Raw genomic sequence first — 244,804 nt, 5'->3', positions numbered from 1 at the left:
AAAGGGATGTTTCCTTTGATTCAGCTAATATTTACTTAACAAGCAACAGCTGAAAGACAGCTAGGAAGTGGAAATGGCAGGCAACCCAGAGCTTTCTAAAGAAAAGAGTGGAAAAGAACAATTTCAATCCATCCGTACCAGCAGCATAAAGGATTCCTTGCTGCATTCATAGAGTTGCCAACCTCGAAGTGGGGCCTGGAGATCTTCCAGAATTACAGCTGATCTGCAGACTACAGAGATCAATTAACCTGTAGAAAATGGCTGCTTTAGAGGGTGGACTCTATGGCATTATACCCTGCTAATGCCCCACCCCTCACCAAAACCCACTATCCCCAGGCTCTAACCCCAAATCTCCAGGAATTCCCCAGCCTGGATTTGGCAACCCTTTGCATACAGTTTCCCATCAGTACCCATTGTTTTCCCACCAACGACTGAGCCATACAAAACCATTCAGGGAGGGCGAAGCATTCAGTCCATGGCGCTATATTATAATGATGTGTTGGGTTTTATATTGATAATTTATTTTTTTAGTTGTAACCCTCTTCAAGCTAAATAATGGGCTAAGTAAATAAATATTATTGTTCAACCTGCCAATTTGAACTTTGTGCCCTGGTGGTGAACCTCTTGTTTTGCCAACAGTGGGTTAGGAAATTCCTGGAGATTTGGGGGTGGCGCCTAGAAATGCGAGGTTTAGGGAGAGGAGGGACATCAGCAGGGTATAATGCCATAGAGTCCACCTTACAAAAAAAAACATTTTAAAAACATAACATAAGAACACAAGAAAAGCCCTGCTGGATCAGTGAGGCCCATCAAGTCCAGCAGTCTGTTCACACAGGGGCTAACCAGGTGCCTCTAGGAATCCCAAAATCAAGACATCTGCAGCAGCAGCATCCTGCCTGTGTTCCACAGCACCTCATATGATAGGCATGCTCCTCTGATCCTGGAGAGTAGGGTTGTATGTATCAATATACCAGAACTGAAAATAAACCAGAAATTAGCCATTTCTGCAATATTCGGGTTTTAGGTCGACCGAATACCAAAGCCTGGGAATCTGCCCAAAGCTGAATAGGTGATTCCCAAAAAAGCCAAATAAATATTTGGCCTTTTTGGGTTGCGGCTATTCTCCTTTCCTCAGATGCAAAGATCAGTGTTTTCTCCCATTTTTCTATCTTTGACTGGTTTTGTTAGGGTGCCATAGTTGGGGCTCTTTTGAGGTAGGGGTCATGTAACTGGAGCCAACTTGGTCTGACCAAACTATCCATCACCATTCAGTGGAGTGATTTGGATCAGGGTAGTCTGGAGGCAGAAGGGTGATTTAAAAGATGGGGCTCACCCAGTCCCGTCCAGAGGGATATACCCTCAAACTAAAAAGCACCAGCTTCAACAGCTACTGAACAGGCTTCATTCTGAAGAAGGCTGCTCACCCACGCAGATGAGCAATCTCCTTCACAAGAGCTGCCTTGGTCATGACTTCAGCTGGCTCCAATATCACCCCCCCCTCTAAAAACCTGCTCTCAAACTGAAGGTTGACCCAAGTAGAGGCTTCATTTCCCTGCACCGTGACCATCTCTTGAAATCAGATTTTTTATTACTATAATAAAGGACTGTTCATGGGATGTCATTTGCCACCAAAATAAATGTTTTCATGCCTTATTTTTCTTGCATTTAAGCCATCCTCCTCAGTTTGGAAGCTAATTTGCACAGACATCATGCTATGCGCCCCAGATACAAAGGGAGCCCCCAGACTTTGAGGTGCCAGCCTGCCAATTGGCTCTTTCCACCAGTCCTCAGCAACGCTGAACTTCTGAACCTGAAAACCAATGGACAGCTCGGCTCGCAAATGCCTGGAGGATGGGAGCGACCCCTTTGTGGGCCCATAAAATTGGACCTCCTGTCCCAACATTCACCAAACCTCTGTCTCTTGCAGCTATGCTGCAAATTTGGTGACTCTGTTTTCAAAAATGCCCCCACAGGAGCTTAAAAAAAAATCCCCATAGACTATAATCGACTACAATTTTTTTTGGTAAACCTGGAAATAAAGCCAAAATACTCCTTTACCGGTATGGGTATTTGGCTTATTCTAGGTTTACTGAAAAAAGCGGGCCCAGTAAACCCAAACCCAAAATTACCGATTTTTTTTTTTTTACCATGACCTTACTGGAGAGAATAGGTATGCATCATGACTAGAATTCATTTTGACTAGTAGCCATGCATATCCCTATCCTCCATGAACATGTCCACTCCCCTCTTAAAGCCTTCCAAGTTGGCAGCCATCACCACATCCTGGGGCAGGGAGTTCCATAATTTAACTATGTGTTGTGTGAAGAAATACTTCCTTTTCATCTGTTTTGAATCTCTCACCCTCCAGCTTCAGCAGATGACCCCATGTTCTAGTATTATGAGGGAGAAAAGCTTCTCCCTGTCCACTCTCTCCAAACCATGCATAATTTCATAGACCTCTATCATATCTCCCCTTAACCGCCTTCTTTCCAGCCTAGTTTCTACAGGGGAACTAATCCTGGTTGTCTGGAGATCAATTGTAATACCAGGAGATAACCAGCCCCCACCATCATGTTCTCCTTCTCTGGGTTCCATTCAAACTCTGTGATTCTTATTCTTATTATTTGTAAACAAATGTGTCTTTATTGGCAACCTTTGGCTGCCAATTGTATTTTCCTAACCCACACTCAACTTTTAAGGTCATTTCTCACAGCAAACACTAGAACAGTGTTCTCTCTCCTTTCTGTTTTTCCAGGCACGCCATATGATAAATGACATTTGGGCGCCAGTGCTCAGGCAAGAGATGCGTTACGAGACGAGCACTTTCATTATGCGCTAATGGGATTGGGATAATTTCAGCACAGAGAGATGGTTTCTGGGTAAAATGACCACGGAAGGGGAAAAGGAAGAACAAAAGATTCCTTCTGCCTATGAAATATTATTCAAGAGAATATGAGCTTTGCATGGATGCGTCTTTGTGTCCCGGATGCTAATGACGAGATGCAAAGCAGACCCCCACATGTTCAGTCTTTGATTAGCAATCTGATCCTAGAAGAGACAAATTATATTCAGACTGGAGCTGAGAATGTTCCCAGAAGACTTCATTCATTAACACTCAATGAATGCACTTTGGACTTGGGCAATGAAACTGAAGTCATGAACTGGCTGCAAGTTCGTGATTTGAAGGACTGCTACACAGAGGAACATAAGCAGAGCCCCGTCAGATCAGTCCAAAGATCCATCCGTTTCCCACGGCAGTGAGCTGGTTGCCTTGGGAAGCCTACACGAAGGGTCTGGAAGTAACAGCCTTTGTCTGTTGCACATTGTCTCTTAACATGGGGGTTCCATTTAGCTCTCATGGCCAGTAGCCATCGATGGAACTGTTTTGAATGAATCTGCCTACTCCCATAAAAAACAACATTTTAAAGTTTGCTCAAATATGAGTCCACCCATCAACTGAGATTTCCTGGAAAGGAAAGGAAATTTCGTATGCCATATTGGCAGCGGTGAAATGAGAAATCTGGGATACAGGGCCTTCTCAGAGACAGGTGGAGCCTCAGCTCTGGAACTCTCCACAGCAGCTCGTCTTTCTATGAATTTATCCAGCTGTACGGGCCCTGACCTGGATAGGCCCAGGCTAGCCTGATCTTGTCAGATCTCAGAAGCTAAGCAGGGTCGGCCCCAGTGAGTAGTTGGACAGGCAACCTCCAAGGAATACCAGAGTCGTGATGTAGAGGCAGGCAATGGGAAACCACTTCCAAACTTCTCTTACCTTGCAAGCCTTAAGGAGTCACCATAAGTCAGCTGTGACTTTCCAGCACACACACAAACACACACATGCCTCTATTAAAGGGACAAGACAGGTTTTGAGAGCCAGCAGTTTCCTTGTAGATCCCTGTCTCTTGACATGCTCCTGCAGCTCCCAAAGCAGCTTCAGACTGGTGGGATTATGAAGTTCATGTGCCTCGTGGTGCTTCTTCCTTTGCAATGTTGTTCTTCTTTAAATGCCACACTGGCTTCCAGCAGCTCTGGAGGCAAGCTCTCTGTGCATTTGGGAACTTGCACAGTTCCCAGATAAACTACTGTTGTCCTTTGCTTTTTAAGGTGCTGTGGGGGGACAGTTAACACAAGGGACTTGCACCTCTGTTTTCTTCGCAAGACCTAAGAAGCAGGGGTCTCTCTTTACCTGACATATTACAGCCTTAGTCTAGCAGGTTTCCAAATAAGAGATGTTTAGGAAGCACGTAGCTTACATGCTACCAATCTTTAATTTAAAGCTTGTGTCCCCCTTTTTATTTGATTGTGGTGGTTGGGGTATAAAAAATCCATAGGAGAGGCCACAGTGGGGGACTGGATAGTGTTCAGTCCAGAAGGCAGTTGCCATAGAGCCTCCCCACACCCCCGCACATAACCACCATAAGGAGCCTACTTCTTGTTGATCAGCTGGGAGTCAGGTTCTTCTGACCATCCAGCCTAGAAACTTTGCCACCTCCCAGACTTGCTGAAATGAAGCAAATTGGGAGTGATGGGCAGAAGCCCAGTTGGTTTCCCTTGTCTTCTCCCTACCCAAACTGTCAATTTGGGCCGTACAGAAAAATGAGCTTTCTCCTCTCCCTTTTGCAGCAGGAAGCCTAGAAGGATTGCTTCTGTCCCTACACAGCTTGTGGGGAGGGTAGAGAAACAAGCTCTTTCTCTCCTTCATTTTGCAATGAAGATCAAAAGTATTGCTTCTGTCCCCACCCAGGCTTGGAGGGATGGGAAAAGAAAGCAGCTCTTTCTTTTGTAACTTTGCTGTGTAGCTAATTTGCTGAGTGGATGGGGTCAGAACCCAACATCCCCTGATCAGCTGTGAGTCGGCTCCTGATCAACAGGCAGCTGCAAACTTGTTTGGCAGCTGTTGGAGTTGTTTGGTGCCATCCAAAGATATCCCTGATCTGTTTACAGTCTGAGTGTCAAGCAAGGTTAATTCGAGTGCTGAGAAATTCACAACATCCCTACATGTAATAAAACGGATGAACTTTGGTAGATTCAGGAAGTGCCAATGTTACTGGGTTGTATCCGATTACCATTTTGCTGGCAGAAGTAGCTCCTTCCATGCTTTCCAACAGCTCCTGTGACACCCTCTTCCAAATTACTGAAAGGTAAGAGACCCCTTGCAGACAAAAACCACAATAGCCAGGGCTACAGTGAAGAGCAGAATTGGTCAAAGCACCCCCACCCTTCTATCAGTGGAATGTCCATTGGCTGGGAGACACTTTCTGTTGGAAAAACACACAAACAATGATTTTAAACAAAATTGACAAAGTGAATCATTTGGAGAAGATTTTGGATGGCCCTCTTTTATACCAAAAAAGTTCAAGTTTCAATAAAAAGTGTAGCCCAATATAATTTTTAATCCTCATGTGTAGAGAAGTTGTGGGATCCATCTGTATGTGTGGACTAGCCATGAACGCTATCGAGAGGAACAGTTTCCTCATGTTAACAAAGCAGCAACAGTACCATAGAAATGACCAAAGGTAGTCAACTTGTATTACTTAGCCTAAGTATTGAAACCAAAGTTTATTTTGGAAAATGACATTACACACACCTTGCAAAGGTACACTTAGATGAGAAAACAATGCATAACAAATACTGAGAGCAAAGCTATCGTGTGAACAGGCCCCTCTGCTGCATGGCGTCCAATTACAGAAACAATCCAATCGGGCGGGGAATTGATTCAGATGGAGTGTAACAAGCAATAAAAACAGTTCACAACACTTGACAAAAAATGAGAATTGGCTCTAGAATATCAGGTCTTCTAAGAAATATTCCTATGGGGGAAGAGGCATGAAACACGTGGATCTGTAGTAAGTTTGGTTTGGTCTTCTATCCCATAGAAGCCATTTATTTTCTGGACAGCACCACAGATACCACGTCTTTGCTTGTTTAGTTCTTTATCAAGAAGGGAACCATGTTAATCTCAGATGTGAAATACTAAGCCCTCTTGATCTCCAACATCTGTGGGGGGACAACTTTATAACCCATAGCACATCACCATTGCATTGATATTCTCCCTACCATTTCAAAATATTCAGAGAAATTGAGCATGAAAATCTGAAAGACTGCTTCATTTGTATATATATTAAAAACACCCTGAATCACATTGTGCATAATGCTCCATGGACGCATCATGAGCAAAACAGGTCTGTGGAAAGACGAAGTTGCCACAGTCTGCTCTTGAGAGCATTACATTGAACTGTACCATACAGACAAAGGCAGCTGGTTGATGACTCTCTGTATGTTAAAAATGGTTATGATCCATGCTTATTCAGGCTTTCCCCCATTTTCTCGATGCCCATATCTAGAACTTACGACCACGAGAGACTGAGGGCAAGGGACAGACAGAGAGAAGGACAAGTGAATTTGGGATGTCAGTACCATGCGTTTACTCTCAAAAGCTTGTTTGTCAGCAAGCTAAAATGTCTAAATCTACCACCACTAATTGACATTTGTCACCTAAGTATTCTAGTTCTAACACTAGCCATGGAACCAAAGTTTTTTTTCTCTTTTTTTAACCTTTGCTTCGAATGCATCAATAAAAATGTTTTCTGTACAAGTTGAATGGCACGAAAGGTGGTCGAAAATGCTACGCAACCCACCACAAATGAAGAATACAGAATTAGTTCAAAACATGCATGTTGTTAAAGGGAGGAAACCAGAATCATTGGCTTAAAGCTGCAATATATTACAAGATGGTACAGCTGAGAGATGTTTTGGCATGGGACTGCAACTTATAACTTATGGTGTGGAAAGTTCCAGAGTCATTTAGCGCTGTGCCAATAGGAAGGGAGAGTTTCCTGCTGGAAATGGAAGTGGTTTTTAAAACCAACTCCTGTGGATTTGGACTACGGCTCAATTTATACTTTCTAAAACGTTCTGTCAAGACTGATTCCAGACCAAAATGTGAATGAGGAAATACTGCATAGGCTGGAGCAGTGGTCCCTAACATGGCGCCTGGCGATGTGTTTCAAGGCGTCCTCTCGCTTCCTTCCGGAAGCATCTCTTACCCAAAACAAAGAGCCAATCCTGGCTTTTCTCCACTTTATCGGAGCAGGAGGTGATTCAGAAAAGCCCAAGATGCATCACCTTTGGGTCTGCAGGAAGCACCCATTTGGAAACAGCAAGAGGACACTTGGTTTAGAACCAACTAATGCTTTGTGGAACCTCCCCCCTTTTTTATTGGTCCCCCCCCCATGGCAACCAGTTTATGATGGTGCCCACTTCCTGTTCTCAAAATTCAGAAAGTGCTCACAGGTTCAACATGGTGAACCTCTGGCCTGAAGGGACGGCAGATTGCAAGTGGGGGCATGCATGACCTTGGTGGATACCAAATGTGCTGCCAATCTGTTTCTCCTTTTCATGCAGTTGTACCCACAGCTGTTCTCCGTATAGGGGATTTTTGTGAGGGATGAGTAAACTTTCCCTGTTCTCTTTCTTTGCATGTTAATCTATACTTATATCACACTTCTCAGTTCTGCACTTTGTTCTGCACTTTGTTCTGTTGGTCTGTAGACTCAGTTGTGTTATGTACATATATTGTACATTTTATATGCAATTTAAATGGTATGTATATGTTCAAAGAGTGTTATTTATACAATTCAGTTATACAAGGCATAATGTGTAATCCTGACCTGCTTCTACACAAGTAACACTGAAAAATGTGTACAAAAAATTGGTGCACAGAAGGAGAACATGGCATGCAAATAAAGAATCGTGCATTTGATTCACATGAGGGAGAAATGAAAGTGAAATGGAAATTTGCACGTGAGAACAGCTGGGTTGAGAAACCTGAAATCACTTCTAAGGGTTTCAGGTATGATTTTGACTTAACCATGTGAGAAAGTATTTCCACCTGGAATCGCTCAAGGGAGCACTTGCTGAGAGGACATCCTTCTAAGGCTCCCATCTTATACTCACTTAAGTTGGGAGCAAGTCCCGTTGAACTAAGTGAGGCTTGCTTCCATAGGAAGAGGACACAAGCATCTTAAATAGGGGATCGTTCTAAAATCAAGGTGGGAGGGACACTTGTGAGAACTTTACGTGGGGAAAATCCTTTACCATGATAGTCATAAACAAAGTTTAGCAGCAAATGCTTGATCACTAAGATCAGGGGTGTCAAACTCAATTGTTACGAGGGCCAGATATGACATAAATGCCACTTGGTCAGTCCGGGCCATGCCTTGCCAGCCCAGATGGGGGGGGGGGCGTCTGGCTACCTTGGCTGGCTCACGGGCTGGAGAAGAGTTCTCAAGAGGCTGGATCCGGCCAGCTGGCCTTATGTTTGATGCCACTGACTTAGATACTGATTCTGGTGGGCTACATGTACTTTAGATTCTCACTGACCATAAATTCCAGCATGTCTTTGTTGTTTCTCCTCATTGCTGAAAAAGAAAAGCTGCTACGTTTTGGACAACTGACTTTTTACATTCACAGGTTGGCTGTCTATTTAAGAAAGAGCTATTTATTTTGGGATAATGGCTTTGCAGAAATTTGGTAAAAGTGGACCAATGTCACCAAATGTCTTTTGTGATGAGCCAACTCCCCAGTGCTTGACCTGAAAGCACTCACATTTTTGCAAGCCTCCCTGTGGAATATTCATAAAATGTGTGTGTGTGTCCACACGCACAAACCACTCTCCCTCCAAGCAGGTCTCTTCCTCTCCAAGCCACTAACCTTCTCCTTCTGGATGGAGGGCCCGACCAAAGCAGGTGGCTGTTCCTGATCAGAGCCTAATTTTCCTGTAAATGACTCTTCCCAATCATCCAGAGCATGACTACCTGCTGATATTGATGGGAATTACAGTTTTTGTGGCTCCCCAACTAAAACGGAAGGCCAAGACAACTACGATTCCCATCAACCCCATGCAAGCCAAGAAGTTCAGAGCACGCACCAACAGGATCTATGAGCAAGTTCCTTATATGATAATAGACTCTGTTCACTGCACAGATACCAATATGCACCAAAAACACATATTTGCCAACTGATTCAAGAGTATGGGTACTTTGAGAGAAAATGGGCCTTGAGAACAGGAAACCTTCGATTTCTGGACACATTCTTTAAATCCTTCTTATGATACATTTCAGCATGGATCTTACTTAAAGGTGATCAAAAAAATCACCTCTTAACAAGATGAAAAACAGTCTGGAAAATCCATTCAAAGGGATAAGACCTCTGTTAGATCCAATAAATACCCAACATATAAACCATGAAAAGCTCTTGCAACTGTAACATTATGCTATGTTGATATCCTTCTGAAGTTTATGTAAAACTCTTGCCAAAATGCAATGTTAGACAGATCTATTAGAGAAAGACAACAAACGTAATTTAAATTAATCCATCCTTTTTTTTTACAATCCTTCGTTCATTAAATGCCATGTAAAGGAAAAAAATATACCCCACTGTAAAAATACACCCCCTGCCCCCAAGACACTTGTACAAAGAACATGCCCTTCAAGGTTCTGTACAAAGAGTTTAAAGTATGCCAGCTAAACTTTAAACTCCACCTTGTCCTTTTTTTTTACCCTCTTAAAATTCCCATGCTCTTTTCCCTCCCTGTCACCCCCCAACACAGAATGACTGTAGAAGAGAATGTATTATGACCTCTTGGTTATATTATATTGCAGCTTCTTTATGAGTGAAGAAAATCATATAACATCAGTGCCAGCCACTCAAGACAGCAGCCCACCATCAGGTTTTGGTTCAGTGGCATATGTGTCCCTTTGCCACAGTTTACGTCTCAAAAGAACGGTAAGGAAAACACACTGAGGAGGGCAGAAGTGATGCCAAGTTCATGCAGTTCTTATTAGGGGATTTTTTTTTTTTTTTGTTAAGAAAAACATGGGTGGCTTCCTTATCAGAAAACTGGCTAGCAGCTTTATGCACATCCTTCCAGCACTCTTTTGCCTGTGTTTCTAGGTCTACTTCATAAGAGTGCTGAGTAGAGAAAGTGGAAATAGACCTTGCTGCCTTCCAGATCCAGCCATAATTGGGTAAACTTGCCCAACAATCCAGATGGGACAGTTCCTCTTCTGAAGAACCACTAAAAGCCTTCTAAGCTGGCAACAGCAGCTCAGATAGTGAAAGTGACATGGTTAGAGCATCAGATGGAGGGGGGGGGGAAAGAGCTGTATGCAAATCCCTACCCTGCTGTAACCCTGTTATGGACTCTTAGCCTAACCTACCTCGCAGGGTTGTTATGAGGGTAAAATGGAGTCAGGGAGAACCATATATGCTATCCTGAGTGTCTTGGGGGAAAGCAGGATAGTGGATAAATGGAAAACCCCTAGTAGCACTGCAGGAAATGCTGCTTGAATTATTTGCAATTTCAATGAGAAGTGATCTATAGCAATTTCTCCACTTAGGGACATCATCTGGATTGAGATGTCTGGTTATCTCTTTTGTTCTTACCCTGAGTACCTCCACGATATAATCATGTGCACTTAATTCCATGGTGGTTCTTCTTTGCAGTGAGACATACTATACTACTCTAGGGGATTGGGAGGTAACTCTTAAGCATTTCCCATTCAGCAAGTATCATAGAGATGAGGGAAGCATGAATAATCAGTGTTCCAAAATGACCGTGGCTTTCTCTCCAATGAACAGGACTGTCTGTTTGCCTTGTCTTCTGCTTCAGATAAAGCAGCTACACTTAAGTCTTCACAGTGTACATACAGTCAATTCATCCCAAACGGAGCAAGCCGGAACAAGAACACTTTGATTTTTGTAAGCAAGTCTCTCATTGGCCATTTACCATGTGAAGTGAACACAACAGTGAGCTGGATTCGAACAGTGGGGTTGGAACCAAAGGCGCCCTTCCATTTATGAAAGGAGTTCTTCCGTAAGTTGAACGACTGTCTGTGAGTGGCTGGGCATTTTGGGGCCAGATCCCAAAGAACAAACTCTGTTTGAGTCATAAAGTTGATCATGTGGATGGCATATCATGTTCTGCTAGAAATTAACCTGAGCTGATGGAGAAGGTATCCACTGCTAACTGTATCAGAGCAGTATTAATTTCTGTATTATATAGAATGCGGACAACCTTACAATAATGAAAAAGATCGAGGCGAATTTTCATATGGAACCATAATGGATTGGATCCTACAACCTTTTTTGCTGGTGCAAGAGGGCCCTTTTGACCCCTGAAAAGGCAAACACCCAGATCTGTAGGACTCTTATGAACAAAAAGTCCAGAAAGGAGTGGAATTAGGCAACATTACTACTTGCATTAGGTATAACACTTGTAAGATCCAACCCAATGCTTTCAATTATGTTGAAGTACTAATAGATGAAATCTATATTGTCTTAGTAAGTACCACGGTTTTACTCCTAGGTTACTTTAGCCTAGTTCATTCTGGCCATCTTTTTTGTTATGGTTCATTAAAATCATATCAGTTTTGAAATCTACTGGACTGGAAAATAAATCAGAACTTGGATAAAAATGTCAGTGAGGGAGAATGGTATTAAACTGTGACTCCTAAATATACCAACTTTTGAAATGTCAATGTTTTGCCATTCCAGTAGGGTAGTCTGAAACTGCAATGTCAAGTGCAAAATATAACCACTGCAGAACTATCTACATGGAATTTAGGATTGATAATTTTAAAATGGCCAGGACACAGAATGGCCAAGGGAGAAGGTCGGCTATGGCCTACGCAGCGTGAATGATCACATGTGCAAAGCAACTGTAGATCACTACTCACATGGAAGCAATCTCATATGAGAAACTCGCACACCTCATAATTTGATGTGAATAAGAGACCTCAAAAAGAAATGGAGCTATTGGCAAGAATGATGGGAAGGAAGCATGAAAAGCTGAAACCCCACCTGACAAAGCCTTGAGATCCGGGTGTAGTTCTCACGGAATGAACTCAGGCTACTAACTGGGTCATGATTTGTGGAAAGCTCTTCTCATCTACATTTAAACAGGACAGATCTGAACATGTGAAGAGTCAGTGGCTGCATAGATCTGGAGCTGGATCCAGCACGAGCTGGGAGAAGCAGGGATTTACCGGGAGCACACAATTGACATCCCTTCTGAGATGATCTCACTTTCAGCACAACCCAGAAGTGATGTCATTGGTCCAGGGTTGACACACTATAATTCACCCCCAAACTCTATGGTTTAACTCTATGGTGTTGGATGAATCCTAGAGCACCACCTGACATGATGATGTCACTTCCATGTTGCATCATTACACCAGGAATGCCAATTGTGTCCCCAATTTCACCCACCATTTTCCTCCCACAGCTTGAGCTGCAGCAGGCAGCAGTGGTGAGAGGCAGGAAGTTTCCCACAGGCAGCTGGCAACCCTATGATTGCAGCCAAAGCAAAACACACTACAAGAGCGCATGTCCATCAACCCCAAACAAAAGGGGTTGCATAAAGAATCAGGCAACACTTGGTCTGGGAGCATTTTCCAGTGTGGGCAACAAACATTTCTTATTCCCGATCCTAAGAGCTTCTGTATTTGCACTTTGGGTTAGCCCAAAAAGCATCATTAACCCTAACTGGCTATCAGTCCATGTGGCCAGTGAAGAACTTTCTGCATTGCAGTTTTGGATGAGATCAAGAGTCCATCTAATCCAGCATCCTGTTCCTGGCCAACCAGGTTCCTTTGAGAAGCCCACGAGCTAGAGATTCCTTCCTCCCCCTCAAAGAGTGCAACATCCACATTGATTCCAGCAGATAGAAGGAAGAAGAAGAGTTGGTTTTAATATGCCGACTCTCTCCACCACTTAAGGAAGAATCAAACTGGCTTACAATCACCTTCCCCTCCCCACAACAGACACCCTGTGAGGTAGGTGAGACTGAGAGAGCTCTAAGAGAGCTGTGACTAGCCCAAGATCACCCAGCTGGCTTCATTTGGAGGAGTGGGGAATCAAACCCAGTTCTCCAGATTAGCGTCCACCGCTTCAAACTACCACTCTTAACCACGACACCACGCTGGCTCTCAGTAGCATCGTGTGAAAATACTTTTTTTTTTTGTGCCAAAGGTAAATATATGTCACACTTTGTTTTCTTTATTAAAACATTTGAGTGACACTGTTTGTTTCTGCCACGTGCCAAAATTATTCGCAGGCCCTTTGTCAATTTTCCTTTTGAAAAAATGATTGTTCATATGAAATCCTGAGTGTGAGGATCAACAGCAGCTGTTGTGTGTATCTCTGTGTGTGTGTCTATAAGATTAAAAGCACAAGAATAAATGGGACAGCTGTCTGGTGAGCGAAACTTTAAAATCTCTTAGGGGCACCGCGGTTGGGGTACCAGTTCCTCAAGTCAGATCTTTCAGGATATACAGATGTTAGGTGTGCAGATAATCTTAGGACAGATGGTAACATCACACTTCCAGCATCAGGCTTTCAGAAGTGTACCCAACTGAAAGTGATTGGCTTTAAATATTTAAATCTATTTTCCGGCCACTGTAAAACTACACCAGAGATTAACATGCTAGTATCTTCAGTGTGCTACATGAAAGGAAGTCCATTCAAATTGACTAGAACTTATTTCCATGACAGGCGATTAGAACCAGAATGTTAATTAATGTCCATCCAGATTATCAAGTGGAACTTTCTGCTCCACTGTTTACATAGGGACAATTATCTACATTTTAAATTTGGAGGAGATCTCAAACAAAACAAAATTTAGAAGGCATTAAATCATCATTTTGGGATTCTAAAGGTAACCTTTTCTCTCTGATTTTAATTTATTTGCAAGGAATATTGGTTATTTTATTTATGGTTAAACAATTCTAAATTATTCTTGATCAGGGGTAGGTGAGCCCTAGCATATGTATTGACTGCAAGAATTTTGCTTTATGCAAGTTTGGTTCTCTGCCCAACCCATCAAGGCAAGCTGGAAGCACCTCAGGGGGGAAGGCAACAGGCATGGCTTCTGCTTGTCATTGCCCCCCAGACCCGTGGCAACGTCAATGGGATTCGAGGTAAGCCCTGGGGCACTGGCAGCACCCCCCCACACACACCTACAAGTTTTGATGCAGCCAAGTGAAAGAGGAGCCGGATGGCTGAACAGGGAGGGGATAATGTGCAGTGGAGAAGTAGTGGGGCATGTCTGTGCTCACCCCCTTTGCTGGCCTACAGCTCTTCCCCTGAAACTCCAGTCTCCCCCACATTACACCCTCCACCGTGCTGGTTCCAGATCTGTTTGTGATGAAGTTCAAGTATGGTTTGTAAAACTGGCTGGGTGGAAGGTCAAATGCTGCACAGTGTTCTCGGCACTCCCAGGGAAATTCCTAGGGGCTAACGTCACCACTCATACCCCAGTATGGCCATCTTTTGTGGTCTTTTATGCATGGGTGTTTCACTCACCATCACAAAGACAACTTTGGGTCTTTGTTTTGATTATGCATGCCATTTCCAACTGTCAGAGGTCACCCCGCTCTCCCCCTATGTTTCCCCACGTTTTGCCCGCATTTTCAACTTTGAGATAAAACAGGTCCCTGAAAACCGCAGGCAAAACGTGTGGGAACGCAGGGGGAGAGCGAGGTGACCTCTGGCAGTCAGAAACAGCATGCATAATCAAAACAAAGACCCAAAGTCATCGGAGGGGTGACTGTGAGGGAAACAGCCATGCATAAAAGGCCTGTGACACAGATCTTCATGGATGGCCCACTAGACCAGATCTGAAGTGTGAGGTTCAGACCATGAGATCTACTGTAATTTGCGATAGTCCTGAGGCTTCAGGTCACACGCAGGGTTTCTGACATAACACAGACCTCTACATAAGCAGGGAGTGCCCCATTTGCTTGGCTGAGTGGCAGAATATGGGGTGCATATTGTAGGGATTCCCACAATAATAAAGACAATGAGGGCAGATTCAACAGAAACTCTGGGGAGCGCTGGATGGTAGCCATGATGTTGAAAGGGAAGCCAGAAGGCACGGAGCTCCCTCATTCTGTTGGCCCATCTGCCATTGTAGAGTCTGCTGACTGGCAAAGGCATTTCCCAACTCTGCTACCTAATATCATCTACCTGGACACACAAGAAATCAGATCAGTTAAGTCATAGCCCCTTTATCAGGTTTAGAATATGTATAAGAATATGAACTGGTTACATGATAGGCTTTTGAATGACTGCCCATGAACTGTAATAAATACCTTTGACTTTTGACTGCCCAGTTAGTTTCTGGAAATATGAAGTCCACTTCCTGAGTGAAATTTAGCCGCACTCTTACAACTGAATAAATACGATAGTTTTGTGCTGCAGAACTTTGTGAAAGAGCAGGCGGAAGAGGAAGAAGAGACAGAAAACTACTAAGGTGATTTAATAATGCCAATGGTTTCACACAACAACTTGATAGCGAAAGAAACTACCAGCACAATAGTCTAACTATTGAACCCTCTGCACAGATTCCACATGCTTATTACAGCAGCTGTCTCAACGGGACAAGAAATTGATAACCTTTGATCTAAGACCAGAGGTTTTCATATTGTGTTGCAGGGACCCCTATTATTCCTTGGCATATTATCAGGGATCTCTCAATCAGTCAGTCAGACTTCTCTGAAGGACTTATTGGCCACCACTCCCCATCTTCTTCTGCCACAGGTGAGCAAGGAGAGTGTTTAAGCACCCAGTATTAGACTTTAAACTGTAAAGTCTATTTGCTTTGGATGGCCCCTCCTATGAGCCTGCATTGTACAATCTTTCCCAGGATCCTTTACAGTGCAGACAGAACCTGCAACCGATACAGAAAGGCTTCCTGTAGTCAAAGGCCTTTTATGCAGGGCTGTTTCCCTCGCTGCCACTCCTCCGACAATTTTGGGTGTTTGTTTTGATTATGCATGCCTTTCCAACTGTCAGAGGTTGCCTTGTTCTCCCCCTGCGTTTCCCCGCATTTTGAAATTCAAGATAAAACAGGTCCCTGAAAATGTGGGCAAAACGTGGGGGAACACGGGGGAGAGCGAGGCGACCTCTGATGGTTGGAAACTGCATGTATAATCAAAACAAAGACTCAAAGTCATCGGTGGCGTGACCGCAAGGAAAACAGTCATGCATGAAAGGCCAGAGTGTTAAGAAAAACACTGCTGTAAACAGTAATTGCTACAGAGAGCATTAACAGTAATGCCATCAGGGTTGGACTTCAGGGTGAAACTATGGAATCCTGGCTCATAGGTTCAGAAGCCCCCCCTCCCCAAGAGCTGCCTGTAATTTTGCATTAGAAGTATACATTATCAGCTAAAGGTTAGGGGCTCTAAAAGACTGGAGTCTCAAGTCACCTATCTGTACCACTGAGTGTTGATACCACCCACCTCATCCATTCAAAATGCATTTACACCAATGAATCAAAATAAGTGCCGTGTATTTTTTTTTTAAATAGCCTATCTGAGAGCTCAAAGCTGGACACACCCTAGCACTCCACACACTACTATTCTGCATGCATTACTTTTTGTACAAAGACATCATGCAACATCAACTACACAGGCAGTTTTACATCCGACATGGTCACTGATTTCTACTTACAGTTCAAGGACTTTTTACCTGAAGAATTGCTTCTAAAACCTGGGAGTCTGGTCCTTTACCCTGTTTCACTTTTGCAGGCTTGAATGGCTTTTCTTTTCCTTGTGAAAAAAGAACCTTCTGTTTCCACTAGGTCTCTGTATACTTTGCTGATGCGACATGTGGCGATGTGAACTATCTTGCAAGCCCCTACTCAGAGGAGTGGTCTGACACATCCACGCACATTGGGCAAGGGCGTCCTGACTGGATCAGGCTCTCAGACAATTCTCTATAAGTGCAACTGAAGATAAATGCCGCTAGCTGTACTGTTTTAAGGAAACATATTGCCGAGGGAAGATAGAGGAAACCCACTCTTTGTAAACAATGGTTTACTTAGGAACATGTGGAAAGCCCTGGAGGATTAGACCAAAGGCCTGTCTAGTACAAAGGGGATCAGAAAGATGCTTCAAGGAGCTAACAAGAATTCTTCCAATACACGGCATTCAGAGATATTCTACCTTTGAGATTCCATTTAACTATCATGTTAAATTGAAGGCTTCCCAGTTTTGTCTGCTATGAAAATGACTTCGATGAAGAGTAGGGAACAGAATATATAACATTCAAAAGACTCTACAGTACTGACGCCAACAATAGGCCTGCACATGGTCAGCGACCAAGTGGATTGTGTCCAAGTGAATATAGGATTAGTTTATGAGAAAAGGGGAAGTGGTACGTTCCTCATTGCTCAGCGTGGTGCTGATCATTTACGTCTTATTGAACTAGTAATGGTTGAGTAGTAGGTGGCAAGAACTTCAGCTCTTGGGTGGAATATCATTGTCATTGCTCCACCCTATTATTGAGAAGTTGCACTGCTGTGGGGTCCTGATCTATCCTCATTAACAGAAACCATTGTTCCGTTTCCCTCCCTTCCGGTGCATGGCCTGCAATCCCACTCTGAGCGCAGATTGGGAGCACGACAGAGAAAGAGAGGAGATCAAAGTTGGACCAAAGTTAAAACTTCACAAACAAAACATAACCTCCAATTCAACTGGAGTGTTTGTCGGCTTAAGGGTTATTCACAATCTATGCTACGTTTACAGTCCATGATCCAGAGCCTCATATGGGTATAGGGCCCCTTTTACAGGCTCTGTGAGGGAGAGATCAGGGGCTTCGCATTCCTGGAGCTGACAAGAGTCAAAGCCCACTGTGTGCATGGACTAGCTCTGTTGGATCATGGCCATCTGGCTGTTTTAGCAAAGGTAATTTCTCGGTTCGCATTGGGAAGCAGTCACTATTATTAACACAACACCGACCACTATGGACATTATATACAGCTCTTGCCACCAGTTGATCCAAAAACGTATTTGTGATGTTAACAAAACGACTCATTTGCCAACCCAATCCCCCCGTCCCTCCCCGTGAGGTAGAGAAGTATTACTGTCCCCATTTGACAGAGAAGGTAAATTGAGGCACCAAGAAACTAAGAGACCTGCTCCAATTCACACACCAAATCTGTCAGATTCCAAACACACAATGGAAAATCCTCCCGTAAGTCTTCCCTGTGCTTCATCCTCAAGGCCAGCCTTCCCCACAGTGATCAGACCATGAACATACACGGGTGCTGAATCTTCTGGTTAGATATATTAGGCGAAACAGTGACATAGTGGTTAGGGGATTCCAGGTCTTAACGGTTTGGTTGAGCAAATGGTAGGGCAGTACCGTGTGCTTGAGACGCAGGATTCCTACCAACTGCAGCCATCAGTTACTTCCAAATCTTCTCCTTTTTAAAAAGATCATAAGCCTGGCATATTCACATTTAACTTCAAAGATGTCCGTGGCAAAAAATGCAGAGGCTAGCCTCCAATCAACGTCTAGAAGCGGCCAAGCTTCGTTTTCCTATCACAGCCAAGCCTTCTCGTAGAGTTCAGTGGCCCATTGATTATGATTTCTTTATTACGATGATTCATTTCTTTCCACTTTAAGCAAATTGCCCGAGGCAGCTCGCAAAACGGAAACACAAATCACAAAATTTAAAAAACACAAATTGTCAAAAAAAAAAAAATCCCCAATCTTAACAAATGGTCATAGTACATTCTATAATCACAGGGGGTTGCAAAGAAATCTCAAGAAGAGCTGAAAAGCAACCCAAAGGTTGGTTTGAATGGGTATTGCTTTGATAACATTTTACAAGACTACTGAAAGCTTATTCCCTCAAATAAGGAATAAGTCAACATGTTCCGCCTAGTGCTTATATCTGAGCCCAGGAGAAATGGTCAGCTCTGTACACAACAGGGCACTGTGTGCCAGTGTTATTAAAAATGGAAAGATTCCTCTGCTTTTCCCTTTTGTTACAACATACTGTCTTTAGAAGGAAGAGTTGTTTAAAACACTTTGTTGTGATCACCCCTAAGAGTTCTACGATCTGAGAATCTGGTCCTAGTTTAAGTTTACTGAAATACAGAAAATGCAAAACATTAAGATCTTATTAAACACTCTCAAAACATTGAACTGATTGCAATATCCCTGTCCCCCCACCACCCATGCAGCCCCTCCCGGTTTTTGTTACTCAGGTGCCAGTTTGGCAGCAACTTTCAAACTGTTATTGTTTTGAACTTTTTTTGTACATTTTTTAAAAATTGTATTTTTAAGCAAAAGAAAGTCACCAGTTTTTTTAAAAAAGGAGCTTGAAGTACAGACTTTCTAAAGCACAGCTAAAATTGTTTTCCTCTATAAAAGTGTGAGTTATTTGTAAAAAATTACCTAGAGGTGTCAGACCTGAAAACAAAATTTTCACAGTGTTTTCAGTGTTGGCTGTTTGCAAGGCATTAATATTCTACACAGAGATAGAGAGATACCATTTGGCAGTTAAAATAACTTCATACCAGCCAGACCATGTTTTTTATTGCCAGTAATACATTATAATCTTTTTTTTTAATCAAACACAGCTGAAATATCCTTGTGCATCTATTAAAACATACCCTATTGTCCAATCTGAGAGTCAAATTTCTATTTATGAAACTCTTTACCGAGCACTTCTTGATATTGTAACGACCCACTCTGTCTTGGCATCTTTTAAAGATGGTGTCAACAGATTTCTCTCCTTGCTGGCTTTGAGTAACAGAAATTGGCATCATACACTATGCAGGTGTGAACTCTCAGAAAGAAAAAATGGGAAACAGGTCTGCTTCTGCAGAATTGCTGCTGGTTTTCATCAGTATCTGGGGAAAAGGTGCTGGTGGCAGGAAATGTTTCCCTTTTGGCATTAGGACAAAATTAGAACATTTGCTATCACAAATATGACATGTGCTAATGCAAAGCTTATACAAAAAAACAAAGGGAGGACACCTATCCTGCAGCCAAAGGTTAATGTAGCACCCCAGAATAGGAGAAGAGACATCTGAAAGGGCATGAAATCAAGAACACCCTGACTTCAAATTGCCAGCAGTGGCCATTTTGCTCTATTATGAAGTTACTCATATCATGGTATCCCTTTATCTCTGTTGGTTGATGGGTGTTGGTTTGTGGCACAGAGGATAAACCATAAGGGGAGGAAAAAGACATAACTTTGTGTCCTTGGATTGGTTTGCAAGCACCAGTGACCTCTCTGCTCCTTTTTGGCAGAAGGACTGCACTGCATCTAAAACAGAGTGTGTATTATACACACAGACAATTGGGTTTCTTTACATGGAGTCTCCAAGGGAATCAGAATCATCCAAGGACAGAGGCAGGTACAAGTCCTGTAAGAAGAAAAAAAGAAGTGTTAACTCCCCCCAATTAGCCTCTTCTGCATTTACAAGAAATTACTTGGGCGGAATTGAGACTTGCATACGTGAAAATATTTTATGTACACTGGTCCGCCTAACTCTCAAATTATCCTTCCCCTCAACTGGGTAAGATATAAAATAATACCCACCCACCCCAATTTTAATCTACAGTAAGGATGTCTGAGGGAGCCAGCATGGTGTAGTGGTTGTGAGAGGCGGACTCTAATATGGAAAACCGGGATCGATTCCCCGCTCCTCCACATGAAGCCTACTGGGCGACCTTGGGCCAGTCACAGTTCTCTCCGAAATAGCTCAGCCCACACTGAGGCAGGCAATGGCAAACCAGCTCTGAATGTCTCTTGCCTTGAAAGCCCTCTGAGATCACCATAAGCCAGCTGTGGCTTGATGGCCCTGTCCACCACCAAAGATGTCTGCGACATCAGGGCTGAACATAAATTGGTAGAAGAGAGGATGATGCTGGAAAAAAGACGTTTAAGCATATTTTGCATTAATTTAAAATATTGGAATGGGTTGCTTTAATTTTTGTTATATATATTTTTGTAATTCCTCTAAATTATAAGTGAAAATTATGTGGAAATTAATTTTAGTGTAGTGGAAAAGACTGCATGATATAATCCAAAAATCATAGTACGGGTTGAGTATCCCTTGTCTGGACTGCCTGGGATCAGAAGTGGTCTGTATTTCTGATCTTTCCGTATTTTGGAATTTTTGCATATATATCTAGCCTGATCTTGTCAGATCACAGAAGCTAAGCAGGGTCAGCCATGGTTAGCATTTGGATGGGAGACCACCAAGAAATACCAGGGTTGCTGTCCAGAGGAAGGCACTGGCAAACCACCTGTTAGTCTCTTGCCATGAAAACCCTAAAAGGGGTCGCCATAAGTCGGCTACGACTTGACGGCACTTTACACACACATATAATGAGATCTCTTGGGGATGGGACCCAAGTCTAAACACAAAATTCATGTATTTTTATATGTTTTATATAGACTTTATACACATAGCCTGAATGTAATTTTAAACAATATTTTGTGTACATTGAACCATCAATGGCTCTGCTGAGGGCCTATGAGTAATGCCTGCATGCCGGCTCAAAACGTCCAGTTTTCGGATCAGTCCAGATATCAGATGTCCAGATAAGGGAGGCTCAACCTGTACAACAAACTGGCACCACTCTTTTTTTCAACTGCTTTAAAAAGTACAGCAGAAACTAAACATTTTCATCTACTTTTTGATATTCAGTGGATGAAGCCAAGAAGGGAACTCTCAAAAGAAGGCTGTGGTGCCGACACCAAACATTCTCTTCTCTATGTTGCCCAAGCAAGGCATCCTCCAAAAATTCTCATTGCTAAGGGTGGGGTTGGGGGTCCATCATCTGGAAGGCTATACATAAAACAGAAACATTACAAACCTGTTAAGTCTCTCTAGATAAACGCTTATTTTTAATCAGTCTTGCACACATTAACTGGAACTCTAGCTATACCATCGGCTGAAGCCACAGCTGTTGCAACTGTCCAAGCGGTCGCTTGGGATGGTTCAGACATCAAGGAAGTAGCACCATTTGAGAACTGTGCCCTACCATCCGGTGTCATGGATGCTAGGGCATGTCCAGGAACTGAAAGCGGTGTTCCAGAACCCTCTGTGATATTGCAAAAGATCCTAGATAACCTTTCGGATGATACAGTGCAGTGGCTTTGGATAACAAAATGAAGTGCCTAGAGTTGCTAGACTGGCAAACAGGTGGTGAAATCTTAAACAGAGCTTACCCCCCACCCTTCTAAATGCATCCAAGTCAGTGGGCTTAGAGGGGTTAACCTCCATTTAGGACTGCACTGCAAATATTGTTTTCCTTTTATGTCTCCTGATGTAGATAGTGAAGTATGGAAGGTGGGAACAGTGACTGGTGGGGCCCGTATCTTTATCCTGTAGGCACTGAGACAGCGTCAATGCCATACTCATGTTCAGGGCATGGTGGTGGTCCAGCTTCCTTCTGGCTCTGATGCCACCTCTTAGCACCTGCAAGTAAGGATGCCGGCCTTCCTGCCCCTTGGGCACCACTCTGGCAGCGGCCGGGCATTACTTCGTTCATTTAGAACGCTCAAAAAAAGAATCTTGCTCGAGGCAGCTAACAAGAAAATAAAGCAATAAGCGAGTTTTAAACCATTCAAAATATTAATAAAATCCCCTCAATAAAATTATCAGCAGTAAAATGATAAGGGAATAAAATCTTACAGACAGCAGGCCACATATAAATTACAGACAGCAGGCCACAGCAAAGGAGTTAAAATACCGAAAGCGGGTACAAAATTATCTCAAAGCCCGGGTGAAGGCACATTTTTTTTCAACTGAAGCCTAAAAGGCAATGAAGCAGGCACCAGGAGAGCTTCCAGGGTGAGGCTGTTCCAGATCTGGGGATCCACCCCCGAGAAACTGTTTCCCATCCCATTTCCCTAGCCACATCTCCTCTTGCTTCTGATTGGTCAAAGGGAAGGCAGTGCCCCAGGTTGCCCATGCAGCAGTCCAAGTGGATCCAGTGCAGTATCAGAAAGTGCCTCCCTGGTAGATTTTGCCTCTTAATCTCACAACAGTATCATGGGATTGCCAGAACCTTTAGAGTCCTCCACATGCAAAGGTCTCCATAGGCAGGACTTTTTTCTTTTCACTCTTGTACACAAAAATGAAATCCATTGTGGTGTAGTGGTTAGGGTGTCAGACTAGAATTGGAGAGTCCCAGGTTCAGATCCCCTCTCTTCCAGATGTTTTCTGGGTGATCTTGAACCAGTTACACGTTCTCAGACTCACCTATCTCATGGGGTTGTTGTTGTGAGGATGAAATGGAGAATGATACACACTGCCTGAGCTCCTTGGAGGAAGGTGGGATAACAAGATACGAAATAAATAAATAAATAAATAAGACTTTGGGCGTCTTCAGTGTTCAACTATGCCTATACGGAGTCAGGCCATGGACCCATCAAAGTTGGAATTGTCTGCTCTGACTGGCAGGAGCTCTCCAAGGTCTCAGGTGAGATGTTCCAGCATCTCCACTACCTGATCCTTTTTAAACTGGAGATGCAGAGGAATGAACCTGGCATGCAAAGTAATTGCTCTACTACTTGGCCACTGTACAAGGCATGACATGGAATGAAAGCATAAGCGGTGGTGAGAGCAGGAGAACAGAGTTTCAAAGTCCCCTTTGAAATGTCTCCTTTTGTGCCTAAAATATTTGACCATGAGCCGATGGCATGGTCCTAATAATTTACTTTGGATTGGGGGAGAGCTTTGTTATATCCTCATACCCGTCTATTAATCAAAATATAGCCATGCCACCCTTTTAATGCCAATGCAGTGCCATTCAGGCTCATCTTCTGGGTTGTTTCTCTGGTGTGTAGCTTTTGTAAGAAAGGGCAGTTTTTATACCGCCATACACAGGGCCTTGTCATGCTGTTCCCCCCCCCCTATATGGAATGTGATTTAATGGAGTCTCCAGTGTTTTGGCAGACAGTGGAATGAAATCACTCCTCTTTGATAATAAATAGTCCCGGATGTATAGTGGAAGTCAAAATGGCGTTTACAATTCACTCTGCACAGGTGCACATTATATGTAGCATTGCTGAACCTCTCTGCAAATTCCTAAGGGATCTCCAGGGCACTGGATGCTGATATAAAACATGAAAACCTAAATGTTCTCTCACTATATCAGAGAACATTTTGGATACCAGGTGTGGGTCTAGCACTACCTAGTGTTGACTCCTTCCTCACATGTTCCAAACCCTCTGTGGCACACAGGGAAAGACAATTTCCCCCCCCTGCATCAGAAACCTCCTCTGGAAAGATGCAATAATGGGTCCACCCCACGTGAAGCTCTGGTCCACAGATTCCAGTAATCACACTCTCTGCACATTGCAGGGTGGGGCAGTAAAGCCATCTCAGAATTCATGGAGCTTCATGCCATAAAAACACATTCAGGATTTGTGCTATCACTTTCTGTTTTGACCTCTGAGGGCTCACCCTATGGAGAAAGTAAAAAGGTCCGGACTGTCTGTATCCATGCACCTTTGTACTCAAGACCCACCTGTTACTGAAAATGAGCACAGTTGTCATCCGTCAGCCCATGATTTTAAATGAGGACAGGCTCCCTTTCTAGGAAGCGATCCTTCTCGGCTGGCACAAAGGCATGAAAACTAAAGGATGTCACCGGCAAACCTCAAGAGCTCCTACAGGCGTGCCTGTCCCAGAAAACTGCTATGACAATGCCAGCAAAACATAATTATAGAGTCCATTACAGCTTGCAAAATGGAGCATAACCTCAACATTGTTCAAAAACCTCCTTAAAAGGGAATATTAGCATGACTGCTTAGAGCATTTGAGATATCCTCATTTCTTTCATTGCTTAACGGGGCAGAATTGCTAGGATTTTAGGCTATTCATGACTGGGGTGAGGGGATTTGGGGTGATGACTGCCATCAACTGGCATTCAAAGATACCCTGCCCCTAAACACTGCCATTGGCGGGACTTCTACTCCATAAATTTATTCAAAGCCAGTGGATATCCCCACATTTCAAGGCAGCAAATTCTAAATTGATAGTTTATCCAAAATTCTTTTTAGATATTCTCTATTAGTATTCTCCCACATACTTTCTTACTATTTTTAAGGTTATGGTAAGGTAAAAAAATTTCCCTCCCTAAAGTCTCAATGTTTGGCTCATAATCAGATGAGTAGATTTCCCCCATTCTGTTCCTTTATCACTCCACTGGGGCGCCACGCTAGAGTATGAGCCTCCTACATCTGTGCCGCCTCCCCAGGCGTACGTCCAGTGTGAGTGCTTGCGCTGGCATCCTGGGAGGTGTTCATGGGGGAGGAGCTGCCTTTAGGCAGCTTCCTAACTCCTTTCAGCCCCCAAAACATGCCTTTTTACAGGTGGCGAGATACGCCTGCAAAATCGTGGCACAGTCCCATAGAACCATATGGGGAGTTCCATGGGGTTTTTTGCTACAGATAATTTTAATTCCGTTTTCGGACTGCTGTGCTGGCAGCCGTCTAACCACCCACCCCTTCAGGAATTAGCTGTTAGTCAGCTGCATTCCCTCTTCAGGTTTTCTTTCTTCCCAGGAGGTATGAGGAGGGAAGATAAGTCCACTGAATCCTTATGGGTGATGATTCCGGGCCCAAAGGAGATTTAGTACTGGGGACGTTCTATCGGCCCCCTGAGCAAATGGCTCAGGGTGATCTTGAGATGGAGAATGAAATTAGGGAAGCATGTAAAGGTAATGAAGTAGTAATAATGGGAGAATTCAACTTCCCTCATATTGATTGGATAAATGTATGCTCCAGTCAAGCCAAAGAGATAAAATTTTTAGACATCCTAAATGACTGTGCCCTCGAACAGTTGGTCATAGACCCAACCAGAGGGGAGGCGATCCTGGATTTAATACTCTGTGGTGCTGCCAGTGATTTAGTGCGGCATGTGGATGTAGTTGAGCCAGTTGGCAATAGTGATCACAATGGCATCAAATTTAATTTATATGTAAATGGGAAAGTGACTGGGAAATCTCACACAATTACCTTTGATTTTAAAAGAGGGAACTTCTCTAAAATGAGAAAACTGGTAAAGAGGAAGTTGAAAGGAACAGTTAGGAGGGTTAAATCTCTTGAAAAGGCTTGGAGGTTACTCAAGTCCACATTACTAGAGGCTCAGCTAGCTTGTATACCGCAGGTCAGGAAAGGTAGTAATAAGTCCAAGAGGTCACCACCATGGCTAACGGGTAAGGTGAAGGAAGCAATTAGAGGAAAAAAGTCTTCCTTCAGAGACTGGAAGGTTTGCCCAAACGAGGTGAGCAGAAGCAAACACAAACTTGCACAAAGGAAATGCAAGCAGATAATTAGAGATGCAAAAAAGATTTTGAGGGGCATATTGCTAAACACATTAAAACAAAAAATAAGAAATTCTTTAAGTATATTAGGAGTAGGAAACCAGCTAGGGAAGAGGTTGGACCATTGGATGACAATGGGAGTAAAGGAACTCTCAGGGAGGATAAAGCGATTGCTGAAAAACTAAATGAATTCTTCTCATCTGTCTTCATTGTTGAAGATACAGGGCAGATTCCTTCTCCTGAACAGAGATTTTGGAGAGGGGAAAATGAGGAACTGATGCAAATAGTGGCAACAAGGCAGGAAGTCCTAGAATGTCTAGACAAACTGCAAACTAACAAGTCACAGGGACCAGACGGTATTCATCCTAGAGTTCTTCAAGAACTCAAATGGGAAATTGCTGAACTTCTAACAAAGATATGTAATATGTCCCTTCGATCAGCCTCTGTACCAGAGGACTGGAGAATGGCCAATGTAACACCCATTTATAAAAAAAAGGTTCCAGGGGGGACCCAGGAAATTACAGGCCATTTAGCTTAATGTCTGTTCTGGGTAAATTAGTGGAAAGCATTATTAAAGATAGAATTGTCAAGCATATAGAAGGGCAAGGTCTGTTGGGCAAAACCCAACATGGCTTCAGTAAGGGTAGGTCCTGTCTCACTAACTTATTAGAGTTTTTTGAAAACGCCAATAAGCATGTGGACAGGAGTGAGCCTGTGGATATTGTGTATTTGGATTTCCAAAAAGCTTTTGACAAAGTCCCCCACCAAAGACTGCTAAGCAAACTTCATAGTCATGGGATAAGAGGACAAGTCCTCTTATGGATTGAGAGCTGGCTGAAAAATAGGAAGCAGAGAGTAGGAATCAATGGTCAGTTCTCACAATGGTGGGATGTGAGCAGTGGGGTGCCTCAGGGATCTGTGTTGGGACCGGTGCTTTTCAACCTGTTCATCAATTACCTGGAGTTGGGGTTAAACAGTGAAGTAGCCAAGTTTGCACATGACACCAAATTATTTAGGGTGGTTAAAACAAATTCAGACTGTAAAGAGCTCCAGAAGGATCTCTGCATACTGGAAGAATGGGCATTAAAATGGCAAATGAGATTCAATGTGAGTAAGTGTAAAGTGATGCATATTGGGACAAAAAATCCCAACTTCACATATACACTGATGGGATCTGTGCTGGCAGCGACAGACCAAGAAAGGGATCTTGGGGTGGTAGTGGATAGCTCAATGAAGATGTCAACCCAGTGTGCGGCTGCTGTAAAAAAGGCAAATTCCATGCTGGCTATAATTAGATGAGGAATAGAGAATAAAACTGCTGCTATCATACTGCCCTTGTACAAATCTATGGTGAGACCACACTTGGAATACTGTGTACAGTTCTGGTCACCACACCTAAAAAAGGATATTACAGAGCTTGAGAAAATGCAGAAAAGAGCAACCAAAATGATTAGGGGACTAGAGCAACTGTCCTATGGGGAGCTGTTAAGACGCTTAGAGCTGTTTAGCTTGGAAAGAAGGCGGCTAAGGGGAGACATGATAGAGGTCTCTAAAATTATGCATGGTTTGGAGAGAGTGGACAGGGAGAAGTTTTTCTTCCTCTCCCATAATACTAGAACACGGGGTCATCTGTTAAAGCTGGAGGGCGAGAGATTCAAAACAGATAAAAGGAAGTATTTTTTCACACAACGCATACGATAGTTAAATTGTGGAACTCCCTGCCCCAGGATGTGGTGATGGCTGCCAGCTTGGAGGGCTTTAAGAGGGGAGTGGACATATTCATGGAGGAGAGGGGTATTCATGGCTGTTAGTTAGAATGGATACTGGTCATGCTGCATACCTATTCTCTCTAGTATCAAGAGGAGCATGCCTATTATTTTGAGTGCGGTGGAACACAGGCAGGATGGTGCTGCTGCAGTCGTCTTGTTTGTGGGCTTCCTGGAGGCACCTGGTTGGCCCCTGTGTGAACAGACTGCTGGACTTGATGGACCTTGGTCTGATCCAGCTTGACCTTTCTTATGTTCTTATGTTCTTAAGATTCTATTTGGCTTCCCCTCCTATGGCAGCCATTTTAGGGTGGTGCTTATCACTCCCTTGCAAAACTCTAAAGGTACCCACAGGCTCAAAAAGGTTGGTGACCCTTGCTCTAGGACATATTTTACTTATTTATCTTTATAAAATGGTCTCCCTGAGCACAGTACTCAAAGTACAGCACAATGATTGAAAAATCAACAGATAGCAAGACTCACAAAATCATAAAAAGCACAAAATATTTAAAAAGTGCAATGAGCAAACATTTAGAGACTATCGATAATAGTCTAGTTTCTAGATTATTACTATAGGATTCCCCCCCCCCCCGCACATAAATGACAGGATTGGTGAAACATATTAGGGCTGGTAGTAAGGAAATAATCTGGAAGGCCCACGAGTAGAACAGCCTGAACACAAGGTCAGTGCCTGGGTTACAAATTACTCTGACTGAAGTAGCAAGGTTAGAGCCTGCAGCTTTGTAGGGCCGGGTGGAATAAAACCACCCTAGATCCTCATGCAATATGCCTCCTGCTGAGTTGCAGAACCACACGTGGCCATATGCCCAGTGGTAGTGCTAAAGTGCAGCAGAGGTTAGTTCAGCCCAGATTTATTTGCTGTATTTACCATCTCTATCACACACCTCTCTCACAGAAAATCAAAGCGGATTGAAGGAGGTTTGGTAAGGTATAAGAAACGTAATACCTTGTGCTTACGGAGGCTCCCTGGACTGGTAGGTGTGGAGATTGGGGACTGCTTCGATTTGGGGGTGGACAGCTGGCTGCTTGATGTTCCATTTGCTGTTGTAAAAATAAGAGAGAAAGCAGTGGACAAAGATGAACCAGAGGTTAGGGGGAAAAAACCATCCAGTTTTCATCAAAACCCGTCAGGATATGAATGCCACAGTCAACAAATTAAAATGTAGATAAAGATTTTCCAGACAGCATTAAGTATCTTTCCCAACATCATAGCCATTGTGACTGCACGTGCACATTTTGATTTGCAAGCAATAGCCACATTTTCTGCGTGGACTACACGGCAGAAGTCTGGGCTTGGCTGATAATGAGATGTGGCCAGCAGAAGCACTCAGGTGAAACCACAGGAGTGGAGGCAGGGATCAGCTAAAGCCCCGGAGGCCCGCAAAGGCAGAGGGTAGTGCTACCTAGTGCCAAGGCAGACAGACTGACAAGTGAACCTCAGAAGCCCGGCTGCCCTACGTAGGGAGAAATCCAGAAGGAATCAGCTGACGGTTGAAGCTGAGCCAGCCAGGGCCAAGGAGGACTCCCTTGGGCTGGAACATGGGACGTGATGAAGAGGCAGGGTTGCCAGCTTCCAGGTTGCACCTGGAGATCTCCCGCTATTACAATTGATCTCCTGACCATCAAGATCAGTTACCTTGGAGAAAATGGCTGCATCCAAGGGTGGACTATGGTCTTATACCCTGCTGAAGTCCCTCCCCAGGCTCCCCACCCCACAAATCTCCAGGTATTTCCCAACCCTGAGCTGGCAGCCCTTGGAAGGGGAGAGGATTTGTGGTGATTCTGGAAGTGAGTGTAAAATGGTCCCATCTAACAATGGTTTATGTATAGTTTTCTTAACACAGTCCTGGTATGGGAGTGCCTGAGGATGATCACAGGGAAGCAAAAATGGTCATGCGGTTCAGCTCTATGGATTTTTTTGAACTGCAAACACAAACTGAGATGGCCCCTTGGTTTTTAAAAAGGAAGTATTTATTTACAAAATGTGTCTGGAAGATCCAGAGCAAAATGTGAAGCGACGCAAGCAACTATACTTATCTTATTCCTGTTTGTATTTACTTAATTGTAATTCGATCACAGATCAGCGATAACATAATCAACAGTCAGCAACCAGCAAAAGGAAATATGCACGTACAGTAAAAAAAAATCATAACCTCGTTATAAACTAAATTCAACCTTACGTGTGTAGTTAATAAAAACATTTAACCAGGTGTTTCCTTATTAAACAAGGTGAAGAACAAAATTTGTCCACATTAAAGGTGGTTTTCTTAAAGTGATCTGAAAGGAGAAGGGGCATATGAAACTTGTCAGGTCTACCTGGAAAAGTGGATAAAATTGGGAAGACATATAAAGAATATTTGCCTTTATAAAATGAACAGAACAACAGCATGCGTAATTGTTTCAACTGCATTTGACTGGCAAGGACAAACCAGTTGAGAATAGGGGGTGGGGGAATATCTCCCAGCTAGAAGAACTGAAGGTCAGGCATTAAAGCGGGCCAAGGCTGAGGCTGTTCGATATTTAGGGAATTCCAAGGATTCCTGTTTGTATTTTCTACCTGGCTTCTCCTGTGTCCTTCAGAGGAGAAAACAACTACTGGCTACTTATGAAAGCAGTGTTTATCTTGCGAACTCACCTTGCTGTAAAACTGTTGTATAGCTGCCATACACCTTACTGCCACAATAAGACTCAACACTAACATAGCTGGACAAACAATTAAAATATATAGGACTGAATGCAGATGAAATGTCATTTTCCACCAATACCCCCTTCATGCTGTAGACCCCCCTTCATGTTATTGCTCAGAGTTTCCGAATCCCCAGGAGCAGAATTTTATGGAGCTCGGTAGGCTACAGTGTGTGTGGGGTGTGTGTGTGGAGGAGGGCAGGCAAGTTCTGCCCCACTGATGGAGAATTCAGCCTGGATCCAACCCATACTCTATTTTGTACAAGAAAATTCATGTAAGGAAAATTTTCTAGTCCACATGTCTTTCATTTCAATACAAGACCCATTAAACCCACAGGTGCCAATAACCTTGGAACCCGTTAGTGAAAGAACAATACCAAAATCTTGCCTTGTCTAAATGTTGCCTTTAAAAAAAAAAAAAACATGCAACCCATCCCCAAGCACACTAGAAGCATCACCTGCTCAAACATAGCTAATTAAAGTCTATGGAAGGGGTACCACTGAAACAAAACATGAAATCCCAGATGCTTCTGTATTGGGCAGAGTGCCAAGAAACTGAACGGAGAGGCATGCTAATGTTGATTGCCGTTTGCAGAAAAATGGATTGTCTGGAACCTTCCAGATAAAGGCTGCAGCACACATGCCGCTTACATCTATCCCGTTCCAGTGCAAAAAGAGCGCCTGTATGCAAATAAGCATTTAAGCATAACTTCTTTATACCTTTCAGCGTTTCTTCTTTACACCTATCACCTCTGGTGGGACTTCTTAGAGAACAGAAATCTGCCATATTAGAAAAACATCTCTCATGCAGTAGCATGTTTTCAAATCTAATTTTAGAGGGAAATATGGATGCAGGGAGGCCTTTGAGATGTGCAAACCTCAGATGAGAAATGTCTTTAACCTTTCCAAAATTCTTTTAGAAGAAGAAGAGTTGGTTTTTATATGCCGACTTTCTCTGCCACTTAAGGAAGAATCAAACTGGCTTACAATCACCTTCCCTTCCCCTCCCCACAACAGACACCCTGCGAGGTAGGTGGGGCTGAGAGAGCTCTAAGAGAGTCGTGACTAGTCCAAGGACACCCAGCTGGCTTTGTGTGTAGGAGTGGGGAAACAAATCCAGTTCACCAGATTAGCCTCTGCCGCTCATGTGGAGGAGTGGGGAATCAAACCCAGTTCTCTAGATCAGACTCCACCGCTCCAAACCACTGCTCTTAACCACTACACCACACTGGCTCTCTTTTAGTTCCCCTTGGACATCATGAGGTAGGGATGCCAATCTCCAGGTGGATCCCCTGGAATTATACTCAATCTCCAGATTACAGAGATCAGTTCATCTGGAGAAAATGGATGCTTGGGAGGGTGGACTCTATGGCATTGTACCCCACTGAGGTCTCTGTCCTCTCCAGGCTCCATCCCCAAATCTCCAGGAGTTTCCCAACCTGGATCTGGCCACCCTACCCCTTCATCCCCAAGTGGCATTCTGACATACACAGCCTTTTCCTGTGGAGGTTAGATTCCAGCCTTGGGCCACCCTCTCCTTCTCCAATACTCCCTCTAATCCCCCCTGAGATTCACTCGAATAACCGTCAGGACATGTTTTACTTGATCAACATGTATATGCAGGGAAGAAAAAATACCAAATAATGTATGACATGGAAGATATTGTTTCCAGGGTCATTATGTTTTCCAAAATACAAAAGAGAGCAATGGAAAAGGCAGGCACAGCCATTAGGGAGGGCTGGCCCGCGGCCCACTTTAGGGTCCCAGCCCACAGGTTGGGAAACACAATGCTGTATAAATGGTAGTTCACTGCAGTACACATGTCATCTCTGCTTCATTAGGGAAGGAGATTCCCAGTTCCCAATCCAATAAGATTTTAAAGCCCCGTCACACAATGCTAAAAAATGACAATTAGAGAACTGGCAAGTCAGTGGGAAATCTGGTAAGATCAATGGGTTTCATAAGGGATGTTCATATAAAGGTTAACAGTTGACAGAAACAATTAGGAAATGGGATCTTCATTCATTCCTTTATAATGAGGTCAAGCAGCTGAGGTGCATGTAATAAAATTTATCTGCTGCCTTCTTGGGGGGAGGGGGGAGTTGAGGATTTAAGGAGGTCTCAGATGGCTTCATTTGCCCTTATTGGCCTTGTCACATGGCCCACCCTAACTGGCTAGATAGCATAATGGCATCATCAAATTTATTATGTGATTCCTGATTAGCTGGGATGACAGTAGGGAGCAGAAAGAAACCCCTTGTCTCCAATGCAAACATAACAAAAGAAAACCCTCCAGTGTTGAAGAAGAAGGGAAAAGGGAAACAAAGCAGTGAACAAACTCAGACATAGAGGACTGTTAAGAAGATTGGGTGGGGGCAACTGAAAATAAACAAATCTGGTGAACATTCAGCACAGTCAAAGGTCCATACAACATTGTAAAATGGTAAATTCTTCCAATTTTCTATGGGAATATCAGTAAAGATGGCTCTACATCCCAAGTGCCCACTAATGGCAGGCAATTGCCCGCCAACGTCTGCCCCTGCCTGCCAACACTGACCTGGTTGGCAGGCAGAAGCAGGCCAGCCAAAAGGGGGGGGGGGAGCGCGATCGGGGCACGCGCAACATGGTGTAACTTCCATGGCAGTGCGGAAGCACTGGCATTGCACTGGGGGGGGGGCACTCTATCACTCTCCCCCAAACACTATGGAAACCATAGAGTTTTGGGAGCAAATGCTAGAGCATCCACACCAGAAGAGATGTTCGAATTGTTCGAATGCCCTGATCGTCACCCCCTGTACATGTCATCCCCAGATCTCCCGCCAGTTGCCAGGAGGGACCTGGCAACCCTACGGTGGAGCCAGCCACAAAATGACTGCCACAGCTTAACTTCAGTAACACAGTATAGATCCTTGTGCTGTGGTGGCAGCTGCTGCTGCCAAAGCAACATTTTAAAAAACCTGCACACCCGATCAGATCTCCAACAGTCAATCAGAAGCCCTGCGGGGCAAAAGCCCTACCTGGCCCCGCCGACTTCCTAAAAACACTTGGCGGGCACCAGAAAAGATGTAAGCAGAAGCCATGGCGTCCAAGGGCACCATGCTGGGGACCCCTGGACCACAGTGTAGGATTAATATGGGGGAGATCTGGGCTCAAATCCCCATTCAGCAATGAAGTTCCTGATATTGGGATTTTGAATCAGCCACAGTCTGTCAGCCTAACTTATATTTCAGATAATTCCCAGTGGGTAGCCGTGTTAGTCTGTCTGCAGTAGTAGAAAAGGGCAAGAGTCCAGTAGCACCTTAAAGACTAACAAGAATATTTCCTGGTAGGGTATGAGCTTTCGTGAGCCACAGCTCACTTCTTCAGATACAGCTAGAATGTGAATCTTAAAGACAGATGGATTCACATTCTAGCTGTACATGAAGAAGTGAGCTGTGGCTCACGAAAGCTCATACCCTACCAGGAAATATTTTTGTTAAGTCTTTAAGGTGCTACTGGACTCTTGCCCTTTTATATTTCAGAGTTGGTGAAGTTAAAGAGGAGGGGGATGAATGGCCCCCCCTCATCTCTTTGGAGGAAGGGTGAGATAAAAATGCAACTAATTGCTCCATAGGTCACAGTTAGAATGCAAATCAGTAGTAGAAGCATTCTATCTGTACTACCTTTTGACACATTCATCTTTAAGTATAACCTTTGGGAATCATTCTGAAGTCAGCGCAGAATGATGTTACTTGGGAAGCATGATGTAGGAAGTATTCTGCAAGATCCTGCAAACTGAAAAAAAAATGCTTTTGTTTGTTCTCTGTTGGCCTGGTTGAAAAGCAAGAAATGGGAGCACCCTGTCAGACTCTCACTGGCTGGATCACAGCTTCCCCAGTCGGGCACAGCCTGCTAGACACTATAGCTAGAGAAGGTCATGTTTTAATTTAAAATCAATGTCTTCTGGATCTACCACTGGTATCTACAAAGGGCATGCAAATGTTAATCGTTCTTTTCTCCTGAAAGCAACACAGACCCCCTCCTCATATCACCCAACAAAGGACTGATTCAGACAGACAGCGGAGGTGGCAGTGGCCATTCGATACGAATGCATAGAGATAGATTCAGCCACGTGGCCAGTTCCCTCCCTGTCCCTCCAAAATTCTGTCGAAATGGAGAGAGCTGCCTTGACAGCGTGGAGCCAGAATTTCATTTCCTGGCTCTCTGAATCCAGCCCAAATATTATCTATGCAATCAAGACCCTGCCTGCATACACAGAGGTTTTAACAGAAAGAAGCAACCAGTCCCCGCTAGGATGCCAACCGGAAACTGAACTTCAGGTACGACCAGGAAACAGCACATTCATTTCCAACTGCATTTTTTGCTGGTCCATTCCTTTTATCATCTGCTTAGCTGCTCCGATCATAGTTCTAAAAGGCCAAACAGTGAATTCCTGACCGGAACGCCTGCGCCGGGCTTAGGAGGCAACGCTTGTGAATTTCCCAGGCTCTGTTCCTGAGAGATGCTGTAACCTGGCTCCGGTTGCTGATAAGCCAACCAGAACATTGGACTAGACAGATCACTGGTCTGATACAGCAGCAGTCTTCTTATGTTCTTACATTCTTATAGCACATGGAATGCACCAACTATTGCCACAGCAGAGACTATGGTCTGATCCACCCAGATTTTTGCCCAATCTCACCCAATTACCTTTCTTATTACGGCCCCCATTGCACACAGCTTTTGTCCATGCATGTCCTATAATCTGTATCCATGTGGTGGTCAAAGGGCATCCTGTTGCCCCTTTTTCACCAGTGGAAAGGTTGGCTGGATCTAACCCTATGGATTTAAGCAGACTGATTACTTCAGTCTTAGAGGCCTGTGGTCTGGCTTATTTGATTAATGGATCAGACTGAACAAAGTACTTCAAATCCAAGTACTCTCATTTGAATAGGTTCCTGGAGGGAAGAAGAGGACCTTTTTTATGAGAGGTATGAACAGAAACACAGTACGAGGCACACACGGAGAATGGGATTAGAATGTAAATAAAGAGAAATGCAAAGGGGGGAAATATTTTGAAGGAAATCAATGATGGAACACTACTTTCATTTGTCAGTAGGACTCCCTGCAGAGACCCTGTTGGAAGTGATTGATAGAAAGTGAAGTTTACATGGATTGGAATCAGGGTCTGTTCATTGGGACTCAGCCATTCCCTGCCTCTCCACTGCTGCTTTGGAGCATTTTCTTTCTGCTTTTAATTTCTCCTCAAGTGACCCTAGGTTGATATCATTCCTGGATGTGATGAAATCATAACAGCCAATCAGATCTGGCTATCGACTGACAACATGAAGGGTAAGTGGAGCCTATTTAGAGTAGGGGCAATTTATGCCTATATTAGTTACATTAATGATCCTACAAATCACAGACCAGTCTATTCCCCTTTGCAACCTTTCCATAGTTACCCCTGAAAAATCAGCCATTAGCGAGCCCCTTTCAGTGACTGACACACCCTGCAAACCTCTTTGCCAGTCGGAACAGACATAACTGAGCAAGATGGGCCAATGAGCCAATTTAGTATAAGGCAGCTTCATATGTTTGCTACAGAATAAAACAGTACCAGCCATTTGCCAACATGAAAGAGTAACACAGATCCTACAATAATGAGATGCCAATATCCACGCGCTTCCACTTCCATTTTGTTCTGCTGTATCTTGAGATGAATAATGAGTCTAATTAAAAGATGCTATTATGGTTAATTTTTGAGGAGCAAGGAAAAGGAAAGCTCTGATCACATTGGGATATGAATTCAGATTGACGCATGAAATAATAGCACAATGATGAGCCAATTACGATTCAAACAAAATGGGAATAATTACGCGGCTCAAAGGAAGCCTTCTGCAACCTCCTTTTAAATATTTCACTAGCATCGAGCATCTCTGGTATTAAACCCCCACCCTTTTCTACACCTATATCCACGTTCAGAAGACCATTGGTAGATGCTTTGGGCCATTTAACAACAAGATCTTTGGAAACTCCAAAGTTTATCATTGGGGATTCTGGGGAGGGAAGGAAACCATTTGCAGGGAACAAATAACTGAAATAGCAGCATGACAAATGCAGGAGCTTGTGATGGGAGAGCTCCCCTGAACTTGGACCACGGTGGCTTGGCCGTAGTGAAAAGCACCTAAGGATGCTCAAAAATAGGTTCACCCTTTTTATTTTGCTCATTTTATTTTGAAGAGAATGCTTCATTGGCTTTGACACTGTCCACTGTCTACACCTCTGAATAAATGACCTTTTGAGGTACTCGTGTAGTCGTGCTCAAGTTATAATTAAAAAATAAGAAAAGTTTTTGAACCCACCTTGGTTTTTGAATACAAATGTTATATTTTTTAAAAAAAGTTCTGAACTATGAGAATGTGTCAGGCCTTGCACAATTTAAAAAGAATAATTTAAAAAATGCTTCCGCTGTAGGAGAAGAAAGCATTTTAAAGGATTTTTATTGCACTCCCATGCACTTTAAAAGTAAATTTCTAAGCCCCCCTCAAAAAAAACCTGTTAATAGCATTCTTAATTTAAATTATGAGAATATCATTTTTAGTGACAAGGAAATAATCTCAAGCTACCATCAAGCTGGTAAATTTGTGTATTAGTACTGTATGTAAATTCAACAGGGAAGTATAGTAGACAGGATAAGACTGAGCCCAGAGCTAGTCACCATTTCTGAGTCTTCTCTACCACCAGATTGTTGTAAGAAAAAAGGGAAAGAATCATGAGCTCCTTGGAGGAAGGGAGGGATAAAAATGAACTCAATTCACCAAGCTCTTTCTTTTTGAATTCCCTGGCAGGAGTTGTGTGGACCAATATCAGCAAGGAAATCACATGGTGCACAAAGAATCTGTGTACTCCCTGGAACATGAGATATGACACAGGGGCATCTTGGCATGGGGGGGGGGGAGCTGTTATTCCCATGATGGCCAGCCATTCTGGATGTGCAAGGGGTGCAGCTAAAAAATGGAGCGGATGTTCTTTGTTGAAATTAAACCCTCTTTGCTGCTCCTGCCTTCCAATCAGGGTTGCCAAGTCCAGGTTGGGAAATTCCTGGAGATTTTGGGTATAGGGGTTGGGAAGGGTGATGTTTGGGGAAGGGTGGTACCTCAGTGGACTATAATGCCATCCAAAACAGGTATTTTCTCCAGGGGGATGGATCTCTGTTGTCTGGAGATTGGTTGGAATTCCAGGCTCCACATGGAGGTTGGCAACCCTACTTCCAAAAAGTGGTGCAAACTGTACATGACTGGTGGGAAGGCATCCAACCATCTTCTTAGTGGCTTTCCTCTGATTTAAGTGGTTCTTCCTCCAAGTTAAGTAGCTCTTCTTCCAATGGAAGTACCGCTTAAGTTGGAGGAAGGCCCCTTAGATAGGAGAAAGGCTTCAACTTTGAGCCAAAAAGGAAAGTGGGGTACAAATATTTTAATAAATAAATGAATATATGTGTGTTTATTTATTAGATGTGTATGCCACCCATTCCTGACAAGGTCAAGCTCTGAGCGGCTCACAACAAAGTTAAAATACAATAAAATATAAATACATTAATACAATTAAAATTTAAATTACGTCAATTAAAAACAGGTGCCGAACTACAAGCAGTAAAAACCATGTCTGCCATCCATCCAGGGGGAGATCTCAGTCAAACAAAAGCAACCCCTTATCAATAATGAAGGAAGGTGAGGGGGAAGGCGGCCAGCAGAATGGAAACTGTCGCTGTCCTCAACCATAGGCCTGGTGGAACAGCTCAGTAGAATGGTAGGATTGGGGTAGGATCCACCCTGATGTCAGAGGGAACTAGGAATTTCTGGTCGTTTCTGCATGGAAGTTTTACCTGGGGCTCGAAGGTCACTTGATGCACACTTTTCTGTTGCGAATCTATGCATCAGCAGTCACCAAGCTCAAATCAGGAAGCATTTGAGTCACTCCCCTTGAAGCACTGCTTTGTAATTGGCTGTAGTGCTTTCTGTGAGAGAAATGTAACCCCCATCCCCAGTTCCCCGTCCCATGCTTTGGCATATGCATGGAGATTTCGTTTGTTGTTAAATCAATAAAATTAGGTTTTATACAAAAGTAAGTACTACATGCATTCAAATTTTCTCCAGTTTCTGTTGTTGTTTTTTTATGGCAAAAAAAAATTCTGGCTGATCTGAAATTTGCCAGAAATTTGGCAGGAATGTAGCACAATCTGACAACACAGTATCACAAAGGAAGTCCTGCCTAGCTTTGAAGAACTCAGACAAAAATGAGTGTGAAGATGATTGTAACACTAAAGCAGTCTTATTGCAGTCCCTGAATCTGGCCAGATTAATTTGCATAGTATGCAAATCACACACTGATTATGCAAACTGTGCCATAACCATAAGAGTTAATTCTTTGCATCTGCTGCTGGCAGCTACAACAAAACGTTAGGGAAGGATCAGAGGAAGCATCTTTGCTTTCTTCTCAGATAACAGCAAGCTTATCAGTGAAGATTCACAAGAGCTTTCCCATGGGTGGAAGGATTTTGTGACTTGCTCACCTGTCACTCACAATGCAGCCCAAAATGCCCCTAAGGACATGCTGTTCCTGAGGCTCTCCATCTCCAAGGAGCAGCATTTTGGAGGCATTTGGGGCTGCAATGGGAGAAGGTAGGTGAAAAAGTCACACTTCGTGGGAGGTAGGGCTGCCAACCTCCAGGTGGTAGCTGGAGATCTCCTGGGATTACAACTGATCTCCAGGCAACATGGATCAGTTCACCTGGAGAGAATGGCTACTTTGGAAGGTGGACTCTATGGCGTTATACCCCATTGAAGGCCCTCCCCTCCCCAAACCCCACCCTCTCCAGGTTCCACTCCCAAATCTCCAGGTATTTCCCAACCCAGAGCTGGAATCCCTAGTGGGAGGACATCTTTCTACCCATGTAAAGGTTTTGGTGGATCCAAGCCATAGAAAGAGTGTCAGTTGCAGAACTCACTCACTGGTCAAAACAAGAGAAGGAGTGGAAATGGGCTTGTTTCTCACTTAATGACAGGGTAAAATGAAAGCCACAGATTTCTCCTCAGATCTAAAAGGTAGAAATATAGAGGGTTTTTTTTTTTTTAAGAAAATGAACGTTGGGAATCTGCCAAAAAGTCTAGAATCTGGAAGATATCCAAACAACCAGATCCTCTGGATACCCTAAGAGCAGTGGGGCTGGTCTGAAAGTACCCTCACTGCTTCCAAACCTACCTTTTCTTTTCCAGCAATGAGCTGTGAACAAACTGGGCCTGCAAATTTCCAGCAGATGCCAACTGTATGTGGCGTTGATTGTGTTATCACCAAGGCAATCAACCAGTATTGCAATAGTTTTAAAAACATCTGTGCTTTTTAAGAAATAAGGATAACAAAGAACATGTAAGTAGATAAACATACATGTGGCACTTAAAAAAAAGGTGGACAGCCCTCCTGAAGGAAGAATACAGGGACAAGACCCAGCATCCAATTTGCTATAAGGCAAAATCATAGGTGAAAAACCAACCGCGATTTTGTCTTTAAATATTACTCTGTCTTCACCTACAGTTCATGAGAAATTTTAATTTTAGTCACTGGCATGGTTTCAGCAAATATTCACCCTTGCTGGCAGTGATAGGGTAGAGATGGCAGAAATATTGAATGAATCAATTCACTTACACAGTCTGCCTGTTTATCATCCAAATAAGGATGCTGCCAAAACCAGGAAATACGTGCCAAGATACAGATGTTTTCCACCAATAAAACTGTATTTAATTCCAGCCTAAATTTCTCCTTTCATCTGATTTAGACAAAAGATCTCTGGGTGTGTCAGACAACAGAACAGCTGGCTATAACATGCCGGGAAAGTCACAAGCAACGGCTAAAGGTTTTATTACACTGTTCCATCACAATAAAATGAGTAAGCTTTTTATAAACTTGGGGCCAGATAATGTATTATTAATCAGGTTTTTGTTCAGCAGCATCTCCCCCTTCCCACATGTCTGCTTTAATCAGTTGCAGCCAAGATCTTATTTAGCGTATTTGCAATAAATGTTAAATAAAAGTTGCTCTTTGCAAACTAGTAAAACGTCTGCTGCCACAAGGGAAGGATAATAAAGGTGTGTGGGTGGGGTTGTAAATTGCAAGGACTCCGACAGATGCTATGTATTTCTGCTCACACTAAGATACAAGACGTTCACTCTCCTCTGTGGAATCCCTGTTGGCAAGGGCTTCTCAAGTTCCATGGCCTCAGTTTAACCTACCTCACAGGGTTGTTGTTAGTGACAGTGTGTGTGTATTGGGGGGAACCATGCATGCTTCCTTGAGCTCTTTGGAATTTTATGTATTTACTTATTTCACTTCATTTATATTCCACCTTTCTCCACAACGGGGACCCAAAGTGGCTTACATTACTCTCCTCTCCTCCATTTTAGCCTCACAACAACTCTGTGAGGTAGCTTTAGGATGAGAGTGTGTGTGACTGGTCCAAGGTCGCTCCGGGAGCTTCCACGACAGAGAGAGGATCTGAACCTGGGTCTCCCAGATCCTAGCCTGACTGTGAGGGTCTCTGCCTATGTGTCTCTGCTTCCCATCACCTGCTTTGTTATCAGTGAACTCGTAAAAGCAGTTCACACCTTCTGGTCTCAGGCGCCAGGCCTGATTGCCCCAAGTATCTTCCCCCCCGCTGTTCTTCCTGTCAGTACTCCCTCAGGCCGATGCGGCCTTGGAAGTGTGATAGCTTCACCAGACTTCCTGGGACTCGTCTGATGTTTTGTATTATGCCAAGCTTGTAACTTCCCATAACAATAAGTGTGAACCCCAGTGCCCCAGTGCCCTGGAGTCAATATATTCTGTAAACCCAAATAGTCCCTCACTTGCAACTCTCTACCTGTGCCTGTCTCATCTCCTGATGTCTTCAATAAATCCTTTGTTTCTTTACCAACGTCTGAACATTTGATTTGGAGAAGTAAACTCAGAGAGAAGGAATCTCTCACATTGAGTTGCAAGTCCTTGCCTCTCGGACTGCTGCTGTACCTTTTGGGACAGAATGCCAGGCGACGAGGAAAACACCCCTACTACCCCTGATGCACCGACGGAACCGGTGGTGCCGGAGAAACCGGACCCCAAGGAGGAGGGTGCCAAGCCAAAGAAACCTAGGGATCCCGTCCCCGACCAAGGCCGGGACGGACGTCCCCGAGGACTTTTCAACAATTGGTTGGACTCCCCCAAGGGTTGGTCTCTCTCCCGAACCGCGGCGAAGGATCGCCGATTAGCCTTCCCCAGCACGGGACTCGAAGGGGACCCGGCACGCAAGGAGGCCTTGATGGAGGAAGAACGCAGGCAGTGGCAGGAGGATCGCCAAGCCATGCAGGAGCAGATGGAGACTATGCAGCGTGTGATGGGTGAGATGGCAGCGGCCCTTGACGCACTGAAAGTGCAACCGCCCGCCGGCAATCTCCCGGACGGGGCACCGGCAGCTCCCCCCGCGCCTCCTAGCCTCCCGTCCCGTCGGGACCTGAAAGTCACCTATGACGGTTCAGGGGACCAGTTGACCTTTTTCATGGTCCAAGTGGACATTTTTATGCGAGAACAAGGCCGGACCTTCACTTCCGAGGAGTCCCGGGTGCAGTACGTGGCTTCTTTACTGCAAGGGGAGGCGGCCGCCTGGATGGTGTTGCAGTATGAACTCCGCTCGCCGGTGCTGCGAACCCTGGACGAATTTATGGTAGCACTCCGAAACCGCTTTGAGGACCCGACTCTGGGTGAGCGGGCAAAAGCCTCCTTGATGCAACTGCGCCAAGGGACCAAGTCGGTGGCGCAGTATGCAAGTGAGTTCCAGTCACTGGCCAGCCGAATCCTGGACTGGAGTGAGGCCACTTTGGTACAGTGTTTCAGGGAGGGCCTCAACCCAGACCTCCAACATTGGGCCTTCATGCAAGGGAACCCCCCAGATGTGGAAGGTTGGGTTCGCCACGCTGCCGACATCGAGAATCGCAAACAACTCCTGACCTTGTCCAAACAACGCATCGGACGAGACCCGAGACCCCGGAGCGACCGGGGCCGAGACTTCCGACTGGGGGGCAGCGGGGGTCCCTCGGCCGCTGAACGTCGCAAGCGTTTTGAGACCGGTGTCTGCCTGACCTGCGGAGGTAAGGGACACTTTGCGTCGCAATGCCCCTCTCGTTCGGACCGCCCCAACCTCCCACGCCAAGTCCCGACCGAACCACAGAAGGCGGCTGCCGAGGACCAGCCCCGCCGCAGGAGCGGACCACCGGGCCGACGTTCCGGCGCACCCTCCGCTCTCCACGCGCGCCCCCAGGATGGGGTCTCCACTTCTACTGGCCCAACGGGGTCCCGGATTACAAGTACTACTTTTGATTCGGACGGGTCCCCAACCGCCACCACTCCTTCCCCCTCTTCCAGCGAGGAGGAGGAGTGGGAACAGCCGGCAAAAAACGCCGTCGGTCTGCTGTAGTAGGGGTTCCGCAGCAGACCGTCCCTGTCGTTGTGCAAGGAGCTCCACCGATGGTAAGCGCCCAAGAGGACAATGTGTATGTGCGTGTTCACCTATCCCTACCTAAAGGGGGTCCTAGTTTAGAATTCCCCGCGTTGGTTGACTCGGGGTGTGCCCGCACCATGATTAGTGAGGAAACTGCCAAGAAACTGGGAGTCCGGCGCAAGCGGCTTCCGGGACCCCTCCGCTTTTCCCAAATGGACGGGAGTGATTTTAAACGGGGCCCGGTGACCCACAGAACTGCAGCCGTGATTATGTCCGTGGGGGAACATTGGGAACGCTTATATTTTACCATCGCCCCTATTGTAACCCCTGTGGTGTTAGGGATGAACTGGCTACGGGGACACAACCCATCCATCAACTGGGTTGAACGGGTGCTCTCGTTTCCCGAAAACCCCTGTAGGTCACATGACAAGGAACGGGTTGTCCGGTCTCCGGCCGCCGCTGTGGCAGGGTTCCCCCCCCCAGCCACCGTTCCTCCTCAACTGCCCACTGAATACTCGCAGTTTGCGGACGTCTTCGATGTTAGGGAATGTGACGAACTACCCCCCCACAGAGAGACAGACTGCGCCATCGAAATTGTGGGGGAAGGCAAACTGTCTAAAGGGAAGGTCTACCCCATGAGCCCCAGTGAAAAGGCGGTGTTACGGGACTATCTGGATGCCAACTTGGCGAGGGGTTTCATACGCCCTTCCAAGGCTCCTTATTCGGCCCCAGCCTTCTTTGTGAAGAAAAAGACGGGAGATCTAAGACTGTGTATTGACTTTCGTAGGCTAAACGCCGTCACCCAGTCTAACGCTTACCCTCTCCCTCTTATTCCCGACCTTCTAGCACAATTAAAGGAGGGCCGAATCTTCACCAAACTGGACTTAGTGGAAGCATACCACCGCATTCGCATTAAAGAAGGAGACGAGTCCAAAACAGCCTTTTCCAGCTGTTTTGGAATGTTTGAGTACCTAGTCATGCCTTTCGGACTTTCGGGGGCTCCCAGTGTGTTTATGCAATTAATTAATGAGGTTTTACATGATTTGCTGTTTCGGGGGGTGGTGGTATTTCTCGATGACATCCTTATTTACTCTGAAACCATGGAAGAACATGTGCGCTTGGTGCGAGAAGTGCTCCAGCGGCTGCGGGAGCACAAACTGTATGCTAAGGTGTCCAAATGTGAGTTCCACCAACCTTCCATTACTTTTCTTGGGTACGTGATTTCCCACCAAGGGTTAGAAATGGACCCCACAAAGGTCCAAGCGGTGCTGGATTGGGAACCCCCCACTACCCGCCGCCAGCTTCAGCAGTTTTTGGGATTCGCTAACTTTTACCGAAACTTCATTCCTAATTTTGCCCAAGTTGCGCTTCCCCTCACTGCCCTGTTGCGTACCAAGGACAAGGGGGCTAGCGCCGCGCTTCCCTCAGCCCGTTTGCAATGGTCCCCCCAGTGCCAGCAAGCCTTTGAACGTTTAAAGCTGCTTTTTTCATCCGAACCCGTTTTGGCTCACCCAGATTGCACCAAGTCTTTTGTGGTGCAAGTGGATGCCTCGGATGTGGCCATGGGCGGGGCCCTATTGCAGAGGGATGAAGGGGGGCGGTTGAGGCCATGCGCCTACTTCTCCAAGAAGTTTTCCCAGTCCGAAATCAACTGGGCGATTTGGGAGAAGGAGGCGGCGGCGGTCAAACATGCCCTCACCATATGGAGGCACTTTTTAGAAGGTGCCGAACTGCCGTTTGAAGTGTGTACCGATCACAAGAATCTTGAGGCTCTCAAGGGAGCTAGAAAGCTCAACGCCAAACAGATTCGGTGGGCCCAATTTTTTGCTAAATTCCGGTTCACCCTCAAGCATGTCCCTGGCAAAGAAAATGCCTTAGCCGACGCCTTGTCACGACTTCCCCAGTATCGCAATGATTTCGATCGCCCAGTCGACTCCCTGTTCACTCCCGAGCAGCGAGGGGAGGTTCCGAGCTTAGCCGTCACTACCCGGTCCCAAGCCCAGCAACCAGAGACCCCCCCTACGCTCAAAGGTATCCCGGAAGCCTTCCAACAGCGGCTCCGGGACGCCTCCCTACAGGAGGAGGAGCACCATCTCCTCCCCACTGGCTTGGAACGAACCAACACTTGGTGGGTGCAAGGGGGAAAACTATATGTCCCATCCTCCCTTCGCAAAGAGGTACTGGGACTTGTACATGGTGCCAGGTTGGCGGGTCATTTTGGTTTCATAAAAACTCTTCACCTGGTACGGAGGCAGTTCTGGTGGCCCGGTATGAGATCTGATGTAGAACTGTACGTGCGCAGCTGTCCCACTTGCGCCACCGCTAAGAAACGGATGGGAAAACCCCCAGGGCTTCTCAAACCGCTTGAGAACCCCTCCCGTCCCTGGGAAGTCATCGCCATGGATTTTATCACCGACCTACCTCCTAGTCGGGGAAAGACGGTTCTCTGGGTAATCACGGACCTTTTTTCCAAACAGGTCCATTTCGTTCCATGTGCAGGTCTTCCTTCAGCCCAGGGCTTGGCTAAACTGTTCGTCACACACGTCCTCAGGCTACACTCGATCCCGAGGAAGGTCCTCTCCGACCGGGGGGTCCAGTTCGTTGCCAAATTTTGGCGAGCCTTCCTAAAGCTAATGGGGGTGGAGGAACAGGGCCTTTCTTCCGCCTATCACCCCCAGACGGATGGTCAAACTGAACGAGTAAACGCGGTGGTAGAATGTTATTTGCGTTGCTATGTAAATTTCCACCAGGACGACTGGGTCGACCTGCTGCCATTTGCCGAATATGCGTACAACAATGCGCCTCATTCCTCTACCGGCTTTAGTCCCTTCCAAGTAATATACGGGACGGAATTCGGTCCTTTCGGTTCCGCCCCCGTCACGCCAGATCTCCAGTCCACCCCTGATCTTCAGGAGTGGGTTCAGGTAGTCAAATCTACCTGGCCATGGCTGCTCAAAAATCTTGAGAGGGCAAAAAGCAAGTACAAGGAACAGGCAGACAAACACCGGTCTCCGGGGTGGGAACTTAAGGTGGGGGAGCAAGTCTATCTGTCCACCAAAAACCTCCGCTCTCTTCGTCCCTGCAAAAAACTGAGCGACCGTTATGTGGGACCTTTCCCCATAACCAGAGTAATCAACGAGGTTACCGTGGAACTGGAACTCCCAAAGACCCTCAAGGGGGTCCATCCAGTCTTTCATATAAGTCTCCTCAAACCTTATGTGGCAGCTCCCCAGTTCCACCCTCCTCCCGCACATGAGATTCCTACCGTGGTAGGGGGGGATACCCATTTGGAAATATCCAAGGTTTTAGATTCCAAATGGAAGAAAGGGAAACTGTTTTACTTTGTTCGTTGGAAAAACCTTGGGTCCGCTCATGACGAGTGGGTGGCCGCACCCCACATGGCGGCCCCTCGCTTAATCCGAGAATTCCACCTCGCTTATCCCGATAAGCCTCGCCCTCTCGAGGACCCTGGAGGGGGGCCTTAAGGGGGGCAGAATGTGAGGGTCTCTGCCTATGTGTCTCTGCTTCCCATCACCTGCTTTGTTATCAGTGAACTCGTAAAAGCAGTTCACACCTTCTGGTCTCAGGCGCCAGGCCTGATTGCCCCAAGTATCTTCCCCCCCGCTGTTCTTCCTGTCAGTACTCCCTCAGGCCGATGCGGCCTTGGAAGTGTGATAGCTTCACCAGACTTCCTGGGACTCGTCTGATGTTTTGTATTATGCCAAGCTTGTAACTTCCCATAACAATAAGTGTGAACCCCAGTGCCCCAGTGCCCTGGAGTCAATATATTCTGTAAACCCAAATAGTCCCTCACTTGCAACTCTCTACCTGTGCCTGTCTCATCTCCTGATGTCTTCAATAAATCCTTTGTTTCTTTACCAACGTCTGAACATTTGATTTGGAGAAGTAAACTCAGAGAGAAGGGATCTCTCACACTGACTCTCTAACCACTACACCACACTGACTCCTACCAAAAGGGTCAGTGGTGGAAGAGGAGGTCTGGTGGAAAACTAAATAAACCGTGTTGACAAGCAAGAGCCTGTACGATGTAGTGATTAGAGGGATGGACTACAATTAGGGAGAGCCAGGTTCAGATCCTCCCACACCTTACTGGGTGACCCTTACTAGGTGACCTTGAGCCAGTCACTGGCCCTCAGCCTAACAGGGTTGTTTTGAGGAGAAAATGGAGGAGGGGAGATCCATGAAGGAAAGATAGGAGCCCAAGGTTATAAAGTGCTTTGCTTTCCTCTCTCACATGGGAGAAGCTGTCCCTTCGAGTAAGGGAAGGTAAAGGGAGCATGAAATCGCCAGAATGCTCTCAAAATCCATCGAATCCTGCATCCTGCTTTAAAAAGTGGCCAACTGGTTGTCATTAGGACGCCCATAAACAGGGCAGAAATGCCCTCTCCAGGGCAAGAGGCATTCAAAGCAGATTGCCTCTGGATCTGAGCAGCTCTCTTTTCTAAATATCATTTCTAAATAGTAGCAAATACCCCCTCCATAAAATCTGATACCAGCTCTTGTTTATCCAGGCCTTTATCTCTAGCAAGAGATGAGTTTGCCTTCCAGGTAACTGTCAATAAAGGTGAAGATGTGTGTAACATTGTCCCTTTCTGAAACCCCTTGTAAGTCTGTAAAGGCACATCTCTGTAATGCTCTGCAATTGGTAGCTGTACTATACTGTGTCCTGTCACTACTAGGTTCTTGGTTGCAAGATGGGTGTAGGTCTCCTTTCTTTGTTTCTTAAAGTTCCCTGAATAGACCTAGTTACAAAGACCTATTTTCACCATCTGCCACTTAAGCTGATACCTTCCACGCAAAGAACACAGACTTCTCTCTGTCCGCAGCACCTCCGTCTTTCTAACTAGGGTTTCCAAACTCCAGGTGATCTCCTGGAATTACAACTGGAGAAAATGGCAGTTTGGAGTGTGTGCTGTGGCATTTATACCCCACTGAGTTTCTTCCCCTCTTAAAACCCTGCCCTCCACTTTCCCAAATCTCCAGATATTTCCCAGCCTGGAGATGGCAACCCTAACTCTCCATTTCCTTCTCTGTTTTCTCTCACTAACCCTCTGAACAAACCCAGGTCATTTATGCAAGGGTACTTTCACTCACATGCACCCCTAGTCTGAATCGGTTGTTCCTTGGAGTTATGCATGAGCTTTCCGTCCATTAGAGATGACCTTGTGCCCAGCCCTCGCAATGTCCGGGTCTTCCCATTCCTCTGTTAACCCGACTCTTCCATCTTCCCTGAGCAAAGCCCGGGTGAAATCCCCATGCATAAGGCAAAGTGCGGAGCACGCAAGCTTGGTTTCTCTCACAGCCAATTACAAAGCAGCATCTCCAGAGGTGGAGATTGAAATACTTCCAGCTTCCTCAGAGCTCTTTCTGAGCAGAAGAAAAGCTTTTTAAAACTGAGGCTTGGATTTCTCTCCCCCCACTTTCAGATTGCTCTGTTGTTGTTTTTTGTTCTTAAAATGCTTTTTTTTTTTAAATGTGGCAATTGGGTTAGGGGGGGAATTTTCTCTCACAGTAAGCACTACAAGTAAGTCAATTACAAAGCAGCATTTAAAAGGGCAGGGACTTGATTTGAGCTTGGAGATTGCTGGTGCACAGATTGTCAACAGGAAAGTGTGGGACCAGTGAGCAACGAATCTCAGGTAAAACTCCCATGCATAAACGACCCCAGTCAACTCTGCCCCCTAGGATAAAGCTACCATAGAGGCCTTCATTTTTAACTACAGCAAATCCACGTAAAAACCCCCACATTAAATCACAGAAATAAAATGCACACAAAATATTTACGTGGCAAAACATTACAGGGTGTTCTGCAGTGACCTAACTGAATCATGCCCATGTGTGGAAGAGGCTCGATGGCCTTGATGCAAAACTCATCACCACCAGCCCTGATCTGCTGCGGAAGATTTCACTCACCATCTTGATGGTTACCTGAATCAGCAGGGGATTTGCTCCGGCGCACAGGGGCTGGGCTCTTTGCCAAGCTCTTCTGAGGTGTTGGGGTCGGGGATGACTTGCTGCCTGGAGTAGTAGCAGGGGTCCCTTTCATTACTCGGCACTCTATTGAAAGCAAAGCAAACCACAGGGAGGCAAAGGCTCCATATCAATGCTCAAACATTGCATTCAGTTTTAGTTGATGCAATATAATAAAATAATCCAATTTTATCAACAATTCTTAAATATATTATGGACTACAGTTACACAGGTATGGAACCTGGGGTCTGTAATGACCCCCAATGGTAGTTCTTACAGGATCTCAAAGAGCTCTGAAACCTCATTATTTCCCCCTTCAGCTCCTGGAACAACCACCACCACCACAAGAACAATGCTGAAGTCTTAACACCTCCTTACTCATCAACAAAGTCACTAGTGTGTTGTTAAATGAGAGTTTCCACATCTTTGAGATCCTTTAGACCCCGACATCTTATGTTTCCTTTTTCCTTCAATTCATTTCAAAGGGGATATAATTAATCCAAATCTCCTTTCAGTACAACATTCAAAAATGAAAAAAAATATGGAAAAAAAAAAACATGGAAGATAAACAGCCCATTTCTAAAGGGGGGCTCGAATGGCTTGACAACAGTACATGTGAAAGAGATCTGGGAGTCTTAGTGGACCACAAACGGAACATGAGTCAACAGTGTGATATGGCGGCTAAGAAGGCCAATGCAATTCTGGGCTGCATGAATAGGAGTATTGTGTCTAGATCAAGGGAAGTAATACTATTCTGCATTGGTCAGCCCTCACTTGGAATACTGTGTCCAGTTTTGGGCTCCACAGTTTAAGAAGGATGTTGACAAGTTGGAGCGTGTCCAGAGGAGGGCGACCAGAATGGTCAGAGGTCTGGAATCCATGCCCTATGAGGAGAGACTTAAGGAGCTGGGTTTGTTTAGTTTGGAGAAGGGAAGGTTGAGGGGAGACATGATAGCCATGTTTAAATATTTGAAGGGATGTCATGTTGATGAGGGAACTACCTTGTTCCCTGTTGCTCCAGAGACTAGGACACGGAGTAATGGATTTAAACTAACAGAAAAGCGATTCCACCTAAACATTAGGAAGAACTTTCTGACGGTGAGGGCTGTTCGACAGTGGAATGTGCTGCCTGGGAGGGTGGTGGAGTCCCCGTCTTTGGAGGTCTTTAAGCAGAGGCTAGATGGCCATCTGTCGGGAGTGCTTTGATTGTGGGATCCTGCATGGCAGGGGGAGGGTTGGGGTCACTGGGGATGTGGGGGGAGGTAGTTGTGAATTTCCTGCATTGTGCAGGGGGTTGGACTAGAAGACCCTGGTGGCTCCTTCCAACTCCATGATTCTATGAATGCCCATAGGAGATGGCATGACCCCTATGCCAGTGTCCATGCAACTCGTGCCATGCAAACTGGCACGGATGCCGGCCCCCCCTGGACTGCAGCGGCAGCGCAGTTCTCAGAGGCCAGCACCATCTCCCACCAGCACTCCCCAGCATCTCCCCACGCTGGCATCCTGGGGGCAGAGCTCCTCCTCCGCGTCTGGCCACTGTGGACCCCCCCTCAGGATTGCACGGAAAGGCTGAAACATTTCAGAGCAACAGGCAAAGTGATCCTAAGCAGAGCTACACCCTTTTGTCATTGGAGTCAATGAGCTGAGAAGAGGGTGTGGCAGTTCTGGGAGAAGACTGAGCAAGGTGAAGCTGTGAGGCAACTACACCCAAGGCTCAAGGCTTTAGGATGTTTAGGATTACATTGGTTTGAATCCCCTCAGGGTCCTCTGTAGTTGCCTGGAACCTTTCTAAGATGGGCCTTCCCTCACATTAGCCTATCTTTGGATCATCCTACCACCCCACACTCATGAGAAGGGGTGACGCTGCTTTATGATGAAGTGCTGGAAGCCTGTACATTGCACACACCCCATAAGTCTCTTCTTCAGACACTTTTATAATAATATTGGAAGTACTTATGAAGCAAACTTAATCCCTTGTTCACTAAATATTCAACTGGGCAGACCAGATATGGATGAAGGCAAAATAGCACATTTTATTTAACAGACAAAATAGGTGTTCAACAGATTAAGCATTATGCATGCAGTGTTTTAGCTTAAATGGGTAAAACAACTCTCAGCTGTGACCCAGTAGTTACAACCTTTTCCCCCAAGTGGTATAATGCTTTGTAACTGGGCCAATCGACAATAAACCAACACCGAGAGAAGATTTTTCCTCCCTTTCCCAGATCATTTCCTCAGGTTAGGAGGTTTACTGGACCTGGTTACCCAAACGCAGTTTCCTTCAAAGGTGGATGTTTCCCCTTTCACCTCTCCGTTCCTGGCTGTCAGAAACTCTCCAGGTAGATGTGGTGCGTCTGGCTTTTACCAGGCTGCTTATTTATCACCTAAAATAAGCTTTCTTCCCTAAGCCTACCCAAATCCGACCTAAAAGCCAAATAAAAATCCTGGCTAATCTGATGCTCTTATCTACAGCCACAAATCCCGGTTCGAGGAAAGACGTTTCTCTTCCTGCTTTTTAAACTGAGGCTGGCTCAGGCCCTTCTGTCCAGTGGTTGCCAATCACTTGGAGTTTCTTGAGGCTATTATCACAAGCAGGAGGGAAGTCAGCCTGATATAGCCTGATCTTATCAGATCTCGGAAGCTAAGCAGGGTCAACACTTGGAAAGGAGACCACCGAGGAAGCCTCTGCAGAGGAAGGCAATGGCAAACCACCCCACTTGCCTTGAAATCCCTTTGCTGGAGTCGCCATAAACTGGCTGTGAATCCTTCATTATGAATAAGGAATAATAATTAATGCACTGCAAGAAGTAATAAAATAATAAAGTAATAAAATAAATAAATAAATAAAAATAAAAAAGTAATAAAATAACACCCGTTGCCTTTGTTCAGGGCTCAGCTTTTGGATGCTTTTGAACCCAGGCGGGTTCAATCTGCAGCTGCAAATAAACTGTTTTTCTCAAATTGTGGTCCGGGGTCTCTCTGTTCCAAGCCCAAGCCTATTTTACTGCTACAACTTGATGACACTTTACACACATATAATCACAAAGATTGCTTCAGAGCCGTGGAGGAGAAGTGGAACTTTTGGGGATGGTTGCCTCAGGGTGTAACTCTGTCATTTCCTTTTGCATCTGCACAGGAGGTGAAACTGATTCTCCCCCAAGGTCACAGTTAGGCTTGCCTGGTGCCCACTAAATAAATAAATTGTTTATTACGGTCCTTTGATCAAACATAAAATATTTACAGGAATGGTGCCCATTAATGGAGAGCAAACTCCCGGCAATTACAGCCGCTGCCCACCAACATTCAGACGGTCGAGAAGTGGAAGCAGGCTGGCCAAATAGAGGAGGGCAATGACTGCCATCACCATACAATTACATCACTTTGGTCACAACCCAGAAGCACCATCGACTATACGGGCAAGTGCTTGAGCATCGTCCTGGAGCAATGCTATTGCTTCCAGGTTGCACCAGAAGTGATTTCACCATAGAATCATAGAGTTGGAAGGAACCATCAGGATCATCTAGTCCAACCCTCTGCACAATGCAGGAAATTCACAACTACCTCCCCGCCCCCAGTAATCTGTACTCCACGCCCAGAGATGGCAAAAATAAAAAACCCACCCTCCAGGATCCCTAACCAATCTGGCCAGGAGGAAAATTGCTTCCTGACCCCTAAGTGGTAATCGGCACTACTCTGGGCATTCAAGGAAGGGCCACGAGAGCCAAACACTGATGTAAACCTTCCTGCCCTCCCTCTCAAGTTCACGGGGCAATGTTGATTGCTGCCCCCCATGTTATGAACCTGCCCCCCGCCCCCAATCTCCATGCAGTCGAAATTCCTGGCAACCCTAGTTAGGTCAGAATTAAATGATGTGGAAATGATGTACAACTCCAGTAAGGCTATGCAAAAATGCTCTGATGAGAAATAACTGTTATAACACAGACTTAAATACCAAATGGTAGGACAAAAAAGAGCTTACTTATAATCACTGGTTGACTGATTGATATTCTCTCTATTTATTTATGCTGTTGGCAGCTGAGTGGTGTGAGTGATAACTAGTCTGTGGAAGATGGGGGAAAGTAGGACTTCCACTGGGCTGTGTGAGGATATGCATGCATGAAAAGCTTCCTACTGCACAGTAGTATACTAAACTTTTTGAATACATGAAAAGTAATCCGATGAACAGTCTTGACCTGCTCATGAGCAGTGAAACTGCTCAATGAAAAATAGGCTCACTACTCACAATCAGTGAACAGAACAAGAGCCAAAACAGTGCGTATTCAACTATCTCTAATCCAGTGGTTCTCAACCTGGGGGTCAGGACCCCCAAGGGGGTCACGAAGTCTTTTCTGGGGGGTCGCCGCCACTGTCCTGGGACAGCCCCCATCCCGGGCTGTCCAGGACTAACCCAGACGCCCTGTAACCCTGATCCGTCCGCGAGGGCAGGGAAGACCCCAAGCAGAGAGGTGAGGAACTGGCCGACTGACAGCCAGAAGGAGCAGGGCTGCAGAGACGCAGCGGCGTGCCGCCGCACACCAGCTGTAGCCCCACTGCCCAGTTGAGAGGCGGGCGGGCCAGCCCTGGGTGCGGTCGCACCTGCGTCGGGCGGATGATGCGGCAGGATGTGTGGGAGGCCGAGGAAGCTCCCCTGGCTCGGCCAGTTCAGGTCTCGGAGGAGAAGAGGGCAGTCCCCCTTGAGGCCGCTACAGCCACGTTGTTTTTACTTTTAGCCGCGCTCGGGTGGGGCGGGAGCTTCAGCCTGGAATCCAAGTGCGCATGTCTGTAGTGTGGCTTCGCTTTTCTGCCCTGAGTCATCAGTTCCGCTCTGGCAAGGCCAAGGGGGAGAGAGTCGAGGTGCATGCGCAGTTCGGGATTTTCCCCTCGAACGCGCAGGTTCGGTGAGGCGCAGAAGGAGTGGTGACTGGCAGAGGGGAGAAAAAGGCACGAAAGTCCGAGTGGGATAAGCGGCCCTCGGCTCTTTCCTGGCCCTTCGCTCTCGTGAGGTGATAAAATGGAGCTCCGCTTTGAGGGATAACTGCAGTTCTGTGCACAAGCAGTGTCCCAGTCACAAGAGAGGGGGTTTCCTCGCGAGAGCCCCGGCCTGCTTGGAAGAGTTTTTGGGGAGAGAGGGGAGGACAAGGAACGCAGTGCATTCTCAGAGGCACTCTTTCCTCCGTGCCAGGAAAGGTTGCCGCGCCACACAGTCACAGCCGTTGCGCAACAGGTGGTAGTACCGTTTGCTTGTTTGTTTTAAACTTTAAAATTTAAAGTAATTATATATATGGATACCCTGGGCTGCCAAAAAAACAAATGTGTTTTCTTTATCCTATTGAAAATGTCATTTATGCAAATTTATGCAAATGTGACGAGGGTCACAGATTACTTGGCAATTGTAAAAGGGGGTCGCGACTCGAAAAAGGTTGAGAACCACTGCTCTAATCCCGACTGTACACAAAGAGCATTTATGCTGGGCTGTTTCCCTTGCGGTCACCCCGCCGATTGCTCCGGTGCTTCGTTTTGATTATGCATGCCTTTCCCGACCGTCACAAGTTGCCTCGCTTTCCCTATGTGTTTCCATGAGTTTTGCCCATGTTTTCCCAGTTGCTGTTTTAGCGAGAATCCGGAAAATGCAGGCAAAATGCACAGAAATGTGCAGGGAGAGCGAGGCGACCTCTGACGGTCAGGAAAGGCAGGCATAATCAAAACGAAGCACCAGAGCAATCGGCGGGGGTGACCGTGGGGAAACAACCCTGCATAAATGGCCAGAGTGTTCACTGCACTGCATCTTGGTGGCTTTAGGAGGGCTTTCTAAATCTATATAGTGTGTTACACAGCCCTTTACTTCCCTCCTAGCATAAATTGCATAAACTACAAAAACAGTAATTATATAGAATAATGTATGCAAAACCAAAGGTATTTTGTAAATCTACTCTATTTGCCTAATTTATTCAGAACAGAGGACAGCATGTTGAATTTTTTGCATAGACTATACCCAGCCCTGGCCTTAAGCTGCAGACAGGACCCAGATGCAGAAGGTTACAGAAAACACCAGAACTACTTAAGTCTGTCTGAAGACCCTGGAGGACAGCCATTGGCAGCGGAGACAGCTGCTGTCCCTGCTAAACAATGCCGCCTCCCCAAGGTACATTTGCAACCAAAAACACAAAACAGAAAGGGCTTGCTGCCCATTTGGAGTACTTTGTGGAAATCTTCAATTCATGCTATCTCAGGCAATCCAACATCCGAACACCACTAGCTTTTCTTATTGAATTAATGTCTAGACTTTGCCATCGTGGAAACTGGACCTGTGAATCTTTATTTCAAGCCATTTCTGTTTTCTCACACTGGATAGCTTGTAAAATGCACTTACTTTATTCGTGTTCCTGCATTTTTTATGTATAAAAATCAGTGATATGTACATATATTAAAATTAATTTATGATGAACATTGTACATGTGGATGATGCATAAACTGTGTATTACATACAATCCATGTACACAATAGAAATAAATCTACAAAAGCAATCACAAAATGTGGAAATGAAATAGGGAACATTTGTGCATCTGTGATAAGAATGAGCAACAAGAGCATTTCCAAAGCTGTCTCATGGAAGCAATATGTAATATACAGCCATACAAATTAAATGTAGGAGAAGGAGAGTATTTATATGCAGAAGTACAAAATTATTACATAGCCGAGTTCACTAACAAGGGCTGAGCTGAGAGCAAAGTAATTTTATACCTCAAGAGGCAGGGCAGAGGTTGGCCAAAAGCTTACCATATTTCTCTATAATTATGAACAAAAGAAATAAAATGGCATCATCTGAGATGTCACCATTGGAAAAAAGGTGACCTGTCAGAACTAGGCATGGGGGGAGGGGGCTCCAACACTTAATCAGGATTATTATTTTTTTATGAGGCTGTAGCAGGACTCTCTCTAGGAGCCCAAAGACACTGCCAAGATCAATAGATTTAAAGGAGATGGGATAACCTTTTTCTGAAAGAGCTCAGAGGCAGAGAAGTAGGAAGCAGCTGGGTGGATGTTCGGCAGGCATGAGGCAAGAGAATATTTTGCTTCATACTGATAGTTGATGGTCCATCAGAAGCTGATAGCTGGCAATGTGAGGAATGTCCTTCAACTGGTCCGGCAGCACCATGCATGACCAAAACCATTGTGGAAAAAGATGCATGCTTTCAGGACATTGAAAACCTCCATCGTTTCAACCCTCACTGCTTTGCTGACTAATGAATGCCGGGATGGGAGGAGGACAAGGGCGTGGGTCCTGATCCAGAAATTCTGGAGCAGGTTCAGGAGCTTACATGCATCTCCTCCAGTGTCAGCACCAGGTTCCACCGCATGCTTCAGAATCCTGTGAACTAGTTAGCAAATGCTATCATATATTAAATCTGAGGACTGGATCCTGTACAGGTACAAATATCCGCACAACAGTCCCCCTCATGAGTATAATTCAGAACTCAGCAAACCCTAAAAATATGATCTGTACAAAAAAAATTGGGGGGGTTAAATAATATCTAAAAATATTAAGAATAGAAACTCACAAAAAAAGGCATTTGGGAGGCATACAGGGTTGCTATAGCAAACCAAAATGGCGCCCAACATTGCTGCAGTGCTCTCCACTACTAGGCGAGTGAGAAAGGGATGGAGGAAGTGAGGAGGAAGGGAAGCCAAGCTGGAGCTGGTGGAGGGGTAAAAAGCAGAGCCGGAACCAGTGGAGTGGGACAAATTAGGTTGCCAACTCTGGGTTGGGAAACCTCTGAAGATTTGGGGGAGAAACTTGGGGAGGGCAGGGTTTGGAGAGGAGAGGGAGCTCACCAGGATATAATGCCATAGAGTCTGCCCTCCAAAGCCACCAAATCCTCCAGAACAGATCTTTGTCATCTGGAGATCAATTGTAATCCCAGAAGATCCTGGCCCCACCTGGAGGTTGGCGACCCTAGGTGAAGCAGAGCCAGATCCATCATGCTGGGATGGAAAGCAGAAGGAGAAAGGGAGAGAGAGTGATGCAGAGCCAGAGGGGAAATGACATTTCTCCTGCATGATATGTCCTTGTGGGTCCTCCTCTTGTAGATGTATAAAAGCCAATCACCAAAATTCAGTCTAGGGTTGCCAGGTGCCCGCTGGTGGTGGGCAAACCCCAGGCAATTTGCCCCTCTCCCCGCCGACCACCTGAGGGTCGGCGGGCAAATGTGCACCTGCGCGTGACTTCCAGTTTAGAACCAGAAGTTCCGCCTCGCGAAGGCCTTATACCTCTTAATTTGAGTGGTAAAGGGCCACTTTACCACTCAAACTTAGAGGTATAACCCCCTTGCGAGGTGGCACTTCCGGTTCTAAACTGGAAGTGATGCGCGTGCGTCAGCGCACGTGCGCACACACTTTGAAGAAAAAGCCTCCCGCCATAGGAAAAGAAGGACCTGGCAACCCTAATTCAGTCACATGCTCTAGTGGGAGCGAGAAACACAACCCATAATGGCATGATACAGAGGAGGAGCCAGTAGGTTGCCAGCTTCCAGGTGGTGGCTGGAGATCTCCTGCTATTACAACTGATCTCCAGGCGATAGAGATCAGTTCCCTTGGAGAAAATGGCCGCTTTGACAATTGGACTTTATGGCAACCCGGAGATGGCAACCCCAGGAGCCAGGTCTCAGCAAATGGGAATATGCCTTATTTCCACAGGGATGAGGTCAGCTAGGACAGGAAGCAATTTTAGCCTTACCCTTTTCTTTAATCCTTTTTGAGCGATTGACTGCCATTCATTCCTACCAAGCCATGTAATATGCTGCACTTGGAGACAGAATTGGGGTGAGGCTGTGAATTCCTTCTGATGCTGCCCATGATGAGCTCTAGAGTGGTAGAGATGCTTCCAGGTCCTATTCATCCAACATTTTCCCTGGATCGCGGAGTTTCAAATAACCTGGCTCTGTTCCAATGCATTAGGAATTCTCCCTTGCTTTGCACAGGGCCCCATCTGTGAGGAGCTTTCTGTTTCTTTGGGTCTCCCCCCCCTCCCTCATTACTGATGCACTGATAAAGTACCACAAAATGAAATCTTGGTGTGATCAAACATACCATTGCATCAAGATACTTCCTAGGTGTTGTTTTTGTGTGCAGCAATGCATGAGAGCACCGATAAAATACTACATAAAAAAGAAACCTAAGGCAGTTATACGCTTGATCACACCAAGACTGCTTAGTATGTAGAATTACACCCTAATTTCTTCTCTTGTTTTATCAGTAAACAAAGATGCAGTAGTAACTCGTGGAGTGGGGGGGATACAAATTTGCAAATGAAAGCTTCATCGAGGTGCACTTCCGAATTAATTTTTAGAAATTCTCCTAGTCAAATGGAAATTCAGGAAGACTAGAACTCGGGGCAGGGTGAAATTATGGAACAATAAAGTAACAGAAAAGGGAAACCTCTCGTTCCTACAGCTAGGGTTGCCAAATGTCCCCTGTCCATTGGAGGGGTGTGTGTGGCGGGGACTTAGGGTTGCCATATCCAGGCTGGGAAACGCCTGGAGATTTGTGGATGGAAGCTGAGGAGGACAGGGACCTCAGTGGGGCATCGTGACATAGAATCCATCCTCCAAAGCATCCATTTTCTCCAGGGGAACTGATCTCTGTAGTCTGGAGATTAACTGTGATTCCAGGGGATACCCAGGTCCCACCTGGAGGCTGGCATCCCTACCTACAGCCTACTTCACGCTAACCAAAGAGGCAAAGAAGGATTTCTTAAAATGTTTGAAAGGCCTAGGGGTTGGCAGCCTTTAAGTGGGGCCTGGCATTCTCCTGGAATTACAACTGATCACACGAAGAAGAAGAAGAAGAAGAAGAAGAAGAAGAAGAAGAAGAAGAAGAAGAAGAAGAAGAAGAAGAAGAAGAAGAAGAAGAAGAGTTGGTTTTTATACCCGATTTTCTCTATCTTTAAGGAGTCTCAAACCGGCTTACAATCACCTTCCCTTCCTCTCCCCACAACAGATACCTTGTGAGGTAGGTGGAGTTGAGTGAGTTCAGAGAGAACTGTGACTAGCCCAAGGTCACCCAGTAGGTTTCATGTCTAGGAGCAGGGATTCAACCCGGTTCTCCAGATTTGAGTCCACCGCTCTTAACCAGTACACCACTCTGGCTCTTCTCTGAAGAAGAGGAAATGGCAGCTTTGGACTCTATGGCATCATATCCCTGCTGAGCTCCCTCCCCTCCTCAAACCCCACTCTCCCCAGGAAATCTCACCCCCAAATCTCCAGGAGTTTCCCAAGCCAGAGTTGGCAACCCAACTTGGAAGGAAAGGGTTAAGCGTAAACATGCCCACACAGAGGTGAGTAACCATTGTCCGAGATATTGTCTGGTGGCACATCTGAGTGTGGGGAAAGTGTGAGGAAGCCTGGCAAAGGAAAGGGTCACAAGCAAAAGGGATAGGGTTGCCAACCTCCAGGTAGTAGCTGGAGATATCCCGCTATTACAACTGATCTCCAGCCAATACAGATCAGTTCAGCTGGAGAAAATGGCCGCTTTGGCAATTGGACTCTATGGAAGTCCCTCCCTTCCCCAAACCCCGCCTTCCCCAGGTTCTGCCCCAAAAATCTCCTGGTATTTCCCAACCTGGAGCTGGCAACCCTAAAAAGGGAGAGATGGGCTAATGCTGGATGGAAGTTGAGTCCTGCACTCTCTCTACTCGTTCAGACCTAGCTTACATGGATGGTCATATCCCTCCCAATCCCCACCCTCCCTGGAACCTGATGAGCCCTTATTAATGCCCTTAATGCACACCAGGAATTTCTGCTTTCTGCATCATCTATGCATCTCAAATGGCTGCCTAGACCATCTGCAAACTCCTGTTCTGTTGGCTGGCAGCATGCCTGGTGGTGTTCTCTGGGCTCAGACATCTCAAGCTGGGCTTCCTGACCAATTGTACACTGGTCTGATTTCTTCAAAGTTGTTTTTTATGCTATATGCAGCTTCCCTGGAGCTGTGGGAACCACACCCTGATAAAATATAAATCAGGTTCAAATTGCAGTCAATATCTTCATCTCAGCCTTCAGTCTGCTCAATCTTCAGGGCAACTTTGGAGACTCGCTTTGAAAAATCCCATGCCGCACAAAACCACCTAAGTCAAATAAAGTCAGACTTCTGGAAGATGCCACATAGGGCTGCCAGTTTGCATTTCCAGGGGCAGCAGGATACAGGAGAAAAATAAAATAATGACTGTTGAGGCTATGGCATGATTTCACTTCCAGGGAAAACCCAGAAATGACGTCAGTCATCTCTAGGAATCACTGGAAAGTCTGTGGTTTTACCTTAAAGTTCCCAGTGATTCATAGAGAAGACTGACATCACTTCAGCATGGTGTAGTGGTGTAGTGTTTAAGAGCGGTGGTTTGGATGCTAATCTGGAGAACCAGGTTGGTTTCTTTACTCCTCCACATGAAGCCAGCTGGGTGACCTTGGGCTAGTCACAGCTCTCTTAGAGCTCTCTCAGCCCCACCTACCTCACAGGGTATCTGTTGTGGGGAGGGGAAGGGAAGGTGATTGTAAGCCGTTTTGATTCTTCCTTAAGTGGCAGAGAAATTTGGCATATAAAAACCAACTCTCCTCCACCTCCTCCTCCTCCTCCTCCTCCTCTAGGAATCACCAAAAACTCACATGTGAGCTATGTGATCAGGGAAGATCATGTTGTATCACATATGAACATAGGAGATTTAGGGGGGAGCCTCCATACATCCAGACATGACCCTATATGACATCTGTGCATCCTTTGCTCTAAAGCATAAAAGAAAGTAAATTCCATGCCAAAGTCACACAAATTCGGCACAAAGAAATATTAGATTCTGGAAGAGAAATTAGTTATGTCAATGAAATGAATCTGAAATAATTTTGTCTTGGAATAATTTTTCCAATGAGAATCAGAAACAGAATAAATTATGGAGGGCCACAAAGCCATATTATCCTGGCTGGTGGAAATCCCTTCTGAGTTTTCATCCAACTGCATATTAAGAAAAAAAGAAATTATTTCAGCCCATTCCTAAGCCAGAGGGTCAAATGGGCTTAGGAGGCGACCAGCCGCCTACGCTGACGTCCATGCCACTTGCGCCATGCAAAGTGGCACGGATGCCAGCACAGTGCCACCTGCGCTGGCCCCCCAGGACTGCCTCAGCAGACCGGCTCTTGGACGCCGGCTTGGCCTCCTGCTGGCGCAAGTACTTGCTCCGGTGTCCTGGGGTGTTCTGGGGGACCAGGCTGCTGGTAGACAGCCTCCTAACCCTTTTCAGGCCGGGAACGCCCCCTTATACCTCAACGGTGCTGCGCCAGGTTTTTGCTGGCGTAGCATCGCTTTTCTCTATGGGGCTTTCCGCCCACTTTTAATTTTTTTTAAAAATACCCCTTTGATATCCTGCAGCAGTTGCGAAACCTCCTTGGAGGAGCCACGGCAGTGCTGCAACCATGCCATCCCCGGCCGCTGCAGGGCTCAGGAATGAGCTCTCAGGGTGTTAGGTTCTGTAATTGAAGCATTTGGATAAGCAATAAAAAGGTAGAGTGATGAAATGTCTTCTACATTATACAGCCATATAGCTATAACAAGATGACACCCCAAGACAGTTTACATAGCTCTTCTGAAATGTATAATGTTGGCAATGAGACCACCTCTTTTGCCTTGTAGCAGGTCTGTCAGTGTCTGTTAGATTACGACCGACACAGATGACTCAATCAGTGAGAATCCCAAAATGGCAACTTCCACATTCCGTGTTTTCGGATACCTCTACATTTATCATTTTGGGTGAAAATGCATGGTCGCTTTATCCTCCTTTAATCCCTGTTTTAGCCAGGATCGAACGCACATTAGGCGAAACGCATGCATTCGATCCAGGCTGAACCCTGGCTGAAACAGGGATTAAAGGAGGATAAAGCGACCATGCGTTTTCGCCCATATACACCAGCCTTCGGGACAGATGATAGCAGCTCAGCAAGCTCTGCTGGGGATGACTCTCTGTAGGACCTAGAACCTCTTCTGTGATGCCTCTGGGAGTTCCCCTCCAATAGAGCTGCCACCAGACTTTCACAGGACGTGCATTTAGAAGCAGAGATGGAGAGTTTCCTATTTAAGTGAAAAAACAGGGAATCGAAGGGGAATAGGGTTGCCAGGTCCCCCCTTGGCTCCGGCGGGAGGTTTTTGGGGCGGTGCTGAGGCAGGGATCGTGTGCATGCGGCAGCGCCAACGTGATTACATCACTTCCTATTTACACCCAGAAGTGCCGCATCACGATGGGCTCGTTAAAAAGCTCGTTGCGATGTAGCGCTTCTGGGTGTGAACCGGAAGTAATGCGATTTCAAATGTTTCAAATGTACATGCCTGTACCTTTTATAAGACTGACAAACCACTGGCTTCAACAGGCTGCTTTTGCTGCTGGTACAAGCACGGGCTCACAAAACCTGATTATTTAAAATTTAACGGTCCCACGGAAGTCTGAATTCAAGCAGAGACAAGAGCAGTAAGATCTCGCAAAAACACAGACCACATCACAGCATGATTGATATTACCGTTTTCATCCAGAGAAAAGTCGTCCTGTGCATAGCGGAATTTTTCTGGACCACAGGCAATGAAAACATCATCATCCCCAAAGAAATCGTGGAGGCAGGTCACCTACCAAGAGAACAAAGCAATCCATTTAATTTTAATTGGCTGCACCCGGTTACGGCTCAGGTTTCATGCAAACTCCTCCCCTCGATTGCTAATTCTCCTGTTTTTCATCGGCCTCTTGCAAGACACGATACACTTCAAGCATAAGCTATTTTTTTAAAATGGGAAACCTGCTACTTTGCAAAATTTAATGGTTCAAGACCTCACCAGGCACTACAGATTGTGGTAAAAAGCCCCCACCCCCACCCCAGGAAAGCACCTAGCCTCTAAACCCACATGGAGCTCATTCACTCTTACGCATGTGTGCTGTATTATTGGTAGTGGCATAACACAGTGACCAACCTCATCCACCCTGGATACACCACACAGATGCAGAGAAGTTTAAGGCCTTTTTGCACCTGTGGAGGGTGGGATCCTCCACATCACCACCACCCTCTGGTAAGCACGGAGGGAGGCAAGGCCTGGTGTCTGCTGAGAGGGGCACAAAATAGGGAGAGGCCTCCAGTTCCATTTGAATGTAGGGTTGCCAGGTGCCTGGTGGTGGCTGGCAAACCCCCAGCAATTTGCCCCTTTGCCCGCCGACCAGCTGACGGTCGGCGGGCAAACGTGCACGCACGTACACACCGCTGCAGGCGACTTCCGGTACAACCGGAAGTCCCAACTAAGAGTTTGAGTAGCATCAGGCCTCTTGCGAGGCGGGACGTCCGGTTGTAAACCGGAAGTGACGTGCATGAGTGTCGGTGCGTCCACGTGTTGCCGCACGATCCCGAGATGTGCCTTAAAAGTCTCCCGTCAGAGGAGAGGTAGGACCTGGCAACCCTATTTGTATGCCCGTTATCATCACTGGGCATATGAAAGTCCTAAAGAAAAGAACATAAGAGGAACCCAGAAGATGGACCCATGATCTACCTAGTCCAGCATCCTGTTTCACACAGTCACCCTGGAGGACCAACAAAGAGGGCATAGGGGCCAAGGCCTTCTTTTAATGTATCTTCCTAGCACTGGGATTCAGAGGTTTACTGCCCTTAGGCTTGGAGGCAGGAACATGCAGGAGGGGGTTTGTTGTTGTCTGTGTTGCTACGTCACTTCTGCGGAAAATCCAGAAGTGATTTAAGGTAGCTCTAGAAAGCATCGGAAACTCTATGGTAAAACCCTGATCCTAGAGCTACCCTATATCACTTCTGGGTTCCCACCAAAAGTGACATAGTGGTACAGATGACATCACTGGGTTTTTTTAATCCCATGGCACTGCTCAGAGAGGCAGCACGTACGGTAACTAGGGCTGCCGGAGGAAGGCCTCCCACTACGGTTGCCAGGCCCCCCCCTCTCGATTGGCGGGAGGTTTTAGGAGGCAGGGCTGGGGCGGCCATGCACATGCCATTACATCACTTCTGGGCTTATTTCTGGAAGTGCCGCATTGCTGTGGCCGCTTTAGTATTCAAACTCCCAAATTGACACTCCAGAGCAGTTGGGTGGATTGGTGGGCAATTGCCCGCCGAAACCACCCACCTGGCAACCCTGTCTCCCACCATAACAGGAAGCCTGGCAGCCCTAACTGTCCTCCACACGTGGGAAGAGTGATTCTGGTATCATAACAGCAGACTGAATAGTCAAGTTATGCCTTGTAGTAGAATTAGAGGACACACAATCATCACTGATGAACAGGGCAGGAAACTGTAAGATTGCCTTGTTAAAATCTTCTGCTCCTCAAATAGACCTACCAAATAGCCTCAAAATGGAAGTCCTGTTACACCACTGGCCTGACTGGAGACTTAAGACCATAGCCCATTTCCCGATACAAAACATTTTCCATGCATTGATCTGCCCTTTTTATATTGCGTTCCCCAACCAATCCCTGGTGTGGATGGCCCACACTAGCCTGGTCTTCTCAGATCTCAGAAGCTAAGCAGGGTCAGCCCTGGTTAGTGTTTAGATGGGAGACCACCAAGGAAGCCCAGGGTTGCTTCGCAGAGGCAGGCAATGGCAAACCACCTCTGCTCAGCTCTTGTCTTGAAGACCCAACAGGGTCGCCATACGTTGGCTGTGACTTGACAGCACTTTCCACTACCACCACCCCAACCACTCCAAAGTCATCCCTACCTGGAGCCTCTGCAGGTCACTTGCCTGGGCCATGTGAGGCTCATGCCCGTCAGCTGACCTCCTACCCAGTAACAGCATACTTCACTAGAACAGCCACCCACATCATTTCACAATAAGAATACTTCACAGAGGAGCAAGACAGGATCCCACATGGCTAGCATCTACCAATGACAGCTACATAAAGGAATGGGAAAGACCGGCTCCCTCGCGGTATCTGCACGAAGCCAAGAACAATGGCAGCCACGCAAATAATAAGCAAGAAATCAGCTCTCCTGCACTCATCAGCCCGAGTCTGACAACTTAATTGTACCGTATTGTGAACTATCAGTTGTGATTACACAGTAACAACAAGATAACTAAGTTTCACGATGAAGCTACTGGAAATAGCAATAATTTCACAGTACTTCACCACATCGCCCCGTCAGCCTGTCTTACAGAGCGTTCGAATTAAGGTGAGCCAGAACAGAGCAACCATATAAAGGAAAATGGAGCTCTGACTACAGTCTTCTTTAGTACAGTGTTTCCAATTATTTGTTATATAAGCATTTGATTGTTAACTTGCTCTAAACAGTTAGGAGTCCTAAATATTTTAATTTTGTTATCTGCTTTTGGCTGGTTCTTTTCACATGAACAAGACGGTGTTTGGGAAACAGAGTAACTTTGCTGACCAAATTGAACTCAAAGCTCTGCATGGCTTGGTAGTCATGTATCAGAAGGACTGTCTTCTCCCATGCGTTCCTACCTGGGGATGAAGACGCGAGAGAGGGCCTTTTTGGTGGGAGCCCCACAGTCATGGAACAACCTCCCCATGGAGGTGTGCCTGTTCCCTCGCTGTCAGTCATCAAGAGGCAGCTGAAGACAGATTTATTTAGGACTGCATTTGACTGACTTACAGCGCAATCCTAAGGGGGGGGGGAGTTGCGAAGTGCCTAGAGATGGCGCAGCCACAGAGCAGCCGCACTGCCTCCAGAGAGGCTTGCTGCGCCACAGCCAGCAAGCTACACAGGAGAATTCCCTGAAGCCCGTGAAACTGTTGTATGTAGTTCTATGGGCTGTGCCACCATTTTTGCTGACTATAAGTTCACTCTGGCAAAAGCGGGCATGCCCAGGACAAAAGGGCTCAGGGAGCTGACTAATTTCAGCCCCGCCCTGGGAATGCACCCTTTGGCGCTGGCGTGAGCCCCTGCGCTGGAGATACTCTGCTGTGGTGGTGCCCAGGCATGGCGCTGCCGCACCGCTCCCCGGTGTAAGTGGCCTGGTGCTGGTGTCAATGCCCATTTGGATGGCTCAAGTGGCATTTACATCGGCGCCGGGGTCACACCACCTACAAAGCCCTTTCTGCTCCTCCCCTTAGGATTGCATTGTTAGTTTTTTATTTATTGGCAGTCCTAATTGGATTTTTAAAATTGTAGCCTTTTCTGTGTTTTTATAATTGTTTTATTGATATTGTTTTTATTGCATTTTTAACTAATTATTTTATTTATATTGTAAGCCTTGAGTTGCTCAAGGGATAAAGGCAGCTGATAAATGTTTTAAATAAATAAAATAAAAAACTTTACTTGGCTTAAAAAAGAGGCATATTATGCCCAATGCAAAACTGTTCAAGCTCCCCAAAAGCAAAACAGGTGATCTGGTAATAGAAAGGATTACGGCAAACACATGATAGAAATTCTTTTTCTTGTAGTTTTCAAAAGGTTCCTGGCTCCAGTCTCCCAATGGATTTGAACTACAGCACTTCTCATTGTGCGAGTTAAACTCCAGCCTGGCTTATACAACCCAAGTTGCAGCATTCATTGTGGGCATGCTTATTTTCAAAAAGGTGCCATGCCTACCGGGCACATTGTACATAAGCTAACTGTCTACTGAGCCAGAAGTAGTTCATCTCTATTGCCACCAGACGGATCTGAACTGGACTGTGAATAAATTAATTTCAAGCTATGATAAATCAAATGCAAGGCTTTCCATGACCCTGATGGGTTTCAACATGTGACACTATTACAGCAGACTGAGCACAGATAGCCTGACAGCTGTGGCAACGGCAAAGAGTTCCCACTGCAATTTTCGGTTTTCACACATCTTTTACATTTCGTGTTGTGGATGTCTGGGCAGTAAGAATTTCTAAAATTAATTTTGGAATTAGAGCATTTGCCAATTTTCTGTTGTTATCAGTTTTTTGATCTACATTGGTGTGCACAAAAGGGGGGCTATGACGTCTTGCGGAAGAGGAGAAATCCCTATCTCTTGTCCTGGCTCTACTTCCCCCATCTTCTCTTTTCTTCTCCCAGGTCACCCTGCCCCTTTCTGTCCCTGCTTCCCCGCCCCCAGCAGCTCCTTTTGTCCACCCCGCCCCATTCCATCCCCTGCTCCCCACACATACTGCTGGCTCCATTCTCAAGTTGCCACCCTACCTCCTACCTCTAGCACATCATTTGGGGTCACTGAAGCAACCCATTCCAATGGTGGAGTTCTCATCACTGTTTTGCATTGCCGTGGCAGAAGTCTCGCGAAGAGTTCTCACAAGACCTGAATGAACTCTGTGTTTTCTTTTTAATGATTGTGCATTCACAGATATCACTTGTATTGTTTTGGGGATCCCCCTCATTTTTAAAAATAACTTTGCATTTTGCCCCAAACCTCGGGATTCATTCAGATTCGCAAAACCTTGTGTTTAGGGTTGCCAACCTCCAGGTAATAGCTGGAGATCTCCTGCTATTACTACTGATCTCCAGCCGATAGAAATCAGTTCACCTGGAGAAAATAGCAATTGGACTCTATGGCATTGAGGTCCCTCCCTCCTCAAACCCCGCCCTCCTCAGGCTCCACCCCCAAAAACCTTCTACCAGAGGTGAAGAGGGACCTGGCAACCCTACTTGTGTTATAACTCTATGACCCCACTGTGTGGATTTTTTTGATACACACAGGTTCCTGATAAATAAAACCCACTCTGAAAAAGAGAGGTCATTTGGAGCCCCCAAATTCAGGTAGACAGGGAGCATTTTGGAAGCATTCCTAGGCTCGTTGGATGCCTTCTTAGCCTGGTAATGCTGCACAGGAATGGCCCAGCCCATTTACATCATATTTAAGGACGGTGGGAGCAACACGAAACACTTGTAAGAGGAAATGTTTGACTCATGGCCTGCCCCAACTCTAAACCAAGCCTAAAAATTACTTCCAAACAAGCTTGACTCACTTGAAAAGGTTGGTTGTCACTTATGTTTATTCTAGTTGGATGTTCTAATTACATTCAATAATTAGTCCAGAGAACCAGAGGGATCCCAGGAGGAAACACGTCAGTGGAAATATATCCAGAAGATATCCTGCACATCGTTAATTGTTCTAAATGTTGCTTTATGCTCCTAGCAATGAATATATTAAGGCGAAGCTCAGGAAATAGAGGAGCAGCTGGCTAGAGGGAAACCCGATGCTGAAGCTGGAATAAGCACAGGATTATGAATCCTATAATCGCTACGCTATAGGACAAAATCAACTACCAAAAGCTACAAGGCTGCATTCTATGAAAAATGATATTGCTTTATTTTGTATATAATGAGTAAATGGAGAAACCGAATGAATGAATAAAACAAGGTTTCAGTGGATGCCTTATGCTACCTTACCGTTGGTCCATCTAACTTGGTATCATTGGCCATAGCTCTCTATGCAGAGGCCTTTCCCAGCTAGGGTTGCCAGCTCCGGGTTGGGAAATACCTGGAGATTTTTGGGGCAGAGCCTGAGGAGGGCGGGGTTTGGGGAGGGGAGGGACTTCAATGCCATAGAGTCCAATTGCCAAAGCGGCCATTTTCTCCAGGTGAACTGATCTCTATCAGCTGGAGATCAGCTGCAATAGCGGGAGATCTCCAGCTAATACCTGGAGGTTGGCAACCCTGTTCCCAGCCCTGGTACCTGAGATGTCAGGGGCTGAACCTGGGACTTCCTGCACATCCAGTGTAAAAAATCATCATGTTGGGCAGGGGATGGGAGGGTGGGTAGGGTTTCCCATTCCAGGTTAGGCAACTCCTGGAGATTTAGGAGTGGAGCCTGGGGAGGACAGGAATTTCAGTGGGGTACAGTGTCAGAGAGTCCACCCTCCAAAGCAGCCATTTTCTCCAGGGGGAACTGATCTCTGTAGTCTGGAGATGAGCTGTAATTCCGGAAGATCTCCCAGCCCCACCTGAAGGTTGGCACCCCTGGTCTGGAACAAAAGCCGAGTGGGCCCTGCATCATTGCAAGCCAGCTCTGCAGGGGCCCATTAGTTCACCCACTGTCCCCTTCCACAAACTGCTGGCAGCGCGGGAGGAGGCAACTGGTGAAGTGACACTGATTATCATTGATGTGAAGGATCTGGGCCAAATGGCCCCTGAAGCTCCGGCAGACTTCCTGGGGATGGGCTGTGCTTGCTCCAACCCTCCAGCGGTCCTCCTCGAGGGAAGTGGCTGACTGGGAAATTTCCCTGCAAGTTTAATGGCCAGTCTGTAGGGTTGCCAGCCTGGAGATCTCCTGGTATTACAATTGATTGCCAGATGACAGATGTTATGGATACAGGGTTGAACTCTGAAACTTAGGAACTGTCAGCCAATGCCAGCAGTCAGTGGGTGGAGTCTGGAGAGCTTACAGGGGGTCTTTTTGGAGGGAGTCAAGAGTTCTTGATCATTTAGCTCTGAGCTCCTGAACTGTGCGGTTGTGTGGAGAGACTCTAAGAACCTGTGTGTTCATATACTACCTAGCATGTTTAAACCAAGCCTGAGTGGTGACAAGGGGAAGATTGTGGTAGAGAGATAACCCCTCCTTCAGTCACTAGGTGGGAGGTAGCTCCTGAAAACGGGGAGACTCCTGATTCAGAGTTTTGGGAGAGAACGATTTGTTTTCCACAAGAAAAGGGCAAGAGTCCAGTAGCACCTTAAAGACTAACAAAAATATTGTCTGGTAGGGTATGAGCTTTCGTGAGCCACAGCTCACTTCTTCAGATACAGCTAGAATGTGAATCCATCTGTCTTTAAGTAGAGGAGAGTGAATTCAGACAAGCATTAGTATGTAAATTTACATACTAATGCTTGTCTGAATTCACTCTCCTCTACTTAAAGACAGATGGATTCACATTCTACTGTATCTGAAGAAGTGAGCTGTGTAAATTTATGTAAATTTACATACTAATGCTTGTCTGAATTCACTCTCCTCTACTTAAAGACAGATGGATTCACATTCTACTGTATCTGAAGAAGTGAGCTGTGTAAATTTACATACTAATGCTTGTCTGAATTCACTCTCCTCTACTTAAAGACAGATGGATTCACATTCTACTGTATCTGAAGAAGTGAGCTGTGTAAATTTACATACTAATGCTTGTCTGAATTCACTCTCCTCTACTTAAAGACAGATGGATTCACATTCTACTGTATCTGAAGAAGTGAGCTGTAACTCACGAAAGCTCATACCCTACCAGAAAATATTTTTGTTAGTCTTTAAGGTGCTACTGGACTCTTGCCCTTTTCGACTACTGCAGACAGACTAACACAGCTACCCACTGTGAATTTTCCACAAGAGGTGGACAAATCTAAGGAGTGGGAAAGGTTGCACATGAACCTCCACTCTCTGGTATTTTGTATGCTAGGGTAGTCTGAGTCCACACTGAGTATATGAAGTATATGAATATATTGAACATCTGAGTAACCTGAAGAAACTGAACTGAGAACTAAGTACTGTACCTGTAACCATCTAAGATTGGAACTGCTCGTAACCAACTAAGCTTTGTGCCTCTCTTGAAGAAAAACCATCAATCTAACAACCTTTTCTGTAAATAACAAACTTCAATTTATATTTCTACTTTTAAAATCAGCTTCAGCCTCTAAGCCTCTCTATTTCATCTGGGGGGAGGAAAGGGAAGCTTTCTCCTCACACAAACAAGGGTGACAGACTGTGGGGCATGAAGAATATTGAAACCTCTCTCAGCTACTGGTAACGAAAAAAATTGTGAGGGTTCAAAGGGGGAACAAGAAGCACCCCACCTCACAACAGCTGTCCTGGAGAAAATGGCTGGTTTGGAGGGTGGACTATATGGCATTGTACCCTGATGAGATCTCTCCCTCTCCCCAAACCCCACCCTTCCCATGTTCCACCCCCAAAATCTCCAGGTATTTCCCAACCCAGAACTGGCAACTCTACCGGTCTACCCCTGCTGCCAAATTTCTTGCAGAGGTGCCCAGCAGCATAAAAACAGGGGTGCTGAGAACTTCACCATCACCAGTATCGACATTCAAAGATGCCATGCCTGAACTCTCCACTTACACAGTGGGTGGAGGGGAGCCCTTCAACAGACCACCTCCCTGGTTTTAATCAAAGTTTATTTATTTATTAAAACAGTTATGACCTGTCTTTTCTGGTAGTTCATGGCAGTTTATAATAACAGTTTAAAAATATTCAGTTTAAAGCCAAAAATTAAAATTGTATTCGGCAAATCCCTCCGCCCCTTAAAAGATGCCTGCCATCCAAGGTCCCTCAAAAGCCCTGGCAAACGGGCAGGCCTGGCAGCGCCTCTTGAAGGTATCCAAGGAGGGAGCCCCCCATCACGTCTTCAGGGAGCCCCTGCCACACAGCCGGAACCATGATGGAAAGGGCCCTGGCTCTGGTCGGTGTTAGATGGGTCACCTTAAGTGGTGGGGCGGCCAGCAGATGGCTGTCTGATGACCGCAGTTGGTGCCTCAGGGACATATGGAAGGAGATGCTTGGAACAGAACACTCTATGCTGAATACTTTTGCTTGTATGCAGCAGCCAATTCTACAGGCTTTTTTGGATAAAGTGTTTCACATGCCACAGCAGTATGAACTTGGAAGGCTATAAGAGGGGAGTGGACATGTTCATGGAGGAGAGGGCTATTTCATGGCCACTAGTCAAAATGGATATTGGTCTTGATGCAGACCTGTTCTCTCCAGGATCAGAGGAGCAGGCCTATTATATGAGGTGCCGTGGAACATAGGCAAGTTAATGATGCTGCAGTTGTCTTCTTTGGGGGCTTCCTAGAGGCACCTAGTTGGCCACTGTGTGGACAGACTGCTGGACTTGATGGGCCTTGGTCTGATCCAGCAAAGCCTTTCTTATGTTCTTATGAACATGTGAAGTCAGCCAATCAGATCAGAGAAAGTAGATTCCAAGACTGAAGGTCATGGAGAAAGCACAAGGTAGGGGGAGGCATGTGAAGCGCTGGAGCAGACAAGCTACAGATCACTCAAAGGATCAGAGGCCCAATCCTTCCCCACATCCAGCTTTGCATCTCCATACACAGAGATTCCTCACTCTTATTAGAGCTATAAAGGTAAAAGGTGGGGGAAAGTAGGTTTGGTTTTCCTCCCCCCTTTCAAGATAACAGGATCACCAGGGGAGGGGGGAGTTTCAATAGATGAAACCATGCTGGAGTGGAAGGTTTAAATTCTCCCCTCACCTGGCCCAGATAAGAATCTGGGACACATACACACCTGAAATTTCACTTTAAAGACAGTGGGTATCTCTACCTCATCTTGTTTAACCCTAAGAAGTTTGCAGAAAAGACTGAGGCTGGCAGGACAGGGGACTCAGGCGAAGAGATGGAGGTTGGAGACCAGACTATCCCTTCCCTAACCCTCTTGCTCACTAGTGAGGCATGAATAACTGAGCACCCTAAAATAACTAACAATGTCCAAAGCTCAGCCGAGGATACACCTCAGCCACAAGACGCCCTTTCAATACTGAGGGAACTGCTAGTGCTGACCTTAAGGAAGACCTTTTTTTAAGTGTTTACGGAGCATCATAACGTTTTGAGGAAAAGTCATGAAACTGCATTATTATCAGTTCATATACCAAATTTTCAATCCTTTTTGTGTCCACAGCTGCAACGGCAAACCCAAAATAGACTTCTCCCTGCTCCCCCCCCCCCAAGATTACATCCCTGATTCCCTACAGATGTCTTAGATTCATTACTGTAATTGAAGCCCTTTAAAAGCAGGCTTCTAGGCGATTGCACGTTTTACATTTTTCAGAAAGAGAGTAACACATGTCTCTGTAAGGGAAAACCATCCCCGTGTTGTGAATGGAAAAAGATTGCCATGGCAACGACAATCCATCTTGACTGCCAACTTTGTAAGATTGGATAGCGTAATAAATATATGCACCAACAGTACAGTATAGCCCAGTACAGATCAGGGGAAATAGTCCTGCAAACCTGGGGGAACGCCCAGGTTTTCAGGGGGAAAATCTTAACCTTAACTGGAAACGAGGGGAAAATAAACAGTTTGTTCTGAGATCTCACAAGATTATTTCATGAAGTCTTGGCAGCCAGCATGGCGTAGCTGGTAGAATGTCAGACTAGAATCCTGAAAACCCTAGGTTCGAACCCCCCTTCTACCATGGACATTCGCTGGGTGACCTTGGGCCGGTCACACTCTCTCTGCCTAACCTACCTCACATGGGTGGTTGTGAGAAAATGGCTGAGGGGACTGATGTCAAAAGCCTCTTCAAGTTCCCATTGGGGAGAAAGGCAGGACATAAATGCATTTTGGATTGCCCAGATAAGACAACATCAGCGATGTTGTCTGTGGTTCTCTAGGCAACCTAAAATGGTTGTTGGGAATGGGATCTCATGAGATTTCAGTGGCTATTTGCTCCACTATGAAATTGAAAGATAGTTGGGGAAGGGGAGGAAGGAGTGGACTGACCTAAACGTTAGCAGGGAAGCAAAGGAGGAGGGGGAGGATGCAGAGCCCACAGGGCAGGAAAAGGGAGCTGTGGGATGAGAAAGGAGGCTAGAAGGGAAGAAGGAAATTCCCTTCCACCCTGAATCTCACAGGTCCCCCTATTATAATCTGTGTTATGCAAACTGGGAGAATGAAAAGGTAGCAACTTTTTAATAAAGAAGTGGAAGAGCTGGTCAGAAATGGAAATATTCACTTTTGGAAAAGCAGGAACATAAATGAAAATGATTGTGCTTTCCAAAATACACTTGTTTTAAAGTTGAAGAGAAAGGCAGTTCCATGAATTTTCTTCCCAAATTTTTGAAATTGAAAAGTAGCCATGGGAAACTAAAACTGGGATTGGAAGACTGGCAGCGAAGAGGCTGCTTAACTGCATCTTTCCCAACTGTTGTCTGCTCATGATCCACACCAGTTATCTTCCTTTAGCAGAAAGCAGTACACTAGGCGCTCCAGTTTGCCTTGAAGCTAAGGGGGCAAAGTCCTTTGTGAAGTTAGTACAGATAAAATGCAGACAATTGCAGAACAGTTGACACCTCTTTAACAAGGTAGTGATGGTGGTGGAAAGTGTGGTCAAGTCACAGCTGTCTTAGGGCAACCTCGTAGGGTTTTCAAGGCATGTCTTATGGCAACCTCGTAGGGTTTTCAAGGCAAGAGACATTCTGAGGTGGTTTGCAGTTGCCTGCCTTCACATGGGCTGAGAGAGTTTGGAGAGACCTGTGAGTGGGCCAAGGTGACCCTGCAGGCTTCATGTGGAGAAGTGAGGAATCAAACCCAGTTCTCCAGATTAGAGTCCACTGCCCTTAACCACCACACCAAGCTGGCTCTCAAGGTACACCATAATAAATGCAGAAACTTGAACCCTTTCAGAGGACATCATCTGGGATTAGGTGCTGATTGCCTTGGGACATTCCTTGTTGCAAAGAGCTGATGTGTACATTGCAGGGGGGGGGAGAGGAAAAAGCCTACTCTTTACATAATCTATTGAACTGACAATTTATTAGGGCATGTAGATTAAGACATGTATGGTAGAGGCTAGCCTAATCTCGTCAGATCTCAGAAGCTAAGCAGGGTTAGTCCTGGCTAGTACTTGGATGGGAGACCACCAAGGAATATCAGTGTTGCTATGCAGAGGAAAGCAATGGTAAACCACCTCTGAACATCTCTTGCCTCTTAAACCCTACAGCAGGGGTAGTGAACCTTCGACATAATTTGCTGTGGCCCGCAGACTCTCCCGCAGAAGCCGCAGCAATTGCCACCGCTGGAGGCGGGAAGGCTTCAGCCCGGTCACGCCGGGCCGCATGCACGGCCAGGTGTGTGTGTGGGGGGGCGGGGAAGCGGGAAGGTTTCATAGAATCATAGAGTTGGAAGGGACCACCAGGGTTATCTAGTCCAACCCCCTGCCCAATGCAGGAATTTCACAACTACCTCCCCCACACACACCCAGTGACCCCTACTCCATGCCCAGAAGATGGCCAAGATGCCCTCCCTCTCATCATTTGCCTCTCATGAACTGCCTAAGGTCAAAGAATCAGCATTGTGCACGGCTGGGTGTGTGTGTGTGGGGGGGGGGAAAGGCTTTTCTCTCTTTTCTTCCTCTTTTTCTGTCATTCTCCTTTTCTTTCTCTCCCTCTCTTTCTCCCTCTTTTTCTGTCTCTTTCTTTCTCTGTCTCCCTCCGTCCTTTTCTTTCTTTCCCTCTGTCCTTGTCTTTCTTTCTCCCCTCCCTCCCTCCATTTCTTTCTTTCTTTCTTTCTTTCTTTCTTTCTTTCTTTCTTTCTTTCTTTCTTTCTTTCTTTCTTTCTTTCTTTCTTTCTTTCTTTCTGTCAGCTCTAGCCCCGTGATAATTTCATGAATAAATTCCATGAGATGCTTAGTCCAGAAAATCAGGTTTATTCAGAAAAGTCAACAGGTTTCAGAAGCCTAAAAGTCCAATGGACTCTAATGCAGGCAATAGGCAGATACAGAACATAAGTAGCAAAACGAAGACTGATAACAGGGCACCATGGCAACCACCACCACCCCCGGAGACCAAAGGAGACCAACGGTGCTTCTTACGGCGCAAAGTCTAAACAGAGAACAAGGAGAGACCTTGAACAGCAGCTGCTCACAACCACAGCATACCATTCCCAGGACCTGCTCCTGACTCTTTCTTTCTTTCTTTCTTTCTTTCTTTCTTTCTTTCTTTCTTTCTTTCTTTCTTTCTTTCTTTCTTTCTTTCTTTCTTCCTTCCTTCCTTCCTTCCTTCCTTCCTTCCTTCCTTCCTTCCTTCCCTGCAGATCGACCTCGGGCTGCAAGCTGTGCCCCCCTGGCGCCTCAGTTGCCCAGGCCTGCCGTTGGCAGCCCTGGGAGGAGGGGGAGGACCAGGGGGAGCAGAGGCACCCTCCAAGCCTTCTCTGCATAACCTCTCCTAGGGTTGCCAACCTCCAGGTGGTGGCTGGAGATCCTCTGCTATTACAACTGATCTCCAGCCAATAGAGGTCGGTTTCCCTGGAGAAAATGGCCGATTTGGCCACTGGGCTCTATGGCTATGCAGTCTTCCTCCCAAAACCCCGCCCTCCTCAGGCTCCACACTAAAAACAGTCTATAAAATGCCATATAGTAAAAATAGCATACCAATGATATAAAAGAAACAAAATGGAAAAACTAGCAAAGGAAATAGCAGATCGGAAATGAATATGCACAGAAATGAAAAGTAAAAAAACAGGCATGTCCGTGCATTCCTGTTTCAAATGTGTAAAGCCAAAGATTCTTGGATATAGTCACAGTTTTTCTTATTGTATATCATAGAGCACGGTCCGTTGGCTTTGAATGTTTGGTTTGCTTTAAAATGAGTTATATCTACAAGGTTTTTCTTTCCCTAGATTTAATAGCCACTGGCTATCCATCATTCACTTCACACGTTAAAAAGGGGAAATATATAAAGAGACACTATAAAGAGAAAAGTTGCCACATCTCCCACGCAATTGATTGATCTATTTGACAGCAGATAACGCCGTATCTGCTTCTCAGAAAGTGTCCAGCTGTTTTATCCAGGGAGTGATATATTTATTTCGTGCAATATTATTTTGTGGACATGCTAAAACAATGTGGGCTAGAGAGTCTATTTGATCTGGACAAAATGGGTATTTTCGTTCTTCTACAGTAATTTTATTGCCTTGGCTGAGTCTAAAGCACTGCACCTCGCCAATATGAAAGTTCGTCTGAACTTATGAATTTCTAACCAGTGGAAATAGTCTGGTAAGGAGAAAATTCTGTTGAAGGGTATCCTACAAGGTTTTACTGTAGAGACTGTTTCATTTTGGAGGCTAATTTTGTTATCAGGGTGATTTTCATTATTAACTTCATGTTTAGCAAAAAAAAGTCTTAACTAAACAACTTTTGAATTTTCTGAAATGACAAAATGGAAGCCAACACTGTTCTGATGTTTTAAAGTTTGAAATGGGGATTACTCTAGTGATAAAATGAATTAAAAAACAGACCAAGCTATTATGCTGAGACAATCTTCTTAGCAGTGGGATTGCTTCGACATCCAGTGTGGTTCAGTGGTTAGAGAGCTAAACTAAAATCTGGGAGACCCAGGTTTGAATATTCACACTAATTTGCAAATGTATGGCCATAGAAGCTGGCTGAGTGACCTTGTAAGGATAAAATGGAGGCGAATGATGTATAAGCTGCTTTGGGTTCCCTACTGAGGAGAAAATAAATGAAGTAAATAAATAAAATAACAACGGCCACCAATATAGGTGAGCCATTTTGTAGATCCTTCCTTCCTGTCTATTCCTGATTACTTTCACCAATGTCCTCTTTAGGTTTATCAGTGATTTCAAAGGCGGAGAGAGAAGGAAGAAAAGGGAAGGATAACATCTGGTAAGTAGCAGATATAAAGGAACCGTCTCCGCAGGCCCATTCTCCTTCATCAAGGAGCCATGTTCTGTTCCCCAAAGCGAACCAGTGAAGCATCACTATCTTTCACTCCACCAGGTGGAACAATGGGATTTATCCACAATGCCTCAGGTAAACAGGATTTGAGGAGGAGGTGAAGGAATGCTGCTAAAACATTAGAGAAATAATGGTATGTACATTTGATCTCACCTACAATGAGGAAGTCTTATTTCCACTTACCCCTTCCTACAAAGCTGACTTGCCTGCATTAATAGTGCTTGGTCAGGCATATAAGAGTGTCATCAGTTTCATTTCTTTCATTTCAAAATACAATCTGATACATTTGCAAATGAGTGTGAATATGTTATCCCTGGGACCAGAAATGATATTTCTTGTAAGACTGGTGAATTTCCTCTGAAAGGATTTGTCCTTTATGGAAGTACGTGATCAGGCTGGGAAACTGTTCTCCAGGAAAGTGCTTTATCACATTCAGGATCAGAAAGGAAAGCCCTCGAGGCCAGAAGTCCTGAAGAAAACATTGTGGGAGCTAACTTTGGCTCATTGTAGGATTGCCAAACTCCAGGTGGGGGCTGGAAATCAACCAGCATTACAACTGCTCTCCAAATGACAGAGATCGGTTCCCCCTTGTGAAAATGGCTGCTTGGGAGGGTGGCATTATACCCTGCCCAAACCTCCCCCTTTCTAGGCACCACCCCAAGTCTTCAGGAATATCTGAACCTAGAATTGGCCACCCTAGCTCAGTATAGGTTTGCTAAGTGCCAGGTGCTGGCAGGCAAACCCCCGCCAATCCACCTGGCTGCCCCTTGACCAGCTGAAGGTTGGCGGGCAACACGTGCATGCGCGCTTACCAACAGCACCACGTCACTTCCGGTTTACACCTGGAAGCGCCACATCGCAAGGGGCCATTTACCACTCAAACTCCGAGTTTGAGTGGTAAAGGCCCCTTGTGATGCGGCATTTCTGGGTGTAAAACGAAGTGACACGATCGCGTTGGTGCAGCCGCATGCACGCACGATCATACCTCACCACTGCACAAAAAACTCCGGAGGAGAGGAGAGACCTGGTAAGCCTAGCTCAGTATCCTGCCTGGAGACCACTGGGTGGGTTTTTGCATGAAGCATGAGAGTTGTTTCTTTCCAGCGATTGAGATACATACAAGAATTATTGGATTTTAATAACATTACACTAGCTATAGGAATGATTCCAAGATTTTTTTCATCCAAATATCTCTCAGGCTTTGGAATTCCAAATTCCCTGTTTAGCATTTACTTAACACCCTACTTCATTTCCTGCTATGGCCTGGGGTCATGACTTGTAGACAAAGTGAGTGGGAAGGCCTGAATTACTTGGTTGGAAAAATCTATTTGATAAATTAACTCAGTTATTTTCAGGAAGATGTAAGGAAGGTCAGGCAGAGTAGAATAATCCATGTCAGGTCTGAGATAAGGTAGCCAAATGTGCCATCAGGTCACTTCTGAGTTATGGTGACCCTATGAGTTAATTACCTCCAAAATGTACTACCATCAACAGCCTTGCTCAGGTCTTGCAAACGGAAGGCCGTGGCTTCCTCTATTGAGATGGTCCATCTAATGTTGTGTCTTCCGCTTTTCCTACTGCCTTCACTTTTTCCTAATAGTATTGTCTTTTCCAGCAAGTCATCTTTTCAAGTCTGTAGGACTTCTCAAGTCTATAGGACATGGCAAAAAGACAGTGAAGGCCAATCTAGAAGCCAGGTTCTGAGGTGGCAAACCAAGAGTTACCAAAATTGTGGTCAGGATCATATGCACAGCAATCCCAGTGAAAGCAATCAGGTGCACAGAGCCAGCAGAGCCAGCATCATCTTCACACTTCTGACAAGCTGCTTAGACTGACGGGTGTAGTCTGGAGGTAATATTTCTATAGTGCCAGGGCAGCTCTCATTGGTCTTTACCGTCAGCTGCTTTTGGGAAGTCTCATTGGCCCCTTCAGTCTCTGGCCATTTGTGCAGGGCTGTTTCCCCCGTAGTCACGCTGCCAACTGCTCCGGTGCTTCGTTTTGATTGTGCACGCCTTTCCCAACCGTCAGAGGTTGCCTTGCTCTTCTCGTGCATTTTGCCTGCATTTTCCAGGTTCTGGCTAAAACAGCATCCAGAAAACACAGGCAAAACATGTGGGGAGAGCAAGGTGACCTCTGACGGTCGGGAAAAGCATGCGTGATCAAAAGGAAGACCCAAAGCAGTCAGCGGGGGTGACCGCGGGGAAACAGCCCTGCATAAATGGCCTCTGTGTAATTCCTCTGCTGGCCATTTTGAGGGTGATGCTGTGAGGCCGAAGAGAGTAGGCCAGCAGCTCCCACTAAGTGCAGCGTTCTGGCCTCAGGCTTCAGCTGGACTCCCCAAGAGTCAAATCCAACTTACTCCACAGATGGTCACTGAACAGGGTCTGGAGGAGCACTCAAAGTCTAGGCCCAGCAGGATCTAGCAGGCAAGGGTTGTGGCCTTGCAAACCAGTTGACCCAGCAAGGCTGTCTTTCCAGGCCCCAGCTTATAATTGAGCTCAGGTATATTGGCAACAGGTGCCGGAGTTCCTGAGGCAGTTCTGCACACCAGCCAGGATCCGACAAGGTATCACCCTCAGTGCTCTGCTTTAGCTCAATCCTGGCATTGCATTATGCCAGCCTGGCACTTCACATCCTCTGTGCCACTTCAGCCCAGCCCTTCTGCTGCTGGCATTCCTGCAGGCTGGGAAAGGGTCCTGGGGAGTGGGGGGGGGGTACAGGGCCGGGCTCAAGGCCTGAAGGGTAGAGGTCTGGTGACTATCGCAGGGGCTGCTGGTGGCAAGGTCTCCCTGGCAGGATCTGGCATAGTGACCTCTGGCACCGAGGAGGCATCGTCAGCATGGGGCTGAGCAGTGCCCGGCCCTTCTTGGTCCCTCTGGTCCTCCTCAGTCACCGCCCTTGACTCCTCCCCTAGGGATTCTGAGTCAGAGTCACTGAGTGGACCAGAGGGGATCATGACATGCAGGTAACTCTACTGGCACACCAAGGAAGGGCAGCTGCTACTCCAGAGGCCCTGGGTACAAGCCCCGTGGTGCCTAGCAGTTACCAGAACATAGTGACATGACTTTTAATCCATTGCCTCTCTATGGCAACACTGAATTCCTGCCTATCCAGACATAATTACCTTCTCAGTTTGTTGCATCTCTGCATGAGTCACTGCTCTAAACCTGCCTTCTTTTGATTGGAAAGAACAAGACCAGTGCCTCACGAGGAAACATATGAGGAGGGTTCCTCCATGGTCAGGTAGTTTTTCTCTTTAAGTAAGTATATGCCATCAAGCTGCAGGCAGCTTATGGCAACCCCAGCAAGGGTCTTTCGAGGCAAGTGAGAAGCAGAGGTGGTTGGCCAGTCTTCCTTGGCGATCTCCCGCCCAAGTACCAGCCCTGCTTAGCTTCCGAGCTCTGAAGAGATCAGGCAATCCCATGCCACCTTTCCTCCTGCTGTTATTCTAACATGCCCTAAAAAGAAAGCATTTGTAGATGTAAGAAGGAAGAGGGACTCTGGGGGGGACTGCTTTAAATTCAAGAATTATTGAGAATTTAAAAACTATAATCTATTGAGCTGGATCCAGTGGATTGTGAACGGAACAAGTTCACAGAGCAGATCCCTCCTCTTCCCCCAGATGTTTTCTGCACCCCCCAAAGCTTCTCCTGAGGGATGGAAATAGAAATGGTTCTGATGAGGGAGTCTACAGCAAGAAGCGAGAACAGCAGAAATCAGCCCCTCTCCATTTTTATTCAAGCCCTTGCCCCATAAGCCTGTGCAAGAGGGAAAGCCCTCAGGTGGCTTTGTTGAAGCTCTGGTCTCACACCGCTTCATTCTCACTTGCTTTTCTCAGTAGAGCCCGTCTTTCTAGCAACAGCGACCTCACTAGGCCCCCAATCAGGTTTGGCTATGCAGTGATGCCACCAAAGGCAAATGAACCAGCATGGCCCAGCAGCAAGAGCGCTAGAGACCCAAATCTGGGATTCTGAGATTCAGATCCCCCCTCTGCCAAGAAATTCACTAGGTGACCTTGGGCCAGGCACTCTCTGAGCTGACAAAAGCTGAGAGTCTGTCCTACCTCATAGGGTAGTTGTTTTCGTAAGGATGAAATGGAGCAGGAGAGAACACTTTTTAGTCCCTTTGGGTCCCCACTGGGAAAAAGCAGTCTATGAATGAAACAAAACTAGTTCAGAGTGAGATCACTGAACTAGCTTCACTTGCCCTTATTGACATCTCCAAATGTAACTGAACTTGATGTCACTGTTATGTGACTGGGTGACTGTTATTGTAAACTGGATGGCTACTGCAAAGCAAAAAGAGGGGAAGTGTGGTGTCGTGGTTAAGAGTGCTGGACTAGTATCTGGGAGAACCAGGTAAGAATCCCCACTCATGTCTTGGAAGCTCCCTAGGTAACCTTGAGCCAGTCATACACTGTCAGCCCAGCCTACCTCGCAGGGTTGCTGTGAGGATAAAATGGAGGCTATGAGAATGATGTAAGCCACTTTGGGTTCCCATTGGGGGAAAGGCAAGATATAACTGGAGTAAATAAATAAACAAATATTTTTTAAAAAATGGCGCTGAAGTTCTGTTTAACCGGAGTTGTGAATAGCCAGCATGGCATAGTGGTTAAGAGCGGCGAACTGAAATCTGGAGAACTGGGTTTGATTCCCCACTTTTACACATGAAGCCTGCTGTGTGACCTTGGGCCAGTCACAGTTCTCTCCGAACTCTCTCAGCCCCACCTGTCTCACAAGGCGTCTGTTGTGAGGATGAGAAGGGAGGGTGATTGTAAGCTGCTTTGAGACTCCACAAAGGTAGAGAAAAGCGAGGTATAAAAACCAACTCTTCTTCTAAATTGGGATTGAAAGCTCCTTATTCATATTAAAAATGTTTGCAAGACAACATTTGGCTCAGCCCTAACAAGGGCAAATATACCCGAATAAGTGCTGCTCTATTTAAAGGCTCTATAAAAACCTTGACACGCACACTCACCCCCAGCTGCACGTCAGTCTGAAATAAAGTCGACTGCCACTTGGCCAACAGCCAACTTGCCCAAGACAAAATGGAATTGAACATGTCTGGTGAACTTTTGGTCCCCCCTTCAAAACATGAGAAATTCAATTACTCCCAAGCTGAGATTCTATTTTCCTCCGTATAAACCAGGCACTGGCAGCCAGTGGCGTCAGAGGTTGGGTTATCGACTGGTGTCGTAGCAAAGATTCATTGGCCTACAGTCAACCACTTTGGCACTGGCTCGGTCTGAGAGCCTGAACAGGTTGGACCATCAACTCTAAACTAGCTGTGGATTCCCATCTCAGTCAACAGGAACCAAATGCCCTTTCTCCTCTCTTTTGGTTCGATGGGGAAAGCCTGGCTGCATGCTTTCAGTGCCTTGGTATCTCCTTTCCCTCTCTCCCCTCTTTGAGGAACTGCAGGCAAGGCAGAGAGTAGGAATGAACCTGCCACTGAGCAAACAAGGAATCAGCTCAGACGTGAAAGCGGAAGAAGGGGGAGAGGACAGCCTGTGGTCTGACTCTGGAACGAAGCTTCTCCTTGCATTTCACAGTGGTAGGAAATCCCCTGGATCCATCCATTGTTAAAGGCAGAAGAAATCACCACTCCCACTCCCAATGAATTCAAAGCCAGGACCACCTTTTAGGGTTACCAACCTCCAGGTGGGACCAGGAGATGTCCTGGAATGACGACTGATCTCTAGACAACAGGGATCAGTTCCCCTGGAAAAAAATAGCTCCTTTGGAGGCTGGAGTCCATGGCATAATACACTGCTGAGATCCTTCCCCCCTCCCCAAACCCGACTCTCCCCAGGCTCCACCCCCAAATCTCCATGAATTTCCCATCCCAAAACTGGCAACCCTATCAGCTTATCGAAACCAAAGACCATGACCACATACAAACATCTGAAACATTAAACAACCCACCCATAAACCAGGGGTCCCCAATGTGGTGCTTGTGGGTACCATGGTGCCCACTGACACCTTTGCTGGTGCCGGCCAAGTGTTTTTAGGAAGGGGGTGTGGCCAGGTAAGGCTTTTGCCCAGCAAGACTTCTGATTGGCCACTGGAAATTTGGTTGTGCAGATTTAAAAAATTTTTTTTTTGCTGTGGCAGCAACTGTTACCACAGCACAAGGATCAGCACGGAGTTACTGAAGATGAGCTGCACTCATCATTTTGTGGTTCGCTTCACTTTCTGTGGCAGCCATTTTTGCAGCCATTTTGTGGCTGCAACCATCACGCCTATGATGAAAGGTTGAAGGAGCTGGGTATGTTTAGCCTGCAGAGGAGAAGACTGAGAGGGGACATGATAACCATGTTCAAGTACTTGAGGGGTTGTCGTATAGAGGAGGGTGCTGAGTTGTTTTCTATTGCCCAAGAAGGTCGGACCAGAAACAACTTTAAAGAAATCCATTCTCATTACTGCTTCCTCCAGCCAATACAAGCAATATTGATATCCCTAACAGGCTCTATGAAAATGATATGTTGTGGGATGCTGAACTATTTCCTTCCTTGCTTATAGGTATTAAAGACACAGAAAACCCCTTCAGACTCAAAAAAGCTACGCAACTCTCCTGACCTGGATGGCCCAGGATAGCCTGATCATGTCAGGCCTCGGAAGCTAAGCAGGGTTGGCCCTGGTTAGTACTTGTATGGGAGACCACCAAGGAAGTCCAGGATTGCTATGCAGAGGTAGGCAATGGCAAACCACTTCTGTTAGTTTCTTGCCTTGAAACCTCCATGAGGGGTCACCATAAGTCATCTGGGGTTTGACGGCACTTTCCACCACCATACAACTCTACATATACAACACTCAGTGGCTTTGTTGGGCGCTGTGCCCTGCCAAAGAGGTTTTACTTGAGCCTTCCCTGGACACAAATGTGCAAATGCCAGCCTGGCACATTGCTGGAAGAAGAAGAGTTGGTTTTTATATACTGACTTTCTCTACCACTAAAGGGAGACTCAAACCGGTTTACAATCACCTTCCCTTCCCCTCCCCACAACAGACACTCTGTGAGGTGGGTGGGGCTGAGAGAGTGTGACTAGTCCAAGGTCACCCAGCTGGCTTCATGTGTAGGTGTGGAGAAACAAATCCAGTTCACCAGATTAGCCTCCGCAGCTCACGTGGAGGAGTGGGGAATCAAACCCGGTTCTCCAGATCAGACTCCACCGCTCCAAACCACTGTTCTTAACCACTACACCACACTGGCTCCGGAAGAACGGAGGCAGAGCCGTACTGGGAGTGGCAACAAGGACTCCAGCATTTCTGCACCACCCTTGCTTTCCTGGTGCGTTGCCAGGAACCTCAAGCTTCACAGGGCACAGAGATGTCCCCATGCCGATGGAGAAGGAGACACAAGCCTACGTGGGAACAGATTCTGGTTTGACTCTCAGACCAGCCACCATGAGCGTTAATCCAGTCCTGCGTTTCAGTAGTCCCACTTGGCTATTCTTGTTCAAATTGCAAGGTACGGACACACACCCTTTCACCACTCTGTCGCCTGGAATCATGGCAACCATCTGGGCAGAACACCCTCTTCGGCATCTGCCAGATTTGTGTGTGTGTGTGTGCTCTCTCTGTCTCTCTGTTCAACATCCCATCAGCTATGATGAGTGAAGCAGATGCAGGACAGACAGAAAGCTCCCCCCCCCTCTGCAAGATGACGTAAGGGCCAAGTGTAAAAGTGATTGAAGAAGGACATATTTTTATGACAGTCTGGGGTATCTCTGGAAAAAACCCAAAGCAGGAAAAGGAAACATTGTGAAGGGATTTGGAACTCTGACAGCTCCTGCGGAATATTTTGCTCCGCGTGAATGTCTCACATTAAATTCTACAGCTGTAACACTTGGCGTCGGCTCCCGCTGTCACCAATAGCTCCCTTGCAGCATAAATGCTGAGGAAAATCAATGTCAGACTTGGCATTATTGCTGTTATTACTGCATCAAGCCCCGAGCCTGATCCTGCATCTGCTAGAGTTTCCATGCGTATTTCTGGGTGGAGAGGACTGCATATTGACTTCCAAGTGCAGGATTAGCCCTCAGGTTGGAGTGATTTGGACTAGGTCTTTAACTGTCTGGATTTTCCTATTCAGTGAGCAGCTCAAGAGAAAATTATTACAAGAAATTTTTGACCACACCGGGCTCTTGAGAGGGATGGATGACCACATGGGACAGCGATTCAGGGACTCCCCACAGTCCTGGAATGAGGCAGTCATAATAACTGAGGAAACCATTTTTAACTCAAATGACAGAGCCAGGATATGTAGCTATTTAAGCTGGATATTCTAATGCAGGAGTCTCCAAACGTTTTGACCCTGTGAACACCGTAGGGATTTTGATGGTGGGCAGCTTTGGAATCCTGATGGTGGGCACAACCTCAAAATGGCTGCCACGGAAGGCGGAGCCACACATCCACAGGGAGGAAGTCCACTGAAGCAACTTTAATTTAATTGGCACAGCCAATGAGATCTCCAGTGGTCAGTCAGAAGCTGTCCTGGGCAAGAGTCTCATCCACTTCCTGAAAACACTTGGTGGGCAGCAGGTAAGGTGCCCGTGGGCACTGTGGTGCTCATAGGCACCATGTTGGGGATTCCTGTACGAATGGGTGTGCATTTTCCACTGTGCCCTGTACACCACGATACGACCTAGATTGATCCGGTGCATTACCACAGGTGTTGGTCTTAGAAGAAGCAAAAGCAAGATTCTTGCTGGCTGATGTAAACTTATCTATTACACAGAGAGCGGCCTCTTTTTTTTATTATAGCATTTAAACTAAGGAAAAGTTTTAATAGGCCTGATACAGGTAATGTAATGGCTTGATAAGGTCCACAATATCCTGGTAAATGATTTTAATGGGGGGAAGTCTTTATTGTTTTATTTCAATGTGTAGTAGCAGATGTTATTGTGATATTGGATCAATACAGCTGTGGGTTGAATTTTATTTTATTTCATATTGGGTGTAGTTGGATTGTTAAGGTCTGTGGCCACAACATTAATAAACTTGATTCTAGGGTATGCATTTTAGTGTTCTTGAACATGGACCCATTTATAGATGACAGCTATCCCATTTGTAGAGTGTTGAAACATTTATTTGTTATATCACATTTGCACACTTCCTCCAAGGATTTTGATGTGACATACATGTAGTTCTTGTTACTTTATCCTCTCGACAGCAATGTGGAATTGACCCACGACCACTCACGACTGGTTCAGGTGAAACATCAGCCCTATGCATGAAAATGAATGCGGGGCAAACTGGATCATGCCTTCCAGATGTGCCTCAGCCACAAATGGACATACATGCAGGAGCAAAATGTCTGACTTGGTCAACAGCTGTAGGTTTTGTATGCACAACTGAAATCCTAGATTAATAGGGTTGCCAGGTCCCTCTTTGCCACCGGTGGGAGGTTTTTGGGGTGGAGCCTGAGGAGGGCGGGGTTTGGGGAGGGGAGGGATTTCAATGCCATAGAGTCCAATTGCCAAAGCAGCCATTTTCTCCAGGTGAACTGATCTCTGTCGGCTGGAGATCAGTTGTAATAGCAACCCTATAGATTAATTGTAGGGTATCTGGAGCCTTCACACACTGAAATTGGCCCCATCCATGTCAACAGGTCCACGTGGACTGACAATTATGAGTAACTGAAGGATCAGAATGTGTGGGGAGATAGCGCAGATCCCCCTGAATCCCTGTTCCTCAGCCTCACGGCTGATTGCAGGTCAATTTGACCTTTTCTTTCTGGGGATGCTGCCTTTGCTGAACCAGAAGGCTATATTTCGGGCAGTCCAATCCTAACGGGTACTTACGACGGGCTCAGGGATGGCATCGCTGAGCAGCCACCTGAGTGGCTTGCAGCAGCACAGAAGCTAAAATAAAATAAAATCTCCCCAAGCCTCGTGAGACTCCTTCATAGAGTTTCTCGGGGCTATGCCTGCCTTTTTTGCAGGCGTAGCACACCTCCTACAATAAAGGGGTGTTCCTGGGCCGAAAGGGCCAAAAGGGCTATGGGAGCTGACTAAAGTCAGCTCTGCCCCCTGGAATGCCCCAGGGACACCCCCTTTGATGCTGGCATGAGCCCTTGCAGCAGCAAAACACTGACAGCAAGGCTGGGGCAGTGCCTGCCGCTTGCACTACCGAGCTGCTCCCCGGAGTCCGCATTAGTGGTCCTGAGCCGGCATCAGTGCCACTTTAGCTGGTGCAAGTGGCACAAACTCCAGCACAGGGGTCACACTGGCTCCTTTCCCCTTTCACACCCCGCCGTGAGGATTGCACGGTTAATGCACAAGAATTCTGATGATCTCAATGTGCATTATATGGGCTAGTATTACAGTTCTATGGAGTCACAAGGAGCACAAAAGACAATTTCAGTGTCTGTTGTGAAAAGAAACCATTAAATTTAGGAGTTTGCTGATTGGAACCAGCAAAGTTATTTAGTAGGATCTTTTGATCTGCAGACATCCAGAAGATGTGGGCTAAAGACCTTTCCAAAAATAGAGGTTTTTACTATGCTTTGGAAAGCGACACAGTACAGTGTAGTGATTAGAGTTGTAGCCCAGGACTGGGGAGACCCAGGTTCAAATTCTTGCTGAGCCATTAAAATCAATGGTGACCTGGGGGAAGTCACTCTCTCTTTCATCCTTTACTTTACAGGATTGTTGTGACGGGGGAATGAATGCTGTTCTGAGCTGTTCTGAGCTCCTTAGCAAATCTTGGATAAAAATAACTGTAGAAGCGGAAGATTAAAAGGGCCAACAGACTGGATCTGGCAAGTCCCCCTTAAAGGAGAATTCTACTGACAGGGGGCCACCAATGAAAATACTCTGCTCCAGGTAGATGTCAACTCTACCTCTGATAGATATATTTTGAAATCTTGCTAACATACTGTACAAGGATTATGTTTTTATAATATATTTTCAACAAGCTGGGGGGGACTATGATGAAACATGGGAGGGGGAAAACAATATGAAGAGATAGTTGCAAAGCTATTTGCTGATACTGATCCAAACGTAACCCTCGTCATGGCAAAATGTTTATCTATGGCTTTTAATTATACTTCCTTTTAATTGTATGCCTTAGATTTTGTATTTCTGTATGTCTGGTTATTTCTGTATTACTGAATGTACTGAATTTGTTTTGCTCAGGGCCTGTTGGTATGCGAGCATAAAGAACAGAAATGAATAAAGGAAAAGGGAAAACAATATGGGAATCCCTTCCAACCCTACAATCTCACCCTCCAGAATCTTGTTATAGTTCAGATGTCGATATATCCAATTTCACCTCCTCTCTATCCCCCCCACCCACCCAATAGCTCTCGACATTTTACCGTTATTGGTGCATATTCAGTCCTCATCGTGGGGTTTGTGTTGCCTTTTCAGTAATTTTACACAGTTGTTTTTGTACATCTCTGGGGAGTCTCCAAAACATGAAGACCCCTTGTCTGTGCATAGTGCTTTCAGGGTTGTAATGGGAGGGGTGTGTGTAGCGGTGGTCCTTGGTATGAGTTAAAGTGTTTCTCTGTTTTTATCTGTGAAAAGCTGGACTGTAGGGAATTTAGAGGGAGGCTTCAAACATGTAGCTTTAGTAAAGCAAACTAATTTGTGAGATTTTGCTTTCCAAGAAAGAAAAACCCAAAGCTTTAATCTTTCCAAATTCCCTGCTCTATTACTATAAATAGACTCGCATTTTCCCACCTCCTGTCTTAACTTCGCTAGCAGCCTGAAGGCTGTCATCCAGTAAGTCATTCAACATTAGACAAAAATTCAGCCAGCGGAGCATCTTCACGAAACCATACTGGTATCATCACCTTCAATCCATACCGTCTTTGCTCTCTGGTATTAGACAGAAGCAGGAACTTGCTAAGCTGTTCTGAAAAGGGTTTGCGAAGACATTTTGACTGCCTAAATCCCAGTTTGCACAGATCTTTATTAGAATATTAAATTTAGAGATCAGCAAGGGGCTAAAAAGGGACGCTTTTAACAATTACACGGTTCCAGAAGCCCTGCTGAAGAACAGGGACAGCAGCTACAGACTGAAGAAAGCCGTCATATTTTGGAAAGTTGCAGAACAGTTTGGCATTGTTTTGTTTACAATCACTACATATAGAACTATGAAACACTTGTTGTGAAAAAGCTGATTTATAACTCAATTAAAACTACATGAGTGGAAAACACAGGTAGAGCAAATGGGTTGAGCACACAGAATTGTACTCCAAGAGGCATCGCTAGGGGAGAAGGTGGGGGGCAAGATGCTTTCTTTGCATGCAGAGCTCTAGGATCAATCCATTGTAGGGTTGCCCACTCCTGGAGGCTTAGGGCGGAGCCTGGAGAAGGTGGGGTTGGGGACCTTAGCAGGCTATAATGCCACAGAGTCCACCCTCCAAATCGGCCATTTTCTCCAGGGGAACTGGTCTCTGTGGTCTGGAGATCAGTTGTAATTCTGGGAGATCTCCAGCCCCACCTGGAAGTCGGGCAACCCTAATCCCTGGTTTCTATAACAAAGGACCTCTGGTATGAGGTGCTGGGAAAGAGTCTGCTCTGCCCAACACCCTGAAGAACCCCATCGCCAGTCAAAGTACTTAATACCGAGTTGGAAAAACCTAAAGTTCTGACATGGTATAATACATCATTTTTGGAAGATAATGAGGGGTTCAGGCTATGTTAGCCAGCATGGTATAGTGATTAGAGCACTGGGCTAGGATCCAGGAGACCCAGGTTCGAATCCCCACTCTGCTATGGAAGCTTGCTGGGTAACCTTGGGCCAGTCACACACTCTCAGCCTGCTGTGAGGATAAAATGAAGGCGAGGAGAACAATGTCAGGCCACTGGGGAGAAAGCCAAGGAATAAATGAAGTCGTGGTTTGATTTCAGGCAGCTGCTGAGGAAGACGCTGAAGAGCTGTTGCCTTTCCTCAGCTAGATTTATTTATTTATTTATTTATTTATTTATTTATTCAGATTTATAACCTGCCCTCATTCCCAGCCAAGCTGGTCTTGGGGGGAGTAACATCCTCTTAAAAGTACATAAAACCATAAAAAAAAAAACCCAGTTAAAACATCGTATCACAAACTGTAAAACAAGATGGCATTAAACAATCCCAAACGCTGCCATGGAGCCGGATTTCAGCAGATCAACCCCCTCACCCACCCCCACACACAGGTAACAAGAGGGGGGGAGTGATGGGGAGGCCAGCAACGATGGACAAATTTACCGCTGCCCTGAATTATAGGTGGTTCAATGATCTAACTCTAGATAAGGCAGGTTTTATATGGTCAACATTTGGTTCCAGCTATGTGTACACCACTTCTCGTATTACATGGTCATTTCAGATATTATAGGGCAACAAACCCAGGTTTGCTGTTATTTTACATGAACACACACAAAGCTGCCTGATACTGAGACTTTTGGTCTACCGAAGTCAGGTTTATCTACTTTGACTAGCAGCGGCTCTCCAGGGTCTTAGGCAAAGAACTTTCACATCACCTGATCCTTTTCACTGGAGATGCTGGGGACTGAACCCAGGACCATCTGCATGTAAGGCAGATGTCCTACCGCTGGGTCATGGCCTTTCCACAACACTAAAAAGGGAAGTGCACCCAATTCTGGCTCTTTGATGAGTAGGCCTGCATGATATCTATGCTTTTTAATAACTTTGTGCCATATTCACAGTGTACATTTGAACAAGTATGCCTAAAATAGAAATGTGTAAAGATGGCCACACCCTTCAGAATTCAAACATCTTTCAAAAGGCACCCAGAAACGCATTCCTGCTGTGTCCAACCCCAGCAACAAGTTCCCGCTGAGTCCCCAGTTCCACGAATTGAATAATGGATGCAGCGAAGACTAAAATAGATGTATAAAAGCAGAGGCTGCCTAATTGGAATGAGTGCAAATATTTTCAGAGTGAAAAATAGCCTTAATTTATAATCCCATCACGTTCGCTTGCTGCTGCGTAACAGGAAAATTTCATCTGGAGAGGATCCGAGCCTCCAGCTTTGGCAGCCCAGGGGAAAATAACGGAGGCAGATGGTTTTACAATGTGCTCCTTCTCTTGCCCCACAGGACAAGGAGGAAGAAGAATGAAGATTTAGCAAATTCTGTCTGTTTGCAGATTTCCACAAATAACACTCTGGCATCTTTACAAATACAACCCTTCGTGAATGGCAGTGAACACAATGAATACATTTCAAGCTATTCATTTATCCTTTTTTCATATTTTTAATGTAGGTGTACTAATGGATGGGCCCTGACCTGGATGGCCCAGGGTAGCTGGATCTCACCAGATCTCAGAAGCTATGCAGGGTCAGCCCTGGTTAGTATTGGGATGGGAGCCCACCAAGGAAGACCAGGGTCGCTATGCAGTGGCAGACAATGGCAAACCACCTCTGCTCATCTCTTGCCTTGAAAACCCTACAGGGTCACCATTAGTCAGCTGCAACTTTACAGCAAACACACCCACACCCACTAATTGATGGGGGGCAGCCACCAGCCAGCCTTAAAGTCTTAAGGCAGCTATCTTCCTCCCAAAGACTGGGTTTCAGTTTTTACAAATGCTATCTTTCAAAATCAAACATGCCTTAATATCCATGTTCTCTTAACTTAAGCAGTTTGTTTATGTATTAAATTTCTACCCCACCTCCCCAGCCCCACAGGCACAGGGTAGCTTCCAACAAGATAATTGCAAAAATTCATAAAAACACATCAACATCAAAAACATCAAATAGAAACTTTAAAATTGTGACCCAATTGTTATAGACGGCACCCAAGCCACAACTCTGACTCCCATAAATAAATGCCACACCAAGGAGGCCTGCCAAAAGTGGAGATCAGAAAGGCCTGTTCCCTCCAAGAGGCACACCAGCCCAAGAACCGGCAGGCAATGGCAACAGGGATGGAGAAGGAACTAGGAAATAGGCAAAGGCATGCAAATAGGGAAAGGGAGGGAAAAGGAAAGGGATGGAGGGGAGGGGGACAGGAGGCCAATTGGTCCACATACTCATCGCTACCCCCAACCATATGCCTGACGGAACATCTCCGTCTTACACATGCCCTGTGGAACTGAGCTAAGTCTTGCAAGGCACAGTTCTCATTCAACAGAGAGTTCCCCCAGGGGGCATTGGGGGGCATTCAGCTCAGAGCCCTGCACAATGGCACGTGCTCACAATTTCCCAGCTTGAATGGATAACATATGTCCCAGGGTCATCACAGGTATCATTTAAAATTCAGGTGCATTCCTTGCACTGGCGCATGCTCTGAACTACAATTCCTAAGCAGCCGAGTGAAACCATGCAAAACATTTGTGATCCAATTTAGAGCCCTTCACTGACATCAACACACTCAGTTTTGGGATTCAGGCAGGCAAACGAAGCAAGGATGGAGTACGAGACAAACAATTCATGCAGCTTCCCTGCCTAGCAGCAGAAACACAATCAAGGAAAGTAGCCCTTTTGTAAATTACTGTATTTTTCGCTCCATAAGACGCACCTGACCATAAGACGCACCTAGTTTTTAGAGTAGGAAAACAAGAAAAATAATTCTGCCGAATAAAGACCCCCGTCCGGTTTCCAGGGAGTCCCTAGAAGCCGGGCGGGGTCTTTAAACTGCTCTGCGCTGCCTGCCTAGGCAGCGCAGAACAGTTTTACCTCCCCCCCCTTCCCGGTCCGAGGCTCAGCTGTTGGGCAGGGACCCGCCCAGCTTCTAGGGACTCCCTGGAAGCCGGGCGGGGGGGGGGGTCTTGAAAGGCCCCAGGTTCAATCTCCGGCATCTCCAGTTAAAGAGCCCGGGCAGGTAGGTGATGTGAAAGAGCCCCTGCCTGAGACCCTGGAGAGCTGCTGCCAGTTTGAGTAGACAATACTGAATTTGGGGGGGGTCTGATTCATTAGAAAGCAGCTTCATGTGTTCATGTGTATTTTGGAGGGGGCTGTGAGCTTAGTGGCGGAGCCTCTGCTCAGCATGCAGTAGGTCCCAAGTTCAATCCCCAGCGGCATCTCCAGTTAAAGGGAACGGGCAGGTAGGTGATGGGAAAGAACCTTTCTGCCTGAGACCCTGGAGAGCCATGGGGAGGGGGCTGTGAGCTCAGCGGCAGAGCCTCTGCTTGGCATGCAGGAGGTCCCAGGTTCAACCCCCAGTGGCATGTCCAGTTAAAGGGACTGGGCAAGTAGGTGATGGGAAAGACCCCTGCCTTAGACCCTGGAGAGCCATGGGGAGGGGGCTGTGAGCTCAGAGGTGGAGCCTCTGCTGGGCATGCAGGAGGTCCCAGGTTCAATCCCCAGCGGCATCTCCAGTTAAAGGGAACAGGCAAGTAGGTGATGGGAAAGACCCTTTCTGCCTGAGACCCTGGAGAGCCATGGGGAGGGGGCTGTGAGCTCAGCGGCAGAGCCTCTGCTTGGCATGCAGGAGGTCCCAGGTTCAACCCCCAGTGGCATGTCCAGTTAAAGGGACTGGGCAAGTAGGTGATGGGAAAGACCCCTGCCTTAGACCCTGGAGAGCCATGGGGAGGGGGCTGTGAGCTCAGAGGTGGAGCCTCTGCTGGGCATGCAGGAGGTCCCAGGTTCAATCCCCAGCGGCATCTCCAGTTAAAGGGAACAGGCAAGTAGGTGATGGGAAAGACCCTTTCTGCCTGAGACCCTGGAGAGCCATGGGGAGGGGGCTGTGAGCTCAGCGGCAGAGCCTCTGCTTGGCATGCAGGAGGTCCCAGGTTCAACCCCCAGTGGCATGTCCAGTTAAAGGGACTGGGCAAGTAGGTGATGGGAAAGACCCCTGCCTTAGACCCTGGAGAGCCATGGGGAGGGGGCTGTGAGCTCAGAGGTGGAGCCTCTGCTGGGCATACAGGAGGTCTCAGGTTCAATCCCCAGCGGCATCTCCAGTTAAAGGGAACGGGCAAGTAGGTGATGGAAAGACCCCTGCCTGAGACCCTGGAGAGCCATGGGGAGGTGGCTGTGAGCTCAGTGGTGGAGCCTCTGCTGGGCATACAGGAGGTCCCAGGTTCAATCCCCAGCGGCATCTCCAGTTAAAGGGAACAGGCAAGTAGGTGATGGGAAAGACCCCTGCCTGAGACCCTGGAGAGCCACTGCCGGACTGAGTAGATGGACCGAAGGGGGGGGTCTAATTGAGCATAAGGCAGCTTAACAAGGAGGGGCCCGTGGCTCAGTGGCAGAGCCTGTGCTTGGCATAGAAGGAGGCCCCCGGTTCAGTCCCCCGCGGGGCGCCTCCGCTCCCTCCAGCCCCTGGCCCCGGCGAGCTCGGCGCTGCCCGGCCTCTGCCTTCCCCCCCCCCCCCACTCGCTGCATGGAGACCAGGCGGGGCGGGCAAAGAGCGAGGCCGGGTCCCGCCGCCGGGACGATCCGCAGGCCCTCCCTCCTTCCTTTCCGCTCGCCCCGACCCCCCGGGCTTCCTTTCTTCCCTCTCCCACTTCTCCCTCGGCGATCCCCACTGCACGGAGGCCGGGCGAGCGGAAGGGAAGGAGGGAGGGCCCGCGGATCGTCCCGGCGGCGGGACCCGGCCTCGCTCTCCACCCGGCCTCCGTGCAGCGGGCAGCGCCGAGCTCGCCGGGGGCCGGGGAGCGCCGAGCTCGCCGGGGGCCGGGGGCGGGTGGGAGCGGAGGCGCCCCGCGGGGACTGAACCGGGGGCCTCCTGCTATGCCAAGCACAGGCTCTGCCACTGAGCCACGGGCCCCTCCTTGTTAAGCTGCCTTATGCTCAATTAGACCCCCCCCTCGGTCTACTCAGGAACGGGAAGTGGGGGAGGTTAAACTACTCTGCGCTGCCTTTTGAGGAGGAAAAAAGTGCGTCTTATGAAGCGAAAAATATGGTAATATATTCTGCTGGAGGGGAGGGATGAGGTAGATGGTGCTTATGCTAGCCTGCTGTTACTTTCTTCTCACTGAGGAAGAAACCTGATTTGGGTTGACAGCCTTTTGGTGGGGCCGGTAAACCTCCTGGAATTACAACATCTCTAGAAAATGGGAGGTTCAGAGGGTCCCCAGTTCCACTATACCCTGCGGAGGTCAGTCCCCTCCCCAAACCCCCAGATCTCCAGGAATTTTCCAACCCAAAGTTGGCAACCCTAACTCTCATCGTTTTCCAAAGAACCCTAAAATTTCTTGGAACAAATGGCGTGCCACTGATTCCAACAAATCATTGAATGTTTTCCAACAGAAAGTTTTCTGGACAAGCCCCACTGAAACAAATGTTCCAGAGAAAAAAGACACTGCTTGGTGAAACTGAGAACTGCAAAGTAGACATCAGGATCCAGAAAGAAATTAAATTTATTTACACAGATTTTGGGGATTCTGTACAGGGAAAAGGTGGATGGGGAAAAGCATCAGCCCCTTTGCCCATTGCTACAGCCACTGATCAACCCCCCCCCCCCCCAAGTACAGTCAAGGGATCCAGTCATCTTCCCCCCTGTAATGTGCAGTCTGGCCGCCCTACTACTTGAACACACCTTTTACTGAATCAGACCCTTGGGTCCATCAAAGTCAGCACTTTTTACTCAGACTGGCAGCAGCTCTCTAAGGGTCTCGGGCAAATATCTTTCACATCACCTACTGCCAGATCCTTTAACTGGAGATGCCAGGGATTGAACCTGGGAGCTTCTGCGTGCCAAACAGATGCTCTGCCACTGAGTCATGACCCCTCCTACTTGATGCTAGGGTTTAAGAATAGGTGATGGTTTCCTGCCTCGAGGCCAGTGTATCAACTTCCCTCTAGCATCTGGCTAGACAGTGTCTGGTAGCCGCAACTCTGAGGGTCACTGGCTTTGAGCAAGAAGGTGGTTCTTACATGTGATGTTTTGTAAATGCTCAGAGGATTTTATTTCTAGATCTCGAGCACAGAAGAGCCTAACAGGCACAGAAGGTTGTCAGCCCCAATTAGATCCAACCAGTGGGACGCAGAGGCAGTTCCGTGCAGTTCTCTCTGCCCTCCCACAAAGGCCAAGAGAGTTTCCTTTCTATTTCCTGGTTTCAATTTTCTTGACCGATGTTCCGCCTTGAGAAAAGGAAAGGTCACGCCACCCATAAAACTTCATGTCTTCGCAATTAGCATGCCAGTGTACTCCGTGCCTAAAACACAAAAAGTACGATAATACCGGCACAGTAGACTGATATAACAAGTGCTCTGCTTTTGCTGCATTACCCTGGGCTCAAGGATGCGGAAGTAACTGCAAAAGCATATCACTTAGTTCTGCTATGTATAACTTTTTATCACACACCAGCAAGTCCTCCACCTGCTATGTTGTTTAGGCTTTTTCTAAGGAGGCTTCAACCCCAGGGTCCTAACTGCGGATGGGTGGCATAGCACCCCCTGCTGGACTGTAAGCCCCAATAAAAACTCTGGGAAGGGCCTACTGCAGTGATGGTGAACCTTTTAGAGACCAAGTGCCCAAACGGCAACCCAAAACCCACTTATTTATCGCAAAGTGCCAACACGGCAATTTAACCTGAATACTGAGGTTTTAGTTTAGAAAAAACAACTCATACATTAACATCCCCACTTCATCCCATGCTAGCGAAGTCGCTCTGCACAGGATCACGTGGCCGGATGGTCTCCGGGGCGCGCACCCCTCACCTTATAGAGCACGTAGTGCAGGTACAGGTAAGGGGTGCGTCACTGGAAGTTGTGCAGGGTCTCGGCCGGTGGGTAGCGGAGCTCGAAGACGGGCAGGCCGTGCTTGCAGCACCGCAGGCAGGAGGCGCGCCGCAGGACGTGCCCGAAGAGCTCCAGCTCAGCCAGCCCTTTGTCTGGTGCAGCGCTGGCTCCCCAAGCCAGGGCTCCCCCGGCACCTCCCCGCTGCTGCACTCCTGGTGGCAGTGCACCTCACTGTCACACAGCAGGTGGTGGAGGCTCAGGCTGGCCTCCAGGGCACGGATGCTCTCCTTCCAGCCCTCACTCTCATACTGCTCCAGCACATAGGTGTAGGCATGCTGCGGTAGCAGCAGCCCCCAGCTTCGCTGCTCCATGCCTGCCCTGCCTGCTGCTGCTGCTGCTCCGGAGCCGTTCAGCCGCTTGAAGGCCCATTGGGAGGCTCTGGGAAGCAGGGGGGAAAGGAAGGCGGGAGGCAGGCCCGGGCGGATCCCGCAGGGTCTTAGCGTGGCCGGCGGGCGAGGGGAGGGACCAAATGGCCAAAACGCACGGGAGGTTTTGCCTTGGATTTGCAACTCTCTAGATGTGCTGGGGCAACGGTGTGCGGGCCCACAGAGAGGGCTCTGAGTGCCCCCTCTGGCACGCGTACCATAGGTTCGCCACCACTGGCCTACTGCTAGTGCAGATGTGTTGAGAGTAAAGGCACCGTACTTTCTTCCGCTCTATGCACACATGCAGAGAATAGCAGTAGGACAGGAAGGTGGGGTCACTCAGCAATTGAGAGTAGGGTTGCCAGCCTGGGCCCTGCAAACAGCAGGAGTTTTGGGGGAGGCAGAACACTTGAAAACCCAGCGTCAGGTGTGTCACGACATCACTTCCAGTGAAAACCCGTAACTGACATCACAGCCAACTGTGGTGCTCTAGGATATTTGGGGGAATTCCTGGAGTGTCACAGAGGAGGTGGTGGCAGCGGCTATGACATCACTTCTGGGTTTTTGCTGGAAGTGATGTCATGAGGCACACAATTCTGGTTTCCCGCCTTCCCCCATTTTCCTCCACCAGCCCAGAGGAAAGTGGCAGAAGGTCTGCCCTGGAAAGTGGGAGAATGCCCACCACCACCCTGAGGTTGGTAACCCTGGTGGACAAGACTCCCCAATAGCTGTGACCCCTGCTATAGTGTAACAAATGCAGTACAGTTTGTCTTGTTTTTCCCATAATAGCTTTCTTAGTTTGCTACTGCCATGGTCCTGGCTCCCCCTCTTCCGGTCACACGCCTGTAATGTCATGTGACTGTGAGTTATATGACTTCCTGGCATGTGCTTGCAGGTCCCGGGCCCTGTGATGACACCAAGGGGCTAAAGGTCCAGAAAGGCTGAAGACCACTCCTCTGAAGTGTTGTCCGTGCATGAAGAGAAATGTTAGGGCTACCAACTGATTAAAATTTTACCAGCTGTTTAATGGTCTTGCTATTAACTAATTAAACAATTTAAGCAACCATGATACTCTTGGATACCGGAATGATTATAACTGTTTGCAGGGACTAAAAACCATCTACACTGTAACTATTAATTGTGTGGAAAATCATTTCAAACTCTTCTGCCGCGGACCACTACCATGCAAGTGGAGATCTCAACATGAAAGAGAACTTTTCCTGGTGATGATGACCAACTAAAAGATTTGGATGGCCTGCATGCCACCATCTTTGTTCACAACAAATACGTTTTCCTGAATTTCTCTCCATTCCTGCAGTATCTCACTCCCAACTAGGGTTGCCAACCTCCAGGTACTAGCTGGAGATCTCCTGCTATTACAACTGATCTCCAGCCGATAGATGTCAGTTCACCTGGAGAAAATGGCCACTTTGGCAACTGGACTCTATGGCACTGAAGTCCCTCCCCTCCCCAAACCCCAACCTCCTTAGGCTCCGCCCCAAAAACTCCTGCCGGTGGCAGAGAGGAACCTGGCAACCCTACTCCCAACCACCATCAAGATCATTCCTGAGGCCACAGAGGAAGAGCCAAGCAGATCTGGGGGCTGGAGGGAGGAGGGGCTAAAATTTCTCTTCCTCTCTCCTCCACCAAGTGCACCTCTGCTGAAGGGAGTGATTTAATTCCCCTTGTACCTCCTTACTCCCCCCTCCCTGAGCTCTGTGTGGGTGCTGCAACCTGGGAATGGTCTTTCTGGGGGTCAGAAAGGATGTAGGGTTGCCAACCTCCAGGTGGGGCCTGGAGATCTCCCAGATTTACAACTGATCTCCAGACAACAGAGATCAGTTCCCATGGAGAAAATAGCTGCCATGGACTCTATGACGTTATACCCAGCTGAAGTCCTTCTCCTCTTCAGCCTCCATCCCCAAATCTCCAGGAATTTCTTAACCTGGAATTCGCTATCCTAAAAAGAACACAGGAAAAATGTGTGTGATTCTTGTGCAGGGACTGTTGGATGCAAATGAGTACTTGCTTTTAACCAACTGACTTATAAACTATATTTTCTTGAAGTAATGTTCTGTAAGCCTCCTTGGGGATAATATTTTTCAATTAAAAGGAGGAATATAAGTGTTTAAGATAAAGAAGCAGAATATCCCTAGTACAGTAGCACACCGCAGTTAAAAATGCTTTAAAAATCAACGAATTCCTATCTGCATGCTACTGTAAGATATAAAATGTATATCATTACTAATTACAATAGAGAAGCAGCAGTTTCAAAACCCTGAGCTTCTTTTTTTAGCTATATTAGTGTTTCACCTTGAAATACTGAATATCTGTTTGCCATGGTTAACAAGCCAAACAAAAAACACAATACACCATGATAAAAAAACGCACAACCAATTATTTACTCCACAGAAGATTAAACAAGTAACAAACAGATGTAAAAATCTACAGGAATTACAGTCCCCCCCTTTCAGTTCTGCACCATAAATAACTGTGAAACCTTGAGATTTATATATCTTAAAGAAGGCACATGGTGGTGGTGTAAAGTGCTGTCAAGTAGCAGCCAACTTATGGTGACACCTTGGGGTTTTCAAGGCAAGAGACAAACAGAGGTGGTGTGCCATCGCCTTCCTCTGTGTAGCAACCCTGGTCTTCCTTGATGGTCTCCCATTCAAGTTCTAACCAGGGCTGACCTTGCTTAGATCCCTAAAGGATGACACTGCTAGGTGGTCACATTAAAATGTCAGAAAGTTATCCCCCAAAAGTCAAAAACAGGGATGAAATAAGGAGAGTGCTTACTAGGGACAGGGAACAGAGACTAACCCTGGTAAATGGTGGCGGAAAGTGCTGTCAAGTTGCAGTCAACCTATGGCGACCCTATGGGGTTTTCAAGGTAAGAGATGAACAGAGGCAGTTTGCCATTGCCTGTCTCTGCATAGCAAGCATGGACTTCCTTGGAGGTCTCTCATCCAAGTAGACCTCCAGGGGTGACCTTGCAAAGATCCCTAAAGGATAAGATTGCTTGGTGGTCATGTTAAAATGTCAGCAAGCTATCTCCCAAAAGTCAACAATAGGGATGAAATAAGGAGCGTGCTTACTAGGAACAGGGAACAGGGACTAACCCTGGTAAATGGTAGTGGAAAGTGCTGTCGTTGCAACCAACCTATGGCAACCCCATAGGGTTTTCAAGATAAGAGATGAACAGAGGCGGTTTGCCATTGTTTGTCTCTGCGCAGCAACCCTGGACTTCATTGGTGGTCTCCCATCCAAGTACTAACCAGGGCCTCTTGATGAGATCAGACTAGCCTGGGTCAGGGCAATCTTAAGATTTATACATCTTCTCTTAAAGAAGGCTAATAGTAGAACTTTTCGTGGGGGAAAGATTTGGCCCTGTTTCATTCTCTCCATTGAATGTTCCCAATAGTCACACATCCCAGATGTGTAAACAAGCTTGTTGCACTCCCTGTACCCTCCTTTCCCGTGACAAATGGAATTGATAAATCTGTACTCAGTTCATCCACCAAAGAAGACCCCGATTTAATATTTGTTGTGTTACAGCTATGGCAGTCACGCTGAAAGAATGTGGGGACGGGAGGGACAATATTATATTCTTAATGAAGATTAGCTGAAATTAAAGGCTTTTAATTACAAATTACACTGCCCTTGGCTACTGTGTAGATACTGCACAATGCTTCTGCCTCTGTGCAAATCAGATTTGTACTTTTTGTCATGGCAAAGCGGATGGTAATTATTGGATAAATGCCGAAGGTTGTAAGAGCTGACACTGCAAAAGGGGTAAAATCACTCTTGTCGGAGAGAGGCGAAAGGCTGCTTCTAGATTTGAAGCGATTTGCTGCCATGGCAGAAACAATCCCTTTTAAACCGCGGAGTGAATTCACTCTTGCAGGCTGGCCCTCTTTCGTACTCGAGTTCTCACAAAAATAATCATCACCACTGTTACTAGCAAGAGAACTCAGCTGTCTCCTCTCCCCAATCTGCAATAATCATAGAGACCGGGCCTTACAGCATTGTCGCATACATTAATGAGATAGTGCACATCTCGTGCAAAAACCATACAAATGTTATCATCTTCATTATCTACCGTAATTCTCCCCGTGCTACTTGACCCTTGGGGTGTTTTCTGTAAAATATTGTAACATTCTATTAAATCCAATTTAAAATTAATTATTTTAAAACTGTGTGGGATAATAATTGAAACAATAATAGCATGGAGTAAATAAAAAGATCTCCAGGCTCTTTGCAAAGATCAGAAAGGGATACTTATAGGCAGCGGGGTGGGAGATATACTGACAGGCTCCTTTTTAAGAGGTCCAGCAGTAGAGACATTCACTCAGAACTGGGAAACTGTTAGACTGTATTTCTAGCAAGAGAGATGGGATGACAAGAGACTCCCCCCCCCCCCCCGTCCCTTGTGTTTGCGCTGCTGGTCTGCCATGAAACCGGGTGAGGGCAAGTTTCAGAGCCTTCCTATGCAGAGTTACTCCAGTCCAAGCCCACTAAAAGCAGGGGGTCTTAGAATGGAGGAACTGCGAATAGGTCTGTTGTACCCTCAATCCCACCTGCCTCTTCCAATCAGGTCTCGCGAACATACGCCAGGGTGGCTCACTCTTCCAGGATCGAATCCTGAATGGCAACCCATTTTCCATTTACTGGTCTAAAATTCAAGAGCAGTGCCTTAGGCGGTCTGCTGACTTGACAACCGGGTGGAGGGGGGGGGGTCCTTGGCTGAAAGGAGAGCTGGAAAAGGAGCACAGAAATGCCTGCCCTTGTCCCTTCACCCCCTACTCTATATGCTCCCAGTTGCAGCCCCTTCATCTCCCCTCCAGTCTGGATCTCTAAAACAAAAGCAAAACCAAGCCAATGCCAGGGAAATTATCTTTCCAAGTAGAGCAAATCCAGCAGTAGCAGACAAATAGTAGGAGGAGGAGGAGGAGGAGGAAGAAGAAGAGTTGGTTTTTATACCCTGATTTTCTCTACCTTTAAGCTGTCTCAAAGCAGCTTACAATCTTCCCTTCCCCTCCCCACAGCAGACACCCTGTGAGGTAGGTAAGGCTGAGAGAGAGCTGTGACTAGCCCAAGGTCACCCAGCTGGCTTCATGTGGAGGAGTGGGGAATCAAACCTGGTTCTCCAGATTAGAGCCCACTGCTCTTAAAAACTACACCACACTGGCTCTCTCTTCCCAAATGATCACTCTGCATAAGGCTCCCACAAAAAATTGCAATCATGCTGGGGGCTCACATTTCTGAGCAACTATTCAGATCCAAACTACCCCAAATCCTGTTTGCTAGTAATTCAATGTAGTAGTGCTTTAATCAAAGGGGGAAAGTGAGTACGGTAAGTCAGGTAAGACATCCTTTGCAAAAACTGAACCATCGCTTATTTAAAGGCATTCTTTTCACTTGCAGCTCCAGCTATGGCAAAAACATACTTGGCATACTTTTTGCCCTAGATTCATAGAATCATAGAGTTGGAAGGGACCACCAGGGTCACTAGTCCAACCCCCTGCACAATGCAGGAAATTCCAAACTACCTCCCCCCCACACACCCAGTGACCACCACTACATGCTCAGAAGATGGCCAAGATGCCCTCCCTCTCATCATCTGCTTAAGGTTATAGAATCAGCATTGCTGACAGATGGCCATCTAGCCTCTTCTTAAAAACCTCCAGGGAAGGAGAGCTTACCACCTCCCGAGGAAGCCTGTTCCACTGAGGAACTGCTCTAACTGTCAGAAAATTCTTCCTAATGTCTAGACGGAAACTCTTTTGATTTAATTTCAACCCGTTGGTTCTGGTCCGACCTTCTCAGGCAACAGAAAACAACTCGGCACCCTCCTCTATATGACAGTACTTGAAGATGGTTATCATATCCCCTCTCAGTCTTCTCCTCTTCAGGCTAAACATGCCCAGCTCCTTCAACCTTTCCTTATAGGACTTGGTCTCCAGACCCCTCACCATCTTTGTTGCCCTCCTCTGGACACGTTCCAGTTTGTCTACATCTTTCTTTCCTGTGCTTTACAGGAGAAGATCTGTAATAGCTGCATTTGGAAGATTGTAAAGAGGTAGCCATATTAGTCTGTCCTTGTGAAATAAAACAAAAAATCCAGCTGGATCAGAAACTCATATTGAAATACATCTTTATGGTTCCGCTGAATTTTTGCTATGCTTGGAAGAAGCTTTCCCACCATTACTGAGCTCCTCCTGGAGAAATCCTTGAAGAGCTCTCTGGGAATTGCAGGGTTCCCTGGAACTCAGTCCAGAAAACCTGTGTAACAGTGAGTGGAGCCAGAGGATGCCAGCTCTCCTTCTGACAGGGGCCGTGTTTACACAGCCAAAGAATTAATTCCAATGCATATTTCATTCTGCTGATGCATATTTTATTCTGTTGACTGTACTGATTGCTCCGGTGTCTCTTCACTTGTTTGCCCCCTCCAATATTTGGCAGCCTTTGGGAAAGGGGAAAGTGGGGGAAAGGAAGGTTTGTCTGGAACTGCAGAATACACATTCATACCCAGACAGGCTACCACCAAACCTGTGCTCCCTCTCCCCTCCAACATCCCCAATGAAGAAGAAGAAGAAGAATTGGTTTTTATACCCCAATTTTTTCTGCCTTTTTAAGGAGTCTCAAACTGGCTTATAATTGCCTTGCCTTCCTCTCCCCACAACAGACACCTTGTGAGGTAGGTGGGGCTGAGGGAGTTCGGAGAGAACTGTGACTGGTCCAAGCTCACCCTTGAAATAAAGGTTGGACAAATAGTTGCATTGGCTATTGAGTGACAGTCTGTAGTTTCTCAGGCAGTTGTGATAATTAGTGCTTGAGCCCAGTTCCCAAGAGTACAGTAGGTTTTCCTGGCTGTTTAAGACCAAACCGTGTGATGGTGACTGGGATTCTTGTCTTCACCAAGATGTGTATCGGCAGTTGCTAAGATAATGTCAGTTCACCTTATAGCCAGAAGTTGGACTATTGAAGGAGTTGGTTTTTATACCCTGCTTTTCTCTGCCAAAAGGAGTCTCAAAGTGGCTTACAATCACCTCCCCCCTCCGCCCCACAACAGGCACCTTGTGAGGTAGGTGGGGCTGAGGGAGTTCGAGGAGAACTCTGACTGGTCCAAGCTCACCCTGCTGGCTTCATGTGTAGGAGTGGGGGAACCAACCTGGTTCACCAGATTAGAGTCCACTGCTGCAAACCACTACACCACGCTGGCTCTCTTGAACACAAGAACACAAGTAGAGCCTGCTGGATCAGAACAATGGCCCACCCAGTCCAGCATCCTGTCTCACACAGTGGCCAACCAGTTACTCTTGAGGACATAGGGTCGAGGCCTTTCCTAGATGTTGCCTCCTGGCACTGCTATTCTGAGGTTGACTGCCTCTAAATTTGGAGGTTCCCTTTAGTCACCATGGCTAGTAACCACTGATAGACCTATCCTCCATGAATCTGTCGAATCCCCTTTTAAAACTGCCTATGCCTGAGGCCATCGCCATATCTCTGGCAATGAATTCCACATTTTAATCACCTGTGTAAAGAAATATTTCCTTTTGTCCATCCTGAGTCTACTTCTCATCAGCTTAACTGGACGTCCTCGAGTTCTAGTATTTTGGGAGAGGGGAAAAAAGTTCTCTTTGTCAACTCTCTCCACCCCAAGCATAATTTTCTAAACGTTGAACGCAGGGGTGTCAAACACAAAGCTCAAGGGCCGGATCTGGCTCCTTGAGTGTTCTTATCCGGCCCGCAAGCCAGCCAAGGCAGCCACCTGCCCTCACTCTCAGTTGGGGCTGGTGAGACCTGGCCCAGCCTGACCAAGTGACATTTATGTCATATCTGGCCCTTGTAACAATTGAGTTCAACACCCCTTGTCTATCATGTCCTCCCTTAGTCATCTCTTCTTCCTCATGGGAAAGGGGCTCCGACCTCCCTTCATTGCTCCCTTCTGTACTTTTTCTAGCTCTGTGAAGTCCTTTCTGAGATATGGTGACCAGGGGTCCCAAGTTCCTCCATTGCCTCTGTGTTCCTTATTCAACAAGGATGCATCAAACTGCCATAAGTTGATTCAGACCATGGATCCATCCCTGTTCTAACCAGCAGCGGCTATCATAGATCTTTTTAAGCCTGCCTACCTGAATTCCTTTCAATCTTTAATGTGTGAAATTTACAAACACAAGATATGATGACAGATGGATTAGATGGTGTTAAAAGGGGGGGGGTGAGACAAATTCATGGAGGAGAGACCTATCAAGGGCTGTTAACCATCCAAGCTGAATAGAACCTCCAGGCCTAGAGGAAGCATGCAGGGGAGTGAGGAGACAGGCGGGGACTGGTGTTGCCTTCATGCTCTGAGGACTTCCTGGAAGCATCTGGGAAATCCACGATACTAGATAATATTTTCTAATACTTAACATCTGTTATTTTGCCTTTCCATTAAAATAACCCACAAGGGATACAAGGATGATTTAAAAAACAGAAATGATGTAACAATATACCAACAAGACAGATCTGGCAGTAAAATGCAATATAAACTCAATATCAGAAGCCAGATTTAGATGCACATGTGAACAAGGAATATTTCACCAAGATCTATATGGACCTTTGAGCTCATCCGGCGAAGATCTCCTTTTGTTCTTTAGCTAGGGAGGCCAGAGATTGCAAGCAAGGACTCTGTGCATGAAAAGCTATGTGCTCCTATACTGAGCTATGTAGGAGCTATGTTCAATGGAAAGCCAAACGTACATGCTGTGTAATCAATGGGATTTTGAATACATGTTGAATGCTTATTGAGTTTCATGGCAGTATTCTAAATGTGATTGTGAGCGAGAATCCTTGCATGGCTAGGAATCCCTCCAAGATCCCAGTTGACACAATCTATAAAAGCCAATGCAATATTAAATAAGTGGAGATCAGGGCTGTACAGGGAAATCGCTGCTGATTCAAATGACACGTATTATGCTGAAAGAGCTCTGGAAAAAGTGCCAAACCCGAGGGATGTTTTTAAAAGGATAAGTGATGCTTTACTTATGCTTCTGTAATTATTTATCAGATGAAAACGATCTTTTTTTGTCTCCTGTGATGCACTGTTTTGCGTAGTCAGATTTTCCCAGACAAAGGAATAAATCATGCTGAAAAGATGTAGATCTTGGATTTTTTATATATATATATATTTTCTCATATCACATTGACAGGTTCAGGCACATTTGCTATTCAGACAGATAACAAGGGGCAACTTCCCTTTGGGGAGAGGATCAAGCTCTAGCCCTGAAGAAGCTGTCAGCAATATCTTTAAAAAAACATATTTTATTACCAGATATCGATACAATCACAGTTACAAACACAGGAACACATAAATACATAAAACAAACAAAGAAAAACAGTGAAACTAAAATTACAGCACTATTGGTAGAGGGATTAGTATTTGTTGCAAATTCTTGTGCGTGTGTGTGTAATGTTTTTTTTTCTTTTGATTACAGGTATAAAAGGAGTACAATAACAGCATAGGTGGTTAATACATTTAGAAATGAAAAGAAGAGGAAGGGGTCATTATAACTTTAATTTATCTTCCATAATCTTTGATTATGGTTTAGATGCATGTTGAATTTCTTTCTGATTTGTCTATGAGATGAAATCATGCCACATTTCATAAAAATCCAATATATTAACTTTTCTGTCAACAATATCTTGATGGGGGGAACTTATACAATACTGCCCCACATCTCTGTGGTCCCTCTGTCTCTTTGCCTGCCCACCTCCTCTTTCTGACCTGCTTTGTGAGCAGAGGTAGAAGAGGCACCAACAGCAAACTCAGAGGGCCAAACAGTAGATGCAGCCAGGGGTTCCCTGACTGGAACAATCAATGTTAAGGTCACGTGAACAAATGAAGCTTCCTCATACCGAGCCTGACCATTAGTCTTTCAAGGTCAGTATTGCCTCCTCTGAGTGGAGCTGCTTGCAGGGTCTCAGGTAGAAGGCTTTGGTATCACCTACAGTGAGGGAAAAAAGTATTTGATCCCCTGCTAAATTTGTCCGTTTGCCCTCTGATGAAGAAATGATCAGTCCTTAATTTTAATGGTAGGTTTGTTGTAGCTGTGAGAGACAGAATAACAACAGGAAAAACCCCAGAAACCCAGAAGACAAAAGTCAGAGATTGATGTTCATTATAATGAGTGAAATAAGTATTTGATCCCCCATCAACCAGCCAGATCCTAACCCTAACCCTCAGCCTCCCTCGGTCTGGGGCTCCATGCAAGATCTCATCTCATGGAGTTGCAATGATCATGAGAACGGTGATGAAGCAGCCCAGAACTACACGGGGGGAACTTGTCAATGATCTCAGGGCAGCTGGGACCATAGTCACCATGAAAACAGTTGGTAACACACTACGCCGTGAAGGACTGAGATCTTGCAGAGCCCGCAAGGTCCCCTTGCTCAAGACAGCACATGTACAGGCCCGTCTGCAGTTTGCCAATGCACATCTGTGCATTGGCAAACTGCAGACGGGCCTGTACATGTGCTGTCTTGAGCAAGGGGACCTTGCGGGCTCTGCAAGATCTCAGTCCTTCACGGCGTAGTGTGTTACCAACTGTTTTCATGGTGACTATGGTCCCAGCTGCCCTGAGATCATTGACAAGTTCCCCCCGTGTAGTTCTGGGCTGCTTCATTACCGTTCTCATGATCATTGCAACTCCACAAGATGAGATCTTGCATGGAGCCCCAGACCGAGGGAGGTTGAGGGTTGGGGTTAGGGTTAGGATCTGGCTGGTTGATGGGGGATCAAATACTTATTTCACTCATTATAATGCACATCAATCTCTGACTTTTGTCTTCTGGGTTTCTGGGGTTTTCCTGTTGTTATTCTGTCTCTCACAGCTACAACAAACCTACCATTAAAATTATGGACTGGTCATTTCTTCGTCAGAGGGCAAACGGGCAAATTTAGCAGGGGATCAAATATTTTTTCCCCTCACTGTACTACCTGACCTTTTTAACTGAAGATGCTGGGGATTGAACCTGGGGCCTCCTGCTTGCAAGGCAGATGTTCTACCACTCACAGTTGCTCCCCAGTCCGGGCCGCAGCACTGGGGAAGGGGAGTTAAATCTTCCCACTTTGTGCTGATTCCTGGATTGAAAATGGACTCCTGCTTGAGTTTGTGTGTGCTGGTGATTGGAAAAAAGGGCAAAGGGCAGGTAGCTACTTACAGCATAAAACACTTAGATGTTTAGTATCAATGCCCCTCTTTCTATCCCCCCCCCTCCAAAGCTACAAAATGGGTAATTTGGCTATCAGTTTATAAACTTCTGCCTCTGCCCTTCCCCAGTCATTCATTCCCGCCTGCCAGCCACCTGGTCTTTGCTCCTGCCTAGTAACTGCAGCACCAGAAAATGAAATCTCTCACAGAGGGGGGAACCCCATTTATATACAATCAGAATGCCTTCCCAAAGGCATGGAAACACTATACACAGACATATCAGTCAGGACTATCCAGCTTGGTGGGAAGATCCTGTTTGGATAAGAGGGGGGAAATGACCCGAAAGGGTGGTAATTTCTGGACTACTGTTAGAAATTCTTCTAATTAATTCTGAATTAAGAAAGAGTGGACCTTTGCTCAGTAAGACATTCTGGAACTGAATACAGTCAGTATGCACATCCCTAGTTCTTGGATAGTTGCGGAAAGGATGCTGTAAAAATAGAAAGTTCTGAAACCCAGCATAAGCACCTTTTCCTTATCACCATCAACAGTATAAGAGATCCATGTTATAATCCCTTTGCTGTTACATTCAGATTCTAAGCAGTTTCTCTTCTTGCTGCCAGCATTTTTGGTACCTCTTTCTGTACATCTCCAATGTACCACACCTCCTCTCACCTCATCCCTCCACTGCGCTTTTGCTCTGTGCTTATCTACATATACACCTTGCCACAGCAGCAGTGACAGAAACTGGTCAAATGCTTATGACAGGAATTTCTGTATCTAAGAAAATCCATCCAATTTTGCACCTGTGATTATGGCATTTGAGACTTATTGAACACCCCAGATAGTTAGGGCTGCCACATGCAAAGATGCTTTCACTTCCCTGCCGCCTGCAGGGGAGAAAACCATTTAGCTCCTTCACTTCTGCTCTAGCTGGGTCAGACCAGACACCAAATTTGCTAACTCAGTTCAAATATGCCTGGCAATTTCTACAGGACTTACCCCTTTCTCTGCCCAGGGTAGCCTCATAAAGACATGATGAACTAGTGACCGTGTCTCCCCCTTGTGTTCAGCCAGCAAAAAGAAAAAGCTAAAATAAAATAATCTATACATTAAATGCTCCAGAGCTAAAGCCCCAATTCCATGCAGTGCTCAAATCCCAGTGGATCTAAATTTTATCAATATAAATCTCCGATTCAATCCATCATCATCAAATGAGTGGCGCTTTACATATAACATGTTAAATTATAATGTGTTTTTTCCTGTGTTTTTTTTTTAATTTCTCAGTGTTTTTTTCAAAGAGCCCAGTGTGGTCTAGTGGTTAGAGTCTCTCACTGGGGCTTGGGAGACCCAAGTTAAAATCCCCACCCCACCACAAAACTCATGGGATGACTTTTGGGCCAATCAATCTCTCTTTCAGCCTACACCAGGGTTGTTGTGGAGATAAAATAGAGAAGGGAGTGGGGAAAAAAATGTGCTAGAGACAGATTTGGGAAAGGATGTTGAAACAGCCTGAGGAGGCATCTATAGCTTTAAAAGTTGGGAGTGGCTTCTAGAATAAAGGGGGGCTTGTAATTTTTGACTAGAAACATACTGTGCCCCTTCTGTGTCTGTGCATGCACCAAACTGATCTTGCGACTGGTTCTTGTGACCAGCTCCCCATTAGCTGCTGCTGGCTGCAGAGGCGCAAAAACCAGCAATTCAATTTAGCCAGTAATCACATCGACACTGGTTTTTCTGCACTGTTCCAGCAACACACAATCTCTTTCGCAGTCTCTCATCCCTGCAGTGTCTTATGGGCCCTTAGCCTTGGGGTGTTTGTGGGCCCCTCCATCATAGCTCACCTCTCCTCCCCCCATTGTGGCCAGATTTTCAGATCCCACTGAGGCTTTGCCCCCCACCATTGCAGTCATTCCCCCCTTACAGTTGCAGTGCTCACCTTCCCAGTAGAAGGAGAAGAAGGTGCCATCAAGTTGCTACCAACTCACGGTGACCCCACCTTAGGGTGGCTCACCTCCAGGTTGGGCCTGGAGATCTCTTCAAATTATAACTGATCTTCAGACTACAGAGATCAGTTCCCCTGGAGAAAATGGCTGCTTTGGAGGGTGGCCCCTATGACATTATACCACACAGCGGTTTCTCTGCTCTTCAAACCCCACCTTCCACAGGTTCCATACCCCCAAATCTCCAGGAATTTCCTATCCTGGAGTTGGCAACCCTAACCCACCCACTGGGCATTTCAGGCAAGAGAGGAGCATAGAATCACAGAAGCATAGAGTTGGAAGGGGCCATGCAGGCCATCTAGTTCAACCCCCTGCTCAATGCAGGATCAGCCTAGAGCATCCCTGACAAGTGTTCATCCAACTGCTGCTTAAAGACTGCCAGTAAGGGGGTGCTCACCACCTCCCTAGCCAGTCTATTCCACTGCTTAACAACTCTTATTGTAAAAAAACTATTTCCTAATATCCAGCTGGTGCCTTTCTGCTCAAAATTTAAACCCATAATTGTGTGCCCTATCCTCTGCTGCCAACAGGAACAACTCCCTGCCCTCCTCTAAGTGACAGCCCTTCAAATACTTACCCCTTCAACCTCCTCTTCTCCAGACGGAACATTCCCAAGTCCCTCAGCCTTTCCTCCTAGGGCTTGGCCTACAGGCCCCTGATCATCCTCGCCGCTCTCCTCTGCACCCGCTCCATTCTGTCCACATCCTTTTTGCGGTGAGGCCTCCAAAACTGCACGCAGAGGTGGTCTGGCCATTGCCTGCCTCTGCATAGCAATCCTGGACTTCCTTGCTTGTCTCCCATCCAAGTACTAACCAGGCCCAACCCTGCTTAGCAGCTGAGAGCTGACGAGCCTGAGCAAAGCTGTGCCATTCAGGCTGCTCACCTTCCCCCTACTCAACTGCAATGCTGGAGGAAGTGGTGTGGACGTTTCTTGCTCCCTGTAGCCCCACCTGTAGCTGGCAAATCAAAAAGTAGTAGTCACTGCAGGGACCTCTGGGCTGACTGGAGGAGAGCCTACAGGAGCCAGTCTTGCCCTCAGCCTCCTCCCTTGCCCCCAGCCGCTTCTCCCACTGGGAATTGGGAGACCAACCCAGCCGCTTCCGTGGGACATCAAACCTAAAGACAATTCAGGAGAAACAGGCAGGCAGATGTTTTAAGTTTAGATCACCTAAAGCCTCAAATCCAAAATAAAGAGACAGTGATCTGGAAAGGAATCCTAAAAAACTATGGGGAGGAGGAAGTAGAAGCTCCCTTCCTTTGCAAAACAAACAATTCACAGAGAAAGACATAATAACAAAGCCTCCCCTTGGGCAGCCTTCCTTGCTCACAAATCTCGCAGGCTGGCGAGCTGCACCTTTCTTCTGCACTGCAGCAGTGCCTTAAACAAAGAGTTCACTGGTAACTTGGTTACAGCGGCAGCAGCTCAGGCGCATTGCTGAAAGGGAAGTGCAATTAGCATTCCAGTGGAAATCTTGAATGCCTTGCTACAGGTACGTGGGCAGCCTCAAAGCGCTCCGGTATTGGAAACTGGAAAAGGAGCTCTGTGATTCCATTGCACAGCTGTTGAGGTGGAACAGCTGGAGGATTCCCCCCCCCCGACCTTTGCAGCTCTGACTCCTGCCTGCCTTCCCTCTCTGCAACATCTGCAGAGCTGGGTGGTGTCATTTCATTGGACTGCAGAAGAATCACCACACTGTTTCACCAGGCGGTAATCCAATTCAGAAAATAATGGATTTATCCTACCCAGGGCAATGGAGATTGGCTGAAACAAAGAAAACCCTGCTCCTATTAGCAGCATTAGGATCCAATTCCCTGAAGCCCTGTGTCTAAATTAATTGTAAAATGTAAGTATTTAAGCAGTGGAGATAAGCAGAAGATGCAACAGAGAGGCTTTGCAATGCTTTTCCACTGAATTCTGAAGACAACCTTTGTGATAAGGCACTGCTTCTCTACACTTAGCCTTATCTCCCAAGAAAGTCAGGAGATGCCTTTGCATTATCCAGGGTGTGAAAAATAAAAGCAAAGAGGCACTTGGGGGAAAACAGGCTATGAAGCTGCAAAGGCTAAAACTGAAGGCAACTGAATCCAAGGGTTGCATTATTAGGATCAGTGATGTTCTTCCTCTCCCATAATACTAGAACTTGGGGGCACCCAATGAAGTTGTTGGGAAACAGGTTCAGGACAGACAAAAGGAAATACTTCTTTACTCAACAAGTAATTAAACTGTGGAATTTACTGCCAGTTGGCATAGTGGTGACTGTGAACACATATGGCTTTAAAAGGGAGATTCATGGAGGAGAGATCCATCAATGGCTTTAAGCCCTGGTGAGTAAAGGGAACCTTCAGATGCAGAGGCAGTAAACCATTACTAGGAGGCAGCATCTGGGGTAGGAATATGCCATTTTTGTCATTAATGCATTTGACAGTTGAACTGACCATGTTCAAAGGTGTTGATCGGATGTGAGTCTACCACCTGACCTGTTCAGTTCACACCAGAGAGCTACAAACAGCTGCAGAACTGGTTTGTGTGAGTTTCTGCAATACTGCACATGCACAAAGAGGCTGCCAATTCAACCTGATGGTTGGCCATTAGCATCACTGAAGGGTAGGATTTTATTGAAACACAGCATTTATTTAAGACTGATTTATATGATTTTTGAGTGATCTAATGGTCTATTAAATTGTCAGTTGTGAGCTGAGAGCCAGTGTGGTGTAGTGGTTAAGAGCGGTGGTTTGGAGCGGTGGAGTCTGATCTGGAGAACTGGGTTTGATTCCCCACTCCTTCACACGAGAGGTGGAGGCTAATCTGGTGAACTGGATTTGTTTCCCCACTCCTACACACGAAGCCAGCTGGGTGACCTTGGGCTAGTCACAGCTCTCTCAGCCCCACCTACCTCACAGGGTGTCTGTTGTGGAGAGGGGGAGGGAAGGTGATTGTAAGCCGGTTTGAGTCTCCCTTAAGTGGTAGAGAAAGTCGGCATATAAAAACCAACTCTTCTTCTTCTGAGCAGAGCAGCTATGCAGAAGGTTGGGGGGTGTAGAAGAACTCAATCAGGCAGTGAGATAACACTCACGCAGGGAAAGCCAATTACACTGTACTGCAGGGTTATGATGGAGGAATACAGTGAAGCAACCCGTTGAACACTGACAAACCACTGAACAGATCAGTGAAAAACCAGGTCTCTGTTCGTAACCGGTGAACAGGACATGAGACTAAGTGGTGGGTTGTCAAGTATCTCTAATCAGGAGGAGGTCTTGGACTCTGTGCTATTTGATCCTCAACTAGTTGGCCCCTGTGTGAAACAGTACACTGGACTAGGTGGACCCCTGGTTAGATCCAGCAGGCTCTTCTTACATCCTTATGTTCCCCCTGATTCTTTGCAATTTGTACCCTACTTCGTTATATATGTTTGAACGGTTTCTACTGCCTTTTTTCTTCCTACTTTGCAACATAATTTTGTTCCTGTTTTGCTTGTCCTTTGATTATTTAACCTTTGGGACACAGATGTGTGCACTTCTGTTTAAAACAATTCTCATGCCATACACATAATAAATTTACATGTGGAAATTGTGAAGCATCAGGGTGCACCAGCCCATTCTCCACGATAGTAGGGTGACAAGAAATTAAAGCATAACATATCCTCATTGCACTTGTTACTTTTCAAATGTGGCAAAACTAAGGCCTTCAAAAATTAGACAAGTCTTTTTTGAGAATGCATCTTTGAACTTCGTTCAAGTCTCTGCCCATTTCCCAGAGGAACGAAACTTGGGCGAAAATGAACAGTGTTCAGCACCACGAACAGCTCCCCTGGGCCACAACTCTCACTCATGGGGTGTGGAGATGTTTCTGAATTGCTCACCCCTGCCTCAACCCAAGGGATTTCAGTTCTCCTTTATGTGAATCAGAGAATCTGTGATTCTTTGTTCTCCCACCATTTTCTATGTCCTCACAACAGTCTGTTTTCTCTATAAAATTTAGACATTTGTCACTGCTTTTTGTGCTGACTTTCTCTACCATTTAAGGAGAATCAAAGCAGCTTACAATCACCTTCCCTTCCCCTCCCCACAACAGACACCCGGTGAGGTAGGTGGGGCTGAGAGAGTTTAGAGACAACTATGACTGGCCCAAGGTCTCCCCACTGAAGGAGTAGGGAATCAAACCTGGTTCTCCAGATTAGAGTCCACTGCTCTTAACCACTATACCACACTGGCTCTCCTATACTATTATTCTATATATCATACTATATATTACACATATATTTTAAGGTATAAATGCCATATATTTTATCTATACATTCTCTGTACATTGCATATAAAAACTGTACGAAATCTGTTCACAATATCAATTAATTTACAAAACCAACAGCAGAAATGGCTAACTGAAGGTGTTGACAAAAATATAGATGGACATAAAGAGAAATAAAACAGAATAGTGGCTCATCCTGAATTGGGTGGTCAGATTCTGTCACCCAATCATCTTTGTGTGAAACTGTGTTCCTAAGGCCAAGTTTGGACATGTCGTGAAATCAAGTAGTAAAGCTTTTCTTGTCTGCCTGTTTAAATGCTGCCCTATTGGAGGGGAGAATCCTTGTATATAACGTGCCAAGCAGAAAACTAGATGGAGCCCTTCTTCCTGACACCCTTGCTTGCTCCATGCATGGAGGTTGTTTCCTCCCCTCAAAGAAGCATTCAAATATATAACTCCTCATCTGCAGAGATACCATCTTGGAAAAACGTATTTCCCTGGATGCTGATTCATATATAAAGCAGATCTTATGCAGTCAAATACAGCTGGTTTTGAAACTGTTGCAGCATGAGCAATATCATTCTTAAGGAAAACCACAAACACTTATGAGAACTGCTGTTCCATCTTTTTTTTAAAAGGCAATATACATGTTAATAGTTTCCTTAGCCGCCAATGCAATCCCCACCCCCACCCCATCTCACATAGGCTGAATAGCCAGCTGGCGGTGGTGATCTCAGCTTAGATTTTGCTGACTCTTTAATCTGCAGGAGTTGAGTCAATTCACTGGAGGAACTGGATCCAAGAGAGGCAGAGGCTGAATGAACTTTGGAGCCAAAGAGAGAAAGGGGCCGCTTCACTAATAGCCTGGACGTGCAGGTTGGTGTGACACGGTCCTGAGCTCCGAATCCCCCAACAATGGGGCGAGCCAGGAGCAGCCAAGAGGGACTGAAGCTGCCATAAGAGGAGGGGGCCAGGAATCAAAAGAGCTCTGTGGTGAGAAAAGAAGCTAAAAACAAAAGGAGAAGAGACTTGGCAACAGAAATAATATGCCACATGCAGCCGGCATTCCTTCCAAAGGACCAGCCAGCCACAGACACTGGCAAAGCGAGATCGACATGATGTTCCAATTCAGAGGGAAATCCCCAGAGGAGCCCCTGCCTTTGTAGAGGCAGCTTATTGCTGCAAAAGATGCGCCCACATGTACAGGGCCAGCTTGTTCTGCATTCATCCCCCTAGGGGTCCCTGAATGCTGGTTGGAGTACTGACGTGAGCAACCCTGAACACCGCAGGGGAAGGCACTTCTCTGCCGTTACATGAAACAAGCACTGTTTCTTGGGATAAGCAGCCACAGGTGGATTTGAACCGCAAATGTACTAAGAGTTGGTTGGCCTCCTGCTACATGGATTTTTCCTCCATGCCATTTCATGGATTGTTAGATCCCCCCACACTCCCAACCAAGTTGATATTTAGGCAAAGCAAATCCATAAATATCTGGGCAAAGAAGCAAACTTTAGCCATGTGCTAAGTCAAAACAATTGGCTAAAGGGGGAGAATTATGGGAAGGACACCACAACAGAGAAGTCTATTTTAGTAGCCATAAAATGTAATCTCCTGTATCCCAACACTGCAGTGCCAATCCAAGGTGGCTTCTTTTTGGACACTTTTAACAAAAAGTAAAGATGTCTGGAGACCCAGTCACAATAGTTTAGTCATGCTACTGGTTAGAATAATTTGTCCTAGCATCCTTTTCTATGTGGCAGAATATCTGTTAGTATGTGTGCAGAGGAAAATTCTGAAACAGAGCACAGACACAGGTTGTCCACTTCAGACACACATCACACTCCATCCACTTAATGCAAACTGCATGTTCATGCAGTCTCAATTTGCCTTGGGGCTGAGCCGGGGGAGGTCTATTCAGAATAGCCCTTCAACCTACACGTGGTCTATCCAGAATCTCTGCTTTCTTGTCAGCATTTTGAAAAAGGACATGCAAGGAATCCCATTTCAAATACTACATTACGGGAGACGGAAGTATTATTCTCTTTCATGCACAGCTGTGAGGCAAACTGAGGCTACACAATCTTGCACTGCATGATCTACATCTCCAGTCTGATCCCATTCTGTGCAACAAAGCACCTTCTTTGTGCCGCACCCAGAAGACCTTTCCCCAGTGACTGTTCCCACTCAGACACACGAGCACATCAAGCTGCCTTATATTTTCAGTCAGACCATTGGTCCATCAAGGTCATTCAGTATTGTCTACTCAGACTGGCAGTGGCTCTCCAGGGTCTCAGGCAGAAGACCTTCGCATCCCCTGGGTGTGTGTGAAGTGCCGTCAAGTCGCAGCCGACTTATGGCAACCCCTGTTGGGGGGTTTTCATGGCAAGAGACTAACAGAGGTGGTTTGCCAGTGCCTTCCTCTGCACAGCAAGCCTGGTATTCCTTGGTGGTCTCCCATCCAAATACTAGCCAGGGCTGACCCTGCTTAGCTTCTGAGATCTGACGAGATCAGGCTAGTCTGGGCCATCCAGGTCAGGGCACATCGCCTACTACCTGATTATTTTAACTGGAGATGCCAGAGGTTGAACCTGGGACCTTCTGAATGCCAAGTAGATGTTCTACCATGGAACCATGCCCCCTCTCTTGAACCATTCTGCCTTCTAAGCCTCTAGCGTTCTCCTGGATGTCCGTGTTGTGCCTCTGCTAATATTTTCCCTGGTGGTATGATGAAAATGTTTAGCCACAGCCTTCATGAGGGTTTTTTGAGAGGGGAGTAAGGCAGGTTTTTACCAGACGTGATCATAGTGCAGCACGGGGCAGTGACTTTTTAAATTTTTCTCCCACCACTGTTGGGAGGAGCAGAAGCAGGCAACCTTGGAAACTGAGCAAGTGTGGCCCTGGTTAGTATTTGGATGGGAGACCACCAAGGAAGTCCAGCCCAGGGGCTCTATGGCAGGCACTGACAAACCACCTCTGAATGTCTCTTGCCTTGAAAACCCTAAGGGGTCGCCATAAGTCAGCTGTGACTTGATGGCACTTTCTATCACCACCAGAGTCCCCCTGCCCTGCTCCCTTCATTTAGGCTCCCCAGATGTTCACCAATAAGCATGCTATTAGACAACCATCATGGGCTTTTATAAGGAAGAGGAAGCAGAAAATGTAACTGTTGTATGGAGATAAAGACGTACATTACCTGGATCCAGTGGAGGGAGGGAAACCGTTTAGTAAGATGAGAGTTAAGCACAAATGAACACATACGGAAACCAGAGACGGCACACCTCAGTCCATCAGCAGAGGTGATTAAAACCTTGTTTGCTTCTGCTGACTGACTCATGTACAGCATCTCTGATTTCGGTGTGCGCTCATTCAATTTGGAACTCCTCCAACAAAGCAGTTTTCTTCCCTACTGGATGTAGACATACATTATACATGCACAACATGGTAACTATTTTCATTTCAGTTTACACATCTAAATAAAAAAATTTAAAACCTTGGAATGCTTGGCTTTGCTAACCAGTTCTCGAAATCAGAATTGGTTTGCAAAGCCAAGCTTTCAAAAGCGAGAGACTTTTTAAAAAATCAGATGTATAATCTGAAGGCCAGAATGGCCTTTCTACAGCTGTCTGATAGGCTTTTCTTTATTTTTTTTTTAAAAAGGCCAGGAGCAGAAACAAAGCACAAACCTCCAGGGACTAATGGTCTGCTCTGCTGTGTAAAATCCTATGCTAATTGAAGGATCTAGTCTGTGTTCTTTAGAAGAGCCATATACAAAATCCCCGTCCGCCCAAAAAAAACCAGAACAGCAAAGAAGTAACATTACTGTAAGAATTTTTTCAACACAGGTGATATTTGTCAGACACCAAAGGCATCAATTAAGAGATGTCCCTGGCGCTGTAGCAGCCCAGTGGGACTTAAGTGTGAAATTCCTGTTAGGTGAAAGAGACTGAACCATTACATAGACCCAGAGGGGTGAGCTCATTGGTTCATCCTAGAGGGAGTTGATCTTTATACCCCAATTTTCTCTACCTTTAAGGAGCGTCAAACTGGCTTACAATCACCTTCCCTTCCTCTCCCCACAACAAGCACCTGGGTGAGGCAGGTGGGACTGAGGGAGTTCAGAGAGAACTGTGACTAGCCCAAGGTCACCCAGGAGGCTTCATATGGAGAAGGGGGGAAACCAACCCAGTCTAATCACCAGTTAAGAGTCGGCCACTCATGTGGAGGAATGGGGAATCAAACCCGGTTCTCCAGATTAGAGTCCACCGCTGTTAACCACTACACCACGCTGGCTCTCTTAACCATTACACCACGCTGTTGACACCCTGTATCAGGTGGATGTTTCTAAAATTATTATTATTACTATTATTTGCTTATTTATAGTCTGCCTTGCTTGTTCAGACTCAAGGTGGATTACATAGTATAAGTCAAATACATCAACAAGATGAACAATACAATAGGTATGGACTACAGAAAGCTGACCTGGATGGCCCAGGCTAGCCTGATCTCGTCAGATCTCAGAAGCTTGGATGGGAGACCACCAAGGAATACCAGGGTTGCTGTGCAGAGGAAGGCACTGGCAAACCACCTCTGTTAGTCTCTTGCCATGAAAACCCCAAAAAGGGGTCGCCATAAGTCGGCTGCGACTTGACGGCACTTCACACACACACAGAGAAAGCTGAAAACAAATGGAAATCTAAAACAGCTGAAACAAAGCATGAGCTTTTAAATACGATACATTAAGTGGTGTGGGAACAACCTTGTCTGGAGCATACTTACAGTGATATGCAGCAATACAATAGTGCAGGCCACAAGTATCCCTTTACCAATGCACATTTCTAAGCATTTCATTACAGGACAGTCCTATTTAACTTGTGCAAAAAGCCCTCTTGAATCATTCTCTTTTACAAAATTTAAAGAAAGCCAGGAGAGCTGGAGCCTTCCTAACCTCATCAGGGAGGCTGCTCCTAAGGCCACAACTGAGAATGCATGAGTCCAGGTGGTTATTGAGTATGTCCATTTGCAGGAAGGTACCTGCAGAAAGCCCTGCTGGGATGAGCAAAGTTGTTGTGGTGGAGCATAGGGAGAGAGGTGGTCCTACAGATAAGAGTGACCAAGGCCACAAAAGAGCTTCTTCCCCCGCACCTTCTCTCACTGAATGAAAGCCCTCTAATGTACATCTGCAGAAAAAGAAGGGGAGAGGACTTCCTCAGGGGACCCTTTTCCAGGAAATGAGAATTTCATCTGCCTAATCGGCCTGGCTAAGGGCCAGTAACTAGCAGCATTGAAAGCATGGGATTGGATACAGACTAACTTTTCCAGTGACAGCAGCTCCCTGCCTCCCTACTCCCACTGCAGTTCACTGCTCTCCACGAAATGCTGCTCCTGGGGAGTAGAGGTCCCTGGGAAATGACATAAGGGAGGTCTGTAGCAGGAGGGAAGGGGGATTCAGTGGAAACTGCCCATTTAGGCTGGATCCATGGTGACACAGAGACCTCAACAGGGGCCTGCCACATTGCTTCCAGAACCTTCCCTACTGATGTTTAAAACAGGGGTAAAGGGTGCATTTTAAAGAAGAAGAAGAAGAAGAGGAAGAGGAGGAGGAGGAGTTGGAGGAGTTGGTTTTAATATGCCAACTTTCTCTACCACTTAAGGAAGAATCAAACTGGCTTACAATCACCTTCCCTCCCCCTCCCCACAACAGACACCATGTGAGAGAGGTGGGGCTGAGAGAGTGTGACTAGCCCAAGGTCACTTAGCTGGCTTCATGTGTCAGAGTGGGGAAACCAACCCAGTTCACCGGATTAGCCTCCGCCGCTCATGTGGAGGAGTGGGGAATCAAACCAGGTTCTCCAGATCAGACTCCACCGCTCCAAAACAACACTCTTAATCATTACCCCATGCTGTTCATGCCCTGTCCCCATCCATGGTTTTACCACAGCCCCTTCCCCTAGGAATCTCCCCCAAACCCTGGCTTTGTGACTTCTCTTAGGAATAAAAGTACATGCTCCCTTTCTCATGCATCTTCAGGTCCAGGCATCACTCCCAAAGCAGCCTCTGCACACCTTTGAAAGGTACGTGCACTATTTGAATGTTCAAATCTAATCCAAATGTTCATTTACTCACTCCACAATCTGAGAACTCCTCCTTTCTCTCTGGAGGACTTCAAATTCAAATCTTCCTGTGCATGGAATTAATTCTGATGTGGTGGAACACCTGCTGAGGGCTGGTCACGCATTAGGTTATATCTGGTTTACATTAAATGTGGCTTACACATTATTCTTTGGTGTGATGTTTCATGGCGTAGTTCTTATTTTTGCAAGCAGCACTGGATATTTTCAAATACACATGGACAGACATAAGCAGTCTTATACTGAATCAGACCATCAGTCCATCAAGGTCAGTATTGACTACTCAGACTGGCAGCAGCTCTCTAGGTTTTCAAGTAGAGGTCTTTCACATCATCTACTGCCAGATCGTAAGAACATAAGATCATAAGAAAGGCCCTGCTGGATCAGACCAAGGCCCATCAAGTCCAGCAGTCTGTTCACACAGTGGCCAACCAGGTGCCTCTAGGAAGGCCCCAAACAAGACGCCTGCAGCAGCACTCAAAATAATAGGCATGCTCCTCTGATACTAGAGAGAATAGGTATACAGTATGACCAGTATCCATTCTAACTAATAGCCATGAATACCCCTCTCCTCCATGAATATGTCCACTCCCCTCTTAAAGCCCTCCAAGCTGGCAGCCATCACCACATCCTGGGGCAGGGAGTTCCACAATTTAACTATGCATTGTGTGAAAAAATACTTCCTTTTATCTGTTTTGAATCTCTTGCCCTCCAGCTTCAGCAGATGAAGTTTTTCTCCCTGTCCACTCTCTCCAAATCATGCATAATTTTATAGACCTCTATCATGTCTCCCCTTAGCCGCCTTCTTTCCAAGCTAAACAGCCCTAAGCATCTTAACCGCTCCCCATAGGACAGTTGCTCTAGTCCCCTAATCATTTTGGTTGCTCTTTTCTGCACCTTCTCAAGCTCTGTAATATCCTTTTTTAGGTGTGGAGATTTAACTGGAGATTAGGTGTGGAGATTAATCGTTTAACTGGAGATGCCAAAAATTGAACCTGGGACTTTCTGCATGCCAAGCAGATGCTCCATCACTATGTCATGGCCACTCCCCCAACAGAAAAGCAGGTCACGTGTTTCCAAATAAACAAACACAACTTTTTACTGGCACACCTAAAATATGTTACTTAAATTTAAAAATGTAAAGAGTGAATGTGATTCATGGGTATCTGAAAATACTTTTCTCATACCATCAGAGACCCAGGCCTGGGTACAGCTCCTTAACAAAGCATAAACCCAATGGCCAACCTATTGTGTCATGTGTGGAAACAGCCTTGAGACAAGAGATTTTCCCAATAAACAGTATGAAAAATTGCAAATATGGATCACGGTTCTTGTCTATTCTAGTACACATGCTCCGGCAGCAGAGGTGAGTGGAACTTTGGTTAGAATGTAGTAGAAAAGGGCAAGAGTCCAGTAGCACCTTTTTGTTAGTCTTTAAGGTGCTACTGGACTCTTGCCCTTTTCTACTACTGCAGACAGACTAACACAGCTACCCACTGTGAATTTGGTTAGAATGTTAGATTAGGATCTGGGAGGCCCAAATTCAGATTATCACACCATCATGGAAACGCGCTGGGTGACCCTTGCTTCTCTCACACTAGACCTGGGGTTGATTTTGAGGATAAACTGGGGAAGGAGGGCCACGTATGCTATTGGAGGATAGGTGGGATAAAAATGTGCTAGATAGGTAGACAGAGTGGTCAAGGCCTATCAAGAATGCCTTCTCAGCTGCACTCCCAGGCCAAAGCACTCGGAAACCTCTGCTTGGTTTTCCTAGTGTTTTGCAATAACAGCCGCACAGGGTTAGGATGGGAGGTGAGAAGAAGTTTAACCCCCCAAATGATTTCAGCAACCAACTCCCATATATCCCCATGCGGTTCTTTACCTAGGATTGGGGATGGGGGAGGTACCAGGCAAAACTCCCATGCATCCTGGCAGGAAATGAAAATTCTGTGTTGGAGCACTCAAATATGATGGTCCACCTTGTCATAGGGTTGCCAAGCTCCAGATGGTGGGTGGAGATCTCCTGCAATTATAACTGATCTCCAGGCAATAGAGATCAGTTCACCTGCAGAAAATGGCTGCTTTGGAAGGTAGACTCTAGGGCATTATACCCACTGAAGTCCCTCCCCTCCCTAAACCCCACCCTCCCCAGGTTCCACTCCCCAAATCTCCAGGTGTTTCCCATCCCAGAGCTGGCAACCCTGTCTTATCACCAACCAACTGGACTGCTTGATCCCTTCCTTTGCAAGCACACTGCAGCAATTTAGAGCGAGCTGCGTAGTGATGGCGTCTGATCAGAGCAGCTCTGAAGGTTCCCTTAGTATGGCACACTTGATAGGAGCTTATTACCCCATTCCTTTGTTTCCTTTCAATCCCTTCCCTCATATGCCAATTCACAGCCAGCTCAGGTCTGAATCTAGCTAATGAATTGATCTCCTGAAAATCCTGAGAGGTTTGCAAGCATTATTACTACTGTGGACATCAGTTAGCCAAATTAAGGAGGATTAAAATGTGGATTGGAACATGCTGGTTCCAAACTCCTCCCACACTCCTCGATGCATTCAGGCCAAGCACCATCTGCTAAGGTGGTTCTCTCTGCCTCTTTCTCTGTCGAAAGTACAGGTTGCGTATTCCTTATCAGGACTGCTTGGGGCCAGAAGTGGTCCTTTTTTCAGATCTTTCCATATATTGGAATATTGTGGAATTCTTGCATATACATAATGCATATACATAATAATCCCATCTTGGGGATGGGACCCAAATTCATGCATGTTTCATATACATTTTATACACACAGCCTGCATGTAATTTTAAACAATATTTCAAATAATGTGTACATTGAACCATCAGAAAGCAAAGTTGTAACTATCTCACCAGAATACCTGTATCAGCTGTTAAACACGAGCAACAACAAACCAACTAACAACAGCAGGCTTTCAGTCTCCACCTGTGATGCTGTGTACACCTTATTTTCTTTTTTTAAGGTGAATGGAAACATTGAAAGCAGGCAGCATGGATCTGCCTGCATGCCGGCTCGAAGGGTCTGGCTTTCGGCTCAGTCCAGATATGAGATGTCCAGATAAGGGATACTCTACCTGCATCTCCCTTTACAGTTTAATGCAATGATTCATTGTACGCTATGAACTTGGTAGTCCAAGGGCACCACCGTGCAGTATTAACGCAACACCTGTGCCACTCTTTATGAGTAGAGGAGGGAGGTAACCAAGGAATTAATCTATAATTATAGGATGGGGGAGACTTGTCTGAGCAGTAGTGTGTGTGAAAAGGATCTTGGGGTCTTAGTAGGCCAAACACTGAACATGAGTCAGCAGTGTGATGCGGTAGCTAAAAAGGCAAATGCAGTCTTGGGCTGCATCAACAGAAGTATAGTGTCCAGATCACGTGAAGTGATGGTATCGTTTTACTCCGCTCTGGTTAGACCTCAACTAGAGTACTGTGTTCAGTTTTGGGCACCACAATTTAAGAAAGATGTAGACAAGCTGGAACGTGTCCCGAGGAGGGCAACAAAGATGGTGGGGGGTCTGGAGACCAAGTCGTATGAGGAAAGGTTGAAGGAGCTGGTTATGTTTAGCCTGAAGAGGAGAAGACTGAGAGGGGATATGATAACCATGTTCAAGTACTTGAGGGGCTATCATATTGAGGATGGTGCCGAGTTGTTTTCTGTTGCCCAAGAAGGTCGGACCAGAACCAATGGGTTGAAATTCAATCAAAAGAGTTTCCGTCTAGACATTAGGAAGAATTTTCTAACAGTTAGAGCAGTTCCTCAGTGGAACAGGCTTCCTTGGGAGGTGGTAAGCGCTCCTTCCCTGGAGGTTTTTAAGAAGAGGTTAGATGGCCATCTGTCAGGAATGGTGATTCTGTGACCTTAGGCAGATGTTGAGAGGGAGGGCATCTTGGCCATCTTCTGGTCACTAGGGGTGTGGGGGGGAAGTAGTTGTGAATTTCCTGCATTGTGCAGGGGGTTGGACTTGATGACCCTGGTGGTCCCTTCCAACTCTATGATTCTATGAAGGCAGGCTCCACAGGCCTGCTAAACACAGCTGGACACTACAGGATAATAGAAGAATGGGATGAGGAAGAAACCCACTGGAGGAACAGAGGCCCAACAATTGCCAGCCTCCAGATCTCCTGGAATTACAACTGATCTCCAGACAACAGAGAAAATTGATGCTTTGGAGGGTGGACTATATATACCCTACTGAGGTCTCTCCCTTTCCTGAACACTGCCCTTCCAGGCCCCACCCTCAAATCTCCAGGAATTTCCCAATCTGCTGGCAACCCTAAGGGAGGCGCCAGTGAAGCCAGCCCCCAGCCCTTCTAACCGTCAGCCCCTGTGGTGGGTCTCCCTGTGCTGACCATTTTTCACGAGTCAGGTACACTTTTGGAGCACTGCTATGCACATCTGAAACAGACCGTCCGCACTGTGCCCCACCCTACTTGCAAAGCAGACGGGGGCCAATTGCACAATCAACACACAAAGCAAGAGCTGCCAGACCACACAAGCAAATGTTGATTTGAGGTGAAGAGTTCCCCCCCCCCCGGCCCGGGGCATTGACATGTGTGTCAAAATGGGTATACATGGTCCAGTTGCGGGCATGCCAAATCAGGATGGCATTTGCCAGCAAAACGTAGACACGGTGCCTCAAGGATATGACATCTCACGTGCACACCCCTGGCCAATCCTGCTTCTGTCTCAGTGCTACAGAAAAGGGGCAGATGATGACAAAGGGAAGCTGGTCCTGTTGCATTTTAAACCCACAGCTCTTAACTCTTTGGCCAAGCACAGCCCATCACTTTTAACAAAGAGAGGGTTTCAAAGAAAAAAAAAGAGAGAGAAAGAGGAAAATACAGGAAAGGAAAGAAGAAGAATGGAAAGAGAGTAACTGCCAGCCTGTTGTCTCCATTGGATATTTTCTGCTGATTCGGCTCCCCTCGACGAGCAACAATGAGAGAAAAGCAAATAGGAATTCTGCACAGCTGTTTGGAGTGGCAGGACTGACCTGCCCAGCCGGAGCTCTTTGTGCTGCAGAGACTGTCACCTAGCAACTGGCCCCGGCAGCTGCCAGACTCTGGGGGGAAAGAACGGAGTGAAAGCCCTGACTTCTGGGAAGGAGGCGCCTGGAGAGGAGGAGGTGGCGACTGACCCCGTCCGGCTTTTGTCTCGAGGCCTGAAGACTGCCCCAGACCAAGGCCGCTGCAGCCCACTGGAGGGGGATCCTTGTTCTTTCTGTGGCATTGCCGGAAGGCTGTGGGTATGCTTGTTTCGCTTGAGTGCTAAACCACAAAGGGAGGAAAAGACACGGGAGGGGTAGGGTTGCCAGGTTGCTTGGATTGGGGGGCAATTGCTTGGATTGGCAGGCACGTGCGATCTTCAGTCTGAGCCGGCTGATGGATTGGCAACTGCCCACCAAGCCATCGGTCTGCTCAGACTGAGGATCACATGTGCTCGCGGCTGCGCACGACGTGATTACATCACTTTCGGGATTGCACTAGTGTTTTCAGGGGTTGAGCGCTAAAGCGTTTCATCGTGATGCGGCGCTTCCATGGTAAACCTGGAAGCGACGTAATGGCGTCATGCACAGGATCATTACCCCAGCCCCATCTCAAACACCCCCCAGAGGAGAGGGGGGACCTTGCAACACTAATTACAATTTATCTCCAGACTATAAAGATCAGTTCCCCTGAAGAAATGGCTGCTTTGGAGGGTGGACTCTATTGTATGATACACAGCTGATGCCCCTAGGCTCCACTCATATATCTCCAGGAATTTTCCATCCCAGAGCTGGTAACTCTAAGGTGAGGCCTGGAGATCTCCCAGAATTACCACTGATCTCCAGACTACAGAGATCAGTTCCCCTGAAGAAAGTGGCTGCTTTGGAGGGTGGAAGATATGGCATCATACCCTGATGAGGCCCCTCCCCTCCTCAAACCCCACCCTCCCCATGCTCCAACCCCCCCCCCAATCTCCAGGAATTTCCCCAACCCCAGAGCTGGTAACCGTGGAGGGGTCTCTTATGTATTTGTTCATTGGCTTTTTTCCTTCACATATTTTTAGCCCCTCATCATCAAAGACTATTGAGGGGACTCACCACAGACACAGTAAAACACAAGGCAATAAAAACCACAAGCAACCCTACAAAACAGCAACAGAAAAACCAGCAGCACAAAAAAGGCACAGCATAAATACTGATGGTAATCATACAAACATCCCTGGCCATGGAAACGATAACTGAAAGCCATTAATCCCATATTAAAGACCCACTGCAGCAAACATCAACTCAAAAAAAGATGGCAGCAGCAAAAAAGCAGCAAAACCATACATTTGACAGCGGCCTAGGGAAGTAGGGGCTGGCTTTCTCTATTTCAGAGGTCCCCAACCTTTCTGCGCCTGTGGGCACCTTTGGAATCCTGACCCAGGCTGCTGGGCACAACCACAAAATGGCTGGCCCAGGAGTCAGAGCCAACCACAGAGCAACCGAGATTGACGTTATGCATAACTAAGTAATTCTTCAACATTTCAAGCAGAAGCTCTGACTAACAAATTGCCTTTTAAAGTGAATGTACTGTTTTAAAATACTTCCTTGCATATACACACCGCTTACCTTCAGTCACTCTGTGAAGAGCCTTGTGCTGTGGGGGCAGCAACATTTTGACAAAAGCCCTCCTCGGCCAGTCGGAGCCCCCATGGTCAATCAGAAGCCCTCTTGGGCAAAAGTGGCACCCGGCCATACCCACTTTCTGAAAACACTTGGCAAGCACCAGGAAAGGTTTCATCAGGCACCACTGCACCCATGGGCATTATGTTGGGGACCCCGATCTAGCGCTTAACATTCAAAAGAGTCCACAGCAGAGGAACAGATGTGGGAAGGGAGTTTCACAGGAGACAGGCCATTACAGACCTCTACAGAGGTCAATACCTGGCCTGTCTTTATTAATGGTAGGAAAGAGATTGTGGCTGGTGCCCCTGGGCCGACATGACCCACTCTCAGTTCATGGTGCTGCTTCTTACCTATGGCTGGTTTGCCAACTCTCACCTTCTGTTGCTGACTACGCTGGCCTGGGTGTGCTAATACACATTTTCGTAATCTGATAGTTGGACTACTGTGACATACTGTTTGTGAGGCTGCCCCTGAAGACAACTTGGAAAGTACAATAGTTCAGAATGGTCTCAGAATTAGTTTAAAGCATCCAGAAAAGGCATCCTGGCTCTAAGCAGTGCACAGTCGATACATTGGCTATGCCTGCTTTTGATTGGGACGCCAATAAGCATACAGTGATAGTACTTTGCCAGCTGAGTACTTAACACTGGAAGTTCAAAGGTGTCCAATCCTTTCGATCAGGCACAGTTTAAAGTTTCTTTGGCTGCTATTTTTTGTAGAAGGAAAAGCTATCAGAGAAGGGAAAGCAATCACCAATGATTATAGGTAATTCGACGGGAAGTCCCTCAACACAATGGAAAACAGGATTTTAAACAAAATTAAATGGGCAGATTGACATCAGAAAGGAAAGAAATAAGGAATGCATTAAAAATGTGTTTCATATTTTGAACAGCAAAAGATGCCAAAAGGGCAAAAGAAAAAAGAAAATTCCTACATGGGCAAAGCTCTTAATTATTTGGCTATGGCTTTATGGTTTTCATTCTCGTTCTGACATGTACTTGTCAAAACATAAACCCCAGTGATTTGTGGTTCTCTAAAATAGCAGAAAATCCATAGCATCAGTGAAAGTAATAACCCTGTATTAAAATTCAGCGGAAGCAGCGCCTTAAACTTGCAGCAAACATTAAGCAACGGAGGCTGGGCTGGTTCTAATCCCTTGTGAAGCCCTCTCAAGTAGACATCACCACTGAGATTCTAATTCTAGCCTTTGATTCTTCATTTACATGTAATCCTGCAGTCTGCCAGCAGTAGATAAGATTTCTGATATGTGTATGTTAGGAGGAGAGAGAGGAAGGCCTTCTGCTATTTCAGTCTCATTACAGTAGACCTCAGAATGTGGAATGGTATGGTATTAGGTATGCCAGTTCCAGGTTAGGAAATACCTGGAGATGTTAGGAGTGGAACCTGAGGAGGTCAGGGTTTGGGGAGGGACTCCAATGCCATAGAGTCCAATAGCCAAAGCGGCCATTTTCTCCAGGAGAACTGATCTCTATCGACTGGAGATCAGTTGTAATAGCTGGAGAACTCCAGCTATTACCTGAAGTAATTATTACCCCTCCTGTCTTCTGGCTGGGATATCAGGGCTCAGGATTCTCCATTGCAACTTGTATCTGACAAAGGCAGCTTTGACTCTTGAAAGATTATACCCTGAAAATCTTGTTGGTCTCTAAAGTGCTCCTAGACTTGAGTCTAGCTGATATATTCTCATGCAATATACTGCAATCTGCATGAACCCTCTCAAATGGGATCATAGTTTAAATTTGCCAATGTCAAATTTAACCATTCCTTTGTCTTTGTAATTTAATAACAATTATGACAAAGCAAGGGTTTTTTAAAGTTAAAAAAAATTGGTAAGTCTTTGCTTGCCAAGAAGCAACGGAATGGTGCCCCACCTTGCAAGTAAACAGTCAGCATACTCCTAAGCAGAGTTGCATCCTATTACGTCCATGGACTTCAATGGACTTAGAAGGGTGTAACTCTACTTCAACTCTACTTGAGAGCCAGCGTGGTGTAGCGGTTAAGAGCGGTAGACTCTAACCTGGAGAACTGGGTTCGATTCCCCACTCCTCCACATGAAGCCTGCTGGGTGACCTTGGGCCAGTCACCGTTCTCTCCGAACTCTCTCAGCCCATGCGGAGACAGGCAATGGCAAACCAACCCTGGACATCTCTTGCCTTGGAAACTCTACAGGGTCACCATAAGTCATCAGTGACCTGACAGCACACACACACACACACACAATTCTACTTAGCACTTTGCCTGCCATGAAACAAGGGCAATTATTGCCCTTTGGTAACCAACCACCAGAGCATTTTTGTTTGCTTTCATTGCCTCCAGCAAAACAGAAAGCTGTGTCCATTGCCAAGGCAAATTGCCTTGCTTATATTTGTGATTAAAAGGGGAAGGGGGAGGGAGACCCCTTGCCATTCAATGCTCTTCCATGAGACACAACTGGAGAAGCCAAGTACCCCGCCAGGCTCCTGAACAGCCCAGCCCTTGACATCTGGTGTGGGCAAACGTCAGCAGACAGCCACGACTGCCAACAAGACCGGTCAGGCCTTCCCAGCTGACCAAACAGCAGCTAAGCAGCAAAGAACAGATTGTGAGAGCAAACCAGGGGGGTGCAGGATCGCATCATCCAGCTCTCCTCCCCTGCCCTACAGGCGGATTGACTGCATCATTATTCCTGCGGAGCCAACGCCGTTTATTATTTTCGTTATTCTTCACGGAGCTGTAAAGCTGGCTGTGACCTTCAGTGCCATTCCAGCTCCTTTATGTGTACCAGTTTTCCACGTCTGTAACACAAATCTTCCTCCCTCTGTTGGCTGTCGAATTAGTTTCTGTGTTTCAAATCAAGGTGCAGAAGAGGAACCATCATCAAAAGAGGGATGTGATCGGTTAACGACAGCGCTGCTCAGAATCCCTTTCACAGTTACGACCCAAATAGCCTTCTGTTTGTTAAACATAAAGCTTGGTTGGGGAATCTGCAGAATATTGAGAGGTCATATAAGCCTTGTTTCTCTCATCTTGAGACATTTTAAAATACTGGATCTAGTACACTGTGGTATCCCCTGCCAAGGCTGAGGATACTTGTATCCTGAGCTATCACTAGACTAGAGTAGGTCTAGAATCCAGAGGATTCATACTATCTACCATTCACAGGAGCCAGTGATACATACATTTATTAACTTCTGTACCTCAGAAGACCATAATTGGAACTCTAAAGCAAACAAAAAAGATGCAGTAAGTGTAAAAAGCCATTGAATGCTTGAGAGCAAAAAAAACGTCTTTGTGGTACATAAATACACTACAGACTTTGTGCTATTCAGATATCACCTCCTCCCATAATAATGTCCAGCCCCCCCCCCCCCAGTTAAGATCTGCCTCCCAACCCCTGCTCTCTTTGCCCCTGCCTGCAGAGGTAAGGTGGGTGGCAACCAGAGACAGGGCTTTTCAGTAGTGGCACCCTGCTTGTGCAATGGTCTGCCCCTGAGGCTCACTGGGCGCCTGCATTTCTTTCTTTTAGGCACCAGGTCAAAATGCTTCTGTTCACCCAGGCTTTTAATTGAGGGACTGATCTTTTTTAATGCTATTTTAGTCTAGAAATATTAAGCTGTCAGTAGTCTGTTTTATGGTCTGTTTTGGACAGGGTTATTTTAATGCTGAATTTTAATGAATACCTTTTAATGTTTTGTTTTGTTCTTATTTTGTAAGCCACCTTGGACAGGTTCCTGGAGAGGCACCATTAAAATTTTCTAAATAAACAAACATCTCTAGGGAGAAAATACCATAGAAGGCGGCCAAAGAAAAGGCCTTAGTCTTGGTCACAACCTCTCATTTAACCATAGAAGGCAAGGGGACACAGAGAAGGGTCTCTGAGGATGATTTCAAAAAGCAAACATGGCTCAGTGACAGAGCACATGGTTTACATGCAGAAAGTCCCAGCGGCAATGCTCGGCATCTCCAGTTCAAAGTAGCAAAAGTTTGGAAAGTTCTTTCTCTGCTTTAAGCCTGTGGAGATGCTGCCACGCAAAGTAGAGGATGCAGAGGTCTGCACTGGACCACTGGTCTGACTCGGCGTGAGGCAGCTATATATCCTCATCTTGCCCTGACCTAGGTAGTCCAATCTCATCAGATCTTGGAAGCTAAGCAAGGTCGACCCTGGTCAGTATTTGGAAGGGAGACGACCAAGGAATACTAGGGTCATGATGTGGAGGCAGGCAATGGCAAACCACCTCTGAACATCTCTTGCCTTGAAAACCCCACAGGGTCGCCATAAGTCTGCTGTGACTTGATGGCCAAAAAACCCCCACACAGCAGGGGTCCCTAGCATGGTCCTCGAGGGCGCCTCAGTGCCCACCGACACCTTTCTTGGCACCCTCCAGGTGTTTTTAGCAAGTGGGCAGGGCCAGGTGGGGTTTTTGTCTAGCAGGGCTTCTGACGGGTGAATTTTTTAAAAGTTGCTTCAGCAGCAGCTGCCACTAAAGCACAAAGATCTTCACAGCATGACTGAATGCAAGCCATGTGTATGTATGCAAGAAAATATTTTGAAACACGTTCATTTGAAATGGCATCCTGTTAAACGCAGCTTCTGCCTGAACATGCTGAAGAGTTACTGTTAGAGTTATGCATGACCTCTCTCCCAGACATTTTGTGGATGGCTCCACCTAGGGTTGCCAACCTCCAGGTAGTAGCTGGAGATCTCCCAGTATTAGAACTGACCACAGCCGATAGAGTAATAATGTTTACCATCTCTTCTTTCAGCTCACTTTGTTTAAAAACAGAAAGAAAACAGAGGGGAAACAACCCATGTTGATATAAAACGTTCCGATGAGCTCAAAGCCTGAGAAATCATAGAGACAATGCCCTAAAGCCAAAATAATAGCATGATACGAGCAGCCTGTATTATTTTTTGAGCGGGGGGAGGAGAAATCCTACAGAGAATATTCACGGCTCACTGGCGCTTAGGCCAGTGGTGATTGTACATCTGTTTCCCTCAAATGCTTGGCTGCATTCCCTGCCTGATACTAATACCAGAGACAATTTAGTAACACAACCACTGGCATGAAAAGCTGAGCTTCTATAGGAACAGATGGTGGCATCTTTGGCAGGTTAATTTTAGGCTTCAGCGGACCTTCCTTTTACAGTGCCATCCCAAACAGTTACTCCAATCTCATTCCACTGATTTCAGTGGGCTTAGACTGGAGTAACTGTGCACAGGAATGCCCTGTTAGTCAGCAAGGGTTTAGTAAGAAGACAAAGAATACGGAAAAGGGGGAGGGGGAGGAATGAGATTGTAGAAACTTAGAGTGGGAAGGGACTAAAACCAATTAAAGGATCTTTAGTTGAGTAATTAACTGGCTTTCCATTGATTATTTCATTATATTTAAATGTTAGTGTGTTTAGATTTAAAGAGGCTAGCATTTTGCTTCAGAATGGTGCAAATTATTAACCCCACAATTTCCCAAAAGCTGAGATCTCACAAGCAGTTGAAATACAGAGCAATCCTAATCAAAGTTACACCTTTCTAAATCTGCTGACATCAGTCAGCTTAGAGCTCTGTTTAGTATTGCACTGGTAATCTCTTGAAAATAGTTATGAACTAGAGGAGAAAGAAAGAAAGAAAGAAAGAAAGAAAGAAAGAAAGAAAGAAAGAAAGAAAGAAAGAAAGAAAGAAAGAAAGAAAGAAAGAAAGAAAGAAAGAAAGAAAGAAAGAAAGAAAGAAAGGGTCCAGTCATTCAGATAGTAACCCTATAGGACTGCCAGATGACCTACAGAAACATGATGTAGGCCCTGGGTGTATGCTAGGATTGCCAGGTCCCCCCTCTCCTCCAGCGGGAGGCTATTCTGTTGATATCGGGAATGTGAGTGCATGCGCGCGTCACTTCCAGTTTAGAACCGGAAGTGCCGCCTTGCAAGGGGCCTTATACCTCTTAGTTTGAGTGGTAAAGCAGCCCTTGCGAGGCGGCACTTCCGGTTCTGAACTGGAAGTGACGCGCGCATGCACTCACATTCCCGATATCAACAGAATATCAGGAATGTGAACCGTAAACCGGAAGTGACATGTGCTCAGTATGTACGTGCACGTGCAACTTTGTCCACCGACCCTCAGGTGGTCAGAGGGCAAGGGGGTAAATTGCCGGGGGTTTGCCTGCCACCAGCAGGCACCTGGCAACCTAGTGTACGCAGATACAGGTCTGAATAAGGGATAAAAATTCCTTAAGAAAACCGTCTTGGGTCAGGGAGGAGTTTGAACCCTGGCCACCAGCTAGAGTAGCCAAGGTCCAGGTGGGGCCTAGAGATCTCCCAGCATTACAACTGATCTCCAGATGGCAGAGACCAGTTCCCCTGGAGGAAATGGCAACTTCAGAGGATGGACTCTATGGCATCACATCTCTGTTGAGATCCTCCCCCCCACACACACAACCCCATCCTCCCCAGGCTCCACCTCCAAATGTCCAGAAATTTCCCAGCCCAGAGTTAGCAACCCTACCACCAGCCTAAGAGGAAGATCTTCCAACAGTAACTGGGCCCCCATTCTCAGGCCCACTGCTTAGGAAGAACTCAGGGCTTGTGAGTAATGATATCTCTGAGGCAAGCCTCATAGGGCTGTACAGTTTTATAGTACATCCCACTGACGTACAGATCCAAGAGTGAAGAAGTCAGGCGGATGACCCCAAAGGCCCTACCTGTTTCCCATCCAGAGTGTAGAGCTTCTTGACGACTCCTGTTTCCAGCTTTATGGCTTCTGTAATATCGGTGAGAACCTGCTCAAAGGAATGGGCGGTCTTCTTGTTCAAGAGCACGCGCACGGCCTTCCTCGGCTTCACCCCGCTCCGGATGATGGTCACCAGCTTGGGACGCACAAAATCTTTGTTCTCCCTTGCCTGGGCACTGTTGCTACTGGCCAGGGACTGAGGTGCTTTCATATTGGCTGAGGTTTTCACGTTGACGGACCAGTTCGGATTGACGTTCTTGGTATACTCCACTTTCTTAAAGAAGTTGTCTGAAGAACATACATAGCTTTCACCTTTGGAGAACAAAAGCAGAGAAGTGGTTAGAAAAAGGTGGAACAAGCAGCATGTTGTTTCTCTTCCTGAAGGAACTGGAAGGAGAGAAGAAGTCCACTTTGTGCAACTATCTCTTAGATGTCGATGGATGTCTGAAACAGTGGAAACTACAAGCTCTGCCCCATGGCTGTGATGACATCATCTCCCTCACACACCACTGGATACTCAAAAGAGAAAGGGCGGGATGTCTGTATCAGTTTTTAATAGTCAAACTGTGAAGTACCACACAAAGTTACTCCACTGAAATAAATGGGCTTAGACTGGAAGAGTTTCACACAGGATCACAGTGATACTGCTTTGCTATGGCAAGATATTGGTCTTGCAGAGAAGAGGAAATTGCCATGATAACGGTGCAGTCCTATGCACTATTTCAATTTAAGTCTATTGAAATTTTGCATGCAGCTGGTGTAGTATAGTGGATAGAGAGGTAGACGAGGATCTTGGCCAGCCTGGGTTTGAATCCTCACTTCTACCATGGAAGTTTGCTGGGTGACCCTGGGCCTGTCACAGTGTTCTACGTTCCATATGTCATTATGTTCTATACAGACAAATAATATTTCACATTACATATTGTGTTTGTGGCAGTTACGGTAAGTCACAGACACAGATGAGCTGAGCTGGAGTGATGACACAGAATGTCCACAAATATTCCAACTGTCCAGGGAAGGTTTAGTTTTGGGAGAACATTAATTACAAATAAGAGTAGCATTTCAACAAAGCAGATTTTCTTATAGATGTGTATACCACGTCCAGGCCAGCTTGATCTTGTCAGATCTCAGAAGCTAAGCAGGGTCAGACCTGGTTAGTACTTGGATGCAAGACCACCAAGGAAGTCTAAGGTTGCTACACATAGGCAGGTGATGGCAACCCACCTCTGAACGTCTCTTGCCTTGAAAACTCTACAGGGTTGCCAGCGTGGTGTAGTGGCTAAGAGCGGTGGACTCTAATCTGGAAAACTGGGTTTGATTCCCCAGTTCTCCACATGAGCAGCGGACTCTAATCTGGTGAACCGGGTTGGTTTCACCACTCCTACACATGAAGCCAGCTGGGTGACCTTGGGCTAGTCACAGTTCTCTCCATTCTCAGCCTCACCTACCTCACAACATGTCTGTTGTGGGGAGAGGAAGGGAAGAAGATTGTAAGACAGTTTTAATTCTCCTTAAAGGTAGAGAAAGTCAGCTTTTAAAAACCAATTCTTCTTCTTGTAAGCTGTAACAACAACAACACATCTATATTCCATACACACTCAGTGGTTAACTGCATAGGTGATGCTACCCCAAATAAAAAAATAAGGGTTTTGTTACCATACACAAAAAGAAAGTATTTTACAGAAAAGGAGAGAATCAGACTCTCTGACAAGCTTCTGGTATGGGCAATTTCTTACATATTTAGTCTGACACAAACAGCAAGCATAGCAAATGTACTTTCTGGAACTCACTAAAAGAGAAATGAATTGTAGGAATTGCAATGAAACACTCTTGCCAACTAATCCTGCTGCCCTTGAAAAATCAACGTTGAAATGTTTTAGTGTTTGTTGTTCACTAACTGGGGGGCCCTGTTTTGGTGGAAAGGTGGCATAGAAAAGTTCTAAACAAGTAAAACAAATATACAATTGTCTATGTTGTAATGAATTTATCAGGTCCAAGTTATGCTTAGTTATCATGGGGGAACTATTAGGCTGCTGCCAAACTCAATGGACAACTGCAGAACAAAAATCAACAGTAAAAAAATACCCTAATTTCACAGGAGCTTCTGCTCTGTGGTCCAGTCTATCAGATGCCACTTACCAAATTATGGATTCTGATCATATGCTCGCTATAGCTTCACACTATGTACATTTACTTGGAAGTAAGTCCCTAATTCTATGGGGCTTTCTTCTGAGTAATCATACATAGGACCAGGTTCCTTGTTGTGTTTTGGATAGCCATTGGATTTCTTCGCTGAAAGAATCAGAGTGATCCATATGATGCATGGCTGAGACATCATTTGATCCCAGAAGAGAATGGTTGTTCCACATAAGTCAAAGAATTTGGGGAAAGTCAGCAGGATACAACAGGACAGCAACTGGCTGAAGGATATACACACTTACTTGTCTAATTTCTTCCCATCCTGATACTCAATATGATTTTCATGGAGTGTTGATTTAATGGAGGGATTTTGTTTACTGTGGGTTCCAGTTCAGGTAAATGAAAACAGTTTTTGACAAATATACAGGTTGCCTATACCACTGTGCATACTTTTATTCTGAATTATTCAGTGAGACATGATCATCACATAAATGCATGAAGCTGCCTTATACTGAATCAGCAAAAACAGAAAAGGAGAAAGAGGTCCCAATTCAAAAGCAAGAAAGAAAGAACTACAAAGTGAAGACCTCTGCAATGTGTAAACAAAATAACCACACTCAAATATAACATGTACATATATTCATGTACAAACACAAAAATCCAAAAGTGTACAATAGGGCTGTTGGAAAAAAAAAATTCGGTATAGTTCGGATTCGGCCGGATTCGGCCCATCTGGATCCGGGATATGCCGAAGTCAAAGTTCGGGGAAAAAATTCGGCCGAATAAAGCCATTAAAAACACAAACGCGCCTTTCTGCGGCTCCGGAGGGGCATTTTTGGGGGTAGAGGTCCCAAACTTTCAGCGGAGCTTCAAAGGACCCTTCTTGCAAGACCCCCCAAGTTTTGTAAAGATTGGGTCGGGGGGGCTGAGATATGGGCCCCGAAAGGGGTCCCCCCACCCTTAATGTGCATCTCTGAGCAGAGCTTGCCGCCCGCACAAAGCTCCCAGCCCCGACAAACAGCTGAGCTGCGGGGAGCAAGGGCGGGGCAGGTGCTAAGAAGTTTGCAAAGCAACACAACTGCAAAGCAACACCTTTGCAACCATGCAAAGCAACACCTGACACCTGGGAGTTTGCAAACCATGGAAAGGGACAGAGGCAGCTAGCTATGCATAATGAGCAGGAGGGGTGGAATTTCCCCTTTTGCATCAGACTTGGGACCAGGAAAATGCATTCTTTAAGTCACCATTTGAAAACCAGTTTTGAGCAAGCATCAAAATAGACCTAACTGATCTTATGAATGAGGGAAAACCTGAGGACACACAACTGAAGCCCCCCCCCCTCAAACCAGGGAAAGAGAGACTCAAGGGGGCACACACACCCCAGGCAAAATGGGCAAAAGCCCCCTTTGGCTTCCCTCCCACCACCCACAGAAACTGCTCCCTCCCCACACACACACAGACTCTGCTTCCCCCCCCCACACACACACACACAGGAGAAAAATTATATATTAAAGCCCCCAAAGGGGGCTGTCTTCTATTCCATCAGGAGGGGCTGGGAGGACTGGGTAATCCAATATGATTCCATTTAAGCACGGGAGGTTTTGCCGTTCTGGAGATGCATACAGGATAGGGGGATCCATTCATCCCAATAGGGAAAAGGGGGAAAGCCCATATCTCGGGACCCCCTGACCCCAATGTTTACAAAACTTGGGGGGTCTCTTAAGAAGGCTCATCTGAAGCTATGCTGAATGTTTGGGGGCTGCACCCCCAAAAATGCATCCCCTGCAGCCACGGAAAGAGAAAAGGGGGGAGCCCATATTTCTGCCCCCACTGAACCCATCTTTACAAAACATGGGGGGTCTCTTAAGAAGGCTTTTCTGAAGCTATGCTGAAAGTTTGGGGGCTGCACCCCCAGAAAAGCGCCCCCTGCAGCCACGGAAATGGAAAAGGGGGGAGGGAAAATGGGGGAGCCCATATCTTGGGACCCCCTGACCCAATGTTTACAAAACTTGGGGGGTCTCTTAAGAAGGCTCGTCTGAAGCTCCGCTGAAAGTTTGGGGTCTCTATCCCCCAAAATGCACCCCCTGCAACCACGGAAAGGAGCGAATGTGCACACGCACCCCCCCCCACGAGGATTTCTCTCTCTTTCTCTCCCCGGCCAGGCCGCGCAGCAGCTGATTCCTCCAGTACTCAATCCTGACTGATTGGCCAGAAGACGACCCAGCTTGGCCACCGATTGGCTGGGGGAGAATGCTGCTTACTGACGGTTATGCTGCTGCGCCCCGAATTTGCCGAATTTATTCATGAACTCCTGAACTCACTGAATTCGGCTCCCCCGGTTTCCTGCCATTTTTTAGTTCGGTTCGTCCCGAACTAAAAACAGCCCAATCAGGGGAAATTCGGCTGTTTTTCGGTTTGGGCCGAACCAAATCGACAGCCCTACCAACAACATGTCCCATAACAATGTCGTATGTAGTATGTGACAGTATCAAAAATACCACTTAAATAAACATTTTGAGGTTACATAAATCTCTTAAATAATTGCAACCTTCAGGTTTACGTAACCTTAAAATGTGTATTTAAGTGGTATTTTTTATACTGGAACATACTACATATGGCATTTTTAGTATTTAGCTACTGATTACATTTTTGATGTTTGGGTGGTGAAGCGGGTCAATGCTTTTTAGTGCCTATGCTCTTAGAATGGACCCCTTCCTGAGAAGAAGTATGTTATCTTATTCAGTTAGACACCTACTAAGCAGGACTCAATGCTTCTTACCAAAGTAAGTTTTCTCTTGAAGTGCTCCAATAAATTATGAATAGGATGTGAATGTATATACAGTTTATTTTACATAATATATATGCATGTAAATTGTTACAAAGTTCTAAAACATGTTATAAAGTTCAGACATTGTGAGTCTTAAACACGTTCATGTATGCAAGCAATCTTAAAATCTCTATTCCTCTATATAAGAGTTCAAACCTTAAACCTGTAATAATATTTCATTCAGGAAATAAAACAGTTACAGAAATCTTGTAAAAAATTGTTAGTGCAATTAATAAAATCTGATTTAGTTAAAAGCATCTTAATTCAAAGTACCTAGAACATCATAAAACATGACATACTTCACCTAGTCATGTCATTTGTGAACCTCCCCAGCACAGCAGGGCTTAGAGAGATCTGAAAAGTTCCTAATTCATGTTAAGGATAAATAGACCTTTTAGGTCCTCTATGTGTTATTTTAGTATTTAAATGTCTTTGGTGTATGCAATGGTTACAGAAATCTCTGGCTCCATGACTTCATGTCAGAGCTGAAATGAGCCCTTAAAACATATTTTCAGTCCATGCCAGGACTAAATTCATGAAACCCTAGAGAGAAATCTCTAAGTGTTTTTAGCCTATGAAAGGCCTCTGATCTATGTTAAGATCAGGGAGATCTATATGTATGTGCATGCCATCTTTAGCTGTGTCAGAACTAGAAAGCTGTGCAAAGCTTAAAGCCATGTGAATGTCAGAGTTCTGTGTAAGAACTGAGTTCAGAGTTCTATCTGTTTGTTAGAGAGATCTCTGACTCATGCTCAGAGGATCAGCTCCTGGTCTTCAGCTCTTTGAAGGGCTGGAGAGACTTGTGTGAAGGAAGCTATAGGTTTTACAATCTTCATGTCTGTCAGGACAGGGAGGCCTAAACAAGGCTAGATAGATCTTAGTGAGAATTCATCAATTCCTGCTAGAATCAATGAGTTCTCAGTGTTTCCATTTCAAATTTGGAAAGATCTAAACTCTTAGACTCCACACAAAGTTTCTAAGAGTCTCCATCTTATTCATAAGATGGAGAAGTCTGCAGGCATTCAGTTCAGATATCCAGTCCTAGCAAGGGCTGGCTATCTTGAAAAGAATCCCCCTTTTAGGGAATTCTCCAGTCTCACAGGAAGACTTCAAACGTGTAAGTATTCAGAACACACAAGGGCTGAACACTTAGAGACTTTTTAGGCAAGAAAGTCTTAACCCATATGGAAGGTCTGAGAGCCTCAATCCACGCAAGAATCAAGGTTCAAAGTCCTTACATCCCAGGTAAGGGATGGACAGATCCATTCAGGCCAATGGGTATCAACCTGTTAGGAACTCTAACTCCTGGATAGAAAATTCCTCCTTATATACCTTTCAAGATCAGTATCCTTCCCTACCCTTGACGGTGCTTGGTAGGATCTGATCTTGAAATTGTTCCAGTGCATCAGCACTTTTGGAACTTGGAGCAGCAGCGTTGTTGCTCTCACCTTGTAAGGATTACCTGTTAGGTCATTTGCTGACCTGGCCATGTACTAAACAGTCAGTTTATGGCTTTATGATATTTCTTAAAATATAACTTTTTCCAGCATTCTCTTCATGTGAAGAATACGGTTAATTTGACTCTCTTCTTACCTCTGAAAGACCTTCTTAACTTTAAAAGGACTTAAAACTTCACATAAAAGCACATTGTGACATTTCATTACATCATTGCTCACAGTCAGCAAATGTTCTCAGAGTACAGAGCAAAAAGTCAGAAACACCTTGATGCTGCCTGCGTTTCAGTGGAGAACGTCCTGGAAGCTTCCTCACCGGCTTCAAGGTCACTCTGAATATCATCAGAAACAAGCGCCTTTCTAAGAGGGCAGTCAGTCAAGGACGGAGCTGCAGCTCCTTGACTAAAAACATTTAAACTGAGTCATTTCTTTTGAGAGTCAGGCTTCTTAAAAACCTGTTTTCTCCTTACATATGAAGTCTATATGGATTTCAAATGGGAAAATTCTATATTCTTTCTTCATTCGTGCATTTGCCCATGACAGTGGGACATGTTGCGATATTTGCTACACATTTTTGGATTTTTGTGTTTGTCACATGAATATATGTACAGTCTCACCCAAAGCAGGGGAGTGGTTGGGGAAACTGCTGGTGGCTGTGTGTAATCCCAGCTTTCCAGCCCCCGCAGTCACAGCAGCACCTGCCAGTCCCCAAATGCCGGGCTTGTTTTTAAAGCAGTGGTGAAACCCGTCAGCAAGTCCAGAGAAGCCAGGAGAGAATAGCTGGGCATTTCAGTTTCATTTGGACTTCTCAAAACTCTCTGCAGAAGGGACATGCAAAGCCTTGGCCATTTCACCAACACTACTTAAAAAATAAAGAAAAGGAAGTCTTACTGTGTGCTCCAGTTTTCACATGCACAACCCCCACCCTTCGTGGAGTAGCAACAAAGGCACAGACAAAAGACAGCAGGATGACCGGGGGAGGGGGTGGTCAAGTCGCATCTGACTTATGGCGGCCCTGTATGGTTTTCAAGGCAAGGGACTAACAGAGGTGGTTTGCCATTGCCTGACTCTGCCCAGCGACCCTGGACTTCCTTGATGGTCTCCCCATCGAAGTACTAGTCAGGGCTGAACCTGCTTAGCTAGCCTGGGCTATTCTTGAATAACCTCCAGGTACTAGCTGGAGATCTCCTGCTATAACAACTGATCTCCAGCCGATAGAGATCAGTTCACCTGGCCGCTTTGGCAATTGGACTCTGTGGCATGGAAGTCCCTCCCCTTCCCAAACCCTGCCCTCCTCAGGCTCTGCCCCAAAAACCTCCCGCCAGTAGCGAAGAGGGACCTGGCAACCCTACCAAGTAGGTAGACATGTCATGTGATTTCCTACGCTGCTTAGGTCTCGATGGTGGGAGAGGCAGTCTTTGTCTGGGAGCCCTTGAAGCTACCCTGCAGCTTTGGAGACGGGTGGGAGACACAAGAGCATTGCAAGGGACACTTTCCCTTTTGCACAAAGATTAGATAATAATTTCAACTGAACAGGGCAACGGCTAGTAAATCATTAGTTGTTTTTTTTTAATATATAAGACTTGTCTGCCCCTGTTGTCTTGCCTCCAAGCATTCCTTGCAGCCAGGTGTCCTTGTCTGTCCTTACCTGATTATCGTGCGATCAGGAAGTGAGTAGAGAAGCTCCCTCCATTCAACATATGGCAAGAACTCTAATAGGTTTAGGACACAAGGAAGCCTCTAATAAGCTTACCGCAACTTGGCAAATAGCATCTCCCTCCGTACTGTTTTTCTGTGGCTAATGTCAATGCTATCAGAGGGAAATGGCAGAAATCCTCATGATTGTCCTTATCGGAAATATTTTAACCAGGGGTTTGATTCATAGATAAACAGACCACACACGTTTTTAATCCTGCAGTCACTCTTGAAGGAGCTCCTTCCTTCCTCAGAGAGGAATTTGTATTAAACCTTTTCTACAAAGCAATGTGGATTTTAATCGCAGACACGGTCTTGTTGTTTTTAGCAAACTGTTGTCTTAGCTTTGATTCTCGAACCAGAATTCTGTGTATCCCAACTCTTTGCATTTTAATCTGCTTGCAAGCCGCCTTGAGCATTTTGTGGGAAAGGCAAGCGGTGAACGTGGTAAATAAATTATTAAGTCTATGGGATTTTAATATCCGGACGTTATGCAACGTGTCAGACTGAGGTTGTGATGGAGAACTGCAGTCATCTGGGTGGGACAGAATGACAAAAATACCCTTCAAGGGAAGAGTGTCGTCCCCCGCCCCACTGATATTTACGGCAGAGATGTAACCCTATCCTAAAACCATATGGAGCTCCATTCAAGCTGTTGAAATTCTTCAAGGACCCTCTCAATGAAATTCTAGAAGAGTCACAGGCAGGGCTGGGTGAAGTCACTTGGCCCAGCCAAGTGGCATGTTCCAGGAGACACACCCCAGAATTCCTTGCCATGATACTACTCCTGGCTTTTGTGTGGCCAGTGAGGTAAACAACTTGCACAACAACCTACAGAAAGCTTCCCTGATGTTAGTTATGTCCTACCCTAGGGCTGTTCACCTCCAAGGGGGGCCTGGAGATTTCCTGGAATTACAACTTATCTCCAGACTACAGAAAACAATTCCCAAATGCAAATGTGTGGGTTTGGCCAATTCATCTGCTACCTTTTTTACACAAACACAAAACATACTGCCAAAGCTTCCAGACTTCCTTCGAAGTACATGGTTATTACCTTTAAACCCCTATGTGGAGAGAGTCCAGGGTCTCTTGAGAACAGCCTTCTGCCATTTGAGCTTCCCTATCAGTCCTCTCCAAAGGCCCTGCTCTCTAGAAGGGGCCGTGGCTCAGTGGTAGAGCACCCACTTGTTGTGCAGAAGGTCCTCGGGTCAATCTCCAGCATTTCCAGTTGAGGGCTGGGTAGTAGCTGATGTAAAAGACCTCCATCGGAGACCCCAGAGAGCTGCTGCCAGTCTGAGTAGACAATACTAACCTTGATGGACCACTGGTCTGACTCAGTACAAGGCAGACACATGCTCTGTGCTCCTTCCCTTTATGATGTTAAGTGGATTGCCGCAAGAGACAGGCCCTTTTCTGGGGTGCCAAACTCTAGAACTCCCACCCCACACCCACGGTGCCAATTTTTCAGCTTCTGATGCAAGTGAAGATGTTGATTTTTCCTTTACCTTTCATGAACATTAACCAGAATTCTGTGTTCTTTTCTTTTGTGCTGTCAAGTCACATCTGACTTCTGACAACCCCGTGGGGTTTTCAGAGGTGGTTTGCTGTCACCTGCCTCTGTGTAGCTTCCTTGGTGGACCATCCAAGAACTAACCAGGGCCAACCATGCTTAGCTTCCGAGATCTGACAAGATCAGGCTGGCCTGGGCTATCCAGATCTGTGTTTGTACACATTGGCTTTAATATTTTGCTACTATTTTTAAGTATTTTAATTAGGGTTGCCAACCTCCAGGTGGTAGCTGGAGACCTCCCGCTATTACAACTGATCTCCAGGTGACAGAGATCAGTTCCTCTGGAGAAAATGGCTGCTTTGGTAATTGGACTCTATGGCACTGAAGTCCCTCCCCTCCCCAAACCCCGCCCTCCTCAGGCTCCACCCCCAAAATCTCCAGGTATTTCCCAACCTGGAGCTGGCAACCCTAATTTTAATGCTACTGTTGATTGTATTTGTGTTTTATTGCAGGTCTTTCAAATGTTACTGTTTGATATGTTTTATTGCCTTAATTATGTTGGAAGGTGCCTGGGGACCTGGCGTGGCTAAACGCACATGAATTTTAAGCACAGAAATAAACATAAAATGCGCAAATGGCACCCAGCAGCAGGATTACAGGAAGGCGGCCTTTTCACAAAAGCGTCAGGTTAGCACATACAGTAAACTGTGGGTGCACATCTGGTGGACAAAGGAGGAGAAAACTGAGCTGAGCCCATTTAGAAATTTCATCCATGAAAACTCATTCCAACCAACGCTCTCCAGAGGGCAGCAGCCAATTTCTCCGGCTGTCAGCTGAGCTCTCCGGGATCATCCATTATGTGCCACGCTTGGATTGTGTTTCACTGTATGGGCTCGGTTTTCACTTTCCATGGATTTATAATTTGAGCGGGAATTACACACACTTAGAACCTTTCTGGAGTTTTGCTGTGCTTTGCTAAGTTTCCGTGTTCTGAAAACTCATCCCAAACTACTTCAGATTACTTCCTGACTTGCCTGTCCAAGAGACCCATTCCTCCCTTTGTGGGTACAATTCAATCGATGCCTTCGGGGACAGCTGCTATAATCATAGCAAATAATACAATATCTGGCACAGCAGGGAGCCTGGCCTCTCTGGAGACATGGCTGCATCCTTTTCAAAATGATGTAACTCATGCTGTTGAGCCTAGTTAAAAAATAGCCCATTTCCAGAGTTGATGGAGTAGCTTGTGAAAGGGGCCTTGTATAGGGGCTGTAGGACAATCAATTTTAAAAAAAATGTTCTTCAGCCCATTCATGACTCCACGAGACAGTTGACAATGAATTTTGAAAAGCATGTAAAATAATTCCAATCAAAATAATTAACTGGTAGAAAAAAAGCCAAGGAAGAGAGAATGTGGTCTGCTGGTTAGAGTGATCTGGGAGACCCAGGTCTGGTTCCCCACTCTGCCCCTGAAGCTTGCTGGGTGACCTTGGGCCAGTCACACTCTCTCAGCCTAACCTACCTCACAGGGCTGTTGTTGCGAGGATAAAGCGGAGAAGGAATGGCTTTGGGTCCCAATTGAAAGGCGGGCTAGAAATGAACGAAATAAATTTGAGTAGAAACTGACAGCAGCATGCCATGCCCCCTTAAAAAAACAACCTTGAAACAGGAGAGTTTAAGCTAGTATTAGAAAACCAGCTGTGAAGGGGTAAGGTGGAACTTCTTTGGGAAGTAGGGATGCCAGCCTCCAGGTGGGTCCTGGGAATCCCCCAGAATTGCAGCTTATCTCCAGACTACAGAGATTAGTTCCCCTGGACAAAATGGCTGCTTTGGAGGGTGGACTCTACAGCATTTTACCCTACTGAGATCTCTGTCTTCCTCAGGCTCCACCTCCAAATCTTCAGGATTTTCCCAACCTGGATCTGGCAACCCTACCCCTCACCCCCCGGCAGTGGCCAGGAGGGATCTGGCAACCCTATTGGGAAGGCAGTTCCATAATCTTGGTGCCACTATATCAAAGGCCTGTAGACCCACCGTACAGTGGAGCTCTGAGATGACCTGAGCTCCCAGGCAGGATGAAACAGGAGAAGGCGATTCTTGAGATGTTCTGGCTGCAGACCTTTTAGGACTCTAAAGGTCAAAACCAGCACTGTAAATTGGGCCCAGAAGACAACAGAGAAGAAGTAGAGATATAGGTAGAGTATCCCTTATCCGAAAATCTGATGTCCAAAATGATCCAAAATCCAAAACTTCTGGTGAGATTGTGACACCTTTGCTTTCTAATAGTTCAATGTACACAAACTTTGTTTCATACACAAAATTATTAAAAATACTGTATAAAATTACCTTCAGTTATGTTTATTATATAAAACATACATTATTTTGGGGTTTAGACTTGGGTCCCATCCCCAAGATACCTCATTATGTATATGCAAATATTCCAAAATCCAAAATAATCCCAAACGCTTCTGGTCCCAAGCATTTTGGATAAGGGATACGCAACCTGTAATGCAAAACTGCACATACGTTCCAAGTGGCCTACTTCCATTAACAGCCTGGTGGTTCCACTCTCAACCAGTTGCTGTTTCTGAGCAGCCCCAAAAAGAATTCGTTAAAGTGTTCAATATGGATGTCAGTCTACAAATGGGTAAAATCAACAACTGCCTGTACACGTGCATTCTCCGTTGAGGCTCCCAGCTTATATAATGGCCTGCCCAAGGAGGTCAGGAAAGTTCCCACTCTCCTGGCTTTCCACAAACGATGCAAGTTTGGTGAACTTTGGGACAGGGGGTCCAATTTCATGGGGCCGCAAAAGGGTCGCCTCCATCTTCCAGGCATTTGTGAGCCAAGCTGTCCATTGGTTTTCAGGGTCAGAAGTTCAATGTTACCAAGGACAGGCGGAAAGAGCTGATTGACAGGCTGGCACCTCAAAGTCTCGGGGCTGCCTTTGTATCTGGGGCACATAGCATGATATCCATGCAAATCAGTTTCCAAACTGAGAGAAAAGGTTTAAATGCAAGAAAAATAAGGCACGGAAAACATTTCTTTTGGTGGCAAATGGCATCCTGTGAATAGTCCTTTATTATGGTCATCAAAAATCTGATTTCAAGAGATGTTCACGGTGCAGGGAAATGAAGCCTCTATGCAAGGCGACCTTCAGTTTCAGAGCAGGTTTTCGGGGGGGGGGTGATATTGGAGCCAGCCAAAGTCTTGACCATGGGGGCTGTCTGAAGGAGACTGTTCAACCCCGTGGGTAAGTCTCCGTCGGAAACCTGGCGGTGTGAGCAGCTGTTCAAGCCGGCTCTTTTTAGCTGGAGGGTATATCCCTCTGGATGGGACTGGTGAGCCCCATCTTTTAAACAACCCTTATGCTTTACCCAAATTAACCCTCTGAATGCTAATGGATGGATGGTTGGATGGTTGGATGGTTGGTCAGACCAAGTTGGCTCTGATTACACGACCCCTACCAACTATGGGGCCCTAACAAAAACAGTCAAAAAAGATAGAAAAATTGGAGAAAGCACAAAGCTGTGCATCTGAGCAAAGGTGAAAAGCCGAACCCAAAAAAAGCCTAATAATTATTCAGCTTTTTCAGGAATCGCCTATTTGGCTTTAGACAGATCCCCAGGTTTTGGTGTTCAGTAAACCCGAAACCCAAACATTACCAAAACTGCTAATTTTGGGTTTATTTTCAGTTTGGGTATATCAATATGCACAACCCTAGAGGGAACTGCAGCCAACCTGACCATACCAACCAAGGAATGACCAATAGGTCAGCTTCTTGGTCAAGGTTTCTCACTGGACTGAGAAATAATGCCCAGATCTTTTTCATACCCTCCAACTGCTTGCCTGCCAGTCTTGGCAAGGGAAGGAGGAGGGCAAAGAGACTAGTGGGGGCATGGGGGATGTCTGGAGTTCTTCAGAATTACAACAGAGCTCAGTTTCCCTGAAGGAAATGGCAACTTCAGAGGGCGGAATCTGTGGTGCCACAAGCTCCCCAAACTTTGCCCAATCCAGGCACAACCCCCAAATCTCCAGGAATTTCCCAAACTAGAAAAGTCAACCCTGAGAACAGGATGGAGGGCACAGCAGTTGCATAATCTTCTTGGCAGCTTTAAAGATTTAGCTGTCATGATAACCTCCCCAAATGAGGTGAAGGGGCGGCGTTTGTAGAAAGGAGGACCGGCCAGCCCGACCAGCACGCTTTCACGTGCAGTGTTGATGGGGTGGGTGCAAGAGAGGCCATTTAAGGGGCCAGTGGCTGTCTCTGCCCCCTCTTTTATCCTGATGGGGGGGGAGTTGCCTACACTGCTCTGGTAGGTATTTGGTATCCCCTGTGGCGGGAGCAGAGTGGGTAAATTTGCTTGAGGAGTATGAACAACGTTGGGAATTCCTGCTGATTTGGGGGTGGAACCTGGGGAGGGCAGAGTCTGAAGAGGGGAGAGACCTCTATGGGGTATAATGCCACAGAGTCCACCCTCCCAAGCAGGCATTTTCTCCAAGGGAACTGATCTCTGTAGTCTGGAGATCAGTTGCAGAGGGGGCAGCCGTGTCAGCCTACAGTAGAACTGCTAGATTTTCAGGGTATAAGCTTTCGCGATTCAAAGCACCCTTCGTCAGACACGAGTAGGAACGGAGATCTCTGAGTCCTTATATCCCAGTTGCAATTCTGGGGGATCTCCAAGCTCTACTTGGAGACTGGCAACCCTGGGTATTGAGTAAAACTTAAGTGAGCCCCCAGAGATATCAGTTTGGAGGCTGAAGGGGCAGTTCTCAGACCAGAAGTCTGGGGCTTTGTTGCCTTCATAGACCTGGGACTTGAACCCTTGAGGGATGACACTGTCCTTGACCCATAGAGTTTGCAGCTAGGGGGAAAGGATGCGGCACACCTCCCTTGAAGCCTTTGCAAGGAGAAGGCTGGGCTGTAGACACTTAATGGCTCCGTGCTGAGAGCCAGGGGAGCATCTCCCATACAGTATAGGATGCACAGACAGAGGAGGCCAGACTCCTCTGCATCCCACCAAGAGCCCGTAATGCAACTTGGTTCTGAACAGGTACGCCTGTGGACACTGCAGATCTCTGGATCAATGTAAAACTAATGTTGGCTCTTTAATTATCCCATTCAACTGTGTCGTTTCCTCTTATTCCACATCTGCCTGCCAAAGACAGGTTTTCCAAGGTGCCATCTGGCAGACCGGCGGCCTAATAAATGTAATGGGTGCAGAACATTAATTTTTCCCTCCTCAGCTAGCTTCCTGCTAGCTTCCTGCTTTCTCAGAGCAAGGAGCATAACCCCAAACCACAAGCAGAAGGTCACTTTCAGAAATGAATTACGTTGCCCTGTAACTACTAAATCAGGTACAAATGCTGGCCATGTATTATACGTTTCAGCCCATTAATGTCTTTCTTCCTTTCTCGTTGGCTTAAGAAACACTAGGAAGTCTTGCCATTATGCAGCAGCCAACCACAGTTTCTGCTGTTAAACTTAGCAGTTGAATTGCCAGATAAATAGTAGGGTTATTTATTACACTAAGCACACAACAGGGTAGGATTCTGGCCATAAAATTGCATAACTCATTTCATCTCAGCCTCATAAATAATGTGCTCGAAAATTTAACACATCCTGCTCGCACAGTTGGAGGCAAACATGATCACCAAGGTGGACGGCAGGGAGCCCCTTCCGATGCACACCCAGGACTGACTAGATATACCATGTCATTCTAAGCAGATCTGCATCCTTCTAAATCCATTGACTTCAAAAAATTTCATCACACCTTTTTCACCTCCCACCGCCCTGGGATTGATGGGAATCATAGTTTTCTTGGCCTTATGATTCAATTTTGAAAGCTGCAAAACCATCATTTCCATGAATCCTAGCAGGAATAGACTGGAAAAAGCAATTTCTGCTCACAGATCCATCCATCCAGGTCAGGCTATTCCCCCACCCGTTTTGAGGGGAACGGGACTGGTGGGGAGGGGGTAGGCACCAGAATGTGTGATTTTTGCGCACAACATACTATGTGATCATCCCACTAAACACTTTTCAGTGTTTAACAGGGACGTCTCCAAAACTGTAAGTGGTTTTAGGGAAAGTGCAAGGTGTTTACCGAGCATTACTTAGCCCGTAACACTGGGTACCTCCTGCTCCCAGATAGCTCCCAGAACCAGTTTACAACCCACATTTGGTAAATGGGAAATCCCCAGGCCCCCACCCCTTCCTGATTGTGCTTGTTTATCCGTAAAATGAGGAAGTTGAATAGGATTGCCAACCTCCAGGTAGGACCTGGCCTGGAGATCTCCTCTGTTACAATTGATCTCCAGACAGCCAAGATCAGTTCCCCTGGCAAAAATGGCTGCTTTGGAGGGTGGACTCTATGACACTCTCTTCCCCAAACTCTGCCCCCCTCAGGCCCCACCCCCAAATCTCCAGGTATTTCCCAACCCACAGCCAGAACCCTAAAGTTCCATTATAAAGAGTACTTCTGAGAGAGGGATCTGAGAGCAGAACAGGAATTCTATCCCATATTTTTTATTGTGAGCCCAGACCTGATTGTGTGTGTGTGTGTTAAGTGCTGTCAAGTCACTTCCGACTCATGGCGACCCTATGAATGAAAGTCCTCCAAAATGTCCTGTCTTTGACAGCCTTGCTCAGATCTTGCAAATTGAGGGCTGTGGCTTCCTTTATTGAGTCAATCCATGTCCTGTTGGGTCTTCCTCTTTTCCTGCTGCCCTCAACTTTTCCTAGCATGACTATCTTTTCCAGTGACTCTTGTCGTCTCATGACGTGACCAAAATACGATAGCCTCAGTTTAGTCATTTTAGCTTCTAGGGTCAGTTCAGGCTTGATTTGATCTATAACCCACTGATTTGTTTTTTTGGCAGTCCACGGAATCCGTAACACTCTCCTCCAACACCACATTTCAAAGGAATCTATTTTCTTCCTATCAGCTTTCTTCACTGTCCAGCGTTCACACCCATACATAGTAATAGGGAATACGATGGCATGAATTAATCTAGTCTTGGTGGCCAGTGACACATCCTTACACTCCAAAATCTTTTCTAGTTTCTTCATGGCTGCCCTTCCCAGTCTCAACCTCCTTCTGATTTCTTGGCTGCAATCTCCCTTTTGGTTGATGGTGGAGCCAAGGAAAAGAAAGTGTTGAACAATTTCAATTTCCTCATTGTCAACCTTAAAGTTGTGTAATTCTCCTGTAGTCATTACTTTTGTTTTCTTGATGTTCAGCTGTAGTCCTGCTTTGGCACTTTCTCTTTTAAACTTCAGAAGTCGTTTCAAATCTTCACTATTTTCTGCCAATAATGTAGTGTCATCAGCATATCTCAAATTATTAATGTTCCTCCCTCCAATTTTCACTCCACCTTCATCTAAATCTAATCCAGCTTTCCTAATTATATGTTCTGCATATAGATTGAAGAGATAGGTAGATAAAATACATCCTTGTCTGACACCTTTGCCAATTGGAAACCATTCCGTTTCTCCATATTCTGTTCTAACTGTGGCCTCTTTTCCAGAGTACAGGTTGAGCATCAAAACGATCAGATGTAGTGGCACACCCATTTCCTTTAAAACCAGCCATAGCTTTTCATGATCCACACAGTCAAAAGCTTTGCTGTGATCTATGAAACACAAGCTGATTTTCTTCTGAAATTCTCTTGTATGCTCCAGTAACCAGCGTATATTTGCAATATGATCTCTAGTGCCTCTTCCTTTTCTGAAACCAACTTGAACATCAGGCATTTCTCGTTCCATATATGGTAACAGCCTTTGCTGTAAGATTTTGAGCATCACTTTACTTGCATGAGAAATTAATGTGATGGTCCGATAGTTGCTGCAATCTTTGATGTCTCCTTTCTTGGGAATTGGGATGTAAATGGATAGTTTCCAGTCTGTGGGCCATTGTTTTGTTTACCTGATTAGTTTACCCTAAATATAAAACTTATTTGTTTATTTGTTTTATATCCTGTCTTTTCCCCCAATGGGGACCCAAAGCGGCCTACGTCATTCCCCTCCCCTCCATTTTATCCTCACAACAATCCTATGAGGTAGGTTAGGCTGAGAGAGTGTCTGGCCACCCAGACTGGTCACCCAGCAAGCTTCCATGGCACAAGTGGGGATCTGAACGGAGGTCTCCTACATACTAGTCCAACACTCTTAACCACGACACCCCACTGGCTTTCAGTGAATCACTGCGGGCTACTTTCATTACCAGGCACTGAAATAGCAGAACCAAAACCCACTCTTTAATAATGACAATTGTAGATATTCAAAGCATAAATTGCAACTAATCCCCATTACAAGATTATCAGAGCACTATCAGGAAAAGGTTCACAAACTGCCAGTTATTGGTCATTTATGCATGGTCGCTTTAACCTCCTTTATTCCCCGTTTCAGCCAGGATCAAAGTAACCTGGGTTGGGGGAAACTGAATGCATTGGCTGGAATGATCAGGGATGAAACTGTGTGCTAATGGAGGCATGAATACAGAAAAGCAGTCTCCCAAGTTCAAATCAAGTCCCACCCCTTTAAATGATGCTCTGTAATTGGCTGACTTCGCAGTGCTCACCATGAGGGAAGATTCCCTCCCCCCAAACCCAACTGCTACATTAAAAAAGCATTTTAAGAACAAAAAAATAACAAATGGAGCTACCTGAAAGAAGGGGGGAGAAATCCAAGCCTCGTTTTAAAAAAGCATTTCTTTTGCTCAGAAAGAACTCCGAGATAGCAGGAAGCACTTGAATCCCTGCCTCTTTACACAATTCTTTGTGATTGGCTGTGAGAGAAGCCAATCTTCTGTGCTTCCCCTGTTTGGCTATCTGAATGCTGCCTTGTAGAGGGGTTTGGAAAAGGGTGGGGTGAAGCTCAACCCGGGAACAGAGTATGCATGCTCTGTGACTCTGGAATGAGCCAAGATGAACGGTTTAATTTGGGCCAGAAGAGGAATGGGAAAAGCCGGGTTCATTTTGCGTTGAAACAGCGTTGAGCTTCCAAGGAATGAGGTAATGTGCATACTGAAAAATTTGATCCTGGCTGAAACAGGGAATAAAGGAGGGTAAAGCGACCATGCATAAATGACCATTGGCTCTGCTGCTTCTCATAATGAGAAATACAGGGCTGGAAATCTAATGAATAAGACTGATGAGCAACCCTCGTAAATAATGTGCTTGAAAATGGAACTTACCCTGCCTGCAATGTCCTTTTCCCCCTTGAGTTGATCACCCACACACTGCAGAGACGTTCACATTTTTAAGCAATCTGTATTTCAAGTGTATATGCTTCTTTTGTGCCCGTGGAGTCAGTGGCATTCATTGTCACCCTCAACAGCCAGCTGGTAGCTGCCGCTGGAGCATGCTCAGACCTGTGGAGCAAGGACTCATGATGCATGACATATCTAGAGTGCCTAGACAATGCAATGCCTTCCCCCGCACATGAACCACCGTTCCCAAGTGGCAGTGATGCACATGCACAGACCTTTGTGATCAGAACTTTTGATAAACACACAAAAATGAGCAAAAAGACTAGAGAGCTCAGCCATGCAACTTTCGTCTGAGCTTCCCAGCAGGACTGGGGCTCAGGCAGGCAAAATGGGCAAGGTGAGCAGCCAGCACAAAAGCACAACGCTTCTCTTTTGCAAGCACTTCTTCCTCGGCTCTTCTCAATGTGCTGGGTGGGTGGAGGATGAGGAAGAGACAGCGCGGCTTCATTCTGGACTGGTGTCTTTCCCAGCTCACAAACCAAGAATGTGCAGGAATGAAGCGCTTACGTGCCAATTTAGAAACATTTAGAACACTCACTACAAATCAGCTTTTTTTCACGTGTTCAAGGATGCTGCTCACAGTTTGTGGTTAACCACGATTTGAGCACAAGCACATTCAATGCTGTGATGTCCTCCAGGGCTCGAGAATGGCCCTATGCGCCCAAGGATGCACATAAAACATGGTTACAGTCAAAAGCAGTTCAAAGCTCACATAGAACAGCATGTGATCGTTGGATGGCTTTTGGCTGTGAACCATGTTTGGTGGGGAACAACTTCGAGTGTATATTTGCAAGCTGCATAAAAACATGCGATTAAGCGAGATCTTTTGTCCCAATACCATTTAAATTTCCCCTTGGGAGAGGCTCAAGCTACGCTGACCTGCTTGGTAATTAATCACTAGCAGAGAAGGGGCCCGTGGAGAGAAGGAGGGAGGAAGTGTGCTGAGAAAGCACCACTGATAGGGAATGCAGCTGGAGAGGTTCGACTTTCTTTCTGCTCCATGCTATCGTTTCCATATGCAGGAGGTCAAGAGGAGCCATGCTACTGAATTAACCAGGATTTCTGAAGTCAGACATGACAAGGAAACACAGTCGACACTGACTACAGTTAAGTAGCCAGATAAAACTGTGGCTAGGAATGCTAGTTTAGCCCCCCTACAGAAATAACAGTTTGTTGTACAGATGTCACGATAAACTGACTTCAATCAAACCAAATTATGGATTAGAATTGCATTTTAATGCAGCCGCTGAGACCAGGAAAACATGATAAAAAGAGCATGACTTAAATTTTAGAACAGAGAGAACATAAGAACATAAAAAAGCCATGCTGGATCAGACCGAGGTCCATCAAGTCCAGCAGTCTGCTCACACAGTGGCCAACCAGGTGCCTCCAGGAAGCCCCCAAACAAGACGACTGCAGCAGCACCATCCTGCCTGTGTTCCACAGCACCTAATATAATAGGCGTGCTCCTCTGATACTGGAGAGAATAGGTAAGCTTCATGACTTTTTGACTAGTAGCCATGGATAGCCCTCTCCTCCATGAACATGTCCACTCCCCTCTTAAAGCCTTCCAAGTTGGCAAGAAAGTATGAGGGGGATGTATGAAGGGATGAAGCCCTGCGGAAAACAGCTGGCTTGCTTGATTCTGAATACTGAACCTAATTCCAGATACTGGATAATGTAGATCCTAAGAAAGATGCTAAATTCCTGAAACTCTGGGTCCAGGATGCTACCTGCTTTCTATACTGCAAGCTTTATAGTCTTCTCAAAGCTCATCATAAAAAATATGGAGCCCTTCCCATACCTTGGCTGAATGTGCAGAAGGGGAGCAACCTGCGCATGTTGATTGGTTCTGTGTGCACAGATTCAACGATGTATGCATGTCATATCAGTGAACCCAGGAGACGGTGAATGCATGGAGACTGGGGGTGGTGAAAGGCAGTATGATATAGCATTGGACTTGAACTATTAATTATTTATTAACCATATTAACCACTAGGACCCAAGTTCGAATCCTCCCTCAGCCATGAAGCACCTTAGGTGAACTGGGCCCAGCCTAACCAATTTCACAGGGTTGTTGTGCAACTAACATAGTGGGGTGAAGGAGCCATATTAATGTCACCTGGAGTTCCTTGGGAGATGGGAGATAGGGTAGGGGTAAACATTTGTTTTTTAGATTTATATCCTACAACAAAAGTTTCAGCCAAACGGTTTCCAAAATAGCTTATATACAAATAAAATAATATCTTAAGAAACACAAAAATAATTGCAGTGCCTGGCAACAAGGAGGAGGGCTGTGGGCAGGGATATGAGGGAGCCCTGTCACTTCTAGTATAAAAAGTGGAAGTGACATAGGAGCCCTAGGAATCACTGGACACTCTATGGTAAAACTATAGAAATTCTGGTGATTCCTAGAGCTACCATATGTCACATCGGGATTTTTTTTTAAACCAAAAGTGATATGATGCCACAGCTGGTGTCTTCCCCCCCGCCCCGCTCAGAGTGGGGGCAGATAATGGGATCGGGGGCAGGGAATCCCCCCACCCCTGCCAGGGGCTTGACAGCCCCTGCAAAGTAGCCTGGCATGCCATCCTCCTCCTTGTGAGGCACTTTATACATTTCAGTTGCTTGCTACAAGACATAAGCCACGTGCTCTTAGGGCCCCAGCAGCCAGCTGTGCTTATTCGCATCCCTAGACTGTTTATAAATAAAGCAGGAAGTAGGGGGTCTATTTGACCAAAAATCAGCACACAGAAAGGCACAGCTAACCCCCCTCACAGCCCTGCTCCCCAACGACAACTAGTTTTTTCCCCAGCCTGACTCCCTTCTGGGATCAGAGATAGGGTTACCAACTAGGGTTGGGGGTGGGAACCTGAGGGGTGCAGCGTTGCGTGTGCGCCATGATGTCATTTCCATTGTGTCACTCTAGGAATCACAGGAAACTCTACTGGAAAATAATGGATTCCCAGAGCTACATGACATCCCTTACGGTTTTACCAACGAGTGATGCCACCCTGCGCATGCAATGTCAGCGTTTTTAAAATGCCCCGGCCTGGTGGAACGCGATGCCCAGGGAGGTTCTGGCCCTGTGGGACCTGAAGCAATTCTGCAGGGCGTGCAAACCTGAGCTGCTCTGCCACGAATACGGTTGAGGACAGCGACGGTTTCCATCGGGCTGGCCTCCCATCCTCTTCCTCCTTCCCACCCTCTGGTAGCGCTTTATGGTGTGTTTTTATTGGTGGTATGGTTACCTGATGTATTGTTATTGCTGCTATGATTGGCGGTGCCATTTTTATCCAACTATTGTTGACAATTTAATTGCAATGTTAAGACTGTTTTAATCTTAAATGGTTGTAAGCTGATCTGAGCCCGTCCTAGTCGGGAAGGTAAAGGTAAAGGTCTCCTGTACAAGCACCGAGTCATTTCTGACCCATGGAGTGACGTCACATCCCGACACTAGGCAGACTTTGTTTATGGGGTGGTTTGCCAGTGCCTTCCCCAGTCATCTTCCCTTTACCCCCAGCAAGCTGGGTACTCAATTTACCGACCTCGGAAGGACGGAAGGCTGAGTCAAGCTTGAGCCAGCTACCTGAAAAACCAACTTGTCAGGATTGAACTCAGGTCATGAGCAAAGCTTGGACTGCAGTACTGCAGCTGACCACTCTGCGCCACGGGGCTCGGGAAGAGCAGCCTCAAAATCCAATAAACAAATAAATACATTTCTCCCCACACCAGGGGACAGCAAACTTATTAGTCAAAAGAGCCAAATATCAACAGTACAACGACTGAGATTTCTTTTGAAAGCCAAATTTCTTAAACTTAAACTATATAGGTAGGTACACTGTTTATTAACTTAATAAACTTTAATTAAAGTTTTAAGTCTTAATTAAACTATAGGTACACGGAATAAAACTTGATATACTTAATAGTAATCTTATTTATTGATAAAAATTAAATTGTAAGTCCCTGCCATTTCCCCCTCCCCGTCCGGAGTCCTCGTCTGGAGGCCTGGTCTACCGCCATAAAAGCCTATTGGTAGACCTGGCCTCCAGCGGAGTCCCATTGGGAGGCCAGGTCTACCCACTGGCTTTCTTAGCAGTAGACCTGGCCTCCGGAGGTCCATAGAAGCCAATTGGTGGACCTGGCCTCTGAAGGGGGACTTTTCCCCCTCCTCGGAGTCCAGGTCTACCGCCAAGAAAGCCAGTGGGTAGACATGGCCTCCCAATGGGACTCAGCCGGAGGCCAGGTCTACCAAAGGAAGCCCGCCCCGCCCAACAGCTGATAGGCGGGGGGGGGGGCAGGAACCGCCGAGCCGCCCGCCCAGCAATCGTGCAGCTAGAGGGGAGGGGAGGCTTTAGCCTCCCAACCATTGAGGGCAAGGGAAAGGGGACCTGGCCATTCTCCACGGCGGTGGGGGGGGAGACAGCACGCCCACTCGCCTGCTCTCTCGCGCTCACTCTCTCTCTCTCACAGCTGCGCCGGTTCCGCAGCCTGGCTGCCGGCGCGAGCAGGCGCAAGAGCAGGGGCTCCAAACCAAGTTCGGAGAGCCGCACTCAACGGGCCAAAGAGCCGCATGTGGCTCGGGAGCTGCAGTTTGCAGACCCCTGCCCCACACTGTTGCAAAAAGAATTGCACCTGGAGAAAATGGCCACTCTGAAAGGTGGACTCTATGGCATTATACCCCATTGAAGCCCCTCTCCTACTCAAACCCTGTCCTCCTCAGGCTCCACCCCTAAAATATCCAGGTATTTTCCAACCTGGAGTTGGCAACCCAAGCAGTCTATAACCTTACACAGGTAGAACTTAAAATATAAGTGTAGGGTTTAAGTTGACTAAGAGGGATGGGGAATCAAAGCAGGACACATATGCAAATCGAAACTTAGACAACACAACTGAAAGTTGGAACCAAAGGAGTGATAAGAGTCTTTTACTGGTCATTTATGTGTGGGAGTTTTACTTGAGGTTTGTTGCTGGCTGGACCCACACTTTCCTGTTGGGAATCTCTGCACCAGCAGTCTCCAAGCTCAAATCCTGCCCCTTTAAATGCTGCTTTTTAACTGGCTTACTTGTAGTGCTTACTGTGAGAGAAACCCCCCCAAACCCAACTGCCACATAAAAAATCATTTTAAGAACAACAGAACAAGCTCCCAGGAAGGAGGAAGTATTTCAATCCCCGCCACTGAACATGCTGCTTTGTAATTGGCTGTAAGCGAAACCAAGCATGCGTGCCCCGCACTTTGCCTGACGCATGGGGATTTCACCCGGGCTTTGCTTAGGGAAGATGGAAGAGTTGGGTTAACAGAGGAACTGGAAGACCCGGACATTGCGAGGGCTGGGCACAAGGTCATCTCTAATGGACAGAAAACTCATGCATAACTCCAAGGAACAACCGAGGCAGACGGGGAGTGAGCGTGAGTGAAAGTACCCATGCATAAATTAAATGTCTTTCTAAGGCCTTCCGCAAGTCTGTTGCAAGCTCTCCGCTGCAGATTGTCTGGCTGACTGTGATGGCGATGGTGTTCCTGGGGTGCTTGATGGGGTTGGAGATCTCTTTCCAGGCTCCTTCTCAAGTTACTCTGTTCTCTGCACTGGGACCCGCAGGTCTTCTCTTTCCCTTTCCTCCTCAGGACTCACCTACAGCTCCCTCAGGGCATTAAAATACCCTCCTCTCCCCAAACTCCAACACAGGGCCAGACTAGGGTTGCCAACCTCCAGGTGGGACCTGGAGATCTCCTGGAATTACAACTGTACTGAGAACAGTTCCCCTGGAGAAAATGGCTGCTTTTGGAGGGTGAACTCTATGGAATTAGACCTTGTTGAGGCCCTTCCCCTCCCTAAACCCCATCCTCCTAAAGCTCCACCCCCAATATCTCCAGGCATTTGTCAACCACAAATCAAACTCTGAAGCTTTCCTCCATCCTAAGGAGCTTTCCTCCAACTTAAGGGCTTCTTCCACTTTTGGAAGAGCCACTTAAGTTGGAGGAATGTCTCCTTATGCTGGAAGAATGCTCTTTGAAGGGTGGTTGGATCCACCCCAATAATAGAAGGAGTTCAGTTTTTCAGCTCTCTCAAAAACAGCATGACCTTAAAATGGCAGTGAACAAAACCTGGATATCTGTGTGAGTATTCTGTACACGTAGCACATGCACAGAGAGTGACAATATTGTAGTGTGTGTGTGTGAGTGATATAATGATGACTGTGGGGGGACGGACCCCATATGCTGAGTCCCAGTGGTTTGAAAATCCACATTACAATCATCATCACATAACAAGTATCACCACAAAACGTTTTGTCTTCTGAAGTACAAGAACGTTTTGTAGCAAAATCCTTTTTACATTAGGACAATGAATTATTTGTTTATTTATTTATTCTGCACCACCCATAGACATGGTGTCTCACAGTCGCACAGGAATGCATGAATAAGGCTGATAGGATCACAGCTCCCCCTACCCCTTGTTGCTATTTCCCTTTTTTTCACATGTTTTCTTCCTAACGAAAGGAAGATGGGGTGCAAGTCCAGTGTTTTAAATAAATCCCAGAAAGAATGGCAAAACCGCTTAGCTGTCTGCACTGAAAGATAAAATTCAGGTGCTGAGACAAAGGATGAAGCCATCCAGCCGTAGCCGATGGGTGACCTCGTCAAAGATTAGGCACATTGGTTTCACCCTGCTGGCAAGGCGATAACAAAAGCCGGCCTGGACACTTGCTGATACCATGATGTCATTCTTGGAAACCCTAGCTTCTGGGATAGTATTTCCAGGGAATGACATCATTCAAGATGGCAGCCGGTTGGTTTCGAGGCAACTGGCAGGCAGGCAAAGTAAAGTCAGTGGCTGAATGCCTGCCCAGGCTCCAAGAACCATAGACGGCACCCTGATGTTAAACATTTGCAGCCTCCCAAATACATCTGGCGGTACTATACTGGGTGCATTCACCCAGACAGTCACAAAGGTAAGCTAAGCAAAGCCCTTGCAAAAGCCACAGGTGCACATATCTGGTATCCTCCCCGCTTACAGCCCTGAAGCCATACAATAGAGACCAATGAATACCTCTGCGTACGCACTCTGCACAGTCTTTTTTATCTGCCCTCTCAGATAAGCCGTGCCCTGCCCTTTATCACAGCAGACAGCTTCCTGCAGGAAAATTCTGCATAACTGTCTACCTCTGCAGGCATTTGTGAAACTATCTACCCCAACCGCTTTAACTACCACTAGGAGAAACGTTAGGCACGCACCACACCTTACAACTGCACGATGCACCATCCTGCACTCCTTTCTACAGGCAGTGATGCACACAACTCTTCCGACCCTCCTAATGCAGTTAACGCCACGTACCCTCTCCCCATAGCCGCTCCAACAAACACAGGCTTGCATCCTGTGTGTATAATCCCCTAGCACGCGACAGACACACCTTCCCCTGTGGGTATACCGCGTATCGTCCCCTCTGTGTTTCCACAGACACAGTGAACACTGTCGCCCCAAACAAAGGGACACACCCTGCAGACACACTGATACACATTTCCAGCAAGTCCAGTGGATTTTTCTTTTAAACAAAACACTTCTTAAAGCCACAGGTAGTAGAAGCCTGACAGCCACTGCTTGTATTTTAAGATATCATTTTTCAATCCCCTCCCCTGCCAGTATTGCAATAAAGATTTTTTAATATATATGTATTTTTATTTATTTATTTAAAAAGCAGATCTTCCAGCATCAAATCAAATATAATTATCATGCCAGCCGTGTTTCTTTTTCTTAAATAATCCCATAGCTTTAGGGCACTCTTATGGTTCTCTTTGTGACTCAGAATGTGACGTTTGAACGTTTTGAGTTAGTGACTCTGCATACTGCGGGCATTAAATCACCGCTACAGATATAGGGGTCATTTGCATGCTAAACCTATAAAACACTGCTACACACACACACACACCCCTAAAAGGTGGCATATGGCATAAATTGTTCACACACCCTTTACACAGACAGAGCTTCACCCAGACACACCCAGACAGAAGTACTTTTTACAAAGCCCCCAACTGCACCATTCTCTTTCACGCCCACTCTTATAAAAATCCTGGGCACACCCCCTTCCATACCAAGCACACAGAACCGATGCATGCAATTGTTGTAAGACAACAGTGAACAGTTATCACAGATGTGGTCCTAAAAACAGCCTCCGTCCCCACACAGACAGACATTCCACTCACAGGGCACAGCTTACACACCAGAAAGCAAACATGTACACATGCTAAATTAAATGAAGACACCCAGCTTCCCAGCGGCATCCTATTAATACACTGCACAACCCCTTTGTGCGCATATGTGCTTGGTTCTAAATGCACCTCTCTGTTCTGGTAGGCTCATATATCACTGATGGTCAATAAAAGAACATTTTCAGAAGGAGAACGTACATCACACCAGCCCTGTGGCACCTCTAGCCTTACTAATAGAGAGGGGGAAATGTACAGACACCCCCAACTCTACCTACAGAGTTTGAACACGACATCCCCATTTAAAAATAAATAAATCCGGCTTTCCATTTCATGCTTAAACACACCCACAAGCTGTGCATACACCCAGAGAGAAATCATAAAATGCACAGCCCTGTCTATGTACCCCAGTTGCACAGAGGCATTACGGACACACCCCCAAGCTCAACAAGACACATCCTTTTCTGGTGCAGAGGGGAAATTCCTTGGTATGCAACATCCCCTGGAAAACTTTCTGCATCTTCCAACATTGACTTATTCTTTCCCTGTCCCTGTGTGAACCGCAGCTCAGTGCTAGAGATCCTGCTTTGACCAGCAGAAATCCCAGGTTTGGTTCCGTTATCTCTAGATAAGGGGTCATGAGAAGCAAGACTGGGAAAGACCACCACCCGAGACCTTGGAGAGACACTCCCAGTCACAGTATTGCACTTTGTGGGATCAACAGTCAGACCTGAGACATGCGCTTCCTATGGTCATGTTTACCTTACCTAAGGTTGGGGAGAAACTCTAATGCCATTCTTAAAAAGAAATTGATGGGGAGATCCTGCCTCCACTGAAATCCATGGGAGCTTCCCACATTCATCTATCAGGAGCGGAAGCAGCATGGCATTGCAGGTGCCGCTTTTGGAACTCGGCATCCTGTCTCTTGCCACCCTCCCTGCACCGGCAAACACGCACTGTCTCCCGCCAAGCAATTACCTTCTTCCAGCTCGTCCATGCTCCCGATCTTCCTGCCGCCATCGATGGTGTAAATGTAGCGAACTCCCTGAGGCAGGTTAATATTATCAGACAGAGACCGGGTCAGGTCAGCCAGCAAGGCATCAAAGCTCCGGAAGCGGTCCGAGGAGACGGCGTACACAATCCCCTTGAAGTAACGGTCCCCATTGCGATAGAAGCGCACCTTCTTGGCTTTCTTCTCATTGCTCAGCGCTTGTAAGGTCCTGGTTCGGTAGAAGCTGCAGTGGGCACTGTGAGTGGGGCTGGGCAAGCCGTTCATACGGGAGCCTCGCATGTTTCTGGACGCCTTATCTCTTTCGTCAAAGTGTCCAAAATCAAGTTCCATAGCTCGGTGACCCCTAGAGATGTGAAACTGAGGGGAACGGAGGACAGAGGGAGGAAAGGGGCAAAGGAGAAATCACAAGTGAGCCACCACAACGTGCTGACAGAGAAACTGCATATAGAGGTGGGTCTTGGATTGGAGCTCTTTTCATTTAAGGAACCCAACCCATGCTTGGTGGTGGGGGGGGCTGATGTTTCACCTTCCCTGGATGGATGGAAAGAGAGGCTCGTTCTTGGATTTTTGGAGATGGTTCAACTACTGGCAAGGAGGTCTTCTAAGCAGTACAGAAGCTTTTAGGGACCTCTTGCTAACTCGGTATCAATGAGGAATAAAAGGGACAGGAGGTTGGAGTGGAGATGTCCAGCAATGGAGATGTGCACCATGATCCATGAACAGCTTGCGACCAGTGCACAGAAGTTTACTGCAGCCTGGGAAACTTTGATTGAGCGGCTGATGCACGGAGGTGGCCAAGCCAAGCCAAGCCAAAGCCTGAAGTCAGACAACCTGAAGGCCGAAGAGCCGGGCCCCCAAGGGGTTCGACCTGTCGCTGCTTCGAGGGGGCAACACCTTGTGTTAGGGGCATTTCGACTGGGAACGGTACATTGGGAGGGCTGATGGAAGTGACCGGCCACACTGCGGTGGTCTTTGTGACCGGCTGCTCAGGAAAGGAGTCAGACCCAGCCCTCCCTCCCCTCCCCCACAGACCCCTCCTAGCCATCAATCCATTTCAGAGACGTCCTTAATTTCCAAGAATATGCAACTGGCAAGGGCAAAAAAAAGCTCACGTTCAAACGGCAATAAATTAAGTTTATGTTCCATTGCAGTATTTGCTTCCTCTCGGTTCATTTCTGCAGTCATGTAATTAGGATGGGTTTGAATTTACCCACTCCCTAGCATTCCTCTCCCTCTATCTACTGTTCTATTAAGCAGGGGTATTTTTTTGGGGGGGGGTTTCCTCGCTAAAGTACCAACTAGAAATATTTACATAAATATTGGTGCCACCATAAACGGGCACCTTTCATTGTTCCGGGCTGTCGTGCTACCATGATAGGAAAGGGAGAGAAGGCTGGGGAGGAGGATGACAGCAATAGCCGGAGCCTGGGCAGAGGCGAAAGAGAGCGCCCGTCCTCTCGCAACAGAAAACTTGGAACAACGTTTTGTAAAAGAGCCCTGCAAAAAAAAGAGAAAGAAAGAAAGAAAGAAAGAAAGGAAGAAAGAAAGAAAGAAAGAAAGAAAGAAAGAAAGAAAGAAAGAAAGAAAGAAAGAAAGAAAGAAAGAAAAAAAAAAAGAAAAAGAAAGAAAAAAAGAAAAAAAGAAAAAGAAAGAAAGAAAGAAAGAAAGAAAGAAAGAAAGAAAGAAAGAAAGAAAGAAAGAAAGAAAGAAAGAAAGAAAGAAAGAAAGAAAGAAAGAAAGAAAGGGGGGGGAAGCCAGCTGTCAGCCGGCCGCTCTGAACTATTAACATGCAGCTCACATCTGCTCGGAGCGGCTTCGCGCAGCGGAGCTGGGGTCAAGACCCATCAGATGCCCGTCCTGGGGGACGCCCTGGCTTGCTTTCTGCTGCCCAGACCTGGTCCGGTCCGTTGCCCGGTTCCTCTTCTGCTCTTCCCACCCTGGCCCACTGACCCCTCTCCGACCTGCTCCTTGTCACCGCTGCAGGGACTGCTGTGCTCTCCCCCCGCTCTCCTTCCTTTCCTTTTCCTTTTTCTTTTCCTTTTATCCCTTCGAAGCTCCTTGATCCATTGATCTTGAGCAGCCTATATCTAGTGTTGGAGGGATAGAAGGACTGAAACCAATCTGGCCACTGACAATGTAGCCTTGGGGTCCCTGTCGCTTAGTAAAAAAGGCATTATGTCAGTCACAGAGGCCCGAGGCTCCCTCCGGCACTCCCCCCCCCCCCGGGTACAGGAGTGGCTTCCAGGAGACAATGACATCTCAAGGCAACTTTGGAGAGAGGGATGCGGGGAGAGGGCTGCATCCTCTGGACCGACCTCTCTTTCTCTTCCCCCTGCATCTGGCGTCTGTTACTTTCTGCCTGGAAAGGGGAAAAATATATATATCTATATCCAGATCTGCCTTCAAGCTCTACTTACCGGTTTTCAGCTCGCAGGGTGGAGATGCTGAAGGAGAGAAACCCAGGCACGCTCTGCCTTTGTTGTCTGAAAGCCAAGCGAGAAATGCCTGCCAGTTTGGCTGGGTCTCCTCCTAGGTCCTAGTGCCTTGTGACTCGGCAGCCCCCTCCCCTCCCCTCCCCTCCCCTCCCCTCCCCTCCCTCCCTCCGAGGTAATTTTGCCTCCTTGGGCTTCAGCCTCCTGACTGATCGTCCCTTGAAAATCTCTTTCTCCATCTTTTAAAGAGGAAGGGCAGGGGAATTCCAGCTTGCCTTTCCCCACATGCAGGGTGGGCCAGAGACTGCAGGCATTGTTTCTAAACCAGGGGCGGGGAACCTTTTTTCCGCCAAGGGCCATTTGGATATTTATAACATCATTCGCAGGCCATACAAAATTATCCACTTAAAAATTAGTTTCTTGGGCGGTCCTAGCAGTTCCATAGCTAATGACTCTTCTGCGAGGGGGGGAAATGTTCCTTTTTTCAGCAAAACAAACTCACATCTGCCTTGAATCGAGGCTATTCCTGTCCGCGGGAGGGGGTGGATCACCAGTCTTAGATCCTTCTGAGCTAGAGATCTGCCAGGACCCACGAAGGGCCAGACCAAATAATTTCGCGGGCCTTAAACGGCCCCCAGGCCTGACGTTCCCCACCCCTGTTCTAAACCAAACCTCCTATTGTCTTCCCTTGATCTAATGCTCTCCCAGACCCATCTGGAAACAGCTGCAGTTTGATTTCTGCCACCCCCGTGATAGATTTGCAGGCACTGAACTTACGGTTTTGGTCAATGGCCGCGGGAGAGGGTCTGTAAGCACGGGATGGTGTAAGCAACCCCTTTTTCTTCTGGCTTGGTTCTCCCACAAACTCATCAGGATTGTCTTCAGGAAGAACGGGCTCCCACAGGTTGGTTTGACCCTAGAATCTGGCATGGAGGGGTACACTGCCCCTAGAAATGGAGGCTCCACTGACGAAATGCTGTTCCTAGACAATCCTCTGTGCACATGTCTAATGCCTGTTTAAAAGTCAAACTGCAAGAGACACCAGGACATGCTCAGCTGGATTTTTAAATGCTATGGCCCCAATAAGGTTTGGGCCCATGTGGGGGAGAGGAGGTTTAATATCACACACACACACCCCATGTGTGGTTTTACTAATCAAATTCTGCCTGTTTTTATCCTGGCTTTACTCCAAGGAGCTCAGGGTGGCACATATGGATCTCTCCCACCTCTACCGGGTCCTTACAACAACCCTGTGAGGAAGGTTAACCCGAGAGATGGTGACTGGCCCAAGGCACTCAGTGAGCTCATGGCCGAGCGGAGATTTGAACCTAGGCCCCCCAGGCTGTAGAGCAAGAGTTTAACCACTGTGACATGTGGACCCCCAATCCCTGTGTTGAAAAAAAGATCAACAAAAGATGAAAAAAAATGCCCCTATTCTCCCTTCAAGAGCTCACAGCCTCGTGTGTAAAGGACTGGGGAACCACATGGAGAGAGTTATACCCCTCCCCTTCCCCTATGGCCCCAATCCAAATCAGGTTTCTGCATGGCTTCAGTTAGCCTTTAAAAAAATACTCAGAGGAAGAACTGATCACCGCTTCAGTCAGTCATATCTCATCCTTCCCCCAATAGGGACCCAAAGTGGCACGTAACCAGGGCTTTTTTGGGTGACTGTACTCATCAGTGCCCTGACCCAGCTGGCCCAGATTCTGGAAGCTATGCAGGGCCAGCCCTGCTTAGCACTTGGATGGGAGAGGACCAAAGAAGTTCAGGGTCGCAGTGCAGAGGCAGGCAATGGCAAACCACCTCTGTTCGCCTCTTGCCTTGACAACCCAACAGGGTCGCCGTAAGTACCAGCACCTTTGGGGAGGGACTCTCCCAAGTCCTGACCCTCGTGTGCCAGCCATCCCCACTCCTCCAGAGGAAGAGAGAGTGGTGGGCCCTCGAGAACTGCCTAGTGGGGATCTGCAGGCGGAAGGGGGGGGCTTATGTACGAGTACTGGCACTTCTTTCATTTTACAAAAAAAGCACTGCTCACAACACAAAAATAAACTACAAGAAGAAACAAAGGAACCGAAGAAGGGAAGAGGATTTGCAGAGAAAAGCTCTCCCTCCCTCTCTGCCAGGAGATCTTCCTGCCGCTCTATGCTAGGGCTATCAGGCTAAGAGCTTATGCCCAAGGGCTCACTGCCCTGGTCCTACCCAGGCTTTACGTCCCTGCCACAGGCGGGAGAGAAACAATCTGGGCTGGATCCAGGCTAGATGTTTCCACAGGTGCAAGGATTTCCACCCCCTTGCAGTAGTCTGAAATCCCATTCCTGGGGGGGTCTCTTCTCCCCCAGGATTTCAGGGGGCATTTGGGGCTGCCTTAGGAGGGGGAAGATGAGAAAATCCCACTCCGTGGGCAGAAATCCTTGTGCCTGCGGAAACATCTCATCTGGATTCAAACCTCTGCCTGGACCTTACAATCTGGCAGCTATCTTCCCACAATTCCCTCTCTTTCCCAGTGTATTTTTTTAAAAAATTATTCCTTTTGTCCCCTGCACTTCGGCTTCCTTTGTGTGTGGTTGGCTCCACCCTCCACAGTGGCTATTTTGTGCCCATGGCCACTACTCTGGGTCTGAATTCCAAAGGTGCCCACAGTCTCAAAAGGTTTGGGGATCCCTGTTCTAAACGAAAAGGCTTTTTTCCTTGTAGTGAAGGTGCTCCACCCCTTTGATAATTCGCCTGATCAAGAAGTTCAGCCGTACCCAGATTCAGAGCAGAGATCATCAGAAATCATTTCAGTCCAAAGCATTCCACCCTGCTTTACCCCACTTTTTGCAAGGGAGGGGGAAAAATCTTTGTGAAGCCATCAACTTAATCATTTCAGACCGGCACTGGGATGGATAGGTTGGGACTGTGGCCATTTCCTTCCCATCAATAGATTCGTTTAGATAAAAAAGGTAGCCCTCTGTCGATTCAATTACCTGTCCTAATGCTCTGTACATTATTATTATTAATGCTCCAGCCAGTTTGCAAGTGGCCAGTTGTTTCCCTGTGCCATTTAAGGCAGAAATGGAGCTTCCCTTGTTCTTTCATGAGGCTTTTTCTGGTTCTTGAAAATGAGGGTAAAAAGAACCAAAACTGCCGGCATAGTGTAGCGACCTAAAACCAATCTAGAAGAGAAACAGAAAGATCCACCATTGGACATCCATCATGGTTTTTAATCAGTAAATAACAACTGCTGGGAGGGACAGGTTGGATTGGGGCCACAGGGAAGGGGGTGCTCATGTCTAGCCCGTCCCTTAGTTTCCCAACCTCAAATGGCCACTTTGGGCAGCTGTTTGGACCGATGGGAGAAACAGACAACTGCCTTCACATTGTCCGTATATTTCCATGCTGCTGGGCAGAATATTTGAGGTTGGGGAAATGGTCGCTGTTTCACAAAATCAGAGACCTGGAGATATAATAGCAGATTTTCCAGTAGCTCATCTAGCTTGATCCTTAACATGGGACTCAGGAAGCCAGTGTGATGCAGTGATTACAGTGGCGGAATTGGATCTTAGTCTAACCTCCCTCATAGGGGTATTGTGAGGATAAACGGGAAGAGAGGGAAATGACCTAAACGAATCTGGGTCTCCATCAGGGAGAAAGGATTGCAGTATTGCAGTCCAAGCTCTGCTCACGACCTGAGTTCGATCCATCCCGACAGAAGTTGGTTTCAGGTAGACGGCTCAAGGTTGACTCAGCCTTCCATCCTGGAGCTTAGGAAGCCCCATCATCCAGCCAGGCACACCTTTGGGCCAGGGGGAAAGTCCAGCAGCCAACCTCCTTCCTGCCCAAGCTTGACACACAAGATGGATCCCAGAACTCTCTGAGGGGGCATCCATTTTGTGAGGAGCAGTGTCCTGCTCATATGCCAGTCTTTGGCCCCCGTGCCTCCATGGCACCTCTTGAGAGACAGCATGGCATAGTGGTTAAGAGTGGAGGACTCTAATCTGGTGAACTGAGTTGGTTTCCCCACTCCTCCACATGAAGCCTGCTGGGTGACCCTTAGGCTAGTCACAGTTCTCTCTGAACTCTCTCAGCCCCACCTGCCTCACAAGGTGCCTGTTGTGGGGAGAGGAAGGGAAGGTGATTGTAAGCCGCTTTAGGACTCCTTAAAGGTAGAGAAAAGTGGGGTATAAAAACCAACTCTTCAGCTCTTCAAATGGGAGGAGGGGTCTGATTGCTTACAGTATCATCCATTCAAACTCTCCCCATTTACTAGGAAGCGCACCAGATATGACATCATCCCCACTTATACATTTTGACATTGTGTAAAAATGTGTTAACGCGAGCTCTATTGACAGATATATGTTACATTATTTTAGGTTTCTTGTATGTTCAGGCAGTCAAGATTCTTCCCAATTATTTTTTGTTTCCCGCCCCCAATTTTGGTGATTTATTTTGAGGCATTTTGACAGCTGGTCTACAACTGTTTAATGTCTGTTTTTATGACATATGTGTGTGTTTGTGGGGGTAGGGTTGCCGACCTCCAGGTGTTGACTGGAGATCTCCTGGAATTGCAACTGATCTCCAGACAACACAGATCAGTTCCCCTGAAGAAAATGGCTGATTTGGAGGGTCGACTCTATGGCATCACATCCCTGCTAAGTTCCCTCCCCAAATCCTGCCCCCCCCAAAAATTTTTTTGCCAACACAGTTTGGGAACCCTAGTGGGAGGGGTAGGTTGTCTGCTTTTCATGTAAACATAGTAACAGGTAGTAGGCATAGTAACAGATTTATTTGATCTCTGTTTCCATGACAAATGATGTGTGATTTGCTCCTTTTGTCTGCGGTTGTTCTTGTCCAATTACTCTTATTGTTCAAATCTCCAAATCATCTGAGCTGTCACTTTGCTCCAGAAGCCCACTTTCTATTTAAAGATGGTTTTTTGTCCTTTTTGTGTGTGTGGCTTTGTTTCAAGGACTCTATCCAACCCTATCTGGGACCGATTACCTTCGGAGGGGAGAGCACTGGAATCTTATGGTGCTTTTGCAAAAGTGCAGGTAGATTCACTGGTCCATGAAAGGAATACAAGAATGGTCCATGAAAGGAATGTCATAATGTAATGTAAGTTTAGCAAATGCTTTAGAAGGCAACTGTACCTATCTCAGAGCCAAGTTTCAGGGGAAAGCTAACTAAAGAATTAGAATTTCCAGAAGGAAGAGGTTCACATTTAGGGCCAAAGTAGATATGATGGCATCCTGGTGGATGCCACAAGGACACAGTTGCCATTTTAAAGTTATTTTAAAATGCTATGAGGACCTAATCCTAATCAGACTCACAATGTGGCACTCTTGTCCCTCCCCACGGCTTTTCAAAAACAGCCATGGGCGGGGGCATGTCAGCACTTGAAAAGGTGCAGTAGGGGATGACAGAATATGCAAGTCTGTTCATATTAGCTATGACAGGTGGATTTAGATTCAGGGGATCTAAGTGTCAAGCTAAGCTGATGTAATAACCTGGAAAGCCCCTAGAAGGCCTGAGACTGAGTTAATGAGTTGCACCTGTAGGGTGACTGAGCCTGAAGGTAATGAGTTGCACCTGGAGGGTGACTCAGCCTGTAACACTAATTGCTGCCTGGAGATGGCATCTGTATATAAGTATTTGACTCCATGAGTCTATGTCGGGAGATAGTGGTGGAAGAGTGTGTGTATAGCACTGTGAATAAACAACTGCATTTTCTACAAGCTCTACTGGTACTGGTGGTTACTCCTGGGCGTTGGCACAATCCGCCAGCTCCCGCAACAGGTGAAACAAGTATGCCTTAAACAAGCGCTGCAGGATCAATCATGATTAGCCCCTCGCAGTATTTTAAAATCACTTTAAGCTAGCGGTGGCGCCTTCCTCATGGTAGCCACGAGAACATGGTCAAATCCAGTCTGGCCGTTATATGAGTCTCTTGACTGAACACCCTTATTCTATCCAAGAATAGTTTTGGGGTTTTTCCCTGTTCATCTCATGACTCAGTTGAAATAACTGCGCTGAGAAGCCACTTGAGTTCAGTCTACCACACTGGTCAAACTTCACATTCTGCTACCTCGATTCAAATGTCATGTGAAAACCTACCTTCACATCTACCAAAATGTCACCAAAAATTGAGTGAAAGCTTTTGAGTTCCAAAGAACTCCACTTCATCAAGCTGGATGTTAAGCAGAGGTAGCCTGGTCACTAGTCAGACCTAGGCAACTACCTAGAGTGCCAGAAGGCAGGGGCACCATGGGAAACAGAAGAGACTTTCTTCTGGCTAGCGGCAGCCCTGACCGGCACCCCCAGACCCTCTACCCAGGTTGCAGTTGCTTGCCTTCTTCCACTGCCTCCTACCCCTACAAAAGAGGGAGGGAGGAAGATCAGGCAGCCCTAGCTAGGGTTCCCAGCTCTGGGTTGGGAATTTCCTGGAGATTTGGGCATGGAGGGAACTTAGCAGAGATGTGATGACAGAGTCCACCCTCTAAAGCAGCTGTTTTCTCCAGGGGAATTGAACTCTGTTGTCTAGAGATACGTTGTAATTCCAGCAGATCTTCATCCACCACCTGGAAGTTGGCAACCATAGCTAAGGTACGTTTTGAACTTTAGATAACATGTTGTAGGACAATAAATCAGCAGGACATAGGCTATTGCAGATTTTTCTGAGGAAAGCAGAGTAGTGGAATTGGGTTTTGGCAACAGGTGTAGAAATTGGGGAGGGAGTCAAGGGAAATGAGTCTTTGCCTCAGAATGAGGGTGTTCCAGGCATAATGAACTTTTCATCTGTGAGATGTAGGAGAACATGTGGAGTCATCATAGTTTGCAGCCAAGCAGAAGAAGAAGACTTGGTTTTTATATGCTGACTTTCTCTACTACCTAAGGAAGAATCAAACCGGTTTACAATCACCTTCCCTTCCCCTCCCCGCAACAGACTCCCTGTGAGGCAGGTGGGGCTGAAAGTGTGTAACTGGCCCAAGGTCACCCAGCTGGCTTCGCGTGTAGGAGTGGGGAAACAACTCCAGTTCACCAGATGAGCCTCCACCGCTCATGTGGAGGAGTGGGGAATCAAACCTGGTTCTCCAGATCAAAGTCCCCTGCTCCAAACTACTGCTCTTAACCACTACGCCACACTGGCTAAGCTTTTTTTCACGACTAAGCTTTTTTTAAAGAATAAAGAATGACAATTTGGACTCTGCCTCTCGTCTTTAACACATGGACACAGAAATGGGGCGGCCATATTGGTCAGACATATGTAAAACTGCCTTATATAGAGTCAGACCATTGGTTCACCTGCCTCTAAAATAGACGTTTCCCGCCCCCTCTCCTCTTACCCAAGATCCTTCACCCAGGGATGACATGGATCCAGGGTGACACTATACAGGTAGAGTACCCCTTATCCAGCCATCTCATATCCAGACTGATACGAAAACTGGATCCTTCAAGCCAGCATGTAGGCAGATCCATGCTTCCTGCTTTCAATGTTTCCTCTCACCTAAAAAAATAAAATACAATATACACTGCATCGTAGCCTGCCATTGTTAGTTAGTTTGTTGTTGCTCTTGTTTAACAGCTGATACAGGTATTCTGGTGAGATAGTTACACCTTTGCTTTCTGATGGTTCAATGTACACAAAATTATTAAAAATATTGTTTAAAATTACATTCAGGCTATGTTTATAAAATGGATATAAAACATAAATGAATTTGGGTCCCATCACCAAGATATATTATTATGTATATGCAAAAAATCCAAAATATTCCAGTATATGGAAAGATCCAAAATACGGACTACTTCTGGCCCCAAGCAGTCCTGACAAGGGATACTCAACCTGTATATAAAACCATGTGCTCTACCACTAGGGTTGCCAAGTGCCAGGTGGTGGTGGGCAAACCCCCGCCAATCCACCTGGCTGCCCACCAACCACCTGAGGGTCGGCAGGTACCTGAGGGTCGGTGGGAGACACGTGCACGTGCGCCTGCCCATTGTGCCACATCACTTCCGGTTTACAACCAGAAGCGCCGCATCGCAAGGGGCCGTTTGCCACTCAAACTCTTAGTTTGAAGAGATAAAGGTGGGTTGGCTGGTGAGTGGGAAGGAGAGGAGGAGGAAGAAAATGTGGAGAGGCTATGGGAGCTTTCAGGAAAGGGAAAGAGGAAATAGTGGGGGATGAGATCTCCCCCCCGCACACACACACACATAAGCCCTTGTGAGTTCCCGCTTGTTTTGACAGATTTTGGAAGTCATTAAGGTCAGGCTGGCTCAGAGGGGCTTTTCTTCATTTTGTCAGAGGTTTAGAACTTAAGTCTGACAGACTAATGGGATTGTGTTTCTTACACTCTTCTGCAATTGCATTTGCAAAACTCATGGTTACCATCTGAAATCCCTGTAGTATCTTGTGTGTGTGCTCTTCATGACATGCAGCAGAAATTGCAGAATGTGTACGTTTTCAGCTGAGATCCACTGTGAATTAAGATTGCTGAATCCCTTATGATTATATCTACAAAGATAAAAATGGACAAGAAACATTTCTCCCCTCTCTTTTGGGTGAGCTGGAAAATAATAGCAGCTTCATGGAGTTCTTAATTGGTCAGCACCTATAACATCACCAACTGCTCTCTCTCCCCTTGGTCCACCAGGGTAGTTTTGAAAAGTGTACATGGCTTTTTGAAAAATCTATTGTTGAAGTATAGATGTATAAACACATATTTATACGTTTATCCTTCAACCAGGGTTACCAACTTCATATTGGGAAATTCTTGGAAGTTTGGGGGTGGAGCCTGTGGTTTGGGGAGGGACCTTAGTGGGGGTATAACACCATACAGTGCACCCTCTAAAGCAGCCATTTTCTCCAGGGGGAACTGGTCTTTCTTGTCTGGAGATCAGTTGAAATTCTGGGAGATCTCCAGGTCCCACCTGGAGGTTAGAAACCATACCTTCCACAGATTTTCGAAAAGTCATGAACACTTCAAAAACTATTCTGGTGAACCAGGTTTAAAAAAAGAGCAGGTTGTTCACAAAATGCAGCAAAATTGATAATTGCTCCACTTGGTGCAATGTATGACTGTCATGGATATAGACTCACACCACTGTCAAATTTTTCCATCTTCATCGCAACTTGGAATCCTCCTTTCTGGCCTTTGATGCATGGCTGTTTACCTCGTGGTCACCCCTCCAACAACGTCCGGTCTTTGTGTTGACCGTCCGAGGCCGCCTCACTCTCCCACTGTGTTTCTCCGCATTTTCAAATTTGAGATAAAACAGGTGTCTGAAAACGGGGGCAAAACGAGGGGAAATGCAAGGGGAGAGCGAGGCGACCTCTGACGGCTGGAAACGGCATGCAGAATCAGAACAAAACCCTGAAATCATTGGAGGGGTGACTGCGAGGGAAAACGCCACCCATAAAAGGCCACAGTGACATAGCCCTTTCTAGACATCGCTGTACAGGGAGAAAGAAGACACCGCAGGTCTTACTCTAAAAGTAATTTTCTAAAAGACGCCATGTAATCTGCAAATACCTACTATGTGATTGCCAGCCTCACAGAACACTCTTGCTGAATATGTTATAAGACTGAAGGATTCTTTTCTGATTACATTTTAAATAATAGGAAGGAAAATCCCATCAAAGCCATCAAAAGGGATCACGTCACAGTCAGGTCGGGAATGCACGATGCCTTGGAACAGCCCCATGCTGAGTTCCTTAACTACCATCAGTATCCATTGCGTGGCATTGAAAGCCCCCTCGTTACAAAGGGTATGAAATATAATTTCTGATTATAACAGGATTGTGGCAATAGGCCATTGTATGTAGTTGGGGCGGGGGAATGTACATAAAGGTGAATTTCTGCCAGTAAATTTCTGCCAGAAGCCAAGTCTTGTGCTTACAGAATCCCAACATGAATGGAATCAAACTGTGCTGTATTCAATATTCTGGGGAAATAGATCCCAGTGGAAAGAAGGGGGGTCAAAGGAGTAAACATTTGGCAAGTAGGAAAGAATATCAGAAGAGGCCCTTAATGGGTGATATTTTACAGCCGGCCGGGATTCAGCTCGCACACTCTGTACGCGTTATCTCTAGGGCTGTCAACAGATTCGGAGAACTGTTAATTAGTCATCTGTCTTTTAACATTAATCCATTTCATTAATTGGTTAAATTTTCATCTTTCCAAAGCCTCAGTATGGATGCTTTTTTTTTTTAGATCAGAGCAGGAAGAACGGGAGAATTTGCTATTTCATTACCAAAAAAGGCATTCAATGCTTGAAGGGGAAGGTTGTGTTTAAAACCATCTTTTTCATTCCGCATTAAAAATACATATGACAAAATTTGCCGACATTTGTAATCCTCCCCATTAACGTTTTCTCCTCTGATTACAGTCAGGCCTCTCTTGCATGTGAGTACCATATTACAGAGCCGGTGTACTGTGTTGATCAGAGGGATGGACTAAGACCCAGGAGACCTGGGTTCAAATCCTCACTCTGCCATGGAAGGTCACTGTATGATGGTAGGGTTGCCCAACCTCCAAGTGGGGGTCTGGAGATCTTCCAAAATTACAACTGATCTCCAGAAAATGGAGATGAGTTCCTCCGGAGAAAATGGCTGCTTTGGAGGGTGACCTTTATGGCATTACACCCTGTTGAGATCCCTCCTCTCCCCAAAACCTCCTATCTCCAGGCACCCCCTCCCGAAACCTCCAGGTATTTTCCAAGTGGGAGTTAGCAGCCCTTTGGCCAGTCACTGTCTCTCAGCGTAATCTTCCTCACAGGGTTTTCACTGTGAGGATACCGGACAAAAAGGACTGGATATACAAGATGATGGAATTGATGGAGATGGCGAAAATTACTGCTTATATTAACCAGACTGATAATGTACAATTTTGGGGGGGGAATGGGAGATGTGGAGAATTTACTGTGAAAAATATTTTTGATGGGTCATTTTAAAGGATACTCTTTGATTTAATCCCTCATAGTTATTTGGTATAGTGATAATATTAGGATGATTACAGGTATATTAATTAGATAAAATAAGATCCTTATAAAATAACTGAGTAGAGGGGGATTATACTGTTAGCAAAAGTATACATAATTCAATTTTGGACAGAAGAGAGTGAAGGGGAAGTCAATTTTTATTTTTTAGATTAGAAAATTTTATCGATTTTATTTTACATTGTTGAAGTATTAGTGGAAATTGATTTATGGTGTATAAAATGGGAAAACAATAAAAATTTCATTAAAAAAAAGAGGATACGATGGAGGAGGGAAGAATGATGTAATCTGTTTTGAGTCCCCATCAGGGAGAGAGCTAGGTATGAATAAAAATGAAACATCTTGAAATAAAGGAGGAAGCAGCAGCAGCAGCCGAGGGCCCCCTTATCCTCCACCTTTGCTGCTGATGGGGCCATCAGAGGAAGGTGTCATCGTTCCGCTGTGCACTGCGTTGCTCAGGCCGCACCTGGAGTCCTGGGTGCAGTTCTGGAAGCCCCACTTCAAAAAGGATGTGGACAGAATCGAGCGGGTGCGGAGGAGAGCGACGAGGATGATCGGGGGCCTGGAGACCGAGCCCTACGAGGAAAGGCTGAGGGCGTTGGGAATGTTTCGTCTGGAGGAGAGGAGGCTGAGGGGGGACACGATTGCTCTCTTTAAGAAGTTGAAAGGCGGTCACTTAGAGGAAGGCCGGGCGCTGTCCCTGTTGGCAGCAGAGGCTTGCCCGTTCCCCAGTGGGGGCAGGGGATCCCCTTCCTCTGGCGGGGGTTTCTGCTGCTTCTCAGAGCAGCAATGGGTTAAAAATTTTCCCCTTGGAGTCAGTAAGTCTGCAACAGGGATTCCCCAGGGGGTGCCCCCCCCACATCTTTCTTGGAACCTGCCAAATGTTTTTAGAAAGTGGGCGGGGCCAGGTGGGGCTTTTGCCCAGCGAGGCTTCTAATTGGTCACTGGAGATTTGATTGGTTGTGAAGGTTTTTTAAAAAAACTTGCCTTGGCGGCAGCTGCCACTACAGCACACAGATCGTCACTGTGTATTTTAATATATATAAAAATATATAAAAAAGTAAAACAAAACAAAAATCATAATACAATACAAAAACAAAAAAAACAAAAAAAGAATATATATATATATATATATATTCTTTTTTGGGTTTTTTGTTTTTGTATTGTATTATGATTTTAGTTTTGTTTTACTTTTTGTCTACTTATAAAAAGCAATTAAAAATTTATAAAAAGAAAAAGAAAAAGAAAACTTCAGCAGCCGTTTTGTGGCTGGCTCCGCCTCCTGTGGCAGCCATTTTTGTGGCTCTGCCCGCCACGCTGTGTAACAATTCCAAAGGGGCTCCCAGGCTCAAAAAGGGTAAGGTCCCCTGGTCGACAGTTTTACCTTGGAGTTTCTGGTGGTTCCTAGAGACGTGTAACATCACTTTCAGGTTTTCCTGGAAGAAATGTTACGTGTTGCCAACAGCCACTCCACATGTTCCCCTGGGTCACCTAGCAGGAAGTAGTCAGGTATTCCTCCCCATCATGTTGTTCACCTGTCATCAAAATAAGTACAGCACCCTTACCAGAACATGCAACTTCAAGTAATATTCTGTCCACACCTGTTCTTTTACCAGTACCATCAAGATAATCGTATAACAAAGCGATAGGGTTGTGTGAAATATCACATCCTGGAATATGGTTTGATACTTTGTAACATCTTAATCCAATATGTCTGAATGACAGCCCGGGACTAACAGTTGTGCAAAAAAAAAAAAAAAAAAAAACTTGTTTGCGGTAGGGTTTCCAACCTCCAGGTAATAGCTGGAGATCTGCTGCTATTGCAACTGATCTCCAGCCGATAGAGATCAGATCACCTGGAGAAAATGGCCGCTTTGGCAACTGGACTCTATGGCATTGAAGTCCCTCCCCTCCCCAAACCCCGCCCTCCTCAGTCTCCACCCCAAAAACCTCCTGCCGGTGGCGAAGAGGGACCTGGCAGCCCTAGTTTGTGGGCATGAATGTGCCAGAAGTTAGCATTATTTGTGTAACATATTTTGGGAACAATTTTATTTGTTTGCAGACTAATCCATACAGCATCTAGGGGGTGGGGACCATCACTTCTGGCCATGGGATCGTAGAGTTTTTCAAAATCTAGAGTATTGCATGATGTCACTTCTAGTTTTCACCAGAAGTGACATCAGTGTACCGGTGCGATGCCAGCATGTGCCCCTGTTCCCTCCCCCCATTTTCTTAACAAACCAGGTTGCTGGGAGGTCTCCTACTATAGCAACCTTGCTACCTACTCCCATTAGGGTTGTCAGGTCCCTCTTCGCCACCGGCGGGAGGTTTTTTTAGGGCAGAACCTGAGGAGGGTGGGGTTTGGGGAGGGGAGGGACTTCAATGCCATAGAGTCCAATTGCCAAAGCAGCCATTTTCTTCAAGTGAACTGATCTCTATTGGCTGGAGATCAGCTGTAATAGCAGGAGATCTCCTGCCACCACCTGGAGGTTTGCAACCCTAACTCCCATTGAACTGTCCCTTTCTTTAACAGCTACATTCTGGGATTCTCAAAGTAGACAGAAACAGAAGATCACTGCGTTGGTCCATAGCAAAATCCAAAAATAAATGTTTTCATTAAGACCAATCAAAATATTACGAAAAAGCACGTATGATTCTGACTTCTCCAGAATGCTTCATCAGACTGAATGTTAAAAAGGAAGGGTGAGATCTCTTAAATCACACTCTTTTTTGTAGACAGTCATGACTAGTCTTTCAACCAGGTATTGCAAAGTCATCTGATAAAATAAAACTGCACATAAATGATCTGAAATTGCACCACTCTTAAACTGCTTGGAAACAGATGAGGGATTAGTGCTGCAGAAAGATTCCACAATCCAGAAAAGGGTTGCTTCTTAATTTCCCATGAACATTTGCCTGGGCTCTCAAAACCACTGTAAAGACACATTAACACAGCAGATCCAACTAACCAACAGAGGGACGAGTGAGGACATAGGCTGAATGCAACATTCCTTGAGTCACTGGCTCCTAGCCCCAGTTTGTGGCAAACTACAGCATGCATGGTGTCACCTGAAGGGGGTTACCAGAGCCCTCTGCAGATGTTCATTTCCTGTAGAAATGAATATTAAGGGGACTTAGGAGGTTGCCAAGCTCTGTGCATTCAAGATCCCATTTGTATCTGGTTCTATGTCATGGGCCCTGCCTTCGGAGCTGAGGACCCAGAGGACTCTGAAGCTGAAGTGGAGGAACAGGTTGCCTCTGGGCCTTCAGTACCTCCATTGCAGTCAGTAGTACAGGAGTCTGAAACAACTCAGCAGGAACCACAGCTAGGCAGAGAGATGGAACAAAGGCAGACAGAAGCTACTCGTCCCCCAACCCCTGCAGTGGAAGCTGAGAATGGCAGCCCTCCAAGCTCACCTGAACCTGATAGGCATATCAGGACTCGCCAGCGTATAGTTTTGCAGGGTAGGTGAAGGAGTGCTCGCCTGGAAAGCCTAAGCAGACAGAGAACTGGTGCTGAGTCGTTGCAGGATGAAGCCTAGCTTGGAAGTACACTGACTGATAAAGGCAGTGCAGGCACGCTTTCACTTTGCGGAAGCAACCGTGCAATTTCCTTGCCTTCTTGCTACTGCTATGATTGATCTTTCCGGCCATTGACTCTTGCCTGTTTTGACGACGCCTCTGGATACTGACCTTGAGAGATAACAGAATCTTCGTTGCCTGCTCCGAAAGGGGCTAGATAACCCCCACACGTCTGAGGACTGCGGGCACCGCCCAGCCCTTGGCCTACGCCGGCACATTCTATGAGGATACACCCGAACGTTTGTAGGTGTCATGCACAAAAATGGAAATTGCAGATCACGTGTTACAAGTGTGTATGTGTTCAAGGGCATGCACATTGTACAAGCAGGATATTTTGTGCATGGAAATTCTCCACACATTCATCTCTGCACTCAATTAACATCTGCATGGGGCTTGCAATACAAGGAAGTGGGCTGAGATTCCTTATAGATGATGTTTCCTGGGGTCCGTTTCTATGCAACTGAGACTGAGAGACCAGATAGATAGCCCTGGGTAACATAAGAGTATCTACAAGAAAACGAGATCTCCCAGGAAAGATGCAAATCAAATTACTTTGAGCTGCTAACCCACAAGTGTTGTTGGCAGCTCTGGGGTGAGGCTCTTATTTTTAGCGCATTTCTGAGCACCAACAGTCATGATTCATCACTAATGACCAATAAGAATGACCCACTTAAAGAACAAAACTCCTGAGTCATAACAATTCCTAGCACAAGGAACAGATGTCTCCCAAAAATACGATATCCCAGATACCGTTCCAGCCTCATGCTCATATCGAGAGCCTTTTCATATATGATATTTGCCAGCGAGCGTACAAGGGACAGAAAGCCACTGACAAGCAAAGTTCTCTGATGGGTATACCTGTGTATGTGTGGTTTGTAAAAGGGATTTGGCATTCACATTTTACATGTTTGAGTGTACACTTAAAACCCTTAGCTGGTACATCTAAAAAACTGTACTGTGTGAGAATCTGAAGCTGGTTTAATCCCATATCCCCTGCGAATTTAAGAGCATCTTGTTTAATCTCCCCATCTGGGGTCCCAATCCATGTTCTGCACACCTGTTATTTTTTTAAAAAAGAAAGAAAGCTGTATAAACAGAACTTCCAGCTTCTCCTGATTTAGCCTTGCGTGTCTGGCAAATAAAGAAATAAATGGCACCCATTCTAGAGTAGACTGAAGATATTCTGCATGGCAGTTCTCACACTCCTGCTTCAGCTAGTACAGCTAGAAACAGATCCCTCTCAGATCAGAAACTGGTGACACTGTGAAGTCAACCCTGGCTTAAGAGGATGCTCCCACCATGCTATGCGGTAATTGATGCATGACTGTTTCCTCACCCCACCAACCACTTTGGGGCTTTGCTTTGATTATGCTTGCATTTTCTGACCATCAGAGGTCGCCTCGCTCTCCCCACGTGTTTCCACGCGATTTCCCCACGTTTTCTGGATGCTGGCTAAACACAAATCCTGAAAACGCGGGCAAAATGCAAGGAGAAACACGGGGAGAGCAAGGCGATCTCTGACGGTCGGAAATTGCAAGCATAATCAAAGCAAAGCTCCAAAGCAGTCAGCAAGGTGACCACAAAGAAACAGCCATGCATAAATGGCCTGTATCTAACTTATTATTGTAGAGGAATAGAACCAAAATATGGCCTCTAAAAGTTCAGAAACCAGGGCACATCCATTGAGGGCTTTCAATGATGATGGGATAAGATCTCCTCCCTTTTTATACCATTTTCCTGTAACTTTCTGTCCCCTGCTCCTTATGTATCTGAGACCCCCAAAGAACCATTAATTTTTTCCCACCTTAACCTACTGACCCTTACTTACAAAACTCATTATCTCAACACAAATTTTGCCCACAGGATTAAGTCTACAGCTAGGGTTGCTAACTGCCAGGTAGTAGCAGGAGATCTCTTGCTAATTCAACTGATCTCCAGCAGATGGAGATCAGATCATCTGGATAAAAATGGCCACTTTGTCAATTGAACTCTATGGCATTGAAGTCCCGCCCCTCCCCAAACCCCACCCTCCTCAGGCTCCACCCCAAAAATCTCCCGCCGGTGGCGAAGAGGGACCTGGCAACTTTATCTACAACTCATGTCCTTATTTAAGTTACATCTGTGGCTTCTCATAGTCAACCATTCCATTTGTATCCATCAGAGGTAATACAGAATTAGTTTATGGGAGTAGTTCTTCGTTGGTTTTGGCCGTTGCTATCTGATTTGATTAGTCTGATTGTAGATGGCCATAGGAGCCTTATCACTCCAGTCTTGGCCCATCTACACTAGATCCCAATTCGTTTCCAGGCCCAATTCAATGTGTTGATGTTGACCTTTAAAGCCTTATCTGTAGGGCTGAGAGACTGGGCTGGATGGTACTTACCCAAATGGCGTCCATCACCACAGCAATGTCACTTTCGGTTGCATAACTGGAAGTGCCCATCAGTGTAGCATGAGATACTCTAGTATTCACTCCAGGGTGGATTTAAATCAAATCAATTTAAATCACGATTTAAAACACTAGTCAGTATGACTGGATTTAAATGATGGTTTTCTACAGTCTTTTATGGCCTGCTGCCATTATTGGTTTTCTCCTCCAGGGAGAGAATAATATGATAAACCTCAGGCTATACACACAAAGATCCCCCAAGTCTTGTGGAGTATTCTGCTCAAATGGTTTCACTTTCATTTTTACTGCTTGCCCCTCCCTCCTCATACTTAGCTCCTTGTGCAGATTCATTCCACTCCAAACATTGATAGGGTGGCCAGGTTCCTCTTCGCCACTGGCGGGAGATTTTTGGGGTGGAGCCTAAGGAGGGCAGGGTTTGGGAAGGGGCGGGACTTCAATGCCATAGAGTTCAGTTGCCAAAGTGGCCATTTTCCTCCAGGTGAACTGATCTCTATTGGCTGGAGATCAGTTGTATTAGCAGGAGATCTCCTGCTACTACCTGGCAGTTGGCAACCCTACTCATTGAACTTCTTGAAACCTAGCACTTAGAAGGTAAGGGGTTGATTCTGTGTATATAGGTTGGCAAAGGAACAGTGGGATTAAGGTCTTTTTCTCCACTCTGTAGGTTTTTTATAACATCTTTGCAGTGAAGAAGAGGCATTTTATCTCTGCAGAAACAAATTCACAGTTTTGAGAACTGCAAAAAACCCAACATCTGTGACAATATTTTCTAGACAGAAAAACTACCCAAAATAATATTACAGAAACCTCTGGAAGAAAATGACATTGTGAATGAATTAATGGAATTCATTTACCCAAAAAATTAAACATTGCACGTATATATAGAGCTTCATGCTACATAATTAAAAACTAATCCTTATTTCATGATGAATAACTTTTGGACTATAATGTATCTTAAATGGAAAACTATCTTTACATAGATTTTTCCTCAGAAAGCATTTTAGTTAAAAAATCCTATTTATTTTTTTTAATTAATTTTAAAAAATTATTGATTTTTATCCACTTTGATTCACTCATAGAGTATCATAGAGTATTGAGGGAATCCTAGAGCGTTCTGAAACATTGTGAAATCTCTTCCAGTTATGCAGCCAGAAGTGATGTCGCTCCACCCATTTCACTCTCCAGTCGAGGACAATGGTAATTGGCAGAAGGTTGCCTGCCAAATTGGGCAACCTGGCCTGCCTACCTATATGACTTGGAAGCAGCATACTTGATGGGACATTTACTCTCATATGAAGCTATCAGAGCATTATGGGCATCTTCAAAGGCCCTGCTTGAGGTACCCCCAACTTCTGAGATTAGGCAGGTAGTAACTCAAGAGAGGGTCTTCTTGTAGCACCAAAATTATGGAACTCTCTCCCCAGGGATCTGTCATTCTCTTCTGCCAGCAAATGAAGCCCTCCTTACTGTCCTATGTTTTAATTACTGGTTTTCTGTGCTTTTACATATGTATGTTTTTTAATTTTTTGTTTTTCTGATGGTTTTTCATAGCTTTGTTTTGGCTATGGTGTCCCTGACTGGGCAGAAAGGTGGGGTACAAATGTTGTGAATAAATAAATAAAAGACATTTCCACCAGAGGATCAGAATCAATTGGGTGGTATTTGTCCTGTGGAATTTGTCCTGTGGAATACCCATGCTCTTCAATATCTATATGAGGCATCTGAATGAGATTGTCCAAAGCTTCCAAATTGGATGTTATCAACATGTAAATGACATCCAGCTCTATGGTTCATTATCTAAGCCTTCAGATCTGTCCATCTTTTTTTTTTTTGTCATCAAGTCACAGCTGGTTTATGGTGACCTCATAGGGGTTTTGAGGCAAGAGACATTCAGAGGTAGTTTGCCACTGCCTCCCTCTGCATCACACCCCGGGGTATTCCTTTAAGGTCTCCCATTCAAATACTTGCCAGGGTCAAGGCTGAGAGTGTATGACTGGCCCAAGGTCAACCAGCAAGTTTCCATTGCAGATTAGGGATTTTAACCTGGGTTTCCCAGATCCTAGTCTGACACCTTAACCACTACATCACACTGGGTCTCCTGTCCATCTTGGCTCTCAACCAGTGCTTTGAACCTGTCGTCATGTGGCTAAGGCAAACAAAGCTCAAGCTGAATTGAGACAAGACAGTGGCTATGCTGGCTGAGAAAGATGATGTTTTAGGGACTAGATTCACTTGTAGTAGATGGAGTGAAGTTAGGATATGCAGAACAGATTAAGAGCTTGGGTGTACTCTTAGACCCAGGCTTGCTGTTGGAAAAGCAAATTGATGCAGTGGCTAAGAGCCAGCTGAATTTGGCTTGCTGACGCTCTCCTTTCTTGAACCCAGCTGACCTGGCCATGTTAATTCATACTTCTGTAATCTCACAGTTGGACTACTGCAGTATACTCTATGCCAGGCTACCCTTGGAGACAACTCAGAAATTATCAGTAGTTCAGAACACAGCAGTCTGACTACTGTTGGGGCTAACCAATGGAAACACATCTAGCTTGCCTATTTTAAAACAGTCCAATTGGCTGTTGTTGTTTTTCAAGCTCAATTCAAGGTACTTGTTATGACCTTCAAAGTCCTTAATGGCCCAAGACCCGCATATCTGAAGGACCATCTCACCCCATATGTTCTTAGGCATTAGCTGTGGTCTGTTTGCTACCATCTATGGTCATTGTTCTCCTACTTAACTGTGGTCTGCTTGGCACCTACTAGAACTTGTTCCTTCTCTATAGTGGCTACAACCTTGTGGAATGCACTACCTGAGGAAGGCCTTTAGAAGTTTTTAGGAGGCACCATAAAGCTGTTTGATTTCCAAGGGCTTTTAGTGGGGTTTAGCAGCCTCAATAACCCTGACTAACTTGAGCTCATCAGAGTCTTGGATTGGTCATAGTTAGTACTTGGATGGGAGACCACTAAGGAAGACCAGGGCTGCTATGCAGAGGCAGGTGACGGCAAACCTCCTCAGCTCATCTCTTGCCTTGAAAACCCCATGAGGGGTCACCATATGTTGTTTATTCTTTAATGGGGTTTAAGTGGCAGGCATTATCTTGGGGAGGGGAATTGGGTTTTCTTGTGTGTTTTTATGTTTGTAATTTTGTACTTTTATTCCACCTTGAGCTACGAGAGGAAGGCAGGGTAGAAATATTTTATTAAATAAAATTAACAAAGAGTTGTGGGATTTTGTAGATATATTCAGGGCAGAATGCTAGGATACCTTACAAGTACACACACGGGCAAAACGATAAGCTGTCCTTGGAGACGTAGGCATAACTTGCGCAGAGACGCATTTTGTAATGCCGCATCAATGCATGTCCTCATGCTGGTGAAGATGGGTGCCAGACATTCCCGGGAAAGCGGTGAGGCCCTGAAGCAACCAGCCTGCTGGCAGGAGATGAGTAATCAGGAGCGAGAGTGTGAGTGTGTGGATGCCGGCTGAGCTCAGCTGCTGTGCGCCAAACACCCGGCTGTCAGGCTACATACTAGGAATAATTGCCATTCATTGGTGTGCGCTGCCTTGCCTCCTTTTACCGGCAAGAACAGCTGAGAAACCAAGATTGCTCACAAAGGCTTTGACAGCAGAATTTAGAGAGTAGGGTGTGTGTGTGAAATGGGGGTTCACCTTAGCAATTTTCGCCACTGAAAACCCCTTGCTTTATTTCTCATTTGCTGTGTAGTAGATATTATGGAATTTCTCTGCAAGTAACGGTTCTGTCCTTAGCCCATTGTTCTAGTCTCTCTCCCATTGTTCTCTCCCGCCCCCCATTCTCTCTCTCTCTCTCACACACACAAACACACACACATGTATAGACCATTGATCAGGGGTTGCGATAGCTAATACGCAGTCCAAGTAAAGTTCAAAGATGAAAACATGCCTGAAAAAAAAATCCTATCATATCCCACATATTTAAGGCTGTGTGCACGTGTTTGCTTCTCACTGGGAATTTTGGCATTTAATGAAATGCCTCTTTAAAAAAACAGAAAAGAACACAGACACATTTACACAAAAATGATGCTTAAGAATGAATGAATTTCCCATCTGTACTAGAAAATCTTCTGCCTGCAGACAGCAAAGAGGACAATGGGGACTGGATGAAACAGAAAGGAAAAAAAAAAACCTTGCAAACCCATTCACAGATAATCAATAGCTGAAGCACAGTGACCTCTGGCTGGGAGATGAGAATCCTGTCTACCAGAACGCACACACACACCCGCACTAAATTGGTCCCAATGTCTCAATTTGCCATTGCGGCCAGGAAGATTAGAGTTCTTAAGCTATTAAGAAAAATTTTGCATAGGAAAGCAAATGAATGCGAAATTTGTTTTAATAGAGATTTTGTATGAAATAGTTTTTATCCAGGCAATGTATATTGATGCAATTTTATCCCTTTTTAAGCTTTTTGTACATATGTAAGGATATTTTGTAACGGCCTATGGCTAAACAAATAAACGAATTCTCTTTCTTTCTCAAATTGGTCCCAAAGGCCCAGGGGTCGTTCAGCTCAAGCTTTGCACTAGATAATACATCTGCAGGTTTGTTTGCTTGCTTTAAATGTCAGCTCAGTAATCAAAAATATACTGCAATGTCTAAAAGATAAAACATATCAGCAATTCCCATCCAGGAGCCCTTGATGTGGGAGATTCAGGCTCAGGTGCATCCATTCCATGGAAAAAAATAACAGGAAGCTGTTCTACAAACTAAGTGTGAAAATAGGATACCTTGGGAATAACTGGGGGAGGGGGCTTTTACACCAGGTAACTGGCTTAATTATTGCCTGCCTTACCCTGCTGGGTAAAAGCCCCACTTGGCCCTACTCCCTTTCTAAAAACACTTGGTGGGTGCCAGGAAAGGTGTCCGCGGGCATGATGTCCTGCACCGCTCAGGGGACTTCTGCCCTACATCTTGCAGGAGTACAGGACTATTTCCAGTCTGGGGAAAAAACCCAGCCAGGGCAGGGAAGAATTGGTGGGAGAAAGGTTAAGCAACCTCTCCTTCCCTGATAATTCCCTTATGCTGTGGCACTAGCATGAAAAGGGAAACAAGAGGTTGGGGATGCCATGGTTGTCTCCTTAGGTTGCTCCCCCCGCCCCGCCCTGTTTCTGTAGCCTTGAGAAAATGATAAAAAATCCATTTAAATTATTGTCTGCGGTAGACTGAGCTGTGGAAATCCAGAGGGCACGGGCAAATAAGCTAAGCCACAAAGCACAGAAAAACATCTCTCTCCATGCCAGACAGCGGATGGTTTCTAATACGCATCCCTGATTTCTGGTAACCCCAAAGTTAGAGTATATTGCTATGATGAAGTACTGTGGCATCCTTCTAGGAAGTTACCAGAGATGACCCTGATGCGCTCTCACGTGTGAGCTAGAGGCGCCACTCATTCCGAGGGACACGGTGACTGAAGCCACTCATTGGAATCAAACGGAGCCTAGGGCTGCAATTCAATGTCCAGCTAAAATCAATGGGCCTTAAATGCTGGTAAGAGTATGCTGGACGGCGGCCGGAATTTTGTTTTTAAAGGGCTGATCCGCTGGGAAAGCTTTCAAGATTAGTTCTCCACAAGCCTGCTGAACATATGGCCTCACCTTTCACAGTTCAAGCTGCAATGCATCCCAAGAAGGCGTAGATCCTCAGTTTGTAGAAGGGAATGCTCTCCTGACTGAGGGCGCAATGTCATGGGGCCTTTTCAGTGAGAAACTGCCAGACCCTTGTGTGGTTCCTGTTCATTCCAACAGGCCTTGTGCATGAGAAAATCCCACTAAGTTATGACCCAAGTGATAAAGTTAGCAGAGTGCTCAAGGCACATGTGCACAGTGGAACATGCATTAGGCTGCTGCTTAAGGAAATAAAGTTCACATGGGCCATTTATGCTTGGTAATTAGCAGTGAGTTCCAGGCTGAAGTGCCCCGCATATTTTTTTGAGTTTTGCACGCTGAACCGTCATTCAGGAAGTGACTGCGAAGCCGGCACATACCTACTTCACATTTCTTAAGAGCCACTTTAACGTGACCTTTTTGTGTTTGCTCCGCCCCCACACCAAAGAATCCCCTCAAGGAAGCATGCATAATGACAGCCGCGTATTAGCTATGCAAATGGCGGTTGGCTAATGGAAGGAACAAAGGAGCAGGCGAGTGGGGGGGTGGAATTTCTCCTTTTGCGTCAGGACCTTGAATAAGCATTTTAAAGGTCGCATTTTTAAAAAGAGGTTTGAGCGAGCATAAAAATTGACCCTGCATAAATGGCCATGGAAGCTGGAACCCTTTTGTGTTTTAGTAAGCTTATATGACTCTGCAGAGGAAGGCAATGGCAAACCACCTCTGCTTCTCACTTGCCTTAAAAAGAAGACGAAAAAAAGAAGTAGAGTTGGTTTTTATATGCCAACTTTCTCTACCTTTTTAAGGAGAATCAATCCGGCTTACAATCTCCTTCCCTTCGCCTCCCCACAACAGACACCTTGTGAGGTAGGTGGGGCTGAGAGAGTTCGGAGAGAACTGTGACTAGCCCAAGGTCAACCAGCAGGCTAGTTTACCCTGGAGGTTTACCCTGGAAGTAGGGTTGCCAGGTCCCTTTTTACCACTGGTGGGAGGTTTTTGGGGCAGAGCCTGAGGAGGGCGGGGTTTGAGGAGGGGAGGGACTTCAGTGCCATAGATCTGAGTCCAATTGCCAAAGCGACCATTTTCTCCACGTGAACTGATCTCTATCGGCTGGAGATCAGTTGCAATAGCAGGAGATCTCCAGCTAGTACCTGGAGTTTCATCCAAAATGACTGTTTAACAGAAACTTGCAAGCAAGAAGAAACAGCACGAGCTCAATTTAAAGCAGGCATGGGGAACCTCAGGCCCGGGGGCCGTATGCGGCCCCCGAGGACATTTTTTGTGGCCCTCGGGAGCTCCGTGGCCCTGCCGCAGAGGCGGGACACAGGGCAGCCCTCCCTGAGGGTGCTCCTGGGGCCACGGCTTACAGGGGCACTGTGGCGCCCTTTGGACCTCCTCTCACCAACTGTTGGCTGTTGGTCGAGGAGAGGAGAGGGGAGGGGGAGGGATGCTTCCCCCAAGGCTGCTTCCTACAGCCTATGGGTAAACAACACGCCTATGGGTAAACAACACGCCTAGAGGAGAGTTGGTGAATTGTGGCAACTTTGAACCCAGTGCTGGTAGCACTTAAATGTTTAATTGGCAAGCTAAGGGGACATATGGAACACCCTCCACATGATGCCCATAGGGGAGGGAAATGTTTGAGGAGCGTGGTGGAAGGCTATCTGAGTGTGTCACTATATTGCCTAAGGCTCTGGATTTACGTAGTCCACAAGTTGGTAACATCTCACAGCCAGGAATTGATCTTAATAAATGCCAGTGTTTTTTTTACAATTTTGTCAATTTTATTTGATTTAGGACTATATTCAAGGGACCAACAAATATTGGAACGTGTGAAATTTCTTGGCTGTCCTGATGTGGAATCAGGTTGATGTAACAAGTTAGAATGCTGACGCATGTCAGCTTTCTGACGAGCTTTCCTAATTATATCTCTAGGATAACCCCTGTTCATTAATGTCTCCTCATATCTGTTGGCTTCTCATTGTAATCATCATTGCTTGTTGCGTTTCTTTTAAAACACAAATAATTACTATATGGTAAGCTGTTAACCATATGGTTCGGATGGTAAGATGTATAATGTAAGCCTGCATTTTTGGCATGTGGCTTATTAAATGGTCTAACAGCAAGTTTCCTATCGACTGTTATGAAGACTTCGAGATCCAGGAAAGAGATGTGGGAGTTATTACAAGCACATGAAAAGGAAAGGTTGGTATCACATCTATTGATCCATTCTTTGAATTCATCAAAATATTTTTCAGAATGAAACAGGAAATAAAGATCGTCCACATACCTCTCAATAAGAACATAAGAAAGGCCCTTATTCGACACTATGCCTTCCTTGATATACAAAGCAACACCCCCTACAATACGCCCTTCCCTGTCATTTCTATACAGTTTGTAACCAAGGATGACCGTATCCCACTGGTTCTCTCCCCTCCACCAGGTTTCTGTAATGCTCACTATATCTATGTTTTCTCTTAAAACCATGCACTCTAATTCCCTCATTTTTGATTGGAGGCGTCTAGCAGTAGCATAGAAACGCCTCCACACTGTTTCTCTCTATGACTTGCCTGGCATGTGCCTTTGGGCATCTTTAAGTGGCTATCCATCATTTTTTTCCATTCCCTTTCATGTCTAAGTAATTCCTCTGTGGGCAATCTGAAGCAATTTTCCCTTCGTCCGCGTGCACTGAGTTTGCCTGAACCAAATGCCTCTCAGCTCCTGTCGGCTTTCCCCCCAGGTTCAGTTTAAAAGCTGCTCTGCCACCTTTTTTATATTATGCACCAGTAGTCTGGTTCTATCCTGGTTCAAGTGGATCCCATCCCTTTTGTATAGGCCCAGCTTGTCCCAAAATGTTGCCCAGTTCCTTACAAATCTAAAGCCCTCTTCCCTGCTCCACCATCTCATCCATGCATTGAGACTCACCAACTGTGCCTGGCTAGCTGGTCCTGCATGTGGAACAGGTAGCATTTCTGAGAAAGCTACCTTGGAAGTCCTGGCTTTTAGTCTCCTGCCTAGCAACCTAAATTTGGATTCCAAGACCTCCAGACTACATTTCCCCACATCGTTGGTGCCAACATGCAACACAACCACTGGCTCCTCCCCAGCACTATCTACCAGACTATCTATATGATGGGTAATGTCCGCAACCTTCGCACCAGGCAGGCAAATCACCATGAGGTCCATGCACCTGCCAGAAACCCAGCTATCTACATTCCTAAGGATTGAATTCCCCACTACAAGAAGCCCCCCTCCCCTCTGAGGCATATCCTCGGTACGAGAGGATATCTGTTCATCCACCAAGGAAGAGGTCCCTTCTAAGGTACCACATCCGCCTATCTTAGTGAGATGGCCTCCTTCCCCAAGGGCTCCATCATTTGTGACTGGCAGGTTGCCATCACCTTGGGACTGGGATGTGACTTTTTCATCCCCAGAGTCCTTAGTCACCTCTCTCTCTGCCTGCCTCAGCTCATCCAGCTGAGCTACCTTGGCCTCAAGAAAGTGAACTCGCTTCCTGAGAGCCAGGAGTTCCCTGCACCGAGCACACACCCAAGACTTCTGTTTGGCAGGCAGATAATCATACATGTGACACTCCATGCAGCACACTAGATAGCCTCCTGACCCCTGCTGGCTTTCTGCCTTCATAACTGGTATTTAATTAATTAATTAATTATATTATTCTTTGGTTTTGTAACCCTGCCCTTTACTCTCTTGCACTCTTCCTGTACCAAATAAGAACTGAGTGCCGATGTTCCTTGCCCTGCAGCAATCTGCTGCTAATTCACATAGATATTCAAGTTGCTTGGTACTCCAACTGGATGGAGAGAATTACTCTGCCAAGATAACAAGATTTTATACTCACCCTACAGATCCCCAGTCACGATCCACAGGCTAAGAGCCACAGGGCAAGAGCCCTCTGGTGAGCAGGAGCCTTGGAATGTAAATGTTCACAGCCCCCACCTATCACACACAAGTTCCAATCACAACAACCCCACTTAACAAGGTAACAATCAAGCTTTCAGGCAGCAATCAACCTTAATCACCCACTGGCACAACAATCACAACCCTCTCCCAGCAAACCTCAATTAAATTCTCAGTTTAGTTAGGCTTCCCAACGTTTTAAGAAAGGCAAAGTTTAAACTCACCCCTGCCTGCAGTACCCAGCTCATCTCAGCTGAATCTTGTATGTTATAATATGCTCCTGAAAAGGGTTAGAATTGAAAATGAATTTATTTTCGAAGTCTATCATGTACAGATTAGCTATAGCGGGGGCACAAGTGGCCCCCATGGCTACTCCCTTCGTTTGAACATAGAATTGATCTCGATAACGAAAGTAATTATTATCAAACAAGATGTCAGCCAAATCCAAGAGGAAGTGGGTTGGTGGGGATAAGTTAGATCTTTTGTCAAGGTAACCCTGAATGATATTTCTAGCCTCCGAAAGAGGGACATTTGTGTAGAGGGAGGCAACGTCCAGGGTGGCCATAACACTCCAGAAGAGGATTCAGAAAAGAACAGTCCCTCTCCAGAACAGGATTCAGATAGTTTTAGTTCTTCTAGTAGAGGCTCCTCCTATTCTTCATTTTCTTCTAGACCGTACTTTTTTAAGATCGGGAGGACATCAAGGGAATTTCCAACACCCTCCCTGACCCCACAGAAACAAAAAGAGGTAGATTTAGTAGTCAACCTTTTGAACAGAACCCTTACTCCTGAAGAAAATGAAGTCTTAAATCTTGGTTTGGGCTTTGTTCCCACAGTTAAATATTCTGCTTTCCGTACTCGAGTTGATCTTTATAAGCTTTTTTGCCAAATAAAACTTAAAGAGCATTTTCAAGGTGCCTCCTCTTGTCGTTCCATATTCAGACCTAAATCCACATTTAGCTCCAATCCTTCAGCTCCAATCATTTGATACAAACCTTTCAACACCTGCATAATTTATTGAATTTGCGCCGTTTGTACAGTTTAGTAGAATACAACTTTTGGTGTGCTTTGCATACTTTTTTGAATATATCATTGTATTTCTTTAAATAGAGCTTGTGCTGTTTCTCCTTAATTGCAAGTACCTGGAGTTTGGCAACCCTACTCACCAGTAACTGTCCTGCCTTTTTTGCAAATAAAAATGGTTTTGAGTTTGTTTGTTTTTGGTTTTTTTGCAGATTAGCTCATAAACCAAAATATTCCAACAGTTGAGGAAGAACTTCAATTTGATCTCTTTATGAATAGGGCAATCTAACATGTAACAAGGAAGTTCCTCCACAGACTAATGCCAATAGCACAGACACGATGCCTCCAATCTAGGATTTAATCAAATAGATTGCTTTCTGCAGTCCTTTTCCCTTTAATGGACAAATGAGAAGATTGCTTTTCTTCTCTTCCCCTGAAGTATAAGGCACTAACTTAGATGTAACATGGGAGATCTGCAACTGGATCCCCCAATGTTTGTTTTGGTTTTGGTTTTAAACTGTAAAACAGGTATTCGGGATTCTGAATCCTGCAGGTGCCGAAAGTTTGCATTGTCTGCCTCATCTCTAGTAAATGAGATCATTTAGCTCTTGAACTGGGCAAAAAAAGTGTCAAAGTGCAATGATGACCCACAAGCATAAAGCAGTTTAACACCATACTGGACTTGTGCCCAACTTTGTTAGCGACCCAAAGCTGCTCACATCATTCTCTTCTCCATTTTATCCCCACAACAACTCAGTGAGGTATGTTAGGCTGAGAGCATGTGACTGGCCCACGGTCACCCAGCAAGCTTCCAAGCCAGAAGTGGGGATTCAAACCTGGGTCTCCCAGATCCTAGCCTGACACTCCAATCGCTGTGCTACAGAGGCTTCCAGCGGGCCTGGCCTTGTATTTAATCAAGGGAGTTCAATAAAGGTATATTTCTCCACTCACCATTTTCACCCTAAAGTTCTCAGCAGACCTAGCTTTAATAGGACACACGCATTGATGCAATATATGTTTGTTCTGAAGTAAATCCCACCAGGTTCAGCTGGATTTACTTCCAAGGAAGTGTGTATGGGATTGCAGCTTTGCAGTGCCAAACTCTACATATTTATTCTGAAGTAAATCCTACTGATTTCAATGGAAACTAATTTCAAGTAAGTGGATTTGCATCATGACTAACTTTAGCTGCCTTAGCACCAGTGGTTCTTAAGATACTATCCATGATCCGTTAAGGCCTATGAAACAAGGAAAAAAGGAAGATCACCCTTTGGGTGAGTGTAACCTACTACTTTAAACAGGACCACTTATATCAGAACTAAGGATTTGCTGTCTGTATGCTCTGGTGTGCAAACCAAATATTTGCCAGGCATGAGACCAAAAAACAGAATAGCAAGCAAATAGCAGCCAACAAGCAATGCCCTCTCCAAGACTGTGATTAGTATGAACATTTTTAAAAAGAAAAACGGAGCTATCAGCAGAATTCACTTGGGTGGCAAAATCTGTGTAACTGCTGATTGGAAAACATCCCTGTCAGCTACAGATTTGTTGAGTCATTCTCTCCTCACTCTCCCCTCTCATTATATCCTCCATAAATCAGAGAGCCAGGTGCTAGAATATTTATGAATATTACTTATGGTTGTTAATTGTTCAATTTGGATTAGCTACAATGATGTGGATTCTACGCCCATCCTACCACACCACCGGGCAGAGATTATTTATTAAAGTATTTATACCTCATCTTTCCTTTTGGCTCAAGTTTGAAGCCTTCCTCCAATCTAAGGTGCCTTCCTTCAACTTAAGTGACTCTTTGGTTAGAAGAAGAACCATTTGGAGGATGGTTGGATCCACCCCAATAACTGTACTAACAAATACTGGTGGGTTTGACGGGGGAGCATTTTGATGAGTTAATATCCAAATGCAGATTCCCTAATTAAGGCTTACCAGTGATGTTCTACACAACTTTTAAAACGAAGTTTCACAAGCACCCAGTGATGTAGAACCTCAAATTGTGTAGCTTTTCCTGTGCAGCATAAACAATGCGAATAAATGTATATGTGAAAGTTCACTGTTCCTAGGTCTTTATTAATTCTGTTTAATGTTTGAGCCAAATGTACATCTCATACCAAGGCAGAAAAGTTGACTGCGCTGATCAGAGGGAGAGGTCTGAATTATTTAATTTTCCATTAATGCAGATGGCCTTGGTTAGGCCTACTGCATACACATCAAGTTTTGCTTACTCAATAATCTTTCCAGAGATAATGACATACAATGTGAAAGCAAATGGTCTTCATTATCACATTTTTTGATGAGACAAGAAGATTCTCAGATGAACGTGGGGTTTCCTTAGTGACAAATGGCACTAAATGTAAATAACAAGAGGATGTCCTGTGGTCCTAAAATCTCTGAATGAAAAGAAACCTGCTTCAGAGAGGAATGATTCAAAAATTCTCTCCATCTGAAGGTCTCCCTGAATTCTGGAGTTCCAAATGATCTGGTCTTATTTCCGAAGTGGAACTGATGTGATAGGACTCCGCCATTGGTCACTGTCTCCTTTCCAGATGTGGCACTGAGCACGTGAACTTCAGCTGCAGGTTCCACTTCCTTCAGCTTATGAATCTCTCCCTCCCTTCCCCCAATGCCCATGTCCACATTGATAGAACAATGGAAAACTTGGAAAGGCCATATATGGAGAGTGGATGGCAACCCTGTAGAACAAGTTAAGACCTTTAGATATTTGAGCCTCCTCTTCCACTATAATCTTAACTGGTCTTACCATCAGAAAGCAGCTATTATTACATCAAGGAGCCAATCTCAAGCGGTGGTACGATTTCACTATCAAGACGGGCACCAGTTCATCCCTGCGGCGACTCAGATCTACGTGGCGAAAGTCTCCAACCAACTATTATACGGGATTCCTGTATGGATCCAGGCTCTTACCCCTGACATTGACCGTAGCTTGGCCATTTTCCTGCGCCGAATTCTGGGCTTGCCCAATATGATTAGACTCTATACTCTCTGTAAAGAGCTTGGGCTCCACCTTTTGTCTACTTAAGCTTGGATTGCCAACGTCAAGCTGTGGCTTCGCATTCATTTCCATATGGACACATCCACCCTATTGTATGACATGTTAAGTGACTCATATGTCTCTAAATGGTACCAACATATCCTGCTGAAAATCAACTCCTTAGGAATTAGTCTAGACTCCTTAAGCAACTGCGGCGAGTCTCAAACCTTCTTTATTATCCGGCACAGAATCAAGGATATAGAGAAACAGACTATAAATGCAGGCATCAACATGACGTGTTCCCCCTGCTTCTACGGACTATCAACCACTCAGCCCGGAGGAGCATCATATATTCAAAATGTCACTAACCCCTTCATCGGCGGGCCTTTATGCTCGCCAGGTTAAATATTTTTCCCTCAGCTGTTCTTTCCGGGAGATTTCACAACATCCCGCTTGGAGACAGACTATGTAAATATTGCCATCTTGAACCTGATTCCATGACTCACATTTTATTGTTCTGCCCTCTCTTCTCTACCTTAAGACATCGTTTTATTGATCCAATTATCGTGAATTTTTCCAGCTCGGTGAAGAGGACTACTCAATGTCTACTAGCTGATAAGTGCCCTAATTTGACTGAAGCAGTTGTCGAATATTTGGCAAATATTTTAACTAAGGGTCTTCGTACCGATAAGTAATAGTCCATTTTATTGCCTATTTTGTTCATGGTGTTTGTTGCGGAACTTTACTACCGAATTTGTACTGATTTTGATCGGTACTGTATTATATTATATTATTCTGCTTTTCTCTTTTTTATGCCACTAAAGGTTTTGAAATTGAAATTGAAATTGATAGAACACCCAGGATTACCCACTTCTAGAAATGATCTAGAAATGGAGAACCGGGTTTGATTCCCCACTCCTCCACATGAAGCCTGCTGGCTAGTCACAACTCTCTCCGAACTCTCTCCGCACCACCTACATCACGAGATGTCTGTTGTGGGGAGAGAAAGGGTGTCGCGCCTCCCCTGCTCAGCTGCTACCCTGGGAGTCTCTGCCCTGGAGGAGAGGGGGCCTTGAGGAACCTCCTCGGCCTCAGACCAGTCCGAGGGAGAATCAGAACCGCTTTCCCCCTCGGACGCAGCCAGGGTGTCTAGAGTCAGCTCACCTCTACCACCTCTGGCTGTAACTCCTCCCCGGCCAAGGTGCCTCTCTGGCCTTATATCCTCTCCAGGCCAGAGAGGCCCCTCCCCCTGCCCGCCCCTAGCCCCGCCCCCGGAAGCTCCAAATGGGGCCCGCGAGCCCCGCCCGCGGGAGAAGGCTGAACCCGCCGCCCCCGCGCTTTCCCCGGCCCCGCCCGAGCTCGGCCGAAGCCCAGCTGATATGCGGGCCGGGGGCCGGCGGCGCGCGTCAGGCCGGCTGCGACCGCGGCTGCTCCCGGGCGGTCGTCCCCGCTGCTCCTGGGCGGTCCCGCCTCCGTGCTGCTCCGTCGGGGCTCTAGAGGGGAAGACGGAGGTGAGTCCTTGGCTGGGGGTGGGCTCCCTGCTGGGGAGCCGTCTCCCCTGTCTCTGCCTTTTCCCGCCCCCCCCCGATGTGGCGAACCCCCCCGGGAGGACTCGGGGGGGTCGGGAATCGTCCCCGCTGGGCCAGGGAATGGCCCGTCGCGGGACACACCCCCTCCCTTAACGTTTGCTGGACAGGTGGGTCGTCCTCGAACACCCTGGACATATAGTCGGCAGGAACATGGAGCGGACCCGGCGTATGCCGCACCGTGAAGGAAAAAGGTAGCAAGGAAAGATACCATCGGAGGACCCGGGCATTGTGGTCCTTCATCCGTTCCATCCATAACAAAGGGGCATGATCCGTCACCAGGGTGAAGGGGTTGTTGACCAAATAGTACTGCAGTGCCCCAATGGCCCACTTGACGGCCAGGGCTTCCTTCTCAACCGTGGCATAGTTACGTTCTGCAGGGAGTAATTTACGACTGAGAAATAATATGGGGTGCTCGCTTCCTTCGTACTCCTGTAATAGAACAGCTCCCAGTCCGGTGGCCGACGCGTCTGTATGGACAATAAAGGGCTTGTCAAAGTCGGGATTCTGTAGTACGGGGCCGTGGGACAATGTTGTCCGTAGTTCGTGAAAGGCCATTCTAGCCGGCGGGGGCCACTGCAATTGATTCGGACAACCCTTTTTGAGGCAGTCGGTCAACGGTGCCGCTTTCGAGGCGAAGTGGGGTATAAATTTGCTGTAATAGCCGACCAACCCTAAGAACCTCCTCAGTTGCCGTTTGGTCCGAGGGAGCGGGGTTTGCTCCAAGGTCGTCACTTTATCTGGTATGGGCCGCAGTGTCCCCTGCCCCACAATATATCCTAGATACTTGATCTCGCGAAACCCCAGATGGCTTTTCATGGGGTTGGCCCTGAGGCCGGCGTTGTAGAGGGCCCGGCATACTTCGGCCAGATGGCGGAGATGGGTCTCCCAGTCAGGGCTAAAGATGACGATGTCATCTATGTAGGCGACCGTAAACCCTTGGCATTGCGACAGGACTTGATCCACCATTCTTTGGAACGTGGCTGCCGCCCCATGGAGGCCGAACGGCATTACGGTAAACTGGTACAACCCTGACGCGGTGGCGAAGGCGGTCTTCTCCTTATCTGCCGGCCGCATGGGAATCTGCCAGTAACCTTTCGTTAGGTCTAGGGCCGATAAGTAAGTAGCCGCCCCCAACTGGTCTATCAGGATGTCAGCCCTAGGCATGGGATAAGCGTCAAAGTCGGCTAACTGGTTGACGGCTCGATAGTCGACACAGAAACGGATGCTGCCATCCGGCTTTGGCACAAGAACTATGGGGCTTCGCCAAGCACTGTTAGAAGGTTCGATAACTCCCATTCTCAGCATCTTTTCTATTTCTCGTTCGACCTCGTCCCACCTTTTTCGGGGCACCGGGCGCCAGTGGGCTCGAGCAACTTTCCCCGGAGGGGTCCGAATAGCGTGACAGATGCCTGAGATGCGTCCCGGCGTTGTAGAAAACACCGGCGGGAGCTGGGCCACTACCTCTTGTAGTTGTTGCCGTTGGCAATCGGTGAGGGTCGTTCCCAATTTTGGGCCCTCGGAGCGGGGCTCTGTCACTTCCCATGGTACTTCTCCTTCCGCGAGGTCCAGTGGTTCCTCCCCGAGATGACACTCCCCCGTGTGGCCTTCAGGGCTGACCCACTCCTTCAGGTCGTTCACATGTAACCTTTTTAGTTGGCGGGACCGCGGACCGCATCTAACTTCATACGAACACGGGCCTAAGACCTTCGTTACCTCATACGGGCCTTTCCACAATTCTTTTTCTCCTGGCCCGAACACCCTTCCCTCGAACGAGCACCTGGGATCCTGCCTGCAGGCGTCTTTCGCGGGTGCCTTTGTCATATTGGTCCTTCTGCTTCAGCTGAGCCCGGGCCAAGTTCTGGGTGGCTGTTGTACGGGCCACTTCTAACCGTTCCCGCAGCTGTCGTACATATTCGGTAGCCTCCTGTCCTGTAGAACCCCCTACTTCTGGACCAGTCATCTGTCCCTCTACAACCTGTAGAATACCTCTAGGTTTCCTTCCGTATAACAACTCGAAGGGGGCATACCCTGTGGAAGCCTGGGGTGTCTCGCGGATGGCGAACAACACTGGATCGAGGAACAAATCCCACTGATGGGGCCGATCGGCGGCTAGCTTGCGAAGCATGTTTTTGATGGTTTGATTCAATCGTTCGACCAACCCGTCCGTTTGGGGATGGGCAATGGCGGCAAATATCTGCCGGATGCCTAACTCTTTGCATAACGCCCGGGTGATGGAGGCCGTGAAGGAGGAACCCCTGTCGGTCACTATCTCCCGCGGCAAGCCCACGTGGGAAAAGAGATGCAGTAAGGCTCGGCACAAGCCCGGAGCCTGGAGGGTGCGCAAAGGTATGGCTTCGGGATACCGTGTGGCATAATCAATAATGACTAACAGATACCGAAATCCCCTGGGGGTACGAGGAAGGGGCCCCACAAAGTCCATAGCAATACGTTCAAATGGTTCATGGATAATGGTTGAGGGGTGAAGGGGGCCCCGGGGGGGGGTCGGCTGTCCCACTTCTGACATTGTGGGCAGGTTCGACAGAATTGCTTAACCTCCCGGGAAATGGCCGGCCAAAAAACCCGGCCCTGTAAACGGGCCAATGTGTTCTTCACCCCCTGGTGGCCTGCCCATGAATGATCATGACTAAATTGCAAAAGTCTTTGTCTATACTCTCGGGGCACCAATAATTGGAAGATTTCTACCCCTTTATCCAATACCACCCGATACCACAAACCCCTGGTGTGTTGTATTTGGGGCCACCTCTGGGCTCTACGCTCGTCCACCACTACCCCATTACTTACCGCTACTAACTCGCGCAACCTTGCCAAAGAGGCGTCTTGCGCTTGGGCACGTCGGAACTCCGGATCACTCTCCCACTCAGATGTCTGGGTTGACTGAGGGGACTGGGCTTCTTGTCGTCCCCCGGATCTCGCCTCGGTGGATGTACCAGGTTGCTCGTCATCGTCGGCTTCAATTACCAGACCTTCGTCTTCCCGCCGGACCCCTTGCCAGCTCTCTAAGAGGGCATTGAAGAAAGGAGCATCCCGTCCGATCAACATGGGGTATGGGAGAGCGGATACTTTGGCTACTTCCATTTCAAACTGCCGTCCGTTCCAGGTCACCCTTACTCGCACAACCGCGTAGTGTTCCGTATGTTTATGGAAACAAGCAACCGTGGCCGTTCGGACTATGGGCAGTTGTGCTGACACCAGTGTATCTCGAATCATGGATATAGATGAGCCGGTATCCACCAAAGCTTTCACCTTTCTTTTGCCCATCAGGAGAGTCACCAGCATCGCTGCTGGTCGGGCCCGGGGGGTTTCGGCATGCATGGCCTCTTCCCAGCCGAGGTCACATTCCATCATAGGGCAATCTCGTTTCAGGTGTCCCCATTGCCCGCAGGTGAAACAGGGACCCGTGGCCTTGCCTTCGGGGGAGCTTTTGCCTTCTTCCTTGGGAAGGAGTCTTCCACCTTCGCCCTGAGGGTTGCGTGCGGCTGGGACCGACCCTGGCCCTAACCAGCGAGGCCGCAGGCCTTGAAAAGTCGGAAACCGAGGGGCCAGTCGTGCTCGTCCCCCCCGGAGGTTGCTCTCAGGTCCTCGGGGTCTCCCGTCGGGTTTTCCTCCCTCTCGAGGGGCTTCCCGCGGCTCGCTTGCCAACACGTTCTCCAAGAGCGTCATGGCCGCCTCCAATGTAGTAGGCTTGTTGCAAAGAAGCCATTCACGGGCCTTGGAGGGGAGTATTGAGACGAGGTGTTCCAAGACGACCTGTTCCACTACCTCTTCACTCTCCGGGTTCTTGGGTCTCAACCACCTATAAGCCAGATCTTTTAAGGCAGTCACAAAAGCCCGGGGCGGTTCTCCCCGTTTCCACTGCATAGCCCGGAACCGACACCGGTAGGTCTCCGGGGAGATAGCATAACGTTCTAAGATGGCCGCCTTCAATCGGTCATAACGTTTGCTGTCTTCTTTCGGAAGGGCCTTGAGGGCGGCTTGGGCTGGACCTGTCAAGTAGGGTCCGAGGATGATGGACCACTTCTCTTTAGGCCAACTGGACGCTTCGGCCGTTCTTTCAAACGCTTCAAGGTATCCGTCTATATCGTCTTCGGGGCCCAATTTGGTCAACATCACGGCGGGTATTCTAGCTATCGGGTTGGCCGGCGTAGTCGGGCGAGTAGCCTCTAGGGTGAGTCGAAACTCCCGAAAGAGGGCGGCTTGGGTCTCCTGGTGTTGCATGGTCATTTCATGGACCAGCCGCTGTTGAGCCTCTTGCTGTCTTTGCAATAAGTCCTGCATTACTTTCCCGTGGTGTTCGGTCAGCCAGCGGCCAAATTGGCTGAAGTCGCCGGGCGTGCCCGTAGCTCCTTCTGCGGGTTCCATAATAGAAGTGGTCGGAAGTTGTAGTACAGGGGGACGTAATACGGGGCGGCTTGCCCGCCAGCCAGGGGGCGCGGGTAGGCGGGGTGGGGGCCGCTTCACGGTCGCCCCAGTGCCCGCATCCTCCACCACGCTGTCGCGCCTCCCCTGCTCAGCTGCTACCCTGGGAGTCTCTGCCCTGGAGGAGAGGGGGCCTTGAGGAACCTCCTCGGCCTCAGACCAGTCCGAGGGAGAATCAGAACCGCTTTCCCCCTCGGACGCAGCCAGGGTGTCTAGAGTCAGCTCACCTCTACCACCTCTGGCTGTAACTCCTCCCCGGCCAAGGTGCCTCTCTGGCCTTATATCCTCTCCAGGCCAGAGAGGCCCCTCCCCCTGCCCGCCCCTAGCCCCGCCCCCGGAAGCTCCAAATGGGGCCCGCGAGCCCCGCCCGCGGGAGAAGGCTGAACCCGCCGCCCCCGCGCTTTCCCCGGCCCCGCCCGAGCTCGGCCGAAGCCCAGCTGATATGCGGGCCGGGGGCCGGCGGCGCGCGTCAGGCCGGCTGCGACCGCGGCTGCTCCCGGGCGGTCGTCCCCGCTGCTCCTGGGCGGTCCCGCCTCCGTGCTGCTCCGTCGGGGCTCTAGAGGGGAAGACGGAGGTGAGTCCTTGGCTGGGGGTGGGCTCCCTGCTGGGGAGCCGTCTCCCCTGTCTCTGCCTTTTCCCGCCCCCCCGATGTGGCGAACCCCCCCGGGAGGACTCGGGGGGGTCGGGAATCGTCCCCGCTGGGCCAGGGAATGGCCCGTCGCGGGACAAAGGGAAGGCAATTGTAAGCTGGTTTGAGGCAGAGAAAATTGGGGTATAATAACCAAGTCTTGAGGTACTGCTGGAAACAGAACTGGACTAGATCCATCAAGTCAATCAATTGTATTATTACGGTCATCAGACCAAATATATAGTTTTAAAAAATTACACTGCCTTACCCATTATAGTAGTATTAAACCAATACATTTGGTTAAAACACTATACAGAATACAAAATGTTAATACTCTTAAAATGATTAAAAACTAATAAGGAACGTAAATTTAAATGACCAATACCAGCAAATACCTTTTCATTTCTGTTTAAATTTCCAGAAATTATATACTATTTTACAAAACTTGGCAACCAGCTTTGTTACCTGATCCATCAAGTCAATTCATGTGAAGCCTGAGAGCCCGGTGGCTTTAAGTTGCAGGCCTTTCGTTTAAAGGTGCTGGATTTTTGATTTGTTGTGAACCTGCCGCTAAGTTTTACCTAAAGCAAATTTGGAGGTTCTTTGCCAAGCAAAATATCAAAAGAAATCCTAGGGTAGGTTGGGGGAAATCGGTACAAAATTCCAGGTAGGAATTTCAGTAACCAAATTTCTCAGGGTGCAGTTCTTGTGCGACAGTCTCATACTTACAAAACTCATACTTGATTCAGTGAAGGAGGATGAAATATTTCCCTCCATGAACTGATTCTTTCTGTTCTGGAAGCCATTCCACAAACTCCTTTGCTGCACGCAGGGAAAGGGCATGAATTACGTTCTAATAAGCTGTGGAAAAGATAGGTCAGCGCTCTTGCTTCCTTTGGCACTCTCTCACAGCTGCGGTAGGAGTCACGATGGATCGCAGTCCCTCAACTCAACAGAAGGTATGATTTTATTCTGCTTCTCACTAACACAACATGCAACTGTGGGCCTGTGGGCTTGGACTCGCCTTCCACTTATTAAGCAAATCATAGAACATCCAGGCTTGGCATTTGTGCTTCATAATTATGACCTCAGGAAACAGAATGAAGATCCCAATCTGCCCGCATAGTTTCCATCCAATGTGGATGGAAGAGCCAGGTTGCATCCGGAAAAGCTCCACGCAAGAATTCTGCTTCCTTCTCCTCCCCACTACCATCCACAGTATCACAGGGGGATGGAGAAGGCAGTCTGGCACGTGGGCATGTTGGTGTTTGGAAGAAGTATCAGACACCCCAGAGGCGAGTGAATACTGCAGAGTCAGCACGTATACAAAAGTGCTATTTTATTTCACAGTGTCAAAGTGCTTCGCAAAGCAACCACTTCTCCCAACCCACACCCAAATACACACATAGTACACTTATATACATAACTGGCATAGTCTCCCAGCCAATCAACTGTTGGCTGCCTTGTCTCCAGGGCCATCTAGCTCAGTCGAGTGCAAGCCAGTTTTTCTGCTCAGTCATTGAGCTGTCATGTGACATCACCAATCACCTGGCTGTCACTTAGATCTTTTCTATCTGCTTGCCATGTGCAGTCTTACATGTCAACAGGGCACTGGGGATGGAAGCAGGGTTGCCAACCTCCAGGTGAGGCCAGAATTGCAAGTCATCTCCAGACTACCAAGATCAGTTCCCCAGGGGAAAATGGCAGCTTTTGAGAGTAGACTCGGTGGGATCACACACCCCATGAGCCCCCTCCTCTCCCAACGTTCTGACTTCCACAAGCTGCCCTCCAAATCTCCAGGAATTTCCCAAGCTGGAGTTGGCAACCCTAGATGGAAGAAGCAAGGAGGAAGGTTGTGACTTCTCTTCATGTCCTGCCAAGCCAGTGTGGTGTAATGGTTAAGAGTGTTGGACCAGTATCTGGGAGGCCCAGGTTCAAATCCCCTCTCATGCCATGGAAGCTCGCTGGGTGACCTTGGGCCAGTCACACTGATCTGCCTCACAGGGTTGTTGTAGGTATAAAATGGAGGAGAGGCGAATGATGTAAGCCACCTTGGGGTCCCCACTGGAAAGAAAGGCGAGGTACAAATGAATAAATAAAAAAACTTAAGAAGGGTCGATTCGCTCCACCAGCTAGGTTAGCACGGCCCAGCCTTTTCAGCTATTGCACTTCAGGGTTGAATAGGCCTCCCCCCAGTGAAATTAGCCCTAGCAGCCAGAGTTTTCCCATGCCTATTATGAAATGCAGTGCCTGACGCCGGGGGCAGACACATAAGCCTGGGTGCAGCCAAAAGAACCGAATCTTGTGACACCTTCAAGACGGACACTCCTTGTGAGCCAGAGGCTGACGAAAGCTTGGGCCACAATGAAAGTCTGTCCCAAGACTCTCTGCTATTTTGGTTGCAGGGGGGTTCTTTGCACATAGCTACATTTGAAGGGGAGGATACCGGCTGGTAAATGGGTCACAACTGCCAGGTTTAGCGCCCCTCAAGGGGTGGCATGATGAAGCAAGGGCTGGTACCAACCACCCCAAGGCATCACTTGGAGAGGGAAGGAATCCGACCTAGATAGGGTTGCCAGCTCTGGGTTGGGAAATGCCTGGAGAATGGGGGTGGAGCCTGAAAAGGGTGGGGTTTGGGGAGGGAAAGGCCTCCAGTGGGCTACAGTGCCACAGAGCCCACCTTCCAAAGCAGCCCTTTTCTCCAGGGCAACTGATCTCTGTGTCTGGAAATCAGTTGTAATTCTAGGAGATCTCCAGGCCCCATCTGGAAGCTGGCAACCCTAGTCCTGGACCAGCCTCTCAGGACTACTCAGCTGAGGAACCTGGGGCTAGAAACATTTTTTTTGGGGGGGGTCTTCCACTTCACCCACCCACTGTCAAAGACATGGGAGGGGACAATTTGACCATGCCTCCTTCCTACGAGGAGCTGAGAGGAGAACGTGTACCTCCTCGGGCTATGACAGCTTAAACTGCCACCACCTCCTCCTCCTGCTCTTCTGCTGTGAAGTTTCCTTCTGCTGAATGGAATCTGCAGAAGCGGGGAGGCCCACAAAGAGTTGCTGAATTTGCAAATGCAGTAGCATGCAAAACAGTGCGCGAGGGCCCAGCTCAACAGTCTGGTGCAACGGATGTTTTTGAAATTCTCCTCCTCTGAATTCCCCTACAGAATTCACAGCCTCCAGATACCTGAACTCAATTCCAGAATCATAGAATGATTCCAGTGTGGAACTGATGCTCTAGGAATTCTCCATTGTGTCCTTATTTAAAATTTCCTAATATTGTATGGGCCCTGACCTGGATAACCCAGGCTAGCCCAGTCTCATCAGATCTTGGAAGCTAAGCAGGGTCAACCCTGGTTAATATTTGGATGGGAGACCACGAAGGGTCACTATACAGAGGCAGGCACTAGCAAAACCACCTCTGTTAGTCTCTTGCCTTGAAAACCCTACGGGGCTGCCATAAATCAGTTGTGACTTGAGAGCAAAAAAAGAAAAGAAAAAAGGAATTGTGTGGGGTATTGTACATAGGGTTGCCAGGTCCCTCTTTGCCACTGGCGGGAGATTTTTGGGGCAGAGCCTGAGGAGGGCAGGGTTTGGGGAGGGGAGGGACTTCAATGCCATAGAGTTCAATTACCAAAGTGGCCATTTTTCTCCAGGTGATCTGATCTCTATCGGCTGGAGGTCAGTTAAATTAGCAGGAGATCTCCTGCTATTACCTGGCAGTTGTGCAACCCTAACCGTGCATGTGTGGTTCACTGCAGGCAGCAATTTCTTCCCTTCATTCACATCTTTTGCCCTTCTCTATGCTACTGGATTATATGTGTACTTTGATTTTAAAAAATTGCAAAAAACAAACAAACAAAAAAAGCAGTCTTGAGATGTTTGTCCCTACGACTGCATCAAGATACTTTGGGTGCAATCCTTTATCAATGCACAGGAGCCTGTGACCACATCTGCAAGACATTGCACAGAAGTACTTTGCCCCTTAAGAGCATCAAACCAAAGCTTCTGGCCAGCAGGAGGGAAAGGGGGAAAGGTTTATTAATGCAACTTTGTCTCTATACTGTATTTAGAAATATCCAGGGCCCTGCTTAAAATTAAAGACCATAAATCCCCATAAAATATATTTTTTAAGCTGCCAAGCAAAAAACATTGCAGTATGACATCAAAAGCTTGGAAGAACAAAACAGTTGGCACTTAGTGACTCTAATCCTAAAGATGAGCCGTGGCTCATTGGTAAAGCATCTGCTTGACATGCAGAAGGCACCAGATTCAAGCCTCAGCGCCTCCAGTTAAAAGGACCAGGTAGCAGGTGATATGGGAGACCTCTCCAACAGGCCTCAGCTGGCCAGCTCTCAGGTAACCTAATCACCCCAGACTGACATTTCCCATATTTTCCCATACTTTCCAACATGGATAATCATGCCCATATTTGGAGTTCTTTCCACCTTCCATTCCCCTAAAATTCATACTTTCTATTAAGAGTCAAGGTTTCTCGCCTAAGCCAATCCCATCACAGCAGGGACACTGTTCCCTTTTCAGTGCAACTAAAGAGACTGAGCCCTGTGGTGCAGAGTGGTAAGCTGCAGTACTGCAGTCCAAGCTCTGCTCACAACCTGAGTTCGATCCCAACAGAAGCCGGTTTCAGGTAGCCGACTCAAGGTTGACTCAGCCTTCCATTTTTCTGAAGTCGGTAAATTAGTACCTGGCTTGCTGGGGGAAAAGTATAGATGACTGGGGAAGGCAATGGCAAACCACCCCTTAAACAGGGTCTGCCTAGTAAATGTCGGTATGTGACGTTACCCCATGAGTCAATAATGACTCGATATTTGCACAGGGGACTACCCTTACCTAAAGGGGCAAACAAGATACATCTCAGTCCCCAAGTCTTTGTAGCTAGTTTCTGGATCCTACCTGTTACCCCAAAATTGTGGTTGGCTTACTTCTCTAAAAGGTAAAGGTAGTCCCCTGTGCAAGCACCGGGTCATTCCTGACCCATGGGGTGACGTCACATCCCGACATTTACTAGGCAGACTTTGTTTACGGGGTGGTTGCCTTCCACAGTCTTCTACACTTTACCCCCAGCAAGCTGGGTACTCATTTTACCACCTCGGAAGGATGGAAGGCTGAGTCAAATTTGAGCTGGCTACCTGAACCCGACTTCCGTCGGGATCAAACTCAGGTCATGAGCAGAGCTTTTGACTGCAGTATTGCAGCTTACCACTCTGCGCCACGGGGCTGAAATCACCAAGTTTGATCCTGGCTACAAACTGGATTGCAACTCAAGCTCCCAATGGCCTGGCTCCTCCCTCATCTGATTTCTACGCAGACTAGGACAGGCTGATCTTTGTTCCCCAACTTGATCTATCGCCGTTTATTTTCCAAACCATCTTGCATCACATAGGGAACCAGCCCTTTCCTCCTCTCTGCTATTTAAGCCTCACATCTGGAAGACTGGACAGTGTGGACACCTCTGTCTCAACTGATTCCACTTCTCCTCTCTCCTGCTCTCCATTTCCCCCACATGTCCACCTCTAGCTTAAAAGTAACTCCTGCCCAAAACTAGAGTCACTCTGGTTGATCTGGGTGGTTGCTATTATATTGTTAGTTTGGATTAAGGAATGTGCTATTTGTCTGGGCTTTGCTTCAGTATTTGTTTAGGATAAGTTTTCCCCCTCCCCACTATGGTACCAAATCCCCTATTGAACTCCATATCCCTTTTTAAACCTTTAAAATTGGCTCTCTGCATCCTTCTCTTGCTGAAGCTTGCTACTCACAGCCACCTCTTTAGGTAAAAGATCTCGGTTTTCTGCTCTCTGCCCAAACACGCACACTAACTCCCCAAGTCAGTCTGAACACATGTTCCAGCAGTGATGTGGGGTGGGGAGACTCACAACACACTGGTGATGCATTATGTTCTAGGATAAGCCACGAGAAAGAGCCAGATAAAAGAAGCTGAGGCAGTTCCAGGTCTCTTCTAATGTCTAGTTCCACCCTGAGCTGCTATTCCTGTGTTTCAGTCTAGGATACGGCAGTTGGCTTAGAGTTAAAAGCTTGAGTTGCATCAAGAATGGTTTATGAAGCAGTTCTACGACTACCTTCTGCCACTAAGCATTGCTGAATAGGGGAGCAGGACCCAAATGCTTTTACTGAAAGGTAACAGCAGCAGAGGTACTAGGACCTTGCGGGGAATATCATTGGTCCTTGAGGGGTGCTGCTTAAGAAGCATCATGCTGAAGTAGGAACTCTGATGCTTTCCAGTAAGGATATTCTTGCTACTGTTCTTGCTAACTTGGTGCCTGCTTCACTCTAGTGGTTAGCGTGTTGGACTAGGATCAGTGAGACCCCAGTTCAAATCCCCACTCTGCCATGGAAACTTGCTGGGTGACCTTGGTCCAGTCACACACTTTCAGTTTAGCCTACCTCACAGGGCTGTTGTTACAGGAGGACGGGAGCTCCTGTTGTTACAGGAGGTTCTAAGCTGCTTGGAGTCCTAACTGGGAAGGAAGGTGAGGCATAAATAAAGTAAATAAATTGTTTCAGGTGACTTTCCTGAAGCCGCCTAATAAATCCGTGGCAAAGGCAAAGTTCATGGCAGATCTTTTCCATTATATCTCAACAATGAAAAGGGCCAGTGACTTGCTCCCCTCCCCCTCAAAAAGTGATTGAAAGGGTTCAGTGAAGGTAGCAGGTCATGTGACTATATAATTCTAAGGTTATAATCCTGTAGCAATCTTGCAATTGCCAATTTAAAAAACCCTCAACACCTTCTGGTGGTGTAGAGGGTGGTGGTGGTAATGGCAACTGTGGGGAACTGAGGCAAGGACAATTGGGGCAAACTGTCATGTGGATGTACTGCTGCAGCTAGCTTTAAATTAGCACCAGCAACTAAAGGTAGATGGAAAACTCTCCACAGTATGGATGGAGCTTTATTCATGCATTTCCCGAAGCGCCTTGGGTTTCTTAACAGCATTCTTTCACATTATTCCATCCCTGATGATCTTCTAGGAATTTCAGCTGATAACCACCAGCTTAGAGACTGGGTATTTAAAGCTGATGCACTGATCCGATCGATCATTAATTTTAAAATCAAAAGCAGCACCGTGGTACAATCAATTAAAAATGACCACTTTAGAACTCCCTATTTAACCAACATCGCAATTTACAATCTTAGAGCATCCTTCACATCATGATGCTTCCAAACTATGCCAACAGCTTTATTGGTGGGGTGCTACTCTCGAACACCAAGGGATCAACGTATCTGTATTTGTGGATCCTCAACTCGGGAGGACTTGCCTCATTACATCCTATTTTGCCCACTGTACGCAGGCCCCAGGGCTAAATTTTTGACAGGAATATTATCTGGTATCAATACACACTCAGATGCAGAGAAAATTATATTTCTGTTATCAGATATTGATGTATATGTGTCATATTGTCTCTTTGCTCTTGCAGCAAAGAAAATAAGGTCTAACATGGTATTGGAATAAGCAGCTACTTTTCTTTTAAATTGAAATGTTTTAGTATATCCCATTATCTGTTTAATATTTTACTTGCTAATCTACTGTATTTTATTTATTTGTTTTAGCAAATTGTGATGGCCAGTGGCTATATACAATAAAATTTCTTACTTACTCATGCATTTCCATTGCAATAAACACACAGAAGAAAGCAGTGCCACCCTGTGGTGACTTGCAGGGTTGCAAGCAATATTAATCTACAGTATGTTCCAAATGTAAGCAAGGCTTCCCACCTGCCTGTCTACCTTCTCCTCTTCAGTCACTTGCCAGCATGAATGCTAACCACGCCCAAATGCTAACCACAACCAAGCCTGCTTAGCTTCCAATTTCTGACAAGATTGGGCTAGTCTGGACCAGCAAGTCTGCCAAAATGTTAACAACTGGCTGGTGGCCAGTTTTCAGACATGTAGCATTATTTTCTGATGAGTTATGCCTGCCACAAATGGAGAGATGGACAGGCTAATTCTTTTATTACTATAGATTCATGGTAACAGCAAGCCAAATAATTTGTTTTGTGAAGAAGAAGAAGAAGAAGAAGAAGAAGAAGAAGAAGAAGAAGAAGAAGAAGAAGAAGAAGAAGAAGAAGAAGTTGGTTTTTAAATGCCGACTTTTTCTACCACTTAAGGGAGACTCAAACCGGTTTACAATCGCCTTCCCTTCCCCTCCCCACAACAGACACCCTGTGAGGTAGGTGGGGCTGAAAGAACTCTAAGAGAGCTGTAACTTGCCCAAGCTCACCCATCTGGCTTCGCCTGTAGGAATGGGGAAACAAATCCAGTTCACCGGATTAGCCTCCGCCACTGATGTGAAGGAGTGGGGAATCAAACCCGGTTCTCCAGCTCAGACTCCACCACTCCAAACCACCGCTCTTAACCATTACACCACGCTGGCTCTCACACTGGTTATGATATTTGGTTTGGATCCGGGTCATATGCGGAATCTTTGTCCGGGGGGTGGGGGGCAAGGTGGCTCGCAGGAGTCCTGATTGTGAGCTTTGCTTTTTTGCACTGAACATGGAGATAAGTTATTAGTGTGTGTATACCTCTTTTACGCCTGCGTAGTTAGTGTTCAACAAATTGGATACTCCAAGCTGGTAGCCACTACTGACACAGTCTCAACAGTTGATTATGTTGTCTCAACAAAACTATCCTTAATTGCAGAAACTGACCCAAAGTTGAAAAACAGATAATATGATTTAGAAAACAGTGTCCCAGCTCCACCAGTTTGACCTTGGAGCTCCAAGTTTGACCCTGCTCAGCTTCCGATATCTGATGAGATCAGGCTAGCTTGGGCCATCCAGGTCAGGGTAAGAGATGTTCAGAGGTGGTTTGCCATTGCCTTCCTCTGCATAGCAACTCTGGACTTCCTTGGTGGTCTCCTATCCAAATACTAACCAGGCCTGACCATGCTTTGTTTCCAAGATCTGATGAGAGATCTGGCTAGCCTGGGCCATCGAGATCAGGGCACCACAAGAATGAAACATATTTTTAAAAATGTAAGTCTCTGAAAGTCCTACCCACCAAGGAAGCTACCACAGTAACTCTGCATGCTTTGTTGCTCTGACCTTTCCTCTTTCAATCTTAATCAGGCATCGGCAAAACTCCAGGGCCATTTATGCTTGGTAATTAGCAGCAATTTTTCATAGTGAACCGTTGTTCAGGAAGTGACTGCGAAGCTGGCGCATACCTGGTTCGCATTACTTAAGAGCCCCTTTAATGCGACCCTTTGTGTTTGCTCCACTCCCACACTGAAGAATCCCCTCAAGGAACCATGCAAAACGACAGCCACGTGTTAGCTATGCAAAGCGGTTGGCTAATGGAAGGAACAAAGGAGCAGGCAAGCGGGGGGTGGGGGTGGAATTTCTCCTTTTGCGTTGGGACCGTGAATAGTCATTTTAAAGGTCGCATTTTAAAAAAGAGCTTTGAGCGAGCTTCAAAACTGACCCTGCATAAATGGCCCAAGAGTGACTGGATCATCACTTCCAAAGAAAGGCTGCGACCGGCTTCCCAGCTTGCTGATGCGCTGTGCTCAGGCCTCTAACTGAAGAGCATTTCAGGTAACAACAAGGCTGGGGGACATTTCCGCTGACAGCAGGAGAGTTGCTAGCACTCACAGTACACCAGAGGTCCCCAACATTGTACCCATAGGCACCATGGCTCCTGCTGACACCTTTACTGGTGCCCCCAAGTCTTTTTTGAAAGTGAGTGGGGCCAGGTGGGCTTCTGAATGGCCAGTGGAGATCTGATTGGATGTGCAGATTTTTAAAAACATTGCTTCAGTGACAGCAGCCACCACAGCACTGTGTGGCTGAATTTAAGCAGAGTGAATGCAAGAAAACATTTTTAAACAATATGTGCATTTTAAAAAGCACCCTGTTAAGCAGAGCATTTGCCTGAAATGTTGAGGAGTTACTGTTAGAGTTATCAAAAAGGGCAAGAGTCCAGTAGCACCTTAAAGACTAACAAAAATATTTTCTGGTAGGGTATGAGCTTCTTCTTCAGCTTCTTCAGCTGAAGAAGTGAGCTGTGGCTCACGAAAGCTCATACCCTACCAGAAAATATTTTTGTTAGTCTTTAAGGTGCTACTGGACTCTTGCCCTTTTTGACTACTGCAAACAGACTAACACGGCTACCCACTGTGTTAGAGTTATGTATAATTTCACTTCCCGGCATTTTGTGGTTGGCTCCGCCTCCTGCAGCAACCATTTTGTAATTGTGCCTACCACCTTTTGTTTGAACTCCAATGGTTCTTAAAGGTTGGGGACCACTGAAGAAGACAATATCATATGATGTGAACCATTAACCAGACAGTATCATGTGAGTCATTGATGGAGGATATATATCCCCCATCCAGCTAAAGTTAGCCATGACCAAGTCTTGTTGAAACTAATGGAAAAATGAGTTATAATTAACTACCTTTGGTCCCATTGCTTTCAGTGGGACATAATTCGGACTGGGGACCATGCATATGGGGAACAGCCATACGTTTAAGAAAAGAACCCTTTCCAAGGGGTAGAGGCATACAAGTGGCATTGGATCAAATTCATTTAGTCAAGGCTGCCACAAAATCCTCCTTGATAAAAGTGACAATTTCATCCTACAAAGGAGGGTATCGTCCTATCTAATCAGTTATTGTTTCAATTATTGCATCACTGATGCTATTAATTGCTGAATGAGTTGCATACTATGTATCTCCTCCTCCCTTCTATGGTTAGAACTGGGGCTCCCAAATCTATCATCTATTATATATCGAACTGTCATTAAATTTCAGAACTCCCTCTTTGATCCATCAGCAGCTCCTAACACATTTCAGTTGTTAATGTCAGATGTCTCTGTGTCCACCTGAACTGGTAGGTTAGACAAAAGATTTTCCCTTCCAATAGTACTAGGAAAGCAAACTGTAAACAATTGCAAAATAAAATCTTAAATGAGGATTGGTCCTTCGTGTTTAAGGACGCACCTTGTAAATGTTCACCTCACTTCTCCCAGATACCCTTCAACAGAGCTTTCTCTTTGCCAGACTATTTCCACTGGTTATAAATCCATAAGTTTAGACAAGCTTTTTTATTGGCAAGATGTAATGCCTTAGACTCAGCCGAGACACAAGGGTGATACAATAAAATTATCACAGAAGAATGAAAATGCCCATTTTGTCCAGATCAAGTAGACTCCCTAGCCCACATTGTTTTAGCATGTCCACAAAATAATACTGCACAAAATAAATATATCACTCCCTGGATAAAACAGCTAAAGACACTTTCTGAGAAGTGGATACTGCGTTATCTGTTGTCAAGTAGAACGGTCAATTGTGTGAGAAATGTGGCAACTTTTCTCTTTATAGTGTCAAGGAAAATTTCACATTCATTTCCCCTTTTTAAAAGTGTGAAATGGCAGATGAATAGCCAATGGCTGTTAAATCTAGGGAAAGGAGGAATTGCTGAATGAGTGTTTTATAAAAAGTGAATTTTTGCATCAGCCAGGTCAGGTCTTCATAAACCTCATTAAACTCAAACGTTCTGCACGGAGGATTTTTTCCTTAGTTGGAAGTCTTTGGGAAGATGTTAAACATTCATGTTTAAGTGCTGCATAGTTTCAAGATGTATTTATTAGCCACGTGGTCCGGCTTCTTCTCCTCTGTGCTACCAAGCAAATCTGCCAGTAGTTCAGGGTTTGCCCGTATCGAGGTTCCCACCAGATGGCACTGCAGTCGAAATCTTACCAGTCAAGGGATCCTGAAACATGGGATGCCACAAAGCAACAAGTCAGAGCTACTCCTGACACCAGTCCTCAGCACAGTAATAACACTTACTATTTCTATAGTGAGTCAGCATAATGTGAAAGCCCCGCCACATTGATATTTTTCAGTTTAATTCCTGTCCTGCTTATCAATTGCAAGCAGGGATTCAGACAGAAATTCAGATGCATCCAAATATATTCAGAATTGCCTGCTTGATTATACTGTTGCCTTGCATGATTCGGCTTTTGAACTGCTGACACTTCTACCATGTATCTGCTGCTGCCTCCAATTTTTATAAGAGCACATACTAAAATGGGGGGGGGGTGAAACAAGTATGTGATTTTTTTTAGAAGTTGAGAGTTATTACTTAGAGTTGTAGTTTGTCTTCAGTGTTGGCCCACAAACCCAGCTAATCTGCCATCATCCTTGGAGGTGTTACCAACAGCACAAAAAGCAGGCAACGCAGTCTGACATCAGCCATTTAAAGGACGGATCCAGCTGTATAGACACAATGAGGGGATGTACTGCAAGCAATGCCAACAAGAGCTGAGAGGTCAGTTTTGACAAGCAAAACCACATGAAGGAGGAGCTAAACTCTGTCATTGCAGTAGGGTTGCCAACCTCCAGGTACTAGCTTGAGATCTCCCACTGTAGGAAATGGTTAGATTGTATTTTCAATTAAAAATTATGGTTTCTCTGATCCAGCGAGTCAGACTCGCAGCTGTCTGTCGACCTTGAATTAAACCACAAATGGATAAGAGAGACTGAACTTCCTGGTAAGAACTGTTGGCCAAAAATGAGGAGGGTTGAAACAGAGGGCAAGAGAACAGAGACAGTTTAGCTTGCTGGGAGACTGGGAAGCAGCAGCTTTGCTTGCTGAAGTCTGTTGAAGGGAAACTTAGTACAAGAATAGAAGAGAGACATTGATTTTTAAGTGCTAACAGTATGTTTTAAGCGTCGCAAACAGAGTGTTGGGAACACTTCTCAAGGAGCTGGCAATGGGGGAAGAGGCAAACCATACCCTGACTCTCTCAGAGGTGAGAAAGCCTTTTAAAGGGGATTGCTGGTCAAGCTGTCAGTGCAACTTGTGAAGGAATATATGCAAGTTTCAACCTTCTCGCTCCTTAGCTACTCAAATTATGGAGGGATGTTCTGATTGTCTCCACAATGAGAAGGTTCTTCCAGATACGCAGGAGCAGGAGGAACTCCCTACCTCAAAACGTAAGCTGTACCCCTAGGTTTAAAACCAAGGTGGAAGGTGCTATTAGGTTTAAGCCAATAAAGGAATGATGATCAGGCTTAAGCACGACAGCCATGAACAAGAAGAGGTGAACTCTGGTACAATACAAATCTCCATAGTTGCCTTGGACTCCTTTGTTGTCTCCTTCCAAACACACTTGGCACAATTAGACCATTAGCAGAATATTTGTGATCAGACAAGCACCTGGTGGGAAGGTCCTAGTTTAGAAACTGGCAACCTTAGTAAATCCTGACTACATGCAGACATGACAGTCAAGGACAGGCTAGTTGGAGGTTCTTCATTTAGACAAGGGAATTTGGCCAACTTAGTTCATAGGAAGGCTGACAGTTCAAGTGACGGTACCAGGTGGGCCCATCGAATCTTGAGATGCAAGGGGAACCAGGCATCCCTAGTGGGCCTCAAACTAAACAACGCATGTGCAAAGAACTTCTCAATAGTCATAAAATGGAACCAATGAAACAAAGGGGATGTAATTAAGGATGGTGTAAAATGATGTAAGTTGTCTATTGTGTCCAATAGAACAGCTGGAAAAGATTGTGAACTCCTCCCCCTATCAAATGGGGGCGGGGCGGGAGGAGGGACTATTGCGTGCAGGATGGCAGAGAATAAAAGGGACCAACTGGTCCTCAAACCCTTGAATTGGTTAACCACAAGGTACCAATTTCCCATTTATATTGCAATAAAAACGTTAACGTGGATCTCTCTGGCCTCAGTCTTCCTCTATTTCTGTAAAATGGGATAAGAGAGTTTGGCGTTTCTAACACCACTATTACAACTGATCTCCAGCCAATAGAGATCAGTTCCCCTGGAGAAAATGGCCACTCAGGCAATTGGACTCTATGGCATTGAAGTCCCTCCCCTCCCCAAACCCCTCCCTCCTCAGGCTCCACCCCAAAAACCTCCCGCCGATGGCAAAGAGGGACCTGGCAACCCTACATTGCAGCCATGCAGTCATTAAGAGGTGAGTTTTGTAATGGGCCAGAACGGGCTGTTCCTACCATTGCCAACTTACAGGTGGGGCCTGAAGATCTCCTGGAATTACAATTGCTCTCCAGGCAAGAGAGATCAGCTTCCCTGGAGAAAATGGCAGTTTCGGAGGGAGGATTCTAAGGCTTTATATCCTGCTGAGGCTTCCCCTTCCCAGGCTCCACCCTCAAACTCTCCAGGAATTTCCCCACCAGGAGTTGGCAACCCTAGATCCTGAACCACGACAAGGGAAGGGACAGACGGACGTGGCAACAAAATTTCATTTGAACCCTGAAACGTTACCAGGCTTTGCAGAGTTTGATTTTCCCTCTGGATCACTCCACTCTTGACCACGCAGTCCTGTGGGATTTCTTTTGGATGTTGCTGTCTAGTGTTAAAAGGAGAACTGCATTTCCTGTTTGGCCGCCCAGGTATAATAAACTACCCCAGGTGTATTTTCAAGCTTCTATAAATGAATAAAGCACATTCACAGTGTAAGGATAAGGCACAAGACTCTGGCAGGAGTTAGGGTTGCCAGCTCTCAGTTGCGAAGTACCTGCAGATTTTGGGGGTGGAACCTGGGGAGGACAGGGTTGGGGAGGGACCTCAGCAAGGTATAATGCTATAGAGTTCACCTTCCAAAGCAGCCATATTCTCCATGGGAACTGATCTTGGTCATCTGGAGATCAATTGTAATAGAGGGAGAACTCCAGGTGCCACCTGGAGGTTGGCAACCCTAGTTATCAGCCCATTTTTGCTCACTTCCTTTTGGCAGCTACCATTTCTTATAGCATTCGATACAGTAATCTTCATGGAAAGTGCTCCTTGTAGTTCTGTTTGGGAATCCAGACTGAAGACATCAGTTCAGGACAGAACCCTGAGGAGCTGGGCCGGTTCCCTAGTGCTTGGAGCTGCTTACTGGGGCCGTGATCACTTGCTCAGGGTTCCCCTTGGGCGCACTGCAGCAACCCCTGGAGTGTTGGCCGGCTGCATAGCGACCTAGTATGTTACTCACAGTGACAATTCCCAAGCCAGCCAACAAGTCAGCTCTCTGCATTTGGGTTCTGCCTGGTGTAGAAAATGCAAGCTCAGCGACAACAGGAAGAGCTATTTACCTGGACGTTTTGCAGGACATTTTGAAGGCCAAACAGACGTGAGACAGGGCACATGAGAAAGGACATGGATTGCCAGGTGGCTTGGAATGGCAGGGAATTGCCTGCCAATCCATCGGCTGGGTCACAGCAAAACCACATGAAGGAGGAGCTAAACAGCAATCCAGCAATCCATCGGCCGGGTCACTCACAGAATTTGAGTGGCAAAAGGTCCCTTACAATACATTCATACCTGGAAGTGCTGCATTGCAACGGGCCTTTTACCACTCAAACTCCCACAGCAGCAATACAGGCTCACAAGGAGATACCAGGTCACCTGCTGCTGATGGGGAAGAGGTAGGGTTGCCAGTCCTCCCCTGGCCACTGGGGGTAAGGTTGCCAGTGCCAGGTTGGGAAACTCCTTGAGATTTGAGGGTGGAGCCAGGTGAGGGCGGGGTCCTCACTGGGATACAATGCCATAGAGTCCACCCTCCAAAGCATCTATTTTCTCCAGGGGAACTGATCTCTATAGTCTGGAGATGAGCTGTAATTCTGGGAGATCCCCAGGCCCCACCAGGATGCTGGAATCCCTAGGAGGAGGAGGAAACCATGCCCCTTTTGGTACGTTGGCACACTCGTTCTTGAATTGCCAGAAACAGCCATTTGGCCGGAGGACCAGCCAAGTTATGTTGCCGATTGGCCGAATTGGTTCGTTTCCTTTATGCCATTTGTGTACACCATTGATGTGCAAAGGATGCCCAAAAGAAGCACTGGAAAATGGATTTGTTTTCTAATGGAAAAAACTGACATGAGAAAACAGAAAAGCGCACAAAAATAAAGACCCTTTGGGGAAGCAAAATTGAAATGGGGAATTTCCAAGTTAAGAGGGTGTGGGTGTAAAATTTGGGCAGCGTTCCTCATGAGGCCGGCTTGCAGTCTTCTGAGGCGAAACACCCATTGTGAGCCATTCACAGGCATTAGGAACCCTTTCTAAAAGCATTGTTTTCAGTGCTCAATGCGCGTGTGCACACAAAACCCTCAGCTACAGCTCTTTGACAGGAAAACTGACTGAAAGCAGGACAAAGAGCAACCCAGGGGACTCTCCGATTTGGAAAGAGTGACAACAGCTAGAGGCCTTTTGTTACAGCATCTCCTCATGGGGGGCAGAGGTGCAGTTTGGCAGCATTTAACATTTGCAAGTCATAAGAAGATGGTCCATCGGTGAATACATCCATATCAAGCCATTCTGGAAACAATCTGAACTATCCCAATTATTCTTAACAAAAACAACAATAACCCTTCTGTCTAACCCCTGGTGAAGTGCAGTTACAGAATACTTGGCAGCAGCTCCAGCTGACAACCTCCAGGTGGGGCGTGGGGATCTCCCAGGATTACCACTGAGCTCCAGATGACAAATATCCGTTCTCCTGCAGAAAATGGCTGCTTTGGAGGGTGGATTCCATAGCATTACAACCTGTTGAGGTCCCTTCCCAAACCCCACCTTCCTGCAGCTCCACCCACAAATCTCCAGGAATTTCCCCACTCAGAGTGGGCAACCTTAACAGCAGCAGACTGGTTTCTTTGGTATCCTTTGAGTGTTTCTGAAGTTTTGCCTCTAATTTATCCTGTCTTACTGTCAAAGATGAAATGGAGTCTTGCAGCGCAGAAATGGCAGCTGTATTTTGACCAACAACTGCTGTATTTTGATTCAAGCCTTGTTTAACTGATTCCACCTCTTGCTTCACTAATTCCATCTCCTGTTTCACTGATGTCACCTCCTGAAGTGTTTTGGTCAACAGTTCTTGTAAAGAGTTCAGGGTAGCATCAGGTTTTTTGAGTGCCATCCTTGTAGCTACAGGTGTCGCTATTACTGGTGAGGTGGCTGGTGAAACAGCTGGGCTAATAACAGAAGCTCTTCTGTGGGGTGGTAAAGGTTGCTGAATCTGGAGTTGTTTAGGATCTTTTACGAGTCCTTTGGGATGCTTTTCTGTGTCTTTTCTTTGTCTTTATCTCCCATTCCAAAAAAAAGAGTGAAATGGCTGTTATTTGTAATCCAATGGAAAAAGAAGGGGGGGGGTGAAGCTTGTTATTTAATTCATCAGTTTAAGAGTCATTTAACACTGGAACTTTAACTTGATTCAAAAACCAGGACTGGAAGAGTACTTTAGCACATCTGTTTCTTCAATCAGCTATCATTTGCCAGCTTTAAACTCCCTCCAGTCTTTATTTCAATTTGTTTTGCAGTTAACTTGGCTGGCAAGACTGAATTTCAAGTGCGCAACAGCTGGCAAAAAGCCAAGTTTCGATTTGGATCTGTTAGCGAGTTTTAGATCCAATCCAAAGTACTTTTAATTCTTTTCCAGTTACTGTTAGACACCTCAGTGACGTTGATTTTTAATAACTCATAAAATGTGAAAAAAAACCTTGTTTTATAACGATCCGAGTCTCTCCGCCGCTTTCCCCGGCTCCTTGGACTTTAATGGCGCCCGCTCCACGGCTCACCCATCCGAGCGCTCGCCCCCGCTTCTGTGGCAACGCGCGCTTCTAGGATGGGGAGCCCGCCTGCGCCACAGTCAGCATCCCCTCTTCTTCAAGGGGTGCCGCTTGCCAGATGTCAGGGGGGCGGATTCCCTGCCCCCCGGTCGCTTCAAGCCCGGAGGACGATCGTTTGTGCTACCGCGGCGTTCCCCCCGGATCCGGAAGAATTTCAATGGCTTCTCTGTGCAATCTGACAAAATAGTTGGTAGAATTGTCTAGTCTTTCAGTGTCTTGGAATAAGACCCTGTGTCCTGTTTGGGTCAGTCCATGTTCAGCCAAACAGGACTCAAACAGGACACAGAGTTTTATTCCAAGACACTGAAAGACTAGACAATTCTACCAACTATTTTGTCAGATTGCACAGAGAAGCCATTGAAATTCATAAGCATCAGCACAACTTTAACAGAAGACAGTTTAAGAATGAATAAGGCTTGGCTTCCTGTCCTGAAAACCTCCAGACTAACAAAGACTACAGTCCACAATAGCCATGTAGATTAGCTTGGGATTCCACATGTTAACAGATCACTTCAGGATACAATGGTTCCACATTAACATACCACACCCTCATTAGTATATTATCTTGATACTTACAGGACAATGGTTAGCACATTACCTTTAATACTTTGCAGGACAATGACTCAGCTCAAACCCAACCCCCTTCTGACTATATATTACTCTTCCTACACACTTGACACTGAGAGACCCTGTCCTTCAGTGTTCCTCCTCTGAAGATGCCTGCCACACCTGCTGGCGAAACGTCAGGAAAGAAAATACCAAGACCACAGCCACACAGCCCTGATAGCCTACAAGAACCCAGTAATAAAATACTCCCCTTGTATTGCAAGCGAAAGCCTAATCATGGGATTGAAAACTGTCTCTCAGAAACTGACAGATTTTCTCCCCCAAGAGAATGTTTCTATTTGCTTTTCTCAAATACCCGCTACTACTAGAAGCTAGACAGATAATTTGTGGGGAGGGGCAATAATTCAAGATGGATAGGATCTGCCAGTTGAAGATCCCCAAACAGGCTACACGTAGTCCTACTAATGAAAATATTTCAGCAACGTGTTTAGTTCAGTTATCTTAGGACCTGTTGCTGGTCTGTCCAGCATAAGAATAGAATTTCTGCTTACCAGTGTTAACTGGGGATGCTGAACTCATGGAAGCTACTTGAAGTTACCATGGTCAAACTTCTTGTTTACAGATTGCCAGACTGGCTTAAAATTCATCTGAAATGTCATGCCACTAAGGTTGTCACACCACTAGACTGGAAAAACAACACCCTGACTCTTTAACAGAGGTTGAATTAGTAGAAATGGGCAGTTGATGCTTCTCATGACAGGGAGGTAAATAACATCACCTGATAACTGCTTGCAGGCCAAGTGGATGTTAAAGGGACAGCTAGAAGGAAAACCCTAACTTGGATAGCCCAAGCTAGCCTGATCTCATCAGATCTTGAAAACTAAGCAGGGTTGGCCCTGGTTAGTACTGGGATGGAAGGCCACCCAGGGTAGCTATGAAGAGGCAGGGAGAGAGAACTTGTGCACTCTGCAATGCTTCCCCTCCAAGCCAACTTACAACTCTGGTTTGTATTTGGATCTCCACTTATGCACATGCACACCTCAATTTCATGTCTGAGCACCATAAAGGTCCAGTTCAGTTTCCAAGATGAGAGCAGCGCACAAAAAGCAGACAGTGAAATGAATTCAGAAGTGATTGTGCCCCCCCCAGAGTAATCTAATCTATGATAAAAAGTTAAAAACCATCACTGGGTTAGAGCAGGTCCAAAACTTTGCAACTAGAGTTATAAAGCCAAGTCACGACACACACGCACACGCTTCAGCATTTGTCACTCTCTTGGACCTGACTGCTCTGGCTGGATATCCTCTGAAAGAAAACCAAATAGACAACCAAAAAATGGGGGAAAGAACTCAGCCAAAAAAAGTACAGGGAACCAAAGGGTTGAGCTGGAAACTAAAAATGCTTATAAAGGAATCTATTTATTAGGTGTACACAATAAAATGAATTAATCTGCTGTAACATACAGAGGCCAGAGTTGCCTGCATTAGATTTGTGGCAGTGCAGAAGCCAGAGGAAGAAACAGGAAAGGCATTCATAAGTGAATAACATCCCCATGCTGGGGATTATTAGGAAAGGCATTGAAAATCCGACAGCGAATGCTGTAATGCTGCTGTATAGATCTAAGGTGCAGCCTCATTTGGAGTTAGGGTTGCCAACCTCCAGGTGGCTGGAGATCTCCCGCTATTAAAACTGATCTCCAGGCAATAGAAGAAAATTTTCTTTAGTTCCCCTGGAGAACATGGCCGCTTTGGCAAATGGACTCTATGGCACTGAAGTCTCTTCCAAACTCCGCCCTCCTCAGACGTCACCCCCAAAATCTCCAGGTCTTTCCCAACCCAGAGCTGGCAACCCTGTTTGGAGTACTGTGTACCATTCTGGTTGCTGAATCTCAAAAAGGACATTGCTTTGCTGGAAAAAGTGCAGGAGAGGGCAACCAAGACGACAGAGGGGTTGGAGCAACTTTCTTACGAGGAAAGACTGAAGAGTCTCTGGGCCTTTTCGGTTTAGAAAAAAAGATGAATGAGGGGAGACATGATAGAGGCTTATAAAAACATGCATGGGGTAGGAAAATGAGATAGAGAGCATTTCCCTCTCCCTCAATACCAGAGCTCGAAGGCACCTGGTGGAGGTGATGGGCAGTAGATTCAGGACAGAGAGAAGGGATTTTTTTTATTTCAGTTAGCAATGAAATTGTGGAATTGACTCCCAGTGGATGAAATAACAGTTATGAAAGGAAATGGGTTTAAAAGTGGGCCAGACAGATACATGGAGGATAGGTCCATTCGTGGCTACTAGCCACTGATGGGAACCTCCACAGAGACAGCAAACCTCTGAATCCCAGCGCCAGGAGGCAGCGTCAGGGGACGTTCTTGACCTCTCCGCCCTGTTTGTTGTCCCTCCAGAGTAACTGGTTTTCTGCTGTGAGAGAAAGAGTACTGAACTAAATGGACCACGGGTCTGATCCAGACAGGCACTGTGTGTGTTCTTAACCCCAAGAAAGGAACTTTGTGCATGACTGAAAAGGCCCACATGCAACAATTCCCTCTTGTTTCATTTGTATATATAACAGAGCTTCTGCTGACTATTTTTTTTAAAAGCCTTATCTGTTCCGGAGCTAATCTGAAAAAAGCAACCTTTGTGATAAATAAGCTAAAAATAAAAGCAAAACAGAGAGCCAGATGTTTTGATTGGGAAACAGAAAGATGGGTTTGGTGGTTCTGTCAGCTGTTTCCCCCGTTGCTTTCCCATTTCCTCGCAATCAGTTCTGAGGAAGGTGGTCGGGGTGGGGGAGTGAGACATATTTGCAGAAGGCAAAAGCAGCACGAACCCAAACTTTCTCTTCCCAAAGGGCCTTAGTGTTACGAAATGGGTTACTTGTTTCCCGGACTGGTCATGGCAACCCCAGCCGATGCGTGCCCCCGCCTCTCCAGAGCAAGCGGCAAGCCTAGAGCAGCCTGGATAATAACGTCCCGTCATCCCTCGAACCGGCAGTCAAGGAGCAGAGGCCAGGTCAACCCCTCAAGTGAACCAGAGGGAGTCCATTGTCCGGAGTTCCCCCGTTCTAGTGGAAGCCATCTCACAGGGAGCTGTTAGCACGCAACCACCATCAACACCCCCCTCCCCTTGCCTCTTCGATGTAATTAGCGAGCCATCGAGAGACACTGAGACAACAACGAAACATCATTCCTCCGGCTATGCAAAGCAACGTGTTCCCAGATACAGCGATGTGCATCTTTGTGTATGAGCAGTAATCCCATCTACAAGCGGCTCCCGATTCCCCTGGAATTGCGCAAATCAAAGGAGATAGCATAGTTTACTAAATTATCCCACTTCCCAACCCCGGCAGCCGATCATTAATCCTTTTGTTACCTTTTGTCTTAGCTTGGGAACCACGAGGGTAATCCAATCACCCTCCCCCCCAGAAAACGGTATATCTGGGGTCCCCACAGTCCTTACCTTTACCTTTAGGTCTTCCCTTGGCTTCCTTGCCGTCACTCTGTGATTTGGGTTTTGTGCAGCCCAATCACAACCCCCCCTTCCCGACTCGCCGGTCGAGCCTCTGGGAACCCCTCTTCCTTGCCCCGCTTCCCCAGTATTTTAGCCTACGGAACTCAGGACACCTCCGCTCCAGGACAGGTACCGTATAACCCATCATCAGGGCCTGCCACATTGGCAACTGTCTCTATACTCCTCTCTTTTGCTATTAGAATCTGAATGATTGTTGTGCATATGATATTCGAGTGCTTGTGCACATAATTTTATTATTTATTATTTTTATAATTATTTATTATTTTTATTATTTATTCATTTGCCTTTGCCTCTTTTATTGTGTCTCGGATTGGACTCCCGTAAACATTGGTTAATGATCCCTAGGTTATGCCCATTGCCGGTTATGGAACGCTAATTTCCCCATATTATTCATAACCGAGCATTTTGGCTAACATTAGATGCACACATGGCATCCTGCCAAATCCTGGCTTGTTCCACCAGAAGGAACAACACAGAGCTTACCTGCAGTCACACAGTGAAGTTTCTTGTGCTGTGGTGGCAGCTGCAGCCAAAGCAACGTCTTTAAAAGTCTGCACAGCCAATCAAATCTCCAGTGGCCAATCAGAAACTTTGCTGGAGTGAAGTGCCGCCCACTTTCTAAAAACACTTGGTGGGTGACAGGAAAGGAGTCACCGGCTGCCATAACACCCGTGGGCACCATGTTGGAGATGGGCACCATGTTGGAGACCCTTGGTCTAGCTAGTTATCACACAGGGGTGGATTGGCCTTTAACTTACTGGAAAAATTCCCGGTGGGTCAAGCGATCCTACACCCATTTTCAAATTGCTACAGCCGAGCGGCCCCTCTGGTGCAGCCAGGACTTCAAGGGCTCAGCTTGCTGAAGGGCTGTTTTAATATCCACATCTACCCCACCTATCACATGCCCTAGAGTCCACTGTTCACAACTACCATTTTCTCCAGGGGAACTGATCTCTGTCATCTGGAAATCTGTTGTAATTCCAGGAGATCTCCAGGCCTCACCTGGTTGGGAAACTCCTGGAGATTTGGAGAAGGCGCCTGGGGAGGGCAAGGACCTCATTGGGGTACTGTGCCATAGAGTCCACCCTCCAAAGCATCCATTTCCTCCAGGGGAACTGATCTCTGTAGTCTGGAGATAAGCTGTAATTCCGGGGGATCCCCAGGTCCCGCCTGGAGGCTGGCATCCCTAGTACAAGGTGACGCTGGTTTTAATCTCTGAGCATGTCGAAACTCTCTTCTGTTGAAGTTCCAGCAAGAAAAACCAAGAACAGAGAACCAAACTTGTCACTTTGAAGAAGAAATCACTCTGAGGTTGTGAAGTGACTTGCCTGATCGGATGCTGCAGTTACTATTCAACAACTGCAAAAGAGGAAACGGGGTTCTGTCAGACACAGACTGCCGACCATCTGCTGACAGTGAGTCATTGAAACGACAATGCTTAACATTTACATGTCGACACAGATTTCGCAGGTGAGAGGCTGGCGTGCTGTTCTTGCCCCAAGAATCACCGCTTCAGCTGCTGCTGCTGTATGTAACGTTCTTTCACTTTTGCAAGAGCTCTAACTGCGTGATGGAAGTTGGTCTCATGCAGTTAGGGATTGTCTTAGACACAGGGCATCCAGGGTAGCTGCCCTGGGCCCAGGGCTGGGGGCAGGCGAGGGTTGCCAGGTCTCTTCTGGCCACTGGTGGGCGATGGCGGGGGGCAGGGTGGCCAGATCCAGGTTGGGAAACTCCTGAAGATTTGGGGATGGAGCCTGGGGAGAGCAGGGACCTCAGTGGGGTACAGTGCCATCCTTCGAAGCTCCCATTTCCTCCAGGGGAACTGATCTCTGTAGTCTGGAGATGAGAAGTAATTCCAGGGAATCTCCAGGTGTCACCTGGAGGCTGGCCCCCGACTGCCCACAGCCCCACCCCTTGGTTACAGATGCCAGCTTACAGCTCATCTCCATACTGCAGAAATCAGTTCCCCTGGAGAAAATGGATGCTTTGGAGGGTGGACTCTATGGCATTGTATCCCAGTGAGGACCCCGCCCTCCCCTGGCTCCACCCTCAAATCTCAAGGAGTTTCCTAATCTGGATCTGGCAACCCTACCCCGCTCCCATCCCTCTCCGGTGGCCAGGGGGGACCTGGCCCCCCTACTCTGGACAGAGGGTAAAAGAAAAGAAAGAGCTGGCTTGGCTGCATGAGCCCACCTCCTCCAGGATATCCTGCAGGCCCACCCACCCCTTTAGCAGGCCCGTCCATCCTGAGTGCCCGCTTGCCCCCTGCAGGGCCCGGGCAGTGACCAGTCAGCTTGGCAGCCACTGGGGCATGCCTGTTCCCACTCCCCTGGGACTTGCTTGAGCCTCAGGAGCATCGGGGGGGGGTTGGCCCCAGTGTGAGTGGGGTGGGGGTGGTTCTGGAGCCCCAACCTGGATTACTGCCCAGGGTTCCAGAACCACTGAGACCCTGCTTGTGTGTAGTGATTTGGGAAACTGAACTACAAATCAGGAAGGCACTAGTCCAGGGGTCTGCAAACTGCGGCTCCGAGACGCATGCGGCTCTTTGGCCCGTTGAGTGCGGCTCTCCGAACTTGGTTCGGAGCCCCTGCCCTCGCGCCCGCTCGCGCCGGCAGCCGGGCTGCGGAGCCGGCGCGCTTGAGAGAGAGAGAGAGAGCGGGCGAGCGGGCACACTGTCTCTCTCCGCCCCCCGCCGTGGAGAATGGCCGGGTCCCCCTTTCCCTTGCCCTCAATGGTTGGGAGGCTAAAGCCTCTCCTCCCCTCTAGCCGTGCGATTGCTGGGCGGGCGGCTCAGCGGTTCCTGCCCCCCCACCTATCAGCTGTTGGGTGGAGCGGGCTTCCTTTGGTAGACCTGGCCTCCGGTTGAGTCCCATTGGGAGGCCATGTCTACCCACTGGACTCCGAGGAGGGGAAAAAGTCCCCCTTCAGAGGCCAGGTCTACCAATTGGCTTCTATGGGCCTCCGGAGGCCAGGTCTACTGCCAAGAAAGCCAATGGGTAGACCTAGCCTCCCAATGGGACTCAGCCGGAGGCCAGGTCTACCAATAAGCTTTTATGGCAGTAGACCAGGCCTCCGGATGAGGACTCTGGATGGGGAGGGTGAAATGGCAGGGACTTACAATTTAATTTTTATCAATAAATAAGATCACTATTAAGTATGATATCAAGTTTTATTCAGTGTACCGATAGTTTAATTAAGACTTAAAACTTTAATTAAAGTTTATTAAGTTAATAAACAGTGTACCTACCTATATAGTTTAAGTTTAAGAAATTTGGCTCTCCAAAGAAATCTCAATCGTTGTACTGTTGATATTTGGCTCTTTTGACTAATGAGTTTGCCGACCCCTGCGCTAGTCTGAACCTCACCTCTAGCAATAAGTGACACAACCCAATTAACCAAAATAAGCAACAAAGTAAATGAAGATTTTTTTCTAGAGTACAGATTACATGTCAGTTGCTCTCGGAAATAAAATTTTCCTTTGGTGGACATTTCAATGCCAGGTAGGAAGGGGAAAGCAAACACTGCCCTTGGAGAGGATGTGTCATGACTTTGAGAACACTGTGAGAACGGTCCTGAAACTGTGTGGTAGCATTCTAGTATCAGGTTGCCAACTCCAGATGGAGAAATTCCTAGAGATTTGGGGGCAAAGTCTTGGGGAGAGCAGGGTTTGGGGAGAGGCGGGACCTCAGTGGGTTGCAATGATATACAATCCATCCTCCAAAACTGCCATTTTCTCCAGGGGAACTGATCTCGGTCGTCTGGAGATTAATTGTAATTCCAGGAGATCTCCAGTCACCACCTGGAAGTTTGCAACCCTATCTGGGTAAAATCGTAACACATGGACAGCGTTGCTTGGGAGAATTAATTCCTGGATGTGTCCCAGCCCAGAGGTTGCAGTGCTGGAGGCTCCCCTTCCTATTCGCATCAACGGAGGGAAAAATCTTTGAAGAAGTCGATAAGGAATCCTGAATCTGTAAGGTATTCAGTCCATGCTTGAAGCTAATTTTTGTATAAGACCTCCTCCACTGAGTTCAAAGGAGGGAACATTTTTTACTGTATAAAGAGACAGTGAAGTTCATCTACCTCATGTGCTTGGTATGGCCACTGCATTCATACTTGGCCCAGAGGGTTTGGGTCCATTTCATTGTACTCACAAGGCTTTCTTTTTCAGCCAGGAATGGATCATAAATCTAAGTTTAGCACTGGTTATGCCACAAAGAAGAGGCAGAATAAAGTCTTCAAGGCTTTATTTAAAACCAAAACCAAAAAAAAAAAAAAAAAACTACCATTGTGCTGAAAATCACATGAGAAGCACATGCGGCTGGGGGCATTAGGGGTCCTCCCCCCATAATTTGTAATCAGGAAATGTAAGACGTATTCCTGGCCCTGCCACACAGATTTTTGGTTACTTGCAAACTTGTTTTCCAAGTATACTGAGTCCCATCAGACACCAACGAAAGCCATTAACCTCATTGATTTTCTGTTTCCAAACCTGTTTTCTTTCTTTCTTTCTTTCTTTCTTTCTTTCTTTCTTTCTTTCTTTCTTTCTTTCTTTCTTTCTTTCTTTCTTTCTTTCTTTCTTTCTTTCGTCTAAAATGCATGGTCACTTAGCCCCGTTCCACCCAGGAGCAAATGAACCCACATTACCTGGAATGAGCAGGGACTAAACTATGTGCAAATGGATCCATGTAAACAGAAAATGCGGGTTCCTGCTGAGTAAGCCCTCCCACCCCCCCAGCTCCTGGTGATAGGTCCTTTTGAATTGACTAATGGAGGCTCCCCCCACCCCACCCACTTGCGTTTTAGACCTTTGTTTCTTTGGAATATTTATATCCAGTTTTTTCTTCATCTTTAATTTACAAAGTCATTTTTCCAATACTCCTGGTGAGTCCCTGAGTATATATAATCACTTATTTTATAGGCAGATTGCCTGGGTTTGCTGTTTTTGTGATTGGCTTGGGGGGGAAACACTTTATTATTATTGGACATAATGATATTCATCCTTGGAGGGATCCATTTTTTAGGGAGAAGATCACTTATGGATCTTTCTCTGTCTTAATGCAAAGGTAGAGAGAAAGTTGGAGCCATAGTCTCTGACTCAGGATCCAAAAAAGGGGGGAAAGTAATTTCTTCCCCACAAAGGTTTACAAACGGATGCGATAGTCCTGTCTTCCCAGACATCTGATACCCAAGACAGACATTCTCTGGATAAAAATGGAAGGCATATGTCATGCTTATCCCCCACCCCCCAGTATGCTTTCAGAATATTAAAGAGTATGGATTTTAGCGGACCCCGCCTCATGTTACTGCATTAGTCAGTGTTCTGGCTGTGCCTTGTGACTGGAAGGCCCAGAGCAGAGTGACTCATGCAGAGATACAACAGGCATCCTCTGCTAAGAACAGGGGTTTCTGCTGTGTTTCTGAGTCAAGTGTAATTGAAAGACACAAAGATCACATTCGGTACAGTTAGGAGGCAGCAGGATTGCTTGTCCTCAGCTCAGGCTGATTTTCAGGTGGCGAGAGGCCAGACCGCCCAATCATGCAGAGATGCAGCAGGCCACCTCCCATGTGGATGGATACTTTGGGCTCACTGGAGCTTTTCACTACTTATTCCATTTCTTTCTTGTGTACTAGGGTTGCCAGGTTCCCCCTCGCAACCGGTGGGAGCTTCATTGTGGTGGGGCTTGGGGGGCGGTGATTGGCACAATAATGTCATTTCCAGGTTCACCCCAAAAGTGATGGGGACACTCTAGCACATTCCTCAAAAACTCTATGGAAACCATAGGAACTATAGAGTTTTTGGGAGGAACGTGCTAGAGTGTCCCCATCACTTTTGGGGTGAACCTGGAAATGACGTTAATCCCCCCCTTCAGCTGGCCTGCTTCTGCCCCCTGGCCAGCTGAGGGGTAGCGGGCAGCCCCCTTAATTGGTGGGCAATTGCCTGCCACCACCTGGTGTCTGGTAACCCTATTGCATACATAGGCATGTCTGTTGTTGGTCATTAGTATTCCTCACAACACAATTTGGGAACCTTTGCTGCTGTTTCGTGGAGTATTATCTGCTTCTTTCCCCTGAGAGCCCACGAGCCCCGATTATTATTTCCAGCTGCCTTTATTCTAAATCCAGCCTCCTAGGGAGCTCATTGTCAGGAGCCAAAGCCATCCTTGGACTTCAAAAAAAAACTGTGCCGGAGTTATTCCTCTCACGAGGGCGTTTCAAAGCATCACCGATGCAGAATGTGCGCAAGTCAGGCTGGCATTTTAAAACCAGGAGATGTACCACCGGTTCTGGCGCCAAGCACCAACTGTGTGTGCCACGGAACGGTAATCAGTTTGTACAGAAGCCAGAGGCTTACGTGCCTCTCCTGTTTGCTTTTACCCATCCCTGCTCGACAACAGATGCAAACACATCCAAATGCCTGGAACCTATTCCCAACACGTATGCCAGTGCAGCTGAATTTCTGCCCACGGAACATTCACCATGCCAGAAATCGATGGGACCCAGAGACGGTTCCAGATGTTGCATCACCCCAAGCAAGGTACGCCCATCTCCACCTGTGCCACCGCCGGCTGGGTTTAGGAGGGCAATGGGCAAAGCTGCAAGGGTCTGGCATGGACCCAGCTGGAGCTGGTCCAGGCGTGGGAAGGGAGGGCAGCCAGTCACCGGGTCTGGCCCTGCTTAGCCTCTGAGGTCTGGCGAGATCAGGCTAGCCTGGGCCATCCAGGGCCGTGTCCGCACTCACCATTTGTGCCGCCTTCTCACGCACGTTTTCCCTGCATGCCTGCACCTCATGTCACGCGAACGATGTTGGAAGTGGCCTCAGCGCACGATTTCTCCGCGTTAACAGTAATCGCATATACGGCGATGTAAATAAAAAAAGCCGTTTTCCACCCGAAGCCTGGAGTGCGATCTGAAAATCCACTTTATTTCTCCCCTCACTGCCAGGCCATCTCATAATCCCTCACGGCAAAAACTGGCCAATCGCGTCCCCCCAACGAGACTCCCGCTGGGCATGCGTGGAAGACGATCCTAGCGCACCTTCACATTTTAAAAATTGCGGGGCCAATCACATTTTTTCCCTAATATCCGCGCGGAGGGTGCCGAGCATGCGCATTTCTCGGGACGAGGGCGCCGCTGTGATGGCGGGGGCGCTGGCCCACCCTTCTTTCAAACTTTAATGCGCTCAACATCGCTGGGTGCGAAGGGAGAAGACCCGATTTTTTGAGAAAAAATCCGGGAAAGGGCGATAGGTGGGTACAGAATTTTTAAAGCGTTTTGGAATCTGCGGTGGTGAGCGCGTTTCTGTTGCGGTGTTATTTGCTGGTGCGTCAACGGGCCAGGTCATGGCAAGATATTTATTTAGCACAAATATATCCTACCTTTTTTCCATGAAAGAATTTCCATGACTGAACCCCATCCCATCCCTCTACCTGTCTGTCCATCCACATGTCCATCCATTCCGAGCAAGAGATCAACAAAGAGCCATTAAAAGGAAGCCTATTTGCACAACTGATACTATTCAGCGTAATATTCCTGGTTGTTGACGTGTTGATTAATAATCCATAAAGTTTCTGCAGCCCCGACACTGGTCGTAAGTCCTTTTGTGGAAGTGGCACACACGAGGTCTTCCAATAAGTAATAAATATACTTGGGAGCACCCTGCACGATTCTTTTAGGGCACTGGCATAAACCTGTGCATGGTTTGAATTAAATGCTCCCTTCTTTCCTTTTCCCTTTCTATAAAGCATCCCCAAGAAGCTCTTTAAAAAGGTAAAGGGAGTCTCCTGTGCAAGCACCGGGGCATTACTGACCATGGGGTGACGTCACATCCCGAGGTTTACTAGGCAGACTATGCTTACGGGGTGGTTTGCCAGTGCCTTCCCCAGCCATCTTCCCTTTACCCCCAGCAAGCTGGGTACTCATTTTACCGACCTCAAAAGGATGGAAGGCTGAGTCAATCTTGAGCCAGCTACCTGGAATCATCTTCCATCGGGACTGAATTCAGGTCGTGAGCAGAGCTTTGGACTGCAGTAGTGCAGCTGACCACTCTGCGCCACGGGGCTCTAAGAAGCTCTTTTAGTACCAATACAAATCTTTGCCTGCTCCTATACTGGTTATTCTGCTCCTCCAGTATACCTTAACTTAAAGATTGTTTTATTTTTTAAAGCACCATATTTGTCTCCATAGGATGCAGACCTTGCTTTCAAGCAGGGGTCCCCAACGTGGTGCACACAGACACCTTTCCTCATGCCTGCCAACTATTTTTAGGAAGTGGGCAGGGGTTTGGCCCAGTAGGACTTCTTATTGGCCATTGGCTGGGCAAAGTTTTAAAAACATTGCTCCAGCAGCAGTTGCCACCACAGAACATTGATTTTCACTGCATGACTGAAGGTAAACAGTGTGTGTATGCAAGAAAATATTTTAAACAATCTGTTCATTTTAAAAGTCATCCTCTTAAACAGAGCTTCTGTCTGTTATGCTGAAGAGTTACTATTAGAGTTATGCACAGCCTCATTTCCTGCCATTTTGTGGTTGGCTCCGCCTCCTGCAGCTGCCATTTTGTGGTTGGGCCCACGACCCTGGGTCAGAATCCCAAAGTGCCCATAAGGCTCAAAGGTTGGGGATCCCTGCTCTAAAGCATGCACCACCTCTCCAGAGACTTGTCTGAGACAGCTGAGGTCATTTATGCATGGTCGCTTCAACCTCCTTTATTCCCGGTTTCAGCCAGGATCTAACTTCTCAGTATGCACGATACCTCATCCTTGGAAGCGCAACGCTGTTTCGATGCAAAATGAATCCAGCTTTTCCCATTCCTCTTCTGGCCCGAATTAAACCGTTCATCCTGGCTCATTCCGGAGTCACAGAGCGTGCACACAGAGCGTTCTCGGGTTGAGCTTCCCCACGCCATCATGCCCCGCCCTTTTCCAACCCCCTCCTCAAAGCAGCAGGTCGATGGTTAAACAGGGAAAAACAGAAGATTGGCTTCTCTCACAACCAATCACAAAGCAGTGTGTAAAGAAGCGGGGATTCGGATTTTAAAAGTATAGTTAACGAATTATAGTTCAATGTGATTTTAACTAATGTATACTAAGTGAATTTTTTTTAAAAAATATATATTGTCACAACACTCCATCGGAAGTCCAATGGTGAAGGGCACTGCGGTGGGGGGTAGGATTTGGATCCAGGGCGCTATGGGATTTTTATATTAATAACAATGTATCAGTAGATAATTAATGCTCTGTATATGTATTTTTTCTTTTATATATATTTTTTTCTCTTTTCTTTTTTCTTTCTTCTTCTTCTTTTTGTATTCTTTGTATGATTTATTATAAAAAAAAGCAATAAAAATTTATTAAAAAAGAAGAAGAAGAAGCGGGGATTCAAGTGCTTCCTGCTACCTCGGAGCTCTTCCTGAGCAAAAGAAAGCCTTTTTTAAAACGAGGCTTGGATTTCTCCCCCCCCCCCTTAAGAACATAAGAAAAGCCCTGCTGGATCAGACCAAGGCCCATCAAGTCCAGCAGTTTGTTCACACAGTGGCCAACCAGGTGCCTTCTTTCAGGTAGCTCCGTTTTTTTGTTCTTAAAATGCTTTTTTATGCTGCAGTTGGGACTGGGGGGAAGGAAATCTTCTCTCACGGTGAGCACTGCGAAGTCAGCCAATTACAGAGCAGCATTTAAAGGGGTGGGACTTGATTTGAGCTTGGGAGACTGTTTTTCTGTATTCATGGTTCTGTTAGCACACAGTTTCGTCCCTGATCATTCCAGCCAATACATACAGTTTCCCCCAACCCGGGTTCCTTCAATGTGCGATGAACCCAGGTCCAAGCAGGGAGATCCAGCCCATGCATTAAAGACCTAACAGCACCGAGCCGTACTTCCTGTCAGCAAGACGGCGGCATCCCTTGCCTTCAGAACGTCCCCTGGGAGTTGGATGAAATATTAACACATCCTTCAGAGACTGCAACATTCCAGCACATACCAGTCCATGTTTTGAAGTCATATTATTTTCTAGCCATTTGGATATAAAGGCATATTCAGGATGAAATCATATGCTGCCAGCCAGAAATAACTCAACTGGAGAAAGAAAGGATTACTGTAAGCTTCATCCAGAGTAGATTCAGCCCCATGACTCCAAGACAATGAGGCAGTCAAGGACCAGCCAGCATCTGAAATGCTTCTGGCTTTGTTTCTTGACTAGTCTGGGTTGATGTATAGGTCGCAGCGGAGGTCACAGGAAATCCAGTCTGGAAACCAGTCAAAACCTGAAGATTCTGGTTTCCATTTGCTAAGGCAGGGGGTGTTGTTTGAGTCTAATAATAACAAGCAGGTCATGAAAGAAGGATGTGTGAAGCCAGGCAGAACTGATCTGAAACAAAGAGCCCCATAAGTCCCAGATAATTAAATGTGCATGTGACGACACAGTGGTACCCCACCAGTGGCCGGGGGCGCCCTGGCAACCCTATGAAAGGCTGGTCTTCAAAAATGTCAAGTACCTGCAAATCACACTCAATACGAAAGCATGGGTAGACAGACATGTGTGGAAGGCAGATTCTCTTGGAAAGGTTCTTCATCTAGCCATGTGTTTGTTCAACCCATACCCATTTCGGCAAGAAACTCTGGCCAACATGGTCCAAGCAGTGGTGAATACTGCCATTTGAGAGGAAAACCTCACATGCCTTTGAAGCTAAATATCTAGATCAGTTAGACTTGTGTAATTACTGGCCAGTATCAAATTGATCATTCCTGGACCAGGCAACTGAGTGCATGGTGGCTGTCCAGCTTCAAGTATTTGCTCCACCCCCACCTTGAAGCATTCACTGAAGGAAGCATGAAGAATCACATCCGCAGCTTAGCTAGGCAAACGGCGATTGCTAATGGCTATGCAAACGAAAGAATGAAGGAGCAGGCGAGTGGGGGGTGGAATGTGTTTGACTTTCTCCTCTTGCAACAGGAATAGTCATTTTAAAGGTCGGATTTAAAAAAGGAGCTTTGAGCAAGCATCAAAATCAACCTTGCATAAATGGCCAGAGAGTGATGATCTGAACCACTTTCTCCCAATTGGAGGAATTCACTAGCCTTGTTATGGGGGAGTGAATGTCTTTTTTTTTTTTGCTCCCCCGCCCCAAGCCATCACCATTGATTTCTCTTTGTCTCTTTCAAAAGAAGTATCTCTCTTTAATTTCTCTGTGACTTCTCTTTGTAGTTTTCTGATACACCTTTATGCACCCTTTTACAAATTTAGCCCTTGCTCGGGTGTGTGTGTGTGTGTGTGTTCAATTTTACACACCACAGGTGCTGTAGCTGGACAGTAGGAAGATTTGGGAAGACAATGCCTGCCTCTGAGCATCTGCAGAATGAAAATTTGAAATTCTAGAGAACCTCCCTAGAGGCCCAGTGGTGCAGTGTGGTAAGCTGCAGTACTGCAGCCAAAGCCACAGAGCCTCTGCCCTCCCAAGCAGCCATCTCCTCCAGGGGAACAGATCTCTGTAGTCTGGAGATCAGTTGTAATTCTGGGAGATCCCCAGGCCCCAGCTGGAGGCTGCAACCCTAGATACGAAGATTTATTTTAACTGCTTTTAGCTATTTGAATTTTTTTTAATTGTATTTGTTTTAGGTGTGGTGACGTTTGGGGTTTTTAGATATGTATATTTTATTTGACCTCTTTTAAAATTATTTGAGCAGCCCCAGGAGTGAGTTCCTGGTGGAGGGGTGGAATATAAGTGGTTAAAATTAATAAATTAAGGGATCAGCTAATAGCCTGTCAAGAAAGTGATGCCGTGATACCGCTGCTTATCCCAGTGGAACATGCCCTATTGGGTACAGCAAGGTTCTTTCTTGCCTCCCACTTTCTTTGACATCTATATGAAACTGCTGGGAGAGATATCCTGGAGATCAGAGGCAGAGTTACAACCTCGACTTTGCTGAACCCTTCCTGGATGGGCTACTGACCTCCCAGGCTCACAGAAGCCCCCCATATAGACAGGAGTCAATGGAATTTAAGAAAGCTGGGAGGAGGGCATCGTGACCCCACCTGTCCCAGCTGGTCCACCCACCGGCAGATGAACCAGAAATCAGGTTCCATCAGAAGCGCCATGTCTTGTCTTGTTCTCTTTGACTCTAAGCCTCACTGGAAGTCAAGAGGCAGGGTATCACATAAGCAAAATAAATCATTTTAGAGAAAGGTTGCATTGGAAGGTTAATAACATTCAGCTGTATTTTTTCCTTTTCATCTGAACCAGATGACATAATAGAAATGGTGGAGGAAATGGCGGCTGGGGTGAGGAGAATAAAGAGAAACAGGTATGTATTCCAACCAGTCTAGGGTTTGCCATTTTTCACAATCATGTCCGCGCTCCAAAAGAACCCAGGGGCACCGGCTTGGGACCCTCCTGTGTCCGCCATTTCTGTTTCCTTTAAAAATACCCCAAGTTGTTTTCTACCCCAAGGAATACCAGCTTATGTCAATCAGCAGCCATAAAATAAAAAAGAAATGAAAACAGCAGCATTAACATGGCAACTGTAAACAAACCAAATAAAAGCCCTACAAAGCCAAATTAAAAAAACAACTAAGCATCAAAGAGAAAGCCACCGAGAAAGCCTGAAGTTTCTCCAGCAGACTTCTGCCTCATATCTGAGTGGTTGCCAGGTCCCCCCTGGCCTCTGGAAGGGGAGCGGGGGCAGAGCTGCCAGATCCAGGTTGCAAAATTCCTGGAGATTTGGGGATATTGCCTGGGGAGGACAGAGACCTCAGTGGGCCCAGATTGGTAGAGTGTCCATATCACTTCAGAGTAAACCCTGAAGCGACATAGACACGCAGGTGCACCGCATGCTCCAAAAAACCTCCCGCCCATGGACCAACAGGACCTGGTAAGCCTACCTGTGACTATGATCTGACTGCTTCCATCATCTGATTTAGAGAAGCTGGCTTGAGGTGCAGGGCCTTCTTAGTGGTGGTACCCTTATCACAGAACTCTCTTGCCCGTGAATTTTGGCAGGCCCGCTCATTTGATGTTTCTAGGACCCTGCTGTTTCAGCTGGCCTTCGGGGAGATTTGGATTTCATCCCCAATGGAGCATGTTGCATAGATTGCTGTTGTTCTGATGGTCCTGCTGTTGAAACGTCTGCATGGCAGACATACAATACGGGGTGGCAAAATACTGCAGATCCCCAGAGAAAGTGATGGAGTCTTAAATTGACATATATCAGTAAAAATGATGATCATAATGGTTAATGGTTAAACTCTTTATCTTCCAAACTCATTGGACCAAGGCTACTACTATGACTGTTCATAGCCCTAAGGTGTAGCTGAAGGGTGCCTCATGCAGTCTTCTTGCTGATGCTAAATGTCTGGTCGCTGCCTTGATGGGAGCCCCCCTGGGACCCCACCCCTACCCCCGCCTCCTTGAGTTCCATGATGGAAGAACGGGGGAGGATATAAGTAACGTCTGGTTACCTATTGCTCTTGCTTCACATTTTCATTTTTAATTGCTTTCACTCTCATGCTTTGCACTTTATTGTTGTTTTCAATTGTTACCACAGACACTTGAGTGCTTTTTTAAAAAGCATGAAGTAGGATATAAATTGAGGACAAAATCGTTTACTCAACGACATCCAGGAGCCCCAGCATTGGAGCTCGTTCAGCAAGCCGGTGAGGACAGTGAACAGTGAGGCTGGCCCCGGGGCCGTCAGGAAAAGTGACATTGGCAACCTTGAGCCAACAAGCTGGGGAGCAGCAGTTTCACTTTTAGCACTTTTATTTTGACTGACATATTCAGCACAACGCCAGGACCAGAAATAAGTCACCTTAAAATTGTTGCTTTCCCTGGGAATCTGTAGGCATCTTTTGACAAAGCACTCCTCTTCAAAATGGAATTGTAAACACATCCTGATGATGTGGCAGCGTGATTCACATGTAATGACAAACCTTGGTTTGTCACTAAGCTTGGCCGATCCTTGGGCTTGCATTCTGCCTCTGTCTCCTTCCTTCTTCTCACAATCACAGCCAAGCTAATGAAAGACATCCACTTTCATGCCAAACCATCTTTGCTCTTAGGAGGCTTTGCTTTGCATCTGGTCTGAACCACACTGGTTTGGGATCTCTCTTGTACCCTAACTCTGCTTTAAACCTGGCTTGTGGGGGAGGGAGCAGATTGTCTACTCAGGATATCACAGCAATGGTTTGCCACGATTGCAGTTCTTGCTGCTGCTTGCCATTTTTAATCTATGGTTTGACGCAAGCTCTTTCACAAATAGACAAACCCTGGCTTGTCAACATGTCTGAATGAGGCTATCCGTTCTAATGTTTAATTTAGGAAGGAAACGATTGCTTTTGGCTGGCTTGACAGAAATGCAAATGTGCTCTCTGTTAGCCATCTCTTTTGAGGGGCTTCTGGGAGTCAGTGAGCATGAACTGAGACATGGGGTGGTGAAATGAAAGATCTTGGAAAGGGGCTGTGGCTGAGTGGTAGAGCATCTTGCTTGGAATGCAGAGGACCCCAAGGTTCAATCCCTGGCATCTCCAGCTAAAAGGATAGAGTGGAAGGTGATGTGAAAGACCTTGGCCAGAGAGCCTGGAGAGCGCCTGCTAGTCAAAATAAACCATACTGGCCTTGATGGACCAAGGGTCTGATTCAGTATAAGACAGCTTTATGTGTTCATGTGTGTGTGTCTAAAGTGCCATCAAGTTGCAGCCGACTCATAGCGACCCCTTTTGGGGTTTTCATGGCAAGAGACTCACAGAGGTGGTTTGCCAGTGCCTTCCTCTGTATAGTAGCCCTGGACTTCCTTGGTGGTCTCCCATCCAAATACTAACCAGGGCTGACCCTGCTTAGCTTCTGAGATCTGACGAGATCAGGCTAGTCTGGGCCATCCAGGTCAGTTCCAAATCCCCACTTTGCCATGAACCTCACTGAGTGACCTAACCAAGAGAACCAGTGTGGTGTAGTGGTTAAGAGCAGGTGGTTTGGAGCGGCAGAGGCTAATCTGGTGAACTGGATTTGTTTCCCCACTCCTCCACATGAAGCCAGCTGGGTGACCTTGGGCTACTCACAGCTCTCTTAGAGCTCTCTCAGGCCAACGTACCTCACAGGCTGTCTGTTGTGGGGAGGGGAAGGGAATGTGATTGTAAGGATTGTAAGCTGGTTTGAGTCTCCTTTAAGTGGTAGAAAAAGTCGGCATATAAAAACCAACTCTTCTTTCTTCTTCTTCTCTTGGCTTGAGAAAGTCTTCCCTTATCTTCTTTCTTTATCTTTTTATCTTCATCGGCTGTTTAAATTCTTCATGTTTTTCCAGTCAGCTGTGTACCTTGGTTTGCATTATGAATGCACATGGTATGGTTTTTATATGTAATGAACGACTTATAGGTTAGCAGAGAGTTCATGGAACATACCTCAGCAGAGTTGTGTGTGCTTCTAAGAAACAAAATACGTATAGAGCCTCTTTATCTTTGCAAAACTAACATGAGTCCTTTATTGTAAAGGACTCATTTTATTCTAGACAGGAGACAGACAGGATTCCTATCTAGCCTAACTATCTAGGATGGATAGAGATGCAGGAGGCCGCCATGCCCCCCGCCCTTAGGGTTGCCAGGTCCCCCTTGGCAACCAGCGGGAGATTTTTAGGGCGGAGCCTGAAGAGGGCAGGGACTTCAATGCCATAGAGTCCAATTGCCAAAGTGGCCATTTTCTCCAGCCGAACTGATCTCTATCGGCTGGAGATCAGTTGTAATAGCAGGAGATCTTCTGCTATTACCTGGAGGTTAGGTAAACTTGAGTTAGCCTGCTGTCAGTAAATTAGCAAACATAGACCTGCAAATTTAAATTGCATGCAAATAAATTGTATGACATGAGTCACAAAGTAGTCTTCAATTATGAAACATATATTAAAGCATATATATTCTCATGTAGTTCAGGTGCACTTACAATCCGTGTGCACTTCTATCAAACAACGGAAAACATTAACCGTGTCAAAAAAGTTCCCATGCACTTTCAACTATGTGCTCCGTAGGATTAGCAATCAGGAAATGTTTTCCTGCGTCCAAGAGGTTAGAGAAATCGTCTTTGCAACAGAAGACCGGTATCCTTTCTGTTTCGGCTTGATATAGCCTTCCTCAGGGACCACTGTACAATTTAAACATACCATATAATCACATGCAGTATGTCGGCATTACATATAAGGTACAGCACAATACACAGAGTAACATAATATAAGCAAAACAAACAGTACTTACACGCTGGCTGTTAATAACCTGCTTCAGCGTTGGCAATGTCGCCATGTTTACAGAGCTTTATATAGAAACTGATCATGTGATCTTAACAAGCACTGTTTTAGGCTTAAAGATACAGAGTCTTAATATACAAGTATACAAACATATTACAAGAAGCATGCCAAATCCAGTGATGTGTTTAAGCCTTAGGCTGTAAGGTCTCAAATAATAGGATGTACTTTGATTCCTGGCGTCTTAAGATTAATTCAATATCAGTTCTGTCATATTTATGCGTATTAATAAACCGCCATATTACAAAAAAGGACAGTTCCTCATCTGAATGGTTTTTGTCTAAAAAATGCGGAGTTAGTGGTGCCTCCAAAACCCGATTCCGAATTCTGGACCTGTGTTCGCTTATTCGATATTTAATAGGTCTTGAGGTCTTGCCAATGTACCAATATTGGCATGTACATTTAATTCCGTAAATAAGGTACCGCGAGTCACAGTTATTAAAGGTGTTTATAGTAAACGTGCCACCAGTTACAGGGTTAGTTATCTCGCGTACCGTTAACATATATTTGCAGCTTTGGCATGAGCCGCATTTAAAATTTCCATTCGGGAGAGTGGAGGTGGATTTATTTTGAGGCATCGCATTTACCAACATATCTCTAAAAGATCTGGTTCTTTTATAGGCCATGCGTGGTGGAAGCTGGCAACCCGGTAAATGCTGTACTAAGTGCCAGTGTTTTAATATAATTTGTCTAATAATTGGCGACATAGACGTGAACTGTAACACACAGGTTACTCTCGTGTTTATTTGGGCAGGAGTTTCAGTTAGCAGTTTCTCTCTCGGTTTTTGGTGGGCTTTAGCCTTAGCCTGTCTTAAGATATTAGAGGGATAGCCCCGATGTTGTAATTCTCTCTCAAATTGTCTAGCTGATTTTATGTAATCCCCTGTATCAGTGGAATTCCTTTTCAAGCGTAATAGTTGGCTAAAAGGTAAGTTGTTTTTTAAGTGAAGCGGATGAAAAGAATTATAGTGTAACAAGAATTATAGTGTATTTGCATGCAATTTAAATTTGCTGGTCTATGTTTGCTAATTTACTGACAGCAGGCTAACTCAAGTTTACCTAGTTTCCTTGTTAGCATGGCAAAATGGAAGGATTCGTTTGCTTTCTCTACTGAGGAAAGGGACAAAATTTTGGACAATGTCCTACCCTTCTCTATGTCAGATACAGAGCCCACACCTGATTTTAACAAATTGTTAAATATGTCAAAGAAACAAATTAAATATTCAATGCATGCCTCATCACTTGCTCAATATGTTAAAAATAGAATGATTCCTCGAGGCTTACGACTCCAAAAAAACCCCACTCTGTTTAGAGATGATGTTAGTTTTAAGGATAAGTGGGTAGCCATCCTTAATAAATGCGCCTATGATTTAATGACCTTAATTATTGAACAGGCGAATCAGGAAGTTGACAACATCAAGGAGGATATTAAAAAACTTAAGGAGGAACTTAAACCGTCCCTCTCCTCTGCAGCCTTTGATAACAAAATAAAACAGTTAGAAGTCGACCTAAACACATATAAAGAAAACATTAGAACTTATAAAACAAAAAAATATGAAAGGGACCTTAATGACTATACTCAAGACACTGTCTATCCTTGGTATAATGGATCAGTAGTCGGTGCCACAGTATCTCGAGCACCTACCAGAAATAGACAACGTGAGTATGACAGTGAGTCTTCTAGTTTATCAAGCCGCACCTCAGATAGGGAATATAACTTGCGCCCAAGAAACATTAGGGGGCGGGGCTATTATCGCCCTTTTCAGAGGCGCAGAGGCGGGAGGAACGGGAGGTAGTAATAAATTTATCCAATTATAACCTCTCGTCACAAGAGATTAGAGTATTGGAATATGGACTGGGCTTTGTACCCACACCTCCATACTCTTCGCTGCAAACAAAAATAGACGTTTTTCGGCTTGTACGCCTCTTAAAATTAAAGGAAAAGTTTGGTGATGACAATTCCACTGAACCTATTAATAAATTTAAACCAAAGTCCAAATATATACCATCCTCCTTTGATCATCACATTGCCACTTTCAATGATGTTGTCAACCGTGACATCACTAAGGCAGAACGCTACAAAATGCATAGAAAAAACAACTTATCTAAACAGGATTGGGATATCATCTTGAAACTGGCTAATCAACAAGATATTATAATCAAGCCAGCGGATAAGGGCGGGGCTATCATCATTTTATCCAGAGAGGACTATGATAATGAGGTTAAACGCCAATTAAATGACAGACAATTTTATAAAAAGCTTACGCATGACCCCACTGATGAGATCCAGTTGATCATCCGCACAGTGGTTAATGAAGCCCTTGCATCTGACTTTATTTCTAAAGACTTAGCAGACTTTCTATATAATGCTTTTCCAAAAATTCCTAAGTTCTATGTCTTACCGAAGATCCATAAACCTAACCGCCTCCCGCTAGGCAGACCCATAGTAGCAGGGATCGCTTCCATTTTGGAACCGCTAGCGAAATATCTGGAATCCTTCTTAAATAATTATGCGACTAGAACCCAAGCGTACATTAAGGATACAAGACATTTTATTTCGAAGATAGAACAGACTTCGATTCCTGCTGATGCAGTATTATGCACACTGGATGTTAACGCTCTATATACAAATGTTCCTACAGAGGGAGTTAGAAGTATTATTTCAGATCTTCTAGACTCTCGTTCAAGTCTCCAGCCTCCAACTCAATTTTTATTAAATTTGCTTGACATAGTTATGGAAAAGAACTACTTCATGTATGATGATACCTTCTACATGCAAACCCACGGAGTCGCGATGGGTAGCGCATGCGCGCCTTCCATTGCGAATATTTTCATGGTTTCATTTGAACACGCGCATATATTGCATAATAATCCATTTGAGAATAATATCAGTCTCTATGTCAGATACATAGATGACATGTTCCTAGTCATGAGTGATTCCCAGAGTTTTGAAGATTTTGCAACATGGATCAATCTACAGGATCCTAATATAAAACTAAGCGGTAGTTGTCATAAGGAAACGATCCCATTTTTAGATGTATCCGTCTATAAGGGACTTGACGGTAAATTGGCAGTACGTCCCTACAAGAAGAAGATGGCTTGTAACACATTGTTACACTATAATTCTTTTCATCCGCTTTACTTAAAAAACAACTTACCTTTTAGCCAACTATTACGCTTGAAAAGGAATTCCACTGATACAGGGGATTACATAAAATCAGCTAGACAATTTGAGAGAGAATTACAACATCGGGGCTATCCCTCTAATATCTTAAGACAGGCTAAGGCTAAAGCCCACCAAAAACCGAGAGAGAAACTGCTAACTGAAACTCCTGCCCAAATAAACACGAGAGTAACCTGTGTGTTACAGTTCACGTCTATGTCGCCAATTATTAGACAAATTATATTAAAACACTGGCACTTAGTACAGCATTTACCGGGTTGCCAGCTTCCACCACGCATGGCCTATAAAAGAACCAGATCTTTTAGAGATATGTTGGTAAATGCGATGCCTCAAAATAAATCCACCTCCACTCTCCCGAATGGAAATTTTAAATGCGGCTCATGCCAAAGCTGCAAATATATGTTAACGGTACGCGAGATAACTAACCCTGTAACTGGTGGCACGTTTACTATAAACACCTTTAATAACTGTGACTCGCGGTACCTTATTTACGGAATTAAATGTACATGCCAATATTGGTACATTGGCAAGACCTCAAGACCTATTAAATATCGAATAAGCGAACATAGGTCCAGAATTCGGAATCGGGTTTTGGAGGCACCACTAACTCCGCATTTTTTAGACAAAAACCATTCAGATGAGGAACTGTCCTTTTTTGTAATATGGCGGTTTATTAATACGCATAAATATGACAGAACTGATATTGAATTAATCTTAAGATGCCAGGAATCAAAGTACATCCTATTATTTGAGACCTTACAGCCTAAAGGCTTAAACACATCACTGGATTTGGCATGCTTCTTGTAATATGTTTGTATACTTGTATATTAAGACTCTGTATCTTTAAGCCTAAAACAGTGCTTGTTAAGATCACATGATCAGTTTCTATATAAAGCTCTGTAAACATGGCGACATTGCCAACGCTGAAGCAGGTTATTAACAGCCAGCGTGTAAGTACTGTTTGTTTTGCTTATATTATGTTACTCTGTGTATTGTGCTGTACCTTATATGTAATGCCGACATACTGCATGTGATTATATGGTATGTTTAAATTGTACAGTGGTCCCTGAGGAAGGCTATATCAAGCCGAAACAGAAAGGATACCGGTCTTCTGTTGCAAAGACGATTTCTCTAACCTCTTGGACGCAGGAAAACATTTCCTGATGGCTAATCCTACGGAGCACATAGTTGAAAGTGCATGGGAACTTTTTTGACACGGTTAATGTTTTCCGTTGTTTGATAGAAGTGCACACGGATTGTAAGTGCACCTGAACTACATGAGAATATATATGCTTTAATATATGTTTCATAATTGAAGACTACTTTGTGACTCATGTCATACAATTTATTTGCATGCAATTTAAATTTGCTGGTC

General features: G+C 46.2%; 1 protein-coding gene across 2 annotated transcripts; it reads right to left on the bottom strand.

Annotated features, from left to right (window-relative positions):
- Nucleotides 1-19,948: 19,948 nt before the first annotated feature.
- On the bottom strand, nt 19,949-165,132 carry DCX (doublecortin). Of its 2 annotated transcripts, none has more exons than XM_056859395.1 (7): nt 165,028-165,132; nt 162,577-162,967; nt 134,469-134,809; nt 62,664-62,766; nt 49,054-49,197; nt 28,882-28,976; nt 19,949-20,228 (listed from the first exon to the last, which is right to left on the bottom strand). In XM_056859395.1, exons 2-7 carry the CDS (start codon nt 162,938-162,940, stop codon nt 20,172-20,174), a joined length of 1,104 nt encoding a protein of 367 aa, XP_056715373.1. In that variant the 5' UTR covers nt 162,941-162,967; nt 165,028-165,132; the 3' UTR covers nt 19,949-20,171. The 2 variants fall into 2 exon arrangements, with proteins under 2 accessions (XP_056715373.1, XP_056715374.1); XM_056859396.1 differs by having other exon boundaries at nt 49,069-49,197.
- Nucleotides 165,133-244,804: the final 79,672 nt, after the last annotated feature.

The sequence above is a fragment of the Euleptes europaea genome, chromosome 13 (genome assembly GCF_029931775.1).
Source record: "Euleptes europaea isolate rEulEur1 chromosome 13, rEulEur1.hap1, whole genome shotgun sequence".
NCBI lineage: Eukaryota > Metazoa > Chordata > Lepidosauria > Squamata > Sphaerodactylidae > Euleptes > Euleptes europaea.
This window is presented reverse-complemented; position numbering and strand designations above follow the sequence as displayed.

Excerpts from the sequence above, each read along its gene's own strand:
- DCX (XM_056859395.1), bottom strand. The coding sequence starts at position 162,940 with ATGGAACTTGATTTTGGACACTTTGACGAAAGAGATAAGGCGTCCAGA. Across the intron at positions 134,810-162,576 it reads CATGGACGAGCTGGAAGAAG|GTGAAAGCTATGTATGTTCT; the intron begins GTAATTGCTTGG and ends TGTTCTCCAAAG. Across the intron at positions 20,229-28,881 it reads GGAGCCTCCGTAAGCACAAG|GACTTGTACCTGCCTCTGTC; the intron begins GTATTACGTTTC and ends TTCTTCTTACAG.